General features: G+C 43.2%; 6 protein-coding genes and 2 long non-coding RNA genes across 10 annotated transcripts; 2 read left to right on the plus strand and 6 right to left on the minus strand.

Moving 5' to 3' along the window:
• Positions 1-5036: 5036 nt before the first annotated feature.
• Positions 5037-20155, minus strand: Rnf103 (ring finger protein 103). Its single transcript, XM_048430865.3, has 4 exons — positions 19930-20155; positions 17840-17979; positions 10322-10437; positions 5037-7040 (listed from the first exon to the last, which is right to left on the minus strand). Exons 1-4 carry the CDS (start codon positions 20153-20155, stop codon positions 5474-5476), a joined length of 2049 nt encoding a protein of 682 aa, XP_048286822.3. The 3' UTR covers positions 5037-5473.
• A 79354-nt stretch (positions 20156-99509) lies between these two features.
• Positions 99510-165947, plus strand: Rmnd5a (required for meiotic nuclear division 5 homolog A). Its single transcript, XM_087907151.1, has 10 exons — positions 99510-99839; positions 111635-111777; positions 126637-126771; positions 128271-128371; positions 153992-154158; positions 154867-155032; positions 156848-156950; positions 159858-160012; positions 161447-161533; positions 162628-165947. Exons 1-9 carry the CDS (start codon positions 99698-99700, stop codon positions 161508-161510), a joined length of 1176 nt encoding a protein of 391 aa, XP_087763277.1. The 5' UTR covers positions 99510-99697; the 3' UTR covers positions 161511-161533; positions 162628-165947.
• A 4947-nt stretch (positions 165948-170894) lies between these two features.
• Positions 170895-177943, minus strand: Cd8a (CD8 subunit alpha). Its single transcript, XM_048431543.3, has 6 exons — positions 177695-177943; positions 177247-177606; positions 176674-176778; positions 176410-176520; positions 175554-175584; positions 170895-172253 (listed from the first exon to the last, which is right to left on the minus strand). Exons 1-6 carry the CDS (start codon positions 177738-177740, stop codon positions 172202-172204), a joined length of 705 nt encoding a protein of 234 aa, XP_048287500.1. The 5' UTR covers positions 177741-177943; the 3' UTR covers positions 170895-172201.
• A 1752-nt stretch (positions 177944-179695) lies between these two features.
• Positions 179696-201064, minus strand: LOC125398785 (uncharacterized). 2 transcript variants are annotated; one of them, XR_015738100.1, is made up of 5 exons: positions 200823-201064; positions 198647-198807; positions 187485-187576; positions 181847-181968; positions 179696-181208 (listed from the first exon to the last, which is right to left on the minus strand). It is a non-coding gene; the product is annotated as an uncharacterized LOC125398785 (long non-coding RNA). The 2 variants fall into 2 exon arrangements; XR_015002294.2 differs by having other exon boundaries at positions 179696-181376.
• On the plus strand, positions 189263-192983 carry LOC125398707 (uncharacterized). Of its 2 annotated transcripts, XR_007231526.3 has the most exons (3): positions 189606-189719; positions 190273-190435; positions 190944-192983. It is a non-coding gene; the product is annotated as an uncharacterized LOC125398707 (long non-coding RNA). The 2 variants fall into 2 exon arrangements; XR_015738099.1 differs by having other exon boundaries at positions 189263-190435.
• Positions 201065-213802: 12738 nt separating the features above from the next.
• On the minus strand, positions 213803-231229 carry Cd8b (CD8 subunit beta). The gene is made up of 6 exons (XM_048431869.3): positions 231086-231229; positions 227879-228238; positions 224690-224779; positions 219756-219845; positions 218078-218114; positions 213803-214498 (listed from the first exon to the last, which is right to left on the minus strand). Exons 1-6 carry the CDS (start codon positions 231126-231128, stop codon positions 214486-214488), a joined length of 633 nt encoding a protein of 210 aa, XP_048287826.3. The 5' UTR covers positions 231129-231229; the 3' UTR covers positions 213803-214485.
• A 19295-nt stretch (positions 231230-250524) lies between these two features.
• LOC125404683 (uncharacterized) lies at positions 250525-259811 on the minus strand. The gene is made up of 2 exons (XM_048440799.3): positions 259520-259811; positions 250525-251198 (listed from the first exon to the last, which is right to left on the minus strand). Exons 1-2 carry the CDS (start codon positions 259526-259528, stop codon positions 250605-250607), a joined length of 603 nt encoding a protein of 200 aa, XP_048296756.3. The 5' UTR covers positions 259529-259811; the 3' UTR covers positions 250525-250604.
• Positions 259812-270321: 10510 nt separating this feature from the next.
• Positions 270322-286995, minus strand: LOC125398931 (lysine-rich coiled-coil protein 1). The gene is made up of 2 exons (XM_085690712.2): positions 286836-286995; positions 270322-271666 (listed from the first exon to the last, which is right to left on the minus strand). The coding sequence occupies exon 2, from the start codon at positions 271642-271644 to the stop codon at positions 270874-270876; it is 771 nt and encodes a 256-aa protein (XP_085546838.2). The 5' UTR covers positions 271645-271666; positions 286836-286995; the 3' UTR covers positions 270322-270873.
• Between the last annotated feature and the right edge of the window lie 1363 nt (positions 286996-288358).

Below are 288358 nucleotides of genomic sequence, written 5' to 3' on the forward strand. Positions count from 1 at the left end.
AGAAATAAGTTCCTAGAGAATGTCTGGGAAGGCGGCTTCATTGGATCAGCAGATACTAAAAAATGAGACACAAATGCCAGTCGGCCAGGGTGACACCTAACTTTAGTCTCAGCACTCTGGAGGCAGAGGCAGGTGGATGTACATGAGTTTGAGGTCTACAAAGCAAGTTCCACTTGTCAGCCAGGGCTACACAGAGAAACACTGTCTCAACCCACCTTCCCATGAAGAGGTACAAATAAAGATGTGTTTTGATATATCTTTAGGTGCTAGTTTTAAGGTTACCTTTGTTGTTCATTATACATAGGCTACATAGTTAAGTTTTCTCCATATCAATACTGAACAGGTTTTAAAGGTTTATTTTTATTTTAGATTATTTGATGGAGAATATATGCATGTGAGTATGTCAGATCCCCTTAGAGCTGGGGTTAACCGTGGGCTGCAAGAACAGTAGGTGTTCTTAACTACTGAGCCATCTTTTAGGCGCCTGAGTATGTTTTAAGACAGACTATCAATAAGAGCCTTTAGAGGCTGGTGGTGGAGGTCAGTGGTAGAGCTTGCCTAACATGCACAGAGCCCTGGATCTGGTCTCTAGCACCAAGGAACAAGATATGCACATCTTTAATCCCAGCACTTGGGAATCAGAAGCAGTTTGATTCCTGTGACTTTGAGGCTCATAGTGAGCTCCAGGCCAGCCAGAGCTACACAGTAAGACCCTGTCTAAAACAATAATAACAACAACAGGCCCTCAAAACAACAAGGCATATTCAAGCACCATTTTAACACGTAAAGATACCATTCTCTCATCATACACAAAGAAAACTTGGCAATAATCAGTCTGAAATTTTGTACTAGCACAAAGGATATGTTTAACAACAAGCAAAAGATGTGTTTTCATGTGTGGGAACAATACCACCAGGTAGAGGGGATGATAGCAAAATATCCCCCAGAGAAAAAGTCTAACATGGGAGGCACAAGTATGGAATACTAATGAAAGTAAACCAGGAATGTATGACAAGGGGCACTGCTGGCCAATGCTAAGATTCCTTGTCTAGGCCTCAGCTTCTTAAACTGTGGCTTATGACCCCATATGGGGTCCAGTAAATGAATGTGGGGGTCTGGATAAATTTGGTAACAGTCAAAGTTTCCTGAATTTGCAAAAGGTCAAAGGGTAATACAAAATCACAGATGATGAATCTGAGGTGTTTCCGACATTTACCTGTGTTGCACAGGGTGGCTTCACTAGAGCATTGTTCTGAACATACAACACACAGGCTGCATTGTATGTCAGTGATACCACGCAGTGCCAACACATACGGCCTGAAACATCTTGGCTCAGACTCAGGGCCATCATATGTGACTGACTGAAATGTTTCTAGTACATATACACATTTCTGCTCTTACAGAACATACTGGGTTAGTCATAGGAAGCAAAGACCTTAAATATTTTCCTTATATCTCAGCATGTAATCATTAATATCAGTATTCTAGTAAAATTACTAAATATCTTTGGATTGAATTGCATCAGATTGTTTGATTTTAAGAATTGCTAGTTGCTGAGTCAGGTTTATTAAAATTTGTTGAATGAATTTTGACATAGGATTAAACAGAATAATTTTCAGAATAATTTCTGAACATATTTCTGCTTTTAATTTTATATTACATATTTATGCAAAATGGCATCTTCTGCACTGATAATAATAAAAATAAAAAATGCTGATCAGTTCTAAAGGACAAAGATGTGGTAAGCTAGATTAATATAATATATTCAGCCAAGATTTAATTATGTAAAACTAAGCACACCTATCTATCTCACTAGTGTGAAAAATTGCCTCCCTATTTAGTGAACAATAACACTGTATGTATAATAGAGGTTTGTTTTTCAATGAGTTTATGATTTTATTGCCAGTAAACATCTGATTTGTATAGCTATTTTATATACATCCAAGGTCACTTTTTTTGGGTGAAAGGGATCATGAATGAAAAAGATTTAAAAGGCCTGTTCTAGGGCCATGGTATCCAACATACGGTATGCTCTGGAAAGCTGGAGAAATTTGGTCTAAACATTTCTACACTTTCATGTACATTTTCTCTCTCACACACACATTCCTCCCCATCTCCATTAACTGAGATTGGAGTTTTAAGAGGGTGACTGGGGATGAGGAGAGACAACTGAACACTATAGTTCATGAAAAGAATCCAGAGCCAGGGCATGGCAGTGTAGAACACAGGATGATTATGAATTCAAGGCCACCCAAGCTCCATGAAACCCTGTTCCCCCAAAAAACAAGGACTGGGGATGGAACTCAGTGGCAGAGTGCTTGCCTTGCCCAGAAGACCTGGGTTGAACAAACAACACCCAGGAGGAGCTGTCCAGCAGATAGCTGTATATAAAATTGGCGATGCGGGAAGAGCCTCTGAAGAACAGGTAGACTGGGAGCCATCTACTTAAAGTATGAGCAGAAAGAAGTGAGCAATGGTGTAACCTATCTACAAGAAATGAGTGCAGCTTTTGTTCAGAAGCATAGGCAGTACAGGCTGCTGCTATTTTAAGTTCTCAAATTTATAAAATACAAACTCCATAGCTACTAGGTCTTACTACTAGGTAGCTGCCTACTCTTGATTTTTTTCAGACAATGTTTCATGTTGCTCAAGCCTTGAACTTGCTATGTAGCTAGGGGTGCCACTAGGCTCCTGACTCCACCTCTGAGTGCTGGGATTATACCATGCCCAATTTATATGATGCTGGGGATCAACTAAGGGCTTCATGAATTCCATCTAGGCAAGCACTTTCCTGACTGAGCTATGGCCCCAGATTCCTATTTATGATGTTTGATTTCTTGATTTTTATTACAATGAAAAAGAAGTCTATCTCTTTAGAGAAATGAGTTGAAATTTTGAGTATTTCCTAACCTAGAAAAGTAAGGTATTCTGGATAGGGGCATTGAGCTGGAACTGCCAGTCAAAGGATCTTGAAGGGAAACAACTGCCATTCTCCTACAGTGTACTGTGTTGGTAGTTTAGACTTGGAAATCCAATTTTTACTTGTGATACTTTCAATTTATGATGGACTTATCATGACATAATCCCACTAACAGTGGGAAAGCATCTACTTTCAATTAGTATTTGAAAGTAAGGCACAATTTATCATTAAAAAGATGTTAGTACTCTGGGAGCAATTTAGTATGAGGTTTTTTTCCCTTGCCATTTGGATTGCAGTTAACTAAGGATTTTAGAGGTGCCTACTGTGGGATATTTGTACACTGTGTGAAGATGTATTGTGTGATTGGTGTAATAAAAAGCGGAATGGCCAATAGGTAGGCAGGAGGTATAGGCAGGACTTCTGGGAAGAGAGAGAGAAACATTGTTTGAGCACCAAAAATGGTTTTTAAGTATGTGTGTGGGCGGCTTAGCTTGTGTACCATTACATTCATTGTCCACAGAGGCAGGAAGGAATTGAATCCCCTGAAATAGTAGTTACAGATAGAAGTGGTGAGCTGCCACATGGATGCTAGGAATTGAACCCAGAACTCCTGTAAGAGCAACCAGTGCACGCAACCACTAAGCAGTCTTCTAACACCTGAGGTTTTAATACACTGAAAACAAAAACAAAAACCTGAGTTCAGTGATATTCAAAACATGGAAGAAAAATGGAGTCTTGCTCTCTCTGTTCCCCACTCCCCATCTCTCTCTCTCTCTCTCTCTCTCTCTCTCTCTCTCTCTCTCTCTCTCACACACACACACACACACACACACACACACACACACACACACACACCTCTAGCTAATAAATGTAGAATTAAGGTGAAATTATAAAGTTTCCACATTGCAACTGTTTGATAACTGATTCAGAGAATCGTCACTGGCTGTTTAAGTAGCTGGGTTGAGGACAAGGATCGTATACGCAAAGGTTGCTTCTTAAACTACAGAGTGAGAAAGTGTCTCACAAAGGGGACTTGACAGATACACAAACTTAGCAACACCAACAATAAAGCTGTACCACATGCATCCTGATGTATAAATGGGCAACACTCACATCTAACCATGAAAGAGAATGAGGAACACTGTACAAGCCCATTCATTTGTACTGTTACAATATCAGTATCAGAAAGGGCGCCAAACCTGTCTGTAATCTTAGCTACTCCAGAGGCCGAGGCAGGAAGATTGAGTGTAAGGCTTCTTTGAGCTACACTGAGTTCGAGAGCAGCCCAGGCAACCTAGTGAGAACTTGTCTCAAAATTAAAAAATAAACAGGGCTGAGGTGTAGCTCAGAGTACTTGCCTATTCTGCCGAGGTCCTGAGTTCAAGGCTTAGCACCACACAAAACAACAAAAACAAAAGGACAGCAGGACAGATGGCCAGAGGACAGGATGAAAGGAGACCAAACCCAATAAATGATTCTTCACTATAGTCACAAGAAAGATGAAACATAAAAGATACAGGGAACAAAGGTCATGCATCAGATGTTACTGAGTCAATATTATATTTCAGGGGTGTGACAGTGATTTGGTGACTGCAGAGAAAGCCCTTACCCATAGGGAACATACAGTGACGGATTAGGGCTAAAGCAGCACAATGGTTCAGTTTATTTTCAGCAGGTTCAGGGGGAAAAAAAGAAAAATATTAAAATTGTAATAAAAAGTAGATGTAATAAAATGCAAATATGGGGCATTAAAGAGAAATGGATATTTATTCTATTATCTATAATCTCAGCTTTCCTCTAGCACTGAAAATTTTTTTAAAAAGTCAGTTAAACATACGAGCTAGTTCTTGTATGACTAATAAGCCATAGTTGTTTTGATTTAGATGAATATGCTAAATAACACATTGTAACACTTATTTAGAAACCCCTATGACATGCTTTCATGTCAAAGCTGTCTAGCAGTGAGGTGGATCCACTACTCACAGCCAGCAGCAGCGGAAGGATTCCTTCCCTTTTCCTCAAAACTGTTGCACTTCCCCGTGAAATTAACACACCAGCAACACACCTACAAAAAGCAGTCGCCGTATCACAGCGTAACACTGGAAAACCTATAACCTTCTGGTTTTAAAATAATTTATTTCATAGATCTGTTTTAATTTCATATCTCAGAGCATACATTATTCAACCAAGAGGTGCTGGACAAAGATTGTAAAAAGGGAGAAAACATTTAGAATAAGAAACCAGCTTAGTCCCACTAGATTTGACTCTGTCTTGTAAAGTCTTCCTAGGATAAATTTCTACTATACTTCTTTTGTGCTTACAAAAAACATTAACTTCTGAATTTCCAATGCTGGAAATAAATTTTTACAGTTTAGTATGCATTCAACTGACACACAGGCAACCAGATCAACTCTGCCATCAACATCAGCATAATGTGTACTTCCTGTCACTGCACTAACATTAAACTAAACTTCAAACCACAAAACTTGTGACTAACATTAAAAAGGCAAGCTGTAAGATACTCAAAGCTTATTAAAGACAAATTGCACATGGTTACGATGGGACATCATTTGACAACAACTGTTGTGCATATGGCTGCTTTTTCTTATACGAAGGCCAACGGCAAACAGGGCAACAGTGTCGGCCCCCAGCCAACCACATAACAATGCAATTCTGATGAAATACATGACCACAAGGTAACCCCATTAGCAAACATCCATTTTCAAAATTCTCAAGGCAAACAACACATTCAGTACAGTGCAGTGTACCAGCAGGCCAAGTTAACCAGTCCGGTTCCATATCTTCATTAGTGTTATGTGATCCATATGACCTCCCCTTCCTTTCACACGGGCTGGTCTGACAATATTTATTGGCACATGAACAAGCCCCAGCATCACAGTGGCTTGCTCTTCCTGGAGAACTGTGAACTATGCTTTGTTTATCTTCAAATACATTCTTACTATTAAAAGTGTCCATGTTGTCACTATCTGAGTCATTTTCAGTGTCTTGAGAACTCTCTGACATTTCTTCTTCAGATTGCACCCCAAGACATTTAAACCGCCACATTGGTAAGTTTTTAATATAATCAGTTGGTATCAGAGGGTGAAGCCAAAGGTCAGGGAAAGCTAACCGTTCCAAGAATAAGTCAGGGTCTTCGTCCCAGTCAGATTCTACAGGAAAGTTCTGAAGAGAAGCAATCGGGTGGAAGAGGTAGCTGGTGTACCAGTCCCACAGACTTGATAACCATTCCAAATTATTCGCATTAACTTCATCATTGTTGCTGCGCCGTCTCTTCTTCTCAAAGTAATCAATTAGCAAACCATGTCCAAGGTACGTACTGAGAAACAGGGCTGGGTGTGAAGAGTAAAACATCCAGTCTGCCCTTACCCATGAAGCCAGTGTGGTTGTATTAGAGTATCGCAATAATCTTAGGCTATATTCATAAAAGCTATCTAAGTAAGGGAGCTGTAGAAAGCCCAACACAGGTAGCCAGGAAATAATTAATAGGGAATTGTATGTCCCTAAAGTGCTTATGAGAACCACAAACCGCTTGATGGTTGCTCCTTGTGTAATAAATAAGTCCATCCAAGCCATAAGATTAACTAGAACCAAACTCAAAACAAACAGATCATTTACTTCAGGTTGTAATGAGCGCAAAAATGAATCCATGGCCTGGAGGGATATAAATTCACCTGTGTGGTTACCGTATCTGTAAATTCCTTCAGGAGTTCTAAGTATGTATGACGGCATGTTATAAACACCAATATCTGTCATATAACTCTTATTGTCCCAATTTTCCACATTAACAAAAATAAACTCAACTCTTCCAGTAAATTTTATACTTAATGCAGAGAAGAAAGCTGGTGGTTGGTCAAGCTTTGCAAATAGGTATATTTTTACCCAGTACTGATCACTTTTATTCCATTCTTCTTTCAAATGCTCAACACTATATATAGTTTTGATTCGAGAAGCTGCATGGGCAGTTATCCACTTAAAAATGTGTTCTACTTCAATCTTGCGTCCACTATACTCTTTAAGCATGACTTTTCCTTTAGATGTACTTGTCTGTGGGACAGACATAATGAGGGTGGAACGAACCCAGCCTCTTCTCCTGCAGTACCTGGAAGAGAGTAAACTGTAGTCAACAGCTGGGCTACTGCACAACTTACATCCTGATGGTTTCTTTAGGGCCTGAAAAGTCCCCTTTTACCCTCTTCTCAGATAACCTTCAAATAACCAGAGAGACCAATACTTGGTAACTGTGTCAGAACAAGCTAGTTTACTGTGGTCTGCTCTGAATATGTTTCTAGGAAAAGAAAAGGTTGTACAAAGTATACCTAAAAGCATCCCTGAGCCAAGGAATCAGCAAATACTTTAGCATCTCTTACGTGCTACTCATTACACAATAAGAACCCAAGATAATGGAAAGTAATTTCTGTTCATATGGAATTTAAAAAATCCTGTAAAGGATGCAAAACCAATATGAAAAATCAAAGAAAAGGAATATCAGCAGGGATTTGAGCAGGGAAGACCTCAAGAAAGGTTTGGGAAATGAATAAGCCTTGAAAGATGGCTAGACATTAAGTAGAGACAGAGAAGGATGAATGCTCCTACAAGCTGGGAGCCTGAGGTGGTGTAGAAAGAAACCTCGCCTAGCGATCTCTCAAATAAGGACTACCACAAGGCCCGATGCCCACAGTGCAGCAGCACTGTCAACTACAGAGTAATTGATCTTTCCATAAGCCAATCCAAAAGAGTTATTCCAAGTTCCATAGGTAAGTTTCTTCTCTCTTTAATGAAGATTCGAAGAAAAGGTTTAACACTTAAGAAGCAAAGACAGTATACAAACAGATGTGGCCCAAGAACGAGCCTCGTCTACCAGTGAATGCCGAAGAGCATAACTGCAGTCACCACTTGTGGAAGTTTTCTGTAGATGCAGGGCACTCTGCTCCTTTTGGTCTCCAACAAGTGCTTGTAGGACATCTGTCCCTTCTGAAAACTAGGTGATGAGAAGTACTAACAAGAAAACAGCTGCTGCATGGCTATGGATAGATGATAACTGGAAACATTTTCCTTCTTCTTCTTCTTCTTTTTTTTTTTTTTTAAATAATGCCTTCCTTGCCCCAAACCTGCCATGTGGAATTTTATGATACACAAAATTTATCTTGAAAGGATTTTTAAAAAATCTACCACGTGGCTATGCTTCATTACAGACTTGAAAACAGGTTCCACTTGGTTTCTTATGCTGCTACTCAGAAAATCGACAAAAATCAAAGATGCTCATTTTATTTACTAAGCACATGTTCATATTTATTAGGGTTAAATGAGTATGTTACACATTCATAGGATCAGAGAGGAAAGTCTAGTTGTGTGGCCTATGCTCTATAATGGTAAAATGACTAATTAATCTTAGGAACACTGTGGTCTAATGAAAGATAAATGAAGATGGTATGTTGGCTTTCAAAGAACAGGTCGCTGAGGACTCTGGGAAGCAATCTCAGTAACTCTGAATCACAGATCCTGACTCTCAGCTTCCTACTCCTTGATTCACTCCCTTACAATGCAGATTCCATTAACATGAAATGGTTTGAAAAACAACATGCCTTAAAAGTATTTCTACCCCTTAACTATATATTTATCCAATGAAAACTAGTTCAATGGCAAGAATCTGTTTTTGCCCTTGCCAAAAGCACAGTAGGTAAAATACAGGTAGATGATGGCCTCCTTCAGATAGTTCTAAGGAGATTTCAATGCAAGATACTTGTGATGACACATTTCTGTTCATTACAATTTGCCTTTATTTTTATGTGGGTGTGTGTATGCTTGTGTGAGTTTATGGGTATCATGTGTGCACAATATATCAGAGCCCCTGGCACTAGAGACAGACAGCTGTAAGCTATCCAGGTGCTGGGAACTGACTCCAGGTACTCTGCAAGAGCAGAAAAATGTTAACTACTGAACCATCTCTCCAGTGCCACATCTCTACTTTGGTCATTATTTTTATATTTTCTCCTATAACTACATTCATTTCTGATTTGTCATATATCAAATGATAATATTTATGACACAAAGTCTATCTTTGTAGAGCAGACAAGGTTTTAGTTGATTCATTTCTTCCTTTTACATTTTCTTTTCAGTTCAGAACTCATATTTTTAAGTTTTGTTATTCTGAAGAGAACTTAAGACTACCCAACTGAAGAATATTCCCTATGTTATAACTTTCAAATTAAATCATGTTTTCCAAGTTTGGGTAATAATTTCTAACCTTATAAATACTAGGTTACTAATATTCATTTCTCTAAATACTAATCTAAAGGCATCCAAATGAAGACCAGACTATATGCATATATTGTTTTAAGAATCTTGCATTACCAGGTATCAGCCTAAAACCCTTTATATCCAATTCAAAAAGAACATTTTAAAGTTCAGAATAAATTCAGTGATACTATCACAAAAAACATTCTTCAATTTTGTTGTTGTTGTTGTTTTGCAACAGTATTTCACTACACAGGTTGGCTTAGAACTTGAGGTTCTCTTCTTTCTACTTCCCACTGGGAAGTAGACACATACCACTTTGCCCAGCTTATTAGTCACTTCTTTTGTCTATATAAAAAAAAATATTGTTTTTTTTTTCACCAGTGCCCACACATTGTGGTCCACAGCTGCCTATTATTTCAGATTCAGGAGATCCTACACCATCTTTTGAACTCCAACAGCACCTGCACTCATACACGTATATATGTTCCTACACACACACACACACACACACACACACACACACACACACACTCCTCTATACCCGTATATATGTTCCTCTATACAGACATATAGACATATATAATGTAAATTCTTTAAATAAAAAAATGGAATAACAGGACAAGAATGAATGTAATAATACACTGAATATTGAAGATGATTACAAACCAAACCACCTCATCAAGAAAACAGTGAAGGGTAGAAAAGTCAGAAAGGACATGTTTGACTAAATAAAATGCTAAGCCTGACTTTGACATTAGGGAGAAGGGCATGCCTAGGGACAGTTGAAGAAGAGACGGAAAGTGACTAAGGAAATGCAAACTGAAGGTCAGAAGTATGAAAGTGGTGGTGTATGCCTGCAATCCCAGCCCTTGGCTGAGGAGGGGCTACAGTGAGTTCAAAGTCAGTCTGAGCTGCAGATGAGAACAGTGACGTCACCCACGCCGTCTATCTGCAAGAGGACACTGAAACAGAAGGACTACAGACCATTTTAAGGGATCGCTCAGAAAGTCAACAAACAGCAGCTTATGCAACTACAGACATCTTAGTAACTAGCCGTACACTAAATATAAAATTAGTTTTCTGTTCAGGTGGGTTTCTGGTAGTATTGTCTTTATTAAGCAAGAAAGATTCCAATCCACTTACCTGGGATCACTAGAACAGTTAAAAGTGCCTGTCCGTATTCCAAATCTTGACACCTTTTTTACCATTTTCTCCCAGTGGATTTTACCCACCAAAGGACTTCTATCATTTGCTATGACCTATTTCCCAAAAGAGAAAGAAAAGGGAAAAAAGTGAAACTTTAATTAGCTAAACCCAATCATTCATATATACAGCAAAAATCCTCTTTTGATAAAGACTTCCTCTTTCTAGTTCTGGTTTAACTGAATTACTTCATTATTACTACAATTCCTTTTGAATTTCAATCTGTTGTTATTAGTGTGTATACGCGTGAGTGCTACAGCACCCTTGTGGAGAGCAGAGCACAACTCTTGGCAGTCAGTTCTCTCCTACTGTGTTGGTCCTGGGGACAGAACTCAGGTCAGCAGCTGTGCAGCAAGCACCTTTACCTGCTGAGCCGCCTTACTGGCCCTCACTTACAGAGCTAAAACTATCCAACTAGAAAAGAAACACAAGTGTAGGGTGTTAAATCCCATGCTCTATGAGTAATAGGAGCCAAAAGTTTGTGAAGAATTTAGCCATATTCTCTACCATGTGACCTAGTGTCTAGGATTATGTTACACAGACAGAAAATGGCCCTGAAATCAATTTCTCCTTGAAAATAATGTTTAAAAAAACAAATAAAGCTTATAAAAATTATCATATGTGGACTTAACCAGTTCAAATTTCACATTTTTCAAAGTTTATTTTATAGCCAAGAATCAAACATGTTTTCTATTAAACTATGCTTTGACTGAATCAATGTTACTCTTAGGACTTTTCCCTCAGCAGCTTTGAAAGGCTCTAGGAAAAGGAACAGCCATAATGAACTTCACAATCATAAACTTCTACAACAACTGTGTAAATACTCCTCAAACACAATTAGGTCTCAGAGAAACAGATTATTTTTTAAAGAAAGGAAAAAAATCTAAATTGACTTTCAAAATGTTAACAGCTTCTCTATTTATGTCAGTTTAGTAGTTAGTATCTCTTCTCTTTATCCTTTGATCTTCCTGACTTAATGGAGGCAGAGTCTCAGTGAAGATAGCAATAAAAAAATTTAAATATAAAAGAAAATACAATTAATTGGAAAATTTAAAAAAATCTAAAGTTTTTATGAAACCATCTAAATTTAAGTACAGCATATATATAGGCCTAAGCTGTTTTCATAAATGCCATCTTTACTAACACTACTCAATTTAATTTTACAACAGAATACTCTGAGGCCTCTAATCTTTCTGGCAGGAAGAACCATTTCCATATTCAAAAATCCTCCAGGAAGTGAAACTCCAGGCATATGTTTGAACTGAGTACCAGCAGTCAACTCCCTGGGAGAGGCAAGGGGTGGTACAACTACCTCAAATGTGGCCTTTCTCCTGGGAAGTCTAAAGTGTCAGGGGCATCACAGGCTGGGGGCACATGGAAGTGAAAATGAAGTTTCCTTTCTGTGCCACCAGATCACTCCAGTACCTCTACAATGTCATTGACACTGCTGTTCCAACCCTATGGAAATGTACATGTATATGTAACATTATATAACATACATTTGATACTCAATACACACACAGATTAGAGAATTAAGCAAATGGTTTGATAGTGCTTTTAATGAAAACAGATGGTCTTACTGAGGGAGAGATGAGTTCACCCATTCTCAGATGACTGAGGACATGGGCATTTTAAGGAGGTTCAGGTTAATCACATTAACCAAGGTGATATTTAATATTTAAATTCCTCTGGTCCCAAAGCTATATGCAAAGGTTTACCTGGTGAATCAGGGCGGTCAGGCATGGGATTCCTGCTGCCTGATTCCTTTTGTGTGTGTGTGTGTGGTGGTGTTCAGGAGGTGGAACACAGGACACCTAGGACATACCAGGCAAATGTTCCACCACTCAGTTACATACCCAGTCAAAGGCAAGTGTTATTTTCTTTCCTTATACTTCTCAGCAGTGAATAATAGTTCTCTTGACCCCGGAATGTAATTTTCAGATTTCTCAGGAGACAGACAGGTCTCTGTGAGTCTAGAGTATACTCTCTTGTTCTTTGTGTTCTCTCTCTGGATTTTGTACTCCCCTTTTTCTCTACTCCTCCTTTTCTCTCCCTTTAAAAATAACTCTCTTTTCCAACATTTTTCCATTTCTTGACTAAAGCTATAAAATAACCGAGGCACTTTAAGCCTGTGTTGGCAACAACAGCACTCCAAGGAGTTGACAGCTTGCCTCTGTCAATGTAGCACAGCTCTAAGTCTCTGGGCAGCTTTGAGAGAAGACCCAGTTGCTCACTGTGTAAACCTTGTAGATTCAAGACAAGCATTCCTGTGTTAGGAGTGAGAGAGGGCTGTTCTCGGACACATCTAGGCTCTGGCAGGGAAAGCAGGAGTGAGTGAGGAGAGTTGGGAACACAGCTGACAAGCTACATGACAATGTTCAACCCTGGGGCCTTATTTACTCAGCAATCTGTTCTAGCATCTGCTCTGGAAGTGTTTAAGGATCCCCAACTGAGAGAGCGGCACAAAAATGTGAAGTCATCTAAGCTTTTAATGAAATCATTTTATATAACTCTGTCACTATAGCTATACAATTAGAAATTACTTTGCTAAAATCCTATACAGTTATGTTAGTCAACTGAAAGGTTTGCATATATTAACTTTAAAGGAGGGTCAGTGATGGACAAAAGCTGAAACTGAATAGCATTTTAATTAACTAATTTTAATATTCACCCTGTTACCATTTCTTTAATTTCTGGCTAAAATAAAGTGTATTATTCTCATTGGCTTACATTATGGGTAAAGACATAAACTTTTTCACCAACATCAAACACAAGTGGTTTGCTTGTATTAAGCTTATATTTTGCTCTGTAGTAGTCCAATAAAAGGATGAATAAATTAGAAATGCCCTAAACAGAACTCTTATCTAAGAGCAAAGATTAACAAGCTTAAAATCAGCTTCCAGCCAAACAGGAAATGCATTAACATAATACTTCAGTAAATAGTGTCCAAAGCTTTCCAGTACTTTAAGTCATAAAGAATTTTTTCACTGCTGTGCAGCTTCAATGACTTTAAGCTCATTAAGTGGGACATCCAGTAGGGAACAAGCAGCTATATCCCTTTTTGAATCATGACAAAAGTCAAAACAAAGAAATAAAAATGTTAGAGAACAACTCCATAAAAGCCACTCACTATGTAACTTTTCCATTTCAAAAGCCTTTGCCATTTGTGTCTCTGACCAGCAACATTTTGAAACAAAATAATCATCCTCTAATTTTGGTGCCAAGAAGACTAGCTAGTTGTAGAATCAAAGAATCCATAAAATTGGGAAATAAATGGCTAATGAGAGACAGGAATTTAGGTTAGGGACAAAGTAGGAGATTGTAACTTTGTATCAATTATGCCACAAAGAAAGGACTTGATTCTGTGTGCATTACATAGTACATATTATTGGTAAAGCTGTCACATAGATTTTGCTACATTTAAAAATGAAAATTAGTTTTTGTGATGGTTGGTGGAAGGAGAGAACTAACTCCTACAAGTTGTCCTCGATCTCAGTAAGTGCTTCTCACCACAAAAGATAGATGTAATTTTAAAAAATGGGGGAAGACAGGGAATCAAATGGCTTAGTAGGTAAAAGCATTTGTCTGGCAAGCCTGGTAACCTGAATTTGATTGCCAGATCCACATAAAGGAAGGAGAGAATCAACTCTGCAAAGCTGTCCATTGGTGGTCAGACAGTGGGCATTCCCTCCCACACTGCTGCTGCCATGCTATCCCTTCATGATGGACTATATCCTCACACTGGGAGCCCAGCTAGACCTTTCCTTCCTACACTGCTGCCACCAGGTATCCTGGCCTGGCAACAGGAAAAGAAATACAGTTCCAGTCTCCACACATGCTCGAGGATTGAGAATGCACATGGAATCGAGCTCAACAAGCTGAAGACAGAAGTGGCCAGAGTCAATGCAGCACAGTCTATGAAAATACTCCTCATTAGAAAAGGAAAAGAACAAACACACAAACACAAGCGTCTTTTATAACACCTAACACGGAGACTAACATGATGGCCAACACCTATAATCCAGCACTCAGAAAGATGAGGCAGGAAGACTGCTGATGCTTTAACTACAAAGTGAACCTGCCTCAAAACAGACAACAGAAAACAGAAGTAGAAAGTAATCGCAATTCAAACTGTAGAAAATGTATTCCTGAAAGCCACCCCTTGCAAAAGACTGGATTATATGATCTGGCAGAAGAATGACAACCGACCAAGAGAACACTTTCCTTCTCTTCCTAGCAGATATTCTAAAATTTTTAAGTATAGTTTAAAACACTAAAGAAATCAAAACCCAAAAATAACTATGAAGCTTACAGGAGGTGCCCAGCCAATAAGCTTAGCAGGTCAGCTCCCAGTGCCAAGGGCAGGTCTCAGCTGTCCTAACAGACCAGATGAGCCATCTGACAGATGTCAGTCACTGGCCACAAAGAACACAAGTCAGACACTGGAAATCAGTGCAAAGTTTGATTTGACTGCTGGAGAATTGTGTCCTATTGCCCTGTTTCTTTATGAAGAAACCATATAAACACATCCCATTGTTCTTAGGAGGTGCTTTTTAACTGTGAATATGCCTTTAAAACACTTTGGAGGAACACAAGGCAGAGACTAGAAGCTATAATGGCCACCTTGTAAAAAAAAAATGCCTCGTTAGTCTGTCTCTTTAGCCTGCTTCTTTTTCTTTTTATAACTTTCAACTTATTGGTGTTGTATTAAATATTAATTTATTCGATGTCTGATTCTCACAGCTGGAATGTGAGCTGTCTGAACATAGCCTTTGGTATCTTCCTGCTATATCTCCATGTCCTAGAACAGAGCCTTGCATAGCCATTTATACTGAATAAAGGAGCTAATTTTGTCATATACTAAGGGATTTAATCCATATATATATGGATTTACATATATATAAGTAAGACAACAAAAATAGATAATTGGGGCTGGGAAAAACGGGTCCGTGGGTAAGAGTATTGGCTACTATACCTGTGTTGATTCCCAGCACCACATGGTAGTTAACAACCATCTATAACACTAGCTCCAGGGGCTCTGACACCCTTTTCTGGCCTCCATGAGCATCAGGCACGCACACGGTACCCACACATAAATGGGGCAAAACACCGATACACATGAAATAAAAATAAATCTTTTTTTAAAAGATAACTTAAAAGTGAAGAATAGACTGCTAACTAGTCAGTCAGATATACCCTTGATTTACAGGCGGATCCTGGATTTCAAAGCAATTCCTAGGCCTTGTCATGACTCTTCTGAGTTCCACAGGTACATAGTGCCTTCTTCCCCATTCATTTGCAGAGAATCAATTCATGTGAGTGATAAGCATTTAGGCCATAAATACACAGTGATGGGACTGGCTATTCAATTCTATCTTGTTAAAAGATCTAAAATTATCAAAACCAATAAATCTTCCTTGATCTGTTAGGAGTAAGTACTAGGGGAAGAAACAGAATAACAATTTCTTAAAGCTTTAAAGAGATGGATGATTTTTTTTTTCAATATTGGACATCACATCCAGGGCTTCCTGCATGCTAAACACATGTTCTACCACTGAGCTATGTTCTCAACTCTTTCATCGTATTTCTTAAGTTAATGAAGTAAGACAGAAGTAAACGAGAATTGACTGCACAGTGTAGGGACCCTCTCAGGCTCCACCTCTGCTGATTATGAGAAGGCAAAAAGTCAGTGCAGTAGGAATGTACTATACAGGGAACGCCAGGGGCTTCCAGCGAAATCTCCACAATTACCAAAGCTCACCTTTTCGGTGCACTGGATGGCAGTGTCATTCCATCCTCTTTAAATGCCTAAGTACTTGAGGCCAGACACAGAGAAAACCTAGCTATTTCCAATCATACTGCAAGCCAATGACAACAATTAAGGTTTCAGAATTCAAACCTTATTTTAAAACCAAACCTTGCAGTCTTTGTTCTCAGAAAGCAATATGAAGAAGCTAATTTCATTTTCACACCCTAAATCAAAATTTGTCAACAGCAAAGTGAAAGCTCAAACACACTGAAGAAGGGGGAGGGTATCTCTACGAACTGTCAGTGGCTAAATAAAAACCAGTCTGAAAAAAGAAAAAAAAAAATCAGAGGATCTGAGATCTGAGTCCATCGTAGTGCTTCAGACAGGGTTAGCCGGCCAGGACTTCTGCATTTCAGCCATCCATACTACGTTCTTCATTCATGCCACATTCAGGCCTCTAGTCTACTTATTGTGTTACTGTAAGTGAATGCAGATTTTAAAAATTAAGCGGTGCTTTCTTCCAAGCAACATTTAGGATAACATTACAAACTCAATATCACATAATTATTCTATTTACATGGTTACATTAATGTGTATCCACTTACCCTAAACCATGCCATGAAAAGCATGAAAGATAATTTTTAAAGCCCTTTACTCTTTAAATTTCTAATATACTAATCAAATCTCACAGTCTTGATATCATAAACACGATCTCATCATCATAAACAAAATAATGCATGCTCCCCAGCTCCCCAGTACAGTCAAGTTGTCTACTTAGCTGAACTGTTGATTCCGTTCTGGTTAGCAGAGCTGCCATTCAAAGTGGGTTACTTTGCTAATGCACAAATTTATTTACCTTTGTGTCCTTCCCTTACATATTAAAATAATGTGGACTAATGAACTCAAAACTAGAGTTAAAAATCATAAAAAATAGTGCACACTGTTAAAAAGAAGGAACTGGAAAAATGATTCAGTGGTTAAGAGCAGTGGTGACTCTTCCAGAGGTCCTAGATTCAATTCCCAGTACCCACATGGCAACTCACAACTGTCTGTAGTTCCAGTTCCAGGGGGATCTGATATCCTCATAAGACATGCAGGCAAGTCCCCAATGCACATCAAATAAAAATAAATAGCCAGGTAGCAGTGGCGCATTTAATCCCAGAACTTGGGAGGCAGAGACAGGCGGATCTCTGTGGATATGAGGCCAGCCTGGTCTACAGAGCAAGTTCCAGGACAGCTTCCAAAGCTACAGAGAGAAACCCTGTCTAGAAAAACTAAATAAATAAATCATTTAATTTTTTTTAAAAGAACACATGTGTTTCTATACATTTCTTTTTGCTGGTTCTCAAAACAATTCCCTTTCTCCGCTCTTTCCTATTCCACTCTTGAATTTTTACTGTTTTTCAAAGATAGAGTCTCGTGTATCCTAGAGTGGCCTTGAATTCACTAAGCTGCTGAGGGAGACCTTGAACTTCAGGGTCTCCTGCTTCCACACACCTGGCGTTTCAGGTGTGTACCACCATGCCTGGCCTAAGTGGTATACGCTGCCAAATGAGCTGCACCTCCTGCCCTGGTTTACATTATTATGGTTTGAAAAACCCTATGAGAACTGAGTTTTGCCTAGGAAGCATGACACAACAGAAGTGTCAGTCAGTGGTAAATACTATTTTAGTAGAAATATGGTGCTCAAGTATTAATGCTCTTTCTACCTGAACAAGCCAGATGCCATCTTTTGTGTCTTCCACAAGCTCATAGAAGTGCATTTCACCACTGAAATTGGTACTAGAAACAGACTCAGATGCCTCTTCTTCCTTAAGAGCAGAATAGAGTTCACCCTCCATCAGGTCACCTGAAGGAAACAAAAACTTGGTAAGATTTAAAAAATCTCATGTTTCCAACTTCAATGATTAATTTCATTTTATATCATAAATAGCCATATTATAAAATGCTCATTCTATGGGAAAAAAGAATAGCACCTGAATACAAGATTCGTTCATTAGCAAAGAGTGAAGAGACAAACCCATCTCTTATAGTACAGTTTATACTCTCTCTAATGGGGTCATCATATACCCTGTTAATAAACTACCCATTTATACCAATCCAGAAAAAAAAATCAAACTAGTAATCATGTAATTTTATATAAGCCTGCATTTTTCAACAGCCTGGTTTATGTGTTCTGACTCAAAAGATTTAGAAATAGGTTGACAGAACTTGCCATCAGCCTGCCTAAAATAGCAACAAGGTTTTTATGTGAGTGGGAGATAGAATGTTTACCTATCAGAACAAACCCCACACTCATATACAAGTTTGCAGTGTAAACTTGGATCCTGTATCATAAAATATAAAAACCAAACCACTCATGTCACATTATTTAACTTTTGCCGTAAATATTACGCAGTGAGTCAGTAACCCCATTTCACTCCAGAAACAAAGCCATCCACAACAAACACTTGGGTTTACAGGTGAATCGCCATTCCAAGACTTTTTGTTATTATGCTATAAAACGTGTGATCTGAATCATACTTCAGCTGTCTATTCTTTAGGCTATATGTGGATTCCTTGTACATTCCATATGACAATTACAAGTTCAAAAGGCAGCAAATACCTAACATAAAGCTCAAAGGGGGAAACGTGTGCTCAAATAACTCTATGAGACAATAACTTTCACTTTAGCCAACTCACTTCCCTCCCCCAACAACCAATGGCAGCACAGGAGGCAGCAAACAAGGGCGATACTAATACTCAAGTTGGAAAGTGTGGCCCTTATTGAAAGGATTCCTTCCCTCTACCCCGTTGGTGAGATGAGTTCTGTAACTCCTATGCTATAATAAACAAGTGCTGGCCTGCTGTAGTTTGCATTCTTGCCTATCACACTATAGGTCTAGACAGTACTAAATAAGGAAAAAAATTATCTTGTAAAAGGCCCAGCTGACAGACACTCTTGAAACGACAAAAAAGATAATCAGCAGTTCCACACACTTCCGGCAGCAACTCCGAATGCCTCTCTCAACTTACATGCCTCTATCAGGATTACTACCTAAACAAAGAGGCATTTTCCTTTGTACGGCAGTGAATCAAATTAACTGTATTTCCCTACCCAATCCTAAACCCCAAATTAATGGCTAATGGAAATATATTAGTTAAGGCATTAAATATTCTTTCAGTGTTTTTTTCAGTTCTCTTCCTCAACCCATTACATGATGCAGGGATGCCTGTGACACATGACAAGAAAGGTATACATTCAAAATTCAAAAATAAAAATTGTAATCCTGCAAGAAAATATGAACTTCAAAGAAGGCTGGCTGTCACACAAAATGTTCACTTCATTTAAAGCATAAAGAGAAAATCTGCACCTTGCACACCTTACCCATACTGAAACACATCATTTACATGTAAATCTTAGGTTCACGTGCCTCTTTGTTATTATTTTAATGATGTTTTACCCTCCCGGTAGCTTGTTTTTACTATGGAGACTGATGCTGCTATATACAGCTACATTTTGGAGTTTTTCCTTTCCCTATATTTTAATCAATTTCAACTGACGTTCCTGAATTCTGTAATACATCAATTTAACACTTTTAAAAGCTACATTTTCAAACTGTCATTTCCAAAGAACCTTACAAACACACCAATACACCTAGTAGGCCCCTTTTCAAAACCCGGATTTACATATTCGTAGAAAACGCGGTCAAAGAAGACCTGGGCAGCACTCGGGAGCAGTGTGCTTGACCATTCCCGGGGCCGCCTCATTCCAGTGAGCCAGGACAGTGGAGGCGACCTCGGGGAGCCCGGCACTTGCCTGACTTCTCCACCAGCTCCCGAACATCTTTCTTCTCGGGCAACCCGGAGTAGCCCAAACCTCGACACTCCAGAATGGTCTTCAGCTTCTTGAAGCTCAATGCCACTGGGTCCACCAGCTGGGTAGCAAAGATGCCGGTCTCATACCACACAATGGCCTCAAAAAACCTGGCCAGGACGAACAGAACCAGGAAATACAGGAGCAAGAAAAACAGCTTCAGCCACATCTTCGCCCTCTTGGCGTCGCCGGGGGCCGGGACGCCGTGGACAGGGGAGGGAGTCGAGCGCGGGGCGACGCAGCGCAGCCTGGACGAGGGCAGCTCGGGCGCGCGGCGGTGACGGTCATCGGCGGGCCATCCCCGCGGGGAGGCAGGTGGATGGCGGCGTGCGTGCGGCTGAGGGGACCTGCAGGGCACGGGCGCTGTCCTTGCGGTCAAGAGCTGAGAAAAAGAGCACGGGGGACGCTCAAAAGCACCCCACCCATCGAGCAGCGGACGGCTGGGAACGGGCAAAAGCCAACCAGGGGTGACCCCGGCGGCGGGGCCCGAGCCGGCGGCGGCTCCGAGAGGCTGCGGGCGGGCGAAGGGCGGTTGGGGCCGGGCTGCGTGGCCCCGGTCGGGAGGGCGCGGCGCTCGGCTGGGCCAGGCCCGGGGCCCGGCGCGCCCAGAGCGGGGTGGAGCGGCCGCCGCAGTGGCGAGCCGAACGCCCAGGCTTTAGGCCCCGGCGGCCGCCCAGGCCCGTCAGGGGCTCCGGGTTCCCAGGCGGCGCCTCTTAGGCCCCTGGCCCGCGAGGGGGCGTCGCGGCGGCTCCTGCAGAGGAGGCTCCAGAGCGCGAAGCGACTGTCGTGAAGGGGGAAAAAAAAAAGGAAATAAATAAATAAATAAAAGCAAATAACGCTAGGCCCGGACGCAGCTCTCCCGGGCGGCTTCCTGTCAGCTGCGTCGCTGCGCGGCGCCCACCCCGAGCGGATACGCCGCGCCAACCGCGGCCGCCCTCCGGCCGCCTCCACAGCCCGCAGCCGCCGCCCCCGGAGCACTGGACCCGCTGCAGCCCCGGCCGGAGTCAAGACATAACAACTGACGTCGGCATCGGGGCGGGGCCTCGGGAGGGGCGGGGTTAGCCGCAGGGTGCCGAGGGAGAGGGGCTGCCTCCAGTGCTGGACTGGCGTCGGCTACCTAGGTTAGTGTGCTCTGGCGTCCCCACCCTTCGTATCCGCAGCTGTTTAGTCATTTTTTTCAGTCCCGGGATTGGGCATTGGACCCTGCGGCGTTGTGCAAGTTTGTGGCTGTATGTGAAAATAAAGGCAGCTAAGGAGCTTTGTTTTTGTTTGTGGTTTTTGTTTTGTTTTGAGACGGTCTCATTTGGTGATCCTGACTGGCCTGGAAACCACTTTGTAGACCAAGCTGGCCTCAGAACTCACAGAGATCGCCTGCATTGGCTGGAGCGCTGGGATTGAAGACGCGCACCACCACGCCCACCCCAAATCAAGATCTGTGAAAATCTGAGCCTGTGTTTTAAGGCCAGTCCCGGTTAACTGGGGACTATTATTATTATTATTATTATTTTATTATTAGCATAACTGGCTTGAGGTGCTTAAGGTGAAACTCCGAAAACAGGAAACAGTTCATTGTCTACCTTTACATTAGAATATGGTTTTCTCACATGTATGTTGGAGGAGGTTTACCCAAGAAGAATGTTAGTATAATACCCAGTTATGACTAGCTGTTACAATGGCCTGAGTTCTCAGGACAAACGTTGTTAGGTGTGGATAGGTCCGGGTGCAAAGGTCTGTGTGTTTTAGCCAGCCAGAGGAGCTTATATAACACAAGTTTGACAGATAAACACAAGTTACCTGGTTCCGTGTTTGTTTAACTCTACAGAGATATACTCTTTATTTAAATTTCTGAGTCAGTCTTGAGGTAGAGCATAGTTGGATTCAAGAACTGAACAAGGCTTCCACGAGCCTCTTGATTAGTAGAACAAGCAGAAATTCTAAGGGAGATGTTAGACAGCGTGCAAAACCATAAACAACCCTAAACTAGGGATGGAAATTTTAGGGGCAGAGAGTGTGGCCCTCAACCCAAGAGTAAATGAGCCGTGGGAAGCAAAGAATGGACCATGAGAATGTAGCCAAAGAATGGTATACCTTTAAAATGTGGCTAGCAGAAATTTCAGTGTCCACCTAGTGAAGGAGTTAGGAGGGAACAGGGCCAGGAGTGGGAGGGTATAGGGGTGGGGATGGAGGGGTATAGGAATGTACAGCTTCACTCTTCTGTCTTAACTATCTACAATGTGGTTTTGTTTCCAGGGTAGCAGGCCATGTAGGAGACTGTATTAAACAGTTCACTCTGACAGACTTGAGTCTGTAATTTGTGCTTCCTTGATTTCATGGTAGCACAGTTATATGGTGGCATTGCTATTCAAATCTAAACAAATAAATGATATTCCTTGCCTCAAAGGAATGCATTTTAATAATAATAGATTGTCACAAAGTCAATGATAGGAAAGTTGTAGGGAAAGTTGTGAAGATGAACCAAAGACAGAGTTTGAAAATGACAAAATAAATCATGTGGGAGGGGCTAGAAAAAGACATTAAGCAACAAGTTTGACTTCATTTGTTTGTCCTCATTGCCTCAATTCCCAGCCCTTTGCCTTGTTTCCTCAGTGGTTTAACCCTTAGGAAAAACAGACATACCAATGAAAGTAAACACATGTTGGCTGGATGAGGCCTATGGACGCATGCCCTCTATTGGTAGAGGTAACAACCTCCCAGGAGGGTAATCTACAATGTGAGTTAGAAGATCCCACAAACATGTGCTCTTTGATACAGGAATCTTTCTTCAGGGAAATTATCTTGAGGAAATCATTGGATACAGATATAAAGATGTGTGCTGTGGAGTATAGTTTAAGATGCATTACAGTCATGTGTGCTGTGGAGGATTTACTTAATGATACAATGTATTGCATTCTTTTATGTTGCATTTGTTTAACTCTGTAAAGCTGTGTTACTTTGCCTGTCTAAAATACCTGACTGGTCTAATAGAGACCCAAATGACCAATAGCAAGGCAGGAGAAAGCATAGGTGGGCTGGCAGGCAGAGAGAATAAATAGGAGGAGGAGTCTGGGAAGAGGAGATCAAGAAGCAAGGAAAGGAGGAGAGAAGATGTCAGGGACCAGTTACCCAGCCACACAGCCAACTACAGAGTAAGAAGTAAAAACAGGTATATAGAAGAGAGAAAGGTAAAAGCCCAGAGACAAAAGGTAGATGGGATAATTAAGTTAAGAAAAAGTTAGCTAGAAATAAGTCAAGCTAAGGCTGGGCATTCATATGAAAAAATAAGTCTCTGTGTACTTATTTGGGAGCTGGGTGTTGGGCACCCAAAGAGCAGAGAGTAAAAAAACAGAACAAAGCAAAAAACAAACCAACTACAGATATGTATAGCATTTTTTCTTTAAGTGCAGAGCTAATAGAAAGAAAAGCTCACATGATGAAAAATCTTCATGGCTGAATTTGGAATCACCTAGGAAACAGCTCTGGATAGGCTGTGAGGAAGCTTTCAAAGAGGTTTAACTGAGAAAAAGAAAACCCACCCTGAATGTGGCACCATTCCAAGGGCTGTGGTCCTGAATGGAATAAACCGGAAAACAAAGAAGCCAGGTGAGTACCAAGTGTTCATTACTCTGTTTCTTGGCTGTGGACAGAAGGTAAACAGACACCTCAAGCTCCACCTCCATGTTATCCCCACCATGGTTCTGTACCCTCTCAAACCATAAGCCAAAAGGAAAGCCTCCCTCTGACTTGAGTTCTTTTCTCATAGCAATGAAAAAGTAAAAACACAAAAAGCTGAACACTAATTAAATTCAATAATACAAATGATTTACATTACACAGCTAATGGGAGGAAAGGGTGGTCAGGTGGTTACAGGCATGGACTCCTGTCCAAAGTAGTATTTACAAAAAACAAACAAATGAGCGAACAAGACAGCTAACTCAGAAGTTGACAAGATGCTTCTAATTTTAGATTTGTATTAGAAAGGAACTTGGGAAGTAGCTCAGGAGGTAACATGCTTGCTGTACAGGCCTGAGAACCTGGGTTTGAAACCCCAGAATGTAGAAGTATGTGCCGCCAAGTCTAGTGCTGAGGGGTGGACACGGGAGCTCCGAATCTATGACAAGCCAGTCCATCCAACCAGTGAGCTACAGGACAATGAGAGACCCTGTCTCAAAAACTAAAGTAGAGTCAGACATGGTGACACACCCCTTTAATTTCAGAACTCGGCAGATGAAACAGGTGAATCTCTGTAAGTCTGAAGCCAGTCTGATTTCCATAGAAAGTTTCAGGCTAGCCAGGACTATATAGTGCGACTGTGTCTAAAAAACAACATTAATAAATAATAAGATAAAGAGAGATAGACAGGAACACCCTAAATTGACCTCTGGCCTCCACATGCGTGCGCGTGCACACACACACACACACACACACACACACACACACACACACACAGAGCATTCCCTAAAATGTCATTTTATTGTTTATGTGATACTGGGATTCAGATTTTTTCCCTTTTGTTCTTTACCTTTTTTCTTAATGTATCAAAACTTTCTTATAAAGGACTTGTAAATTTAAAAAAAAAATCATGCAGCCAAATTAACTTGACCCAAAGTCTACACACCCAGTGGCCTCTGTAGTCATTTGGAAGCTGGAGCTCTGGCTTAACTTTTTTTTAAGTAAATCATGTATAACTTTTCTTTTCTAAAGTATTATTTGTTGCCAGGTGATGGTGGCGCATGCCTTTAATTCCAGCACTCAGGAGACAGAGGTAGGCAGATCTCTGTGAGTTCAAGGCCAGCCTGGTCTACAGAGGGAGTTCCAGGACAGTCTCCAAAGCTACAGAGAAACCCTGTCTTGAAAAACAGAAAGAGAGAAAGAAAGAAAGAGAGAAAGAGAGAAAGAAAGAAAGAAAGAAAGAAAGAAAGAAAGAAAGAAAGAAAGGAAGGAAGGAAGGAAGAAAGGAAGAAAGAAAGAAAGAAATTGATTCATTTGTTTGTTTTGTTGGTTGGTTGGTTTCTTGGAATAGCCCTGGCTGTCCTGAAACTCACTCTGTAGACCAGGCTGGCCTCGAACTCAGAGATCCACCTGTCTCTGCTTCCCATGGGTTGAGATTTAAAGGTGTGGCCCCCACCCACCTTTCTAATCTTAAAGTGTATTTTGGAGAGCGGCTACTAGAATGTCTATCTTTGGAGATTTCACAGGAACAATTTATTCTTTGAACTCCAAGGGTTGGGGGATTGGTAGGAGGGCTGTCCTCACCCGGGGTGGGGGGCAGTTAGTTTCCCTTAAACCTACCTAGCTGGGCATGTGGCTCATTCCCGTGACGCTGGTAGAGCAGAGTGTCACAGACTAAGCAATTTATGATGAGCAGAAGTTTGTTTGGATCACAACACTGAAGGCTGGGAAACCCAGAACTTGGAGAGCAGCTTCCTGCTGTAGCACCCTCTGATAAACACAGAGGTTTGGGGTGGGTGAACTCCTTTACACAACAAACACTATTAAAAGTTTTTACTTCATAGCCACATGTGGTTAGGATCCCAGCACTAGGCCAGCCTGGGCTACATAGTGACTCCCAGGCCAGCCTGGGTTACATAATCAGGCTGTATCACTAAGACAAAAGAACAGTGAAAAGTTCACCTTTCAGCACAGTGGTGTTTGAATTTAATTTTTCAACACATGAAGTTCGGGTGCAAACCCAATCCATACAACAAACTGATGAGAACTTCCTTCAAAGGGCAGGCTTATGAAATCGTGTTTGAGTGATCCATTGTTTTGCATGGTCTATTTTTCTAGTAGCTAGGCTATTAATCTGGGTCCTTGGTTTTACATTTTAAATTCTGCTCATTTGGGGGATAGCTCAAATGCTTCATGATTTGATGATGTCACAGAGCATGGGGAACATAACTAGAATCCTGTCCAGTGAGGGTTAATGTCTACTGTCCTTATCACCTTGTCAGTCAGAGAACCGCTCTGACCTCATTCTTACCACTGGTAAAGGAGAGAGACTGTCACTCTTAAAGTTGTGGACAAGGTGAAAGGAGTGTGCTGGCAGTGGTGGCGCACACCTTTAATCTCAGCACTCAGAGAGGCAGAGGCCAGCGGATCTCTGAATCCGAGGTAGAGATCTGGTCTACAGAGTGAGTTCCAGGACAGTCAGAGTTACACAGAGAAACCCTGTTTTGAAAAATACAAAACATAACAAAAAGATGAGACAGTAAAAGAAACAGTGTTCAAAGGCAGACATCATTCATATTTCTGACACATTGCTTATGTTAACTGAACTAATTTAGGGGAAAATGTCAAAGGTAGCCAAGTGTGCTGACCCACATCTGTGGCCCCAGCACTCGGGAAGCTGAGGTCAGAGGACTCTGGGTTAGAGGCCATCTGGGCTACAGAGTGAGACTCTGTTTCATAACGAGAGGGGTGGGGGAGGGTGTAGGGTGAAGGAGAGGAAGAGAAAAAATAAAAATATCTGGCTGAGCTCGATGAAACAGAGTGGTTCTACTTAGGGTCCGTAGATTCTGTTTTTCCTTTCATAGACGCATCATACACACACAGTTGACAAAGGCAGGGAGCAAGTCAACATTTTATTCAAACTGGAACAATTTTGAGGGTGAAGGGAATGCTAATAAAATTGCACCAAGCTGATAAATCTAAAGCAGAGTTTCCCAAGACAAATCCTATTCGAAAAAACACATCCCCACTCATCCTAACTGACGCCATCCCATTTCCCAGAGGTGACTCCCTCCAATCTAGCCAGTTAGACAGCCAGCCTGCCTTCTTTCCTCTCTTCCTCCCTTGCTTCCTTTTTTGTGTGCATGTATGCGTGTGTGTGCTCATGTGTGCATGTGGAGGTCAGAGGTTGATTCTGATGTGTTTCTCAATCACCTCCTTATCTGTTGAGGCAGAGTCAGGGTAGGAGGAGCTCACTGACTGGGCTAGACTTGGATAACAAGCCGAGACCTGTCTCCAGGATAACTGAGGTCCCATGAGTGTCTTGACTTGGGTGCTGGGGATCAAACTCAAGTCCTCTTTCTCGGACAGCAGGCACTTCACTCACTGAGCTCTCTTCCCCACTCCTGTGTTTAGCATTTCTTTTATATATCTTCCTCTATATTTTCAAAGAATAATTTTCTATTGCTTTCCTTGATTTGTATATTTTTGCAAATTGCATATTAAGTTTTTGTTTTGTTGTTTTTTTTTTTTCTCAAGACCAGATTTCTCTGTAGCTTGAGAACCAGCTCTTGTAGACCAGGTTGGCCCCGAACTCACAGAACTCCACCAACCTCTGCCTCCTGAGTGCTGGGGTTAAAGTTGTGCGCCAACATCGCCCAGCTAAATTATGTATGAATTTCTTACTGTGGAATGAACTCTTCCACATATTCTGTTCCTGCACCACTTCCCTCCCATCATTCCCAATATTACATTGCTCATTTTTATAATCACATAAACCTTGTTCATGGTTGAACCACAAAATGTATATTTCTTCTCTAGTGTAATTATTCATTTACCCTAGAGTTAATAATTAACTCCCAGGCTGTGCCTGGTGGCACACATCTTTAATCCTAGCCCTTGGGAGGAAGAGGCAGGCAGATCTCTGAGGTTGAGGGCAGCTTGGTCTGGAGTAAGTTCCAGGACAGCCAGGGCGACTGACTCAGTCCCTGTCTCGAAAAAGTAAGCAAGCAAATAAACAAACAAAACAAATCTATTCTATCTTCCCTTACTTTTTGTAAGGAGTCACCTGAAGAAATCACCATTATAAGATGGCGCAGGTGGTCCTGCAGCTTGGAGGTAAACAAATCCTTTTGAAGTTGTCAAGTGGGCCTTGGCCTGCATTTGCATAACTGAGCCTTGGTTCCCTAGCCTAGCCAGAAGCCCCGAGCTTCAGTGGAATGGTATTCACCAATCAGGATAGTTTCCGAGTCTCTCCACCCTAGAAAAGCAGCTGCCGCTTGGGCTTCTCTCTTTTTCCGCTTTCTCTCTCTCTCTCTCTCTCTCTCTCTCTCTCTCTCTCTCTCTCGCCTGCTCTCCCTCTCTCTGTCTTTTCTCTCTCTCTCTTCTCCTTCTCTCTTTCGCTCCTGCTCTCCCTTCAACCGAGAGGCTCCAATAAAGTTGTGATCAGAGAAGAATCCTTGATTTCGTGGTAGTTCTTGCTTGCTGGTTGAGCAGCGCGCCACAACTTTTTTCAAAAGGAACTAATTGTTATATTCTGCTCTAATTTCCCAATCACATCTTTTGTTTACACGTCACCCGAGCCAACAAGCAGATAGGAAACACATCTTTTGTCTAAATACATACACATGCATTTTTACTTAAACCATTTAAGAATTAGCTGAGATTCCTCTCATGTTTAAACAATATTTTTGTAATTATTAAGGACAGAATCATAAACTGGCAATCCTTTCCCTCCCAAAAAATTGTAAAGCATTTATCTGCTGTTATTTCTATTGGAAGGCTGGCACCATTTTGATTGCCATGTTGACTTATATCTCATGTAGTCCGGGCTGGCTTCCCTCTTACAATTATGACATTGAATTCTTCTTCTGTTTCTATCCTCCATGTGCTAGTACATCTGGGACATGGCATTTTGGGGTGATCACTCTGAAAATGTTAATTATAGCAGTTCCCCCCTAAAGTTTCTGTGACCGTTTGCACCGTCTCTTTGACGTGGTTTCATTCCCATATGTGCTTGTTTGTTTCATCTTGTTCTTTATGAGAATGGGTCTCACTCTGTTCTCTGACTGCCAAGGGGTCCTGACTCTCCAGTGTTGGGACCACAAGTTTGTGCCACTTGAAATCATTTTCTATTTGTTTATTTTGGGTTTTGTCTTTCCCATTAAAGAGTTACTAATTACTTACTTAGAGATTCTTGTAATCTCTAATTACTTAGAGATTCTTGGCTCTCAGTTCACATGTTCACAAATGTGAGATGCCTAACAACTCACCGGTAGTTAGTTGCCTGAGAGTGGGTGGGACCCCTGAAGAGTGAGAAGCAGAGCTAAGCACCTCTCTTTCTCCCATCTGCTTGCCTTCTTCAAATGGTGTTCAGATATGGTGCCCAGCAGTCTAGGACCTAGAGAAAGAACAGGGTACAGCGAGGCTCACCTATTCGGCTTGTCCTTAGTTCTGAGGATTCCTATCGGGTATGTCTTAGGGTTTCTATTGCTACAGTAAAACACCATGACTAAAAAGCAAGTTGGGGAGGAAAGGGTTTTTAAGGCTAATCTTCCACATCACAGTTTGCCGTTAAAGGAAACCTAAGCAGGGCAGGAACCTGGAGACAGCAGCTGATACAGAATCCACAGAAGAACGTCGCTTACTGGCTTGCTCCAAATGGCTTGACCAGCTTACTTATAGATCCCAGAACCACTAACTCATGCCCACAATGGTCTGGGCCCTCTCCCACCAATCCCTAATTAAGAAAATACCCTACAAACTTTCCTACAGCCTGATCTTATGGAGGCATCCCCCAACTTAAAATTAATTAAATTTATTCTTTTATTTTACATCCCAACCACAGATTCCCCTTCCTCCTTTCCTCTCATTCCCTCCTCCTCTCCATCCCCCATCCACTCCTCCTTTGTTTCTCTTCAGAAAGGGGTAGGCCTCCTGTGGGTGTCAACAAAGCATGACATATCAAGTTGGGGTCGGACTAAACTCCTCCCCTTGTATTAAGGCTTGATAGGCAACCCAGTATGAGGACTAGGTTCCCAAAAGCCTGCCAAAGCATCAGGGACAGGCCCTGCTCCCACTGCTAGAGTCCCACAAGTAGACCAAGTTATACAACTGTCTCATATGTAGAAGACCTAGGTCAGTCCCAAGGGGGCTCCTTAGCTCTCTGGGTTCCCTTGTAATGACCTTGACCCCCCTGTCTCATACGATCTTTCCTCCCTCTCTTCAACAGGATTCCCAGAGGTTGGCCCAGTGCTTGGCTGTGGATCTCTGCATCTGCTCCCATCAGTTACTGCATGAAAGCTCTCTGTTGACAGTTAGGGTAGTCACCAATCTTATTATAGGAGATGACCAGCCAATTCAGGCTACCTATCCATTATTGCTAGGAGTCCATTGCTGGTGGGAGTGCAAACTTTGGAAATTAGCATGGTGGTTTCTCAGAAAATTAGGAATCTATCTACCTCAAGACCCAGCAATACCACTCTTGGGCATATAGCCAAAGGATGCTCATTCATAGCACAAAGATACTTGCTCAACAATGCTCATATCATCATTATTTATAATAGAACCTGGAAGCAACTTAGCTGCCCCTCAGCCAATGAATGAATAAAGAAAATGTAGTACATTTACACAATGGAGTATTACTCAGCTATTGAAAATAATGATAATAGGAAATGTGAATGCAAATGGATGGAATTGAAAAAAGAATACCCTGAGTAAGGTAACCCAGCTACAGAAAGACAAGCATGGTATGTATTCACTCATGGGGTTATGAGCTGTAAAATAAAGAATAACTAGGCTACAATCTACAGCCCCAGGGAGTCTAGGTAACAAGGAGGACCCAAAGAGGGACACATGGATTTCCCTAGGAAGGGGAAATAGAAGAGAGCTCCTAGGTAAACTGGGAGCAGGTGGGGATTGGAACATGGGGGATCAGGTTGGGCAGTTTGGGGTGGGATAGAGGGCGAGACTAATGAAAAAGAAGTCTTGATGGGAACATTTTGGGGTCTGGTAGAAACCTAAGGCAAAGGAAACACCCACTAATCTACATGGAGACATTTTCTTTTCTTCTTTTTTTTTTGTTTTTTTCTATTGATCTTTTTTTTTTTCCCTCAAAGTTTATTAAAATACAAAAGTCTCCATTTCCGCCCCTCCTCCCAACACCCTCCCACTCCCCCCACTCCCCCTCCTCCTCCCTCTCCATCCCCAAGAGCAGTCAGGGTCTCCCGCCCTGTGGATAGTTCAAGCTCCTCCCCCCTCCCTCCAGGTCCAGGAAGGTGAGCATCCAAACAGACTGGATCCCAAAAATCCAGTATATGCAGAGGAAACAAGTCCCAGTGTCATTGTCAATGGCTTTTCAGAAAGAATGGAGACATTTTCTTAATTGAGTTTCCCTCTTCTGAGACAACTTTAACTTGTGTCAAGTTGACATAAAACTATCCAGCCCAGGGTATCTCCTTTCCCCTGTTTTAGTTATGAGTTATCAGCTATGAGTGATGAGACAGACCTGGTGCTTCCAGGTACACAGCCAGTCTGTTCTCCTCAGAGGGTAAATGCCACATCTTCCTTTTCAGTTAAAGAGGGCCGGCTGCCTGGTCACATAAAGCCCAAAGAAGTTAATATTGTCAATCTGACATGTTCTTAATCACCTAAGATGTTGACAGAGTCCTGTTCTGCCTGGTCCTGCAGCCATTCAGTTCTCCCCAAAAACCACACAGAGGTCCACATTAATTATAAACTGGTTCTCCTATTAGCCCAGGTTTCTTATTAACTTTAAAAAAGAGAAGTAAAAAACATGTTACTTTGGGGAAGAGGTTTTGTTTTTGTTTCTATAGGAAATGAGAGACTGAATTTGTTCCAGGTTGATATGGATCAGATTTGATCAGGGGAGACCTCCTGAGTCGTGACAGGATGTATCAACAAAGGTTACAGCTAGTTTTTCCAGGACTTGGCCAATATCTCAATTTTCTCAGGTACCTTTCAAGATGCCTTCACCCATTGACAACAGGAAAGAGTCTAGAGAAAATGACACCACATCCCCAAGAGATGGAGTGGTTGATTGTTGGTTCCTTGGTGGATTATGGATGTTGCTATCATTTAGTGGAGTGTAAGCATATAGGATAAAAAGACAACTACTAACCTAAAATGTTTTACATTGGTATAGATTTTGGTATATTGATACAAATTTAAAGTTATCTTTGTTATACTGTATATATGCTTTTTCTCTTGTTTGGGGTATTGTACCTATGCAGCTCATTTAAAATGTAATGTATAGTTAAGAAGTGAGGTTGGTAGTTAATACGTAATAATCACACTTGAAGTTACCTTAGGTAGGTTTTCAAGGTTAAACAGGTATATTTTAGACATAGATGATTTTCAAACACTCTAAAGACCTACAGAATACGGCATTTAAGATTTTTAATAACCCAAAGTTTCTCATGACAATGAGACACATCTATTCCTGGCAGTACTAATTTACTTCATAAAAGAATGATGGGCGTCAAAGAAACTCCATAGAAATTTGCCTTTATTGTGGCAAGGCTAGCCATTTGAACAAGAAACTGCTCTTGCCTTGACTGCTGAAAGTATTTTGTACAGTCTGACAATCAGGACACAAGAAAAAGACTTTTGAACTTTTCCAAGAAAGATAGTCCTTCAAGATTCCTGTTTTACAGAAGAGTTTGCTAGATACTCTGGGCCTGTAAGCAAAGATGGATGCCTCAAGGTTGCAGAGGAATTTTGGGTGACTGTTCAGGCAACCATATGTCTCTGTTGTTAGGTAATACTACATCCTTCTGGGGTCTTTGATTAAGTTAAAGAGAAAATAGACTTACAGTTTTCCTTAATTATGATAGATGGACTCACTAAGATAAGATACATAATGGAGTATTTTCTCTGAATTTGCTAAATATAACTGGACTGAATATTGTAAATGTAATTCTTACTTGGTAACTGTTTTTGTTGTATATAGTTTTACTATGTTGAAGCTAAGACCTTTCATTTTTATTTAGACAAAAAGGGGAAATGTTGTAGATTATTATTTTAAGATGTGTTGTATTCTTTTATGCTGTGGAACATTTCTTTAAATGGTGCAAACATGTGTTGCATTCCTTCATGTTGTGTTTGTTTAACTCTGTAAAGTTGTATTACTTTGCCTGCCTAAAACACCTGATTGGCCTAATAAAGAGCTGAATGGTCAATACCTAGGCAGGAGAGAGGAATAGGTAAGGCTGCCAGTCAGAGAGGATAAATAGAAAGAGAAGTCTAGGCTTGAGAAAAAGGAAGAAAGGAGCAAGAAAAGGAGAAGGAGAGGAGGTGCCAGGGACCAGCCTGTAACATGATGGAGGCTTACTTGTTTGTGTTTCTGTCCTGCCTGGCCCCACAGCTGTTTAGTCCCAGAGAAAAATCACACTGAGATCTCTATAAGTTATAAAGCTGATTGGCCCATTAGGTCTAGCCTCTTACTGGCTAACTCTCACATCTTGATTAACCCTTTTTTCTGATCTATTTTAGCCATGTGGCTCAATACCTTTTTCAGCGGGGCAGATCACATCCTGCTGCTTCGGTGATCTGGGCAGGAGTGGGAGAAATCAACTTCCTCCTCCCCAGAATTCTCCTGCTCTCTTTGCATCATTTCCACTTCCTGACTGGTTTCCCTGCCTACACCTCCTGCCTGGCCAATCAGTGTTTATTTAAAACATGATTGACAGAATACAGACAATTCTCCCGCACCACCAGCCACAGAGCCACAGAGCCACACAGCCACACAGCCACACAGCCACACAGCCATGCAGTAAGAAGGAAAGCAAGATATATAGAATAATGCTGTGGGACAATGCTCTTGTACACTGTAAAGATTTGTCACTCATATTGGTTTAATGAAATGCTGATTGTCTAGTAGCTAAGTAGGAAGTGTTGGGGTGTGTGTGACCAGACTAGGAGAATTCTGGGAAGATGAAAGGCAAAGAAAGAGTCAGTCACCAGCCAGGCTCAGAGGAAGCAAGATGAAAATGCCTTACTGAGAAAAGGTACCAAGCCATGTGACTAAACACAGGCAAGAATTATGGGTTAATTTAAGTTGTAAGATAGTTAACAATAAGCCTGAGCTAATAGGCCAAATTGTTTATAAATAATATAAGCCTCTGTGTATTTCTTTGGTACAGCTGTGGAACTGGGCAGAATAGAAACTTCCATCTACAAAATAAAGAGAGGTAATTGTAGTTAAAGAGAAATGGGATAATTTAAGTTAGAAAAGCTGATGGAAACAAGCCAAGCTAAGACCAGATATTCATAAATAAGAATAAGTCTCCATGTATTTAATTGGCAGCTGGGTGGCTTGTTCCCAAAGAGAAAAAAAAAAACCCTACAATAAGGAATATATCCAGTTCAGAGGACTTGGAGCAAACCTCTAGTTTTCAACCCCATACTCCACATTAGGCTTTTGAAATTTTGTGCTCCCCAATTCTGAACTTTGAGTTCTGTGGCAGCCAGACTCCTGTGCCATTGTCTCTTCCTAGAAGCCTGGACAGACCATTATCTGTGCCCTTTCTTGCTGTTAGGCTGGGTAAGTGACTGAATTGTGGTTAGTGGGGGACTAGTAGAAGTGATACACACTCTATGTAGGCCCATCCCTCGTTATCAGTCTCTGTCTCTCCAGGCTGGGTGGCCAGGAAAGGGAGTGAACTCACACCAGCCCTAAACGTCTGCACTGTGCTGGAACTGTGGTTAAAGAATGAGGCCCCAGGACCCTGAGCTTTGTTCTCAGCTGCCGTGTCTATTTTTTTAAGTCATTCAAAATCATTACATTTTCATTTAATTATTGTGTGCAGATGCGTGTGCCATGAAGCCCACATGGGGGCCAGAGGGTCACTTGTGAGAACTTCTCTGCTTCTACCTGGTGGCTCCTGGGCATCAAACTCAGGTCACCGGGCTTGGTGGAAAGCGCCTTTACCTGCTGACCCAACTTGACAGTTCATATACCTATTTTTTCTTTTTTTCAACGTGGAGGAGTTGTTTTGTTTCCTATTATCATAATTCTCTGTGTATCTAAGACACAATCAGTTGCAAAGAGTCAGTGATGTAATAATGGGGTTTGTAGCGACCTGAAAATGGTAGACAGCAAATAGTAGTCAAAGAAACTCTGCTGTTGCTGATAGCACACAGATGTAACTTCAGCACTGGGAGGCACAGACAGGAGTGCTGCTAGAACTGTGGCCAGCTTGGCTGCATGGTGAGGCCAAGTCTCAAAACATAAGCTAAAATAAAATAATACCAACGTGATTTTCATTCTGGGGCAATAAGGAAAGCAGATGTCTGAGTTCTACTTAGATTGTCTAAATGTTATCATCTTGTGTCTGGAAGCACAGATTTGACATGGGCAAGGGAACAGTTTTAAGTCTGTATTTAGCATATAGCCCAGGATACCAGCATATTAAATATTTCTCACCTCTGGGATGGGCATGCATGTGTGCATGTGTGCGTGTGTGCATGCATGTGTACATGCATGTACATGTGTGTGTATGTGTTTGTGTGTGTGTGTGTGTGTGTGTGTGTGTGTGTGTGGTGCTGTGTCTGGAATGACAGAGTCATTGTGTCTTAAGCACGTGCTCTACCACAGAGTTATATGCCCCTCTGAGTTATTGTGCTGGTTGATTTTTGTTACCTTGACATGAACTTAAGTTACTTGAGAAGAGGAAACCTTGATTGAGAAATTGCCTCCACCAGGTTAGCACGCCTTTAATCCCAGCACTCGGAAGGCAGAGGCAGGTGGATCTCTGAGTTCCAGGCCAACCTGGTCTACAAGAGCCAGTTCCAGGATAGACTCCAAAGCTACAGAGAAACCCTGTCTCAAAAAATAAAAAACAAACAAAACAAAACAAAAAAGAAGGGAAACTGAGCAAGCCAGGAAGCAGTAAACTGCCTCAGTTCCTGCTTCCAGAGCTCTCTTTGCCTCGAGGATGGACTCTAATCCTTAAGTCAAATAAACCCTTTTCCCCAGGTTACTTTTTGCTGTGCTGTTTAGCACAGCAATAGGAAAAACAATTTTTACAGTCATAAAAGTTAATTTAATAACAAATACTAAAAATAGCAGAGTGGGAGCCCTTCATATAGAGGCACTCCCTCTCAACAGGTTGCCCTCAGAGATCTTTGCCGAGAAAACCTCTGCCGTGCAATGGTGCCAGGCAAAGAATACACATCAATCTCTGTGACGCTCATCTGGATTCTCCCGTCAGCCCACTTTCTGAGGGAAGCTGTTCAATAGTTAAACAAAGCAAACTCTTTGTTTTTGATAGACGGTCTCACTATGTAGCCCAGACTGGCCTTGATTTGACAACTGTCTTGCCTCTATCTTACCATGTGCTGAGATTTCAGGCATGTGCCACCCTAACTAGCTGGTGGTTTAGACTTGAAAGCTTACCATTAGACAGTGTATAATTACATGTACAGTTGATTTCAATGTAATATTTATAGTCACTGAAAAAGAAGAGTTTAGACTGAGCCCTTAGGCAAGTAGCTACCTATTACTGTTTATTGTTACTGTGAGAAACAACCCAGCTGCCTCAGCATGCCTCCTCCAGGTATGGATTCTGCTGTGAGCGTGAGAAGTGTCTATCCTGTCCTTGCCATGAAGCAATGACCTCATTGACTTACCTAATGTCATCTAGTACCCTGAAGCTGGTCCCTTTAGGGACAAGTGTGGGTGCTGAGGAGGCCCTGAGAGAACGTGTACTGTTGATATGGGCAGAACCATGTTAAGGACCAGCCCATGGACATGGCATAGCCTTCCTTTGGGTGAGGTTCGGAGGGATGGCAGAGCCTTCCTCTGGTCCGAGTGTGAATGTTGGCAGTGTGTGCAAGTGATTACCAAGGACTGACCAGTTTGGGCAAAACCTGACGACTGCGGCTTCCTCCTCCAGGATGATTACAGGCTAAGACTGCTCCACTACGAGACCTCCTGCCGAGGCAGCCAGCTCCTCCCTTTTCCGCTGAACACCATAAACACACGGAAGTCCAGGGCTGGTATATAGTTGGTGCACTCCATCAGAGCTGGCACAGTCCACGGGAATGGTAACACCTACTCCGGCTGAGGCTTAGAGCCAGCTCTCCTTTCCTCTCAAGGGTCAGTCTGGCGAACACATGTTTTAGGTCAGTGGTTCTCAGCCTTCCTAAAGCTTCCACTCTTGAATACAGTTACTCATGCTGTGCTGACCCCAACCATAAAGCTATTTTTGTTGCTACTTTATAACTGTAATTTTGCTACTGTTACGAATCATAATTTAAATGTCTGTGTCTTGACTCCACTGGGGTCACGACCCACAGGTTGAGAACTATTATTTTATGTGAAATTTAATGCAAATGTAACTGTGTTGTTGCAAGAGATTGCAAGAGAATCTGTGAACGTCTTTTTTTTTTTTTTAAATCACAAGGCTGTTAATCTGGAGTAATTTAAAACGTTCCTTCATTTTAATCAAGCACATAGTCAAAGAAAAAGACCCAGAAAGTCTGATGAATACAATTTCAGAGAGAAAACTAAATCGTGTAGAGAAATATCAAAGGAATTAAGAATGGGCTAACATGGAAAAGACAAAGAGAAGGGAGAAGTGTTTTCATGGATGCCATGATCATCTGCATATGAATGCTGAAAGGGAGGGTGCTAGAAATAATAACTTCTTTTGACATGGTCTCACTGTGCACCTCAACTAGCCTGGAACTCGCTGTGTGGCCTGAGCTGGCCTGGAACTCACTGTGTAGCCTAGGCTATCTTTCTGCCTGTTTCCCAAAGATCCATATGTGTCTCTCTTAGGGTTCTCATTGTTGTCTAGGTTCTCTGGGACTGTGAATTGTAGGCTGGTTTTTATTACTTTATTCTATTTTTTAAAAAAATATTTATTTATTTATTTATTATGTATACAATATTCTGTCTGTGTGTATGCCTCCAGGCCAGAAGAGGGCACCAGACCCCATTACAGATGGTTGTGAGACACCATGTGGTTTCTGGGAATTGAACTCAGGACCTTTGGTTCTTAACCTCTGAGCCATCTCTCCAGCCCGAGGGTACCAGATCTTATTGTCGATGGTTGTGAGCCACCATGTGGTTGCTGGGAATTGAACTCAGGACCTCAATAAGAGCAATCAGTGCTCTTAACCTCTGAGCCATCTCTCCAGTCCCTATTACTTTATTCTAAAAGCCATTTATGAGTGAGTACATATAATATTTGTCTTTACCTAGGTTACCTCGCTCAATATGATGTTTTCTAGATCCATCCATTTACCTGCAAATTTCAAAATGTCATTATTTTGTTCTGCTGTGTAGTACCACATTTTTCTTATTCATCCTCCGATCAAGAGGCATTTAGGTGGTTTCCAGGTTCTGGCTCTGACAAACAATGCTGCTATGAACATACCACATGCCCTTGTGGTACAATTGAGCATCCTTTGGGTATATACCCAAATGTGGTGTTACTGGGTCTTGAGGAAGGTTGTTTCCTAATTTTCTGAGAAATCTCCATACTGATATTCAAAGGGGCTGTACCAACTTGTACTCCCACCAGCAATGCAGGAGTGTTCCCTTTTTCCCATAACCTTTTCAGCATAAGTTGTCATCAGTGTTTTTGATCTTGGCCATTCTTACAGGTGTAAGATGGAAAAAAAAATCAGTGTTCTTAAGGCAAATATCTCTTAGATGCCACCAAAGCAAAATCTTTAAAATAATTGATTAATTTTAATTTTATTACCATTAAAAACATATTCATTAAAAATTAAGACAAATATAAAATTCATTAACTCTTTAAAAAAATTATTATTAGTTTGTATGGTTGTGCCCACAGTGTCTGTGCCACTGCACATGATGGAGGCCAGAGGGCAGCTTTGTGGGGCTGGTCCTCCTCCTCCATATTTACAGAAGTTCTAGAGATTAAGCTCAGGTCGTCTGGCTTGCCCATCAAGTATTACCTCATGGCCCTAAAAGACATCCTTAAACTCATGAGAGACAAGATATGTCAAAGGAAAAAAATATTTGCAAACTGTCTGTCTGATAATCTAGAATATATGTCCTGAAAGCTCAACACTCAGCTAACAAACAAAGCAATAATAAACAAATTAAAGGGTTTAAACAGAGGCCAGGGATATGGTCCAGTGGTTAAAAACATGAACCGCTCTTCCAGAGGGTCTGAGTTTGAGTCCCACAACTATCTGTATCTCTAGTTCCAGGGCATCCAACTCCTCTGACTTCAACCTACATTCATGTGCACATACCCACACACAGACATGTATATATAAATTTAAATAATAAAAAGTTTTAAAAACTATTTTAAATACATGGATGGCAAGTAAACATGTCAAAGCTGCTCACCACCATGAATCATACCTTTAACATGATATATCTACTAGAATAATGGAAATGAAATTTGTAAGATTGGTCACCCAAATGTGAGACTATAGAGGATGCAGGATGCCTGTGAACCACAGATGATCCAACCAACTTGGAAAATAACTTGGCAGTTTAAACGTGCAATAAGCCACAGTGAACCATGAGTCAACAACCCACTTCTAGACACTTACATTAATTTATAACTACATGAAAGCTTATGTACAAAGGTTCTCCCAGACACTACTGTCTTCGCTGGAAAATAGAAACAAGTTAACATCCGTTAACAAGTGAATGAATGAGCTACAGCATATCCATAAGTGGAATACGATTTTGTAATAGAAAGACTGATATATATATATATATATATATATATATATATGCACATATACATATCAGTGTATATCTGATGAGACTCAATATTTTCTGGATAATTAATAAGTTTCTTATGGAGAGAAACCTAAAAACAAATTGGATGTCCTGCCTCCATCATAATTATTTCTGCACTCTCTAGTGTTTTTTTGCCTCCAATAGTTATTACTTTGGTGTTTAACAAATGGATCTTTCCTGTCTATATTTAGTATAGACAGGAAAGATTTGAAGCAAAAGATATTTTGCTTCAAATAAGAGTCATTCATTTTTTCCACTTATTTACTTATTCAGTTCTTATCATAGCATGTACCCAAAGAAATTCATGTTTATTCTATGGACTGTAACACACAGCTATTCTTATTTGTGTTGATCTTTATCTAGCCTCAGATTTGACTTTGGGAAAATATTCACATTGACTTTTACTTTTTTCTCAATATGGAGCTAAGACACATAAGTATATTTGAAAATACTTATTCAGACATGTAAATTTATTTCTATATTCATTTGTACATGTGTTGAAAAAATAGGAAAATGTCTGGGTATTGGTGGCATACACCTTTAATCTCAGTACCTGGGAGTCTGATCTTTGAGTTTGAGGCTAGCCTGGTCTAAGGATGAGTTTCAGGACAGTCAGGTGCTGTGGAATAATCGTTTTGTACACTGTGAAGATGTGTCACTCGGACTGGTTTAATAAAGAGCTGAATGGCCAATAGCTAGCAGGGTTTTCAGGGTAGAGAGGATGCTGCGAAGAAGAAGGAGAGACGCCATGAGACACAGCACAAGCAGGATGGACACTATGGAGATGAAGTAGTAAAGCCTTGAAGCACAAAGTAAATTAATAGCGATAGGTCAATTTAAGTTACAGGAGCTAGTTAGAAACAAGCCTAAGCTATTGGCCGAGCTTTCATAATTAATAAGAAGTCTCCTTGTCATGGTTTGGGAGTTGGCTGGTGGTACAGAAAAAGACTCACTACATCCAGGCTTACAAAAAACTCTGTTTTGAAAAATTCTACATTTCCATTTCCTTTTTTGTGTTTGCCCTGACAGGGTGATGTATTCGTAAGTTATTGTTTTGTTTTGTTTTGTTTTGTTTTGTTTTGAGACAGTGTTTCTCTACATAGTCCTGGCTGTCCTGGAACTCTCTCTGTAGACCAGGCTTCAAACTCATAGAGATCCATCTGCCTCTGCCTCCTGAGTGTTGGGATTAAAGGTGTGCGCCACCACTGCCCAGCTGACTTCATTTTTCTTTACGGCTGAGTAATTCTTCATTTTGTACATGAAAATAGGATATATATCCATGTGTTTCTTTATCCATTCATCCACTAATGGAGACCCTGATTCTGTGAATAGCACAGACGATGGGTTGTTATCTCTATTGTACGTGCGCTTTTACTTCTTTTGGTAGATCCCAGGGAAGGTGCAGCTGGATCTCGTTTTAGGCTTTGATTTTCTGTTGTTTGTTTTTTGTTTTACTCTGTGTGTGTGCATAGCAGTTGCACTGGTTTGCGTTCCCACCAACAGTGTGTAAGGATTCCTTCCTGCCACTCATTACATCCCCAGCAGCATTTTCATTCTGAAACACGGTCTCATTACATAGCCTATCTGACCTGGAACTTGTGGTCCTTCTGCTTTCAGCCTCCTGAGCTGGGCTTATAGGCATGTACCTATGCCCACTCTCTTGCTAGTTTACTTTGAGAAGGGTCAGCCGTCCAGGTGGCAGGGAGCTGAGCTCTGGCCAGCAGCCACTCTTACTCTTCGCATCGACCACATATTTAGCTGGAACCTGGAATTCAGTGTCCTAAGAGACTACATGGAAGCACCCAACTCAACCATGCCTGGTCATGGCCCCCCAGAAACAGTAGAGGTGCAGACTGGCTTTTGTTGTCAACTTGACGTGACCTAGAATCTCCTAGGAAGATACCTTCAAGAGGAATTGTCCACATTTTGTTAGCCTGTGGGCATGACCCTGAGGGACTGTCTTAGTTGGTGATTGACACAGAAGGTCCATTGTGGGTAGGTAGCACCATTCCCTAGGTGGGTGACCTGACCCATGGAAGAAAGGAGGAAGTGTAGTGAGGAGCTACGGGCAGGCCTGCTTTTCATCCCGCCCGGCTCCTGCATGGCTAGCTTAGTCCCAGAAATAACAACACACAAATTGTATTCATTTAAGCACTGCCTGGCCCATTATCTCTAGAGAGTTAGTTACTGACTAACTCTCATATCTTGATATTAACCCATTTCTATTAATCTGTATCACACCACGAGGTGTGGCTTACCGGGAAAGATTCAGCATGTCTGACCTGGTGGCTGGCTCCATGGCATCTGCCTCATTGTTCTCTTCCCAGCATTCTATTCTGTTTACTCTGCCTACCTAATTTTCTGTCCTATCAAGGGGCCAAGGCAGTCTCTTTATTGACCAATGAAAATAACACAATAGACAGATAACCCTCCTCCATCATTTTCCCTTTTTCTGTTTAAACAAAAAAGAAAGGCTTTCATTTTAACATAGTAAAATTACATATAACAAAACAGTTATCAAGCAAGAATTACAGTCACAATATTTATAACTATATCTTTATCACAATAATGGAAAACTATAACTATGACTATCCATTCTTCAACTCCATCAAAGACTCCAGAAGGATATAATATTACCTAAGTAAACAAGAAGTAAGCAACTTCCAAAACTCTAGAAATCACAGAGACATCTTGCTGCCTGGACAGTCACCCAAAGTTCCTCTGTATCGTTGGGGCAACCATTTTCGGCCTTTAGGCCCATAATATCCAGCAGACATTTCCATGAAGCAGGAAATTTCAAAGGCAGTTCAGTCACTATCTGCTGTGTCCTGCAGAATGTCTCACAGACTCTTTCATGAATCAGGAACCCCGAAAGATCATCTCACCTTTAGGCAAGTTTAGCTGTCCTCTCTCTGCGGGTTCTGTGTCCAGTTTATACAACAGTCCAGGCAAGAGCTGTTTCTTGCCCAAATGGCTAACCAACTCCATAAGGAGCCTCTTCGATGCCCATCTTCCTCTTGAAGTAGATTGGTGCTGCCAGGAGCAGACGTGTCTCATTGTCATGAAAAGTCCTAAGTTATTAAAACATTAAATGCCATGTTCTGTAGTCTTTGAAAGATATGAATGTCTATCTGAAATATATCTATGCACTTCTAGAAAATCAGACTAACATTACTACAAGCTTGACTATTATCGATGATTATCCATTAACAACCTATATTTTTAATTATACATTGCATTTTTAAATGAACTACACAATCAAAATCAGAAATATATACACATATAACAAAATTGACCTTAAAATCCATAACAAAGCAAATTATTCATATCTATATCATATCCCCCTTTAAATGTAAAAGAACATTTATAAACAATATCTGGGAATATGGACGTAGTTATTTCTCTCCAAACTTCTTCCTGCTGAATAGGGGCACTGTTAATCAGGTCTTTCACAGTAAACCTGTTTGCTCGCTTCGTCTCAGTTGATAGTTGAATGAAGTAATTTTTTGAGGGTGTTCATAGCAACCTTTCAGGAGGGCGTGGTCTATCATACCATATTGGGATAGAAGCAATCCACAGGGTCTCATCCTCTGTGAAAACAAAAGAAGAACCTCCTTTCCAAAGTATCATATCCTTAGATCCAAGTTCAGAAGTCAAGGTATTTTCAACACATCTATCTTGGATTAGTTCAGCAGCATTTATAAACAAATATCTTTTAGCAGCTGTTGCTCCTTCCTCAGCATTCAAACAATTCAAAGAGAGCATAATAGCATACAGTATCAAGATTCTCTGTGTATTTTTCATCTTTATGCAGCTTTATTTTTAACCTCTATTTCTTTTATTTTTACTTTTACTTTTTGACACAGGTTCTCTGTATATCTTTGTCCTGGAATAACTCTGTAGACCAGGCTGTCCTTGAACTCACAGAGATCTGTCTGTCTCTGCCTCCACAGTGCTGGGATTAAAGGTGTGTGCTACCACACCTTGAAGTCACAGAGGTCAATCTACCTCTGCCCCTTGAAGTCACAGAGGTCAATATGCCTCTGCCTCCCAGGCATTGGAATTAAAGGTGTGTACCACCACACCCAACTACTCTCTTTCTTCCTTTTTTTACATTAAGAACTTTAACTTTTAGCCTGCATATATATTTTTAACACACTGTAAAATATTTAGAGGTTTTTTTTTCTCTTTGAATCTCTCTTTACTGTATATCTCTCTTTTTTCTGACTACATGAGCCTTTAAGGAGAGGACTAAAACTGTGGCTTTGACAGCTAGATCCAGTCCATTTACTAGCTTTCCAGACTCATGGTAGAGGTACCACTGGAGCCTTTTACTGCCACAACTCTATGGCATTTCAAGGTACCTGCCAGCAAGCAAGCTGGAGTATTCTGCTCACAGACTACACTCAGTTGGACTGCCTGCCTGAAACAGTCAGAGATTGCCCTGGCAGGGCAGCCCAGAAAGATGGCATTTTAAAACAGCGCAGCTTTTTTCCTGCTACGGCTGAAAACCGAAAAGCATGCGTTCAGCTTTTCATCAACACCGTTAAAGTGTTTCACGGCAGGACCTCTTAAAGGAGCTACAAAGTTTTGCAGCTAAAGCTGAGTCAGGAAGCCTCTCTTAGATGAGAGCATTTGCTTGTCTCTAGCAAGCAGAGCAGACCCGAGAAATTGCTGCCACCAAGAAAACATGCTTTACTCTATTCTTTTCCAAACTTTCTCAGGCTTTCTGTGGATGCAGTTATCCACGTGGGCGCCATCTGTAGCATGAGGGCCGGCTTGTTGGGGTTTCTGTCCAGCCCAGTACCCCAACAGCCGGCAAGCAACAAAGAAAATCAGGAAGGTCCCTCCAGCACTACTGCGCAGATCACTGAAGAAGCAACATGTAAGCTGCCCCTGCTGGAAAAGGTACTGAGCCATTATGGCTAACATAGATGAGAATAATGGGTTAATAAAAGTTATAAGAGTTAACAAGAAGCCTGACCTAATGAGCCAATCAGTTTATAACCTTATGGAGTCCTGTGTGTAATTTCTCTTTGGGATTTGCCGGCTGTTGGGGTACCGGGCGGGACGGAAACCCCAACAAGCTGGCCCTCATGCTACAGAGGAAGCTTTCGATGAAGCAAGCAAAATGGTGTTTATTCTGTCTTTTCTCTCGCTCTTGACTATGGACATCATGTGACTAGCTGCTTGAGTTCCTGTCTTGACTTCCCTCCATAATGGACCTGGAAATGTAAGCCAAATAAACCCTTTCTCCCCAGACTCTCTTTTGGTTAGGGCATTTGTTATGGCAACAGGAATGAAACTAGAACATGGGGATCATGAGTGCTTGCTATTTAACACTGCACATTGCAGGCTAATTTGTTACGTGGCAGTGAGTAACTGATACACCCACCAGCTCACTTTCATCTTTCATTCCCAGCTCTGTCACCTCTTCTAGACACCTTCCCCGTCTCTGGCTTAAGATGATTTTTTTCTTATGCTGCCTCTTTCCCAGGCCACTTTCTAATCCAATGTCCCAATTTATTTTTTTCCGCCAAACTTATCAACTTTAATGAATTCACTTACTGTGTGTGAATTGTGTAAGAGTGCATGGCTAGAGCGCCAACCCCTAACAAGTAGGACCTGACCACTTCACTGATCTACAGCTACAATAACACCTGGCTCAATGGCTTCATGGTTCTGAATTATTCACCCAGAAATATCCTGGTGCTCAGTGAAACCGCTCCTATAAACCAAGAATAAGCTGTGTTTTGCTAGGAGATGTGACAGCCAGAATGTCCTGGGGCTGTTTGTAAGTTTCAGAACAAGACCTGCTCTCACACAGTGGATCAGGCAGAGACCCAGAGACCCAGAGCTGGAAGTAACAGAAAGAGGATTGAAACAAGATCTGTCTGTGTGCAAAACTCATGTTTTCAGAAACAATAAAATGTTTAAAACAATACATTAGGCAAGAGCAACTCATCAAGAAGCTGGGGAAGGAAGAGGGAAATGATGGGGCTGATCTGTGTGAAATCGAAGAAGGAGGTGCTATGGGTCTTGGGCTGCTCAAACAGGGTCAAAGTAAGAGCAGTCAGCTGAGAGTGGGGTGCGTGTGGCAGGGAGGTCCACAGGGAGGCATGTGCTGCTGATGTCTTACTGAACGGATGTGGAACCAGACTGCTTTCTAAATATTAGTGTTCCATCAGAACCACCATCCACCATGATCAAGTCGGCTTCATCACAGAGATGCAGGCATGGTTCAACATATAAAAATCTGTCAACTTTTTTTTTTGACATAATCCACCATATAAACAAACTGAAAAATGAAAACCACATGATCATCTAAATATTGATGTTCATCCCCATCGAGTAGCACCGAGTGAGGAAAGAATCTGGTTGGAGAAGCATCTTTCTGAGTAGGTAATTAGTGGAGAGACTTCTGACTGGCCAAAGTGCTCCGAACTCACGGTGGTGGGTGTTCAGCCCACCATCTCCATCACACACTCCAACGGCTGGCCAGCACTGAAGAAGAGAGAGTAAAAAGATTATAAACGCTAGAGGATGGAGAGGAAGGCTGTGAAATACTGTTTTCTAGGCACAGACATTGCAGTCATGAACACACAGCGGTTAGGATATCTGCACAAAGCCTGCATACATACGTGCATGCACGCACACACACACACACAAAACATGAGGGGCGACAAGATGGCTCAATAGTTATGGGTGCTTGTTATAAAGGCCTGATGACCGGTGCTCGGTCCCTGGAACTAATGTGAAGACTGAAGGAGAGGAACAACTCTGTGGAAATCGCCCTCTGGTCTCCACCTGCAAACTGTGGCATGTTTCCTTTGACTCTCACACACCACAAATACACAATGACAATACATTTTAAACTTGAGGATAGGAGGAGGTGGTTGGGAAAGTGAAGGGCATCGACAGCAGTGGGAGATGGATAGGTGAATGATAATGAGGGTGTGACCACTCCAAGGTCTGGTTGAGAAGGTTGTTATTGTAGGTATGAAGAGAGAGAGTGCAGGGAGGAAAAGTGACAGACTGAACTTGGCCAGCAGACTGAACCGGTCAAGAGAGGAGAGACGGAGGGAGGAAAAGAGGAAGAAAACACAGAGGGAGCGAAGGAGAGGGGTCCCCAAGAACAAAGAGCACAAAGAGAAGGCATGGCAAAAGCGACAGGTTTTTACAGAAATAAGAAGCTGGAGGAAGGGAAGGGAAGCCCCTGGGTCAGCGAGGTTTAGGGTAGTGTGCAGGGGTGAGAGGTGCTGAGAGGAGCCACAGACACTGAGTGAGCCTGGTGGCCACTGTCCACACTGGCATGTTAATAGGCGCCATGGTTAGCCATTTGTCCTGGGTTTCTTTGGGACCTGTTAATGAGGAAAAGTGAGTGGGGAGTGGATATGCACACAAGACACAGTATAAATGCTCCAAACTGCCAAGATTGAAAATATTAACAAAAGAATCCCCCAACTCTGCTGATGCATCTTCCAAGTCTGTACTCCAAAGCTTTGTAAATGTAGACATTTGATCCTCTCCCATGTGACTGTGGGTTCTATGACAGATTTCTCTGAGTCTTGCAGGTCCTGCTACCATGACATAAGATGTAATGTGTGGTGGCACACGTCTGTAACCCCAGCGCTTAGCGTGTGGCAGACAGGAGGACTATGAACTAAAAAGCAGTCTGAGCTATTGTGGTTCCTATCTCAAAAAAGCCAATGTTGCTTAGTGGTTGGATACATATCTATGCACAAGATCCTGAAGGAGGAAGAGGAGGAGGAGGAGGAGGGGATAATGTCCAGACTTTACCACAAGTAAAATGTACCACACTTGACAGAATGGTTAAAGTAACCCCACTACTGCGCCCAACTTGTCTCTCCTACTTAGTCTCTTAAGCAACTTTTAGAGTAGCAGATACATGTGTACAAAAGAGGCGGATGAGACCTTGTGCCACGACCATGACCCCAGTAACCAGCCTGAACTTGCTTTCCTGAGAATAGGAAAAGGCAGAGCCACCATGTCAAGCAGAGAAAGGCAGACCAGAAGGAGGGACCCGAGGAGGTGTGTGGCTTAGGTCAACCTTCTTGCCTGTGCCTGGGACTGGTCCTGCAGTGCCCACAGGTTGTGTTCCTGGGGCCCAGCCCCGTGGCATTCCCTTTGATCCAGGTCTGCTCTCTTGTGTTTCTTTCCTCTGGCAGCCTCTCTCTCCCTGGACCATCTCTGGGGCAGAGAGGTTTACCCGTTTGTGATGGTTATCTTGGTTGTCAACTTGACTGGATCTGAAATCAACAACAGATAGTCTTTCAGCTTACCAGTAAGGGATTTTCTCGGTTGTTTTCATTGAAGTGAGAAGACCTGCCCTAAATATGGCAGCAACATCCCTTTCCCCTACCCAGGCCAAATGCCGAGGAAGTCAGAGAAAGGAAAGCTTTTGGGATTTTTGCCTGCCTGCCTTCTTGCCATGCTGGCAAATTCATCTACCTCAACTTCAACTGATGCTACTCTTCACAGATATCAGAACTCAGCCACTTTGGGCTTCCAATGGCTACCCAAGAATCCTCTGGGCCTCTGTCACCAGACTGGGAGTACTGAGGCTTCTGGCCTCACGGACCGAGCAGCTACTGGATTCCCTGACTCTCCAGTGTGAGGTAACTATTGTTGAATTCCCTAGACTATATCATGTATGTAATCTGATAACACACACACACACACACACACACACACACACACACACACACACACACACATATATATATATATATACATATATATATATATATATATATGCTGTCAATTCTGTTCCTCTAGAGTACCCTAATATAACTTTATGTTTAGTATTTCTCTAGGGTACATCTCAAACTATTAAAAGCAACTTCATAAAACAAACCAAAACCAAAAATAAAAGCCTAACAAGAATGTACATTCCTGACCTGGGTTCCTACAGCTTTCTGTTTGTGATGCCATCGTGAGCACCTCAAAAGCTTTCAGCACTGCCTGTTGCTGTTGTAATGATGGCCAAAGTAGAAACCAGTACTGCACTTCTGTGTAGGATAGTCCGGCAGCATCTGAACTAGCTCCTTGCTTTGTACCCAGGAGCATTTTTTGACATACTTTGTGCAATCTATAGGACTCCACTGAGCTGTCACCTGCAGCATGAAGGAATGCTACTTTAACACACTGTGTAGTGAACCTTTACATGGGGTATGGGCTGGGTTAGTTGATGGATAAATTTGTCTTCGGTCTTTAATGGACAATGTGGTAGTTTGAATGTAATTGGCCCCCATAACTCAGAAAGGAGGGGCACTATTAGGAGGTGTGGCCTTGGTGGAGTGTCCTGCCCAATCTGCGAAACCCACTCTCCGGTAAAAGTGCGTGCTTCCCGAACTGAACCACGAGACTGGATCAATATCCTAGGAGTTGAACAGACACACACAGAGAGACCAGGCTCATTCACCCAAAGGGTAAATGACCACTTTATTCAGCACATGTTGGCTTCAATACTGGGAGGCAAGAGGATGAGAGCCCCTTCCCATCTGGAAGTAAGATCATAGTGTTGACCGCTTGGCGCCAGCGGCCTGAGCCTCCATGTAGGGGGTATCTAGCTGGGAATCCTGACAGACAGATGGGAGGAGATTTAGGGTGCCTGTGAGGACCTTCCTTAGCAGGTGAAATTATCATAGCAAAGACAGAAACAAGGCTTTGAACTAATTCCCTCCGGCTGGCAGAATGAGCAGGGGAAGCTAAGCTGGTTAGCTTAAACAATTCTTGCATCCTGTGCTTTGGCCTCGAGGAACAGGGAAGACGGGGCCCTACAGTGGAGTAGGTGTGATCTTGTTGGAGGAGGTGTAGCACTGAGGAGGCAGGCTTTGAGGTCTCCTATGTTTAAGCTTACCTAGTATCTCAGTTCACTTCCTGCTTCCTGCAGATCAAAATACAGAACTCTCAGCTCCTTCTCCAGCACCATGCCTACTTGCTTGGTGCCGTGCTTCCCACCATGATGATAACGGACTGAACCTCTGAAACTGTAAGTCAGCCCAAATTTAATGTTTTCCTTTATAAGAGTTGCCATGATCCATGGATCATTGGAATCAAATTGAAGACCCTGGTATTAATCCCCACCCCTATGAACACCTGATTTTTTTTTTTTTACAAAGAAGCCAAAATTTGTATGATGGAAAAAAAAGAGAACATCTCTGACAAATGGTACTAGCATAACTGGATGTCAACATGTAGAAGAATGCAGATAGATCCATATCTGTAGTCATTCACAAAACTCAAGTCCAACATAAACCCAGTTACACTGAATCTGATTGAAGAGAATGTGGTAAGTAGCCTTGAACACATGAGTACAGGAGATCATTTCCTAAATATAACACCAGTAGCATAGACAATGAGAGCAACAATAAACAAATGGGACCTTCTGAAACTGTGAAACTTCTGTAAAGCAAAGGGCACGGTCAATATTGCAAAACGGCAGCCTACTGAATAGGAAAAGATCTTCACCAATTCCACATCAGACAAAGGACTTATCTCCAAAATATATAAAGAACTCAAGAAACTAGACACCAAAATACAAAATAATTCAATTAAAAATGGGGTACACATCTAAACAGAGAATCTTCAACAGAAGAACCTCCAATGGCTGAAAGACACTTAAGAAATTTCTTAACATCCTTAGTCATCAGGGAAATGCAAATGAAGATGACTCAGAGATACCATCTTACACCTGTAAGAATAACTAAGCTTAAAAACACTGACTGCAACTTATGCTGGGGAGGATGTGGAGTAAAGGGAACACTTCTGCATTGCTGGTGGGAATGCAAACTTGTCCAGCCACTTTGGAAACCAATATGGCAGTTTCTCAGAAAACTGGGAATTGATCTACCTCAAGATCCAGTGATATCACTTTTGGGCATATACCTAAAGGATGCCCAATCATGCTACAAGGACATTTGTTCAACTATGTTCATAGCAGCATTATTTGTAATAGACAGAACTTGGAAACAACCTAGATGCCCCTCAACCAAAGAATGGATAAAGAAAATGTGGTGCATTTACATCTTTGAGTATTACTCAGTGGTAAAAAAACAATGATGTCAGGAAATTTGCCAGCAAATGGATGGAATAGAAAAAAAAAACCATCCTAAGTGAGGTAACCGAGACCCAGGACAACTCATAAGTGGATAGTAGACGTAAAGCAAAGAATAACCAGGCTGTAATCCACAACCCCAGAAAAGCTAGCTAAAAAGGAAGACCTTAAGAGGGACACACATAGAGGGCCCCAGGAAGGGGAAATAGTTAAGATCTCCTGGGTAAACTGGGAGGGGGTAGAAGGAAAGGGATGAGAATGTGAGGGATTAAGAAAGTTGAATTGGGGGAGGAGGAAAGGGGAAGTGCAATGAAAGAGATATCTTGATAGAGGGAGCCATTAATCCCAGTACAAGGGAGTTACATGCCTTTAATTCCAGCACTGAAGGGGAATGTAAGACGGGAGAAGATAGAAGCTCAGGGCTCAGTCTGCAGTCGCTCAGTCCTGGTAGAGGTGTAGAGGTAAGTCTTCTCTAGTGCCCTAGCTAGTTTGTTTTTCTGATCTTTAGCTTGAACCCCAATATCTGTCTCTGGATTTTTATTATTTGTGTTACATGTATTTCTATTTTTATTTGTATGTCTGTGTTCTCAGTGAGTGAAAATGTCTATGGAACCCAGCGGGGCACTGAAACCCCTGGAGCTGGAGTTACAGACAGTTGTGAGCCCCTGGCATGGATGCTGAGAACTGAACAGCTCCTCTGGAAGAGCAGTCAGTGCTCTTAACTGCTGAGCCATCTCTCTAGCCTCCACGGAAGAAAGTTTTGCAGAGACACTATTCCAGAGTTATGCAGAGGGTCTCCCTTGAGGACTTGGCCACATATTGATCAATGTGTGCTCATGAAAGAATCTCCCAAGGCTAGGCTAAGAGCCACTGAAAGGAAGAGCGATAACAGTACCTGGAATTCCTGTAGAACTGAGAATAAGGCTTTTCCCCATGGATCAGGGTGAAAAGCTGTGATTTATAAGACCTAGGCGAACATACGGCGTGTCCCTTCAATGGAAGAATAACTATCTCTGAAGTCTGCACTGCTCTGGTCTCACCTGTCAGATCAGGAAAACAGGGTCTAAAATATCTTGCTGTTTCCAGGGAACACACAAGAACAGAGCTTGCTAGCTTAGCTTGCTATGTTCAATAGCCTTTCATCACTGTAACACACTTCTGAAATAATCTTACAAAGAGAAAAAATTATTTGATTCAAGGTTTGGGGAATTTCACCAGTGATGGGTTGGCTCTGAGCCTGTGGTGAGGCAGTTCAGCAGCAGCAGTCTATGGCAGGAAAAGCTCAAGGCTGGGAAGAAAAGAGGAGACCAGAGGTCAAGGTCAGTGTCGTTCTCTGTCCCTCTCTATTACTATTATTTGAGACATAGTCTCTTTTGTCTCTTTTGAAGACACATACCCGATGGCCTAAAGGCCTTCTACTGGGTCTGTCTGCTAAAGGACCCACCATTTCCTAATAGCATCACCCTGGGACCAAGCCTTTAACACAGGACCTTTGGAAGACACTAATCCAATCTTAGCATCCTTGTGAATAAAAAGCTTGATAGAAGTCGGACAAAAGAGGTGCGTTACACACAGAGGCACATTTACAAGGACAGCATCAGATTTACTGTAAAAAATAATGTGATAAACAATGGCTGGGTAGATGATTCAGTGGGTAAAGCAATTGATGGGTAAGCGTGAGGATCTCTGAATCTCCAGAGCTCGTATAATGCTCAATACAACAGCAAGGGTCTGAAATCTCTTTCCTCTTAAAACAAGATGGGAGCCTCGAGTAGGAGAATTCCTAGAAGTCTGTGGGCCAGGTAGTCTGGTATCCATGGAAGCAAACAACAAAGAGACCTGTCTCAAAGGATGTAGAAAGCAAGGACCAACACCCAAGGTTGTTGTCTAATTTCCACACATGCGCCATTATATAAACATTATATGGACCATTATATGGTCATGCATATACCCAGTCACATATATGAAAATACACATAGACACGTACACACAATAACTCAATAAATGAATATATAAACATGAAAAATAAACAGAAACAAATATGGGACAACAGCACATATACATACAGTTTTATAAATTGATTTTTTTCACTTGGAAATGTATTCTAGTTTTTCATTTCTGTAACACTATTTATCTGTCTATAGATGTACCTTAATCTATGCAACCAAGCCTTTAATTTTTTATGTGGATATTTTCAATATTTAGAATTCCAATGGGTATTGCCAACCATCTTTTATTCTGTTACATGATCCCACCAGTTATCAGAACTGATAATTTTCTTGGAAGAAATTCTCTAAAAGAAATTTTTTAACTCAAGGGCAGGGACATTTTAAATATTTTTGGTATAGTCTCCTATTACCGGTCAAAGAAGTTATGAGTCCCTCACCATCAGTGACATACTTTTTCTTCAAAATATACTCCATAAAAGAGACCATGAAGACTGTGCGCATCCTGTGCCCACTTCCTATGTGTGAGTAGCCAAATGCAAAACAAATGGGGTTGTTTTGTACATCGAAACTGGATTAGGGTGTGCAGCTCCTGGTAATTGGGGTGAAGCAGACGGATTTTTATGGAACCGGGAGCAGAAGGCATTCGCCTCTGTATAAAAATAGAAGGAACAAAAGGCCTTCTCAAGGAAATAGGAGGAAATCAATAGTGTGCCCATCTTTGTTAGTCTTGTAAAATTGCTTTTCTCAATACATTTTTTTTTTCCGAAAGGAGCAAAGGTCATTCCAAAGATGGAGGATGACGGTCCCAGAAGGAGACTTGAAGGGTCAAAGTCAGTGGAAAGATGGCTCTAGGAGGTCTGGATGAAATGGCTAAAAATAAAATGTAAACAACTGTCTTGTGAGGGCCAGAGAATGGTCTGGGAGGGCTGTGTTTTTGGTTTTGAGCGAGCAAGTTTATATTAAGCGATCACAAAGCAAAAGGTAAGAGAACAACGAGTGAGCCTCAGTGGAGAGGAGCAGGAGACAGCGAGCCCTCACAGTTCAGGTGCCCACACGGCCAGCAGGGGTGAGCGGAGGAGCCCACTGAGAACAAGGACAGAAGGCAGCGCTACCAAATCAGGACTTAGAAGCACGCAGCAGAAACTGACTGCAGACGTGGAGACCGCGCGCGGGTGCTCCTGACTGAGGGCGGTTTGGACAGAGGGTCCTTTCTGTCTTCTTCAGGGGTTGCCTTCCCAAGCTGAACTCTCAGTTTGATGATTCCATTGTAGACATTTTTATACGATGGGATAAAAATAGCAACCTTGTTTGGAAACTGTTCACTTTCTAGATGTTCTCAATGACTTGCTTGTTTTCCTTCCTTTTTGGTGTGGACTTAGGGTTCGCCCTGCCTCAGGACAAGTAGTTTTGAGACAAGGGAGGGCCTCCTTCTCCCAGAGTGTGCTTTCAACAAATTTAAGCAGCACAGGAAAATTTACCAATATAATGCACATCACTGCAGTTCCTGCTTATACAGCCGTTTATAACTTACCCGACATTTTTTATGGTATGAAGGATTATAGTAGGAGTCTAGTAGAAGGTGGGGCTTCCTCACAACCATCTTGCCAACCATCCCTGAACTTCTTGTGACTCTGAGAACTCTCTGGTTTGTTTGTTTCTTTGTTCATTTCTTTGTTTGTTGAGACATGGTCTTACTTTGTAGCCCTGACTAGTCTGGAGATTGCTTTGTACATCAGGCTGGCCTTGGACCCACAGAGATCCGCCTGCTTCTTGAACTCGCTGTTTTTTGTTGTTGCTGGTTTTTTTGTTTGTTTGTTTGGTTGGTTTTTGGTGGGGTGGGGGGACATTGTTTGATTGGGTGTTTTTGTTTATTTGTTTTTGGTTGATTTGCTTTTGGGTTTTAGAGACAAAATTTCTCTATGTGTAACCCTGGCTGTCCTGGAACTCACTCCGTAGACCAGGCTGGCCTTGAACTCACAGAGGTCCGCTGGCCTCTGCCTCCCAAGTGGTATGATTAAAGTTGTGCATCACGACCACCCAGATTCACTCACTGTTTTTAACCAGTGTGATGAGCTGTCTTTGATAATCAGTTAAGTATGAGCCTAATTTATACAACGTATGAGTTTGATTCTTGAGAGAAGGGTGTTGTTGAGTATTAGGAACTAGAACAGATTAGCCCTCACAGGAAGAGCCCAGAGTTAGAAAGCATGGAAATGCTGACATACGGAGTGATAAAGTAGTGGGCAGTGGGAATCGCCAAGGAGAATCTAAACAGCAAGGAAGCGAAAAGAGCCAAGGCAAAAATTCAAGGAGGAGGTATGGATAGGGTTATTAGGGCTAGGGAAGAAGAGTCAGCAAAGAGAGAGGTGGGGAGGGAAAGGGAGGGGAGAGGGAAGGGGAGAGACAGAAAAAGACAGAGTGGGGAGAGAGAGAGAGACAGAGAGAGCCACACAGAGAACATGGCATGCTACCCTGGAAGAAACCAGCAGTGCCTCATGAACTGAGGAAGGGGAGGGACAAGGAGGCCAGCCACATACACTGATCCCAGACACTTGAAGTTAAGCTACTGAGGTGAGCGGGTCAGAGCGCGTTCTGTGTAAGCATGAAGACCACAGTTCAAATTCCCAACATGCACGTAAAAACTCAGCCATGTGCTGTTGTGGGCAGAGAAGAGGATCTCTGTGGCTGCTGACCACCCAGCTCCAGGTCTAGGAACAGACCTTGTCTCAGAGAAATAAGGTGGAGAGTGGCAGACCCGGACACCCTCCTTCTCCTCTGTCTTCTACATGTGTGTGGGTGTTCCTACTTACACATACAGGCATGTACACATGGCGCACTGACAGTCTCTCTCTCATCATGCACACACTCAAACAATAAATAAAATATTTTTTAAAATATTTGAATTTTTCATATAGAAAATGAATTAAACTTGTTTAATGTAACAAGGATGTAACAGGTATTTCTATAAGAGGTAGAACAAAGCACATGGGTAAAAGATGATGTAAAGGAACAGATTGCAATTCAGTGTAGAGTAGGCATGTTCTATTTATTTATTTATTCCTTCTCCTTCTTTTTCTTCTTCTTCCTCTTCTTTTTTTTTCTGAGACAAAGTTTCTCTGTGTAATAGTCCTGGCTGTCCTGGAACTCATCTTGTAGACCAGCCTGGCCTCAAACCTTTTTGTTTATTTTATTTTTTATTTATTCTATTTATTTTAAAGACATTAATTTTTAAGGTTTATTTTCAGGAACTTGGGAGAAGGTTCATTGGGTAAAGTGTTTACTCCTCAAGCACAAGGACTTGAGTTTGAATCCCAGCACCCGTTTTATAAAAAGGCAGGTAGATTGGCACACATGTTTGTGCGTGTGTGTGTGTGTGTGTGTGTGTGTGTGTGTGTGTGTGTGTAACCCGGGTACTGTGAGGCAGAGATTGGGTTCCCAGGGTCTTGCTGGAAAGTCAGGCTAGACAACTGGTGAGCTCCAGCTTCAGTGAGAAGGCCCTCTCTCAAAAGGTGAGGCTGCTGGGCATGGTGGTTCAGGCCTTGAATCCCAGTACCCAGGAGGCACAGGCTGGGAAATCTTTTTGAGTCTGAACCCAATCGAGGTCCACATAATAGCTTTTAATCCAGTCAAGGCTACATTTTGAAACCCTGTCTCAAAAAAAAAAATGGTTGAGAGTGATAGCAAAAGACACCAACATCAACCTCTAGTCTCCATGTATGTAGGCATATATGCACATTTACACACATACATATAATATGCAGATATTTATTTTAATTGACTTGATAATTAAATAATTTTGTGAGTTATATTATAATGTAATGTTTGATTCATGTTCAGTATTGGTGTTTTTTTTTCTATCAGGATGCCTGTGTCTCCACAGATCTTTCTATTGCTAACCTGGTTCTTGTTTAGAAGATGAGCTAGGACCTATATTTAGTCAGTGATTATTTCATCTCTTTGGCCCCATTGGCTGGACCGGGCATGAGTGTCTAATACCAGCCAAAGCTATCAGACTTCTTATCTGAACATCTCCTCACTGGACTGACCTTTTCTTGCCTGCTGGTCATTGGCTATTTCGACAGTGGGGCCACAAGATTTGAATGCATGCTCCCGCTAGACGGGAGGTGTCTCCTGCCAAAGGCTGTGAGCAAAGGTTTTCATCGCATGGATTGGTTGTTGATTAACTAGAGAATGTGATCTGTGTGATAGACCTATTGCCATTGTTATAAGCACACCCTGAGCCAGCTAATAGAGCGGAAATGGAGAAAGAGGAGCAGCCCAGATGCAGAGTGACTTCATGCTTTGTTTACCAAAGCCTGAGTAATGGGGTTGACAGGTGTGTGTCCATGGCGTACTGGTGACAAAGGTGGTGAAGCCATTGCTCGTAAGGTATTTGGAAGACAGAGACGGAAGACAATCGGAAATCTAGGAAGACTAGTATAAGATGACAGGCATGTCGGCAAATACAAAATTCAGCTCCCTAGACTCTGTGCTTCTGTCAAGAGAAGCAAACATCTTATCAGAGACTGGGTCAGGGAAGTCTTCATCCATTTCAATCTGTCTGAGCAGGCACCTTCTCTCTCCTTCTGCTTCCTGGATGCTATGATGTGAGCTGCCTGTGCCCTCACTCCTTCCTGCCACAATGCCTTTCCTGCCACCATGGTGACAAAGGCCAGAAGCATGGGCCCAGTCTACCAGAGGCTGGAAATTGTGAACCCAAACAAATCTTTCTTCTTTTAGTCTATTAATCATAAAAACCTAGTGTGTATGTGTGTGTGTGTGTGTGTGTGTGTGTGTGTGTGTGTGTGTGATGTATTGTGGGTGGTGCTCATGTGTGAGTATGAGGGTGCAAGTGTCCATTTCCCTGTATGAAGAGACCAGAGGAGGATGCCAGGTGTCTTTGCTCCTTGAGACAGTCTCTCACTGAATTGGAAGCCTGCCATTTTGGCTAGGCTGACTGACCAGTGGGCTCTCAGAATCTGCATGTCTGCGTCTCCAATTCTAGGGTTACAGGCATCTCCAGCCATGCCTTGCTTTTTATGTAGGTACTGGGGACTTGAACTTGGATCCTCATACTTGCTTAGGGAAGTGCTCTTAACCACTGCATTATCTTCCTGCCTCCAAACATGTTACTTTGTTATACTGCTTGCTTGTATTGCTGTTACAAAATAAGAGCATTTTTCTTGCTTCTCCCTTATATCCAGACTATGTGTTTTGTTATGTCAAAGGAAAGTGAGACAGTTTTGAAAAAGTCATTAACTGCGTTCTTTTTATTTTATTTTGTTTTGGTTTTTGATTGTTTTTATTGTGCTATATATTTTTCTCTGCTCCCTTCCCTTTCTTCCCCTTCCCTTTCTACCCTCTCCCATGGGCCTTATGCTCCCAATTTACTCAGGAGTTCTTGTATTTTTCTACTTCCCATGTAGATTAGATCCATGTATGTCTCTCTTAGGTTCCTCATTGTTGTCTACGTCCTCTAAGGTTATGGATTGTAGGCCGGGAACCAAATGGGAAAATAAGTGCACTAAAATGGGAATCCAATGGGCACTGGGGTGGTGACTTATCGGAAAGAATGTAAGGACAAGTGTCTATTGAGTGGGAGAAACCTAAGATGATGGGTGTGGACAGAGCTGTTTTGGTGGCATTGATCATTGTCTTGAAGTTATAGATCAAATAAAAACGGCTTGCTTATAACATTTGCTTCTATAGCAAACTGGAAAATCTTCCAGAAAAATCTCTGGGTTGTACATCTAGAAAAGCCAGCCTACATATTGAGAACTGTCTCCATATTCTGTCTCCGCTCAAGGGGCCTGGGAGACTTCTTTGCATCCCCTGCCTGTGCTTCAGATGCTGGAAACGGTGTGACATGACCAGCTTGCACAGGCTTCTCTCTCATGACAGACTACACTCTGGGAGCTAAGTCTTTTCTTCCTTTACAATGGTCACCTATTAGATTTTAATTAATCTACTCTGTATCTATTTTGTAGTTAAGTACGGGATCTGATCTGGCGCCACTTTTTGTTCTTTAAAAGGCAGGCATGTTCCCTGGCAGGCTCGCAGAGCAGCCGCTAGTCCGACGAGGATGGCTGTGGGTCCCTGCAAGATCTCCAGGGTGGCAGGCTGGTCCGTCATATGGCCGGACGAGTCAGGTGGGTGGGTACGGTGGATAAAAAGCTCACAGGACATAGTAAATAGACGTAAGGCTAAGCATAAGGGTAAACATTTATTACTTAAAGAAGAAGGAGAAAAAGAAAGGCAGAAATAGAAAAGAGGACAGAGAGAGGAAAACACGTGTGCACACGCCAAGAGACGGGGATAGAAGAGGAAGGGTTAAGATGGCGATGAGGGGGTCAGAAGTGGCTGGGAGTGGGCGTGACTGGCCCTTAAAGGGACCAGAGCAGAAGAATAGCACCACTCACCTGGTATATTTTCTGACATGAGTCCAGTCACCCCTTGGACAGTCTGAGGGTTCTTCACTCCTGGGTGGTCGCCATATTGACTCTGATCTTCATATGGATGCCTGATGAGGATGGCACACAACTCCTGGGCTTGAGCAACCCTCCCTCCTCCGTTCCCCAAGCATCTGAAACTATAGGTAGGCACCACTATGCTGGGCACATAGCTGTATGTCTATGAGCACTGCTCAAGAACAAAACAGTTTTCTGTGTTGCCCTTTAATGTGGTCAAATAATGCATCCTGATTTTTTCTCGAGGTTTGAACATTTCACCTTTATTTTTTTTGGAGAAAATTATGTACAGAATGACTTCCCATAGTTGTGTGACTGTTTTGCCAATTTGTACCAGTGTACAGATTTGCCTATATATTTATTTTGAGACTGACTGTCAATCGCTGTGTGATCACGGCTACATAGTCATCCCATTTCTGTTTATTACCCTCTTTGAAATGTGGCTGAGATGTGCCTTCCATCCAAAGGTGGAATCCATCACCCCTCCTCTTGCCTCTCTGTGGCTGGCTTTGAGCAGCAGCGGTTTCTATAACTGCACTGCTTCGATGTCACCAGCATCTTGGAAAGAACCTCAGACTTAGGTTGGGAAGGTGGCTGGACTGATAGATGGCTTCACTAGTGCTTGTGACGCTCTGGTCTCCGTCCCAGTATTGCATAAAAGGGGTCTAGTGGAACATGCTTATGATCTCTGCACTCTGGACTGAGCTCCCAAGGTCCAAATGAGGAGCAGAAGGAGGGAGAACATGAGCAAGGAAGTCAGGTCCACCCACTGAGACGGTGAGACAGATCTAATGGGAGCTCATCAAGGCCAGTTGGACTGGGCGTGATGGAGTATGTGATCAAACTGGATATTCTGAATGTGGCTGACAATGAGGGCCGTCTGAGAAGCCAAGGACAATGGCACTGGGTTTTGATTCTACTGCATGGACTGACTTTGTGGGAGCCTGGTTTGTTTGGATGCTCGCCTTTATAGACCTGGATGGAGGGGGGAGGACCTTGGACTTCCCACGGGCCAGGGAACCCTGACTGCTCTTAGGACTAGAGAGGGAGGGGGAGATGGGGAGGGGGAGGGAAAAGGGAGGCGGGGAGGAGGTAGAAATTTTTAATAAGTAAATAAATAAATAAATAAAAAGTTTAAGGTCATCCTCTGCTACCTGGGGGGTTTGAGGTCAGTTTGGTAGAGAGATCTACTGTTGAAAAAAAAGAAGGAAGAGAGCAGCAGTTGCAGCAGAACTTGGACTAGCCTCCTCCTCCCAAGATAGTCATATTTAGAATGAGACAGTCCAGTCCCCAGATAATATCCAGCACAGATATTCAAGCAGAGCTTGCTTATATCATCAGATCTAAATTGACCAGATTGATTAATGCAGTCTAGTGAGCGAGCAATCTTGGGTCAAATGATTTAAAAACCACCCACTGAGACCAGATCAAATTGATTAAACTTGAATGGGATCAAATAAACTGTGACTAAATAAAGCGGTGGTTGTTTCAGGCCACTAGGTTTTAGATAGTTTCTGGGTAATATAGATTAACTGATATAATTTGGTACCTGATATTTGCACTTCGGAATTAACTTTTTGGCATAGTATTTCAGCATTTGACAAGCTGGAAGATAAGGAAGATAAGACCTAAAGGACTGTGTTGCTTTGCTAATGTTTACTTAAACTTTTCCCATAATGGAACATTAGGTTTGCATATAATTTCCATCTTCATGAATAATATTGTTCCAAACATCTTTCTACTACTGGTTTACAAAGCTTTGTCTGTTGCTATTTTTTTTAAGAAAATTATGAGAAAAAGAAAATTATGAAAAAAAAGAAAAATTACGTATGGAACCTGAGAGATGGCTCAGGGATTAACAGCACTGGCTGCTCTTCCAGAGGATCTGGGTTCAATTCCCAGTATCCACATGGCAGCTCACAGCTGTCAGTAACTCCAGTTCTGGGGGATCTGATACCCTTTGCAGACATACATAGGAAAACCACCAATGCACATAAAATAAGAATAAATCTTTATAAAATGGAAATAAATTTTTAAAAAGAAAGTCACGTGTTTATACATTATGTAGTATTTATTGCATTGCTGGGGACCTCTGAGCTGTCTCCACAGCCAACCCTTCTTAGGAGTTCTGCATACCAAAGTGAAAACACTAGGGAAGAACATCAGATGATAACTTTCGTTACACATTACCTGTGCTTTCCAAGAAGCCGTTATCCATCTGCGTTCCAGTCAACAATGTACACACATCCCCATCTCCACCCAGCAACTGCTAAATCCAGGCCCTCTGTGAGCAGAACCTTTGTGTCCCCTGACCTTATGCTGTAAACTTTGACCCAGGCTTACAGAGGAGAGGACAACAGACAGACAGAGAGACAGACAGAGAGAGAACAGAATATTTCCAGTTCACTTTCGTCCTTTTCCTAGGCGACACCACTGTGCAGTATGTAGCCAATTTTATTCCTATCAAAGAGTTTTGTCTGGTGTTAGATGTCATGGAACTGGAATGCGAGCCTGCTTTCTTCTGTTCATTATTGCCGTAGTTAAATCCACCTATGCTGCTGTTGTATACTCTCTCTCTCCCTATCACTGAATATTATTCCACCAAATGAGCTTGTCATCATTTACTTACCTGTGGTGGGAATTTGGGGGCTTTGTATTTTCATGGCAGTAATGTTTTAAAGCTCATTTCAGTAACCGAACAAACGTGCTGCTGGTATCTTAGAGATGTTTTAATATTTTCAAGTACTGCTGAGAAAGAGGTGAGGGAGGTTGAGTGATGGTCAGGGTGGTGAAAGGCGTTATGAGCCATGCTGAAGAAGTTAGAGTTCATGTCCTGAACAGAGGGGAAGTCACTGAGGGGTCTTGATCAAGAGGAGGAACATATGAAGTTAATGAAATAACATGAATGACGGGAAACAATGGATATGATGTGGGAGTCCCCTCTGTGTGCTGTGGTTACCATTAGTGAATAAAGAAACTGCCTTGGTCTGTTGATAGAGCAGAATGTAGGTAGGCAAGGAGGACTGGTCTGAATGCTGGGAGAAAGGAAGCAGAGTTAGGGAGTTGCCCTGGAGCCGTCACCAGAGATGTTGAAACTTTGCTGGTAGGCCATGACCTCGTGGTGATACACAGATTAATAGAAATGGGTTAAATTAAGATGTAAGAGTTAGCCAATAAAAAGCTAGAGCTAATGGGCCAAGCAGTGATTTAATTAATACAGTTTCTGTATGATTATTTCGATTTGGGGAGGCCAGGACAAACAAGCAGCCTCCTTCCAACATGGATGTGTCACTAATTGGCCCAGGGTTTTGTTGCTGTCCTATTCAGAGAGAAGTCATGAATAAGCAGAGTGTGACTTCCTTGTGTTAGCAGTTATGAGCTTTCAGTGCCAGAGACATACAGCTCTGGGCTTTTACAATTTTTCAAAATTATAGAAGAAAATATATTTTGAAAGCATGAGGAATATTTGTATTTAAGCAAGGTGATAAGCGGTTGTCTTGCAAAAAAAAAAAACGGTTTGAAGATTTTCATTCAAATTTCTGAATTAAGTTGTGTGTTGCTGCCTTAGGAAGGGAGGGGAACAACAGTGGCTGGAAAAGAAGAGCCAGCTCAGCACTAGACTTGAGAAGGTCGAGTCAGATCTGCTGAGCTGTAAGCTTACAAACACGTTCAAAAGGGAAAGAGGAAGAAATATGCTTGCTGTTCAAACTGACAAGCTGTAGTCCCAGTCAGGGTCTGCACTTGAAATAGCCTTAGGCCGCTGGCTTATCTGTCTTTGACGAGCTTGTCAGTTCTCTTAAAAATACGGGACACCCCAAATGAGAAGCAGAAGGAGGGAGAACGTGAGCAAGGAAGGCAGGATCAGAGGGAACCTTCATCTGACGATGGATGGAGATTGAGACAGAGACCCACATTGGAGCACTGGACTGAGTCCCCAAGGTCCAAATGAGGAGCAGAAGGAGGGAGAACATGAACAAGGAAGTCAGGACCGTGAGGAGTGCGTTCACCCACTGATACAAGGGGACTGATTTAATGAGAGCTCACTAAGGCCAGCAGGACTGGGACTGAACGAGCACATGATCAAATCGGATTCTCTGAATGTGGCTGACACGGAGACTGTCTGAGAAGTCATTGATAATGGCACTGGGACTTGTGTCCTCTGCATGTACTGGCTTTGTGGGATCCTAGTCTGTTTGGATGCTCACCTTCCTAGACCTGGAGGGAGGGGGGAGGAACTTGAACTTCCCACAGGGCAGGAAACCCTGACTGCTCTTAGGACTGGAGAGGGAGGAGGGGAGGGAGTGGGGAGAGTGGGAGGGTATTGGGAGGAGGGGCGGAAGTGGAAACTTTTATAAATTAATAAAAATAAATAAATAAACTGAATTCAGGTTAAAAAAAAATACGGGACACCTGCGGATTTCCATGCTGTCCTTGCACAGAGGCCATGCTAATTACTCTGTCTTGGTCTAACGTCCGTCGTCGTTTTATAAAGATTGTGTGTGTGTGTGTGTGTGTGTGTGTGTGTGTGTGTCTGTGTGTGTGCATGTATATCACACATACAAGCATTCCTGTGTGAGTTTAAATGAGCCATGTTTGTGCACCTGCCTGTACATGCCGAAAGAGGGTGTAGACTTCCTGGAGCTGGAGATACAGGTGACGTGGGTGCTGGGAACTGACCCTGCCATCTGACTATCCACTTGGTCCAGTTTTAACAGGAAGGCTCCCGAGGTGAGCACCACAGCCAAGGACTGCCAGCAGCTCAGCACCCAGCATCTGCTGTTCCCAGATCTGTGAATGAACCTTGGTGACTGCCCAAGTCAGAGTGACGCCCCGGAGCTCTTCCAGCAGCCAGGGATACTGTAGTTCATTGCAGCCCTTTGGAAGACCTACCTCTGCCATCCGGTTCTTCGCAGTCTCCGCTCGTGGCTGCCCTCTGGGTCCCGCTGACTGGCAGTCCCAGAACATGTCTGCTCTTCACACTGTCGGTTCAGCCTGCTCTACCCACGTGTCTGAGTTTCACTTCAGTTGCTGTGATTGAATAGCCCAAGGAAAAGCATCTTAGAGGAGAAATGGTTTACTTGGCTTGCAATTCAACATTGCAGTCCATCATTTTGGGGACATCACAGTTTCAGGAGTCTGAGACAGCTGGTCACATCACATCCATAGTCACGAGCAGAGAGAAATGTGTGTGCGCGCTCGATCGCTACCTTGCTTGTTCTCTGCATGAGTTTTTCGTTCATACAATTCAGAAGTCTCTATGCACGGAACTACTCCGTCCACTGTGGGCTACTCTTCACACGTCAGTTAACATAACTGAGACGACCTCCCACAGACACGCCTTCAGGCCAACACCATGTAGACAGTTGCTCATGGAGACTCTCTTCCCAGGTGATTCTAAGTTGTGTCAAGTTGACAATTAAAACTAATCATCACACTATAGCAAAAACCAGAAATAGTAAAAACAAAACAACAGCATAGGACTTATTGAGACCTGAGCTGTAGAACATAGCACGGGAATGTGTAGGAAGAAGGTATGAGGAGAGCTCAGCCAGGGATGCTTGTATAATCCTGTCGTGCATGTAGATTATCTGCCATGGGCTTTGGAGGCACTGGTACCCACTCAGAGTGGGACTATGTCTGCACACAGCTCTGGATGGGGTCTGCTAAGGATGATCTGAAACCGTCATGGCTGGTGAAGCCTCCTGAGGCAAAGTGTTATTAAAGTGGCAGCCATGACAAGAACGAATGTGCTTCAACACATTCATGCCTGGTTGGAATTCTCCTCTGGTGTCTGTGGCTGCATCAGACTCTTCCTGAACAGTGGCAAGATGTTTAGAACAGCCTTGGCTGTAGTGACGAGAGCAAATTGAACGGGTGAGGGTGACCACTGCTTTGGTATCTCCTTCTCCTGAAGCTGCATTCGCTGTTGTCTGGCTAGCTAGACCCTGAAGAGCGGCAGTAATATCGCTCACAGTACCGTCAGGCATGGGAACCACGAAGATGACAGAAAGAGTCCTGAGTGGGCCTCCATACCTGCACAGCTCAGGGCAGCAGCCACTGCAGCAGGGAAGACTTGGATAGCTGCACTTCAAGTGGCCAAACTGCCATGCCTGATCGCTTTCATGAGTCAAAAAGTCGAAAGGTGGGCTAAAGAGACGGCTCAGCAATAAGGAGCATTGGCTGCTTTTGCAGAGGAGCTGGGTTTGGTTACCAGCTCCCAAGTGGTGGCTTACAACCATCTGCAACTCCAGTTCCAGGGGATCTGATGCCTTCTTCTGACCAGGCATGAACCAGGCAAACAAAACACTCACACACATAAAAGTAAATCAAATAAATAAATCTTTTTTTGAAGGGGAGGGGGAAAACCACTAAGGGTTTTTATAACCAAGATCTATCATAAAATTAACCTTAATGGGGCTTAACATCTACCCATATACCCTTAAAGAGGATTGGGTCCTTCTATCTGCCTCAGGTAGTTTGGGGAGAAGGTTGAGGCAGATTTCTAGGTAAAAGACCTCAGTTCTAGCACAGGTGAGAAATGAGCTGGGTAACAGTGCATCCTGGGGACTGTGGTAGAGACAGACGATGTTTAGGTATCTAAGTTGATAGACTAACACAAAGCATAGGAATGGGGAGCAGGAGATGACATCCGAAAAAAGATAACAGAGTCACTTTGGAAATTCTCAGTCCAAGGTGACTGTGGCATGTCCAGGTGGAGAGGTCCCCTCAACAGTTGGACGCTTAGTTCTTGACCTCTGGAAAGTGGTGCTATCTGAGACAGAGATTTGGGGTATGTTGGTGCATGGATAGAAACACCTAGAAAGTGGCTAAGGTTAGTTAGGGTCCCACTGAGGAGAGATGGTTAATGAGAAGGAGACCAAAGAAGACAGAAAAAGAGGTCTCAGATAAATATACAGGTATATGTGGGCCTTCAAGGAAAGAACATTTCAAGGTGCGGGAGGGGAGCAAGATTGCAGAGAGTGGAGGAAATGGAATCAAGTTATTAGACTTTGCTTTTAAGGTATGTCAATAAAACGTTGGAGCGATTAAGAGATGCACTGCTGTCGCAGAGAACCTGAGTTCGAATCCATCCTGGGTTCCAGGTTGGATGACTCATAACTGCCTATAACTCTATCTCCAGGGTGTTTGAGGCCTCAGACCTCTGAGGACACCCACAAACACATGTACAGAAACACACACACACAAATAAACATCATCAAGATCAATGTTTTGCTCCCTTATTTAAGTGACAGAGATATGATATGTCCAGATGAAGAGCAAGAGACTGAACAGATAAGAGAGGGAGGGGCGGGTGGAATGGGGTTCTGAAGTTGAGAACACAGTATGAGGGTGCTGTGTTGGAGCAGCAAAAACACAACCCCAAGCTTAAGAGAGTTCTTTCTTCCATCCTTCCTTCCTTTCTTTCTTTTTAGGTTTAATTCTAAAATAATAGTTTTGGGACTGAAAAGATGGCTCAGAAGTTAAGAGCACTTGTTACTCTTGCAGAGACCCTGAGTTCAGTTCCCAGCACCTCCATGGTTGCTCACAACCATAGGAGATCATATGTCCACTTTTGACTTCTGTGGGCACCAGGCAGACTGTGTACATAGACATATACACAGGCAAAACACTCATACACATAAATAAAAGAACCTAAAAAGTAAACCACAAAATAACAGTTTTCATCCTTTTTATCCAGCGTGTTATATTGTTTATAGTTTTAGTGGCTTTCCTTCCAACAAAATTGCTAACAAATTTTCACGTTGTAAATAACATTAATGAAAGTCAATTAATGAGCTATATAAATTAGACTACTTCCATTTTCAGAAAAGTCAAGTCCCATTTTGTTTTAAGCAAGTAATTTTACAGAAATGTATGCTTTTTTTTTCCTCTAGAGTTTTCACATTTGATGAAAAGGCACTAAGGACATCCATTTCGAGAAAGGTAAGCTAATTTTAACTAAATAACAGATGGCTCCGCGACATTTGAATTTTAAACGAGGGCGGAGCTACAGCTGTACACACGCAGTGTGTATCGAGCTCATCAGAGCCTCCTCGGTCTGGAGTTTTGATGCGGTTTGGATACACGCGTAAGCTTAAAAAAACCAAGTGTGGTGGGAGGAGGAACTATACAAAGATTCTAGCAAAGCAGTTGACCAAAATAAAAGATCGTCAGAAAAGTGTATCATTGCCTATTCAAAAGAAAACTGACAGTTATTATCAGATTGTCACGTCTACAACTTAACGATTCCCGGATAGAGTTTTCCTGAGACTTGGGAATAATTTCAGGGGTTCTCCAGACTAAGAGTACGCTTGTGAACCTCCTCACGGGGCTAAAAGTTGCATGGTGTCACCTGACTTCAAGGCCAAGTATTGGATAAGATCTGTCACTTATAGGCCCTTGTTTGATTTTTGGAGATAGGGTCTCAAGGGCTTCAGACTTACTGTGTGGCTGGGGGCAACCTAGAACTCCTCATCCTCCTTCCTCCAGTTTCCAACAGCTAGGATTGTGGACCTTTACCACTCTGCCCAGATAAAATCGACCATGTTCGTGAATCCTGTAGGAGAGGCTGAGCAACACTGACCTGAAGATCCCCAGTGTTCCAAGTACAGAAGGTTTTAAGCGCTAACGTGATACCGCAAGTGGAAGATTCTACGCCCCATGTGATGGACGACGCTCAAGACAGTTGCACAGCACAGTTTCTTCAGCATCTCCAACGTGGGGGGGGGTGTACTGTGGGGGTGGGGTGTGTGTGATGTGTGATGCTCAGCTCCTGAAGGTACAACACACAAACTGCTTCAAACACAAGCTCTTTAAGAAGATAAAAACCTTACCTTCAACCCATATTTACAAGGCTTGTATCAATGAACCTTACGTTCAGATTTGAGTTTCATCTCTAGATAAATGATCATGTAAGTATTCCAAAATTTGAAAACCTGTGACAGATTGGTTCTGGAATTACCTCCATGGCTTAAAAACGTGGCCCTGAAAGGATTATCGGGACTGGGACTACTCCTGGGTTTTTCTTCGCTTCACGGCTTTCTCAAGGACAACAACCTCAGTCGCTTGCTTGGCCGTGATCTACTGTGACACCACACACCCAAAGGTCAGGTAACCATAGACTAATTTCTTAGACACCATGAGCCAAAAATCTTTCTTCCGTTTCAACTAGCTATCCTCAGGTATTTTGTCCCACGAATGCAAATCTGACTAGTACAATCCAAAATCTAGCTCCAAAAGTCATTTTAGAAGCCCACCTGAATGTTATAATGTATAAAGGTAATAAACAAATAACAGAAGGTGTAAACGGCATTGCCAGTCTGTCAATATTACTAAACTTAGTTTCTTTTTATCTCAAGGACATATGTATACATATTATTTTAGTAACATGTTATATATGGTATATATTCAATAGATATTTTGTATACCTTCAGGGACATATGTCCCCATTTTGGAAGCTACAGTTTTAGGCAGAGAATTCCACAGCTGACACCACAGTCAATCAACCTCATTTATTGGTACTATGTCTCCATCCAACAGTATCAGACTATGTATTCTTTTTAAGTGTCCATGGTAACATTTATCAAAATATAATTTATTCTGGTGCAACACAGGCCCAGTTGCTCTCTCCGCCTGAAGCTTACAGATCAGGATGTGAGCTCTCGGCTACTGCTGGCCTATCACCACGCTCCCCACCATGATGATCTTGGACTACCCTCTTAAAACTGTGCACAGGCCTCCAAATAAATGTTTTCTTCATAAGTTGTCTGGTCATGGTGTCTCATCACATCAAATAAAGTCAGTGAAAATTGCCAAACTGGTTCCTAGCATAAATAGCCATGGGAGAGTAAAATTAAAATTGAATTTTCCTAAGTAGCTGAGTGTAATCTTCTATTTGGTAGAAAATGTATGAGAAGTTCTGGTTCCTGACTATAAAATAGAGACCTGTATACTTTTTATAACATAATCCTTTATTGATTCTTTGGAAATTTCACATCATGCACCCCAATCCCTTTCACCTCCCAGTCCCTCCATATTTGCCCCCACCCTTGCAGTATCTTCCCCCCAACAAAACCTCCCAAGATGAATTAAAAACAAAACAAACAAAACCCACTTCACTCCCCTGTCTTTCCCGTCTCTCCCGCATCTCTCTATTCCTCCTAGCGGCATTCAGAGCGGCTGTGTGTCCCACAGTATATACACCCTTTTGTCTATTCAGCCCGGCCCACAAATGTGCGTTGCAATGAGTCATTGGTTTGGTTCAAGGCCTCTGGCCTCTACTGCACCATCATTACTGGACCCTCACAGAAACTTCTCTTAGCTGCTGTTTGTTGCCCTGCCCAAGTCACGGAGATCCCATGGCTGTCATTCCACAGCATCAGTCCCTTCGCACACTCAAACAGGCCACAGATGGGGTAGATGTTAGGGTGGACCAACTCAAGGCCCAGGATGTGGGCCTGCGTGGTACCTGAGCTGGTCAGAGACTTGTATATTTTGTATGTAGAAATGACTGAAGAGAAAAGCTGGGTAGAGAAGCATCGTTTACGTCTGGGCCTCAGGACAGTCATCTAAAATAGGTGTCAGGGTGATTAAAGATGGTTCAACGGTTAAGAGCACTTAGTACTCCTGCAGAGGTCCTGAGTTTAGTTCCCAGCACCCACATCTGCAGTGCAAACCCACCTGTAATTGTAACTCTGATGCCCTCTTCTGGTGTCCCTAGGCAACTGCACCGACTTGCACATTCCGCTACACAGACATGTAATTAAAAAGAATAGGAAAGGTAGGAAACTGCCTGCAAAACAATCTAGCTTAAATTTAAAAACCCAAGACATTTTTCAAAAGTATAACATATTGTAAGTAAAGGAAAGAGGGAATAAATCCATACATGTCATAGAAAGCATACATGCATGCTCACATACATGATACTTGATACACATAATATTTCTAGCAAGATGCTTTGAAACATGAGTTGTAGGTGGTTGTTAAGTTGCCTGTGGATCAAATATCTCTTAGTTGTATTCTGGAATTTTAAGTTTGCTATAAAGCAGGCAGAAACCTTCTGTTTACTGGAGGAAGGGCTTCTCCTGTTCCTGCACCCTTGAATCTCAAGGGTGAGCAGCCACCATGTGGGGACACGCACAGGGCCAACTCCCACTCTGTAGCCTTCTTCACCTCCAAGGGTAAGGGCTTGAGAAACAAGTGTCCCGAGGTTTTAGACATGGGAAGGTTATAACTAAACTGGAAGTAGTTAATAATCCAAATCCAAACAAGGGACTGGAGAGGTGGCTCAGGGCTTAAGAACACTGGCTACTTTTGCAGAGGATCCAAGCCCCATTCCCAGTACCCATATGGCATCACACAACTGCCTGTAACTCCAGTTCTAGAAGATCTGATGCCCCCATTGGCCTCTGTGGGCACCTGAACACACATAATGCACATACATACTTGCAGCTAATACACATACACATGCATATATACACACACCACACCACACCACACCACACACACATTCATTTTTTAAAAAAGAAAGAAAATATTTAGCAACAATCTACAAAAGCAATCTATTAAAGGGTTCATGCGGCATAAGGAATAGTGACCGAGAATAGAGCAGGATTCAAGAATCTCCAAAGGGTGGGAAACAGCAGGATCAAGAAGATTGCAAGCAAAGAACACAAGGGGGTTGATTTAAATTAGAGCAGGTTAAACTGTTTCCAGAACACTGGGTCAGTAATAAGAGGGACAAGGAAGGTTACCGCTTTAATGACTGGCATGGATGGTGACCCCTGGACAAGTGGGCAATGCATGGTGACCTCCAAAGTCGTATTTTAGGAGATGACTGCTTATTATTTATAATATGCCATTTGAATTTGTGTGAACTGTTTCCTTTAGAGTTCCTCAAGCAAAAGGGAAAAAAGCCCCCAGTGGGTAAAAGCACTCAAAATACAAACCCTAGGACCTGAGTGTGAGTCCACAGTCCTCACATAAAAAGCAGAGCACAGCAGTGTGCACCTGTATGCCCAGATTTGAGGGGCAGAGGTAAAGGATCCCAAGAACTCACTGACAAGCCAGTCTATCCTAAAGGGGAAGTCAGAGCTCTGTCTCTAGGCAACAAGGAAAAGACTGATAAAGGAAGATACCCAAGGTCCTGCTCTGATCCACACACGCTTATACAAGAGTGTAAACACCCGCACACTCACATGCATGCACCACTCACCAGACACACACAGACACAGACACACACACACAGGCACACACACACACAGACACACAGACACACACACACACACACACACAATATTTTTAAAAACAATACTTCCCTCAAAGATTCCTGCTAGGTCCCCACTGAAGAATTTTCTTTTCTTTCTTTTTTTTTTTTTCAAAAGTAAGAATGGATCTTTTGTCTCTAATAAATGAGGTAACTTAAGAACCTCTCCTAATTTTGATAATGTAATCCTCAAAACTTAAGTTTCCTTAAAAGCCCTCAAAGTTCTACCAGAAGAAACTTTCTGATCCTCTAGGATGGGAATAAGAAAGGTAGATTTTGATCATCATGCCGTCAAACTGCGGTCAGCCCTCCTTAAGGGTGGGCTCCATAGAAGAACATAACATGGGAACAGTTTGAGGAAAACGTCTGTACTGATTAGTGCAGACATTTCTCCCCACCACCATGCCCTAAACAATACAGTCTGACAACATACTACCTACATTGCACTTGTATTCATGAGAGTTGTGTAAAGTATGCAAGAGGATTGTGAGCTCATAAGCAAATGTAAGGCACTTTATCTAAGGGACTCAGGCATCACAGGTTTGGGTGTCCCGGGGAGTCCTGAAGTCAGTCCATGAAGACATCCGTGTCCCATGGATGCTGTGGGACCTGTTGACTTAGGTTCATGTCCTCTGGTCTGTGTCAAGGTGTTCTACTTTGCTTCTCATAGAAATGGTGTTAAGAAGGCCATGGCTCTTCTGTTAAGAGCATGTTCTGCTCTTGCAGAACACTGGAGTTCAGTTCCCAGCACCCATGTCAGGCGGTTCCCAGCCACCGGAAGCTCCCGCTCCAGTGTATCCGAAACCTTCTTCTGTCTTCTGTGGACACTTGCACTCTTGGGCAAGCAGGAGCATGCTCGTGTGCTTGTGTGAACACGCGCACACGCGCGCGCGCGCACACACACACACAAACACATTAAAAATGAGATGAATCTTTAAAAAGGAGAAATGGTTACTGAATTCCCTCCCTTGGTTGGGCTCGGTGGCACGGGAATTGACCCTGTGGTGTTTGTTTACGTCTAAGAAAATGTGCATCACGTGTCACAGAGGCAGGTTAGAGAGCTAGAGGGCAAAAGCCTTCCTTTCAATCTGCAGAGCAAGGTCACTGCAGCTGCACACAGCTCTAGCTAGGGACTGGACCTACCCACTGAAGGTGTTTGGAGGAGGAGGGCTCCCCTTCTGTTCAGCAAAGTTTTTGCTGATTGTATCTCCTGGGACCCCTGCAGTCAGGAGCTGAATTGTGACGTGAAGTAGGAATGATCCACAAGTGAGCAGAATTATAAGGGGTAACTGACTGACATTTAAGTTGCATAATTTAGTTTTTCATCTCCGGGTATATCTTCAGATTCAAATCAAATATGGAAATGAAATTGAATGAGATTATTTAAAACCTGGTTGTTAAATTCTCCAAAGACTATCAGGATATTCAAATCAACAATCAGAAAAACCTTGGCTATATTTTTATTTCTAGAATTTTATGCATATAACTGACTTTGCTAGTGCAAACTCCTATAGTTTCCTTCCATAGTGAAGACCATTACCCTCTTCTCATTTTTTAAATCAATAAGAAAAGAGGAGCACAGTTCCAATTGTGAATAGCGTCCAGCTATTCACCTCCAGTCGGGTGAGACTTAGGGAGACTTTGGAAGGCTGTGTGCTCTGCATGTGACTGTATTATGAAACCTCGGGGTGTGAACCCTCAGGGTCAGAAGGAAGACTGCCTTGAGGAAGTTCCCAGTGACCTACCCGCCCTCCTTCTTGAACCTGTCCAATTCTCTCACCTGCACTGTGGCCTGGACTTAGTGACCTGGCTTCTAACAGCTGGCATCCCAGCAGGTGAGTCACTTCTGAGCCAAGGCTGTAAAAACAGGCGGTTGTCTGTCTGGCTCACGCCTTCCTATTTGCTCATCCCAGGGGAAGCCAGCTGCCTGTCTCAAGTGCCCACAGAGAAGCCTGTGCTGCAGAACAAAGGGCGGCCTCTGAAGGAGCTGAGGCAGAGCTCAGCCCCGTGAGTGACCTCAGCCACACTCTTCCCCAGTTGATTGGCAGTCGATGATCAGTGATTGATTACAGCCTGTGAGTGAGCATGCCATCTAAGTGTTCCCAGATTCCTAGTCCACAGAAATGGAGGCCGTGTTTGGTAAAGCATCAAACTGTGTAATGACTTTGGAATGACTTAATAAGACAAATTATTTACACCATTAGGCTGGTAAAAATGACACTGTTTGGGGAAGTGGCACAGCCTTGTAGAAGGAAGTATGTCCCTGGGGGCAGGCTTTGAGAGTTTATAGCTTTGCCCCACTTCTAGTTCCTGGTTCTCGGCTTCACACTTGCTATTAAAGATATAAACTGTCAGCTTCCTGCTCGGGCTGCCGTGTCTGTGCTCACTGCTCTGCCGCCCTGGCATGATGAACAGTGGACTCTAACCCTCTGGAGCCATGGGCCAAAATAAACTCTCTCTTCCTTAAGCTGCCTTGGCTTGTGGTGTTTTATCACAGCAATGGCCCAGTAACTGGTGCACTGCCCTGGTGGCAGATGGGAGGATCTGTCTTGCGTTCGAGGACAACAACCAAAGCCATGGACTTAAATAAATACTCTAGCACAAAGTATCCTGTTAGTTATTTGATAGGAAAATGGGGGGGGGCATAAAAAAAGGAGGATGAAGAAATTAAAAAGGAACCATTAAGTCAGACAATACTAAAAACACAGGTAAGAGGCTGCCAACATAGTGGTTAGGGACATAGAGTGGTTGCTCTCTCTTCCTTATACTAACTCTTAAAAGCTGTACACACACTGAGGGCTAGAGAGATGTCTCGGCATTTCAGAGTGCATGCTTCTTTTACAGAGGAAACTGAGTTCAGTTCCCAGTACCCACGTCAGGTGATTCACAATCACTTGTGACTCCAACTCCAGGGCATCTGTTGTCTTCTTCTGGCTTTTGTAGACACTTACACACGTGTGCACGTACCCCCCTCTCCCAAAACACACACAATTTAAAACAAAAATAATCTAAAAGCTGGTATGAAACATTTGTATATTTTCATTCATCTTTTTAATTAAAAAAAATGTTTTGTGAAGTGTGTGCATATGGGGGGTTGTAGGACAACCTGAGGGTCCCAATTCTCTCTTCCTACCTTGTGGGTCCAGGGACTGACCTGGCGCGGGAGAATTGTCTGTATTCTGTTAAACAGCTGGGGGAACTGGGCAGGACAAAAACCCCAACAAACAAGCTGGCCCTACATGTTACACTGACCTTGAGCTCTCACCAGACCCTGAGACGAGACAGGGTCCACTGAGCCATCTTGCCAGCACTGTTCTCACGCATTTTAAAGAAATCACTCAAAGAGGCCCAAGTTGTCAGGGCAAATGCTTGTGCAAGTGCAGTGTACGAAGGCTCTCCAGGCTGTGTTTCTCTGTAGCTTTGGAGCCTCTCCTGGAACTAGCTCTTGTAAACCAGGCTGGCCTCGAACTCACAGGAATCCTCCTGCCTCTGCCTCCCGAGTGCTGGGATTAAAAGTGTGCGCCACCACTGCCCGAATTTCCCCCAAAGCCATTATAAGTCAATTGTTTAGTTTACCAACTGTAGTTTAGTTTGTTCAAAAAACAAAACAAAACAACAACAACATAGTTTAGCAACTGGAGTCCTCTGCAGGAAGAATACCTCACATCAGCAGTTCACACCTCAGGCCCCACTCCATACAGATGCACACTGAGAGCCGATGGCTGATACTGAGACTCACAGGATTGGAGAAGAAATGAACAAACACAAACCTTTGAATGGGGCTAGGCAGGGTGGCACCCACGTGTAGTCCCGGCACTTGGGGGCCATGGTGACATCTGCCTGTAGTCTCGACACTTGGAGGAGGAGTGGGGCTGTGGAAGGAGGTGAATCCGGAATTCTAGGCCAGCCTGGGATACATGAGACCCTGTCTTACACAAAACCAAACCAAAAAAGGGCAAAATACTGCCTTTGAGGGAAACAGGTTTTGACAGAAAAACATAAAATATAATTAAGGAATTGCTGGGACTACATGGGCACATCTGAGAGTTAGCAACTCCAGGAGGGACCCAGTCATGGAGGATTCCCACCCCTGCTGAATTTTACTTCCAGCAGCTTTACCTGTACTGAAAGAGCACCCAGAGGGTGTCTCACACGCGTGGAGACCCGTGCCCAAGAACCAGGTCCGAGAGCCACTGGATGCAAGAACAAGAGGCAAACTTTAATGTTCACAGGCCTGTGGGTGCTGCAGTCACATGGAGAACTGAGCACACCGAGCTACGTCTTGGGGTATCTTTATATAGGCAGAAGCAATGTTACAGAAGCAAAAGCGTGGTTACAGGAGTCCCATTGGTCAGTTTGAATGAGGCGAGGGGTGAATTTGAGGGCAGGCCTCGTGGTCCTTGACCTGGACCAAAGAAACCAGATAACTGACCTGTCCCTATCTCAAGCATATATGGTCAGTCTTTTGAAGTCTTTGTTTCCCCCTTGGCCAGATGTCTTGACCATAAATCCCCTGTCCCGCAGCCTGATAAGGCTGTCCTGGGTATCTCACCAAATGTCTGACCATAAATTCCCTATCCTGCAGCCTGATAAGGCTGTCCTCGTTCTGACCTCAGGTATCCTGCTTTGCTCAGCATTCCGGGGGCCCTTCTCTGAACTGAGCTTCTTTGCAAAATGACATAACTGTGGCTAAAATGAGTTGGGGTCCTTCAGTACCAGAAAAATCCCTTGAGGAGTCGAGAAGGAAATGTGGTAAAGCAGCTATATTGAAATACGCCAGATCATTTAGAAATAACGAAAAAAAAATCTTGAAAAAAGGTAGAGAAGAAAACATCTCACTCGTAGAAGAGCAAAGAAAAAAAAACTGCAACCAACTCAGAAACTAGGCAGCAGCAAGCCAGCAGGACGGAGAATGTGAAGTGTTGAGAGGGGGGGAAATCATGACTTAGAATTCTATACTCTGTGAAAGGATCCTTCAAAAATGAAGGAGGCAGAAGCAGGCAAATCAGAAGTTAAAGGTCATCCTCAACTATTTAGTTAAGTTTGGGGTCCAGCATGGGATACATAAAACCCTGTCTCAATACAAAACAACAACAACAACAACAACAAATAGTGAAGGGAGTAGAGGCAGGAGAACCAAGAGTTCAAAGTCAGCCTCAGTTGTATGAGGGTCCAGACTAGCCTGGACTACTTGTAACCTTATTTTTTTTTAAAGAAAGAGAAATAAAGACTCTTTAAAAAAATAAAAGCCATCAACAGTTATCTCTCATAAATGCTGTAAAAAGTTCTGCAGAAAGCAAGGATGAGATGAATCCGAAATTCAGATGAACGCAGAGAGAGCAGTTTGTGAAACAGGTGGGAATGAGTTAAAAATCTTACTTTTCTTACGGTTCTTTAAAAGAATTATTTTATTTATGTATGTTTGTATCCCATACATCCCGTGTACGTGGGTGCAGAGACTGGAAGAGAGTATACGATTCCAAAGAGCTGGAGTGACATACCGGCAATTGTGAGCTGCCTGACCTGGGTGCTGGGCACTGAATTCAGGCCCCTGGGAAAGGCCACAAGGCTCCTAACTGCAGACAGTCTCTCCAGCCCTCTCTTACTGCTCTCAACTGACCTCATAGTTAAGATTGTGCTGAAAACTATAACAGCAGCAGTCGTCAGTCTTTTAAATATCAGTGTCAGCAACGAAAAGGGAAGGAGGACTATTGCGTTATTCTAAAGTACTCGTTCTACTGCCGAAGTGCTACAGTGATGTCTGAAAGTGAATATAGGTTGGCTTTAAGGTCTATCAAAAACACTAGAGCAGGTGGTGTGAAGGAAGGAGAGCATGTGTGGTCTTAGAAGGAGAAACAGCCCCGTGCTGCTGTACAAAGCATTTACATAGGGAGGAGGAGGAAGAGAGATTACAAACTAAGTAGAGTGGGGATTGGGAGGGGTGATGTTTGTTCTAATTGACGTGTAGTTTGCTTATCATTCTTGCCTAAGGTTCAAAACTGGAGCTGTAATTGTGAAATTCAGCCCTGTGCTCTTTTGATAAGACCATAGAACTTAGGATAGATTCTCTTCTGTTTACTGGAGAATACATGCTTCACAATTAATCATATAAACATTGGCTTTCTTGAGACAGTCACTTATCTAAAAGATTCGCACTCAAATTCCCGCTTTATTGATTTATCAGCTGTGTAATCTTCTTTGGTTGATGGTTTTTTTTTGGTTTTTTGATACAGGCTTTGGCATCAAACTCACAGAGATCCACCTGCCTCTGTCTCCCAACTGCTGGGATTAAAGGTGTGCACCACCACCGCCCAGCCAGCTGTGTAATCTTGTGTGTGTGTTTATATCTGAATACATGGATGTACAGGTTCATATGCACTTATGAATGTATATAGGGAAAAGCTGACACTGGATTATTCCTCAGTTATTCTCTATATTTTGAATCAGGACTCTGAAAAAACCTGGAGGTCACCAATTGGGTTAGCCTAGCTGACCAGTGGACTCCAGGACTCTGTCTGTGTCCATCCACTGCTTGGGTTACAGATGCATTTGACTACCCCACACTTTTCTTTTGAAAAAAAAAGTATATAAAATCTTTTGATCATGTTTTCCTCTTTCCCAATTACTTCAAGATCCTCCCCTGATCTCTATCCACCCAAATTTATGTTCTTGTTCTCTCTTTCAAAAAAAAAAAAAAAAAGGAATAAAAACTCCATTGAAAAGAAATCACTTTCCCTTTGCCTGTAGCTATCCACTGCAGATAGCTCCTTAGTTAGGGGTAGGACACTGGGTCCTCATCTCGGTGTAGGGACCCCATATGGTTTGCATCTCCTCTGTCCCACTGGTCCCACTGCACTGGTTTCTCTCTGCCTGCCTATTCCCGAAGCCACTTATGAAATAACCACTCTGAGGCTTAATATCAGTTACAACTGTTTGGCCAATGTCTTAGGCTTTTTACTGGCTAGCTCTAACTATAAACTAAAATACCTTAAACAAGAGTAGAAATATAGACAGTATAACAAAATTGACTTTATATTTGTACAATAAACCAAAATCTATACCAAGGTATTCATTTCCATATCATACCCTATTTTTTCTTTAGAAAGAGATTGAGAATGACCATTAACCATTTATAATCACCCCTCTTAAATGAAAACAAATATTTATGAACAGTATTTGGGGATTTGGACGTGGTTCTCTAGACTTCCTGTGGACTGGGGGCACTGTCAATCTCATGGGGATTCTGAGAAAACCCAGAACCATGGCCAAATCCTGGTGGTAGTAGTCTCTAAGGCTGCATCATCTCAGCTGCTCTGGATTTGGGATCACCTGGGCCATTGCTTCAGGGGGTCTGGTTTGATCAACCATATTTGCCTGGAAAGAATCCACAAATTCCCATCCTCTGTAGAAACAAAAGCAGAACCTCTTTTCCAAAGTTACATATCCTTAGACTCAAATTTTGAACTCAAGATAACTTTAAAATACTTATATTGATTTATCTTAGCAGGCCCCAAAATCAATTGTCTCTCTGCAGTCAAAAAATTCTAAGAAAACACAATAATATACATAATCCAGTCTCTCTCGGCATTTTCCATCATTATGTGGCTTTTTATGCTCAATTACTTTTTAGTATCTATTTTACTATCTTTATTTTTTTAATCTATGACTGTCTGTACTCTTTCTTCTCTCTCTCTCCTAAGCCCACGTACATTTTTTAAACGCACTGTGACTCATTTAGAGGTTTCCTTTCCTTTACTGTTTACTGTGTATTTGTAATCCCTTGCTGATCAGGAGCTTTTTTTTTTTTTTTTGATGCTAGGTGGGTGTGGCTTGAACTAAAGTTGTGACTTTTTCGTTGACTCTGCCCATTCCAGCATGATGGAGCCATGTTCACTGCTAACTGTGAGTCATGCTCGTCATCGCAGCTTTAGGGACTCAGGGGTCCATGTTGTCATTCAGCAACTTATAGCACATTGTTCACAAATCCCATTTAAGTCCTCTGTAGCAGGACCTCCCAAAAGAGCCAGAGCCATTTGTGCCACTAGCAGAAATCAGGAGGCCATCTCTTAAAGGAGCTGTGTCTCTGATTGCTGTCAGCAAACATAGCCTATCTGAAAAAAAAAAATGCAGCTACCGAGAAGCTACAATTGATTTCTGTTTTGATGGGTCTAGAAATTTTCTTAGGTTTTATGTGGATGTCCACTGCTAAATGATGCGTGCCATTTGTGGCTGGAAGTTTTCTCTGACCCACTGGTCCCCATGCACTGGTTTCTCTCTGCCTGCCTGTTCCTGAAGTCGCTTATGAAATAACCACTCTGAGACTTAATATCAGTTACAACTGTTTGGCCCATGTCTTAGGCTTTTTACTGGCTAGCTCTAACTATAAATGAGCCCATTTCTATAGTTTATATTTTACCATGAGGCTTGTGGCTTGTTACCTCACATCTTGCTTATTGGATGGGCTATATGGCATCTCCTCGACTCCACTTACTGTCTTTCCATATTTTTGTTTAAACCTCCCACCTAGTTTTATGTAGAAGCCAGACATGATAAGCTAAATATGAACAGATCACCCAAAGGAAATTCTTTACTTCCAACCATTATCGCCTACCAGAGTAGGACTCAGCCATTGATAAGTTTAATGGAGGCCTGAGTCTCAGTAGTTTACCCTGAAGCAATACCTGATTGCAGAAAGGACCATAAACTAATATTACTTGAGCACCACCCAAAAACAGACCATCCAAAGGAAATGCCTAATGTTCCAACTGCTGTTGATAGGATCACCTGCCAGCACACACTCACTAGGACACCCCTAGACAAATGTCAGCCAATCAGGGGTCCTGAAACTCAGGAACCCCTCACCCCTACTTCTACTACTATAAAAACCCAACTCTAACTGAGCTTGGGGCTCTCCATTTATTCCAATACATTGGACATGTAGAGAGACCGAGTTTACAAACTTGCATTAAATAAATGCTCTTTGCTTTTACGTTTGGGACTCAGTCTCCTTGTTGGCTTTTGGGGGACTTTGCGGATTTGGGCATAACATTTGGGAGGTTGTCTGGGATCCCCCAATCCCACCGGGACTACCACGCGTAGAGCCTTCAACTGGCCAGTAAGTTTTCTGTGCTTTGTTTCATGTCTCAGGTCTGTGTCTCATGTCTCGTGTCAGCAGGCCCAGGAACTGTAAGAGCCTATAGACAATCTAGGCAGACACGAAAAGATCACAGGCAGGGTGGTTGGAGGAGACGTCCCCAGGGCCTTTCTGCAGAGGGTAGTTCCCTCTGATGAGACAGGCAGATAGCAGTCTCAGTTCTGTATAGAGACACGCGGGTGGCAGGTAGCAGTCTCAGTTTGGCAGAGAGACCCGCAGGATGCACATCTCGGTTTGGTAGGTAGGGGTGCGTAGCACCCACAAAACAGCCTGAGGCTGTCGTCTTTGGTTTTGGCGCCATTGTCCTGTGTGTCTGTGTGTTGTTGTGTTTTTGTCCTGACTTAGGCTGACGCTGATATGTGACAGACTCAAATCATGACTTCTTTGACTTTGATATTGTGATCACTTACAGGACTTTAGAGATAGGGCCATAAGCATAGAGGTATATTTTCCTAAGAGGGATAAGACAAATAACCTCTACCTGCCACCTTAAACATTTCATGAAAAGAAGTCAGCCTTGACCCCAAGCACGAGGCTGCGGGACAGCATGCTTGTGTGAATGGGTGGCTGGGCTATGCAGCCTTGTTGTTGCAACATAGCAAGGCTACCAGCCACAGTTGTAGGGGGCGGATGTACCCCAACAGGATTTCAAACACTGAATAGAGAATCTGGGGTTAAATTGCTATGGCTTGGAGAAGTTAACAATCTTTTCCCCCCATGCTGCATACCACCCTGCCCCCTACCATGCTGTGGTTTCTCATACATACAAATACTAAATATGCTTGTTTTGCTGAAAAGTTTGTCTATGTAAGTTTTCTTGCAAACATGGAGCTGAGACAAAAATGGTCTGACTAATTTTGCTGTCTCTGCCACCCATCACTGCTGTGGCCACATTTATGGGCCTGACTTCAGAAATTTATCACTGAGCTCTGATTACTAAATTTGGGTTAGCAGAAATTCAGATGAATTTTTGGTATAGATAATATTAAAACTGCTATATGCTGTTTTTTTTTAATTGAAAAGCTGACTCTAGAATTGGATTATGGCTCTTCCTTTGTTAGACCCATGTTTTATTTACTTAAAATCTATGCATGAGTAATCTTAAAGAAACCATATGGCATAATTCAATTTTAAATTTTGGATTGCCATTTTGCTAGAGTTAAAAAAAAATGGATGCCACGTGATTTCACCACCATCTCAATTAAAGGTGACCACATGGAGTGGGCCTAACAAATCTCCAAGATAGTTTGGATTGGGATAGATTTTTGCATGATAACTCACGTATATGATTTACAGTGTTAAAGCTGCACCTCAATGTTTTTATACTCAGATGTACCTTGCTCTGCCAGCTAGACTTTGTTAATTTAAGAGTCACCCAGGTGATGATGGTTATAAAGACATAAAGGGATCATAGGAAACAGCTGAGGATTACAAATGTATGGCAGGACTAGAGTGCCAAAGAATGTGCAGTTGCAACAATGGACCTTAATAGTTTTAGGAATGCCAGTGCCAGGTGATAATCACCAGAAGTATCATCTATAGTGAAATGGATCAGGCTGAGATCTAAAAGACAGGCTATGTATATGCTGTTAAGGATGAGACCAAAGAAGTACTTTATTTTGATATTCTTGATATTGCAAGAAGACATTGAAGAATTTTAAATTTTTTAGAAAAAAATTTAATTAAATTTATAAGGCTGTGAGACATCTGTGCTATAAAATGTTTTATATTGTAAATATTTGAACTTAAAATAAAAGACTAAAAATTAGGGTCAGAGCCATAAGCACCAAAAGCTAACCAGAAACAGAAATGCTCATTTCTTGTGATGCAAGAAGACAATGACCTAAGCAGTTTGATAGAGGGCTTGGAACAGCGTCTAAGCCTATGAATCTCAATCTTTCGGAGGTTGTACAGGGGTAGTCTGGGACCACCTGCATGTCAGATGTTTGAACTGAGATTTACAACATAAGCAAAACTGCAGTTGTAAAATAACAATGGGAAAAATTCTATAATGGTAGGACTACTATAACATGGAAAACTGCATTAAAAATATTAACTAATGGTTTAAAAATATATTTCCTTGTTTAATGTCTATTCAGGCTTAAAAATGTATGTTTACCCCCCTTATCTTTGTTAACTTTGTTGGGTTTAAGCTATTTGAATAAACTGAGTCATAAATATTTGTATTGATACTAAGAGGTTTGGACCTCCTCTTCTGGGGAAAGAATGTTCTTTCTGTGCCAATCACTCCAGGGTAACTAGAGATCCAATGGCCTTGTTAATGATAGAGAACAGAACACTCACACAGAAGCTGGATGAAAACCTGCTCAGTTGGTCTCCCTGGTTAACAACCTTACTCGAAGCTCTAACAGGCCCCTAATGATCTTGCTTCTTCTTATCAACGGACTTGATGGCTTTCGTTTCAGAATGGGTCAATACTGTTTGACTGATGGTATGAGGTTCCAGTATCACCCCCTTGATTGAGTTCTGTCATCAGTACTTGTGAATAGAGAAAAATTTAGGGCCAGGGTAGCTTTCCCAGGACAACTTGGTACACACCTGCCAAGATGGGTTCTATAGATTGGCAGGAATGTAGAAGTGAGTTTCAGTTTGCCCTAGGACAATGCTAGCTCTTAGCCTCCCTCCTGTTCCCATTTCACCTTGGGACCTTTTCTTGCCTTTGCAGAAGACAGCATTAACAACTAGATATAAACTTGTTCTGGGTTTACCCTCGGAATGACTAATTCAGTATATTTATTAGCTTTAATTCAAAATCATTACAGAGTGTGGAGTTCTAGTCTTGTGAAAGCTGCTAACTTGTTATAGACTGTTAGAAGATACAAGTTAGTCATCTTTAAAGTACTGATATAATTAGTTTCAGGAATAAGCCTTGTTTATTTTCCTGTATATGTTTTCAAAGTCAAACTTAAAACAAATAGTGAGAAACAAAGTTTGTTTAATCAGAAATACCTAGACAGCCCTCATACTTAAGAGATCTGCAGAATATGACATTTAAAATAATGATTAAAAAGTTTATCAGACTAGACAGAGACTCTGAGATCCTAGCAGTAACCTAAGGTCTCTGCCTGGATTACGACGATGCTGACCACTGGGCGAGATGCTCCAGTGCAACACCTGCTGCCAGGACCCAGTCTAGACTGTGAACCTTGGAGAATTGATTGCACCACATTTTGACCTGACAAAATAAGGTCAGTCTTTTCCATGTCTCTTTTCCACAGAAAAAGAAAAAAAATCACCTATGGGCCTGTCTTTGACAGTAAGACCGCTGTTCTGGATACTTCTGCCTCCAATATTGTGAAGACCTGAGCATGACTAACTGTATACAAACTCTGGTCCCTGTCATTTTTAATAGATTTGGAAACTATTTGGTCTGTGCTCAGATATACTTTATTTATCCTTCTTACATCTCTGATAGTATTAATGGCTAGGGCAGTTATAATGTCAGTTTAACAGCAAAAAGGTATCCAGAGTCTTCCACAAAGTCAACTTGTTAGCTCATTCTAAAGCTACCATACATGGTTCTCTGGACAGCAGAAAAATATACATGCTTCTAACCAAAATCTATAGTTTTTGCTAGGACTCAAAGGTATGAGTCTATTCTTTCTGTTTACAAATACCTGTTATGTACTTTTTTTTTCTAAATTTTAATTTCTGTTCCCAGTTTAAATTTATCTCAATAGGCTTTCACTTGGTTGGCAGACACTATCTAAGCATCAGTTGCTAACTACAACCTGTTCTGAATGACTGAGAGCCCTGGACTTCCTGAAAGCTGATGTGGACCAGTTCAGCCAATATGAACACTCCCTGTCCCTTCAACAAAATCTGATGAGTGCCCCACTGCCTAAATTTCCTCCCTTCATTTGGCTAGCCTTTCAACCTTCTTGGGTCCGGATAACAACACCCCAATGTCAGCTTGAAGTAGTTGTGGAAAGGAACACGTTGTCCCATGCTCCCTGCCCAAAATAGGTTGAAGGGTTGAGACAAGGGGGAACTCCCTGGCATGGGGGACAAGATAACCACTTATAGTGCCTGTTGATATACTAAAAATAGGTACAGAGTTGTCAATTAATGGATTTATTAACTTAAGTAGTTCCATACCTCTTTAAAACCAGGGGCAATCTTGGGTCCTGTCATTGGTGTTTGTGAAGGGGGAAATGTAGAAGCCAACCATATGATCTAAATATGAATATGATCTAAATATGAATAGATCACCCAAAGGAAATTCTTTACTTCCAACCATTACTACCTGCTAGAGTGGGACTCAGCCATTGATAAGCTTAATGGAGGCCTGAGTCTCAGTAGTTTACCCTGAAGCAATACCTGATTGCAGAAAGGACCATAAACTAATATTACTTGAGCACCACCCAAAACCAGACCATCCAAAGGAAATGCCTAATGTTCCAACTGCTGTTGATAGAATCACCTGCCAGAACACACTCACCAGGACACCCCTAGACAAATGTCAGCCAATCAGGGGTCCTGAACCTCAGAAACTCCTCACCCCTATCTTTACTACTATAAAAACCCAACTCTAACTGAGCTTGGGGCTCTCTGTTTATTCTAATACGTTGGACATGTGGAGAGACTGAGTTTGCAAAACTGCATAAAATAAATGCTCTTTGCTTTTCCATACGGGACTCAATCTCCTTGTTGGCTTTTGGGGGACTTCACAAATTTGGGCATAACATTTTACTCGCTAAGCCATTGGTCAAAACAGTTTTATTCACCAACCAATAAAAGCAACATGTATACAGAAGGGCATCCCACATCAGAATCTGTGCAGGTATTGTGTATGCTTCTGCAGTCTCTGAGTTTGTGTACCAATCTTATTGTGTCTGAAGACACTATTTCCTCCTCGGGCTCTCACAATCTTTCCACCTCCTCTTCTTTATAGATCCCTGAGCCTTGAGGGAAGGGGTTTGATGAAAGTATACCTTCTAGGATGGAATGCTCTATACCACGGTCTGCACATTGTCCAGCTGTGGGCTTCTATGTTAATTATCTACTGCAAGAGGCGTCTTTAATATAGGATGAGTGAGACACTGATCTATGGGTATAGCATTATGTCATTAGGAGTCATTTTAATGTTATTTTCCTTTTGCAGAATAATTGTAATAAATTTTCCTTTAGACTTATGACCTAGCTAGTCTCTGGTTCTTGTCCATTTTAGCAGTGTCAGGTATGGTTTTCATTTCATGGAGTACACCTTAAATCCAAGCAGAAAGTAGTTGGTGGCTTCTATAACATTTGTTACATTGCACAAGTACACTTCACAAGCTTGTCACTGTTGTAATTTGCAGGGTTTGTAGCTGGGTGCTATTGATGATTACATTGCTCTTCAGGTAACTTGCAGAGTACCTTCCAGTACCATGACCACTAGTCAGGAGGATGGAGCTTCTAGCAGGGCACCCACTGAATTCCTCCATGTTCAAGGACTAAGTGAAATATTATCTTCAGCAATAGGGCCTTACCACCAGGTTGTAGAAAGTAACCAATAGATTTGGCAATAGCCTGTGAATTTTGGCGGTTTCCATAGTGTCCCTTTCACCATCAGCTCAACAAGATAAAGCTTTTTCCTAGCACTACGGGTTTTACCTGGTGGTTTAAGGTGTCCACCTGGGACACTGTCTGTCCTATTATTTAGTGACTCCATTTAGATTCCTTTCATATATGTATACATTTTAGGACACTTCTACAATAGTAGGTTTCAATTTGTTTTCAAATGGCCTTTAGTGTTAGTTGTCCCTACCCATATTCTCCCTTTTCTCCTATCCCCCTTCCTATTCTAGTTTCTCCTTTGTCTCTCCATAACATATTACTCCTTCCTTGGGAGAGTCTCTCTGGCCCCTTACTAAGCACCTACCCTCTGTGGTTATTTGTGTGTAGCACACAAATCATAAACTTAAAAGCTAACAACCAGAATAAGAGAAAACAGACTTATTCTTTTTGTCTTGTGGTTTCCAATTTTTGGTTATTATAAACAGAGCAGCAATGAACATGGTTGAACAAGTGTCTCTGTTGTAGGATGTAGAGTCTTTTGGTGGTGTCTTAGCCCACGAGTGGTGTCTTAGTTAGGGTTTCTCTTGCTGTGAAAACACACTATGACCATGACAACTCTTATAAAGGAATTGTTTAACTGGAGTGGCTCGCTTACAATTACAGAGATTCAGCCATTATTATCACAATGGGGAGCATGACAACATTCGGGGAGGCATGCTGCTGAAGTAGTAGCTGAGAGCCGTACATCTTGCAGGCAGCAGGAAGTCAACTGAGACACTGAGCAGCATCCTAAGCATTGGAAACCTCAAAGTCCACCCCACAGTGACACACTTCCTCCAACAAGGCCGTACCCACTTCAACAAAGCCATACCTTCTAATAGTATCACTCCCTACAAGATTATGGGGGCCACGTGCATTCAAACTACCACAAGTTGTATAGCTGGATCTTGAGGTCGATCTCTTCCCAGCTTCCCAAGGAATACCACATTGATTTCTAAAGTGGATGTGTAAGTTTGTATTCCCACCATTAATGGATGAGTGTTCCCCTTACCCTACATCCTCTTCAGTATAAGCTGTCATTTGTTTTATTAATCTTGGCCAATCTGACTGGTATAAAATGAAAAGAAATCTAAAGTAGTTTAATTTGCATTTCTTTACATGTTTCTCCCTCATTAGTGTTTCATTCTTTGAGAACTCTCTGCTTAGTTTCATTCATCATTTTCAAATTGGGTTACTTGTTTTCTTGATGTTCAGCTTTTTTTTTAGTGTTTTATATATTTTAGGTATTAACTCTCTATTAGATGTAATTAGTTAAGATCTTTTCCCATTTTGTAACCTGCTGCTTTGCCTGAGAGATGGTGTTCTTTGAAGATTTTGGCTTCATGGGGTCTCATTTATCAATTTTAATCTTGGTGCCTGTGATATTTGCATGTTGTTCAGAAAGTCCTTTCCTGAGTCAGTGAGTTCAAGCCAATCCCCCCACTTCCTCTTCTATCAGATGCAGGATATCTGGTTTTATGTTGAGTTCCTTAATCCACTTAGAGTTAAGTACAGAACAGGGTGAGACTTATGTGCACACTTCTACATGCAGCAATCCAGTTTGACCAGCACAGTTTTCCTCTGGTTTGTATTCTTGACTTCTTTGTAAACATCAGGAGTCCATGCCCGGTGTGAGGGCACACGCCTTTAATCTCAGCACTCAGGAGGCAGAGAAAGGCAGATCTCTGTGAGCTTGAGGCCATCCTGGTTTACAAGGTGAGTTCCAGGACAGACAGGGTTGTTATAGAGAGAAATTCTGTCTTGAAAACACAAAACAAAACAAAACCCAAAAAACAAAAACAGGAGTCCATAGGTTTATGGACTTATGTCTTGGTCTTCATTTGATTCCATTGATCAGTGTCAGCTTTTATGCCAATATTATATACTTTTTATTGCCATAGCTCTGTAATAAAATCTGGTTGGTGATACCCTCCCATAAGTTCTTTTAGTATTCAGAATTCCTTCTTTTCTTCTTTCCTTCCTTCCCCCCCTCTCTGTTCCTTTCACATGTGTGTTTCCATATGAAAGTGAAGGTTGTTTTTTTAAGTTCTGTGAAGAATTATGATATAATTTTGATTGTGATTGCAATGAATCTGTAGATTGCTTTGGGTAGCATGGTCATTTTCATTATATTACGAATACTCATCCATGAGCATGGGAGACCTTTATATCTTCTGGTGTATTCTTCTATTTCTTTCTGAAATATTTTTAAGTTTTTATTAAACAAGTCTTTCACTATCTTGAGTTATTCCAAGATTAATATTTTGAGGCTATTGCGAAAAGTGCTGCTCTCCCGATTTCTTTCTCAGTTTGTTTGTGGAAGGCTATGGTTTTTCTTTCCTTTTTGTTTATGTGTGGGGGCGGGCTTTGTGAAATTACCTGGCGCTAGTGAGAAGGAAACACGAAACACACAACAAATCCGTTTAGGAGTTTATTAGAGGGGGTGTGCACAGGCCTGGGGAATCAGTGTGCAAAGAGAAACAAAGAGAGAAGGGTGGGGGCGTCTAGCTTTTAAAAGCTGCCTAGCGCACGTGCACAGAGGGTTGATGTGACTACGTCATACTCAGCTCTTGGGACTCACGCATGCACAAAAGGGCTTAACTGAGTCACAGGTGAATGATGCAACCATGTATGCACACAAGGGCTTAGCCGAATGCACGTGGGTCACGTCAACCCCCTGTGCTCATGCACTAGGCAGTTTTTAAAAGCTGGATGCACCATCCCTCCCTCCCACATGCTGACTTCCTAGGCCTGTACACACCCCTCTAATAAACTCCTAAGCGGGTTTGTTGTGTTTCCTTCTCACTCGAGCCAGGTAATTTCAGTATGGGGTGTGTTAATTTTGTGTCCTGCTACTTTTGCTGAAAGTGGATACCAGCTATAGAAGTTTCTGGGTGGAGTCTTTAGGAACTTTCATGTATAAACTCCTATCATCTGCAAACATACTTTGACTTTTTTTCCTGTTTGTATCCCCTTGATCTCCTTCAGTTGTCTTTTTGTTCTAGCTGAGTCTTCAAGTACTATATTGAAGATATATGGGGAGAGTAAACATCCTTGTCTTGTTAATGATATTAGTGGAAATATTTAAGTTTCTCTCCATTTATGTTAATGTTGGCTGTGAGTTTGCTGGAGATCACCTTTATTGTGTTGGGGTATGTCTCTGTACCCAAAGTCTCTCCAGCACTATTATCCTGAAGAGATGCTGTATCTTGTCAGAGGCCTTTTCTGCATCTAATGAGATGTTTGTATGGTTACTGTCTTTCAGTCTGTTTATATTGTGGATTGTGTTTATTAATTTATGTATGCTGAACCATCGCTGCATCTCTGAGATGACTCCAATGTGATCATGGTGGATAACCTTTTTGATGTGTTCTTAGATTTGGTTTGCAAGTAATTTGAGAAATTTTACATCTATGTTCATAAGGGATATTGGCCTATAATTTTCTTTTTTGTTAGATTGTGTGGTTTTGGTTTCGAGTGATAGTGGCTTTATAAAAGAATTAGTAACTATTACTTCAGTTTCCCTTTTTTGTGGAAGAATTTGAGGAGTATTGATATTAATTCTTCTTTGAAGGTCTGAAGTATACTTTTACAGATATTAAAATAGACAACTGCTTGTTTCTTGGGTCTATTTGCTTGCTATACCTTTTTCTACCCCTTTACCTGAGATGATGTATATCCTTGATGGTGAAGCCTTTTTCTTGGATGTAGCAGAAAGATGGATCCTGTTTTCTAATCTACTCTGTTAGTCTGTGTCTTTTTACTGGGGGGGGGGGGGGAATTGAGACCATTAATATTGAGAGTTGTCAATGAGCAGTGTTTATTGATATCTGTTAATTGTTATGATGAGGGTTGTTTCTCTGTAGTAAGGAGGAGTGGGCTGTATCCCACCACGTGGTAAGTTTAGCCCCCAAAATAACCACACAGAAATTGTATTAATTAAATTACTGCCTGGCCCATTATATCTAGCCTCTTCTTGACCAACTCTCACATAACTTAATTAAATCTTTCTATTAAATCTGTGTATCACCATGTGACCATGGCTTACCGGCAAGATTCTAACCTACGTCCATCTCAGGCTGGAGATTCATGGCATCTGCCTGTCTCTGCTTTCTTCCTCCCAGTATTCTGTTCTTTTTTCCTCGCCTACCTGAGTTCTGCCCTATCAACTAGGTCAAGGCAGTTTCTTTATTCAACCAATGAAAGCAACACATAAACAGAAGAACCTCCTACACCATTTCTCCATACACACACTTGGATATAGTTAATCTCTGCAAGCTGAAGTTTTTTTTTTAGTGCCTTCTGTAGACCCGGATTAGAAATTCCTTAAATTTGGGTTTATTGTGGAATGATTTTCTCTGTCAACTATTAGTAATAGTTTTGCTATGTATAGTATTCTGAGCTGGCATCTGTGGTCTCAGTTTGTAGAGCATACATCCAGGCCTCCTGGTTACCAGAGTCTCCAATGAATAGTCAGATGTTACTCTAATGGGCCTACCTGTGTATGTGACTTGGTCTTTTCCCTTTGCAGCTTTTAATAGCCTTTCTGTATTCTGTACACTTAGTGTTTTGTTGTTATGGGGAACTTCTTTTATGGTCCTCTTTGGTGTTCTGTATGCTTATTGTAACATCTCTTGCTCTACATAGGCATCTCTTGTCATCACCTTGGGTGTCATATGTCAAGGATCGGCCTCGACAAAAATACCTCTTGTCAGGGTAGGGGTGTGGGAATTTTAGAAATATAAGTAAAGAATATGGAGATGCATAAAAAATAAGACAGAAACCATAGAATAATAACAGGAGGGTATTCTAGTGATTACTGAAATCAACTGTGTTTATTTTTCCACAGCTTTTATACCCAATGTAAATGGGGAGGGGAGAAGGTGACAAAAGACTTTGTTAACATGATACAAAGGTTAACTCACACAGTTAATCGCTTTATTACTCTGAGACATTAAATTATTAGTATTCTATTGTCATTCCTCTAGACCAGTATCCTGAAGGCCACCCTTCCCCAGGTGACCTCATAGTTACAAAAGAAGGAGCAGAAGTACATCTGCATATCCTGACCCCCTGGCAGGATAGCATGGACCTACCTAAATGAGCTATTTTAATGATACAAAAACCAAGCAGTCACATCCTGAGTTGGGATGTGCAGCTGTGTTTGTTGATCATTTGAGCAACCTCCAAACTCTCTGACCATCAGACAAGGTAAAAATGGGCCCATATTTTTGGGCCTCCACAATTTCTTTCTTTAGATTTTTCTATTTTGTCGAAAATATTTTCTGTGACTTTGACTTGGATTTTTTTCCTCCTTCCTTTATTCTTATTATTCCTAGATTTGAAGATTCCCTGGATGTTTTGAACCTGCATCTTTTGGATTTAACATTTTCTTTGATCATTTTATCCATATCTCCAACCTTGTCTTCAAGACCTGAAATTCTCTTTCTCCTATGTCTTGTAATCTGTTGGCGAGGATCATCTCTGAGGTTTTTGCTTGATCTCCTAAATTTTTCATTTCCAGTTTTATTTCAGATTGAATTTTCTTTAGTGATTCTGTTTCTAATTTGAAAAAGTTTATTGAGATGTCTTCATTATTTCATTCCACTGCATTCACACCCTCTGTAAGGTCTTTAACATACTCAGATTGGTATTTTAAAGTCTTTGTCTTTGTGTGCCAGCTAAACTGCATTTCTCAGAGCCTTTCAACAATAAAATCGCTTGTTTCTGGACCATACATATTGTCTTGGCTGTTCATTTTTGTGGTTTGGGGTTTGGATCTGGGCGCATGCAGTTATGACGTATGTTTGAGGTGTTTCTTGGTGGAGCTATCTGGTCTTTGGGTGCTGTTGCGTTCTCTGGATGCTAGGAAAGTGGTGGCTATGAGGTCCCTGGTAGAGAGTGCACCTATTGGTCTCGGATGACACAAGGGAATTAAGTTATGCTAGTAGGAAAGGCTGAAGGAGTCAATAGGAAGAGCTGGGGGCACGAGGGTCTGCACCAAGAGGTGCAGTCTCCAGGGAGTGGAGGTAGGGTGGGAGGAGGGGCTGTAGGAAGAAAAAGAGAAAATCTGGAGAGACGTGAATAAAAAAATCCCCCACACTTTTTATATGGTTTCTGGGGATATGGACCCAAGCCCATACTATGCGTAGCTAATATTTTACTGTCTGAGTCATCTCTCCCCAGACCCTAACTTTGTACTTTTAAATTATAACCTCTATGCTTCACTGTCTTCATCTGTAAAATGCAGATCAAAATAGAAATACTACTTACTTTAAATGATTGCTTGAGATAACTACATATTTTAAGTATTTATTTGTGTGTGTGTGTGTCTTCATGAGTTTTTGTGTACCACATATACAGGTGCCGGGGAGGCCAGAGAACAACAGATCTCTTGTTACAAGCAGTAGTGAGCCACCCGATATATGTGCTGGGAACCAAACCCTCTGCAAGAACGGTAAGTGCTCTTAACTGTTGAGCCATCTCACTAGTCTGAGATAGTACATATTTAAAACAGAGCACATTTTATATTGTAAGCACTGTGTAAATGGTAGCTGTAATTCAAGACAAAACCACCCCCCCCATTTCATTACATTCCCATAAAGAGGGAGTCATTACTCAAACTCAAAGATTTCAAAAACAGGGAGGATGCATCTCCCCGTATCTGTTTCACTGCTCAGCATCTGGTGTGACTTAACAAGCACCGACATCTCTGTCACTCAGAGATGACTGGAAGGAACACACAGCTTACCTCTCTAACGTATCATTTTATAGCTAAGGAGACTGAGACTGGGAGGCATTGAAGGACTTGCTCCAAGGTTAGTGTCAGTACCCTTCCTGCTCTACCTGGTAAAGCACACAAAAGAGAGGTCAGGAAACTAAGACAGATTACGGAAAGAAAATGAATCAGATCAATACCATCAAGACCAGAGGAACAGGTCCACGCGGCATAAGTACCCCCAGGGGCTTGGTACCAGATTCCGGGGACCATCCTCACAGGAAGTCCAGAGGAGAGTAGTCTTTTCACTTGGTGGCCAGATTAGAACCACTCTAGCCTGGGAAGCAGGATGGCTACGCTGTGAGAGCTTGGCTGCTGTGGAGGGGTTAACTTCTGTTAATGTTAATGGAGCAGAAAGGGGCAGGAGAGACAGGCATAAAAGAAACATGTTGTTCTCCACACTGCCCCCTGTTCCTAGAGCGCAGGTCACGACGAGCATTGCTCATCCAGCCGGCAAAGGTCAGTGTGTCCCAGAGAGTACAGTGGATACAAAGAGCGGAGCATTCCTGCTGTCAGCACAGGCCACTGCACCTCGTGCTTTCGTTCACTCCTTACGACGGGCTTAGTGGTAATTTCCAGACATGAATATGATGGAAATCGATTTTGTGAAAGATTAGAGAGGAGCATTTTTCATGATTCAGTGTTTCTTAACAGCACATTTGGTCAGTTTGCCCCTTTCTTTTAGCTGTGAACCATAACAAGATTTGTGAAAACCTTGCTGGTCCATTTCCAGTCATCATCATGGTCTTTCTTGTCCTTATCTCAAAGTATATTTTTGCTTAAAAATATTTTTAAGGAAGTAAATAAAAAATTTTTTGAAATCTGGGAGATGAAATTTAGAATTTTCTTGTGTTTTATGTTGCTTCTCTCTGGTTTCCAGAGTCTAAGAATAATCTATCTGTTCCTTTATGCCCCAGTTTGATTTCTATTGCTGGGTTAAAGATCATTATGTAAAGCAACCTGGGAAGGGTCTATTCCATCTTAAAGCTCCTGTCACAGTCCGCTGTTGGGGGAAGTCAGGGTAAGAACTCAAGGCAGTAATCCGGGGCAGGAACTGAAGCAGAGGCCATGAAGGAATCTGCTTGCTGGTTTGCTCAGCCTGGTTTCTTAGACACCCCAGAATTACCTGCCTGGGTGATACCGCCCTCAGTGAGCTCTACCCCACCAGTCATTAGCAATCTGATAGAGGCGTTTTCTCAGTCTCTTCCCAGGTAAATCTAGCTTGTGTCAATCTGACAAACCCAGGGCACTTTATTTCCATTTTACGATGCTGTGTATGATGTGTGTGCTCACCTTGTGAGTGAGGGTGTATATACATCGTGGCATGTGCAGATTCGGGGGACAACTTGGGGTGTCAGTTCTCATCCTCTAATTTGCATGAGGTGGTATGTCTAGTGGTTTGCCACTGAGTGCCCCAGGCTAACTGTCCCATGAACTCCTCTCACTCCTACCTCTCTGGAGAAGTGCCAGGAGCAGAGACGATGCATTCAACTTTCTGTGGGTTGTGGATGCCCAAGATCGGGTTCTCAAGCTTGGGAGACAAACACTTTACTCGCTGAACCTTCTCCCCAGTGCGAAGTAGTTGTTTAAAAAGAATAAAATTTTGTGGGTTTCGTTGTTGTTGATGTTACTAGACAATAGAAGCTGTTTATAAGATAGTGAAGTAGAGCCAGCGGTGGTGGTGCACGCCTTTAAGCCCAGCAGAGGCAGGGGAATCTCTGTGAGTTCAAGGTCAGGCTGGTCTACAAGTTCCAGGAGAGGCTCCAAAGCTACACAGAGAAACCTTGTCTGGAAAAACAAACAAACAAAGATACTGAAATGTATTTAGGGATGTAGGTGCACTGCTGGAATGCACAGAGCCCTGGGTTTGACCCCTAGTGCCGGCTGACGTCTGTTACAGTGGCGTACTCTTGGACTCTCAGCAGTGCCAGCACCAGGGACGCAGAGAAGGGAGATCAGGAGTTCAAGCTCATCTCTGGGTACATTAAGAGTTTGAGTACAGCCTGGGAATACATGAGACCCTTTCTCAATGATGAAATAGTAAAGCTGTAAATACAATGAAATCTCTTTTTGGTGAAAACGCACATGGAGGTGTCAGCATAGGAATAACTAGGGAAATTCACCCCAAAGCTGTTCCGCCCAACTCACTTCCCAGGTCTTGGGATTTCAAAGGATTTTTAGTTTTGTTTTCATATTTGTATTTCTAGTTTTCTTAGAATTAGTACATATTCTGATCAAACGACAACAAGCTCCCCACCTCCTTATTAGTTAGTTGCCTTGTTGCTGCAGCAAAGTATTGACCGAAGCGGTGCAGGGAATGGTGTGCTCTGGCTGGAAAATTAAAGGGACAGCCACTGAGCAGCACAGTCGTAGCAGCAAGAGTGTGAAGCACTGTCACCTTGGAGCCACAGTCCAGAGGCTTCTCTTTTTTATCCAGTCTGGGGTGGCCCTCAAGGAATGATGCCTGCTTACATGTAAAGTGGTTCTTCCCAGATAACATAACCTAATCCAGACACTCTCTTACAGCCATGCATAGAGGCTGGTCTTCAGGTCATTCCAGATTTCATCAAATTGACAGGCAATATTAACAGCCATATGCCATCCCTTTTATTTAGCCTGGTGCAGGGAGCAAATGTAGGGTCTTATGCACACACATGCTTTCCTACTGAGTGACACCCTAGCTCCTTTCCTTTTTAATGTTTATTTACATGCCCCCAAGAATCAAACTGAGAGTGGAGGGGAGGCCAGAGCAAAGTCCATGACTGCAAAAAGAAGGTTCTCTATATTGAACAGGATGTGACCCCAGGAGTCCACTCAATAGGCTTTCCTGACAGTGTGTATAGGCTTCTTGATGTGGTATAAATGCAAAAATCATAGGGAAAACCATTTGTGGCTGTTCTGGAGACTGAATACTCTCTCTTCAGGATTCGCTACTTTGCCTCATCACTCTGAGAAAATGCTTGTCACACACAACATAAAAGGGAAAAGATCTCCTCTGCTGATGGTCTCTAGGAAGAATACCACTGTGGCAGAAATAGGTAATGGAGGTGCTTCACCTCATAGTGGGTAAGGAAATCAAGGAAGGGATTGGGGACCAATCCAACTTTCAAAGACTCACCTTCAGGACCTACTTCCTCCTAGGAAACTCCCTAAATATTGCCACCAGATGGGGAATCAAGTGATCAATACATGAGCCCATGGGGAACATTTCATATTCAAACCCATAATCCATTTTAAATGTTTTATTTATTTTTATATTTGTACTCAACCATGTAAGTTCAGAGCCTGAAGAGGCCAGATGAGGGAATCAGACCCCTGGAACTGAAGTTACAGACTGTTGGCTGTAAGCTGTGGGAACTGAACCCAGGAACTCCTCAAGAGTAGCAAGTGCTGTTAACCACGGGACCATCTCTTCAACCCCCATAATACTTCTTGCTTCTAAAGTTCCTTCTTTGAGAATTCAGTGCTTAGGCTTAACACACTATGAATTGGATGAGAGGACCCGTGCAAAGGGACCCTCTAAGTACTATGTTACTTACCCCGCCCCTCAAGCTGGAAGCTTCCTCTCACTGACTGTACTGTTCGCTAACACACATCGAGAGCATCTTTTCTGTTTAACTCAAAGAGAAGGGAAAGAAGCCCCGGTCTGATCTGGGACCTACCACGGCAGTCATGGAAGAGTGTTAGTTAGGGTTCTCATCGCTGTGATAAAGCACCACAACCAAAAACTGGAGGAGTGTGCGTGCATGTGTGTGTGTGTGTGTGTGTGTGTGTGTGTGTTATTCCAGCTTGTGCCACTCCGTTGTTGAGGAAGTCAGGGCATGAACCTGAGGCAGGAACTGAAGCAGAGGCCATGGAGTAGTGTTGTTGCCTGGCTTGCTCAGCCTGTTAGACACCCCAGGACCATCTGCCTAGCTGTAGCACTGTGAGCGTCTTTCCCATGTTAATCATCAATCGAGAAAACATCCACAGGCTTGCTTACGGGCACTCTGAGGGAGGCATCTTTCTCAGGTGAGGTTCCTCTTCACAGTACTTTGACAATAAATTAGCCAGGCTGGTGCACACAGTGTAGTCAACTAGAAACGGAACCAGAAATACGGCATCCATGTGGTGTAGGATGGTGTCTTAGTGGTTTTACTGCCGCCAAAGCCTCAATCAGCCCCACGAGAACGTCCAACAGGGAGGCAATGTTCACTCTGCCCTGCTTAGTACAGCAGCCATTAGCCAGTTAGCTTACTGAGGATCTGAAATGTGGCTAGCACAATTAAGGAACAAAAATTTTGATTTCATACCAATTTTAAATTAAGTATGGATTGATACTTTGTATACCTGTGCAGGCTCAGGTGGTTTTTTTTTGTTTTTTGTTTTTTTTTGTTTTTTGTTTTTTTTTTTTTTGTTTGTTTCTGAGACAGGGTTTCTCTGGAACTAGCTCTTGTAGACCAAACTGGCCTCGAACTCACAGAGATCACCTGCCTCTGCCTCCTGAGTGCTGGATTAAAGGCATGCGCCACCATGCCCGGCTGCTCAGGTGTTACCAATAAATACAATTTGTCCTGCCGTAGGGATGGAGGAGGTGGCATGAATGAGCTGTGCTCAGCTCACTCTGAGAGTGTGACAGTTCTGGGTCATATGATGGGGCTGCGACAGGTTACACTGGTGGGCGTCACTGCAGCTCACTGATTTGAAGCTGCAGTTAATGGAGGGTCACTGTTTATTTCTGATTGGTGGCTAATAATAGCCCTTACCTATGCCAGGCGTTATGTTGAAGGCCTTGCATGGATTATCTCGTTTAGCTATTGTAGCAACCTGTAGGAAAAAGGCGGGGAGACATAAAAAGGTGACAAATTATCAAGGAGATCATTGAACAAAGAGGAGGTACAATCGCAGATTTGTCTGTGCAGTGAGGCAGCTAAGGTCGGAGGGAAACAGCTTCAGGGGCCCAAGAGAAGGCTGTTCACATTTGGGGCTAAGTCAGGTTCATTCCAGTTCCAAAGCAGGAAAGAAGAACCAAAGTACGGTGGCCAGGAGGATCTAGGCAGGTGTAAGATGAGGCTCAGTGTCCTCCGGCTGGTCTTAGAAAGAGGGCCTTTTGTTCCTTTGGGTGTCTGAGAACTTTTACAAAATGGATGTTCACTGGAAACCTTTTGAGGAGAATGGTAAGGTTGCTGGAGCTAAGCTGTTTTTATCTTCGTGAAGCAGGAATCAGGGCCATCTGCCAAGAAAGAGGGATAAAACAAACGGAGTGATAAGGGGTAGTAAGGAGCCCTGAAATGCCATCTGCTGGGGTGCCCATATACCCAGCACCGCCCTTTTATCATTACAGGCCATCATATGTTGTCCCATTAAGTCTAACCAACCAAGGAAGTATTTCTTCCGCCTCCCCCCCCCCCCCCACTTGCTTCCACATGATGGAAACGGGAATCGAAGTTCAAAAGGGTTACCACCTTAATTAAAGGAAAACAAAGACTGTCCACTATGGGGCAGGCAGTGTTCTAGATAACAAACATACCACAACAATGGGGGTGGCCTTCACAGCTTTACTTAAGTGATGCAAGTAAAACAAAGGAAACTCCAAACAACTGGTATTTAAGACTTTGACAAATAATGTGTGTGTGGGGGGGATGGTGCCGAAGAGGTATAGGGGATTGATGGAGAAAATGCAGGGAGGCAGAGGTGACACAATCATGGTGGATATCGGGATGCTATGAGTAGACTAGCAAACTGGAAACTTCAGGACCTGAAAGGTGAACTCTCCCAGACCTAGCAGGAGTTGTGAGGCCGAGACTTGGCGAAAGGCTAGTGGGGTAGAAGCCTGGTGAGCAAGAGAGCACCGGTCCCGTGGTAAACCTGCGAAGGTAAGGGCAAGGACCAAGGGCCAGGTTGCCCAGCTCGCCGACGCGTGTTCGTGACCGCTGCCAATCCGTCAGCACGTGGACGAAGCGACAGAAAAGGCCACTAACAGGCGGAGGGACACGAAAGCTAGACGCTAGGTGCCCGCCAACCCTGGAAGAGCCACCACCACCTTCCACCGGGTGAGCGACCCCACCCGGGCCCTCCGCTCCCAGGCGGCCTGACTGCCTTTCGTCTCGGGAGGCGGGCCTAAAGCCGGAACTTTGGTCAAGATGCCACGCGGAGATAACATAAATATCAATTAGGGCGAAGTCTTGTGGAAAACAGCCCTGTTGATTCCTGCCTAGCTTCCCCGCGCGGATTCCCGGTATAAAGAGATCCTCGCTTTGCTCTCCAAGCCACCCCCCTCCAACAGCGCACGCATTGGTTTGGCCCCTCATTCCTGATTGGCTAAGATTTTACGCCTCGGCCAGCGATTGGAGAACGTCCGGCTCTTTCGTAATCCCCGCGCCCATTGGTTAATCTTCCGCTTCTGGGCGGAGTCGCCGGGGACGGTTTCCACCCTCTTGTTTACCGGCCGCGTAGTTGACGCGATCGGCGAAGTTCCCCGTTCAGCGGCGCGGACCAATTGCGCCGCTCGCTCCTCCCTCGCTGCACTCCCTCGCCGCCTTCCGCGTGGTACGGCCCACGCCTTCCGAACGCCGGCGCGTCCCTCCGCCCGGCGCTAGCCCGCTGCTTCCCCCGCGCTCCCCGCACGGAGCCCGCGCTTGGTACGGCCCGCGCCGCCTCCTCCGCTCGTGAGGGAGGCTCGACCCCCTCCCGGGCCGCGGCTCTTGGTGCCGCCCGGGAGAACCAGGTCATCGGCCGGTTCCCGTGAAAACAAAAACAATCGGCGGCGCCGCCGGGGGGCAGCCGAACGCGGCAAGCCAGGGGGCCCGGGGCGGGACTCGGCGCCGGGTGGGGCGGGCGAGAGAGCGCGAGCGGCGGGGCAGGGGCGCCATGGGGCTGGCGGGCACGGGCTACGCGGGGCTACCCGGGCGCCGCGGCTAGCGCGCCCGCTTTACCTTAGTCTCCCGCGCCGCCCGCCGCCTTGGGGGACGAGGAGCAGGACGCGGCCTCGGTGGGGCCCGGGCCGAATCGCTGCGGACCACCGAGCGCCGGGGAGCCGAGCGCCGCGGTCTCCGGCATGGATCAGTGCGTGACGGTGGAGCGCGAGCTGGAGAAGGTGTTGCACAAGTTCTCGGGCTACGGGCAGCTGTGCGAGCGCGGCCTGGAGGAGCTCATCGACTACACCGGCGGCCTCAAGCACGAGATCCTGCAGAGCCACGGTGAGGGCGGCGGAACGCGCGGGGGTCGGGGCCCGTCGCTGCGTCTGCTGGTCCCCAGGCCGCGGAGACTTTCCCTCCTCACACAGACCCACCCAGAAACGCGGTGGTCTGGGGAGGGCAGCCCTCCGCACACGGCTCGGGGCGCGGGTCTTGCGTGGTCGAGGGGGCGCAGGTGTGCGAGTGGTAAAGCTCGGGGCTCTGTACACTTTCTCGGTCTCGGGGACTTTTTCCCCTGGTGGTTCTGGGGCTAGAGAGTTGACTGTTCTTAGGTGTGGGCTTCCACATCAGCCGCTCCTGCAACTTCAGAGTTGGACTGTTGTGAGCAGGCAGCTCTTCTGAACTCTGGATTCCTAGGAAGCCGGCCGAGTCAAACCGTCCAGCGCTCCTGTAGCTTCTCGGAGGCCGACGGAGCGGTTGTCGAGTTGCTAGTTACTTGCCTTAACCTGGTCCATTTTGTAGTTGTTAATCCCTTCAGCAAACGGGTTTTCCGTAGAAAGTGCTTTGCCTAGATTGTTTCATTAATTGGCCTACATCTTGGAAGACAGATGCCAGGGCTAGCTTGAGAAAGGGTTTTGTGTTTTAAAAATAACACTGAAGGTCTGGTACTTGGGAGCCACAATGCTGACTCTTCCTGAGAGGTAAAGGACTTGCGGTGGATTTATTCAAGAGGCCGAGCCCTTTTCAGTTAGTGGGCTGAACAGAAATTAAAGGGCTGCTTGCTAGCTAGGGAGAAATGCAGATGTAGCTGGTGGGATGACGGCAGTGTTAGCCCTGCCTCTCTTGCTCTCTCTCCTCTCCATCTCCCTTTTCCACACAGTGAGGTTGAGGGTGACTGCTCCTCCCTGGTAAAGGAGTCTGACAACTTCTGACACAGCTGTCACTTTGGAACTCTGGGGAAGAGCTAAGCTGGAGCCATTGTTGTTGAAATATTAATTGTTGGGAGGGGTACTATTTTAACTGTAGTAAGGGCTTCTGTATAAATCTTTGGACAACAGATGTTGGGTGGCTGTATGTAAATAGACATCTGACTGTTTTGGTGGTGATGATACAGTTGATACAAGCAGGGAATAAGGCAGAGTGTGAGGGAATCTGGAAACGTCTTGCGAATTTTGATTAGTGAGATCAAGTTCAAGGGTTTGCTGAAGATTGTACAACGGCCATGGGTTATATGTGAGACTGGCTGTTTTCTTTTGTGTGGGTGTTTTCAGATAGTCTCACTGTGTGGCCCAAGCCAGCTTTGAACTCATGGCCCTCCTGTATTCATCTTTCTAGTGTTTGTTTGGGGTTACCACCCAAACACTAGAAAGTGTATCACCTGTTTTCTGATATTTCTAAGAAGACAGTGGAGGAGGAGATCATAGGATGAAAGATCTTAGACTCTAACACAAGCAAGGTAGAAAGGCTGCTTAGCTGATACTTGACCATTTGTGGACAAAAGATTATTGGGGTAAAGAAAAATACAGTGGCTCCTGAAGGGGAGGGCTCTCCAAGGTGGCTCCACTTCAGTGCTTGAAGACGCCACACCCCCTTTCTCCAGAGGAAGAAGCCAGCAGGGAAAGAGAATAAATATAGGGCTTTTACTTGGAGAGGTGAAGGAATGAGGTCTACTTTTGGGGACCAGACCAGAGACTGGGAGGTTAGACAGGGAGGATGTGAGAGAGATGGAACACAGAGTCCTTACAGAAGAATGAGTATATTAGAAGAAAGACGTGTGAGGTCGGTTTAGGGAAATTAGAGTCTGCCCCAGATAGGTAGAATGATTGTAGAGTTTAGGTCTCTTTGCTTGGTAGGGGAGCTTTTCACAAAACCTATGCTGTGATGGGTAGTAGACGCTAAGAGTATGCCGTACTCTTCTAACACACAGTTGTGAGTTTTGTTTGTTTTCTTGTTTTCCAGCATCCCTCTCCTTTTTTTATTTTTAACTTTCCTGTGAACCAAGTACCTGCCAGTCCTTTGTGGCAGCACTTTTCATTTCCTTGAATAAGTTGAATAGGATTAAGTGATGAAAGGTAGTTAAAAAAAACATGAAAGAAATACATATACCACAAATACTATAGCTGGTTTTTAAGGTAGTCTTTTTTGTTTCTTGGTGTTCTTTTGAGTGAAGATTTACATGCTTTGCTATCTGTCCATGGTCTTTTTTGAAGCAGTTAATTTCTAAATTAAAGTTTCATGCAGGTGATGGACAGTGGATAGTACATTGAATCTTAAGTATGCCCCTCTCAAAGGTATGCCTACTGAAACCGGAGTTTACCACTCTGTCTTAAGGCTTGGAATGTACCCATCTGGGCAAGTAGTCTGGTAGGCTCCTGTGATCTGAGAGAGGGGCTCGAGTTGGGATCTTCTGTCAGGGTTCTCTGGATCTTACATTCCAAGCTAGCATGGTAATGTTCTTGGGAGAAAAGAATAAGTAAAGTAGAACCGTGGGGGCTGTAAACACTAGCTCACCAGACCCGATAAAGGACAGCTCATTGTATATACTGGTGGGTAACTTCCTCTTTCAGAAGCATCTTGTATGAGTAGCAGGGATTAGTCCAATTTTAAATAACTGTAATTCTTAGGCTTACTCTGAGTCTGTAGTGGGGTTTCTGAGTTAAGAGAGATCACAGAGAACTGTAATAAATGACTATAGTTTGAAAGTTTGTGTTGGAAACTGGTTGTATTTAAATGAAGTTAAGTTCTACTTTGCTCCAGGTTGTAAACACCACCCAAGGGGACTGGCATCTCTGTGACCTAAAATTGTTTCATGTGAAACTTCCCTATTAGCTATCTCTTTTAAATGTAGGTTTCTTAATGCATATTCTTAATGAGAGTGAGGATGGCACGGATCATCACTCACATCTGGTGCGTTGTTTCTGCTCTGCCGCTCTAGCCATCCCTGGTTTATCAGTCTGGAAAGGGGTTGGGAAAGGTTTTCTTTTGCTGTTTTGTTTTTTTGTGAAGTGTTCAGCTTCTGCTAGAGGAATAATGCAGTATAAGACTCTAAGAAGGAAATTCAGGCCTTGAGTTTGGGTGTTTCTAGGGCAGCTAGGTGGATAGGAGGAGTATGGGCCTAGGAAGCTAGGGAGAGCTTAGAGAAGCCTGGCTGAACCTGGTCTTTGTTTTTCATGGAGCCTGACTCTAGAGCTCTCTTTGTTGCCTTGGATAGGGCATGGAGGCAGGAGGATAGGCCTCGGTGGAGTGCCCAAAGTCAAAGGGCTAGACATAGTTGTCCATTTGCCTTAAATGTTGGTCTGGGACAGTAAGACCACTTTTTAACCTAATTTGGTAGAAGGTCAAGAATTGAGCTCTGTTCTTAGGTAACTGAATCATTTTGAGTGAAGTTCATGTTCTTTAACTCCCCAGCTGAAAGAAAGGAGAGGAGCACATGCCCACCGTTCAGTTATGTCCACCTTTCAGTGGAAGTTTTCTCAGAAGGAAAAAATTGGGTCTCATGTAATATTACTGTGGTTGATGCTGGCTGGGGATATTTTCCAGTATGCCCTTGGTCTAATGTTTTACTCATACATGTATGTGCACTCAATGTTCACATGGGCTTGTAGTTACATACATGGATTTATCCTGTCCCAGGCACTGGTATTTGTGAGATCATAGACTGGATATTAAGTATAATAAACCAAAGGTGATAATTGTGCCTTTGTCTTTTTTTCCTTTTGGCATTTTTCTAGTGGAAAATACATTAAAATTTTTTGTTGACATTTTGTGGTAGGATAAAGAACAAGAGAGAGGCTGTAACAGTTTTGGTAACAGTTTCACAATATGCTTAAAATGTAGTTGGGGGATTGTAATTGTAAGAGTTAAGGATGTGCCATTTATTTTTTGGTTATTTTTAGACTGTTACTAAAAGGAGATTGGCTGTACTAGGAATCAAATCCCGAACCTTACGAATGCTAGGTAAGCTCTTGACCACTGAGCTGTGTGTGTATCCCTAGCCCTTAAAAGGGGTTCTTGTGCTTTTCTAAATTTAAATTTTATTTATTTTGAGTAGATAATACATGCAGATAGTTTGAATTCAAACAATAAAAAGGTTCCTGGGAACAAGCTTCCCCATCATTCCTGTTCCAGGATTTCCTAGTTGTCTAACTGACAGATGAAGATGCCAGTTTTCAGAAACATTAAAAAAAGAATTTGGGAAATGGAGCTCAGTGGTAGGATTGCTTGCCTAGCACCTCAAAGAAAAGAAAAAAACTGGGGACAGTAGGGTAATGTGTCACTTTTTAAAGTGGCATTGGCTGTGTATTTACACTTACTATGATTAGGTTTGGTGAGTTGGTTAAAGACACTATTGTGTGTGGAATGATGAACACATAAAAGCATCTTATGTAATTTTTTGCATTTATTTAGTGTGTGTGTGCACGTGTGTGTGTGTGCATGCATGCATGTATATGGGAGAGTGTCACATAACACAGCTGGCAGCCAGGACAACTTGCAGGAGTTGGTTCTCTATTCATCATATGGGTCCCAGGAATCAAACTCAGGTCGTTAGGCTTGGTAGCAAGCCTTTATCTGAGCCCTTTTGCTGCCTCATATATTAACATCATAAAATTCATTTTTTGTGAGTATTTGTAATTGTAAAACTTAAACAATGACTCCTATAATGATCTTACTGTTGAGTCAGAAAATAGCTGAACATTTGGTTACTAGTGTCAACGCTCTTTGTTTTATTAAGCTCGAGAGTGAAAAGATGCAAAGGTAATTAGGCAAATGAGTATGAAAAACCATATGGATGTGACATTTAAGCTCACATTTAGATCACCAAAGTATCAGTTAGGTACTGGTTGACTCCTTTAGCCTTATTTTTTAGTTAACTCGGGTTAGCTCACATAACCAGGCTTCATTTGTTGAAATTGCACTAAAAATTAGTAAGATACTCTTGAGAGAAGAATGACTTCTGAGCTTTGAGTTGAATACAGAGTGGTCTAAACTTAATCTAGAGTAGAAAGTAGCATGTGAGTGAATCATAAATAAAAATTGGGTGGATGGCTGTCCCATTGTTCGAGCGCGGTAAAAGCAGAGTAGATGGGGTGCCAAGCTACTCAGGCTATTTTAAGTAGGAAAGTAAAAGGTCAGTGTGTTTCCAGTTGGACTTAGAAGCAAATTTAACTTTGGCTAGCCATTCCTGTCCAGGCTCATGTAGGAGATAATTCTTTGTTATTTGAAACATTATTCATTTAGGTTTGTATGTTATCCATTATTCTTTGGGTTTCATGTGCTTTTCATTAAAGTAGAATTTTTTTTACATATGACTACATGGGCCAAGGTTAAGCAAGGCTGACCCCTGAGACACAAAAGATGTCACCAGGAAGTCTTGTCTTGCATCATTTATACTTTTCATGATTACTTGCATTTTCAGAATTTTCCCCACATTGAGGTGAAGATGGCTGATCAAGCTCAAAAAACAGAACAGGGCCAGCATTTCTGGTTTTTGTGTCCTTTCTCCTTAGTACCTGGAGCTGGAGTTTGTGGTCCTGATCACCTTGAGCTCTGATCATCCTGTGTCAGAATTTACGTAGCCACAAATGTTCCCATTCTTCAGAAAAAGAGCTCTGGAAAGGCACATTTGCTGATCACATATGTTGATAAAAATGGAAGAATTCTGAACTATCAAAGCAGTGTTCTCTGAGAAGTGTTGGTGACCAGCCAAACTTTACTACTTAGCTTTAGCCTTGTATCCTACCTATGAGTTCATAGAATTCCAAATGCTGAATAGATCTTAGTTCATGCAACATAAAGCCATTTCTAAGAGTATTTTATGTCCTAAGTGTCTAATTCTGTATAGTAACGCAGATCATTCCAGAAATATGCAGAAATTACTTAAGTCTTATAGGAAAAGTATCTGTGAACTTTGTTTCTAATTAGGGAGATGAGACTGGTATGAATTTTAACAAAAACAAGTGTCTTGAAATGCAAGACCATCCATCTGGACCAAGTGCTGGTGAGTGGTAGAGAAAGGAGTCTGCTTTAGGATGGTAGGTTTTAGTAACACATGGAGATATGGGAAGCAGGAAGATGGGATGGAAAACCAGTAGAAGAGGGTGGCAAGAACAAAGGTGCAGAAAAAGTTGAAGGAACACGGGATGAAAGCACTAAAAATAAATTGGGAGCATTCTATGAAGTCGTGGACACTAGTGAAAGAGAAACAGGGAGGACACTGACATTGAGTTTTGAGGTGACATTTGCAGTATGGATGGGGCAGGGGTATGATTGGAGGCCTGCTGCCCATAGTGCTGCTCAGTTTAGTTTGATCTGCTGGCAAGAGCCTTTCCTTTGGGTATCATGGTAGAGATGTGAAGAGGCTCCTAGGGGATCTTTGAGAGTGACCAGGAATTGTGCAAGAATGGAGTCTGGCAGAGTGCGGCAAAGGTTGAAAAATCAAAGGTTATCTAAGGTTTTAAGCAGGAGTAAAATCAATAATTATGGAATCAAGGGAAAAAAAGCAAAGTTTGAAAGAGTCAGAGGAGAAATCTGAGTTTGGTTTTTAAAATATGAAATCCAGATTTAAATGTTACAATGGGTTCAACTGTTGATTTTTCAGGATACTTAGAGATTAAGTATCTGTGTTTTGGATGGAGGGTCTTTAAAAATAGGGGCCATGTAGCAGACATTTGAAAACATGTGTGTGCATAGAAACTAGTAACATGATAGAATACACCTTGAGCACTGCTGGCCAAAGCTTTGATGCTCAAATGTTAATTGAATCCAAATGTCATCATTTTCCTCCTTGTTTTTGACATTTTCATAAATTAGTTTTTATTTCATTTCATTTTTAAACATTAAGATTCTAAGCTGGGTATAGTGGGGCACACCTTTAATCCCAGTACTTGGAGTGAGTTTGAGACCACACTTGTCTACATAGTGAGTCCACTGACAGTCAGAGCTACATAGTGAGACCCTGTCTTGAAAACAAAAATAAGTAAGTAAATAAACAAAAATAAAAGTTTTCAAAAGAAAAAGAAGACTCTAAAGAAGTGAGATACTATAAAAATATACCCCTCTAGTCTTCTTAAGGATACTGAATATTCTTTTGACTTTTTTGAATTTATGCTTTAAAATTTTATTTATTTGCTTGTTTATTTTTTGAGACAGTCTCATACTCTAGACTGGGCTGGAACTTGGTGGGTAGCCAAGAATGACCTTGAATTTATGGCCATTCTTCATTATCCCACCTCCATTTCAACGTAAGGATTATGAGCGAATGCCTCCCATCCCCATGTTTGGTATTAAACCTAAAACTTCAGTGCGCTAGGCAAGTGGTCTTACATTCCAGCCCCCGTGGAACTGTTTGTTTGAATCTTTTGTTTTAATTTTTAGGAACTGATTTTCATTGAATTCTGGAATACAAATTTTCAAGGTCTCAGGTTTGTTTTTTTTTTTTTTTTTTTTTTTTAGGTGTAGTTAGAATTATGTTTACTGAAAGGAGTTCTGTTTCTTTATACCATAAAACTTGTATCCTATTTTGTTTTCTATTAAGATCTCTGTCCATTTTGTGAAAATGCAAATAATTTAGAAGAGCTCATGCAGTATATGTAATATTTATAAACTCTTTTCTGCCTCTAGCATATTCATAAAAATATTTAAATGTCTATGATTTATAGGGAATCTGACAATTTGTTTTTTTAAGTATTTGACTGGTTTTTATTTTTTTTTTTCAACTGTCTGAAATTTATTAAATTATAAAAGTTTCCATTTTCGCCCCTCCTCCCGACACCCTCCCACTCCCCCCACTCCTCCTCCTCCTCCTCCTCCCTCTCCATCCCTAAGAGCAGTCAGGGTTTCCTGCCCTGTGGGAAGTTCAAGTTCCTCCCCCCTCCCTCCAGGTCCAGGAAGGTGAGTATCCAAACAGACTGGATCCCCAAAATCCAGTATATGCAGAGGAAACAAGTCCCAGTGTCATTGTCAATGGCTTTTCAGAAAGACTCCGGGCCAGCCACATTCAGAGAATCTGGTTGGATCACATGCTCGTTCAGTCCCACTCCAACTGGCCTTGGTGAACTCTCATTAGATCCGTCCCCTTATATCAGTGAGTAATCGGACCCCTTGCGGTCTGATTTCCTTTTTCATGTTCTTCCTCTTTCTGCTCCTCATTTGGACCTTGGGGGGCTCAGTCCGGTGCTCCAATGTGGGTCTCCGTCTGTATCGCCATCCATCGTCGGATGAAGGTTCCCTCTGGTCTTGCCTTCTTTGCTCACGTTCTCTTTCCTTCTGCTTCTCGTTTGGACCTAGGGAGTTAAGTCCAGTGTTCCAAAGTGGGTCTCTGTCTCTATCTCCATCCATCGCCAGATGAAGGTTCTATGGTGATAAGCAAAATATTCATCAGTATGGTTATGGGCCAAGGCCGGTTCAGGCACCCCTGACAATTCATTTTTGCCAAAATATTTTTGTCTTAGGCAGTAGATGTTAGACTTTTTGAAACTCTGAATCATAATTATCTTTCGTATTAGTGCCCTTTTGTGTTTCTTGCCCCACTGGTTTTATGATATTTTCCACTATAGAGGGTCTTATCTCATATGACTACTGCGAAGCCTGTACTTAATGGTGTATTGACACCTTTAAGCTCTTTATTGTAAACTTAATTAGCACTTTGATTGTCAGCTTATGACTAGACGGTTCAGTCTTCTGCATTTAGATGCTGCTCACTGCCAGCTGTGGGTTTAAGGATTATCTATTTTGTTGTTGCTTGTGCAATTGTTTAGCATCACCCTCTACCCCATATGAAAATAGGCATCAGACAAATTTAGTTTTCAACTTTGCTATCTATGACTTGATTGAATTTAGATGGGTGAAATAGAGTGACTATTACCACAGTTGGGCACATGCATTTCTCAGCTTTGTGATGAGTAAGGAGAAATATAGACCAAATAAAGGTAGAAGATGCTAAAAATGCATTGGTAGCTTATCAAAACTAGCACATAACTACAAATTTTTATAACTTTTAGCTTTGTAAGATACCTCTTTTTACTCTACTGTATTCTGATATCAGCATGTACTTTTTTTGAGAAAAATTACTAATTTTGTGTGTGTGTGCACACACTCTTCAAATATGGCACATCAAGTCCTGCTCCTCTTCAGTTATAGGTTTCTTCTCTCTTCCAAACAATACCTACTATCACCACACAGCAAGAATGCCCAGAAAGACAGGTTTGTATTCTGACACAAGTCACTTCTGAGTTAGTGTCTTTATTGTAAAACAATAATATCCCAAATTGTATTAAAGACATTGAGACATCCATCTCAGTTTCTGTCTACCACAGTGCATCCCAGGCTGGTGAGGTAGCCCAGTTTGTAAAGGCGTTTGCTGCCAAGCCTGATGACTCTGATCCCTGGAACCCACATAAAGGTGGGAAGAACTGTCCTCTGACCTCAACACATGTCCACACAGAGAGAGAGAAAAAAGTACATCCTAATATCAGAACATAGTAGAGTAAATAAAAGAGGTGTCTTACAAAGCTAAAAATTATAAAATCCTGTTGGGGAAGCATAGGATGCTCTGGAAACAGATGCTTTTCTAACATATTGTTTCTGTGAAACTAGTGAACATAAATCCTGAAATGGTTAGGCATGGAAGCCCGCATTTAGACCTGGGTTCTTAGTTAGGTATCACAAAAAATAGATGCTAACTTCGTTGAATATCTGGGTTTAGAGGAGATACTGCCTTATAGTACATTTCTGTGTACTATACGTAGTATACTTAAAATCTGTCTCTGAAAAAGTGCTAGCCAGGTGTGCTAGCTCATGCCTATAGCAGGACTTAGGAGGTTGAGGTGTTAGGGTCCCTAAGTGTGAGGCCAGCCTGGGTTGCAGAGTGAGGCTTATCTAAAAATTGCTACTGTGGCAACAACAACGACAACAAAATACAAATGTTACTATATTTTTTTAAAGCTTCTATTCTGCTACATTGAAGTTATCTTAGGGCCTGTTTGCTGTACCGGGGATCCTGCATGGCAAGTGCCATCACTGATCTATGTCCCAACAGTTAAGAAATGATTTTTAATTTACCCAGTGTATGTGATGGTCGTTTGCTTGGTGTTAATCAAGTCATGTCACTGTCAGTGCTGGCAGTTGTGTCTATGCATGTGGGTGGGGTCCAGGGAATTTATAACATTGAAAGAGACAGTGAACATAGGACTTTATTCTGGGTGACAAGTGGCTAACCTAGCTGGGTTCTTTAGTTATGGTAAAGATGGTTGTGTTATTATTTCCATGTTTTTAAATCTAGGAAGTAAATCTGATTAAATTTCCTTCACAAGAAGGTTCAAGAAGCTAGTTGTGTTTTCATGGAAAGATCAGAAAAACATTAGGACTCCCATTAGGACTACGAAGTTTGATCTTGTCTCAGTCAGTCAGGTCATTTTAGTGATTCTCAAGCCTATTTTACCTTTGGCTGCTTTCCATTGAATCCATTTGAAAATGCATTAGTGGATTCTCTCTGAATAGGGCTTTCCTTCAGCTTATTCAGTAATACTTTCTTGGGCTTCCAGATAGGCAGGCATTGCTTAACTGCAGAAATGCCCTGTTCTGAGAAATACCCTGTTCAGGAATTTCATTGTAGTGTGAACATTGGCATGTACTTACACACACCTAGGTGGCATAGCCTTTGCACATCATTATATAGGGGCCTGTTTGTTATTGAGCCATCTTTATGTAGTGTGTGACTGTTGCAAGTCTCTGACTGAACTTGGAGCTCACTGATTCAGTTATTGTCAAGCCAGCACCCACCAGGAACCATCCAGCCTCTTCCTCCCCAGCACCGTGGTGAGTGACAGGTGTGTGCTACTACACCCAGCTTTTTGTGTAGGTGATTGGGATATTCATGCTTGTGCAACAGGCACTTTACTGACTAAACCATCTCCCTAGCCACCACTTTGGCTGCTATCATTGAGTTGTGTGTATTTTTGTTTTATTATTACTTTGCTATATTAGGATTGAACTTGTAACCTTGCACAAGCTAGGCAAATGTCCCACCACTGAGTTATGCTTTCTTGATACATTGTATGTGTGTTTCCTTGTAAATTTAGCTTTGTTTTATTCTTGGTGTATTAAGAGTATGATTCCATTCTTTTCAGCTTCCTGAGACAGAATTTCTTGTGGCCACGGTTAGCTTGAATACTTGATCTTTTTAATTCTACTTTCCAAGTGCTGTGATTACGGGCACACCAGCTCAGAAACTGAATTTTAATGAAGTCACTTAGTTATTTTCCTTTGGTTGCTCATGCTTTTTGATGTCATGTTTAAGAATCCATTGGCCAATCCAAGATCAGAATACATTTTTTCTTACAAAATTCTGACAGTTTCAACTTTTAGTTTGGGAACTTTATTCTGTTAGAATTAATTTCTGTATGTGATGTGATTCTTTCGCATGTAGCAATCTTTGTCATTCTATTTCATTTGCCTTATCGTAGTGTTTGTGTCTTGCACCAGAAGGCAAGTCATAGGGGAAGGTTTTGGATTGCTGTTTCCTTGCTTTCTTACTGCCCATGGTGGGTGTACAGTAAATACTTGTTAGGATTTTGATCCTGTTTCTGGTTTATCACTTATCAGTATTAGCATTATGATACTGCATGGTGCTACAGTCTGTGGTGATGACATTGTGGAGGTAGTTTGTTTCATAATAAGATTTTAATTTTTAATTTCCAAAAATAAATAGATTCAGTTACTTCTTAGTGTTCACTTGAAAAAAAAATAACATCTGAGTATGACCATCTGCTTCAAAAGAGATACTGATATTTCTGTGTTTTCTCCCGTCTTTCTTTGTGGAGTTTGTTTTAGTGAGTCACCAATATTTTTTTTTTTTATAGGTCAAGATGCTGAATTATCAGGGACGCTTTCACTTGTTTTGACACAGTGCTGCAAAAGAATAAAGGACACTGTTCAAAAGTTGGCCTCTGATCACAAAGACATCCATAGCAGTGTTTCTCGAGTTGGAAAAGCCATTGATAAGGTATGGAATTGAAGAATTTGTTTTTGTTTTTAATTTCATTTTAGTTACTATATGTTTGCATGTACATGTGTGCATGTCATAAGACCACTTGGGAATCAGTTTTCTTTTTCCACCCATGTGAATCTCTGGGTCGAACTCAGGTCATCAAGATTGGCATCAAACTCTTACCTAATGAGTCCCTTACCTGCCCCAGAGAAACTGCTTTGTGTTTCTAACATTCTTCCTTTACCAGTATTTTGACATCCTTTGCTTTCTCAGTTTGCTCTGTGCCATTCTTTTCTTTGCTTCTGATAACTTTTATAGTTCTCATTTACTCTGGTACTCATTAAAAGTTCCCTGTTTCTGTTATTTGAGAAATGGAAATAAAAATAAACCAGCAAAACTCTTTCTTTTTATAGCTTTGTTTACCCATTTGCTTATATGACTAGAGTCCTGATGAATAAAGGTGCAGAGAAATGTTAAGTCACTATGTGGGAGTTTGTTTATAGGAATAAGCTTTGCTGCTTTCTAAGTGTGTCCCTGGCGATGACCCTGTTTCTGTTGTGGGGTAATTAGAATAACACCCTTGTATCTGTCTCCACCTTCCCCCTAATTTCTGTCTTCCTGTAGGCAGGCTAGTTGCTCTTCTTCAGTGTTGTCTTTGTGCAAATGAGTGACATGGTTGTTAGGAACCAGACAAGCTACTTTGGTTAGGTGATTTTTTTTCTTTTTTCTTGTGACATTACTTGATTAAATCATCTTTGACTTAGTAGTTGAATCCTAAGCAGTTTCCAGTTTTGGAACTGAAGCCATTTTACCCGTGGGGTTCACAGTCCTGATGGGGTTTAAGAAGAGCTACCCAAGGTTTCTATCGGATGTCTCTGACTCCTCCACCTATTAGGGAGAGTGACTGGCCATGACCATTTTTGTTTATATGCTGTGAACTTTTGAAAGAGGAAGCATAATGATGGAGAGTTCTTTGTAGCAAACATACGTCCTGAACATTGCGGAGTTACTTAACCTGTATGTACAATGAGGGCAGCATAACGCAGAGGGCAGAACAGCCTTGGAGGGAGAGTGTGTCCAAGAAACTCATCAGTTGCTCTGTAGAGTTAAAGTATTGAAAGACTAGGCTTAGTGGTGCCTAGATCTGGACAACTTCTAAAGAGATGCATTTGCTGATAGGTGTGATTATACATTAGGACTGCAAGTGACTATGTGACTTTGGGAAGTTTTAACAGCCTGTCAGAGCGATGAACTTGAATTAGTGATGGCAGAGGCTGGGCAGATAGCAAAGGCTGGCAACATAATGAGTATTCTCTGAAATACCTTTGAGGTAACTTGATGCAGTGAACATGGCTGTGGAAGTAGGCTTGGTATCAGGGCACTGTGACACTGGAAGTTATCAGTTGGTATCTGAAGTGGTTTTCTTATTGATTGATTGATTGGGTTTTTGAGACAGGGTTTCTCCATGGCTTTGGAGCCTGTCCTGGAACAAGCTCTTGTAGACCAGGTTGGTCTCGAACTCACAGCGATCTGCCTGCCTCTGCCTCCCAAGTGCTGGGATTAAAGGTGTGTTGTCACCACCGCCTGGCTATTTATTTATTTATTTATTTATTTATTTATTTATTTATTTATTTATTTATTTTGTATATAATGTCTGTCTGCATGTACACCTGCAGTCCAGAAGAGGGCACTAGATCTCATTACGGATGGATGTGAGCCACCATGTGGTTGCTGGGAATTGAACTCAGGACCTCTGGAAGAACAGCCAGTGCTCTTAACCTCTGAGCCATCTCTCCAGTCCCCTGAAGTGGTTTTCTGATACATATGGAGTGGTGGGTACTTGAGACACGATCTTAAATAATAATAATAATAATAATAATAATAATAATAATAATAATAATAATAATAATAATAATAATAATAATCTGTGTGTGAGGAGCCTTGTGTTTGCTTAAGAAGCTGCACATCTCTGTGGGTCAAAGCATCCTGGAGGTTCTGATGGCATAGAAGAACCCTGGGATACTCCTAAGGGTGTCTGCTGAACCACTGGGCCTGCTGCTCCCTGTAGTTAATGTTAGGGAATCATCACCTGTTCCGCAGATACCTGTTCAGTGAGAGAGTTACTGCTCAAGAGCCCATGCTTGGAGTAGGTGGGTTGATCTCAGCAGTCTCCTTGGGTTTATGCGTATGCTGTGGTAGGATAGATACTGTGTTTCCGGCTAACAGTTTTCTTTCTGTCCTGCCAGAATTATCATCAGAATTCTCTTTTATTTTTAGACCCCCTTCCTGCAGGTGACTTGGTGTGCATGGCTTCCTCCAGACACTACAAAGGGTTGTCAAATATTTTGATTAGTCTTTAAGCAAAGTAGTAAGATGTACTTGGTGCTAAAAATAGAATATCTCTTTGAGAATGAATATCTAGGGAACACATTTATAGTTAATAATTTACATTCTGACCTGGGTTGAGAGAGATTAGAAACATGTTTCTTATTAGGTATTTTATTTAGTCTCACACTTTTGAGATTTTTTTTTTATGTACTTGGAACTTATAAGGACTTAAATAACTGAACTATTCTGAAAGAAACAGAATAGCTCCTTCACAATTTTCTTTTTAGGAAGGTAGTTTAAATTCTAGGTACATAGATTCTTCTCATCCAATGTAGGAAACTATAGCATTATTGATACTCAAAGTACTTGCTGGATTGTAGCTCAGAGCCACAGAGGAAGTCTTAGATGACTCAGTTTTTAGGTATCTCTAAGCACATACTCCCTGTATTTTTGGTATCTACTATGTTGCCTGAAGAGAAAGCTCTTTCCCAACTGATGTTCCTAGATATGAAGAGGTTTTGTGTATGCATGAGGAATCTGTGTAGGCTGTTATTACATAAGACTCCTCTGGCTTGTTAAGTTTTGCTTTTTTTTTTAAACTTCAGAGCTTTATTGTGCAGGACAGAGGGCCACAGTTCTGCCTGCCCACCCCCAGACTTTTAAATTGCTGTTTCTCTGAGATCCCTGGTGACCCCCTTCATGATCTCCATTGGAGTTTGAAGAGAGTATAACCATGAAGGCTCAAAGCTTCCTTCCTTAAACATGGACAATATTATATTACAGTTTGCCTTTACACTGGTGTTGAAAATCACACTGGAATTTATCATTAAGCTAAATTTATTTTTCCTTCTTGAATGTCTTTGCTACATATTTTTACTGTTCTTGTGACTTCTTGTCCTTAATTTTGTGGTGTATGCAATGTCTTCTTAAGCCAAAAGTAACTTGGGGTGCCAAGAAAGATACAAAAGTTCCAAAGAAAGATGAAGACATTGTTAAGCCTTATACACTTGACTTGACAAATACATGCAAGCTCTGAGAAGCTTGTTGTAAAGGCGAGGTACATTCATGTATTGGTGGTGAGTAAATAGGATAAAACTGAAACCACTGTGGTTCAAGGGTTGTGGCTATCAAGGCAAACTGACCTGAGCAATAGATTGGAATGCTGTCTAGCTGCCTCTAAATGCTATTTTTTTTTTTTTTTGGCACCTCTCCCTTCAAAAGGTGGCAGAAACAGTTGGTTCCTTAGGAGTAGGCTAGATTTGTTGTTTAAAAATCATATTAACAGAGAACAGTCTAAAGTAAAAAAAAAATAGACTGTTAAACCCTTTGAATAGAAATGAGTATGCAGTTTCTACAGATTCAAGATGTAGGGTTTTGGAACAGCACAGAGGAGAACAAATCATGGCCTTTCTTGAAGGGAAAAGGAGCAGTTAAAGGACCAACCAGACAGTCCCCATCTATTAGGTAGTGTGTATATTTGTGCAAATCCTAGAGCATTCCCGTTTGCAATGGAGCTTTCAGGTTAACTGTGTTTCCTTTTTCAGAAGATTCTTTAAAGAATAGTGGCTTATAGTCACAGACATACCAGTCGGGGTTAAAAATTGCTTGTTTCAAAAGCTTGTGTTACTTGTAGTGTGTGTTTCTGTAGAAAGTTATAGTGTAGCTTTTTTAAAGTGCCAAGTGGTAAATTTTTTTCTTTAATGTTTTAAGTGTTCTTTTTTCATTTTAGTATTAAATTTTTTTTCTTAAGATTTATTTATTTATTATATATACATCATTCCTTTTATGTCCACCTGCATGCCAGAAGGGAGTACCAGATCTCATTATAGATAGCTGTGAGCCACCATGTGGTTGCTGGGAATTGAACTCAGGAACTCTGGAAGAGCAGTCAGTGCTCTTAACCACCGAACCATCTCTCTAGCCCCAGTATTAATTTTTTTTATTCTCTGAAAATATTAACAGAAGTTTGTATTATGTAAGAAATTTTCTGGCCTTTTTGTTATTGTGAACATAAAACCTTGAAGTTTTTACTTTAATGTGTTGGCTATTAAAGTATTTTAGCCCTTGAATTCTTGATTTTTTTTAATTGAATTTATTCATTCACTATTTGCTAACAGATATTGTTTTGGGCTGTTTTTAATTTTCTACCTCTTAGAATTCTGTCTAGGGCTGTTGTGGGGGTTAAAATGAATAATGAGATTTTTAAGCATCTAAAGTGTTTGTTACAGTTATGTGCTAGAAATCTTAACTAGTGTTGTAAAAGTGCTAGGTTTTCTCTTTTCTTTTCTTTCTTTCTTTTTTTTTCCTCTCTCAAGACAGGGTTTCTCTGTGTAACAGCTTTGGGTGTCCTGGAACTTGCTTTGTAGACCATGCTGGTCTCGAACTCAGCAGAGATCCGCTTGTCTCTGCCTCCTGAGCCCTGGGATTAAAGGCGTGATGGGTTTTCTTAACACATAAAATAATAGAAAAAGTTCTGAGACAAGTGCAAGTTGAATTGTAAAGGAAAGATTGTATTTTTGGCGATTCTAAGGTAATCTTAGAAAGATTTCTTTCTTGAAAGAAGAAAGCAAAGAAGTGAGCTTTTCTGTTAGGATAGATAACAAAAATATAACCCATGTTAAAGTCTGAAGGACTGACTTGGTTAGGGTCGGTCCTTTTCCCGATATTGAAGAGAGAGGTCAGACTGGTAAAGATGTAGGGATTATGAATTCTGTCCAGTGAAGACATGAAATCAGCAGAGGATTAACTTGACACTGTATAGGATGACAGTAAGTGTGGTGGTCAGGGGCAGAGAAGTGGGAGCTTTGCTTACCTGGTGGTGACTGTATTTCTTATACTGAACTGAGCGCTTCACTTGCATTTATGTGTCCCATGATGCTAGCATGTTGTTGTCATTGACTTAGGAGGAAACTGAGGTGAGGAGATGTTGAACAACATACCCTAAATATACAGCCTGGAGGGCAGACCAAGATTTGGAAATGTTTTCAGTTGAGAATTTGATCTTAAACTTTACTTGAAAGTCAGTGAGGTGTGGCAGGTCTAGTAATGTTGGGGTGAAATGATGGATAAACAATTTTATGGCATTGCCCAAACTGGATTTCTGCCACTAGATGGAGCAGCTAACATTGAGGAAACAAAATGCAGAGTCTTAATGCTGACAGTATAAAAAGTGAGATAGCTAATATTTTTTAAAAATAGTTCCAGGAAATCAGTTGGAACTGCCTTTTATGTCAAGTTAACTGGTTTCAAGAATGGAAAGCAGTAACACAGCTGTAAGGTCTTGTGCTCAGACAGGCCTGCAGCAGGAGAAACAGTGATCCAGCAGTTAGTGCAGCCTTTGGCCTCGGATTCAGAGCCCAAACTGCTGCTTTGTTTGGAAGTAAAACTTGGAAATTAGGTGGCAGAATGGCTCCAGATTAGACCAGCAGGACCTTCCTCTGTGGGAAGCTGCAGAACCTACACCCAGGGACAGCTTGGTGGCTGTGGGTGTGGCAGGAGACTTGGTTCCTTGGAGGTGAGAAGAGATTTGCTTGGTACCTTCCTATGAGCCCCAGGGAAGATTGTGGATGGGAACCATCACCTATATAGGCCCTGCCCACAGTTCTCACACCAGTACATTCACGTTTTTGCCCTTCCTTCCTTCCTTCCTTCCTTCCTTCCTTCCTTCCTTCCTTCCTTCCTTCCTTCCTTCCTTCCTTCCTTCCATAACCCATTAGCTGCTCAAACATGGTAAGAAAATGATACTACTGTCCTTCCCAGGGTCAGGTCCAGGCCTTGTTATTTGGTTTGATCTGTTCACTCTTACATGTATGGTATATGGCAGTCCAGATTGCTCCTCAGCCCCTTCCTCTGACATTTCCTTGACTGTTTGCAGAGTCAGACAACAGTGTCTGGGATTACCTTACTTGATGGTAGAAGTTGACCTTTGAGTCCTCCACCCTGGACATTTTCCCATCATAGGTAGTGTATATAAGCTGTTTGCTTCAAGTTCCTTAAAGAATATGGATACTTTCTTGAAATCTGCTCCCATTAGGTACTGTATAGTATACTACTTGATGGCAGTAAATTCAGGTTTGGAAGCCCCTCTCTCCAGGATTGAAAAAACAAGAATGTCTTTAAAAGGGTGTTTTCTATTTTGTGGCAGCATCACAGTTGGAGTTGGTGGGAGATCTTTTTTCTCAGAACCTAATGGAAGGGTAACTAAGCAGCTCTGCTTTTTTGTGGTGATTGTTGGTGTCTTGGTGACACCAAGTCAAGGTCTGGCCTTGACTTCATTGGTGCTACATGTTCACCACTCGCAGTGAGCATCCCAGGCCCTGGTTCACTGGTGCTTCCCCTGTGCTAATCAGTGGCCACTGGAGTATGACTGTGTGTTTATAATTGTGTGGTGTTTGAGGTTTGAGCAATCCTTTGTCCTTGGAGTTGCTTCACTGCCTTCAGCCTTTTATGAACTAGGTCTTAACCCACACCCCAAATAAGTTACCATGCTGTGGCTGGAGCCATGGGGTTTGAGTGGGAGGCAGTCTGGAGGCTGGCCAGTGGCATGGGATGCTGGTGACTAAAGAAAAGCCTAGAGCAGGCCTTGTGGACAGCAGGCTTCTTCTGCACCCTCAGCTCCACTCTTCTCTAGATTCCAGTGTCATTTGTAGTTTGGTGCCTCCTGTTGGCCTTTCCTACTGTTCCAGAGTTGGGACATCCGTTAGTGCCCCTTGCAGAGCTAAGGACTGGGTTACAGTCCTTTGGCCATATGAGTGAGAGGACTGCTCTAATGAAAAGACGGATTTTGGAAAAAAAAAATCTTTGTGCTTGGTTTAAAGCAGTGATTGGAGATGAGTGAGTGAAACTGAATACAAACTAAAGTTTTAGTTTATGATGAATGTGTCCTGTAGTAGAGGATGGTTATTAAGAAGAGAATCGTGGAAATTAAGAAGAGTAGATAATTGTCTCTGATTAAGAAGAAAGCTAAGTTGAGCTTTGAAGTACAGATATGACTTTATACACACACACACACACTCCAATATAAGAGGAAATGGTGATTACAAAGCAAGGAAGACTTCCCTAAGAATAAAATAAAACTTAACAAACTATTTTCTACCCCAGATAAGAGTAATAAAAGTCAAAATACAGTGTGCCATGGCTGAACTTTATTGAGGTATTTGTTAAGTATAGTAAAGTATCTTGACTTTTAGAAGATCTTGCTTTTGAAATTGCCTGGTTTCAGTAGGAGCTGCTGTACTCTCTCTTCTGTCTGCCTGGCTCAGTCCTTGTTCTGTGGATAGCTTTTCCCAGCCGGGTGTGTACACTGCAGCCAGGGGAGGGGGGATTGTTTCTCATTAGAGCAGTAGGGAAGGGAGTGTGCTGGACAGCTTTATGTCAGCTTGACACAAACTAAAGTCATCTGAGAGGAGAGAACCTCAATTTAGAAAATGCCTTCATAAGATCAAGCTGTAGCAAGCCTGCTGGGCATTTTCTTAATTAGTGATTAATAGGGGAGAGACTAGCCTCTGGTGGGTGGTACCCCACTCCTATGCTGGTAGTCCTGGGTGCTTTAAAAAAAAAAGCAGGTTGAAAACCAGTGATGGTGGTGTGCGCCTTTAATCCCAACACTAAGGAGGCAGAGGCAGGAGGATTTCTGTGAGTTTGAGTGAGACCAGCCTGATCTACAAGAGCTAGTTCCAGGACAGGCTCCAAAGCTACAGAGAAACCCTGTCTCGAAAAACAAGAGAGAGAGGGAGAGACAAAGAGAGAGAGATAGACCAACCCAGGTTAACAAACCTTCAAGAGCAAGCTTCCATAGCTTCTCAGCTCCTGCCTTCAGGATCCTGTCCGACTTCCTTTGATGGTGAGCTGTGATGTGGAAGTGTAAGCCAAATAACCCTTTCCTCCCTCAATAGCTTTGCTCCCTGTGTTTCCTCACAGCAGTAGTCACCCTACTTAGGAGAAGGGTGTCTGGTGGTGTTTGTTCCTGGAAGGAAGCTAGTCTGACATAGGAGACAAAGCACAGGTATTAAGAGAAGGGGAGCATCTCTGAGGCAGTTATCCCCTGCCCACCACTTTCCTTAAATCCACCTTGCTTGGGTAAAAACAATGTCTTTTTATATGAACCAAGCGTCCTAACTAAGCATTAAATGATCTGTGGGTCCGTCCTTACTGAGCATCAGCACTGGCATGGAACCACACTGCGTCTGCCCAGAGGGAACCTGCATTGGAGGTTTGCTCTCTCTGCCATCTGTCATATTACATCATCTGCTCTAGTTATGAGGTGAAATTTTTTCTTGGTAAAATTCTGTTCCAAACTGAATGAAGCTACATTGTTTAAATGAGAACCGTTTATTGAATTACAGTGCAGGCCATAGAAGAAAACCTAGAGCTTGTTGGTGATCAGGTCTCACAGGATCAGGGTCAGATAATCCCTCTACACTGGAGGATTCCCACTTTTCCTGATCAGGAAGATGAAGTACTGGGCTTGATGTAGCCCCCGTGACAGATTAGACCAAGAATCATAAAAAGACCTATGCAGCAAATTGTGCAAATGAATCTAGACTGTAATCGGATCCAAGTGGTGTGTGTATGAGAGAGTATTATTTTAAGAGAAACAGTCTCAGCTATGTAGCTTAAGCTAAACTGGCATTGAACTCCTCAGGATCCTTCTGGGACTAGACAAATTTGCTGCCATACCCAGTTTAAGTGATTTTTAAATTAAGGATTTAGTCCTTTTATTTGGTTGTCTATGTTTTCTAATGGCTCAGCACATAAAAGTACAAAATGCACAAGCCTGATGACCTGAGTTTGATCCCTGGAAGTAGGGTGGAAGGAGAGAACTGATTCCTCCAGATATGTGCCATGGCTCTCATGTATCTACCTGTTTCCACAAGTACATCTTACAGACAGACATACAACAACAATAATAATAAAACTTTAAAAGTTGTGTTTTCTAATGCAAGCTGTTTTAAGTGTATCATAAGAGTTGGTGGCAAGGACTAACTCAGATTTGTCTATTGCATGTTGGATATTTATTATTGCATGAATACTTGTGGAACATTTCATGTACATTATTTATACTATCTTGAACAACTGTTTAACTTAATCTGCATCCCAACAGATGTGCCTTCGTGCGCATGGGTGTGAAACTGAGGTTTATGCTCGAGCCAGAAAAAAAATGGAAAAGCTGAGCTTAAAACCTAGATCTGGGACTTTAAGGACCCTCTCTCTGCTAGAATTCCTTGACAGAAGTGATCTTTAGTGCCTTGAGAGCACCTGCTGTATGCCTAGGCATCTCTCTCCCCTTGTAGAATGGGAAAAGATGTTTGCCATCTCTGGGAGAATAAAATCACTGTCATTCTTCTGTTCTGTTCTAATAAGGAGACACTGGGACAGCAGATTGGAACGTGAGATCCTTGGATGGAGTGTGACAGGCAGGGGGTTATGGAGTATGCTTATCTTTTTTAAGAGCTCAGTGTGTGATGTGGCTTATGCCCTTGTGCTTGTAAGGTAAAAGCTTACTAGTGTGCTCTATCTACCTTTCTCTTCACTTTGAAAACCAAAGCAGAGGTGTGAGTGTGAGTATTGCACAAAGGAGGCAGTAAGACGTCAAGAAAGATAGTGTTGGAATACAGAGTTCCGCCTGTGCCGCTGCCGCTGCCGCCACTGCTGCACTTAGTTTATTCCTAGCCATAGCTTTTGAAGCACTGCTGTCTACTATATGCCTAGGTACAGGTGTATTTCCTCATGGATCTTGCAGTTTAGTATCAGCTTTAGTATCTGTTACCAGATTATTTTCCTAGGGGGTTTTTATACCAGTTTACAGTCATGCCCAACCTGTTTGGCAGTCCTGTTCCCTCATCTCTCACCACATTTTTAAATCTTTAAAGATTAACCAGATGGTGTGTGAAGTCATGTCTGGTCACACTCACTTTACCTTTCTGATCTTTTGAGGTGGAGCGTCTTTTCACATGTAACCTTTCGGATGGCCTCCTTTGTGAATTTCATGTTCTTTTTGTCCATGGCTTTCCTCAGTCTGTCTCATCAACTGGGGAGTTTGCTTCCATATTCTTCTGAACTTGTAATCTTTGTGATTGAGTGTGAAGTAGCCATCTTTTCCCAGTCCAGGTCTGCTTGCTCTGTTGGGAGGCCTTTGGAATCTCTCTCTTTCTAACCCAGATTAACCAGATGTTGGAAAAACCCCAGTTCTTTGTAGGTGCAGCAGTGACCTGCAGTGGAACAATTGTTGGAGTTTTCTTCAAAGTAGATAGGAAGCTTTAAAATAACATTGCAAATTGACACTTAAGAATTAAAACAAATACTGTTTTACTGTGATTTATGCATGTATTTGGTGAGCAATGAAAACTAGTCTTTAAGTTGATTTGGTTGAATTCATGAGATCTCCAAAGAGTTAGTCTCTAGATTTAGCGTGTTGTGAATTCCTTTTTCCAAGCTTTATTGCATCCTGTGCAAATGGACATGCCCTTGAACATGTGCTTTGCCTTTTTTGGTCCTTCCTCCCTGGGTAAGAACATCATGTCAGGCTTCTTTTTGCTTTATTGATTATTTTTCAAGACGAGGTTTCTCTGCAGTCCTGGCTGTCCTGGAACTCACTCTGTTTACCAGGCTCAGAGATCTGCAGGCTTCAGCCTCCCAACTGCTGGGATTAAAGGTGTGTGCCACCATGCCTGGCATATTGAGACAGGGTTTTGCTGTGTATAACCCAGGTGGACTCTGAATTCAGGATCCTCTGGTCTTTGCTTCCAAAGTGCTGTGCATCTATAGGTGGTTCTCATTGTTTTAAGGATATGAAAGGAAAAAATAAAGCAGACGATGCTAATCACAGACAGGTATTTCTTTACATTAGTGCCCGTGCTGGTTTACAGTGTTGCTTGATTTCCTGGGCAGCTATGTAAATATGCTTGGTCACCTAGTAACAGGCTGGAAGAAATGCCAACTCTGATGCAACAGTGAGTAAGAATCTGCAGTTATCCTCAGTGGGTACTAGCTGTAAAGGACAACGAGTCTACAGTCCATGACCCTAGAGAAGCTGAGAGTAACAAGGAGAACCTAAGAGAAGCATATGCAGATCTCCCTGGGAAAAGGAAATAGACAAGATCTCCTGAGAAAATTGGAAGTATGGGGGTGGGGAAATGGAGGGCTGAAGAGGAGGAGGGGACTAAGGGAGGGGGAGGAGAACTTGAAGAAATGGGAATGGGATTGTTGAGGTGGGGGAAGGACAGAGACAGAGAACAAGGAGAAAATATCTTGATTGAGGGAGCCGTTAATGGGACTAGCAAGAAACCTGGCATTAGAGAAATTCCCAGGAATCCACAAGGATGACCCTAGCTAAGACCCTAAGCAGTAGTGAAGAGGGTACCTGAACTGACCTTTCTCTGTAGTCAGATTGATGACTATTTCAGATGTTACCATAGAACCTTCATCCAGCAACTGATGGATACGGACAGAGACCTGCATCAGAGCACTGGGCTGAGCTCCCAAAGTCCAGTTGAAGAGTGGGAGGAGTGAGAATGTGAGCAAAGAGGTGAAGACCATGATGGGGTCACCCACTGAGACAGTCTGCCTGAGCTAATGGGAGCTCATAAACTCCAGCCAGGCAGGGAAGGAATCAGCATTGGACCAAGCTAGATCCTCTGAATGTGGGTGACAGTTATATGGCTGGGGGCAGACTGCTGGCCCTCTGTTAGTAGCACCAGGATTTGTCCCTGCTGCTTATACTGGCCTTTTGGAACCCATTCTCCTTAGATAGATACCTTGCTCAGCCTAGATATAGTAGGGAAGGTCTTGGTCTTTCCTTGGAGCAATGTGCCTTGCCCTCTCAGGAATAGAAGGGGAGTGGGATAGGAGTTAGGGGAAAAGGTGGAGGGGATGGGAAAAGGGGAGGGAGTGGGAACTGGGATTGGTGTGTAAAATGAAAAAAAGATAGTTTTCTTTTTTAAAAAAAATAAAATAAGTGAAAAAAATAGTTATTCATCACCCCCCCAAAAGAAAAAGAATTTGTAGTTATAACAAAGGGAATTTGACTTGTTTTGCATCTCAACATCTGTTTATAATCTATTATGTGCAACCAGAACATAAACTGTGAAAGGTTTTCCTGTCTTCTTTAGTTGTTTTAAGTAAATGCGGTAGAAGGGTAAATGCTCAGAAACATGCATTGTTCTTGCTTGCTTTCCAAAGTGAGCGACTACATCCCAAAGCCTCAGTGTGACTAAGGATGCTCTTGCCGGAAGGACTTTTCCAGTTTTCTTTCCCATGTAGTAGTAACCATAGTAGCCTTTAGAAAGAAAAAATGTGAAGGCATCCTGGTAAAACTCCGTAACATTGTTTAAATACTAGACTTTTTAAAGTTTTCTCAGGAATCAACATTTATTTTTGGTATGTATCTTAAAGAAATTAATTATCCAAATAATTTCATTATGTAAGCAGATAGTGTGATAACTATTGGTGATAAATATTGGTGATAACTGTTAGATTATTTTAAAAGCAGCTGTAGGGGAGAGAAGGTGGGAAGAGGCTTGGTCTGACCTTAAGCAGGACTATGTTTATTCATGGCAAGGGGGCATCTTCATTACTCACATGTGTGAATGGCCAAAATGCCTACAGAGGAAGATAGGATGTGGCCTCTTATGGGCAGAAATGACTTCTGTAGTCCTCAAGAATGCTGGGAAGCATAGTCCTTCAACAGAAATTATCAGTGACTATTAAAATTCTGCCAGTCATCTCTGTGAGTTTGAGTTCAGCCTGGTCTATAGAGCGAGTTCCAGGATGGCTAGGGCTATTACACAGAGAAACCCTGTCTCGAAAAACAACAAAAACCAAGAAATTAAAAAAAAAAATTCTGCTAGTATGCTAGGCATTGTGCTATATACTCTTAGTCTGTACTGTGAGGAAGGCAGAGGTCAGGGCTTCAAGGTCTCTGGTTATTACAGGTCTGTTGGAAGGCAGCTTGGGCTTCTTGAGACCCTGTTTCTAAAAACAAGCAAACTGGTAATACATACTAACAAAGCATATTTATTTTCCATGGTTGTTTTTCTTCTTTCCTGGGGAGTTAAATACCTGGTGACATATTAATAGGAGGTTGATAAGATTGAGAAGTAATTATTGAGTTATTGCCACCCTGGGGGCTGTGTGTGTTTACAGACCAGTGAAAGGTATAACTCTAAGTGGTTGTTGCTTGTTACATAAGCTTAGGTATGTGGAGAATTATCGGCAGATTCCTGAGTTTGTAGTAGATTACATCATTAGATACCCATTATTTTATTCATTTGAATTGCCTCTGGGGTAGTAAAATAGCCGTATCATTCTTTGAGTTTCTAGTTGAGTTCAGAAGAACAAAATACCACCTTGTATTTTGGCTGGTTATTACACAAACTATAAATGACTTTGTTTTAAAGTGTCGGTGGCCTGCCATGAATCACCTCTCAAATACAGGGTTTCTGATAAGCAGAAGTAAAACTCAGAATCTCTTTAGGTGATGGTGGTTCATTAGTAAGTTTATATGTGCATTATTTTAGCATTTAAGTTGTTTGTGTTTTTCCCATTGGTTAGGCTAAGTTCTAGCACAAGAGATTCTATTAGAAAATAATGATGAGTGAGGGCTCCCGAGACCCCACTCTAGCTGGGGAGCTTTGGGCAGTTAATGACTGCTGGAGAAAGGAGAATCATTTTTCTTCTCTGTTACATGACCCATTCTCCAGTAAATAACCCCGGGTTTTTTTTTTTTTTTTTGTATTTTTTTTTGTGTTCGCCCTTGTTTTTGGAACATTTTTGTAATGATAGCTTGGAAGTCTTGGGTTTCAGCACTTGTCCTTTTGACCTTGGTGCTTGTGACCTCTTCTCTGTGCCACTTGAGCTGTGTTTGGTTCCTTGTGTGCCAGACAACTCTGCACTGCCTTTCCCCATGTGGACCGCAGTCTTCTGTAGGTTGCAGATCCAGTTGTGTTCACCGTTTTGAATGTACCTTACTTCAGTTTCAGAGTGTAGTGTACTCTGTGAGTCAGAACTGTATATCCATAGCTCAAGTGTAGGCCTGGTAATAGTAAACTGCTCTTTTCACCATCTGGCCCTCCCATCTTCTCACTCCCAGCCTCAGGACTGCAGTTGTTGGGCTGTAACATGGTTTATTTAGCAGTCCTATGTTGATGTGTGTGTGTGTGTGTGTATGTGTTTCTGTCCTTTGCATTACAGATAGTGCTGTACCGAACATGCTTTTAACAGATACTATAACATATTTCTGAAAATACTGCTCTAGTATAATGCCCAGAAATTGGTTTATTGGTTTCAGTTTCATAGAAGTCAGTGTTAAATCTATACATTTTCCCAAAGTGCTCCTCAAGTTATTTTCGTATTTTTATTATGTGATTATTCCAGCCGTAGTTCTCAAGAGTGAAAAGATTTAAAAGATGCTCTAGGAAAGTTCCTGCCTGTGATTGTGTAAATGAATTGAACTGATACCAAAGTAAGATGCAAACCTTTGTTTATTTCTGTTAGGTGGGGTGAGAAAATAAAGTCACTTATACACGATTCTTTTCTGTTTCCCCCCAGAATTTTGACTCTGACATTAGCAGTGTGGGAATAGATGGCTGCTGGCAGGCAGATAGCCAGCGACTTCTCAACGAGGTGATGGTGGAACACTTCTTCCGACAAGGAATGCTGGATGTAGCTGAGGAGCTCTGCCAGGTAACCACATGCCAGCAAAGCAAGGGAAAAATAAAGAAGGCAATGCTGTGGAGTTTGCATTATCTGCAGATGAGACTTTGTATATACCTCAGACTGTAGATAGGTTTGTAATCTTTTAATACCATGAGTAACTTCATTTTGCTAGGATTTTTTTTTTTATGTTCTTAGAAGTTATGGTGCTGCAATTTAATGCCTGAATTGCCCTTCCCTTACTTACATAGATCTAATCTACATGGGAAGTAGAAAGTAGAAAAAGACAAGATCTCCTGAGTAAATTGGGGTCATGGGGACCTTGGGGGAGGGGAGAGGCAGGGAGGGGAGCAGAGAAAAATGTAGAGCTCAATAAAAAAAAATCAATAAATAAAAGTCAATAAAAAATGAAAAAATGAAATTATCACTCTTAAAGCTTAACATCTGAGTTGTTCTTTCCCTATTTGGAATCTGACAGGTTGGTTTCTAGTCTAGTCAGTGTATCAGGCTGTGTGGCCCAGACTACCTTTTACTCCTCCTGTTTCAGCTTCCCCAGCACTGGAGTGCACCGCCCACTCCTGTTTCCTCTTTTGATAGGAAGGTTAACATAGCAGAGAGGAGGAAAGACACAGATGTTAATGTTTGTTTTTCTGATCTAGTAAGTGTGTCAGATGAGTTGCAAACTAAAATTGACTTCAGGTGGGCCTTGCTCATCTTTTCTGTTGACAGGAACACATGAGGATGGTGGTAGTAGCTGCTGTGTGCTGTGTGTTTCCCCTGAGTCACACCCTGTTTACTCCTCTCCACTCCACTGTGAAGTAACAGTTGTTGCTGTTCTACACATGAGAAGTGTGAGGTGTGGAGAGTCAAGGAATGTGCCCAGGGCTGTTTGGGGAGCCTTTCTGAAGGAACTGGGATTCAGTCCCTTTTTCATTTGTCCAGACTCCACTCTGTTGCATTTTTGTTTGTTTGTTTTAAAAATGAAGAACTCAGAAGATAAAATAATTTAAAGGGAATCATAAACCAATCTATAACCTAGGTCTTTTCTATTTGAAACACTTGAGATAAATGGCACTTGGGTCTTCATACCTTTTGAGGTGTGTGTATGTGTCCATACACATCTTGCAGTAAATTATATCACTGAGAATTAGTTTGTTTTTCTCGTGTGGAAAGAGAGGTAGTAAGCGAGGTTCTTAGCATCTGGCCTGTGAAGTTCTCAGACACTTCTTTAACTCTGTAGTTTCCAGTGTTTCCTCCTCTTGTGATCAGACCGCGGCTTCACCTTGCACCCCGGGAATGAGTGTATGCTTGCAGTTCATTGATCTGAACATGCAGAACCACACTCAGGTTTAGTTCGTTGTTTGGTGCTCAGCTCAGACTTGGCAGAAACATAGTGGTGGGACAGTCTGCCACAGAAATACATGCTAAAGGGAAATTAACTTTAGAGCCCTATGTTTTATAACCTAGACCAGCCTTTCCCATTGTGAGTGAATATCCTAACAAGTTGTTCCTGTTCCTTTTCCTTCCAGGAATCTGGACTGTCTGTGGACCCAAGTCAAAAAGAACCATTTGTGGAGTTAAATCGAATATTAGAAGCATTAAAAGTCAGAGTTCTGAGACCTGCTCTCGAGTAAGTTACTTTGTCTCTAAGGTGCTGCGAGGGGAACTCTAAGAAAATATTTGTAAAACACATGAGACATATTAGATAGGCCTATTTTATCTAGTAAACTTCAGGAGATTCAAGAAAGAACATTTACATTTCTTTTAACCAAGTGAAATACGGACTATATAATTCGAGAACCTGGCAGCCTGCTTAACTTAACAGGTGATCATGTTTCCAGAAGAGAAAAGGGCTTCCTTATCTGTGCTGAAGCACTGCTTTGGGTTGGCCAGCATTATACTGAAGCACCATTGTTTTGACAATCTTTATGTGATATTTGAGCTTCCATAATCTGCTTGGGTGCCTTGCTATCATTCTGAGAGGTGATTTAGTTAGTTATGAGAACTAGGTGATATTCATGAACAGAGCAGAAATTCAGTTTAGAGATCTGGGGTCGGGGAGAAAGGAAGGGAACTAGTTATTTATCCCATGCTAAAGTCTCTGACTCGATTACCAGGATATTTACAATAAATAATATGAAATGAAGATAAAAGAACAAGATATTCAAAGTAGAGTCCTGGGGCTTTAAAACTTGGAAGATCTGAAATCGGTACTTATGTTTGGGAATAATCCATGTGGTGTTTTAATTATTAAAACAGGCAATTGTATTTTGAGGTTTGGGTGGAGATTATTGCATAGTTTTCTACTTTTGATCAGTTTTTTTTTTTTTTTAAATTTGAGTATTTCTAGACCTATCCCAGATGAGCAGTTGAGGGCTCTTATGTCAATGTGTATTTTCTGATTTCTGTGCAAAAATTAAAAATATAAGTGATCTGCTCAGAAGTGAATTTTCTTAACTGTATCTTTGTAAGGTCAGTTTTACTGTTGTATATTGTGTATGAGGACTACTGGTTTTAGTTTGTTTTTGGAGAAAGGGTGTTGTTATTTATTCATAGTCCTGGCTGGCATTGAACTTGTGATTTTTCTGTCTTTTAGTATCCCAAGTGCTGGGATAACACGTGTGGGTTTTTGGGTTGTTTTAGATTGTGACACACCTAGGAGTTAAATTTAAATAAGTATCTGTAACTTTTTGTTTATAAAATTAGCGCTTACTCTTAGATGAAGAGTAAGGGAGCCCACGTGCAGAAGTGTGCTGAGCTTCCCAGTTCTACAGTGATAAGGGTTGTTCTTCAAGAGATATTTTTTCCTCCAGTTTTTTTAGGGTGTTCACCTGATTTGTATTGATTGCTTACTGTGTGACTGTGCTGAGTATTTTAACTCCTTTAGCTTTAGAAGTGCTCACCACTTTTCCTTTTGGAGAGAGAAATGCTAAGTGATTGGAAACTGTCTTTGGAGTTACTACAGTAACTAGCATTCAAAAGCAAAGTGCTGTGTCCAGTGAAGCCAGCTGGTTCCTTTCTAAAACACCAGAAAGAATTACCTTGTTAGATTTGAAACAGTTGGGATCTAGCTTCAACTTTGTGCATTTATGGGAAAATTTTTGGTTTTATTTTATTTTATTTAAAAAAAAACACTTCAGGGGTGCTTTTAGAAGCTTTGAGTTGCCTCTGACTCTTGAGACAGTTCATGGGCAACTGATCAAAGAAGAAGGTTGTTTAATGTATGCTTCATGAACATGGAGTCAGTGTAAGAGATTGTTGTAGAAAAAATTTAATATTCACAGTTAAAAAGTTTGATGCTGGCCTCCCTTCAAAAACATTACTTTGAGAAACAAGTGGATTTCTGTGAATTCAAGACCAGCCTGGTCTACAAAGAGTTCCAGGATAGCCAGGGCTATTACATAGAGAAAACTATAGGTCTTGAAACCGCTCCCCCCCAATTACATTGTTAAGTCTTTATTTTACATGAAACTGTTGTAGAAGATTATTTTAAGATGTGTTACATTTGTTTATCCTTTGGAATATTTGTTTAATGATACAAAGATATGTTTCATTTTTTATGGTGCATTAGTTTAACTCTGAAGCTATGTTGCTGTGCCTGTCTAAAACATATGATTGGTCTAATAAAGAGCTGGATGGCCTATAGCGAGGCAGGAGAAAGGGTAGGCAGGGCTAGCAGGCAGAGAGAATAAATAGGAGAAATCTGGGAGAGATGAAGGAGCGAGAAAAGAAGGAGCTAGCCATCCACCTACACAGCTTCTATATAGAAATAGAGAAAGGCAAAATCCCAGAGTCAAAAGTGGACGGGATAATTTAAGAAAAGCTGGCTAAAACCAAGCCAAACTAAAGCTAGGCTTTCATAAGTAATAATAAGTCTCCGTGTGATTTATTTGAAATCTAGGTGGCTGCCCCCAAAAGAGTTAAGAGTAGAAAACAGCCAATAACATGAAACCTCTATATTTGAGTTTAGGGTTAACATTAATTACCCCAAATACATGTACCAGGTTTAAAAAGAATTAGAAGGCACAGCAAAGTAAAAATGTGTTGGAGATTTCACTTCCTTACTGTAAGTCACTAAGTATCTTACCACATAGTCAATCACCATTAACCTTTTCTTGTGCATCCATCTGGATAAGTAGGTCTTCAATGCGATAGGTATTATATTGGTTGTGGGATGTCTATATGTCTGGGTCTGTTGTACAGATGGTTGCATACTGTTCTACATCTTGTATTTTTTTTAACTTGAAAAAAATTGAACTTCTTGCCTATATTGGAATAAACAAATATTTTTTTTTGTTTTGTTTTTCTCAAGTGGCTACATAGTATTTGTGAGTTTATGCCTGGATTTTGTTTAACTTCTTTTGGTTAAATTTTTGGTTAAACCAAAAGTAGTTAAATAAAACTCAGGTATATTGATAGATATTTGATAGTTTCAAGCATTTTATATAATAATCAGTACAGCAGTGATTAATTTCTTTTATTTTTATTGTGCCCTGCTCAGTCTGTAGCGTGTCTTCCTAGAGCATTGGGTCATGGTACATTTAAAACTTGGATTTAGGGGTTTTTTTTTTTTGGCCAGGTTTTTCTCTATACAGATTGTCCCAAAATAAAATGATGCCATAGGTATAAAGAGTCCCTTCAGCCGGTGATGGTGGTGCACACCTTTAATCCCAGCACTTGGGAAACAAAGGCAGAGAAACCCTGTCTGGGGGTAGGGTGGGCAACAACAACAATAATAATAAAGTCTTTGCAAGTTTGATGACATGTATGTTGTAGGAAAGAACAGCATCTTAGTATATTCAGTTTGCATTTATCTTATAAGGAAGTTTACCTGTATCTTCTGTAGATAGGCTTAATGCATTCATGCTGACCCAGATGCAGTCTTTTGGCTCTGAGGGACATCTTAAGAATCACTACTGATGATATGTGACCATCTTACATCATAACATGATTTCCCAGGACCTGTAAGATCCACTGCCTCTGTTAGTGCAAGACCCTCCACAGGACACCTTGAAGAACCAAAAATAACTAAATGGTTATAAGGAGAAAGAGAGAAAAGTAAAGGTTGCAGAATTTTTCACATACAATAGGAAAATATTGCTTTGGTTTATATAGCTTAAGGGTTTTAGGTAGAACAGGCTACCAACAGTACCAGGCAGGTTGCCGAATCTCTTAAGGCCAGAAATTAGGTAGGGAAGGAAGTGAGATGAGACTGACTGCCTTTGTGGGTTCCTGGTATAATGTTGATTAGTGGTCTTATAGATGAGAGAATCCTTATTAGACTTAAGAGAAACTATAGTATGAATGAATGAAATACAGGTTTTTTAGTAGAAAGCAGGTTAGAAAGTGAAAATGCAGGAAGCAAGTGGAAGCACCTGATGTTTGGAGGTTTGAATAATGGCCCGAGTGTACAGCAATCTGGTTGAGGCTAGAAAGATGGTTTAGGAAACTCAAAACACTCATTTGCTCTTTCAGAGGACCTGGGTTTAATTCTTGGCACCCACATGGTGATTTACAACCAATTGTAACTCCAGGTGGAAACTATACTTGTATGTGGTACACAGACATATATGCAGGCAAAGCATTCATACAAAAATAATTTTTTAAATTTTAAATAGTTAATGGTGTCTGCTTCTTGCTCTTTCACTTTGAAGCTTTTCATGGGTAAGCAGCCCTCACTTCAGGCAGCTCTCAGTAGCCACTGACAGCAGAGGAAAAAAGGGCTCTCATGGGGAGACAGTGGAGGACATCCAAGGTTGAACAAGTTGGATTTTCCCCCTAGAGTTTGAGTTCCTTCTTCTTACCCAATTAATTGACCTTAATTCTGAGAAGACCAAAAAAGAAAGATGATCCATTTTAAACTAATTCTGTTTATATGCAAAATGATGGAGAAAGAACACTTCAATTAAAAAGAGGCTAATTAAAAAGAGTGGGGTATGGTGCACACACCTAATCCTCGCACTTGTAAGGTGGAAGCAAGGAGATCAAGAACTCAAGGTCATCGTCTGCTGTATGGGAAGTTATAGGCCAGTCTGGGTCACCTGTCTCAGAAGCAGTGTAATGAGGTGTCCGTGACAAGGTTACAGAAGAGTAGGGAGACTCGAAAACATTAGAGGTGGCAGCATCTTTTTCTGTTTCAAATTTACTGCTCATGAAAGTTTATAGAAAATTCAAGCCTGATCCTCAGGAAAAGAATATGCATTATCTAACTCTGTCCTACTGAGGGCTTTGTATCGGAACAGAGTGGGCCTGTATGTCTGAGAACTGCATGTGCAGTTGAGTCTCTTGCGTGTTACTATTTTGTTTGAGTATTTTTTGTTCTTGTGAGATAGGGTCTCAGGTATCCTTTAAGTTGGCCTCGAATTTTTAATTGTCCTGCCTCTACCTCCCAAATACTGGGATCAGTGGCCATCTTGTTTGTGTTTGTATCATTCACATGTGTAATACGCTAGTCTCTTCTCTTCTTCCCCCTGTTCTTTTTGAAACAAAATTTCACTAATGCTATCTATGTAGTCCATACTGGCATTAGCCTCCTCAGTGTTGGGAATACAGGCATGCACCACCACACATGACTGAGTTCTTTAAAAAAAAATTAACATGTTACTTTGTGTGTGCTTATGTACATGCATATATAATTTACAGAAGTTTGTTCTTTCTTTTCACCATATGCACCCTGGAAATTTCATTCAGATTGTCAGTCCTGGTGGCAAGTGTCTCTGCCCACTGAGTAATCTTGCTCCTTTGTTTAATTTCTTAAACAACTAACAAAAAGGAAAAAGGCTAGAGAGATGGCTCAGCAGCTCAGAACACTTACTGACTGCTCTCTGAAAAGACCCATGTTTGATTCCCAGCACCAATGTTGGATGGCTCACAACCTTCTGTGACTCCAGCTGCAGGGGATCTGACACTCTTCTAGACTGCACTCATGTGTATATACCCAAACATAGATATAATGTAAAAAATAATAATAAAATCTTTTTTTAAAAGATACATCTCTCTGAGATGAAGAAAACATAAGTACTTCTAATGATGGAATTATCCAGTAGCCAAGATTTCTCTATTTGAAAATACCCTGTTTTGTGAAAAAAAATTCATACACTATAATTTGATCATCATTTTCTCCCTCTCTCAATTCTGCCAAGATCCTCCCAGTCTCCCTACCCACTCAACATTATGTCCTGTTTTTCTCTTTTAAAACAACAAAAAACAAGAAACACAAAAAGCACAGACCCACAAAAACACATTAAAGGAAACTTGAAACAAAATAAGCAAAAAAATAAAAAAATAAGCCAAAAAGTGCCAAAACAGCTGTGTGGTGGCGGTGGCTCACACCTATAGTTCCAACACACAAGAGGCAGAGGCAAGCAGGTCTCTGTGAGTTCAAAGCCAGCCTGGTGTACAGAGCGAGCTCCAGGACAGCCAGGGCTACACAGAAAAACCTTGTCTTGGAAAGACAAAGCCAAAACAAAGCAAAATGAAACAAAAAAGTCTACTTTTTTGTGACAAAAAATACTCACAAAAATACTGAGTTTTTGTGTTTGTGTTGGTCAACTACACCTGTACATGGGACATCTATCTCACTGCCTGCACATTGTCCAGCTGAGGGTACCTGTGTTCATTTCCACCTACTGACAGAATTTCTCTGATGTGGGTGAGTGAGACAGTCATCTATGAGTATAGCACTATATCATTAGGAGTCGTTTTAATGCTGCACTTCTGTAGCAGAGTAATAGTAGGTCTCTGGTTCTTGGCTGTGTCAGATCAGTGTCCATCTCAAGTAGTAGGCCTTAAATGCAATTAGAAAGCGATTGATTGTACCCATAACATTTATGTTGTTATAGCACCAACATACCTTCCAGGCACATCATAAAACTTAACTCCAAATGGATCAAGGACCTTAATGGAGTTAAGCCGGGTAATAATATGGATCTATTTACAGACTTCTACACCTTCTACATGCAGCCATCTGGTTTGACCAGAACCATTTTTGAGTCTTTTCTCTGGTGCATATTTTTGACTGCTTTGCTTTATGTCAAAAATGTGCAGAATTATGTCTGGGTTTTAACTTTTATTCATTAGTCACCATGTTACTGAAGATTATTTTTTCAATTTCTCTGAAGCCAAAGAGTTGTGATGACAGCAGCAAAGTGAAGCTAGGATGAGCCCTCAGCCCATAGGAAGCTGTGGTGTAAAGTGGAAGAAACTAAGGCAGAGTTGCTGCAGTCTCTTTGAATCTGAACTAACTGATGTAGCATGAGTAATAAAAACCCAGAGGCAGATATTGGAATTCAAGCTGAAGATCAGAAAAGCAAAGCAGTCAAACTACTAGAGAGCTCTTACCTCTAGGAAATCTTCAGATTGAAAAAAGAGTGAGTTTCTGTTTCATCCTGCCTTATATTCCTCTCTAGTGCTGGGATTAAAGGTGTGTGCCTCCACTGTGCCTGGCCTCTGGCTGACTAGTGTGGCTGCTTTGCACTCTCTTCAGGCAAACTTTATTTATTAAAACAAACAAAATACCACTATATTTCCCCTTCTCTAAAATTTAAAAAGGCTGTAACTAATATAAGAAAGCTATATACAATAAGTACAATAACTATACACAATATATACAGGCAGTAAGTACACCAATGGTGTCTAGTCCATTTTACTTTTGACAGATTCAGAGAAAACACTCCATTATCTATCCTGTTTTGTACCTAATTAACTTTGTATTATAACTTGCATTACTACTCAAAACTATCTTTTGATATCTTTCAACCTTATACACTTTACACTTTAATAAATTTCTTTTCTGGGTCCCATAAACAAGGAAAACTATAACCATCTAGTCTTCAACTACCTCAGACACCCAAGAAGAAAATTGTTGGATCTGGGGGTCACGCAATGATGGGGAGACAGACCACCAAAGTCCAATAAACCAGAAGCAAGCTTTATTCCAGAAAAAAGTGAAAAAAAATCACCATGGGTCACACAAAGCTTATCAGCTATAGCTGCAACCACTGCTGGAATATCAGGCTCCTGGAACTGTGGCAATAGGGGTTGGTTTTGGGCCAACCCAAAAGCTTTTACAGCCTGTAGGTCAGACTTAAAGTCACATTACATTTTAAGCTTTACAACTTTTGGTTATAGGACGTTAGAATGGTAACTTACAATGTTTACAAAACCCATGCCTGACACAGTGCTTTTTACTGTCTCTGAAAGAGTGCAAGGCAGAGAGTAGAGTTGCATAGGGGAGCAGTTAAAAATTAAGGAAACACAAGCAGAGGGTCCCATAGAGGCAATAGTTAGAAGCTACCCTTTGTCTGCAGTACCTGCCTAGCAGGGAGCTGGGAAGCAGGAGACAATTGTTCAAAGTTTACCTCTGTCCACATGGCTGCTGGAGTGTCTGCTCTTAAGGCAGAAGGTATTTGGTAAAGGTTAGGAGTGGCTACCAGCTTTATATTTTTTTTTCTTCCAAAATATGTTTGGTTTTACAACTTTATATTTCTGTATTCCTGGACCAAACCCTTTATTTCTATATTCTATTTCTAGTGTCTTCAGAAATATTAACTGACTAAGCAGGAAGTACAAGCAAGTGACTTCCAAAAATATGAGAAATGACAGAAACAGCTGCCTGCCTGGACAGTCACCCAGAGTTCCTCTGCAGTGTTGAGTCATCCATCTTTAGCCTAAAGGTTAAAATACTGGGCAGACTTTTCTATGAAGCAGGATTTTTGAAGGACTCTCATGCCTTGTCTTGACAGGGTTTGGCAGTCACTCTCTTTTGTGTTCAATTAGGACAGCATACTGTCAGCAGTCGAGGCAAGGACATTTTCTTGCCTAGTGGCTTACTTTTGCCACAAAGAAAGTAAGCTCTGTGTGGAGTTTCTTCTCTGAAGTAGATTGGTGCTGCTAGGAGCAGACATGTCTCGTCATTTCAAAAAAGAGCCTATGTTATTAAAACATATTAAATGACATATTCTGTAGATCTCCAAAGTGTTTGAAGATGACCTGTCTATGTACAATATATCTCTGTTTTACCTTGAAAACATACCTAATATAACTACAAGTTCAACTGTAATAGGTGACTAATTACTAACCTGTATATCATATTATCCTAAACAGTTGGTAATAATAACCTTCAAGAACTAAAAATTCACATTACATTGTTAAATGAGCTATATAGGTACAATATTTTGAACAAGATTAGAAACATATATACAGTATATTTTAATAAAAATCCTAAATTTGTGTCAGTGTACAAAATTTGTATAAAATATACAAAAGTTCAACTCAATGTAAAAGATTTAAAACTAGTAGTTGCTTTTTAAAAGTAGATTCAATAATTTACCTTTTTATCTTATCTATAGACTCCCTTTTTTCTTTTCAGAGTAGATTCAATAATCTACCCTTCTATCCTATCATATCTGTATTCCCTTTTTTCTTTTCAAAACAAGAACTCTGAATCTATTCTGTCCTTTATTCAACTTTCCTCCTGACCATAAGAATAACAGCTTATAACTAACCCACTAAACAATGCCAAATATCTGTAGTCCATTGAATGACCAAAAATCACCCACCCCACCTCTTGGGAATGTGGGCGTTGTATTCTTTTTACTTAATGCTGTCTGGAGGCAACGACATCTTTAGGGGATCCTGAAAAGAAAATTTGGGGTTAATTGCCAAGTACGTCCTGGGAGAAATAGCTTTATCATTTGTTCTCCAGTCTCTGTGTGAAGTCCAGAACTTGTCTCAAGTCCTGGCTAAAGTACTCTGTGAGACTGGATCATATCAGCTAGCCACCTCAAAATTGTTCTGAGAACTTCGTAGTCCAAAGTTGATCTTTAAGTGATATTTTCCAGCTTAGTGGTGTTACCATATTCCTGGAGGAATTGTTGTGGCACCCTGTCCTCCTTTGGAGACTTCAGAGGTCCCTGTTAGGCGAGCTCTTGGTTCACGGCAGAAAACTGGTGGAGAATCAAACCTGAAATCATGTACAGGAAGGAAGATGAAGCCTTTTTCTAGAGTTAGTTAGTACTCTATGACCATTAATATCATGAGAAAAAGTTTTATATATATATATATATCTATATATATATATCTTAAGAAAAGCAGTTAAAGAGTCAATATAAAACCAAAAGATTATGAGATTAGTGTCAATAGAATGGTCCTTAAATATTTGTTTGTTTGTTTTTTTCCCATATCAGGTGGCTCTTCTGACATGAGACAGATTTTGTATTTGACTTTAATAAGCATGCTTAGGTTTAGACAAGGAAAGAGCCACACTCCAACTACAAAGCCGGTTTTAATTTTTAATTGAGTTGATACTACAAGAAGACCACTTTCATTATATGTCTGTAGAGAATAGCAGAAACAAACATTTGGGAAGTTTTATAAATTTTATACTGTTGGAAATGTGTTCTACCAATAGACCAATTTACTCTTGGAACATTTTTTCTGCATGATTTGTCTCTTTTCTTCAGCTGTCTCCTTGGTCCAGTGTTCTTCAGATTCATTAGCTGGTTATGTTTATTCTCCCCAAAAGATCAAAACAAAACCCTTCCCCAACCCTAATTTTGGGTAGATTCTCTTTTGGCAAGTTATTTCTGATCAATGAAAAGCATTTGTTAGTTTTATAGGTTAGTTTAGATTAAATAGCTGTGTTGTTTGATGAATTATCATCTCTTCTAATTAAGATGTGTCTCTTGTTCAAGTCAAACTTTATCAATTTTGATGGTATCCATAGCTTTTCTGCTCCTGTGGAAACAAAAACAAAACCCCTTTGATGTATGATGTCTTCTGTATATATGTTGCTTTTATTGGCTAATGAATAAAGCTGTTTCAGCCAATAGCTTAGCAGATTAAAGCCAGGTCAGAAGTCCAAGCCGAGATACAGAGAAAAAGAAGGCAGAGTCAGGTCAGATACCAGCCAGCTGCCGAGGAAATATGTAGAAAATGAGGTAATGCCATGGCCACATGGCAAAATATAGGCTAATATAAATCAGTTAATTTAAGATGTAGGAAATACGCTTCAACCATTGGCCAAACAGTATTGTAATTAGTATAGTTTTTGTGTGATTATTCAGGTCTGGGTGGATGGGAAATGAAAGTACAATCTCTGTTTTCACCTCTTCCCCCAAAGTAATACAATCCTGGTTTCCATTCTGAGTTTGTTTCCATCTTTAAGTATGTTGACTGATTTGAATCCGCAGTTATTTCAGTGTCTCTCCACAGCTGTTGTTCCTTTTTCATTAGCATTTAGAAAACTGAAAGTTAGTAAAGCATCATGCAATCTATTTCTGGGGGTATTTATCATCCCATTTTGTTTATTTAACATTTGCTTTAGAAGTTTTGATCTTTCTATATATAGCTGCATGACCTGTAGGATTTTGTGGTATACCAGTAATATGCTTTATATTATAATAAGCAGAAAACTGTTTCATTTTCTTAGAGACATATGCTGGAGCATTGTCTGTCTGTATTTGTACAGGTATACCTACCTGTGAGGGCTATAACTTCTAGTAAATGCATGACTTCCAAACCAGTTTTTTTCCTAACTCAGAGCAGTTGCCCATTGAAAACCTGAAAGGTATCGATGATTTGATGTACATAGTTTAGTTTTCCAAATTCTACAAAACAGAACACATCCATCTGCCAGATTTCTTTCCTTTGACTACCCTTTGGGTTGCTTCTTGCAGATAGTAGTGTTTGTTGTATAAAGAACAAGTAGGACATTTCCTTATCATTTCCTTGGCTTGTTGCCACATGATGGAAGTCTTTTTTTTTTTTTAACCTTTGCTGTTGACGTGATGTTTTTAAAGAAATTTTGAGGTCTTCAGCACATTTTCAATCAATAATTGATCGATTTCTGCATTGCCTTGTGCTAGAGGACCTGGCAGATCTGAATGGGATGGGGTATGTTATGTATATGGAATGATTCCTATTCCTGGTTGTATCTTGTAATTGAATAAATAATAAAGTCGATTTTGTATCATCTGGTATAAATTCAGCAATTTTATATCATCTTTATGATATAAATTCAATATATATAACAGCTCTTTCTGCATATTGCCAATTGGTAACTATGTTGAGAAGTTCTTTAAAATCCTTTTAGTACCATGAGAATAGCATATAATTCTGATTTTTGGACAGAGTCATAAGGGCTTTGATCCACATTACTTAAATTTTCTGATTTGTAGCCTGCCTTTTCTGATTTATTTGCATCAGCATAGAATGTAGGGGCTGCAGTTACTGGTATTTCCTGTACAATATGAGGAAGGATCTACCTAGTTCTCTTTATAAGTTGAATTCTTTTGCTTTTTGGGATGTTTCTTGTTAATGTCTCCCAAAAAATTACTGCAAGCTTTGTCAGGGTTTACTTTTTGCCCATAATTTGTTAATTTCATCATTATCAAAAGATACTATGATTTATGCTGGGTCTATTCCTGCTATTTGATGAAGTCTCAATTTTCCTTTTAGAATTAATTCAGAGGCTTTTTCCACATAAGTTTTTAACTTTTTGCTCTGTTTATGTGGTTAAAAGAGCCATTAAAGATAATACCTTCCCTCTGCTTTAAAATTCCTATAGGGGAATGTTTGGAGGGTAATATGACCAGAATGCAGTTAAGATTTGGATTCACACAATCCACATGTGCCTTCTGTAATTTATCTTCTATCAAAACCAATTGTCTCTCAGCTTCAACTGATAATTTCCTGGTATTGTTTAAGTTCTTACTATCATTTAAGGTTTTGTTTAAATTAATTAGTTCATTGGTTTTTTTCCCCCCAATAGTGGGCCTTATATGGGAAATATCTCCTAGCAATCTTTGGAAGTCATTAAGAGTCTGCAATTGATCTCTCCTAATTTACACCTTTTGGGGTCTAACTTTTTGTAAACGATTTTATTGCCTAAAGATTAATAATAGAACCTCCTCTTTATGTGTTTTTCAGGAACAATTTGTAATCCCCAACAAGGCAAAATTTTCCTTACCTCTTCAAGCATTCTTTCTAAAGTCTGAATGTCTGAATCAGCTAATAAGATGTCATCCATGTAATGGTAAACTATAGATTGAGGAAATTGCTTATGTATCATCTCCAGCAGCTACCCTACAAAATAAAGGCATAGGGTAGGGCTCCCCATGAAAGAACCTTCCATTGATATCTCCTAGACTGAGAATTATTATAAGTAGACATCGTGAAGGCAAATTTTTCTCTGTCTTTTTCTTGTAAAGGTATAGTGAAGAATCCGTCTTTTAAATCAATAGTTATGAGAGACTGTCCTTCTGGTAATAGAGAAGGCAAAGAAATGCCAGACTATAGAGAGCCCATTGGCTGAGTTACCTTATTAAAAGTTCTTAAATCTGTCACCATTCTCCATTTTCCAGATTTCTTTTTACTAACAAATACAGGAGAATTCTGAGGACTGTTTGAGTATGTTGAGCATCATGTTGCTCCTGTACCAGCTGTTCTAAAGCCTGCAGTTTCCCTTTCCTCCTCTCTTCTCCCCTCCCCTCCCTTCCCTTCTTCCTCCTTTGTATTTTTTGTTTTGTTTTTGTTTTTTTTTTTGAGACAGTTTCGCTGTAGTTTTAGAACCTGTCCTGGAACTAGCCTTGTAGACCAGGCTGGCCTCAAACTCACAGAGATCTGCCTGCCTCTGCCTTCCGAGTGTAGTTTCACTATTGTTAAAGGCCATTGCTTAACTCATATAGGTTTGTCTCTCAACCGTTTTAAAGGTAGAGCTGCTGGTCCATTGGAAGATCAGCAGCTTCTGTGCCCTGTTCTTGTATAACCTGAATGGCTAGTAACTGTTCTTTAAAATAGCTTGTAAATTTTTTCCCAGAAACGTATGCTAATTTGTGGTTTGTTTCTAAAATTGAGAGAATGTTAATTTTAGTATTCCATTACTGTAACAAATCATGTCCCCACAAATTCATTGCTATGTTAGTTTTCCTCTCTATCCTTCTGACCTTATGCATTCAACCCTCTCATGCTCTGTTATACCTGAAAAGTTCCATTCCCTAAAAGCTGAACATTTACCTTCTGAAGAGGCCAATTTGGATACCAAGATTCCAGTCAAACTATTGTTATATCCATCCACACCTGTGTCTACCAGACCTTCAATGACAATGTCATTTATTCGTATTTTTAATTTTGGTCTTTGTTCATTTATAGAAGTTTGCCAAAATACACACTTTATGGTTTCTCCTGAAATTTTTGTTCTTTCTTCTATAGTTGTTCTATTATCCAGAGCAGTATGGTTTCTTACAATAGGCAGTATGTTCTTTAATTGATCTGAGAAGAATTTCCTTTACAATGGCAGAAAATGACTGAACCAGATTTGGCATAGGTTCAAGAACTTTGTACTCGTGACAAAGGGTTCTCTTGTTGATCTGCATTCATTAGTCCAGTACCTGCTTTTCCAGAAGGAAAGAACATTCTGTTTTGGATTATGTTTAGAATAAACATTGTTTCCTGGAACACCCTCTTTACAATTTATTTTAAGGTGACTTTGTTTGCCACAATTGTAATACTTCTTATTTCGATTTTTCCTCAAACCTCTGGAAATCACCTCTCCTATCCAAACATCATCTTGATCATGAGATTCAATGTTGATTGTAATCTCGGATCCATTTTTCCAAGGGTGCTGACCTTGCCTTTAAAAACCTGATTATCCTTTGCATTGAGAATTAACATTTTCAAAAACCAGGGATTCAATTATTATTTGTTTAACTTCTGAATTTGGTGTCATAGTGCTGGAGTCAATCTTTGTAAGAAATCCATGAAGGCTTCCTTTGGGCCCTGCATACCTTTATTAAATGATTCAGTTTTCTACTTCTCTAATTCAGTTCCAGGCATTCAAAGCTGCTGTGTGGCATAAAGCCAGGGTGTGGTCATCGTATAAAGATTGTCTTTCTACAGCTCCATAAGCTTCTTCTTCTTCTTTTTTTTTTTTTTTAAGATTTATTTATTATGTATATAGTGTTCTGTCTGAAGAGGGCACCAGATCTCCTTACAAATGGTTGTGAACCACCATGTGGTTGCTGGGAATTGAACTCAGGACCTCTGGAAGAGCAGGCAGTGGTCTTAACCACTGGGCCATCTCTCCAGCCCCAGCTGCTTCTTCAAGAAGTTGATCTTGGGAGACTTCTATACCTCTAGCTTTACTCCATTATTCAGTAGTATTAGCCTCTTCTCTGAACCAGGTACTCCACTGTAACTGTGGACCAGGCTCTAAAACATCTTTAACCAATTCTGTCCAGTCTTCAGGGATAATTCTATTACAAACTGACCACAAGTTTAACATTTGCCTCACAAAAGGTGAATGCGTGCCATATGAGACTATTGCTTTTTTGAATCTCCTTAAACCCAACATTTCCATGGGAGTCCATTTAACTCTTGCACAGCTTTGGGATATCTATCATTTGGCAGTTGTTCCTGTAAGGTTGCGAGGTGTGTTAAGGTTGGCCGTTTGAAAACCTTAGGCTGTTCCTCTCTGAATTTATAACGCAATGCTGAAATTGGTTCTCCCTTAAATTCTGTCTGGTTCTGAATATCTCTATGATCTCTTTTATTAAGTTTTTCTAAGGCCTGTATTGTGGCAGCCAAACCAAACAACTTTTTAAGATATATACCAAGAATTATTATTAACGGCAACAAGGATTATCAAAATGATAATTAACAACCTGCCAATCCTGGTTAAGTTGATTATCCATTCTTTTAATTGTTCTGTTTTTAAATCATGCATTACATAATTATACAGAGATCTAACTTTCTCTATCATAATTGTATCTTCCATTTTTTTTTTAACATGGAGAAAAACTCTCCATTCCAATTTCTTGAGGCTGAGTGGTGCTGCACGCCTTTAATCCCAGCACTCGAGGCAGAGGCAAGTGAATCTCTGAGTTCGAGGCCAGCCTGGTCTACAAGAGCTAGTTCCAGGACAGGCTCCAAAGCTACAGAGAAATCCTGTCTCAAAAGCCAAAAAAAAGAAAGAAAAAAAAAGAAAAATTATTTTCTCACTAAATCTGCCGTTGATGATGTTGAAGATGTGAGGCTTATTACTGCTGTGTAGAACAGTAAAAGCCTGACTAGATTTCAAGCAGCTACGTATTTTGGCAGCAGCCTGAGAAGTGGGTTCAGGGAAAGCCAACCAGGAGAAAAGAAAGGAAATGACCAGTAGTGTGGTGACGCCAGCTGCATGTAGCTCTCACCTATGCTGGTGAGTGTAAATTCATAGGAAAATGGCTTTTCATGAATTCATACCCCAAAAGTTGGGGGCCATATGTAGCATGAGACAGATAATGGGGTTCAAGTTTAAGATCAAAAAAGCAAATCAGCCAGCCAGTAGAGAGTTCTTACCTCTGGGAAATCTTCAGACTGAGAAAAGAGTGAGTTCCTGTCTCATCCCACCATATATTCCTCTCTACTACTGGTATTAAAGGTGAACACCACCACTGCCTGGCTTCTATGACTAACTAGTATGACTGCTGGGATTAAAGGTGTGTACCACCACTACCTAGCCTGCATGACTGACTAGGCTAGCTTTATTTTTTAAAACACAAAGTACCATGGACCTCTGAGGTAGCAGGCCCCAGCCAGGGACCTCTGCTGGAGCAGGCCTCAGCCAATGACTTCCACAGGAACAGCTAGCTATAAGGGAGCAACTGCCAAGGAAACAGGCCTGAGCCCACAACTTCTACCTGAGCAGGCCTGAGTCAGCCACCTCCACAGGAGCAAGTTTGAGCCAGTGACCTCTACCAGAGCAGGCCCAAGTCAGAGACCTCTGCGGGTCCTGGCTTGAATCAGGATTTCCAAGGGAGCAGGCAGGCCCAAGTCAGTGACTTCAGGAGGAGCAGCCTCAAGCAAGCAATCTCCATGGGAATAGGCTTGAACGGTCCCCAGTATGGATGAGCAACCCATTGGGAACACTGAGTGACCTCTGGGGTGACTAGAACTGTTGCCCTGAGGTGCAACCATCTGAGCCTTGGATCTGCTGGCATTTGGAAGAGTGATCACCAGAGACACAGCCCCAACTACACCAATCAGAGTAAAAGCTGGGTAGACAAAGTAAGAACACACTCAACACCACAAAGAGCAACACGGCACCAATAAAAACCAGTGGCCCTACAACAGTAAGAATTGGAAAAGATCTTTACTAACCCCACATCAGACAGAGGTCTGATCTCCAAAATATTCAAAGAACTCAAGAAATTGGACACCAAAAGATCACATAATCCAATAAAAAAAATGGAGTACAGACCTAAACAGAGAACTCTCAACAGGAATCGAAAATGGCTGAAAGATACTTAAGGAAATGGCAACATCCTTAGTCATCAGAAAAATGTAAATCAAAACAACTCTGAGATTCCATCTTACACCTGGAATAACGGCCAAAATCAAAAACACTGATGACAACTTATGCTGGAGAGGTTGTGGGGAAAGGGGAACACTTCTGCATTGCTGGTGGGAATGCAAGCTGGTACAACTCCTTTGGATGTCAGTGTGGTGATTTCTCAGAAAATTAGGAAACAACCTTCCTCAAGACCCAGTAATACCACTTTTAGGTATATATCCAAAAGATGCTCAATCGTGCCACAAGGACATGTGCTCAACTATGTTCATAGCAGCATTGCTTGTCATAGCCAGAACCTGGAAACAACCTAAATGCCCCTTGACTGAAGAATGGATAAGGAAAATGTGGTACATTTACATAATGGAGTACTACACAGCAGAAAAAAATAATGACATCTTGAATTTTGCAGGAAAATGGATGGAGCTAGAAAACATCATTTTGAGTGAGGTAACCCAGACCCAGAAAGACAATTATCATATGTACTTAGTCATAGGTTTTTTTAAACATAAAGCAAAGAAAGTCAGCCTACAAACCACAATCCCAAAGAACTTAGACAACAATGCGGACACTAAGAGAGACTTATATAGATATACTCTACATGGGAAGTAGAAAGTAGAAAAAGACAAGATCTGCTGAGTAAATTGGGAGAGCATGGGGACCTGGGGGGAGGGGAGATGCAAGTAGGGGAGCAGAGAAAAATGTAGAGCTCAATAAATATCAATAAAAGTATATTATAAAAAGAAAACCAAAACAGATAATAAAGAAACCGCAAACTGAGGGAATTATAGGAACTGAAATTATGAGAAAATGATTAGGAACCACAAATACAACCATAAACAGCAGAATATGAGAGATGGAAGAGAGAATCTCAAGCACTGAAGATACAATAGAGGGAATAGACTCATGTGTCAAAGAAAACATTAAATCTAACAAAAGCTTAATACAAAATATTCAGGAAATACAGGATACCATTAAAAGACCAAACCTAAGAATAATAGGGATAGAAGGAGAAGTCCAACTTAAAAGCACAGAAAATATATTCAACAAAATCATAGAAGAAAACTTTCTCAACCTAAAGAAAGATATGCCTATGAAGATACAAGAAGCTTACAGAACACCAAATAGACTGGTTCCCTCACCACATAATAATCCAAACACTAAGCATACAGAATAACGAAAGAATATTAAGAGCTGCAAAGGAAAAAGGCCAAGTAGCATATAAAGGCAGACCTATCAGAGTTTCACCTGATTTCTCAGTGGAAAGAATGAAAACCAGAAGGTCCTGGTCAAGTGTTATGCAAACATTAAGAGACCATGGATGCCAGCCCAGACTACTATACCCAGCAAAGCTTTCAGTCACCACAGATGGACAAAACAAGATATTCCATGACAGAACCAGATTTAACCAATACCTAGCCACAAACCCAGCCCTACACAAAGTTTGAGAAGGAAAACTCCAACTTAAGGAAGTTGGCTACATCCATAAAAACAGAGCCAACAGATGATCTCATAGCAGCAAATCCCAAAGAAGGGAAAAATACACAGAATATTATCACCAACAATGAAAACTAAAGTTAACAGGAGCTAGCAATCACTGATCATTAATATCCTTTAATATAAATAGTCTCAACTCACCTATAAAAAGACACAGGCTAACAAATTGGATACAAAAACAGAATCCATCATTCTGCTGCATACAAGAAACACACCTTAGCCTCAAAGACAGACATCACCTCAGACTAAAGGGTTGGGAAAAAATTTTCCAATCAAATGAACCTAAGAAACAAGCTGGTGTAGCAATCCTAATATCTAACAAAATAGACTTCAAACTAAAATCAATAAAAAAAGACAAGGACATTTCATATTAGTCACAGGAAAAATCCATCAAGAGGAAATCTCAATACTGAACATCTGTGCCCCAAATAGAAGGCACCCTCATATGTAAAAGAAACACTTCTAAAGCTTAAACCACACATACTAATTGTGAGAGACTTCAACACCCCACTCTGACCACTGTAAAGGTCGATCAGACAGAAAGTTAACAGAGAAATAGGAGAACTAACAGATGTTATGGCTCAAATGGACTTAACAGACATCTGTAGAACATTCCATCCAAACAGAAAAGAATATACCTTCTTCTCAGCATCTCATGGAACCTTCTCAAAAATTGACCACATACCAGGTAACAAAGGATACCTCAACAGATACAAAAATTGGACTAATCCCATGTACCTTATTGGATCACCATGACTTAAAGTTAGAATTCTACACCAACACTAATTCCAGAAAGCCCACAAACACATGGAAATTAAGCAATGCACACCTTCCTGAATCATCAATGGCTCAAGGAAGAAATTAAAAACTTCCTGAAATTCAGTGAAAATGACCACTCAACACACCCAAATTTATGGGACACAGTGAAAACTGTTTTAAGAGGAAAGTTCATAGAACTAAATACCTACATAAAGAACCTGGAAAAATCCCACACTAGTGAGTTAACAGAACATTTGAAAACTGTAAGACAAAAAGAAGCAAACTTTCCCAGGTGGACTAGATGGCAGGAAATAATCAAATTGAGAGCTGAAATCTACAAGATATAAATAAAGAAAATAGTACAAAGAATCAATGAAACAAAGAGTTGGTTCTTTGAGAAAATCAACAAAATAGACAAATTTTTATCCAAACTAACCAAAAGGCATAGAGAATATCCAAATTAACAAGCAGAAACAAAAAGGAGGTCATAACAACAGATATGGAGGAAATCCAGAAAACCATTAGGCAATATTTCAAAATTGGAAAAATTAAAAGTAATGGACAATTTTCTGGATAAATACCACTTACCAAAATTAAATCAAGAACAGATAAACAAATTAAATAGACCTATAACTGCTAAAGAAATAGAAACAGTCATCAAAAGTCTCCCAACCAAAGAACGCCCAGAACCAGATGGTTTCAGTGAAGAATTCTGCAAGATTTTTTTAAAGAAGAACTAATACCAATACTCCTCAAATTATTCCACACAATAAAAACAGAAGGAACATTGCCAAACTTTTTATGAAGCTACAGTTACCCTGAACTGAAACAGTTAATGAAGCTACAGTTACCGAAACCACACAGAGACATTATTAAGAAAGAGAATTACAGTCCAGTCTCACTCATGAACACTGATGCAAAAATATTCAATAAAATACTGGCAAGCTGAATCCAAGAATGCATGAGAAGAATTGTCCACCACGATCAAGTCGACTTCATCCCAGAGATGCAGGGATGGTTCAACATATAAAAATCTGTCAATGTAATACACCATATAAGTAAACTGAAAAAAAAGAACCACATGATCTTCTCATTAGATGCTAAAAGTGTTCGACAAAATACAACATCCTTTCATGATAAAGGTCTTGGAGAGAGCAGGGATATAAGGGATACCTAAACATAATAAAGTCAATATATAACAAACCAACAACCAACATCAAACTAAATGAAGAGAAACTCAAAGCGATCCCACTGAAATCAGGAACAAGACAAGGTTGTCTATTCTCTCCATATCTATTCAGTATAGTTCTTGAGGTCCTAGCTAGAGCAATAAGACACCAAAAGGAGATCAAGGGGATACAAATCAGAATAAGAAGTCAAACTCTCACTGTTTGCTGTTGATGTGCTAGCTTATATAAGTGACCCAAAAAATTCTACCAAGGAACTTCTACTACTCATAAACACTTTCAGTAATGTAGCGGGATACAAGATTAACTCAAAAAAATCAGTTGGTGTAGGAGAGGTCCCTTTTTCTATGTGTTGCTTGTATTGGTTAATGAATAAAGAAACTGCCTTGGCCTCATAGGAGTGTAGTGTGGAGCTGCGGGCAGGCCTGCTTGTCATCCCGCACGGCTCCCGCATGGCTAGCTTAGCCCCGAAAATAACAACACACAAATTGTATTCATTTAAGCATTGCCTGGCCCATTATCTCTAGAGAGTTAGTTACTGACTAACTCTCATATCTTGATATTAACCCATTTCTAATAATCTGTATCACACCACGAGGTGTGGCTTACCAGGAATGATTCAGCATGTCTGACCTGGTGGCTGGCTCCATGGCATCTGCCTCATTGCCCTCTTCCCAGCATTCTGTTCTGTTTACTCCGCCTACCTAATTTTCTGTCCTATCAAAGGGCCAAGGCAGTCTCTTTATTGACCAACGAAAATAACATAATAGACAGATAACCCTCCTCCATCATAGGAGCAGAACTTAGGTAGGTTGAGAAGACAGAACTGAATGCTGGGAGGAATAAAACAAGAGTCAGAGAGAGCAGCCATGGATCCTCTGCCTGAGACAGATGCCAGTTAGAATTTTACCTGGTAAGCCACTGCCACGTGGCGATACACGGATTAATAGAAATGGGTTAAATCAAGATGTGAGAGTTAGCCAATAAGAGGCTAGAGCTAATGGGCCAAGCAGTAATTTATTTATTTATTTATTTATTTTGGTTTTTCGAGACAGGGTTTCTCTGTAGCTTTGGTGCCTGTCCTGGAACTAGCTCTTGTAGACCAGGCTGGCCTCGAACTCACAAAGATCCGCCCGCCTCTGCCTCCCGAGTACTGGGATTAAAGGCGTGCGCCACCACCGCCCGGCTGCCAAGCAGTAATTGAATTAATACATTTTTTTGTTGGTTATTTCTGGGCTGAGCTAGCCGGGCAGCCGGGATGAACAAGCAGGCCCTCCATGCAACAATCAGTAGCCCTCCTGGGATAAAAATCAGAGAAACAACACCCTTCACAATAGCCACAAATAGCATAAAATATCTTGGAGTAACTCTAACCAAACAAGTGGAAGACTTGTATGACAAGAACTTTAAATCTTTGAAGAAAGAAGTTGAAGAAGACACTAGAAAATGGAAAGATTTCCGATGCTCTTGGGTAGGTAGAATTAACATAGTAAAAATGGCACTCAGCAAAAGCAATCTACAGATTCAATGCAATGCCCATCAGAATCCCAGCAAAAGTTTTCACAGACCTCAAAAGAACAATACTCAACTTCATATGGGAAAGCAAAAACAAACAAACAAATAAACAAAACAGAAAAAAAAAAACCATGATAGCCAAAACAATCCTGTACAATAAAGGAACTTCTGGAGGCATCACAATTCCTGGCTTCAAACTCCACTACAGACCTACAGGACTGAAAACAGCCAGGTATTGGCATAAAAACAGATAGGAGGACCAATGGAACTGAATTGAAGACCCAGATATCAATCCATACACCTAAGATCCCCTGATTTTTGACAAAAAAGGCAAAAAATATAAAATGGAAAAAAGAAAGCATATTCAACAAATGGTGCTGGTATAACTGGATATCGACATGTAGAAAAATGAAATAGACTCATATCTATCACCATGCACAAAACTCAAGTCTAAATACATCAAAGACCTTAACATAAAGCCAATCACACTGAACCTCTTAGAAGAGAGAGTTGGAAGTATACTTGAACACATTGGCATAGGAAACCACTTCCTAAATATAACCCCAGTAGCACAAGACACTGAGAGGAAAAAAAAATTAATAAATGGTACCCCCGAAACTGAAAAACTTCTGTAAAGCAAAGGACACGGTCAACATGACAAAACGAAGCCTACAGAATGGGAAAAGATTTTTACCAACCCCACATCAGACAGAGGACTTATCTCCAAAATATACAAAGGACTCGAGAAATTGGTCATCAACAAAACAAATAATCCAATTTAAAAAATGGGGTAGAGACTTAAACAGAGAACTCTCAACAGAGGAATCTAAAATGGGTGTAAGACACTTAAGGAAATGCTCAATATCCTTAGCCATCGAAGAAATGCAAATCAAGTAACTCAAATTTTATCCTACACCTGTAAGAATGGCCAAGATCAAAAACACACATGACATCTTATGCTGGAAAGGTTGTGGGGTAAAGGGGACAGTCCTCCATTGCTGTTGGGAGTGCTAACTGGTACAGCCACTTTGGATATCAGTATGGCGTTTTCTTAGAAAATTAGGACCCAGCAATGCCAGTTTTGGGTATATACCCAAAAGATGCTCAATTGTACGGCAAGGATATGTTCTCAACTATGTTCATAGCATCATTGTTGGTCACAGCCAGAACCCGGAAACAACCTAAATGCCCCTCTTCCTAAAAATGGATAAGGAAAATGTGGTACATTTACACAATAGATTACTACACAGCAGAAGAAGATAATGACATCTTGAAATTTGCGGGCAATTGACTGGATCTAGAAAACATCATTTTGAGTGACGTAGTCAGAACCAGAAAGACAAATATCATATGTACTCACTCATAAGTGACTTTTAGACATAAAGCAAAGAAGAACCAGCCTACAATTCACAATCCCAGAGAACCTAGACAGCAATAAGGACCCTAAGAGAGACATATATGGATCTAATCTACATGGGAAGCACAAAAAGAGAAGATCTTCTGAGTAAATTAGGAGCGTGGGGACAATAGACGAGAGTATAACAGGAGTCAAGAGGATAGGATGCGAATTGAGAAAAATACATAGTTCAATAAAAAGAATAACTAAAAAAACAAGGAGGATATGAGTCTGGCAGGAGATGTATTGAGGTGGTGGAGAATGGATATAATCAGAAGGCATTGTACACACGTATGAAAACTTAAAAGAATAAATAAAGCATACCATTTAAAATACATTTTAAAAGCAAAAAAAAAAATAAAATATATCACTATACTTTGAGTAACACAGCCTGGGGCCACATGTGTCCCAGACAGCTGTGAGTGGCCCAACAGAAAATTTGTAAACTTACATAAAACCTGAATTTCACTCCTGGGCATATATACAAAGAACCCTGTCTCCTACCACAGAGACATTCGCACCCCTATATTTGTCACTGTAGCTAGGAAATGGAACCAACCTAGTGCATGGATAATGAAAGTATGTTGCAGATATAATGTAGAATATTATCAACTCTAAAGAAAAGGGAAGTCACAAAATTTGCAGGAAAATGCTTAGACTTATATAATATTAAACATGATCAGGCAATCAGAAAAAAACAGCACATTTTCCTTCTTGTTAATTCTTGAGCACGAACTTTGAATATGACAGCATCATGTCACAAATTCAGAAGATTTTCTGGTTGGTTGGCACATTTACTTTTGCTTTGGATTAAAAGCCTTTTATAAAATTTAAATTTGCTTAACCTGCAACCTAAATGTTAAAGTTGGTTGAACCATTGGAAAAAGACGCTAGTTTCAAGGAGTCTGGAAAAGCATTGTTTTGTTTTGTTTCATCCATTCAAATGATCATTCATTAATTAATATTTGGTGAATTGAGAAAATTAGCGGTGGGAACAAGAGCTCTGCCAGGAAACTCATTAGTTAAGCAATATTTTAATGTTAGGTACGGTGTAATAAGTTATTCAAGTTTTATGTCACCTTTATTTTGCCACCCCACCCAGTGGTGCTAGGTGTCAAACCAGAGGACTTGTGTGTGCTGGGCAAGCACTCTGCCATTGAAATATAGCCCCATCTCAAGTTACTCATCCCTATGAGTATTTTATAATCATACCTAATTAAAATTCCACTGGGTTAGGTAAAAGAATGTCCAAGTAAAGGTTAATTAAAGAATAGCTTTTATAGTTGAATATTTAAAGAAATAAAACTTCTTTGTCTCATCTGTAAACTTTAACACTGACTTGTGGTACATTTCTGCTTTTGTCACGCTTGACATGGTAGTCCCAATTCACTTGAGTTAGTGTCTGCTTGTGCCGCTGATAACTGCTCACTTATGGTACCTCAGTGGTTAAGAGTGCCCGTTATTCTTCCAGAAGACCTGGGTTCAGTTCCCAGCATCCGCATGGCAAACCAAAACAGCCTGTAACTCCAGTTCCAGGAGATCCAATGCCTCTTCTATCCTTTGAGGGCACCTGACACACACACAGTGTATAATACATCCTGGTGACAAAACACATGCATAAGATAAGATAAATCCTGAAAAAAGACAGCAAGTACCTTGAGAATTATCATTGTGTGCTGGTTTTGTTGGTTTTGCATATTTCTGTTGTAATACTGGGGTTTGAACCCAGGGCCCTTCTGTATGTATTAAACAAACACTCTCACTAAGCTGTATCCACAGCTCCTTGCCCCCGTTTTCTAATTTTTAGTGCTAAACAGAGTAGCATAACGTTTGACAAAGGCCTAAAAATAAGAGACTCCAGACCCACAATGAGGTAGTACAGCAGGTAAAGGCACTTGTACAGAGCCTTATGTGGATTCATTGCCACCATCCATCATGGTGGAAGGAAAGAAATCACTTCAGAGGTTGTCCTCTGACTTCCACATGAAGGTTATGATGTGAATCTCCCCCAATAAGGAATGAGTGCCTAAATAAATGGGAGAATGTTATTTAAAAAGTAAGGGGTTTCTCTTCAGAGTTTTTTGTTTGTTTGTTTGTTTTGTTTTTTGAGACAGGGTTTCTCTGTAGGCTTTGGAGCCTGTCCTGGAACTAGCTCTTGTAGACCAGATTGGCCTCGAACTCACAGAGATCCTTCCGCCTGTGCCTCCCAAGTGCTGGGATTGTCTTCAGAGTTTTGATTCATTTGCAGATAGGCTGCTCTAATTGGAAGAAGGGTGAATCTAAACAGTCTAGGTGTAAATCCTAAGGCACACACTCCAAAGTGTGGCTCTCATCAAATCCAAGTGTATTTTGTGGCATTCCCTAGCCATTCCTATGATAAAACTTCATTAAAGGAGTAACAATTCTCTAACTTTACCCTTGTGTTTGCATCTTCTAATGGTTGATGTTACTAAACTTCCCACAAGATGGCAGACCAGATCCCCTTTTCACATGCTAGATGTCAACCAGCTTTTAAAACACCTTGCTCTTGCCCTTGATTACTCTTCAAATCTTTTTCTGTTGTTTTAGGTGGGCAGTATCCAACCGAGAAATGCTCATAGCCCAGAACAGCTCCTTGGAATTTAAGCTACACCGACTGTACTTTATTAGCTTGTTAATGGGTGGAACTACAAATCAGCGGGAAGCCTTACAGTATGCAAAAAATTTCCAGCCATTCGCTCTAAATCATCAAAAAGGTGAGTTTGGAGCCAGACCTGTTTTCCTTTGTACTTTGGGGAGGGAGCCTGGACAGGGTAGGGAGAGTACAAGGAACTGAGACAGTCTCTCAGTAGTTCAAGCTGGTCTCACTGATTCTCCTGTGTCAGCCTCCAGAATGCTGGGAATACAGAGAAGCACCACCAGCATGGCTTAAGTCAGAGATTTTTAATGTTTGGAAGGAGCCAGTAGCCACTAGATGTGTCTGCCATACACATTTGCTAATGAATAAAATTGTTGGGATAACTGCTAATGCAAACATTGCACACTGACGCTAGAGCAGCAGAAGCCAGAGACATTGCAGAGTAAGGGATTCCTTAATGTAAGCACACTGGCAAGACCAAGGTGTGGCATGCTCCTTGGACACTCCTGTATCACCACATGCTGCCTTCATGTATCAATGTGGTGAGTATGGCTACTTCTTCACCAAACATGTGATAGTATAAGACTAGGAATTCTAAATTCAATATTTCCACTGCTTCCTTTTTCTCATCCTCTCCCATACTGTGTCCTTAGTTTTAGGGGAGGAACTTGGCAACCAAGATTAGGGACCAGCATGTTTGCATTATTTTAGGATATGCTACATGAGCTGGAGATGTTCTTAACTTTCCCAGCCGATTGTTGACAAGTATATGCTATTTCAGACATGACTGTGCATTCCTCCACTTTGCTGATGCTTTTTCTTTTAGACATTCAGGTATTGATGGGAAGCCTCGTGTACCTGAGACAAGGGATTGAGAATTCACCATATGTTCACCTACTTGATGCAAATCAGTGGGCTGACATCTGTGACATCTTTACACGGGATGCTTGTGCCCTCCTGGGGCTCTCTGTGGAGTCTCCTCTCAGTGTCAGGTGCAGTAATGGCCCTGCTTGCTCTGAAATGGGCACTGTATTGGGCATCTTTTCTTGTTGCCTTTATGATTAAACAAGTAGACAAGTAGATTGTGTTGTCTTTCTGCAGAAGGGTACAGTGCTTGCCATAGTTGGCAGTGACACAGTTTTAAGGCAGCTACTCTCCAAGTATGTTCTGGGAGCCAGGGTAGTCCAGAACCCTTTTTCCACTGCTGACCTTTGCACAGATGAGGGTCTGTGTTGTGGGGCCATTGACCCAGCCTATCCTTACTACTCTGCTGACTGCCTAGGAAATGCTTGTTGAGCTCTACAGTGCCTTGGGTAGTCTGTAAATACTTAAAGGTGACGTTTGTATCTATACCTTTTAGTATTCTGTGTGACACAATAGAGCATTTGTATAAAACACTTAGTTTCATGCTTCAGGGTGATTATTGAGGCAAAGTACCTGTATATTGAGTTATGAATTGTCTTGTTACAAAATATGGTTTTTGTTGTAGCGTATTATTTTAACAATGTAAAGACATGTTATATTTGTTTAACTGTGTAAAGATGTGATACATTTGTTTCTCCTTGCCTGCCTAAGGTACCTGGTTGATCTAATTAAAAGCTGAGCAGCCATAGCTATGCAGTAGAGTGATAGGCAGGGAGGATAAGTAGGAGGTGGAATCTAGATTTAAGAGAGAAGAGAGAACAAGGTTGAAAAAGAGGGAGATGTCCAGGGCCAGCCAGGCAGGTGCCAGGCACACAGACATGGAGGAAGCAGTGAAAGTAGGACATAGAGAATGAAAGAAAGGTAAGAAAGCCCTGAGGCAAAAGATAAATGAAGAGAAACAGGTTATAATGAGTTACAAGAGTTAGTGGGACAACCATACATGAGCTAAGGGCAAGCATTTATAACTGATAATAAGTCTCCATGTCATGATTTGGGAGCTGCTTGCTAGCCCAAAAGAAAGCCTGCTATAGTTTTTACTTGGAATAATTTGCAACTGACACACCAATATAGTATGTTTATTATGATTTTAAATGAATTGGTATGTTTTAATTTCTAACATTAAGTGATGTCATCCACAAAACCAAAACCACAGTTATTCACATTCTGGATTTTACAGTTATTTTTCCAGTGAATGAAGTAAGCTTGTCACATTAAAGGGAGCAAGTGATGCCAATTATGTGTATCTTTTGACACAGTGATGAAGGTTGAGTTGAAAGTTTGGTTATGAACTTGTAAAGGCTTTTCTGATGAGTTTGGTGATGTGATTGTAGTTTTTTTTATGTTGTAAACTAGAAGGTTTAATTCGTATAACCTTCAGAATCATACTTATAGAGACAGGCTCGGAAGTGTGAAGGCACGAGCCACCGTGATGGGAGGCACATCAGCAGCTCATTCTTGTACTTCCCTCCTTTGAGCTGATGGGGTTGACGCTTCTTAGAATGGCGGCCCCTCCCTTTCAGCACCGTGTGCCAGAGCTGCCTCTCTTTTGATAGGGTGGAACCAGTTACTCTTCTTTTCTAGTTGCTGAGGAATTAAATGAAAATTAAACCATCCAATCAGAAGACAATTTTGCTTTTTTGTATTCCCCCAGTTTCTCCCATTTTGGCTAGGCTTATGATAGCCCTAGGGTTTTATGTTTTGTTTGTAAAGGGGATTTTTTTTGTTCCAATAACTACAAGAAATATAACTGAGGGCTGGGAGCAGAAGGATGAGGGAGAAAATCAGTTTATTTTTCCCTTAGAGGAAAGAGTTGCCAGGGTCTGTGCTTTGGGGTTGGCACCTTTGGGTGTTGGCACTGATGCTTCTTCCTCTTTTGCCCTCAGTTTCTCAGCAGGTTGTGTGGCACTGCCCGCACTAATTAACATCAAAGCTGTGATTGAGCAGAGACAGTGTACTGGAGTTTGGAACCAGAAAGACGAATTACCTGTGAGTTCTATTGACAATTTATTTACCCTTCCCTCCTTAGAAGATGGACGTTTTAAGAGTTAAAGTGGGGGGGCTGGAGAGATGACTTAGTGGTTAAGAGCATTGCCTGCTCTTCCAAAGGTCCTGAGTTCAATTCCCAGCAACCACATGGTGGCTCGCAACCATCTGTAATGAGGTCTGGTTTCCTCTTCTGACCTGCAGGCATACACACAGACAGAATATTGTATACATAATAAATAAATAAATATTTTAAAAAAAGAGTTAAAGGTGGTCATGTCATTTAATCAGGAAACATTAGTGTAGCCATTCAGCAGGTTTGTTATTGTTTGTTTAAATGCACATAACATGGGTGAAAAATAAGGTTGGGAATATAGCTTTGGGTCCAACACCACTCTCAAAAGGAAGCAAATCAATTAACTAATTAAAATTAAACTAGGCATGAGGTAGTAATGATACACACTAATTCCAGCACTCAGGAGGCGCAGAGGTAGGCAAATCTTTGAGTTTGAGTCCAGTCTGGCCCACAAAATGAGTTCCAAGGCAGCCAGGGCCTCACAGTTGAGATCCCGTCTCAACAACAACAAAAGCCAAAACAAGAAAATAGATATGTAGTTCATAGAATCTTTTGGAGACACTGAAGGAGTGTATCCAAAATTTTGACTTCAAGTTTCAGTTGCAAGCTGATGAACGCAGTCCTCAGAAGTGGGAGAGTTGTATTTTAGTAAGCTCACTTGTGGGCAGCAGTTTATCTGTAAAAAGAGGGCCCCTTCTCTTTATGGGCTACTGAAGCCTAGAGATGGCAGGCACACTGTGGCTGCCATAGTGGTTATGATGCGAGGCACAGAGTTTATTATATGTGTTTCCTCTGGCAGAGGACACTGAAACTTTAACTTAACATTACCATTTCTGACGCAGTTGTGTCCAGACCTGGGAGGACTGAATTAAGCCTTTGGCTTTGGCTTCTTCTTTGCCACACCTGCACATAGGTTTGTCTGCAGTTGCTTTGTCCTTCCAGCTGTAAGCCTGTCAGTTGGTTGCATCAACTTTTAAGAGCTTGTTGAAGATGGTTTGTGATTGAAGGCACAGGTGTCCTCCCAGTGCTCCATGTGGTCAGGACAGAAGCAGCGCTTCACCCTGCTGCTGCTGCTGCTGGAACAAAGGAAAACTCAATGCTGTGAGAAGGTTCCCAGCACTGGCAGTTTTATGGTCATGCTGTGAGCATCTTTGAGACTTGCACACTGAAGTAGAGCAATCAGTAGGATCCCAACTGAAAGTGTGCACTTGGGGCTAGGGAAGCAACAGGAGGTAGTGGCTGGTAATCTTTCCTCATGAGTGCTTTGATGTACTTTTGTTCTCTTTTTTTAATGTTTTATTTATTATTTATTATGTCTGTAGTGTTCTGCCTGCATGTATACCAGCAGGCTGGAAAAGGGCATCAGATCTCATTACAGATGGTTGCGAGCCACCATGTGGTTGCTGGGAATTGAACTCAGGACCTTTGGAAGAGCAGTCAGTGCTCTTAACCTCTGAGCCATCTCTCCAGCCCCTCTTTTTTCTTTTTTAAAGATATTTTTACTGTATATCCACTCCTACTGTATGTCTAGTTTAGGATTCCTCTGACCCTCCTGGGTTTATAGGTCTGTTCTACCATTTTTGCAGTGCTGTAGTTTGGACTCAGGTCCCTGTGAATATTAAATTCCATCCCCTACCCTTTGTCAGTTTTTCCTTAAAGAACTTTATTAATAGGTCTATTTTATTTTTGATTATTTTTTGAGTCAGTGTGTCTCTGTGTCCATGGCTGACATGGAACTCAAAGTCAAATCCTCTTTCTCTACTGGGATTAGAGATGTGTGCCACCACACCTGGCAGTAATGAACGTTTAGAACAGAAACTATTACAGAGTGGGAAGGAAGGGAAACTGTGTACATTGAGGCTCTGGTATGAAGCAGCTGTTTTGTTAGATGACTTCAAGCTTTTATATGATTTGGTATGTTTGTGGCAAAAATGTAATGGTGATACCATGCAATGAGTTTTAATATACAAATCACAAAAGATCCTGTTGAGATTTAGCTTAGGCTGGTACTGGTGGTACAAGCCTTTATTTCCAGGTACTTTGGAAGCTGAGGCAGGGGTATCTCAAGTTCAAGGTCTACCTAGACAACTTACTGAGATCCTATCTCAAGAATTAAAATAAAAAAGCATGTGCATAAGGGATGGGGTGAGGGGTAGGGTGAAGTTCTGGCCTAAAGCTGCCTGCCCACGTGCAGAGCCCTGCATTGGATTTCCTACCACATCATCAACAACACAAAAATAAAAAAGAAAGGAAGGAAGGAAGAAAAGGGGGGAGGATAGACAAAACTTGCCTCATCTCCCTGTTTGAAATTTTCTCTGACCGCTTCCCACAGTTTGCATAGGAAGCTCAGATCCGAGGCTCAAACAGAGGACAGCTGTATGTAGACTGCCCTTGGAGAGGTTGTGGCACTGTATTTATCACCTCACTTAAATATCACCTCAATTAAATTCAGACTTAGTGCTGTCTGCGGAACAGTCAGGGTATCACAAGCCTGTGGTTACATTCTGATAAATTTTCAATGTGTTTAGTTCAGGGATGTGGCTTAGTGGTGGTCACTCATAGACCAAGCTCTGAGTTTGCTGCCTGGTACCACTGAAAAATAGTGTTAGCTTCTGAAGCATTGTGTTTGAGTCCCTAACACCTCAGAATCTGGTTTACAAAGTAGTAGTATAATTTTGCAGACTAGTTTACCTCAACCTGAATACTAAGATTTCCCTTTCTTTGAGACAATTCTACAGAGTCGCTCCAAACAGACGGGCTTGCTGCACAATAGGTGGTAATATGGATGGCTTTCAGGGATTAACTAGCCTTTCTGCATTTTCTTTTTCTAACAGATTGAAGTGGACCTTGGTAAAAAGTGCTGGTATCACTCCATATTTGCCTGCCCCATTCTTCGTCAGCAAACAACAGATAACAATCCACCCATGAAATTGGTTTGTGGTCATATTATATCAAGAGATGCCCTGAATAAAATGTTTAATGGTAGCAAGTAAGTGTCTGATTTCTTAAACATTAAATACATCTTTTTGCATGAAGATGTAATAAGAATGAATTATATATTTATTTAGTTTTTCATTTGTTTGTTTGTTTTTGTTTATTGAGACGAGGTTTCTCTGTATAGCTCTGGCTGATCTGTAGATCAGGCCAGCATCAAACTCAGACATATGTCTGCCCCTGCCTCCCAAGTGTTGGCATTAAAGGTGTGCAGCACCATGCTCAGCCCATAACTAGATTCAGAAATAAGTTTCTTAACTATTCATCAAAAGTGGCTAACATTTAATCTGTTTGGTTAGTTTAAACTGCTCGAGGGTTTGATGATTAGAGTTATAAATGTAGTCTGATTCCCTCCAAGGTCTTAAGAGTAATGTACTAAATATACCCTTTTCTTTTCTGTGGTTTGCTTTTCTCAGTTAGGGATATATTTTGGAGTCTTTTTATATGCTGCAAAAGAGCCGTTTGTTATTGTTGTTAAAGTTAACAAAATAGCATGGTATGATTGTACATGCTTATAGTCCAACATTTGAGTAGCAGAGGCAAGAGGATCTAGAGAGTTCAAGATCATCTTCAACTACATAGCAAGTGGGAGGGGCCATCCTGAGCTACGTGAGATTGTTTCAACCTACTTCCTGCCTTTACCCCCCAGAAATGTAGGCTATTCTGCAGTATGGGATATAATTATTTAGTTGGTTGGTTTCCTATTGATGAATACAATGTCACCGTGTGTTCTCCACATGTGGTAAATTCCTGCCATTGTGATCATGGTTCAAAGTACATAGACATTGGTAATTTTTATAGATGATGAGCCCAACTTTAAAAAAAAAAAATCTCAAAGGTATTCTGGCCTAGGTAGTTACAGAAGTCTTCATTGGTGTTGGTTCTGGACCGTGGTGGGCAGACCCTTTCCTGGGAGGCTCCTGCTTGGAAGAAACTGTTTCTGCCCTTCCCAGACTGCACAGAAACCCCGACAGTGCAGATCACTGGTGACCTGCAGTGTTCTTTGTCACTGATGGGTGTGTGGGCTGTTCTGGTGCAGGCTTGGCAGCTCACAACGTATCTGCTGTCCTTGAATTGATTATACAGTTCACACATTTGAAATTCAGTTAGGGGCAGGTGCAGTGTAAACCTTGTGGGCTTAGGTGAGATTTACTTCTGAAATTAAGGAATCAGTTTTCACAAAATTGTCTTTGTTTCACCTACAAAACAATTTTCACCAGTTACTAAGTATTGAAGAGGCTTTCAGGTAAAGATCTGACTGAGATTTATTTTCCGTGACCCTTCAAAGCGTGGCTGACAGTTACATTAAGGGGGCGTAATTAATCTTCCGGGCAAAATAAACATATAAGCTGTGCTTCTGCACATGTGATACCTAAGTGCTTGGTGCTGACCTTGTTCCTTGACTCATTCTTTTCTCTCTTATGTTTAGATTAAAATGTCCATATTGCCCAATGGAACAAAGTCCAGGAGATGCCAAACAGATATTTTTCTGAAGAAATGAGTTTGTTTGCAATTTGTAAGTGAAACTGAATTATGGGTACATTCAAGACGAGCGATCCATTGACTGCAGCTATCCAAGGACTGCCGGGTTTATGAGCTGTGCTCCAGAAGCTACTGACATGCTAGTGTGCACGAGGGCGTGTTCCAGATGGTGTTCCATAGGGCTTTTATCACTCTTGGTCTCCGTTTCTGATCAAGTAAACACACCAGCAGTTGCCATTCAGTGCAGGTTTTGTATTTACTATATGGTGATTTTGTTACTTAAAAGCAGAAACAGAAGTTGACCTTCCTGACTTGTGTTTAATATTCCTGCTTTTACTTCTGTCATTTTCTTGATAATTGTAAGCTTGAGCGTGTTTGTGGAAGAACTTTTTTTCTTGTTATATATACATAATTAAATGAAAATTCTTCATAGGAGTTTGACAAATTGAATTGTGGTTATACAACGAATTTGCTTTTTTGTTTTGTCTTTCTTTTTGGCTTAAGGAAGAAAGCTGTGATGAATTCCAGATTTGTGTTGCTTTTTGATGTTTTTCTCTGCTCCAGCTCTTGCTTCAAAGTCAGCACGCTTGCATTTGAGTTCTGTCTGTAGCCCAGCAGGCTTCCTGTTTAAAATCCCATCATGAATTTAGCCGGCAGATGTGAGAATGAAAGGGATATTACTGGTTCTTTGCTTTTATTACCAAGAGGTGCTTTTTAAAAAGTATATTTGATAAATGGAATTCTGAAGTAAGGATATTACTAAGTTGATACATGCTCTCTCGGTCTTAGCACCCTGTCCTTTGAAATCTGCCTTCAAGTCTTGGCTGGGTATCACATTAGTCGTTCCTCACAGACACACAGTGTTGTGCATGTGGCTATAAATATGTGCACCGGCATCAAACATTGTGTATGTGGAAGGGAAAAAGCATGTTCCAGTTCTAAATGCAGTTGCCAGATTCATCACTTCAGGTCATTAAGGGTAGACACTAGCACCTTCTGTGCTGTGGCCACGTTGTTCTGTGTGGGATTAGATATTGTTCACGCCTCTACCCTGCAGCGTCTTCTTGAGTTGACTGTGGACCTGTACAGTAATCAGATGTCTACAGATAATGTCTTTTCTTTTGTGAGGTGTCTTCATTTAATGCACTCCCCACAAAGAACCTTGCGGAAGAGTTATTCTCCGTATGAAGAATTACATGGCAAAGACTTCTGTGGACATAATTCTGACTTAAACCCGTGAAATACTTCACCTTGAGAAGAGTGCTGTGTGAAAGTCACCAAATAATCTACAACTTTGTTTCATCTGACATAGATCTAAATATCAACATAGGAGTACTTTCATGAGAAAATGAGGAAGTTGTAAACACAGAAGCAAAGAGAAACGTGACTCTTCCTGTTTTAAACTACAGATGGACTCGGTTTAAGGGAGCGGGGATAACAGCTTTGGTGCTAAGTTAGTTAGAAATTGCTGGCATTCACAGTGGTGTACTAGCCTGGGTGGTTTACTGAAATGTTTACCTGGGAGAGCTGGCATTTGCTTGTGAAGGGAAAGAATAATACTCAGAAAAGCCCTGTGGAATGACCATATGGTCAGTTTCATGTTGATGGCTCTTGTGTGCTGTGTTGGTTGGCCGGGATCATGATTGGCCCAGCTCAGAGTGCACGCTTTGTTCACATGACTGCTTCATTGTGGGATGCTCTGTAGAGTCCCCATATCCCATGAAGCAGTGAAAGGGGAGCAGAGATGCCTCTGAACTGCAGGAGAAAAGGCATAGTGCCAGGCAGTATCCTGTTGAGGGTGTAAACTCGTTTACTATAGATAAGTTTTCCTTTGAATTAAATTCTAGAGTGTCAGGCTTTTTTTTTTTTAATAACTGTTATTCCTAAGCCAAATTTAGTTTTTAGGGTTTTTTTTTTCCCTCATAACTTATTCTTACCTTCCAACTTCAAACATCTGTATGACATTTAGACTTCACATAAAGTTTGTGTGATACAGACATGTTCTTGAGGCTGGTGGCAAATCCTTTTTGGAAGCAAGACCCTTCAAATAGTTGGCTCAGGCCATTTTAAGGACATAGGCTCTGCCTGGTCCTCCTGGTGCTGTGAGTCACATTGGCAGTTTTCTTGTGAAGCTCATGAAACTTTAAAGAATGAGTTTAGCAAGTGTTTGGTCTTACAGCTTCCTCAGTAAGGTCTTATAGCCCCAGTGCTCAAGGGCCAAGAATAGAAACTTGATCTGACGTTTTACCGTGAAAATTAGGTTCTAGGCTCTTCTTTACCTGTGTGAATTTTTAATCTGTGAGAGACTGACTGCAGCAGAGGTGGATTTGAAGAAGCCAGACCTTGACCAAAGATGCTGAAGTACAACATTAGGACCTTTCTACTCTAGAACCTCCTTCACAGTGGTGTAAGACCATGCCATCACTGATGCCATGCTCATGCTAGCATGCAGGAGGATGCCATCTGTCTCTTTCAGCCTCTTATTAGAGAAGGTTATGCTAGAGGCAATGATTGCCAGTCACATGGCTAACAGGCATTGGAAACAGCCGTAGCTTCTTTGAGAGCCATTTCCTTTCCCAGTAGTGGACCAAGGCCGCCATGGGACTCTGCTGAACCAATAAAACCATACTAGCAAAATGTTTAGATTCTGGTGTAGCCAGAGCTTCTCCGCAGTGGCTGAAGTTGTCGTTTCTTCTTCTCCTTTGTGTGATCATCACAGATGCCATTTCTGTTCAGTGATGATTATAGAGACTTTTAATACATAAATGAACGGGTATTGGTGCCTCTTTATTTTTAAAAAAATTGAAGAAAAAGAGCCACCTCATATTCAGAGAGTATGTGTTTTGTGAGTGTGTGAGCATTTAATTGAAAATAAGAAAGGAAGTAAATTTTTCGTTTTACTTTTTCCACAGCAGCTAATGTGTAGGGAGACATTAAACCCACACCAGGTCATGTGGGGATGGGGATCCTCCAGTAGCCAGTCCCACAGACTGTGCAGCTCAGATTCCTTATTTTTATGCTGTGTGTTGTTTCCACCTCAGAGATGGCAGCCTTTAGGACAGTGTCAAAAGCCAAGAGCTCTTGGATTATCTGCACAATTCCAGCTGCTGGTAGACTAAACAAGTCCTCTGGTTTCCCAGCCCAACCTCTCATTAAGTAGACTGACAACGATGCTGTCCGTCTCTTTAGTCCGCCGACTCAGGTTATCTTCAGGGAAGGTATGGAGATGTGGCTTGTCAGGTTCATCTCTAGGATGTGTATGGTGAAGACAAACCAAATACTTTTCACCATTGAATTGTCTGTACATTATCTTACAATAGAGTACTGTGGTCTTGGGGAACACAGAGAGGGAATATGTAGCAAGGATCACATACAAAGCTTGGTGTTTCATAAGCTTGTAGCTGACAGGTTATTTGTGGTACTGCAGTGTTCACCATAAGCAGGTACAAGCTTCATTAACTTTCCATTCTGAATTACAATTGAGTAGATACCAAAAACAGAGCGGCAAATGTATTTTAGTAGCAGATGAGGCAGTTAGTTTTAGGGCGAATTTTCCACTGTTGATTTTACTTCAAGGTGTAGCAAGAGAAAATTTTTAAAGGCGTTTTTAAGTTGTAGCAGGCATATGCTTCATGTATTTCCAAAGAGGAAAAAGCAGCTAGACTCATAGCACGTGCTTCGCTCCATGGTATGGGTGGATCCCTACACTTTCTAGTAGCCAACTTAAGCTACTCCCAGCCAGGCAGGTGTGGGCTTCTGTAGGATTTAGTGCCTGAACATTTCTTTTGGGAAGGGGCTGGAGTGAATGTCCTGGGATGGGAGGGAAGCAGAAGGACACAGGAGTGCGAATGAGTGTGCATGTGTGGAGATTCCCCATCACCCTGAAAGCTAGCAAGCAACCGCTGTTGGCCGTTTCATTCATGACCGCAGCGTGCATGTACTTCACCATGTTTTCTAACCCACACTAAGAACTCATCAGATCATCTTGCTGAGATGGCTCAGGATTGTATTTCTTTGACTTACCCCGTGCTCCTGGGTTCTATAGTGTTTCTATAATTATGAATAGTGTTGCACTGTAATCTATCATATAGAGCTATATGTATGGAAATTTTTGATCAGTTTTTTAAGAGATGTATCCTGTTTGCAAAGGCACAATAAAATTGCATCTTCTAGATTATAGGCAATAAAGGTAACAATAAACCTTACTTAAATCATACAGATACTCTCTGCTCATTTGATTTTGGGGGGAAAAAGTTAACATATCCAGTAGTTTCAGGGATCTCATTTTAACTTAAAAATTCTGATATATTTAATTTATAAATTTCGGACTGATACAATAGAGTTTGGAAAACTATAAGAAATGCTTTGTTAATGTGTGTATTCCTATGTAAAACATATGGCTTCTCTTGTGTATATTTTTTAAGATTAAAGAATTGCACATTTAAAAAGTGTTTGTGAAACCAGTCTGTGAACTCGCCAGGTGATGAGTTCGGGTGGGATGTGGAGGGGCTCATTGTGAGAAGAGAAAGTCCCTGTCGGCATCTAATCAGCAGTGTGGGGAGAAAAGGGGACTCTGTGTTTCCAGGTTGTGGGGTAAGTGGGATGCTCCTCAGCACTGCTGGGTGAGAACAGAGGCTGAATTGTCTAACCTCATCAAGAAACAAGATCATCTGTAAAGAACAAGAACCTGTGCTCCTTTTTCTAGTTTTTAAAGAGATTGAGATTGTTACCAAGGGAAAATCTTGTCTCATGAAATAACCTGAAAGAGCCCCTAGAGTCAGCCCGAGTTTTGGACAGTTTTTCAGTGCAGAATCTTGCCACCATAGCTTGGTTTCCCTCGGTGTCTGTCCTAGTTGGTTTTCTGTTACAAACACCATGGCCGAAAGCAACTTGCCTATGACCCGCTCTGTTGGAGGCAGTTCCTCGATTGGGGTTTCTTCTTCACATTAACAAAACTAACTAGTACAGAGTCACTGAGGAAAGAGCCCTAAATAAGCACTACTTTTTAGTTGACTTAAACATTGCTAATTGGGGGTGGTGCTACATATCTAGGTAATATTAGCAGCTTCCAACTCTGTAGATAATACCTTTGCCACATTATGGTAACAGTTACTACCTTGGGTGTAGGGCGTGACAGCCAGAACCAGTCCCTGCTCTTGGACCTGCAGATGGCTGATGCTGGTGAAGTTGCTGAAAATGCTTGACATCTCTTCCTTCACACTACATCTGTTGTTTTGTGTTAACCTTTTGGTCAGATTCTACTTGGCTGTGTATGTAGACATGTTGACCATTTGCGAAATGACCAGTTATGCTATAATGCAGGGTTAACCCAGACTAGACTTGCCTGGTTTCTCCCTGCCAACTCCCATTGAAGACTAATGACACCTACCAATCACCATGACAAAACAGGCCATGACAGCAGTAAAAAAAAGACGTGGAGAGATGGCTCAGTGATGAAGAGTGTTCACCGCTCTTACAGAGAAACAGCCACACGGTGGCCACAATCATCTATTACTCCTGTTCCAAGGGATCTCATGCCCTCTTCTGACGACTGGCACCAGGTATGCGTGTGGTGCACATACATACATGCAGGCAGAACACTAATTAAAGGTAGCTAATTGAATTCCTAAGAGATTCCCCTGTCCTTGCTGAGAAAACAAGAATGTCCATCCCCTCAGTTAGGCCATCTCCCTTTATCTGCAGCTCCTATAAGTCCAGGAGTGTGAAAACTGAGTTAGGAGCAAAGCTCATTCTGTGGCCACTGAGCAGAGCCTTTCTGCTCAACATTCATCTCTCAAACTTCAGTTTCCTATGGACTACGTTTTGGGGCCTGCATCTGATAGCAATGTCTGAAAGACAGTGTAGATCCCTCCCAGGCACATTTGCAACTCTTCATCCTGGGGCTCTGAGATCCCCAGGCATAAGTGTGTCTCCTAGGAGGGATGGTTACTCTTGGGAAGTGATAAAAATGGGGAGACCCTGGACACTGGAGAGGTGGCTGTGGTTAAGAACACTTGATTCTCTTCTGGAGGACCTGAGTTAAGTTCCCAGCACCCACATCAGTGTTCACTGTTTTGATGCCACATTAGAGAATAACGGATTCTCCTGGAGTAGTTTAAACCAAGAGCCCAAATTTGAATTCTCTGCTTCTCTGTCTTCAGTCTGTCCGTAACAAAAGGCTTTGCTTTATTTTATTGAACAGCATGGAAAACATGGTATGAGAAAGGGAAGAGGAATCACTTAATCATTTTTTCCTAACACTCATAAGGGAAGACGTTACTTTATGGTCCCCGTTGACCCAGACTGTCACTCAGAGTCACAAACCAGTTACTTCTAACAACAGGTTCCAGCCAGGGGCTTCCAGTGTTTTATGGTGCATTCTTACTTATTTTTAAGGTTGCTTTCAACTTTATTGGCTCCTTTCAGCAAATGATCTCTCTCTCTCTCTCTCTCTCTCTCTCTCTCTCTCTCTCTCTCTCTCACACACACACACACACACACACACGTCATGGGCATGGAAGATGTAATTTTAAGATTAAAGCTTTGTATTTAGGTTGTAAACTAAAAGTTTACATGCATAACAAAAAAGTCCCATGCATAACAAAGCTATGTAATTTTTTTGAAGGCTAGTTAAACCAAAGCAGGCATTTATTTGTTTTTGAGATACGATTTCTTTGTGTAACTTTGACTGTCCTTTAACTAGCTCTGTAGAGGAGGCTGTTCTCGTATTCACAGAAATCAGCCTGCCTCTTCCTTCTGAATGCTGGAATTAAAGGCTTGCACCTCCAGACTCACAGGCACATTTTTAACTTGTTTGAAAAGTCAGATGAAAGCTCAGTTGCTGAAGGCAAGAGGTATTTTCGGGGGGGGGGAGCCATTCCCACAGTCAACAACCACTTGTAACCCCAACTCTGGTGAGGGTGAGGGGGGCACATCAAGGCACTCATACACATAAGTGAAAAAAATGCTGGGGAGACCCAATCAACATGGCATTGCTTGTGAAAAGTTCAGTAAAGCTCACTTCTTCATTATCTTGTCCTGGAAGCATGGCTCTAGCCCGTTAAGCCTATAGATGCATATTTCTTACTTTGGGATAGGGAATATTACCACATTGTACAAGTGGGTCACTTGGTTACCAAGAAACGAAGTTACTTGCAAGAGAATACACATTCAAATAACTGAACTACAAAGTGTGGTTCACACTTACTTGTAACCCCTGCCACCGTTAGTCTCTTCTGTGGAGATGGTCTGCTACAGTTTTGGAAATTGGGAAGTACTGCCTCAGATCCTCAAACCACTGGCAGGGTTTGAACACATGAAGGAGGAGCAGCTAAGAGAAGAAGGAGCTAACTCTGACCCACTTACTGGGCAATGGTTCAGGGAATTTCTAGGCAAGCACCTACCGACTGAGCTGTTTTCCTAGAAGACTCAAGAGCTTTCTAAAAATGTGGAAGGCTCTCTTCAAAGCAGTTTAACAGCTAGAGAAAAAATTTCTTTCTCTGATGTGTTGTGGAATATTTGAGCAAACTGTAAAGATGTGTCCCTGTTTAACCTTGCTTGGTTTAATAAAGCGCTGAATGACCAAGTCACTAGGCAGGAGAGGTTAGGTGGTACTTCCTGGCAGAGATTAGAACTCTCTGAAGAAGAGGTGGGTTTCACCAGATAGACATGGAGAGATGGACTTATAGAATGGAGGAGAGGTAAAGAGCCACATGACAGAATGTGGATTAGTAGAAATTGAGACACACTAGGCGTGGCTTGAGCTTCTGAGACCTCAAAGCACACCCTCCACCCCCAACCCCACTTCCTCCACAGGGCCACACCTACTCCAATGCAGCCACATGGCCCAGTAGTATGGCCCTGTGAGCTTGTGGGACCACTTTTCATCCAAACTACAGAGCATCCAAGCTGAAGAGAAAACGTACAGGGACGGCACACATACAAGCATAAATACATTTTATTTATTGAAAAAAAAAAAAGACATTCCTTAAAAATCCTTGGAGTCTCCAGAATTCAATAGAGCTTCTGAGATAAGTATGAGTCCGGAGAAGCCCACGCCCACACTAATTGTGCATTTCCTTTCTCTAAGCACACGTCTTTCTACTAACCTTTCAAGCTTCTATCTATGTTAAAATCTCTTCCAAATAAACACCAACTGTGCTTCATACCGGGCCTGTCTTGACATTCTCTGCAGTGAAGTCAGGAACACTAACTTCACAACGGGTGAGATGGCTCAGCAAGTGATCACTTGCTGCCACACTGGACAGCCTGAGTTCAATCCATGGGACCATGTGGTGGAAGGAGAGAGTCAACTCCCCAAATCCTTTAAGTTGTCCTCTGACCAACACAAAGACACAATGCACACACACACACATGCACACACACCCAGCAGAGGGGAGCTACCAAAATAGGTTGGTTGATTGGTTGGTTTTCCAAACAGGGTTTCTCTATGTATCCCTGGCTGTCCTGGAACTTACTCTGTAGACCAGGCTGGCCTTGGACTCAAGGATCTGCCTGCTTCTGCCTCCTGAGTGCTAAGCCACCATGCGTGGCCTAATAAAAACAGTTTTCTTAAAGGAGTATGCCAGCTTCGCCTGAGTGGAAGTCTTTGAAACAAAGAGCTCAGGCTGCTGCAGCAGGCAAAGCAGAGCGCCATCTTCCGCTCACGGGGGCATCATAAACGGCATTATTGTGTATGCTACTTTAAAAAGGAAGTAAAAGGGGAACTATTAGGGAATTAATGGGCAACTACTAGTGATGGGAAGACATTGAAACAGGTGAGCCACTTGTACCTTGGAGTTTGGGGCTAACCTGGACAACATGATTCAGTGGTAGAACATGTAGTTACTATGTGAGACTCTAGGTTCAATTCCTACCAGGGGGCCTGATAGTAGAAGACAGGTTTATGTGGTGGCTGGTGCCTGTCTGTTTTGAGCCACTTCTGGGAATGTGGGTGTTCTTACTCTGTGACAAACACTCAGGACTTGTATGCCCCTCCACCCCAGTATGTATATTTTATCTCGGCATAAAAGTGAAGATTTTGCTTGATGGTGGAAGAATTGTCATCTCATCTGTCACCAAGGGGAAATAAAAAGGCAACAGAAACATTAATTTTGACTGATATGATAATGTCCTGAGTGAAGGAGGGACTGACTTGATAATTTTGCTTTCAGGAGAAAGGCATGCCCAGACTGAGGGGTGTAGCTCAGTAGGTAGGATGCGTGTGTGGCACATAGCCCCAGCAGCACATAAACGGTGTGGTGGCACATATCTGGACTCCCAGCACTGGGGAAGTGATGACAGAAATTTGAGATCTTCTTTAACCCTGTAGGGATTTCAAGTCTAGCATGTACATGACACCGTTTCTTGAACAGCAAAAACAGTAAACACACTGCAAAGATGTGTGCAACGTTTAATAGTGTAAAAATTGGGGGAAGTTTGAAACAATGTAAGTTAAATAGTAAATGGAGCGCAACCTAAATATGAGATGCCATTTAGCCATTAAATGATATGTTTATTTACTAAAACCAATTACAAAAAGTGTGTTATAATCCCTTTTTAAAGCCCAAGGTGTCTTTCTTGCATATATATGCATATGAAATAATCAGATCATGGGTGACTCTTAGTTCCTTCAGGGTTTGGTTGTTTTTTTTTTTTTTTTCCATAGCATCTGTTGCTTCTATGATACTGTGAGAGGAAATTCACACTGGGATAGCAGTCCTGACAGCCAGCCTCTTCCCACAAGCCTACCCTGCCTCATCTGCACATCTGCCTCCCAGGGGTGCTAAGGAATGCTCTCCAGGGATTCTGTGTTTATAAAGTATAAACATACTTTGACCCCACGATCACATCCCAGTCCAGATGTTTAGAAATGGGAGAGATTCTGTCGACAGTTGCTCAGATGCTCCGCTCATATTTGTCAAACCTCACCCTCTGCAGTGCAAGGGCAGAAAGAATCCTAGTTCCCCAGGATTTCATAGAGGTTGCCTTCAGCAACAGAGGGAGCTGTTGCCCAGGACTGACTACACCCCTAGACTTGTAGGAGTTAGATCTGCCTGTCTCACTGTCCCTTGCAAGGAGCTCTGATGTTCAGGGGCATAAAGGCAGTTCTCCTGTCTTTGCTGTGTGACATCTGTGCTCATGGCCAGCACTGAGCAGATCACAGGTGACACTGCTCACTCCCTTGTGGTTTGAGGCAGAAGCACGCCACTAAACAGCCTGCACACTACACAGGCACAGCCCGGCAAAGAGAGTTCAAGGTACGGAGGCAAGTTCTCTGAGTCAGCCGGTAAAGGTTCCTCCAGCTTGGGTTCTCTCCTGGCCTACAGACCCGGCTGACCCCATCTCTGACCTTTAGCCTCTTCTATGTGATGGACAGACAGGGAATGTAGATGACCAAGTGGGTGCTTATCATCTCCTAACCCTGAGAATTCAGCTAGCTCTGGTGTCACTCGGCTCTTTACCCCATTCTGTGCATGCAACAACAGAGCTGCCACTCTTGTGGTCCTGTAGACATTGTGTGGTCTTGTTTTGTGCCAAAATGAATGCATAAAGGAAAGAAATGGCTCCCACCCCCACCCCCACTAAAATAATACAGAGAATAATATATAGGAATGTGGGAAATGCTGAAGAAGGAGGCCTTGATCTCTTGCATGAAGAGGTCTCTGAAGTCATGTAATGGCTGTGGCTTCCTGGCACCATCTTACACGAATGTCGCTGAAGGGCTGGGCTTGCCTGCTTGTCTGACCAGAGGCCTGAAAGAGAGGCAGGAGATTGACCATCATTGTAGCAAGAATCTCTTTAATGAGCCTGGCTGGGGTGGCACACTCCTTTAATCCCAGCACTTCAGAGGCAGAGGCAGGCAGATCTCTGAGTTTGAGGCCAACCTGGTATACAGTGCAAGATCCAGGACAGCCAGAGCTACACGAAGAAACCCTGTCTCAAAAAACAAGAGAAGGACCTCTTTAATGTAGTAACAGCACACACGCCCTCAGTTTTTAATGGCTCTGAGAACTTGTCCCTAGGGTGCCAGCAGGAATGGGTGAATGACCTCAACTACCCTTTCCTTTAGCCCTGGTGACACCCATATAGGGGTATGCATTGCTCAGGAGAGGTTAGAGAATCTGCCTCAGGTCACAGAATTATCTGCTGAAACAGAATCTGAGCTCAGTTAGGCTTCCTAAAAGCCTTCTGGAGTCCCAGGAAGGTGAAATATTGAGGTTAATTGTTTTAAGTCACCAGGTGACCTTATTCTTATCCCTACAGCCCAGACTTGAGGCTCCAAAAGGGTTAAGACACCACCCTCAATGGAGCAGAGAAGCTCAAAGTCCCTGAACTTGATGTCACACTGAAAGTGGGTGCTTGTTCAGTGCAAGATGAGAGACCCGAGTGGTTACTCCCAAACCTGTCTGCCTTTCAGTTGCTACTCAGATGTATGAATTTCTAGTGGGCTAATTTATACAGCACCAGGTTTTAGGGCAAGAGCAGGCTTTTCTGTTTCACATTTTTAAATGTGAGTATTCAGAAAAGGTAACAAACGTAAGTGGCCATCTCGCAGAAGCAACCAAGTACACTGTGGATCACGAAAATAAGGAAAACCCTTCACAGGCTTTTGTCTGTGTGCAGTCGGCATACCACTTGCAACACAGTCACACTGGATACTGTCACATCGCCTTTGCTTAAAGTGATGGCTAAGCTGCTGAACACAGATTCCAAAAGGGAGATACAAAGACTGCAAAGTGCAAACCTGGATATGAAAATGTAAATACTTTTTTTTTTTTTTGAGACAGAGTTTCTCTGTAGCTTTGGAGCCTGTCCTGGAAATAGCTCTTGTAGACCAGGCTGATCTTGAACTCATAGAGATCTGCCTACCTCTGCCTCCCAGGTACTGGGATTAAAGGCATGCACCACCACCACCCAGCGAAAATGTAAATACTTTCACCCGCTGAAAAGGAGTGTACACAGTGGGTTGTCCTTTGCACTCAGCCTCACTCAGCTTGCTGACTGGGGAAGGCAAACAGTTTTAGATGCAAGTTACAAGCCTAACGTTAGCAATGTGACCTGAGACAAATCACTAAATGTCCTAAACCTCAGTTTCCTTCTCTATAAAATGAAGGACATACCTAACTGGCCTTGCCCTGTAGTCAGATTGATGAATATCATAAATGTCACCATAGAACCTTCATCCAGCAACTGATGGAAATGGACAGAGACCCGCAATGGAGCACTGGGCTGGGCTCCCAAAGTCCAGTTGAAGAGTGGGAGGAGTGAGAATGTGAGCAAAGAGGTGAAGACCATGATATAACAGTTTACCTGAGCTAATGGGAGCTCACCAACTCCAGCTGGACAGGGGAGGAACCAGCATAGGATCAAACTAGTCCCTCTGAATGTGGGTGACAGTTGTATGACTAGGGCAGACTGAGAGACGACTGGCAGTGGCACCAGGATTTATCTCTACTGCTTGTACTGACTTTTTGGGAACCTATTCTCGTTGGATGGATACCTTGCTCAGCCTAGATATAGTAGGGAGGGCCTTAGACCTTTCCCCAAAGCAAAGTGCCTTTCCCTCTCTGAGGAGTGGAGGGGGGTGGGGTGTGGGGGATGTGGAGGGAATGGGAGGAGGGGAGGAAGTGAGAACTGGGGTTGGTATGTAAAATGAAAAAAAGTAATTTGTTTTCTTTTTAAAAAATAAAATAAACAGAGGACAAAATAACAAGATTTTTACAAAACCTGAAATGAAAAGAAGAACAAAACATACAGTTGTCCTTGCTATCCAGGGAGGAATTTGATATGATCCCTACTTGGGGTATCCACCTTGGAAAGCCAAATCTTTGCATTTAAAAATGGCATATAGCCTGTACACATTCCCCTGCTACACAGATCATCTCTAGATGGGCGGTACCAACTAAAACTGTAAAGTTTATAGTTTAGGGAAGAATGACCAAAATGGTATTCATGATGGGCATGCCCTCTGATAATGTGGCACCCATGGACATGGGGCATGCAAGGCTGACTGCATGAAGCAGGCAACTGGCACACTGCAGGCTTGTTTTAGGAGGTCTGGTTTTGATAATCTGACTGTGATCCCTTCTCTGTCCCTTCAGATGGGTTTCCTTATCTTGCAGCTGTGGTTTGAAAGTTGGGGGTGATGATATCTACAAGACGAGGCTGTGGCTGCTGTGTAGCTTCAGACAGATTCTAAGTGGAACCCCTTTGCCCCAGTGACAAGCTGGGGACATTTGCTATATGATGCCACCCCTGGGGTGCAAGACCAGTTAGATGCCACCCCTGTGGTGCAAGAGCAGTTAGATGTCACCCCCAGGGGGCAGGGGCTGTTACATACCACTCCTGGGGGGGCAAGAACTGTCCTAACATAAGGTCAGATAGAATGGAAACTGGGACCTTTCTTAAATGTCACTCTGATCATTTCAGAACGACTGAGCTGCAGTTGGGTGGGGCTGATATTTGAGCCACCAGAGAGCTAACTGCCATTGCTTCTGGTCCTTTTATTCCCCAGGTCCTCAGGAACTGAAGGCCCTGTGTTCTCATGGAGAAATTAGGAACTAGAGGTGTTGTTTATTACATTTTAGTAATAAAACTTAACTTTCTCTTTAAAAAAAATTGACCAATCAAGAGGGAAAGTCGAGGGTATCTTAATATACCTCCAAAACACCCATATGGAATCTTCTAGAACAAGAAAAAGACCACATGTACTCTGGGAGCTATGCTGAGAAGAAAAAGAATTTTTTTTTTTTTTTGATGATGGTGGTAAAGGATGTGAGCTAACTGAACAGGGCTTCTGGAAAGCCACACTGCTCTCCCATGAAGCCTGAAGCCCTTTGTGGTCCTTCCTTTTCTCACATGGATTCCAATACTTTACCAGCCTTCTGCTTCTCCTTCTTCAGGGACTGGTTGACTCCTGGTCCCCTGCCACCAGGACTTCACTGCCATCCCCTCTCTCTGGGAGATTTCCCGAGCCACCTGCCGCTGGGCAGCCAGGACCACTGGGACCGGCTGCCCAGGGTGAGCAAGCCCAGAGTTCAGGGACTACTCACCTGGGACATTTGCACACGCGCCTTCGGTTCCCTAGGCGGGGAAGAAAAGGAGAAGGGAGGGTGAATGCCTCTTGCAGTCTCCGGGTACCGTTTCAGTAGCGTTCTTTACTCCAGTCTTTTGAGGATTGTAACGTCCATCCGAGTGAACGCTACTTTGCCGACCCTGCCCTCAAGCTTTCGTTAAAAATGAGAACATTTTAAACTTGGTATGGCTGACGATGCCTGTAGTTCAAACACTCCCAAATGGAAGAAGGCAGAAGGATCAGATCAGAAGTTTGGGGTTAGCCTAGACTGCATAACTAGTTTTAGGCTAGCCTGACAACATGAAACCCTGTCTCCAGTGAGGAGGAGGGGGACGGTGGGGGGACGGGACGGGACACAAGGACGACGGGACACGACTCGACAACATACTGTGTAGTGCAGACGCGAGTGAGCCTGGGAATCTGTAGACCTGGTTGGCACAGTCACCTGACGGAACTTAAGAGGAGTGAGTGGTTTGTGGGGTGGGATCAAGGGCAAATTGCAAGGCAGCCGTGGTTTTGATCCAGCTTTCTTGGGGCCAGGTCTCAGGGCCACATGGGCCCCCTTCCCTGGTGGGTTTACTCTATCCTGTCTGTACTAACTGATGGTTTAGTTGCTTCTGGCGGTCCTGAAGTAGGTTTTATGTTTCGGGAAAACTCCCAGAGGACCCAAGGAGCGGGGATGGGAATGAGGCTGCCTGTCCCTTGCCTTCCGGATAGCTGCACGGGTCCTACAGGGCAGCAGCTGCCACTCCCAAAACCTGGACTTTATCTCCCACAAGCACATGAGTGGGCCAGACTCCTCCCCCTCCCCGTGGGGACTCCCCAGGACTTACTGTGGCAGCAGATGAGAGTGATGACCAGGGACAGCAGAAGGACCCCGCAGAGTCCGGCTAAGGGTGCCCAGATGAAGATATTACAGTCGAAGTCCAAGCCCCTCCTCTCCACTGTCAAGAACCCAGCGAATGGCATTTAAAAACCCTCTGGAACAGTCCCCCGCCCCCACCCCAGCACCTCTCCCCGGTCCAGGTGTCCCTCCAGGATCAGGGTTTTCCTTGGCAAGTAGCCTCCCACGTTGTCTGCCCACCCCAGCTGCTAACCTGAGGCACCCGACCCAGGCCGGCAAGTTTCTGGTCTTGGGGACCGAGATGTCCCGGCAGTGGGCACTGGAGTGCGTGGTCGCGGCGCTGGCGTGGTGGGCTTCCCTGCAGGAGCAACAGGATGCCTGCGGGTCAGGCAGGTGTGGTGGATGCATCACTGCCCCAACCTCCTCCTGGCATTTTAGAGAGGAAGAAGAGCCCCCTGGACAAGTGCTGGGCCACTCTGCGGCTTGCATACGTGGAGTCAAATGTGACTTTGGGCCTAGTGCTCCTGGACCAGGTCCTGCAGCTCAGCAGCTGTGGCCCTCCCCAATGCAAAGCTTGAGTCAATACCCGGCTCTACACCCTGAGACAACACGGACAGGGCAATACACGCATTCAAATTCCATCCCAGATCCGGGGCACCTCCAATCCCACCTGGCACTTCAACCTCAGTTTTCTGGCCTGTGAAATGGGGATGGTGTGAAGGTAGCCCCCAAAGAGCCCCAGGAGATTTAAGAGAAGGACATCTGTATGTGAAAATGTCCAGATGTGACCCCTAACACCCAGAGGAAGGGACCCCCGTGCGCAGACCTGGCAGGAAGACCGGCAGGAGAGGACTGAAGTACACCACCGAGTTGCTTGTGGCAGAACAGAAATAGTAGCCCTGGTCTTCCTCGCCGAACTTCTTCAGGGTGAGGGTGTACTCGTTGCCATTTTTTTCGCCAGAGAACTTGTTTGCATCCAGTTCGTCATTCACTTTGAGTCGGGTCGAGCGATAGAGGAGAAAGGTGGGTTTAACTCCGGAGCCGTCCTTCTGGAAGAGCCAAGAGCATCCTTGCGTAGTGGACAACCGCACTGAGCATTTCAGCTTCAACTCCTTGCCGAGTTCGGGGGGCGTATTCGCAGACGATATTTGTAACAGTTCCAAACCTTGGAGCTCGGCGACAAGGTCTGCGAGTGCCAGGTAAGGAGACTGAGCCTGGAGTCCCCACGCCCTCGACGTACTTCAGCCCCTGCCCTCCCCCGATCATCAACTCACCGAGCAGCAGGGTCAGCGACAGAAAGCAGGTCACCGGCGAGGCCATGGTGTGCGACCACCAGCAGCTTAGGTCAAGCTAGGGTGCTAGGGGAGGGGCCCAGGAACAGGGGGCGTGGTGGGTGAGGAAACTGGGCTCTTAGCTCGCTGGCCGCCGCAGACTGAGCTGATTTCGCATTTGAGGATATGACATCATCTGAAGCCCCCACTGAAAAGACTGTTCCCCTCCTTTTCGCGGTTATCACCTTCCAAGGGCGAGGGAGCTCAGAGAATGGAGCCTTGCAGAGTAGCGGGGGGGGGGGGGGGGGGGGCAGCTGAGAACAGAGGCTGGGGAAGAGAGCAAGCTTGGAAAGAGGCCCTTGGGGGTTGTTCGATTGCCAGAATGGCAGAAAAGAGGAAGGAGCAAGACCAAATCTTAAACTAATAAAATAGAAAGAGTGACAGGAAAGAAAGCAGAGGAGAGTCCACTCTTTTTTCTCTTTCTTTTAGACAGGGTCTTGGGTAGCATAAGCTGGCCTCAAGTCCCTTTGTGGCAAAGGCTGGCCTTGAACTCTAGATCCTCCTGCTCTCCCGCTTCCTTTGCTCTCAACAGAGCCCCTTAGACTGCTTTGTGCTTCCCCCTACCCCTACAGTGAGGACTAGACCAGAGATTGAGATGGAAAGAAAAAGGTTCAGACTCACAACTATCCCAGCAGACCGGATATTAACCAGAAGGCCTTGTGCATTCCACCAAGGAGAATTCCAAGCGGGGGAGGGTGTGGTTCAGCAGGAGCCTTGGGTGGCACTGGCTCCTGACAAAATCCTTCCCTGGCCTCCGACCCAGGGCGGAAACTCAGCAAAGTTTCCTCCCTTCTTAGAGCATGGCAACACCAAACTCCCTCTAACTGGATGGTCCAACCACATACTGTGACCATCATTCTTGTCCAGGGAACCTGACAATGTCTCCCCACGACGTGCAGAGCTGGGTGAAAACAGCTCCCTGACTTTGTTGGGGATTAGCCCTTGGGTAGGTGCTGGTGCCAAGGAAGCCTCTGTCCCTTGTGCGACCACAGCCTCACAGGCAGACAGATGTTTCCTTCACTGTGTAGATAATCCTGTGTGTTTTCAAGCCCTTGCTGCTCTCTGCCTGACAAATGCCAGGACTTGTGCAGTCTGCCTTGGACGTCATTTCTGTCCTGCTCTACTCAAAGGCAAGCGAGGGAGTGAGCGTGTGTGTGTGTGTGTGTGTGTGTGTGTGTGCATGTGTGTGCGTGCGTGTGCGTGCGTGTGCATGCGTGTGCTAGATGAATCCTGGGTGCAGGTACTTACCCTTTTCTGTCCGTGGCACACGTGTAATTCATTCTTTCTTGCCCACTGCTGTCCTGAAAGCTGCAGGCCCCATTGATGTGCCTTTCTCTCAGTTTTCCAGGGTTTCCACTTCGGGGTGTTTTTCCAAACAGGGTGCGCCTCTCACACTAAGGTTTGATTATAGCTTGAGGCAAGTCGCCTGGCATTCTCTGCCACACACCGAGTTCTGCCCAGTGGCAATCTGTTTGCTATGGCTTCCAGAGCACTGGCTACAGGCTTGAGCCACCATGTCCAGCTTACAGGAACACGTGTGTGTGTGTGTGTGTGTGTGTGTGTGTATGTGTGTGTGTGATGTCACACCCTAACGTGTTTACTGAACTGCACTCCCCCAAAGCGGTTTACTTTTCTGTTGTTTTTGTTTGAAGACAAGATCTCAACTCTGTAGCCTAGGCTGGCCTGGAACTTACTATGTAGTCCAAGCAGGCACTGGGTTCATGGTAATCTGATTGCTTCAGTCTCCAGGATTACAGACTTGAGCCACCATGCTCAATATGGCTGACATACACAGACAAATATTGAATGAGATTTTCAAAACGGCTTTGGTTTCAATGCTCCCTACAACTCTTAGAACATCTAAATGATTACTCTAACCTGAACATTTTATGTTTTAGAGTTTTTAAAGTATAATTTTATGTACTTTATTATTCTTGTGTGTGATGGGGGGGCATACATGCCACAGCATGAATGTGGAAATCAAGGACAAGTTTGTGGAGTTCATTCTCTCCTTCCACTTTTACATAGTTTCTAGGGGATCGAGTTCAGGTCACCAGGCTCCCATGGCAACCACAGTACCTACTCAAACTTCACATCGGCTCTGAAGTGACTTTACAAGTTACGAGGATAGCCTGCTCCAACAAAATCAGCTGGGGGTATCTGGGTAGGGGTGTGAGGATTAAGGAAATGTCAGATTGAAAGAAATTGAGACAGAAAACACAGGATAGATTCGGGGGAGTGCCAGCTTACTCTGCACAGCCCCGAGTTTATTTCAGAGCCTGCTTATATACAAAACAGAACAAAGCACAGCACAGCACAGTCAGAATCTAACCCCAAGACCATTCCTGTCGTTGGGCAAGCAGCTTCTTCTATCTGGATGTGCCCTAAGGTTTGGCACCAGCAGCATTCTTTCTACTAGATAACGTGTTCTTTTCTCATGGGCAAAATGCTCTTTCCCGCCAGTTTAAACAGAACTTTCTCGCAGCCCTCAAGGATACTGGAGCAAGCAGAGCAGGCAAGTTTGAACTCAAATGGCTCTTAAGCCAGAATGGACTCCATATGGAAACTGAGTCACTTGTGGGCTACTACACAAGAGTAAGGTTGGGGAGATGGCTCTGCGGGTAGCATATTTGCTGTGTGAGCCTGAGGTCCTGAGTTGAGATCCCCAGCATCCACGTAATTCCGTTGTTAGGAGGGAGAGATGGGATATGTGAAGCAAGCTGACCAGCAAGACTAGTTCTATCAGTGGGCTCTGGGTTCAACTGAGAGACTGTGGCTCAGTGTATAAAGTCGAGAGTGCTGGGCAGTGGTGGCACATGCCTTTAATCCCAACACTCAGGAGGCAGAGGCAGGCGGATCTCCGTGAGTTCGAGGCCAGCCTGGTCTACAAGAGCTAGTTCCAGGACTGTTGGGACTGTTACACAGAGAAGCCCTGTCTGGAAAAACAAAACAAACAAACAAACCAATAAAAAGTGGAGAGCAGTGAAAGATACCAACTTTGGGCCTCCCCACTCCTGAACACACTTGTCCGTGTGTCCCTGGAACCCCATACTTGTGCACTCCCACACAGGCACACATGCCAAGGTATAAACAATTATCAGTTTTAAAATGTCGGGCAATACAGGAATGAGTACAGAGAAAACCTCTATCTCATCTCTCGTCATTGCCCTCAGGCCTTCAGTCAAAACCACGGCGGCTGTGGCTGTGTCTCTTAGACGTTGCCTGTGCACAGGTGTTTACCATTTCAAATTATGTACCGCCAGGGTAGTGTTACGAAGTTATGTATATTTTCAATTTTCTTACTTGAGAATAGAAGAAAAAACTTTTCACACTACTACTGTAGACCTCCTTCATTCTTTTACCCGGATGCATTCCACGTGGCTGTCTCAAATTTAGTTCTAGTAGTGGGCACTTAGGCAGTATTCCGTTTCATGTAATCACTGCACCACCAAGGCTTCTGTATTCAGAGATATAATATTCCTGTAACACTGTATCATTGAAATTATAAAGTTTACACAACACTTTCCTTTTAAAAACATATGTTTAGGGTAGTGGTGTCACACACACATCCAGCACTCGGGAGGTAGAGACAGACGGATCTCTGTGAGTTCAAGACCAGCCTGGCCTACAAGAAAAAGAATAAGTTTGTTTGTTTGTTTGTTTACTGTGTGTGTGTATGTGTGTGTACCCTAATGTGCCTCAGAACTATAGGTCAGAAGACAACTATGGGGGGTCAGTTTTCTCCTTCTACTATGTGGGTTTCAAGGATTGAACTCAGGTTGCCAGGCTTGGCAATAAGCCCCTTTACCCTGGTAGCTATCTTACTGGTGCCTCACACAATGCCTTCAAATAGAAGATGAGCGTATTAGAGAAAGAAAAGCCTTGGTAATGACCAACAAGCGTATGTGCATGCCTGTGTCTGTGAGTGTGTGTGTGTGTATGTGTATAGTGCATATGCATGCATGTATATGCGTATAGAGTGTATATATGTGTGTAATATATATGTGTATATAGATATTTGTGTACATGGGTGTGTGTGTGTGCGCACGCGCGTGTGTGTGTCTCTGGGCAGACACAGCGCTTCGCTGAACTTACATGAATGAGGACAGCAAGGAAGTGCATAGGCTTAGGCCATCCATACAACAAAGCTTGTTTTAGATGACAGGCTCCTATTTTACTTGGTCCTGCTCCTCCTGCAGAAACTTGTTCACAGGACCCTGCTGGCCAAAGGGTACAGTCAGAAGAATATGAAAGAGGGTGGAAAGATGCTCAAATATTTTCAGACAAGGGTCACAGTTAACCTTCAGTTATGTGCATCTTCAGAACGAGGTCCCCAAGTAGGAAGATGGACAGAGTTGGGGTGGAAAGCATTGTCCCATTTCAATCTCGCAGAAGTGAGCTGTGGCCGGCTTAGGGGTCTTCAAGTCTCACAGCTAAGAAACTGTGAGACACAAGGGTGCCGTCCCCCTTTGCACAGAGCACCATGGGAGGTGAGGGGAATGCCGAAGCAACATGTCAAACCCACCAAAGAGCTTCTGTGACCCCAATAATATTTTTCACAGAAGCCGATGTCTCAATGTTAACCACAGTGGCATCCGCCCTGGAGCAGGCAGCTGAGCTGATGTGACTGCACGGTTCTAAGACACTTGCTCGCTTAGCCCAGGTGTGCAGAGAGCGGGGGCTGGGCCTGTCCAGCATAGCATCTGATCTCCTGCGCCCATCATGTGATATGCACATGGGATGGCCTGAAGAAAGGGGTGCCACAAAGAACAATGACTGTACTCTGTCGCACAAATGTCTTGTTCTGGTTCTTTTTTTGTTTGTTTGTTTTTTGTTTTTTTCAAGACCTGGTTTCTCTGTATCTTTGGGACCTGTCCTGGAACTAACTCTTGTAGACCAGGCTGGCCTCAAACTCACAGAGATCTGTCTGCCTGTGCTTCCTGAGTGCTGGGATTAAATGCATGCGCCACCACCGCGGGCTCTTGTCATGTTTTTTAAAGGACAAGCTCTCACTATGTAGCCCTGGCTTGCCTGGAACTCACTCACTATGTAGACAAAGCTAGCCTCAGACTTTCAGAGATCAGCTTGCCTCTGTCTTACCAGTGCTGGGAGCAAAGATATCCACCGCCATGGCTGGACCTTTATTTGTAAAGATATGAAAGACAGAACAGATGGTAGCCTTGTCTGGCCTTGAATGAGAATGACCCATGGATTCATTTGCTGAATACTTGGTGACCCGCTGGTGGAACTATTTGGGAAGGCTTAAGAGGTGTGGTTTTGTTGGAGCAGGTGTGTCACTGGGAGCAGGCTTTCCAGGCTGTCATTTTCTCTGCTTCCTCTTTGTGGATGGGGATGTGAGCTCTCAATTACTGCTCCAGCGCCGTGTCTGCTTGCCCATCACTGTGCTTCCCACCATGATGGGGATGGATTTCGATCCCTCTGGAACTTTAATCCCCAAATAAGTGCTTGCCTTGATAAGTTGCTCTGGTTGTGGTATTTTATCCCAATAGAAAAGTAACCAAGGCACCCCTGAGTGAGCTTTGTCCTGTGTTTTTAAAACGTGGGAGTGAAATGATCTTAACTATGGAAGCCTGAATCACTGCAGTGGGAAAGACCCCTGTCATCAATGTTCATAAGGATTTGCAGAGACATCCTGGAATCCTGACTCCGAAGTGGCCGGCTGCTTCCCTCATCAGCTCAGAGACAGAACAGGTAACTCTGGAGTTACCAGGAGCTCATTGTATCTTAGTCACAACTATGTATCAAGTGGTCCTGCTATGTCTGGAAGATACTGTTTCAGCAGCCTCTGACTCTCGAATCTTTCCTGCTTCTCCTTCCCTGACATCCCCTGAGCGTCAGGGGAAGGTGAGTAATGGAGATGTCCCATTCCTGTTTGGGCACTCCACAGTTTTATTCTCCATGCTCTGACTGGCTGGGAGTCATCATATTAACACTTTCCACTCTATTAGCTTCTCTGATTAGGGATGAGAGTTCTGTTAATCTGCACATTCATTTTTCTTTACAGCTGAGGAAGAAGAACCCTTTGCGTAAATGTGCCACCATTCATCAGCTGAGGGACACCCAGGCTGTTTGCAAGCCTTAGCTATTATGAACAGAGCATCAGTGAGTGTGGATAAACAAGTGTCTCCACAGCAGGATCTGTCATCCTTTGGGTGAATTCCCAGGAGTAGTACTGTGACAGCTAATCTTACTTGTCAGTTTGACTGCATCTGGAATTAACTAAACCCAAGTAGCTGGGAACACCTGGGAGGGATTTCTCTTGGTGGGGTGACTTGAGGTGGAAGATCCATCCTAAATCTGAGCCACACCTCCTGGTGCAGCACACATAAGGAAACATGATGTGGAAGAAGGAAGAATTTGCTTCTCCCATGTGCCCTCACTTTCCCTGACAAGCGCATCGATTCTGCCCCTGAGCCATCCCTTCAATGGTGTTAAAGCCTACTTATTCAGGATTTCAACACGGTCTGAACACTCAGCAGTCCGTAGGGTTTCCCTGGGACTCCAGCACCAGATGGGGACAGCTGCGACATCAGTCTCATGGACTGACAACTGCCAGATCTTTGGCCTTTCTGTCAGGGGACAGCCATTGTTTGTCTACTCAGACTATGGGCTATACAGCAGTCTAATGAGTCGTGTGTGTGTGTGTGTGTGTGTGTGTGTGCGCACACGCGTGCTTGCGCATACCTATGCGGATGTATGTATAGGTGCATATATGTGTACACAATACTTGATACTCTGGGTCCTATAGTGGTCCTATTTCTAGTCTTTTAAGTCATCTTCTCCCTGGTTTGCAGAGTAGCTGTACCAGATCACACGCCCGCCAGCAGCGAACAGAAGGCCCCCTTTCCCCACACCCTTGGTAGCTTCCTTGTCGTTTATTTTTATTTCAGTCATTCTAACCAGAGTAAGAGAAAATCACAAGGTGATTTTAATTTTCATTCCCCTAATGGCTAAAAATAGTTTTTTTTTGCCATTTTCATGGCTTCTTTTTAGAGCCCTGTTCATTTTCATGAAGTCACAGCAGCTGTGACTGCCTGCCCAAGCTGAAGAAGAACAAGCCAGGGAACAACAGGGCATGCGTGGGGGAGGGACACTGAGGACCCACGACTAGTGCAGGAACTGTTGGCAGCTGATGGCTCCGAGGACAGGGAGAGTAAGGTTTCTTTAGGGGTGTGGTCCCTGGCAGGCTGAGCATGCTCCCACGGCTGGCCCCATACCCATGTGCGTATGGGTAGCATTAGACTTAGTGGGTTATCAAAATAAAGAGAAAAAGAGCACATGAGGTTGGGAGGAGGGACGGGGTGACCTGGGAGGAGTCAGAGAGTGAATGTGGTGGCGACAAAATCAAAATAACATTGCATGTACGTATGAGTTTCTCAAAGAATAACCAAACACATTATACTATAAGCACATGCCTGTGGAGGACTCAGGGTAGAGCTCTGGTCGAGGACTCACCGAGTACATGTGAGATCCCCAGTTCAAGCCTCAGTGCTATGCCTGACTTAGTCAGGGCTTCGACTGCTATAAAGAGACACCATGACCACAGCAACTCTTATAAAGGAAAACATTTAATTGGGTGGTTTACCATTTCAGAGGTTTAGTCCATTGTCATTGTGGCGGAATAAGGTGGCACACAGTCAGACGTGGTGCTGGAGGAGCTGAGAGTGGAGAAGGAGCTACATCTTGCTCCCATAGGCAAACATGAAGTGAACTGAGACACTGGGCATGGGTTGAGCATATACAAGACCTCAAAGCTCACCCCCACAGTGACACACTTTCTCCAACAAGGCCACACCTCTAATAGTGCCTCTCCCTATGAGATTACGGGAGTTTAAACTTCCATAATACCCAAAATACATCTTACATGCATACATACACACACACACACACACATACGAATACATGCATACATACGTATATACATATACACATATATTCATGCACACAATGCATAATACATATTTACATGTGCACATATTAGCATGCATACATACATGCACACACATATATTCACACATACATACAGACACACACACATATATACATACATACATACATAATAAAAATATCAGTCTCACTTCTTTCATTATGTTTCCCTACTTGAGACACATCCACTCCAAGTTGAACTAGGTTGCTTTTTGGACCTTTGTAATAGTTTCTGAAATGATCAACTTCTTTTTATTTTGGTCTCTTTCAGTAAAAATTTCATCCTGGGAGCTCAATACATGAGCCCAAAAGGGCTCCCCAAGGCCCCTTGGAGAATGTTGGTTGGTCTTTTTCTGCCTGTGAGGCCTTGTGACACTTGTCCCCGTGGCCCCATCTCCTCCCTCCCTCCTAGTTGACTTCTTCACTTCTCCTAGGTTTGGTATCCATTCCTCCATGGAAACTCAGCTCCTTCCTGCCTCAGTGCCATCAAATGTACTATTATTCTCTGCTCGCAAACTCTTCTACAAGACTCAGCTCGAGCACTGTATTGTGGCGCATACCTCTAATTCTAGCATGTGAAAAGAGCGGCAGGAGAATCAGGAGTTCAGTCATCCTCAGCTACTAGGATGTTCAAGGCCAGCCTGGACTACATGATGAAAGCCCATCTCAACAAAACAAGAGAAAATAAAACAAAGACCCAGATGGACGAGGCAGCTTTCCTATTGGAATTTTCCTTTCCCAGCATTCCCAGTTCCAAGCAATAAAGACTATGCATGTCCTTCTCTGTGTCATCTGGACCTTGAGCATACTTGGACTAGCCTACCACACCCATGGCCTCTTGAAGAAGAGACCTGGTTGGGTTCATGTTTGTACCAGAGTGCCACATCTAGTCCTCAGGAAATATTCACTCAGGGGCTGGTGGTGCGATTGCTCAGAAGGTAAAGACGCTTGCTGCCAGCCTGATGCTCTGAATGCGATCCCTGGGACGCACAAGTAGTTGTCTGACCTTTAGAAGCACCTGCTTTGCCTGATGACTGCAATTTGGTTCCTAAAGCCCAGAGGAAAAGGAGAAAACCAGTTCTAGAAGCTGTCCCGTTGACCTCCATATGTGCATATAGCATGGCAAATGTGTGCACATGTGCGCACGTATGCACACGCACACAGTAAGTAAATAAACAAAACTAAGTGAAATGTGATGGTAGATTGCTGTTATGCTTGCCTCTTTTTTCCTCTTGAAAAAAAATTTGGCAAAAGTCAAACGACTGGTGAATTGTAGCAAAGCAACTGCTTACCTGCAAGACTAAGACTTTCAGGGCAAACAAACAAAAGAGGAAAACCATGGATGCTGAACCCAGACTCATCATGGAAATAAGCCATGACCTTCTATTGGCATCTACCAATTTCACTCTCTCCAGTTATGTTTAAGATGGTGCTTTTTCTTGTGAGATGACGATGCCATGGCACTCTGTCAAAAGGAGCAATGCAAGTGGTCCCAGGCCTCTCATCCCTGCCCCCAACATCGCCATCCTAAATAGCTCTGATGAGATATTGAAGATTACTTAGCTTTAAAATTTTATTAGCTGGGTATGGTGGGTCACATCTTTAATCTCAGCCCTGGGGAGGCAGAGGCAGATGGATCTCGGTGAGTTTGAGGCTAGCCTGGGCTACATAATGAGACTCATCTCAAAAAAACAGGGGCAGGGAGAAAGCTCAGCAGGTAAGAGCACTTGTTCTTTCAAAGGACCAAGTTGGTCCCCAGCACTTACGTAGGGAGACTCATAATTACCTGTAGCTCTGGGGTGTTCATTGCCTTCTTCTGGACTCTTTGGGCATGTCCACAGGTGGCAAAGATTCACATAGGCACACGTGTACAGAAACCTAAAATAGATGTTAATAAAGAAGATGTTTTGATTCTTAAGTTAGCATGCAGAACAATGGGTTTTATTATGGCATTCTCATTTTTGTATGTCATTATACTTTGCTCAAGCCCCATCTCACCACCTTCTCCCGTCTCCCCTGCCACTCTCTCATTGGCCCCTTCCTCTCCCCAAGCAGTACCCCCTTCTGCTTTCATATCACATGTGACATGAAAATAAACTTCTGCAGAGGTGAAATTCCTGTGTTCAGAGCTGTGCGTGCTGGTGCACACCTGCAATTCCAGCACTTGGGAGGCTGAGGCAGGAGGATCAGTTCAAGGCCAGCCTCGGCAATATTACATAGTTGAGTTTGAATCTAACATGGGGTACATGAGACTCTCAAAAAAAATTTCAAAAATCTTATATTCAAGGAGATAAGAAAAAGTAATGAAAATTTCCTCAAAGTTACTAGATTCTTCTGTCTTTAAAATGGATGATGGCTGAGGTAGGAATGGCATGCTGCTTGTAGGCCACAGGATTGCTCTTGAAGTTCCATTTTAAATAACGTTTCCATTGGAAATAGGTATTTGATGATGAAAAGCCACTGATGTCTAGTTAAAAACAAGTCTTATAGCAACATTCACGAGAGCTAACGTGGAAGCAGTGTCCACACACGGGTAAACACACAACTGGAAGTCAGCATATCATATGCTGTCAAATACAGTTCAGGAAAAAAGGTGTGGCAGGTAAGAGCAAAGGGTTGGTTCTCTGTAACTCCAGGTTCTGGGGATCTGACACCCTCTTCTCGCCTCCAAGGGCACCAGGCAAGCATGTGGTATATATACATACATTCAGGCAAAACACTCATACACATAAAATAAAAATAATACTGTTTGGCTTTAAGAAGGGAGAGTTTCCAGAAGTGTGCTTCAGTGTGGATGAGGCTTAAAAATCTCTTGTTAAGTGATATGAACGGCTCACAAGAGGCGAGCTCCTTAGGACGCCAGTGGGGTCAGCCTCAGAGGGAAATAGAGTGATAATTGCCAGGCAGGCTGTGGGGTGGGAAGTTTCTGTGAATAGGGCTGAGTTTCACTTTTGCAAGATGAGGCATGCTTCCGAGAAGGCTGTGGCCATCTGTCTAACAGTGTGAATCTGTTTGCTACTTAACTATCCAAGTTCAAAATGCTGAAGACAATGGGCATCTCGCCACAATCATTTTTAAGTGAATAAATGGTTGTGTAAGCTCTCACACTTGAGGTAAAGGAAATACAAGAAGAAGAGGGCTCTGCAGCCATTGCCACCGTTCATTCATCCGTTCCTTTTTTGACAGATCTTTAAGACTGGTTCTGTTTTTTCACTATTACAATCAACACTGTAAGCAACATCCCTGTATGTGTTAGGTAGAGTTCAAATCTAAAGTCTTCTCATCCTGGGTAGGGTTGCTTGTTTGTGACACATGAAGCCCTGTGTTTGTTTGTTAGTATCTCATGAACTGAGTATAGCAGCATATGATGTAATCCTAGGATCGGAGAAACAGAAGCAGGAGGATCAGAAGTTCGAGGCCATCCTTGACTACACCGAAAGCTCAAGATCAGGCTGGACAGCATGGAACTCCATCCTAACTGGAGAGGGAGACAGAGAGACAGAGACATAGAGAGAGTAATGATATTTGTATTTTAATAAATAAAGTTTTCCTGAGCATCAGAATGCAAAGCTAAGCTACTAGAGGCCAGGAGAACATAGCCTACACCTTTCCCAGGACTTGGAGATAGATCTCTGTGAGTTCAAGGCTACCCTGGGCTACACAAGATCGATCCAGAAACAGATCCAGGTAGTTGTAGCTCACACCTTTAATCCCAGTGTTTGGGAGTCACACACCTTTAATCCCAGCACTAGGGAGGTAGATGCAGGAGTGATATGACTGGACGGAGAGAAAAATATAAAAGGGAAGAGTCAGGAACTCACTGAAGTGTGGAGACTGAGTATTCGTGGAGACAGAATCTTGCCCTTTCAGTCTGAGGATTTGGTAGAGGTAAAAGGCCTCTCTAGTGATTGGCTGCTTTGCTTTTGTGATCGTCACCTTGAACCTCAATATCTGTCTCTGGGTTTTTATTATTCGGAGAAAGAGAGAGAGAGAGAGACTCGTACCTCCCCAGTTTTTTAAGGTACAAACTGAGTATATCGCCACTTGTTGATTGGCAACTCAACTTTCCTTTTCTCGAATCACCTCTTTGACTCCTTTGTCCACTACGTTTCTCAACAGGATGACAGGATCTGAGGAACCTTCATATACTGGATGTATATTTGAATATGGATACACCTTCCGTATTCAAATCTCTTAGAATCGGAATTTGGGTTTGTTTTGTTTTAATTTTTAAATTTTCTTACTCTATAGCCCTGGTTGTTGCATGGTGGTGAGATGTCCCACCAAGCCCAGCTAAAGAAGAGTTTCTTTGGTGGTTAGTGAATCTGATTTCTTTGCTACCAGGTGTTCCACTAATTTCCATAACCAAACGAGTCTTCAACTTTCCTTTTAGTTTGATGCCTGTCCTGAATTCTGCCAACAGCTCAGGCAAAAGACTACGAAAAGATCTCCAGCCCAGAGCCCTTGTTTGCAGTCTTTCTTGTGTGGGAGGTAGTCCATCATCTTGAAACAGTTTACTCTAAATAGAAACTTTTAAAAGTCAGTGGAAACTTCGTGTTTTTTTTTTCCCCAAGCTGCTTCATTTGGGCCCAGGCCAAGAAGGCAGTTAGCAACCTCAGTTCAACCATAACTGTTTCCCTTCCGTGTTCTTTAAACGGTGACTTCATTACTGGTGAGAGCCAAGCCCACGTGACTTTCTGAAGGGATCTGAGCAGCTCGTGATCCACCACCCGTGAGGTGAGTTGTGTAACACAGAGGATGCAGCGATGGGAACATGGGGAAGGTGGACCCTGCTTTCGCTACCCAGCAGAGCCACGGGTCTAACTTCTGCGGTCGGAAACCCTGCATGGAGAGTTTCTTCTCTGGAAGATGGGGAAGGAGAAAGTCAGAAATGGGGAAACTCAGTGTGGAGAATGAAGAAGAAAAAGGAGCAGGGATTTTTCATTCCTTGCCCTGTCCTTCCTCTTTTTTAAAATTTTAACTTCATGTGCATTGGTGTTTTGCCTACATGTATGTCTGTGAGACGGTGCTGGATCCCCTGGAATCAGAACTACAGACAGCTATGAGCTGCCATGTGGGTACTGGGAATTGAACTCAGGTCTTCTGGAAGAACAGCTAGTGTTTTTTTACCGCTGAGCCATTATCTTTCCAGCCCATGTCCTTACTCTTTTGGTTGGGATTGAGGGAGGAGCTTTGTTGGGAAGCTCTGCTCAATGTTTCCCAGTTTAACTTCTGCATTTTTCAGGCAAAGTTCTTTGGGATGTCCCTGCAAGCGTCCAGAGTCAGAGTCACGACCTAGAGTCTCCCCATCGCTCCATACTCAGCTTCTCAAGTGCAGTCTGCCGAGATGTGCACGTTGGCAGCTTGCTGGTCACTCGTGGGATTTGCAGTCTTGTGCGCTTCGGGGCACCGGAGCGAAGGCAACAACCTCTAGAGAACACGTGATGACACAGTGAGGTGCGCAGCGGACCTAAACCATTAAGGAGATGCTACAGGCTACCAGAGTCAGAATCAAAAGAAACTGTAGACTGACTGTGAGTGGAGTCAAGAAAGGGCAAGTGGTTAGCCAGCTAGGCGGAAGGTAGGGCTCTTGGCTTCCGACTAGCATGCTGGCTGGAGAGATGAGGTAGGATTACAACAGCCAGGCTTGCAGGCTCACCTCCAGTCTCCGGGCTAGCTTCAAAGATCAAATGCCCAGCTGGACTGATGCAGGACCTGGATCTCCCCTCGCCTACGGAACATGAATTCATTTTTCTGTTCAGGAAAGCCCCAGAGCAGAGCCCCCGGCACTTTCCCTCACTGCTGCCCGAGGAAACGGTGTTTTCTGTACACCAGTTTGCTGCTGCGCTCTGAGGGTAGAGCTCGGTATGCAGCGCCAAGGCAGAAATTGGGACTTAAGAGTGGTGCGTGGGAGTTGCGGGGGGTGGTGGGGTGGTGGTGGTGCATCACCTGAGGGTCCTAATGGGTTAGGGGATTAGAATGTGGAGTTGGGAGTGAACTCAGAGAAGATACAGGCCAACTCGTTTTCTTTTGAGGCAGCGTCTAAAATAACCTGCGCTGGCCTTTAACTAACTCTTTATCCTCTTGCTGGTTCAAGTGCTGAGATTATAGGCGCGTGCCACCACGCCCTGCTCCAATGTTCTTTCTAAGGATGCAGGAAAGGAGTGCGTGTGTGCTACAGCACGGTGGTAAAGAAGAAAGATAAGAAGAATTCAGAAGTCTAGGAAAGATGGGTATTCTAACAACTCGTGCAGATTGGGAATAGTAAATAGCCCAGTGTCTAACCATGCTGATCACCAGTCTCAAATTGAAGCGAGACCAACCCTACAGGGGGCGGTGTTGAATCAGTATTAGCCATTTGGAATGGGGGCGGGGAGAAAATTGGGAAAGAGAATTTCTGTCTCCCAACTACAAGCCAGAAATGAGACCCGTGTTGGCACAAATTGGATTCTGAAAAAGAGGACATGAAATTGACAGGGTAGGGACATGGGCCAACCTCAGAGGAGGAGTTAGGGGTGAATATCCCAGTTTCCAGCCTGCTTTAGAAACATTCTTATATCACATCTGTACCCAGAAGCTCACAAGGATAATTGAATACTGTTTCATTAATTTTGCTTAATTAGGTGGGCATTCAGGTCCTGTCTACATTTTTGCTATGACCCAAGTGATTTTTGAGATTGTCTGCAACTTCAATTTTTGTTAGTTTTTCTAAGAGTTATTAAAATAGGTTTATAATTTCTAAGTGGATAGATGTCCAAAGCAGCCTCCAGGGGGACAGTGCTGGAGACAGTGCCCCACACAGAGACCTCTGGCTGTTAAACAGAAGCCTAAAGGTGCTTTTCTTGTTACCAGGAAGTAGATCTCATAAGCCAGGTTTCCACTGACTGGGAACCTTCCTCCATTGACCCACAAAGGTCCAGGCACTTTGGACAAGGGCATATAGTTCCGGGTCAGGTGGAACAGTTCACATCAGCTCAAAACCCCACCCTGTTGACTGTTGTATAAAATCTTGCTTTTCCGCCATTTTGCTTTCTCTGCCCCCTCCCCCATAGTCTTGGCAGTTTGATCCCCAGTAAACTTTTCTTTCTACCCATGTCTTCACTTCGCCCTCACTTACTCATTATGTGCAGTTTTACTTCTTTGTAGCCCGAGGTTGTAGCTCTATCTGTGCTTTTTGGAATCTGCGGTTTTTGACTGATGACTAATTTTGTAAATAACGTTAGGCATAGTTTTGCATAGTTGATTGGCTATGAGATTTTGTATATTAGAACAAACGTTTATCGTCTATGCTTTTAAAATGCTTATTTATTTATTTATATATTTATTTATTTATGTGTATGTGCAAACCCCATGTGAAAATCAGAGAACAACTCGAGGGAGTCAATTCTTCCATTCTGCCAGACTTGGCAGCAAGCCTTTACCTGCGGAGCGAGCATCTCATGGTCTTGGCCCCATGTTCCTTATTGGAATTGTTCATTTGTGAGACTCAGACTCACCTGTTGTGATGTGCCCACGTGTGTGCAGGCTGGAAAAGGGCTCTTTTCCTGTCTCTGCTGGGCTGTTAGTCACTTTTCTCACTGTTACTACAAAACACCGGAGAAAGGCACCTTAAGGACAGGTGTGTTTTTGCACACAGTTTGAGGGCAGTCTACCGCTGTAGGGGAAGGCCGAGCCGTGGGAGCTGGAAGGAGTCTGCGGCAGGAGGCAGCGAGAGGGAACATGGTGCCCAGTTCACTTCTTTTATTTGTTTCTGGACCTTGGTGCACATTTAGATGGGTCTTCCTTCCTCAAACAAGTCGTTTTGAGAGCATCCTCAAAGACAGACCAGACCCAGAGGTCTGGTGACCCAGGGTCATACTCCACACCCAAAGACACACCCAGAGGTCTGGTGACCCAGGGTCATACTCCACACCCAAAGACATACCCAGAGGTCTGGTGACCCAGGGTCATACTCAATTTTAATACCATGCTTCATTAAGGTGAATTTCAGTATGACCTGCAAAAAGATGGCCGCTGCTATTTGTATCCAAGAATACTTCATCTGGGGCTAATGGTGCCATCCCACTGTAAGGGAGGCCAAGGCCAAAGGGTGGAAAGTTGAAGGCCTGCCTGGATATAACAGTGAGCTCAGGACCAGCTTGGACAACTCAGTGAAGGTTTGCCTCAAATAAAAATTAGCACAAGGACTTAACAAGGAGTCTTAGGGACTGAAGAGATAACTCGGAGGTTAGGAGCACTGACTGCTCTTCCAGAGGACTCAGGTTCAATTCCCAGCACCCACAGACAACTGTCTGTATTTCTAGTCCAGTGGTTTCAACACTTTCACAGAGACACACACACAGGCAAAACGTCAATGCACATAAAATAAAAATAAATTAATTTTAAAAAAGATTCTTTAAAAAAAAAGAATGAGTCTGGGGTTAGTTCAGTTGATAGAGAGCTTGTCTAACACAAATGTGTTTCATGCCCAGCGTCATGTAAATCAGCCCTGGGGGATGGAATCCAGGGCTCCAAGTGTGCTTTGACCTACTGAGCTATATCCCCACCCACACTTAAAAAAACAACTCCCCCCCAGTATCTTGACATTTAATTATACCTCCGTGATTTATGCTTTCATGTCTTTCAGGGTGGGGGTTGAGACAGGGTTTTTCTGTGTGGCTTTCGTTCTCCTCGAACTCAGTACGTAGACCAGGTTAGCCTTGATCTCAGAGATCCACCTGTCTCTGCCTCCCTAGTGTTGGGATTAAAGGTGTGCACCACCACTGCCCAACTCCTGTCTTCCTTTTAAAAGACATTTTTCATTTTTTGCTCATGGGATGTGTGTGTGTGTGTGTGTGTGTGTGTGTGTGTGTGTGTGTGTGTGTGTATCTGAGGTTGAAGTCATGAATCATCCTCTATGACTCTTCAAATCTTGCTGGGGATCCTGCCTCTGTTCTCACAGTCAGGTCACACGGCCCACCCAACATTTATGTGAGTTTCTGAAGATCTGAACTCTGATCCTCAGTCCTGAGGGGCAAGTGCTTTAACCCGAGTCATCTCCCCAGCCCGCTGTCATTCTCTCCCTCTCTCTCTCCCTCTCTCTCTCCTTCTCTGTCTCTTTCCCTCCTTCTCCCTCTTTCTCTCCCACTCTCATTCTCTCTCTCCCTCTCTTGTTTTCTTCCTCCCTCTCTCTCTGTCCCTCTGTCCTGCTCTTGTCCTCTCTCTTTCTCTCTTGTGTCTTATGTAACCCATTCGGCCTCTGATTCTCTCTGACTTTATTTGCTTAGAGTGACAGACTCTTAAAGGAGTGAACTATGCTTTTGTCTTATCACTCTCAAATCCAGTAACTCCGGGTTTTCGTAAGGCTGCTTTGGCCTTCTCTGTTCCTTCCCCACAGTCACAAAGCTTGCTTATGGACTACTGAGCTGTCACAGGCCTCTCGCAGGTTAAGGTGTCAGGTCAGGCCACTGGGTCTGAATCCTAGCTCTGCAGTTTATTCATGCTGTGTGATTTCCAGGATGCTCTGAGCCTCTCTGATCCTGTTCCTCACCTGCTGGAAGGCTGACTGATGTCTATCTTGTTTGGTTGGGAGGAAAGGGAACAACACCCCAGACAATGCTGAGACTCTGGAGCCTGCAGGAGGCTTTGCTCTCAGCTGAGCTGTGCTGAGGGGGCAGGGGAGGGTCTCATTCTGGCATTGACTTTCATACTGCCTCTGCCTGGGCTGGAACATGCTGTGGCCTGCTGTAACCTCAGAAACATCTAGAAGTAGCAGAGGCAACCAAGGGGCCTCAGCTGAAAGCAAACAGAGGCACTGTTTTGAAGCTGGTGTGGACCCCGGGGGTGGAACATCTCCTCTCCAGCAGCAGACACCTCCAGAGCCCTCCAAAAAGCACTTTCACTTTTAGCAAGCCCCCAGCTCAGTCGCGGGTGATGGGGTAGCCCCCACATACTCAGCTCTCTCCAAATGGTGAGCTTCAGAGGCCTCTATCCCCTGTCCCCTGCCCTTCTGGTAGGCTTTTCCTGCTCTGTCCCCATGGGAAAGCTGGTGCTGACTTGGCCACTGCTTCAGGCTCTGTCTGTGGCTTAGGTCAGTGCCCTTAGCACTTCAATGTCAGGCTCAGAGATGACAAACTGGATTGTACCTAGAGTCATTGCGCCCTGATTTGTCCCTGAGTACAGCCCAGCACGGACCAGGTTTTGCGTTCCTGCCTTGTTTACAGCACACTGCTCTGCTTCGGCTCTGTAAGCATGAGGCTGCCTGTTTAAGGAAAAGGCACTCACTTGGGAAGAGCACACCGCTAAGATTTTGGCTACTGATCCAGAAATCCCATCAAAGCTGTATTAGGACTCCATCTTACTTATCACTATGAATTTCACTAAGAAAACAAGGGACCAGGTATGCGCGCTTTTATTCCCAATACATGGGAGGCAGATGCAGGGAGATCGCTGTGAGTTCCAGGCCAGCCTGGTCTACATAGTGAATTCCAGGACAGCTAGTGTTACAAATAGAAACTCTTTCTCGAAAGGAAAAGAAAAGAAGGAAGGAAAAGAAAGAAAGAAGAAAGGAAAGAAAGGAAAAGAAGGAAAAACAAGGGCAGGTAAAATAGCTTAGCCAATAAAGGTGCTTGCTGTCAAGTCTGATGTTCCAACCCTGGAAGCCACATGGTAGAAGAGGAGAGCTGGTTCCCACAAGCCATCCTCTGACCTCCACATATGGACTGTGTGTATGTATGCACACATACACACATATACACTCACATGCACACATACACGTACTGAATAAATAGATAAAATTTCAAAATTGACAAAAATACAAACAAGCAAATGCTGGCCACAATATGGGGGAAAGATGCCTTTATTACACATTATTAATAGAAACAAAAGTGACAACCACTATGGAAATCAGTATGGGGATTTCTCAAAACCCTAAGTCATCAGTTGAACCACCCAATGGCTTCGGTGTCACGACTCCTAAGTATATTCCTGGGGGGAAAATGTACCTCAGTACAGCACTGAAATGTGCCTTGTAGCACCGTTTTCAATAGCGAAACCGTGGAGCCAACCTAGCGGTGCCTCGGCAGGTGAAGAAATATATGCACACAGTGCAGCGCTCCTCACTCGTAAAGTAGAGTAAATGACCTCATTCATGGGAAAGTGGATGGAACTGGGGACCAGTGTGTTAAAAAGAATAAGCCTGACCCAGGAAGATGGCTCTGTATGTTTGCGCTCATACATAGAATCTATATTTTTTTAAAAAAGGAAGTGTGTAACATGAAAATGGAAGGTGGTCTATAAGGAGAAAGGAAGGGGTAGTAATGATGGGTGAGGGGGGCAAGAAAGGGAAACGGGAAGGTGCAGACGACACAAACATGAAAATGCCGTAAGGAAAACCCATTTCTTTGTACAGTACATATGTGATCATTTGGAAACTGGGGGGAGGGATGTGGCAATCTTAATGAAGCTGTATCAGTGCTGAAGAGATGACTACCATCTGTAACACGATGTGAGGAAGGATGACACTGGGAGGGAGGGGTGGTGACCCAGAAAGCAATCTGAAATCAGATACAAAAACACTGTGGCTTGGGACCAGCAATATGGCTTACCAGGTAAAAGAGCTTGTTGCACAAGCCTGGTGACCTGGGTTCGATCCCCAGAACCCACATAAAGGTGGAAGGAGAGAACCGACTCCATAGAGTTGTTTTCTGGACTACACACATAGGCCATGGCACACTTGCCCATACATGTATAACACATACACAATAATAAAATAAAAATAAACAAAAATCTGTAGTACAAAATGGGGAAATAAGTTTTTGAATACCATCCCCCAAATACAGGCAACAAAACCAAAACTTGACAAATGAATCATTTCAAATAAATTAGCTTTTGGCAGCAATGGGGACCGTGATGAGGCAGACTGCAGAACGGGAGAAAATAACTGCCAAGAATCCAGCAAGGGATTGCATCCAAAGCAGTAAGGACTCAACCAACTCAGCAGCAAACTCCAAAGAAGCCAATGGAAAACAGGCCTGGCAAGGGTGGTGCACACCTGTGCTCCTGGGCATTCAGGAGGCAGAGCCAGGAGCATTGGGGGTTCAAGGTCATCCTTGACCACGGAGCAAGTTAGAGACCAGTCTGGGATACAGGAAGCTGCTTTTGTTTATTGTTTTTTTTTTGTGTGTGTGTGTGTGTGAGTGTGTGTGGTGGGGAGTAAGATCCTGTATTCCATAAATTATAATTATATCAATTAAAATTTAAAAATATTTTATAAAAAAAGGCCAGTCTATAAAAATGTTTGCACCCATGTACCCAGTCATTCCAACATGGAAAGCTGCTTTAGAGGATGTCATCTCAGACTCAGCACTGAGGGTTACACAGACATACAGTGGATGTCATCTCAGACTCAGCACCGAGGGCTACACAGACATACAGTGGATGTCATCTCAGACTCAGCACCAAGGGATGCAGAGATGTGAACGTGGGCAGCAACTGAAATGCTTCCCCAAAGGAATAGACAGCATGATTTTGAACTTTAACATGAAGTATTAGAATTATGGAAAACATGTACAGAGTTGGATGTTTACAGTATATTTTATAAACACATACATTCAACATAATTATGATGATGTGAAAATGTTTTTAAAACATAAATAAAAACACCAAGATGGCCCTTGCTCTTTTGTTCCTATTTCTAAACTTCTACAAGTAATATACAATGTATATTGTTACAATTACTTTTTCTTTTGAGACAGGGTCTCAGGTAAACCAGGCCTTAAACTTGTTACATAACCAAAGAGGACCCTGAACTTCTGATCCTCCTGCCTCCACCTGCCCATCCTGGGATTATGGTTCTCAATACCATGCCTGATTTTTGCTGATTATTTTTAAAGAAACTTCAAAGTCCAAATATCATTTACAAAAAGAAATAATGCATATAAAAGGAAGAAGAACATGGAAGCCTGTTACCTCACCAGGGAGCTGTGCTGGTGGCAGAGACACACTCCACCCGCAGGGCCTTCACAGTAGGATGCTGGGGCAGCAGTCCAGCCCGGTTCAGCGCTGTTTTCACCCCTTGCCTGGCTGTGTCTCAGCTTCATTCACAGGTTGTCACACAATTCAGGAGTTACCTAGTGTTTGTGTTTGTCTTTAAACACACACAAAGCCCAAGAGTCGAGCAAGTAGCACAGTGGCAGAAGCCCCGCTCCTGCCATGTGCAGCCATCGCCTCCCTCTCTCGCGGATGAGAACCTCTTCACTGTCCTAAGCAGGATTCAGGACTCACCCAACACAGCATTCGGTCCCCTACTCAGGCCTCGGAAACCACTACTCTGTTTTCTGTTTCCATGAAGCTGACTGCTATTCAGCCAGAGGAATTGGGGGTGTGTGTGTCTTAGTTGTGTATATATAAGTGTGTGTGTGTGTGTGTGTGTGTGTGTGTGTGTAGTATGTACACTTTTATGTGTGGGTTTGTAAGTATATGCTCACAGGCCAAAGGACCATCTATTCTTTTTGTTTGTTTGTTTGAGACAGGGTCTCACATAACTTTTCTAATTCCTTAAACAGAAACTACAAACTCAAGCTCCTTAAACACTAACTGGGGGTTCTCTTCTCTCTGTTTGTTTGTTTGTTTTGTTTTGGTTTGGTTTTTTTGAGACAAGGTTTCTCTGTAGCTTGTCCTGGAACTAGCTCTTGTAGACCAAGCTGGCTTCGAACTCACAGAGATCCACCTGCCTCTACCTCCCAAGTGCTGGGATTAAAGGCGTGCGCCACCACCACCCAGCTCTGTTGTATATTTTGTTTCCATCAATTTGACCTCTGGGTACCTTCTATAAGTAAAATCATATTACATTTGTCAAGACCAATTTTTAAAGTATTTTCTGTTAAGGATACATATAGCTTAGTGGTAGAGCACTTGACTACCATGTTTGAGGCTGTAGGTTCAATGCAGAGAGGAAAAAGAAAATCAAAACAGCTCTCTGTAAACAGCCTGTGATTGGTCTGAGCCTGTAAGCCTGCCATCCTCCAAGTTCAAAGTCAGCCTGGGCTACATGAGACCTAACTTGAGCTCTCAAATAATAAAGACCAAACCCATATTTGCCTTTTATTTTAAACATACTGCCTGTTGTTGATATATATTGTGCACTCATGATGCAGAGTTAAGCCATACTCAAGAAGCTAGTGTGAGCCTTGAAGGTGACAGGTCGGTAGGACAGAGCTAACTGGAAAAGGCGGAGAGAAACGAATGAACTGAGAAGGCCCGGGGAACTTGGAGGAGGCTGGGAAATGAGTGTGGTGACAGGCATGTCGGCCTTTCTGAGCTCGCTCCTTCAGCCCCAACGAACACAGAGGTTTGGGGGTGCTGTAGGGTGGAGAGCTGCCCTATATAGCATCCCCACAATAAAGGGTGCAGGTGTGCAGCTGGGAGCCTGGGGGTGGGGGGGGGCAGAAGCCCTACCTGACTCCCCTCAACTCCCGGGAGGCAACTGCTCTCCCCTCCAAGGTCCCTCTCAACCACTTCCTAAGCCACTTTCAAATCCCTTTGCTTCCAAAGGGCACAATGGACTCCTTGGTCATTTTAATCTGACCCCCTTCAAATTGGTAATTGTCACAACAAGCCCAGGCACACAGAGAAAGGGCTTGTGGCAGATCGGCTGTCCCTGTGACTGTCAGACAATGGCCACCCTGGCAGGAGGCACCTGAGCATATGCCAGGTGGGAAAGAACACAGCAAGCAGACACCCTGGGCTCTGGAATGGACCTGGAAGCCTGGGCTGAAGCCTGGTCAGTTTTCTGTACCCCCCAGTACTACAGGTGTGTAAGGGGGAACCAAAAGAAAAATGTATCCTCAACATAAGCAAAGAAAAGTGCTGAGACTTTTCCTTTGCTCTCACCTATGAGTCTAAATGGTTCTCATGCCAATGGAGGTGCGGGAACCTTGAAGAAAGGGCCGTTGCCCTGCCCTTCCACTCACCTCTTGCTTAGCCTCCACCCACATTTTATTGCCGTTGTCCAGATGTGGCAGAATTCATGTCACAATACGTGTCTGTCCGCCATCTACAAAGGCATGCAGCAAGGAGCAGCTGCAGACCCCACCCTCCAGGAGAAGACACAATATATCATTTGGTCATGAACTGACACTCTCACCTGAATGGGGTCATCTCTGACTGGAGCTGGTGAAGGGAAACATCCCAGACAGCATCTCTTGCTCTGACAAATCTGTAGATCAGGCAGGTTGAAGCACCCCTATTTTCGGGTGGCTTTTTGAAAGTGCCATTGTCTTATGTTAATGTACCCTTGAAAACCAGGGAGGAAGTGTGGTCTGGGTGGGTGCTCCAAGGTACCAGTAGGAGGGCCTGAGTTTTCTTTCTAGCTCTATTCCTTGCTTGAGGAGCTCATCTGAGCATGGGAGAGGGTGTTGAGAGGGGATCGTCCCTGTACCCTAGCTAGCCAGCAACTCCTCCCTAGTGGATGGCTGGGTGGGGGAACTGTGACACCAATGTGTGCTTCTCAACAGTGAAGAGAAAACAAAGAATAACTACTGAGCAAAAGGGCAACAGCAGTGTCCCTATTAGGAATTTTGAGAGGCCCGCCAAGGCTTGTTACAGGTCTACAGCAGCGGGAATGGATTCTTTCCTGCAGAAAAGGCCTCAAATCCAATCAGAAAGCACTGGTTGCCCCACAACGATTGTGCCCCTATTACCCCAGAGTGTATATCACGCCTGGCAGAATGGCAGTATAGCACAAGCTGTTTGCAGCAGAGTAAGACTGTTGGTGACAGTGTCCTCCCCTCCCCCCCACACCCCCCTCCAGCCTGCAAAGCACCTTCTGGCAGCCTGGAAGTATCCCTCAAGGAGGAAACCTCCAGCAAGTTCTGTATACCCTGTAGGGAGTCTTCAGTGACACGGTCTCACGGTCTACTTCTAGTGGCAATCAAGAACAGTGGCAATACCCCAAACTGTTTTGAAGTACAGATAAACTCTGAAATGTGGCGTTCCTTGCAAACAGAAGACTGTTCTGAGAAACTTGGTAACCAGAAACCACTCAGTGAGTGTGCAAGGACAATGTTGAAATCGGCAGGATTTCTGGGCCGGGAGGTCACTCATAGACTTTCAGGGAAAGCAGGAGACACAGTGAGGACGATGGGAAAAGTAAGATGAATTACCAGAGCCCAGTCACACAGAAAGAACCCTAACCCAGTCTCTACCCTCAGCATAGATGCCTTCTTGTGCCCCCAGCTGGGGTAAAAATCCCCACTTCCTTGAAGTAGAAGAGGCTGAACAAATATCAGGGTCCGCTTTGTAATGCAGGTTGTGAGGGGTTGGTTGTGGAAGTGCAGTTGAACTACACAGTGCCAGGCATACAACAGGTGCCACTCTGAATGAGATTAGATGCAGCAAGACTTCTCTGACAATAAATACGAATGCATGTGTTTACATGTCTGTGTGTATGTGAAAAAGAGTGTGTGTGCGTGCCTGCCTGTGTGTGCCTCTGTGTGGATGGGGGGGAGAGGGAGAGAGAATGTGTTCAATTGCATTCACAGATAAGTTTTTCATGTGGTTACAGAAAATATACCAATTCATTTATAATTTGAAAATTTTTAGCTTTATTCTTATTCCATGGGTTTTCCCTCCCTTTTCAGCGTTTATTTTCCAGCAGTAATAGGAGATGTTGTTGTGTTCTGTGTCTTTTTTGCTTGTTTGTTTTCTGAGCTAGGGTATAGCTTAGACTGGCCTCCTACTTACCTTGTCAGGACGATGGTCTTAGAATCTTGATCCTCTTGCCTCCACCTCCGGGTGGTGGATCCTAGGTCAGTGTCACCATGATGGTTGGTCATGACTTTTCTTTCTATTTCTTTTTTTCTTTTTATTTTCTTTAATTATTTATTTATTAGCCTTGGCTGTCCTGGAACTAGCTCTGTAGACCAGGCTGGTTTCGAACTCACAGAGATCCGCCTGCCTCTGCCTCCTGAGAACTGAGTTAAAGGCGTGTGCCACCACCGCCCAGCATGTCATCACTTTTCAACACGACAATTCTTTTCATTGTACATTTTACACAGGAAAACACACGAACACTTTTTTTTCCCTCAGAACTAAGCTTGCTTTGTCCTTTTGTCCAGCTATAACTATGCATCACTGAAAGATGCACCATCCAAACATGGGCAGGAAGGTAAAATCACCTCTCTGCTGTGGCCTCTTGAGCACCAGGGCAATCAGAGTACAGGTCTGGAAATATTCTGCTTGCTCTGTAATACCTACTTCTCACATGTGGATAATCCCCTTCTTGGGATTATCAACATAATGATATGTATTATATCGATAATGTAATAATATCTGCCCCACCCTCAGGATTCAATTCATGTAGATGTGTTATGTGTGTGTGTGTGTGTGTGTGTGTGTGTGTGTAGGGAAGTGCTCAGGTGTGTGTGTGTGTGTGTATAGGGAAGTGCTCAGGTGTGTGTGTGGGAGGGTACTCACATGCATGAAGGTGCCCATGGAGACCAGAAGAGGGCCTCAGATCCCTTGGAGCTGGAGTTACAGGTGGCTGTAAGCCACCTGACAGGGGCACTGAGAATCCAGCTCTGTCCTCTGTCTCCAGACTGCTTAGGTGTGTAGTACTTTATACTAGCTTTGTAGGTTTTCCCGCTGTAGGGCTGGGGCTGAAGCTCAGGTGGTAGTGTACCAGCATGCCCCCGGGTCCTTCCGCAGCACTGTGTGAATGGGCCGTGGAGCCTGTGATCACAGCACAGAGTGACTTTAAGCTCAGCTGTGACACATGAGATCCTGCCACGAAAAGAGAAGTCATGGATTTTTTTTTTAGTTCCTTGCATTTATTTTCCCTCTTGAATAGCCGTGTTTGACGACACTCGTTATACTTTATGGCATATTCTTATTTATGTCCCTGGTACATGCTCACGTTTGGGGGCTTTTAACAAATTTTGTGTATGTATGCGCCAGCTGCAGCACAGTCTGCGAGAGACAGACAGACAGACAGACAGACAGTCACTGGTTACGATGGTGAGGAAGATTGGGTATCTGTCATCGCACATCTTTGCTTTGTTCTTGACAAGAGCTATTAAAAATCCCCCAAACATTACAATTCAATTAATTTTGGTCCCCAAACCTGTTCCTCCTTCATGGCTGATAATCTGTGTCCTTTGACGGCCATGGCTCTGTTTCCTCCTCCACCCCCACTGTGGTAACCACTGTTTCCTTATCTGTCTTCGAGAACTCAGCTTTTGTTTCTTGACTCCACATCTAAGTAAGGTTATGTATTATTCTTTCTTCCATTACCCGTTTGCTTAGAATAACGCCCTCCAAGACCATCCATGGTGTGGCAAACAGTGAAATCTTCTTTTCCACGGAGCAGCAACAGTCCCGTGTGTGCTGTATGAACCACGTTTTCTTCATCAACCATTACCTAGGGTGTTTCTGTGCCTTGAGCATTGTGGACAGAGCTGCAGTGAGCACAGAGACCAGGTTAGCAGAGGGATTCCTGTGCCACATGGGCGTCTACCTTTAGTTTATCTATGCTTTTTAAAAAATATTTCTTTTCAATTATGCGTATGTGTTAGGATTCTGTGGTGTGAGTGCAGGCGCCTTTGGAGGTCAGAAGAGGGGGTCGGATCATGTGGAGCTGGAATTAAAAGTGTTTGAGCTGCCCCAAGGCTTCTCCGGAAGAATAGTGTGTGCTCTTAACCGCCAAGCCATTCCCTTCTTTCTTTAGTTTTTTAAAGAATATATGCACGTATTGAGGTGTCCCTCATGCACGCAGGTGGAGGTCAGAGGACAGCCAGCTTTCAGTTGTCGGTTCTCTCCTGCCATGTAGGTCCAGGGGATCAAACTCAAGTTGTTAGGCTCCATAGCAAATGATTTCACCAGCAGAAACATCCCGCTGTCCCATTTCGTCATTTCCTTAAGCCCCGCCATACCGTGTTTCCACAATGCCTGCAGCAACCTACATGCTCACCATCATGTGTGTCAAGGGTCCTATCCTTTACATCCTCAGCAATAGTTACCTGTTTTGATAGGGCCACCCTTCGGGTATGAGGTACTTTGTATTAGTTTCAATTTCTCTTTGGTTATTAGTGATGCTGATTCCTTTTCCACACGGCTCTCAGTCATTTTTATATCTTTTAAGCAATGTCTGTATGATGCCTTTCTTTGTTAATTATTTTATTGTTTATTACTATTGTGTGGGGGTGTGTACTATGTGTGCATGAGAAAGTATGTGGATGTGTTTGGTGTATATGCGTGTGCGTGCGTGCTCATTAACACATGTTGTAGGCTCCCATGGAGGTCAGAGGACAACTTTGTGCGGTCAGTCTCCCTTCTACTTAACGTGAGTTCCAGGATACCAGACTCTCATCACTGGCAGCCGGGTACCTTTACCTGCTTAGCCATCTTGCTGGCACGTTATTTTATATAAGTTTTTGAGACACAGTCTCATGTCGAGGAGGCTGCCGAGGATGGTTTGAGCTCCTGATCTCCCTGCCTCCACCTCCACAGCGCTAACACCGCCAGTGTGCTCTGCTATGCCGGCTTTTATGCAGAGCTGTGGCTCCAGCCAGGACAACGTGTGTGCTGGGCAAGCCTCTCCCAGTCGACCTCAGTCCTGCCTTTCTTCACCTGGAAATCAAGTTACTATCAGCTTTTGTCATTTGCCGTTTGAGGATCTTAACCCTCATCAAATTGTGACCGGCAAGTATTTCGCTGCCCGTGATAGTTAGACTGGGCAGAAACACCTTAGTTTACAGACGCAGCCCTGTAATTCTATTCACTGTTCCTGTCTGAGGTTTTGCTCTCATATCTGGGAAATCAAGGAACTTAGCTGCTGAGTTCTCCTCTAGGAATTTTTTAAAACTTATTTTATAGGTATTGGTGTGGAGGTGTCAGATTCCCTGGAACTGGAGTCACAGACAGTTGTGAGTTGCCACGTGGCTGCTGAGAATTGAACCCAGGTCTGCTGGAGGAGCAGTCAGTGCTCTTAACTACTCAACCCTCTCTCCAGCCCCATCACCTAGAAGTTTTATGGCTTTGGTATATTTATTCTTTGCTGGCTGTGAGTTGGTGTTTATTGTGGGGCATTTTCCTAACAGTGTTTATTGAGGATTGGGTCTTCTTGTGGACACTTGGCAAAAATTTCATGACCCTGTGCTGGAGACGTGGTTCAACTGGTGAAATGCTTGCCTAGATCAGAAGGCCATCTCGCCAGTCCCTGGCTTCTCTCCGAGTCATACAGCTCCCTATGTGTCTGGTTTTGTGAGCCACCTCTGGTCGTTTTTTGGAATTAGAGTGTTCAAGAAACAAATAAAAACATTGTTAGATTTTTTTTAATACATTAAATTTTAAATCAATTAATGAAACAAAAAGATGAATAATTTAAAAATAAATCTCTTGATACTTAAATGGAATGAAGTCTTTTTGGCAGGGGAAATTTTGCTTTTTACTCAGACATAGTGTGACCTTGAGGTGTCCTGCTCTGGGTGGCATTCACCTCCTTGCTCGACTCTAGACACATGGCTAAGGATTCAGAGTTCTGCTTTTTGTGAGTGATCAAGTTTTTTTTGTTGTTTTTTTTCTTTTTAAATAAAAATAGGGTCATGTGTTACATTTTCTAAATCCCTCATTTCCTCCGTAGGTGTTTCCTGGTGTTCTTTTCTGTCCCAATCAACTTACCCCGCCTTGAAAATATCTGAAGTTGTAGAGACGTTGAATTACCCAGTCTGCCAAATGCCCCATTCAGCTGTCCCCTGCATCGGAAAGTGCTGTCTGTTTTCCCTTATGACCATGTGGCCCACTGTGAGCCGCAGCTTGCTACTGCTGCTCGACTTCTGAAGAGCGTTATCACACTGTATCTCACTAACCAGGGAAAGATCAAAATTCAAAACTCAAAGTTCAGTTTCTACTGAAGGTACGATATCACAAAGTCAAAAGAGAGTAAATCCAACCATTGGAAGTTGAGTCTGTCTGTCTAGCAATCTTGCCAATTCATTTTTCCAAATAAATTTTTTTATCTACTTACCTAGCTAGCTAGTCTGTGCATAGATGCAGGTACGTGCATGCATGTGGTGTGTGTGTGTATGTGCGTGTATGTGTGTGTGTGTGTGTGTGCTGGCACGAGTACCTACTTGTGTACTCCACAGAACACATGTGGAGGTCAGAGGACACCTTGTAGGAATCAGCTCTCTCCTTCCGTATTGTGTGTCCCAGTGAATGGAACTTTGGGCATTAGGCCTGAGTATCCTTGTGCAATGAGCCACCTCAGCGCTCTCAGCTTATTCTAAGTCATTCTTCTGGTGGCTCATGATATTTTGGGGAGTACCTAGCTAACACTTATTTGATGACTCTCTCTTGATGAACTTGGGGTTATCATCAGTTACTTTGCACCACCCCCAAGGATACCGGGGTGATACTCTTTGCCTTTATTCTTACGGAATGGTGCTTCTCCTAGACTGGGGCTTCATTCCCAGGACAGCTGAGTTTGGTCATGCCTTCCACCTTCACTGTCCCAGTGTCACCAAGCTCTTCCTGCAAAGCCGATGCACATCTTCCCACCACCAGCACCTTCGTCACAGGCTCCCCAGAGGGGCTCTTGCCTTGTCTTCAATTCAATGTACAGTGATGCTGACCTTGAACTTCTGACCCTCTTGCCGCAACCTCCTAACTGCTGGGATTACAGGCGTGTACCACTTCACCTGGCTGGCTTTGCCCTTCTCACATTTCACCACCTACTGATGTGTGTACGCCTACGACAGTTTCCATTTGTCTCCAAACTTTGTTTGAGAAGAAGTGTCACTCTGATAACCAGGCTGTCCTGGAATTTGCCGTACAGTGCAGGCTGGCTTCTAATTCATGATCCTTCTGCTTCCAAGCCCTGAGTGCTAGGACAACAGGTGTGTATCTCTATGCCTGGTTAAAAAGATATCCTTTTACTTTGTTTTGTTTTGATTTGATTAGATTTTGATTTTCGGAGACAGGGTTTCTCTGTGTAGCCCTGGCTATCCTGGAACTCACTCTGTAGACCAGGCTGGCTTCTGCCTCCTGGATGCTGGCATTAAAGGTGTGTGCCACCACCGCCAGACTTAGAAAAGATATTCTTAACTGGGCCCAGGTCACAACTCATGCTTTGAAAATGAGCTCTGCAGGATGGGCGTGGTGGTGGCGCCAGTGTTCAGGAGGCAGAAGATAAAATGATCACCAGTCTGTGCCAGCCTGGGCAACACAGTCGCGAAACAAAACAAACAGCAAACCGGAAAGCGCTTTTGTATAGATGAGAACCTGCGAGCCAGCCTTCCTATCATTGACACAGACACACGCAGGGGCTTAACAGAGACTGGATACTAAAAGGGAAGAAGAGGAGGGTGGATGTGTTTGGAATTAGCGTCCAACAGGACTGGCCAGGTTGAGATCTACTTGTTCACTGAGGCACCAGTGTCCAGGATAATCAGGAGTAGTTAGTTACATGAAAACTTTCCCTGGATCCACTATGCCCTCGTTTGCCTCTCTCAGAGTGTGCACAGACACGCTCACTCTCAACTTCTATAGCTAAAAACCCGACATTGCCTCTCCCGCGTTGTGTACTGGGTAAGCTGTCAGGCTTCCTGACCCACCCAGAGACCTGGCCCAGCGAGCCTTTGATTTTGTCTCTGTCGTCTCCTATAACACAAGGCAGACCACCAGATATGGGATGGAGAACCCACAAGAAACTTTCCACACAGGCCTGCTTGTCTTCGAAAACTATTTTGTTTCCTTTTTTTTCTGGCTTTTTGAGACAGGGTTTCTCTGTAGCTTTGGAGCTTGTCTTGGAACTAGCTCTTGTAGACCAGGCTGTATTCAAACTCACAGAGACCTGCCTGCCTCTGCCACCCGAGTGCTGGGATTAAAGGCATGCACCACCAAAAAGCATTTTACTTCTGCGTGTCTGAACTGAGGCAGCAGTGCGGCTTTGGGGTGAGCGCTGGATGATGGAGGGAGGGGTCAGCTCAGACTCCCCTTCTCTTGTCCCAGCTTGAAGGCAGGCAGAGTTTTGTGATGGCTGAGTTTTCCTTTGGGTTCCCCTCCACATGTCCCCTGCCTATGGCAAATGCAGAGCACAAGGGTCCTGACAAGCCTTGAACCTGGCCTGAGGTGGCCCAGCAGCCAGCTTCAGGCTTACAGGATGCTGGAGGTGCTGGGGAGGGGAGTGTTGGGGAAGGTGGGCCTCCACCCCCAACCCACACCAGCTCTTTCCCACATCTCTTTTCCCCCACCCAACCACAGAGACCTTCAGAAAATCTCTTGTGAGAGGCTGCTGAGACTTCTCACAGCCGATTTAAACCTCCTGCCTTGGGCCTTCCCATCTGGGCATTTTTCCATTCATTTGTCCAGGGCTGGAACTAAGGATTAGCTAGTGACCCATCCAGGCAGGTTGTTCTCAAAGGTGGACCTGAGTCATGCTCCACGAGTGTCAGTTCCTGGGGTGGCTGAATCAGTCTGTGCCGAATCTTCATGGCTGGGATACATGTGCTCTGTTCATAGCTGCGTCACTGGGCCCGTCACCAAGCTGGGTAGACCGGGCATTCCCAGGTGTCTGACGGCTTTGGGAGCATAGAAAGCACATGGTGGGAAGCTGCTGAGGGGCAGCCACATGAGGGGCACACCCTGGCTCAGTTCAGTAGAATCTGCTGTTGGGATCATAAAGACCTCTAAACAGCATTTTACTTGGTTTCTTTGGTTAGCTTCCTGCATCAAGGCTTGTCCTGCATCTTCACATTAACAATGTGAAGAGAGGACAGGAAAAAGCCAGTGGGCTTCTATAGGTCATGGCTCTGGCTGGTGAAAAAGACACTAGGAAATCTTTTTGCTAAGTGCCTGTGAGCAAGGCCACGTACCGTTGGGCCTGCTGGCTTGTCTTGCCCATAGTGTGCCCCTGACCCATGCACAGGGAGAGCTGGGCAAGTGGAAGGTGACCCAAATAAGTATATTTAAACTATTATGAAGTTTCCCAAGGAAGAGGGCTCAGCCAGGCTCAGTGGCATGCTCCTTTAAACAGTACTTGGGTGGTAGAGGAAGGAAGATAGAGGAATCAACAGTGCAATGACATTCGAGGATGCATAGCAAGTTGTGGGCCAGAACTAGATGAGAGCCAGTCTCAAAAAGACAACACAAACTAATCCCCAGACCAAACAACAACCTTCCTCAATCAACAGCAAAACCGCAGAACAACAACAGCAAAACCAGATAGGGAGGCTATGGATTCAGATCTGAGTCCGGGCACCGGGCTATGGGAAGACTCCAGGAAACAGTGACTCATGTCCTGAAGGGTGTCAGTGACGAACTGAGGAGGTTTCCCAAGAAATGACAGAGGAAATCTCTTTCTCCTTTACCACCAGGAAAGGCCTGTGAACCCAGGGCTGTTTCTCTCTTTCTCTTTGACTGGGTGGTAGATTCAGATCTGCTACTCAACCCACAAAGAGCTGGGGAATCTCTTTCTGAAAACAAGCCGCCCACTTCCTATAGGTGCCGAGGATCGGCTGTGGTGGGGAGCGCAATGAGTAAGGATGAAAGCGAGGGCTGGTGTCAGAGCCCCCTTTCCTCCTGTGCCGGGCCTGGGGGGCAGCGCACCTGCAGCTGAGCTTCTCTGACACCAGTGCTGTTTCCAGATGCTTCTCCTTGCTGTTGTCAACCCAGACCCCTCACCGGGCAGAGGGGGAGCTATGTTAACATTCTAGATCCCAGCTCACAGAGGGTATGCTGTACAGCCAAAGCCATCTCGGCTGCTAGCGAGGGGACTGCGGTGCTGGGGCCTCAGACACACTGTAAGAATTTTCATGCTGCATTTGTGGGAGAATTGCTTTAATTTGTATATTCTAATGTTTTTTTTTTACAACTGCAATGAGTCTTTTCCAAAATTTTGTCTCCACCATCATAAAATTAATATATGAAAGCACAGATCCCTACAAAAATTAGCTCAAATTCTCTTTGTGATGTTCTATCCTTGGGTTTTTATTTTTATTGTTTTATTTTGAGATGAGGTCTCAAATTTATTATGGAGTCAAAGATGGCCTTAAACTTCTGATCCTCCTGACTCTTCCTCCTGAGTACTGAGATTACAGGCACACACCACTGCACTGGGTTTGTGAGGTGATAGGACCAAACCCAGAGCTTCGCGCATGCCCGGTAAGCACTCTGCCCTTTGAGCCACGGCCTCAGTCCCTGGACGGTGGTTTTACATCGCAGAAACGAAAGTCTCCAGAGTTACTACTAGTAACAGCTAAAAGGAAATTCCTCTTCAAAAATTTTTTATGTATATGGCCTTTTGCCTGCATGAATGTCTATGACCTACTTCCATACCTGGCTTTGTGAAGGCCAGAAGAAGGCACTGGATCCGCCTGGAACTCCAGTTCCGGGTGGTTATGTGCCACACGCAGATACTGGAATGGACCCTCTGGAAGAGCAGAGTCTTAAAGGTCCTTTCCTATGCATGTAAACATATGCTTGGTGACTCCTTAGATTACTAGAAGAAAATCTAATTTGCAGGACAGTGGGGTGACATTTTCTTTCATTTTTATCTTTTTTTTCTCTCTCTCTCTCTCACTCTCGCTCTCGCTCTCGCTCTCGCTCTCGCTCTCGCTCTCTCTCGATAGGGTTTCTCTGTCCTGGAACTCACTCTGTAGACCAGGCTGGCCTCAAACTCATAGAGATCTGCCTGCCTTTGCCTCCGAATTGCTAGGATTAAAGAAGTGTGCCACCATCACCTGGATCATTTTTTTCTTACGTATTTTATTTTTTCAATATTTAGTGTATATACTTTGAGACAAGCCACGTGGCCCTGACTGGCTCTGAACTCACAGAGATCACCTGTCTGGGTACTGGGCTGAAGGGGCCGGGCTAACACATTTCTTAGGAGTGGCATAGACTCGCTTACTAGCTGGACCACAGTGTATCAAACTGGCTCCTCATCACCCCACGCTGGACCACAGTGTATCTAACTGGCTCCTCATCAACCCCACACTTTTGTTTTTAACACAATGGGTGTTGAACCCAGGGTTCTGTGGTCATTTTTTTGTTAGTCATTTTTGTTGGTCATTGTAGCCAGTTTTAGGCTGCCAAGCAGAACCACAAGGAGCAGTGTTTTTCTTTGTGCGTGGAGTGTGACCTATTTAAAATGAAGGCCAGGCCCAGCGTGGTAGCATAATGCATATATTAAAGAGCTTCAGGCAGTGGTGGCAGCCCAGTTCCCTCTTCTGTACAAGAGTCAGGTGCTGGGCACAGACTTCGCACCGCGGCTCCTGACCCTTGTCAGCCAAGCTTGATCCAGCTGAGCCGTCCTAGCCACTGCCTGCCGCACAGCAGGCCGGCAACACCCTCCTGCCAGCCCAGCCCCGCCTGAACTTGTCAACAGCAAATGCAGAGAGCAAGGCAGGGAGAGGCTCAAATATCACAGTTTGAGGTGACCTGAGCAATCGTGAGGCGTGCTCTTCCTTCCGCTGCGGACAGGTTATGAGCCTCCCAGGAGCAGAGGCTGCACGCAGACTGGGTCTCAGCTTTGCCATTTACACAGTGCGGCTAGGGCGAGAGACCACCTTGACCCTTTTCTATTCTTCCAGCAGTCTTGGGACACAGCCTGTCATTTGCAGAGAGCCCCTGCTTCCCTCGAAGACGTCCTGCACCTACATTGTCTGACTCTGACCCACCACACTGAGTTCTGTCTCAACTTCACCTCAGACGCAGGAGAGGCCCTTTCTTAGGAGCCATTTTTCCTTCTGTGACTGTCAGAGACCTCAGAACACAGTCCAGTTTGCCCTCACTCTTCTCCGAAGAGGCCACGAAGAGCGTGCAGGATGGGCCATGTCACAGTGCTTCTGGGAATGCGCATGTCAGCTGGAATGGTTTTTTTGCCTTGCTAGTCCAGGCCGTGGAGGCAAACAGGGACTTTTTAAATTTGGGATTCTCCGTCTCCACCCTGACTCCATTCGACACAGAGGCTAAACATGATTAGCAAATGAATCGATCATAACTCTGGTTTTCCACCTTCGCTTTGGGACCAGACTCCTGTCTTGATGCAGGAGTCCCTGGGCCTTAACTTCCTTCCGTGAGCAGCTGCTGAAACAGCTAGGGAGGGGCACATGGGGACACAGGGGATAGAGTTTTAGGGCTTTCGTCTGTAAAACCTGTTACCTACCAAGAGTTCCTCTCTGTAATTATCAGCATTGTACTGAGTATGCCTGTACTTTTCTCCCTTAGCTTATCACAAAAGAAAAACCAAAATACCAAACTTTACCAGAATGTCTGCAGAATCTCCAGGAACGTGATGGCTCCTAATCTGTGAAACCTCATTACACCATGAGAAAACTCATTCTTAAAAAAAAAAAAAAAAAAAAAAAGTTGTTTAGGATCATGTTTGGTAAGATGGCTCAGTGGGTAAAAGGGCAAACCCCATGACTGAGTACTGTACTCTGCCTGGAATCACAGGGCAGGGAGAGAATTAGTTTCTAAAAGTGTTCTTTCACCTGCAAGCACACATACACGCACATATACACACACATACACGCACACACTAAATAAAATATTTTTTAAATTGCCAATACTTGGGAGCCACAGGCTGGTAGATTTTTGCAAGTTTGAAGTTAGCCGCATATACATATTGAGTTCTATGCAATCCATAGCTGCACAGTGAGACCCCTCTCTCAACAATAAATAAATAAGTAAAACCACTCTATTTTTGCTAACAGACTCCAAAGCCTTCCAACGGCTGGAACAAACACCTGTTCTTTTCTATCAAAAGAGCTTCTAGTATCACTGCAGGTGTGTGTGTGTGTGTGTGTGTGTGTGTGTGTGTGTGTGTGTGTGTATGTGTGTTTGTGCGTGTGTGGCCCCGAGGCAGCATGGCCTAGCTTTGGGAGTCCTAGGTGCTTCCTAACTTCTTCATCCACAGTTCAAGTTAGGGGCACATTGTGTGTGACCAAATGAGGGTCTTAGATGTAAGATGAGAATACACAAAATAACCTCCCGAGCCCTGGGCTGGTGACTGAAACTTTGTGTGTTTAGGCTAGAGCTCTACACTCCCAATGCTTGTTACTTCTTTTTGACTAAAGTCAACACTTTTGCTGTAGAGGGGCTACCGTTAGATATCATAGGAACCTCTTGTATCTTTAGCATGGGACTTTATTTTTACAGCCATGACATTTTCATAACAACGCCAGAGAGTGGAAGAAATATCCAAGCAATGAGAGGAAGGAGCGAAGCTTAAGAACTTCCTAGTAGGAGATGAAGTAGAAGTCTCCTGACCTAACAGGCTCCCAGCCCCACAGGACGTCCTGAGAGACTAAGATGGTTGCCAAGAGCCCAACAACTGTTTGTAGGAGGCCTCTCTCACAAGCTGGCTTTTTCCTGTGAAGGTGGGCAGTCTTCTCTGGGAAGACCCAGGGTTGCCCCCCAGCTCTTTCCCATGAGAGGTCAAAGAGCCAAAAATGCTGCCCGTTCAAGCAACTTACAAAGATGGTGGCTGGAAGACCACCATCCAAGGTCCGGACCAAGAAGGGTACAAGAACCACAAGGGAGCCATGGTGGGAGTTCTTGGTTCTTCAGCACACTCTGTGAGTGACTCTGGGTTCTGGGGTCTTCTCCGGGAGACTCCAGGCGGACAGTCACGTGGTCCCCATGCATGAGGTCCATGGAGAGATTTGCGGCAGTTCAAGGCAGGTGATTTGAGCAAGGCAGTAGAGTTTCCACTATTGAATGAATCCCTCTCTCATTTGTCCAGATCTGCTTTTTACTGAACACTGTCACTGTCCTTTGCAGCCGGATATCAGTGCTGTGGGTGTTGATCATTTGTGAAACCTGGGAAGAAGCAGCAAGTTGTAAGAGTCTTATTTTCAGGCTAGCAACACTACATTTCGTGTAACAAAAACAAATGGGAGATGGAGGAGGAAGCAGGTCTGCCTGGGGCTGAGAGCTTTATATTAGGATGCTTTTTAGGGCCCATTTCAGTCATAACAAGGTTAAAATGCAAAACAAAAACAACAACAGAGAGAAACAAGCTACAGCAAAATCACACACAAATATAATTCCCCCATTTGTTGGTATTTTGAGACACGGTTTCTTTGTAGCTTTGGAACCTGTCCTGGAACTTGCACTGTAGACCAGGCTGGCTTTGAACTCAGAGATCTGCCTGCCTCTGCCTCTTGAATGCTGGGATTAAAGGCGTGTGCCACCACCGTCCAACACACAAATATAATTCAGAACCTCTCTAGTGTTGGGGCCAGTAGGATAGCTCAGTGGGCTAAAGTGCTTGCTCCCAAATCTGATGGCCTGAGTTCAATATCCAGGACCAGCTGTTCTGATCTGCCGTAGTGGACACGTACACACATGATAAAGAAATGTTTAGAACGACTGTTGAAAGCCCCTAGCTTTGAATGACATTGCTCTTTGAAGCACTTTCTAAGATGATCTGATGACAAGTGCACACAGGGCTGGGAGGATGTTCTATGACAGCACTAGGTGGGACTGCCGGCCTCAAGTTGCAGCCTGAGTCAGCTAATAGCCGATCTGTGAGACCCAAGGACTGCTGTGTTCATACCTGGACCATAACAGCTAGACTAGAAGGGGTTTTAAAGATTTGAAAGCCACAAACCGACTTTACAGGATCAGGAGTCCAAGATGAGCCAAGGCCAGTCTTTGAGATCCTCTCTCAACACACACACACACACACACACACACACACACACACACACACACACACACACACAGACTGTGCACACTCTCTGCCTCACTGGTCCATAGAACTCCTGGTTGCCAAATCTCAGGGTTCCATCTCCAACTTCTTCAAAATTGGCGTTGTCAGGTCACTGGGGAGCAGGTGGAAATGGAAGGGCACGTGGGGACAAATCTTTGGGAGTGACAGAATTAGAATGAATCTCTACAAAAGGTCCCAAAGGGGAGATTTCTGCACAAAACTCTCTGGAGGTCTAGTTTTAGAAACCCTTAAGTTATGGCTCTCGTCTGGTAGGTGAAGGAGGTTTCTAATCCCAGCCCACAAAGCAGAACTTGCTCACCGTCTAAACTAAATCGTAAATAGTTCATAAAAAACAGCAGTCAGGGCTGAAGAGACGGCTCAGTGGGCAAGATGCTTGCCACCAATTCGGATATAGGCCTGTCTCTCCCTTGAGCACAAGGCTCTATTGCCCTCTTTCATTTGGAGGTATGGTCTTTTCTTTCTTCAAGCGTGTGTTTCCCTTTGAACACATGATTTTTGACAAAAAGCAAAAAATATCAAATGGAAAAAAGAAAGCATATTTAACAAGTGGTGCCGGCATAACTGGATATCAACATATAGAAGAATGAAAATAGACCCATATCTATCACCATGCACAAAACTCAAGTCCAAATGGATCAAAGACCTCATTCAACATAAAGCCAGCCACACTGAACTTCATAGAAGAGAAAGTGGGAAGTGTACTTGAACGCATTGGCACAGGGAACCACTTCCTAAATAGAACCCCAGCAGCACAGACACTGAGAGAAACAATTAGTAAATGGGACCTCCTGAAACCGAAAGGCTTCTGTAAAGCAAAGGACACGGTCAACAAGACAAAATGACAGCCTACAGAATGAGAAAACATCTTCACTAACCCCACATCAGACAGTGGTCTGATCTCCAAAATATACAGAGAACTCAAGAAACTGGTCATCAAAAGAACAAATAATCCAATAAAAAAAATGGAGTACAGACCTAAACAGAGAACTCTCAACAGAGGAATCTAAAATGGCTAAAAGACACTTAAGGAAATGTTCAACATCCTTAGTCATCAGAGAAATGCAAATCAAAACAGTTCTGAGATTCCATCTTACACCTGTTAAGAATGGCCAAGATCAAAAACACTGATGACAACTTATGCTGGAGAGGTTGTGGGGAAAAGGGAACACTTCTGCGTTGCTGGTGGAAATGAAAGTTGGTACAGCCCCTTTGGATGTCAGTGTGGCGATTTCTCAGAAAATTAGGAAACAACCTTCCTCAAGACCCAGTAATATCACTTTTGGGTATATATTCAAAGGATGCTCAATCGTGCCACAAGGACATGTGCTCAACTGTGTTCATAGCAACTTTGTTTGTCATAGGCAGAACCTGGAAACAACCTAAATGCCTCTTGACCAAAGAGTGGATAAGGAAAATGTGGTACATTTACACAATGGAGTACTACACAGCAGAAAAAAATAACGGCATATTGAATTTTGCAGGAAAATGGATGAAGCTAGAAAACATTATTTTGAGTGAGGTAACCCAGACACAGGAAGACGATTATCACATGGACTCACTCATAGGTGGTTTTTAAACAAAAAACAAAGAAAACCAGCTCACAAATCACAATCCTAGAGAACCTAGACAACAATGAGGACTCTAAGAGAGACATACATGGATCTAATCTACATGGAAAGTAGAAAAAGACAAGATCTCCAGAGTAAATTGGGAACATGGGGACCTTGGGAGAGGGTTGAAGGGGAGGGCAGAGGCAGGGAGGGTGCAGAGAAAAATGTAGAGCTCAATAAAAATCAATTAAAAAACATAACAATATGTGTGTGTGTGTTGAGGAGCAAATTGAGATGTTTGGCAGGCAGATGTGAAACCGCCTCTATGTTGAAGAAAACATCAGATCCAAGGGCTGGGGCCGGGCTGTTGGCAGAGCACTTTCCTGTGTGCACCAAGCCCCGAGTTTGATCTTCAGCGCTCATATATATGTTACACACATGCAGTCCCAGCACTCAGGAGGTGGAGGCAGAAGGATCAAAACAACAACAAATCAAATCCTGACCCAAAACAACAAATCAAAGTCAAGAACACTGTCTGAGTCTGAGGATGGGATCCTAGACCTGTGGTCGGGGATCAACCACAGCCTCTGTCTTGTACAAACCTCGGGCTCTTGCTAAGGGTTGATAGATACAGTGGACCGTTTTGGTTTTTTTTGTTTTGTTTTGTTTTTTCTTTCCTTTTTTTTCATGTATTTTAGATGTAGCTGGCTAATTATTTCTGATGTAGGGTTTGTAGCCCGGGCTGGCTTGGTACTATATAGCAGGGAATGGCTTTGAATTTTTTTTATTTATTTGTTTTTGTTTTTTAAGACAGGGTTTCTCTGTATAACTTCTCTAGCTGTCCTGGAACTCGCTTTGTAGACCACGTTGGCCTGGAACTCACAAACTCACAGATATTGCCCTGCTTCTGCCTCCCGGTTGCTGAGATCAAAGGCATGCATCATCACACCTGGTGATTGAGTTTTCTAGTGCTGGGGTTATGGGAGTAAACCACTCTACTTGGTTTCCACAGTGCCGAGGATCGAACCCAGAGCTTCGGGCATGCTAGGCAAGCTTTTTGCCCAGTCATCCACATTCTCAGGCCCCCGTGACGTTTTGGAGATCAGCACTTACTGTTTCATGAAGCGAATTCGGGCTTTCCTGCGAAGGCCTGGAGGAGCAGAGCAGAGAAAAACCAGTCAGCACTGGTTGGTCAATAGCTAGCATAAGTCCACAGAGACCGAAAGGAAGATAGCAGGGTTAGCCAACAGCACATCTGGGATGCTAGTGTGGGCCCCAAATTCTTCACATTTTACACTTCTGTTTGCTTTTATAGGTTAAAAATATTTAAAATTATTCATTCATTCATCCATTTATTCCACATTTTTAACAGCCTTGACGCAGGCTCCCAGATCCTACTCCTACTTTTATATCCATCTTACGCGTGTGGAAACTGAGACACAGAGCTTGTGAATTGTCAGACGACTTGCCTAAAAGCTATGTAGTTAGTGCCAGAGTTTCAGTGAAGTTCTTCTGCTCCAGTTTGTACCTTAAATAAACTTTCCTGGGCACTGGAGGGGGCGGAGCTAGCACAGTGGTGGGATACAAGGCCTTGGGTTCAAATCTCAATAGCACAAAATAAATATCATTGCATTTGCACCAGGCCAGGCACGAGAGCTCAGAGGGCATCCAAAGCAGCGCATGCCTGCTCCTGATCGGATGCAGGAAGAAAGAGAAGTGCATTGTGTTTACTTCACAGAATGTTTTTTATTTGCTTTTGAAACAGGATCCTAAGGGGCCCAGGTTGGCCTCAGACCTCAGATTCACTATGCAGCCAAGGCTGGCCTTGAACTCCTAATCCTTCTTCCTTTACCTCCCAAGCACTGGACTGCAGGCCCGTGTGCTTGGTCCAACCCGACCACTGGGGTTCTTAATAGCGTACGCAGGCTTGTGTGAGGATAACAGTCTACCAAAGTGTTCATGCCCTCGGCTGCTGTTCTCTGAGGAGGAGGCCCACAACTGTCAAATTCACAGGACTCTGCGACCTTGGGAGAGTTGAGAGCCTCTGATGTGGCTGGTGTCTCTGATGTCTCCTCATCCCTTCATAGATGCCCAGGAAGGAAAGAGATGTACTCAAGGTGGTAGGCGTGAATAGAGTGAGCACGGGTGGTCTGGCCTTTCCTCTTCTTTTCTGTCCTTTCTATGAGGCCAGTGCCCACAGAGCCCGGGGGACAGAGGAGCTGAGGGCACAGGGGGCAGCAGCCATGTGAGTCTCCCTGAAGTGCCACCAAGCAGGGGTGTGGACACACACACTTCTAGGAACGCCACGCAAAGGCCACAGATAAGGTCTTTGGGGCACTGGGCTTTCATGTCTACTACCCACAAGCACCCATCTACGCAGCCCATGGGCCCTGAGGACATTTAGATAGCAGCCCTGCTAGGTGGCAAAGTTCTATGCTTGGGTGTGCAATTGAGACCCATTGATGACAACGTGAAAGTCTTTTGAGGAAGGAGTACTTCAGCGGGCTCGAGCCTAGGGTTTATCTGACTGCAGACACAGGTTGAGGCTCACGTTGGCCTCCTGGGTCTGTGGGATGGTGTCTCCATGGTAGAGAGTATCCAATACGCCCTGGGTCCAACTTGCCGCTCTCCCGCAAAGTCCCTCAAAGACAGGAAGAACCACCTGCAGAGCTGTATGGTTTGTTGGGGCAAATTCGCCATTTACTCTGCTGCCCTAGTGGAGGAAGTACACCTAGGTACACTTCAGAAAGCGAAATGGGGGCCCCACAATGTCCTGTAAGCGTCAACTCACAGTGGAAGTGGACAGCCACACTCAGGGACACCAGGAGAACCAGGATGGAAGCCACCAGCAGGCTGAGGGTAACGAGGCCACACGTCGTGCCTGAAAAAGACACACACGACACATGTTATGTACTCAGTACAGATTGAGACACAGGCAGGGGGCAGGCCCTCCGCCCAGAGTGTGCCACTGGTTGACTTGTTTGTTTTTGACATGGGTCTCACTACACAGCCCTCATTTGGTAGCCCTGGCTGTCCTGGAACTCACCGAGATCTGCTGGACTCCCCTTCCAGAGGGTAGCCCCACTGGTTGTATTTTTAGCATACCTCCTTCTGATTGATTTTGAAATTCACTTTAAATAACACAGAGGTAATTTTATATAGAAAATGTCATGTTACATCCATATCTTTAAAAATGTCAATAAAACTTGGGAGCTGTTTATGTTCAAAGGAATTAGATACATCTCATGCCTAGTAATAAAACTGTACTATTCATTCGAAAAACCCTTTATTCGGATTTCACAATATACAGCTGTATTTTCATTGGTCTTTACACCTGGTTGGAGTGGTCACAGAACAACATTAATAGTTTCGTAAGCCTCCCCTTTGCATCTAAACTCAACTTCCACAGGCATGCACAGTTTTCATTGTTTGCTCATATACGAGTATGTGAGTGTGCATACATGGTGTGTGCACATGTGTGTGAGCGCAGAGAGCCAAGGAAGATAGTAGGTGTCCTGCCCTACCACCTCCTACCTCATTCCTTTGAGAGAGACAGCATCTTTCACTGAGCCTGGTGCTAGACCGGAGGCCAGCAAGCCCCAGGGGTCTCCTGTCTCCACAGCCCCCTGGTGCTGGGTTACAGTGTCTGTTGCCATGCCCAGCTTCTCATGTGGGCGCTCATGGTTTAAACTCAGGGCCTCATGCTTTTGCTGTGAGCACTCTGCCCTGAGAAATCATCTCCCTGGCTGCTGTCTCTCTGTTTTGATTAGTCTCTTCACGGAGGTCAAGGATGGTCTTGAACTTCTGATTTTCCTGTCTCCGTCTCTCAAGTACTGGAACTACACTTGTGGGCCGCTATGGCCACTTCTGCCGGGCTAGGGATTGAACCCAGGGCCTGTGCAAGCTGAGCAAGCACTGAGCTACATCCCCGGCCCCTCAGTTTCTCTCTCTTTTTTTTTTTTTTATCACAGTGGGTTGTACTGTGTTCATTTTTTTTTCCCTGCAAATGCATCCCTCCCTTTAATTTAAATCACACTGGCGTGTTCTTTTCCCCAGTGGAGACACGGGTGGTTCTGGGGATGTGCCACTGTTTATTTAGCCGCCAGCGGGAACTTAGCTGTTTCACGTACTTTACTTTTAGAAACAGCGCCGTAGAGAACGTTCTGGCACGTTTCTGTATGCAGGTGCCTTCCTGAGGCAGAAGCTGAAAATGGGGAGTACAAAACCACAGACTTTGTCCATTCTGGTTGTAATAGACTGTCAGGTGCCTCTACTTCCACTCCTGCCCAGTGGGGCACCTCACTGGCCCTTGTTAATGGTGTTTTAGCTTTTGCCAGTCTAGAGATTTTAGTGCAGTTCTAATTCTGTGTGGGCTCTGGCCTGTTTGCTTGTATTAGCCGCTTACATGATCGTTTTTCTGTGATTTGGGTATTTGTTCACTTGTCTAGTTTTTGCATGCTATAGAAGCTGGGTGGTGGTGGTGCACACCTTTAATCCCAGCACTCGGGAGGCAGAGGCAGGCGGATCTCTGTGATTTTCGAGGCCAGTGTGATTAATTTCAGGACAGGCTCCAAAGCTACAGAGAAACCCTGTCTCGAAAAACCAAAAAAGAAAAAAAAAATGTTCTGGAGCCTTCTTCAATACTCTCTGGCCTCAGATCAGCCCCATAGTTGATTTCCCTAAAGGGCTGAGGTGCAGAGTCAAGCCCCAGGTTTGGGCTCTTGGTTGAGAAGTCTAGAAAGCCCTCTGCAGGTGACGGAGGAAGAGAATTTTGGACAGTGCATACCATGCGCCAGGGACAGCGTTAACAGAAAGCTTCAGCTTTAGAGGGTAGAAGGCAAGGAGTTCTGTTAGCGCTGTCCCTGAGGTGGAAGCCAGAGATGCTGTTTTGGTTGGAGGAACATGGTTATTTATTCCAGCTAATTGCTGCCTCTCTATATACAAAAGGTCTCTCTCTCCTTTCTTACTTTCTCTCTCCTTCCTTTCCTCCCTCTCACTCTTCTTTTTGGCCCTACTCTCTTCCCGTTTATGTGTGTATATATCTATGCTTGAATGTGTGGGTTTTTAATTCATTTATAGACAGGATCTCATTCTGTAGATCAGCCTGGCTTAGAACTTTCTACGTAGTCCAGGCTAGCCTCAGACTTACACTGAGCCTCCTGCCTCATTCTCTGGAGTGCTGAGATCACATGCAAGAACCACCATGCCTGGTTATTTATTTTTTGAGACATTATCTCATTATGTTGCTCAGACTACTCCCAATTTATAAATTCAAATAATCCCCCTGCCTCAGCCTTCTAAAAACCGAGACCAACAAGGGCTGTATTTTGTGGGGTTTATATTTTGTTGCCTCTCGGTTCTTTTAATCAAGTTTTCAGGGCATAATATGTTATAAAATGAAATCACTCTCTCTTCCCCTTCATATTAATAACAGGCTTTCTATTTGGGTTTTTTTTTTGGTTAATGTTTTGATTTGTTTGAGACAGGGTTTCAGATAGCCCAGACTGGTCTCAAACTTGCACTGTAGCCGAGAATGACCTCAAACTTCTGATTGCTGGCCTCACCCACCCTCCCAAGGGCTGGGATTGTAAGCATAAGGCACCAAACCCCTATGGAGACCTCAGGAGGCAGGAGGCAGCCCCCTCCCTGTCTCCCTGACCCTGCAGGGACGCTTCCTCTGGGGCTTTTCTGCCAGCTGCACCCAGTAGTCCTGGTGACGTGGTTTGTACTCTGGGTAGTGGCAGATGGAACTGTTTGTCACCAGTAACTTTTGGGGGGTGGAAGTCAGTATTTTTCCAGAGCACATTTGAGCTTATGGCTTCAAAGGTACACGTGTGCCTACTCCAGATGAGATGCCTGGTGTTCACTCGCTAGACCCCCTCACCCTCGCCCTCACCCTGCCCCCTTTGTGCTAGCCTCCGCTAGACACTGAGACGGAGAGAGTGAACGGCTGGTGCTTGACCTGGAAACTTTGCTTGCTGATAGCTTGTTTGTGATATGATTTGCAAACCAGAAACTCCACCTGTTTATAGAATGTTGAGCAGGGTGTACATGTCTGTATTCCCAGAACCTGTGTGAGCCTAAGGCAGAAGGATTGGGAATTTGAGGTCAGCCTGGGTTAAAGTTAGTTCCAGGCAGCCTGGGTCTACACGGAAAAGCCGTGCCTCAGTGAAAACCTAGAGCACACACAATGGTTTTTAGAATCTTCCTAGAGAGGCGAAGCCATTACACCGTCTAACTTTGGGACACTTTGAGAGTCCCAGAAAAAAACCAAACTCTGTACTGTGAAGATTTTCTCATTGCTCCCCAATGCACTACCTTCAGGTGGCTTTTCATCTATTTCTGTCTGTGTGACCTTCATCCCCATGGACGGTTCACATCTATGGAGCCATACAAAATATGGTCTTCATTGCTGTCAAGACAGGGTTCTCTATGTAGCCCTGAATAGCCTGGAACTTGTTTGGTAGACCAGGCTGGCCTTGAACTCAGAGATGTCCACCTGCCTCTGCCCGTGAGTGCTGGGATTAGAGGCGTGGGCCACCCCACCTGGTTAAAATGTGTGGGATTTGTTTTTGGGTTTTGTTTATCATAACTGACCTTTCACTGTATTGTCAAGACTCACCCAAACTTAAGCATGTATCAGTATATTATTTGGGGGGAGGACGTTGAGACAAGGCCTTCCATAGCCCAGGTTAGCCTCAAATGTGGCATGCAGTTGAAGACAGCTTTAAACTCCTGATCCTTTTGCTTCTACTTTCTGAGTGCTGCGATTACAGATGTGCGCCACCACAGCTGGGCTCACTCTTTCTTTCCTGCTTTCTTCCTTTTTTCATCAGGGCTTCTCTTAATAGCTCAGGTTGACCTTGACTTGTGATCTTGCCTCAGCCTCCTGAATGTTAGGACTACAGGCATGAACTGCCATCCCTAGACAGTACTTAATTATTTTTTTAAAACTACATTTATTGATTGATTGAGTGTAGGGTGTGGGCATTTGAGTGCCGTGGTATACACGTGTGGAAGTTAAAGGACAACTTGCAGGAGTAAGTTTTTTCTTTCTACCATGTGGGTCTCCTGCACTGAACACAGTCAGGCTTGGCACCAAGGGCTGCTGCTTTTGGAGCCATCTTGTGAGTCCAAGTATTTCATTCTCTGTGTGTCCATGTGTTACATGGATCTTGTTCTCTCTCTCTCTCTCTCTCCCTCCCTCTCTCTCTCTCTCCCTCTCTCTCTCTCTCTCTCTCTCTCTCTCTCTCTCTCTCTCTCTCTCTCTCTCTCTCTCTCTCTCTCTCTCTCTTCTCTTGGAGCTGAGGGCTGAACCCAGGGCCTTACACTTGCTAGGCAAGCGTTCTACCACTGAGCTAAATCCCCAACCCCTGTATCCTGTTTTGTTAGCCTGTGCATAGTTGAGGAACATCAGGGCTGTGTCTGCTTCTCTGGCTATGATAAATTGTGCTGTTGTGAGCACCTGCGTGCAGTGTTCGGGTGGCTGTATTTTCCTTAACGTCTTATTCTGTGATGCTTTGTGAGTGTGGCCTCACTAGACTGTGACTTGCTGTCATATTCAGTGTCCCTTTCGTTGACACCAGCTTGGGGCTAGAGAAATAGGCAGCAGAATGAAGACTTGGCAAGTGTTTGTAACAGAGAGAGGAAGGGGTGAAGGGAAAAGGGGGAAATGAAAGTGGGGAGCTGCCCTTTTTTCTGTGGGTGCAATGATGGAGAACTTACCCTTCTGGACGTTTAATTGGAGGGATCGGCACTGTTTCTTCCTGATGACAGTTGTCTTGGTGGGCTGGGCAGATGTAGGAAGGACATCAACTACAGAAAGAAGCAAGACCCATATGTTAGCCGCGTAAGCAGCAATTCTCACAGGCAGATTGTGTGCCTTCCTTCCAGGGCTACCACAGGGCATCAGGTCCCAGAGCACAAAAATTCAGATCTGATTTCTCAGTTCTCAGATGAATGTAGAGCCTATGTATGGGCATAGCCTGGTGTCCTGGAGAGAGGCTATGGAGCCACCAGACACGAGCAGAGCCATATCAATAACTGTGCAACCTGGGCTGTCATCTGTTCCTCAACTTCCCATCTGTTGTAAAGAAGATGATTACTGCCAGGCAGTGGTGGTACATGCCTTGAATTCCAAAACTTGGGAGGCAGAGGTAGACAGATCTCAGTGAGTTCGAGGCCAGCCTGGTCTATAGAGTGAGTTCCAGGACAGCCGGAGTTACACAAAGAAATCTCGAAAAACAAAAATAAACAAACAAACAAAACCCCCAAAGAAAACAAACAAAAAGATGATGGTTTCTATTTTGTTGTGAGATTCAAGAGAGCAGAGTACCTAGCAAAGCAGGCAGTAGGCGTGACTATGCTTGGCAGATCTCAGGCTGAGGTCCTTGGTCCAGCCAGGCATAGCAGCACACACCTTTAATCCCAACACTTGAGAGACAGAGGCAGGTAGATCTCTGTGAGTTTGAGGAGGCTCATCTGGTCTACATGACAGTCAGGGCTATGTAGAAAGACCCTACTACAAACAAGACAAAGCAAAGAAGACCCCTTGGTCCTTTGCATGACCAAGTTCTCAGCCACCTTGCCAGTCTGACATGAACACCACAGCTAGGAGAGGTGGGTAAGTGAAAGGCTGGGACTCCAGGCCTTCTCCTTGTCCTCGATGCCCCTGCTCATCTCACACTGAGGGGTTGGGAGAGGGAGGTAGGAGAGGACAGTCGAACTGACACATTGAGCAGGGAGACCATGAGGTTCTGAGGTGTGGCATACCGGACCACCCACCCTTAAATTTTGCTGACCAAGGAAACGAATCTCCTGCACCCTACATCCAGCGAAGTAGTAGGAGAGGGGCTAGGAAAAACCGAAAGATCATTTCCCATACCACCTCTGGCAAAGCATTAACCGCATTAGGTCACCGCAAGGCTTTTGGCCATTAGTGCCAAGGAGCTGTTGTAAAGTGACAGCCAATGGCAGTGACAAGGTCCAAAGGTCGGGACCTGCTGGGTGTTGAGTCCTTTTGTGCTTATGACTCCTAAACTGAGTCCATTTGCCTCATCTCACACTCAGAGAAGCAAGAGTCTCTCAGCTGCTCTGTGGCGAGCCTAGCGGGGAGCTAGCTGGAGCTGCAGGGTCTTCACTGGCACAGCAACCTGGGTCTGCTGGGGCGATCGGGACAAGAGGAGGTTGCTCTGTTTTAAGTTCATCTTGGTCTAAGTCAGGTTCCCGTCATTCCTCTTGATCTGTGAGTTCAACTGTCTCTCCCTCTGTCTCCCCCTCTCTTTTTTGGGGGGGTGGGGAGGGACAGGTCCTTGGAACCCATAGTGTGCTTGAGGACCTGAACAAGGCCTGTTTTCCCCAATACTCTCTAAACCACCCAAGTTTCTCCTCTAAAACTCTTGGACCCTCCAGTCTGGCAGGTAAGTTCAGGCTCCGGGTGCCCTTGTCACTGGGAAGACACTGCTGATCCTGGGCAGCTGGGCAGCACACAGGACTCAGAAACATGGCAACCAGGATGGGTAAAGAAGAAAAATTATCTGCTCTTATTTCATGTCCACCTTTCTCAGACCCTGAAGCACTGGGAAGGCATGTGGACCATAGAAACAAAAGCAAAACAACAACAATAACAAAACAAACAAACAAAAAAACAAGCACAACCCGACCTTACTCCTCCCCAAACCGCGACCATGTAAGACCAGAGAGTAGAGAGGCCATGGAGACCTCGCCTAATTTTTGTTTTCCATGTTGCTTTTCATTATAACTCTGGCCTTATCCCAACAGTCTCTTTACCTCCTTGCCCGAGTGACCCTACTTCTGGGGGTAACTGGGGTGCTCTTGTGACTTCCAGCCCTCAGGCGAGTGGGAAGCAAGACAGTGAGAAGCCCAGTCCTGGGTTGAGCTGGAGAAAGAACCACAGCCAAACGCTGGCCTGACAGAATCTACAATGATCACTTTTCACCCCAAGAGATGAATCCTTACTGTCCAGGGTGGCTAGTCTGGACAGAGATGTGTTACACATAAAATAGGCACCAAATACCCTGTATGAAAAGTAGGTTACCTGCCAAAATGCTAATACTGTTTTGGTAAGCTGGGTTCAATAAAACGTGAAATTCATTTCACTTATTTCTTATTATTTAAAAGCCTCTCAGAAAACAAAGTCATGTCTATGACTAAGGTACTTCTGCATATGATCGTTAATTAACAAAACTTCAGCTTCCAAGAACTAGAGGTGGGTCAGCAGCTGCCTTGTGCAGATTTGGAAACTGAGGCTGTGGGGGGGGGCGTGTAATGGATTGGTAGCCTGGCTAGGCCTGGGGTCCAGTTTGTTTATACCCCTGAAGCCCCAAGTGTGGAACTGAGCCATAGAACCCCACAAAGAATGCTTAGGGCAACTGCTTCTCTGCTCTCTCTCTCTCTCTCTCTCTCTCTCTCTCTCTCTCTCTCTCTCTCTCTCTCTGTGTGTGTGTGTGTGTGTGTGTGTGTGTGTGTGTGTGTGTGTGTGTGGTGTGTGTGTGTGTGCCCAGGCAGTGACAGTCTGTATGTACACTCAGGGTTCCTGAGATTGTGTAAGGGCAGGGGCACCACTGTGTTTCCATCAGAATCACAAGCACCCACTTTTGACTGTCCTGTCTGTTTTCACCTCATCTGCTTCCCATCCAAAGTGGAAATGGGATATACCATTTGCTGGGTGGATGGCAGCATTAAGGGACACAGCTACATGCATCCCTCAAAGGTCGCTTGGCCTGGGTAACTCTCTGTGTATTTCCTATTAGTCTTAGAGGTGGCATGATTATTCATGACTTCAGAGTGAGGCTCACTGAGTGTGTGTGTGTGTGTGTGTGTGTGTGTGTGTGTGTGTGTATGTGTGCATGCACATGCTCACGTGCTCCTTCATAGCCTTGAAAGCATTCTTACCCACTGTCAGCTTTGTCCCTTTCCCAAAGATCAGCTGGGGGCTCCCGATCATCATGCAGAAGTAGGTGCCACTGTCCTCCAGCTTCAGTCTCGTGAGGTTGAGGATGGACCGGCTCAGATGTGTAAACACAATTATGTGCTCCTTCTTCACCCCTTCACCGTACACAGCAATTCCTTTGGAAGGATTCCAGGAGACCAGGAACTCAAAGCGCTTGTCCTTGGATCCCCGGCGCTGTCTCAACCAGTAGATGAGTGAGGTCCTAGGGAGGGTATTAGCTTCGCAGGATATTTCTGCCATTTGATTGGTTAGAACTGTTTTGGAGTCAGGGGTCTGAACGAGGGCAGAGCTGCTCCAGAGAACTATAGGAAACCAGAAGAAGTAAACCAGGCTGGTTATACACATGAATCTCAGCTCTCTGCAGGCTGCAGCAGGAGGATCAGAACTTCAAGTTTGGTTACAGTGAGTTCAAAGCTAACCTGTGCTACATAAAAACTTGCTTTAAAAAATGAGTAGGGGGAAGGCTCGTGATATAGCTCAGCAGCTAAAGGTGTTCACCATCAAACCTGATCTCTTGAGTTCAACCCCTAGAAACGAGAAGGAACAGAAGACACTAGCTTACATTTCTGTGTGCAGTGGTGGGGCCTCGGAACCCGAATGAGTTTGTATTGGAGGCCAGGACAGAAGAGTGCCCGGAGAAAGAGCTGGGGTGTTAACCCCAGTCAGTGTCTTCCAATTCACAGGCATTGCCTGCACGGGAGGTTCACTGTGCTCGCCTTTACCAAGGCCCTGGCTGACGAGCTATTGCCACCTGTGGCTCTGGGCGTAAATCATTTTAAGCAAGTCTCACACTGGCTCCAGGATGTTTATCCCCCTTCCCCAGATGAGCAAACACTGGCATGAAGTTAACTTGCTTGGAGTCTCACTGAATCACAAAGAGCCCATGTCAAAAGCCAGTTGAAAGCCACCTGACTGTGACTCTGCGTAGATAAGCCTTTGGTAGCTCTAGGCAGTCTAAAGCAACCCAGGGCAAGCTGGGAGAGGAGTTTGGAGTCACAAGCCCAGTGAAAGGCTGGTTTGGACAACGTGAGATTCTGGACCTAGGTAAAGGCGCTGCTGACCCTAGTAGGTCGTTACTCTCCAATCCCGCAGGGGACCTGACACTGACTTCTTGCCCCTTGGGGCAGGACAATCATTACAGAGACCAGATTGACAGTCCATTTGTCTCGGATGAGAAGACTGGGCAGGCAGAAGGAGTTGCAGGCATGGCTGTGCACAAAGCTTTGCCCTTTAGCAGTCATGGGACCTCAGAGGTCACCAAGTCCATTGTCTCCTGTGAAAGAAGGGTCAGCTAGGCCTGCCGCTGTCGTCCTGCTTGCTGCTGAGGATTGGAAAGAAAAGAAAAAAGGCAGGCGTGCTGGTGTACACTTGAGAAGTTGAGTCAGGAGGATTGCTTTGTGTGTCAGGTCAGCCTGAAGTCACTACCTAGCGAATTTCAGGGGGAAGAAAAGGAGAGAAATCATATGTGAAGGGCGAAGCACTCACACAGGTCGTCATACGTGGACCGTGGCGGTGCCTGTGTGAAGCAGACAGGTGAATTCTGCTGGCAGGTCTATGGTCTCAGGGGATGTTCTAGGCATCCAGTGAAGTCTCAAGGAGGCTCCCACTAAGTTTCTTTCACATCCAAGATCATGTGGGTTCCAACAGAAACAGAAAGCCTTTTTCTTTGGCTTGGAGCCGAGGGACATAGCCAAGATATAATACAGCGGACAGGACCGACTGAGCAGAGCCCGGAGGGTGTGTGAGCCGGGGAGAATCAGCTGCTTGAGTTAATGGCACCATCACGGTATCTAATTGTGGCTCAGGCCTTCGGGCCCCATCACAGCCTTCCCTAGGATTGATGTGATGAACTAAATCCAGAGTCCACTCCAGACCACTCTGAGCGTCCCCTGCGGCTCAGGTACCACTACATCCCCAGCCCTTCCCTGACTATCGGACTACCATTTGTGTGCCCTCGCAGCCATTTGTATTGTTTGGGGTCACTGGCCTCTCTGGGGAAGCTAATGTGAAGTGAGGATGTCGGTCTGTATGACGGCGCATCAGGCATAGCGTGTGTGCTGTCTGATTTAATCGTCACTAAATCCTGTGGGGAGAGACTCTTTACACGGTGGCGAACAGAGCTCGAGGGAAAGGAAGGTCACACAGCCTGCGTGCAGTGCACTTGGTCCTAAACCTAGGCCTTGGGCCTGAGGCGAATGAACTCAGCCACTGGACTGAGACCTGCACACAAAACGGGGCCACAAATACACAGACGGCAGGAACCCTTCCAGAGAGCCCGGAGGACAGGCACGGCCAGGCTTCAAGTCACACATGGTCTCATTTTATCAGTTTGGTAGCCCAGGATTCCATTTTCTGAGGGACTTGGCATTTCTAGAATGATCAGCGGTAGCTTTAGAGGCTTGGATTGCCTCCTTTTCATTTGTGACGTAGTTGAGCTAACCAGGTCAGAGGCAGGGGCTGGCATGCCCTGGCTCCCTCAACTGTGTAATCAGTTTTGGACTTTAAGTGGTGCCAGACCAGCGAAGATTTGAGGAATCTTTCTCTAAAAAGCCTGCTGACTGGGTCTGATCACAATGACAGACTTTAGGCGGCACGTCTGTGCCAGCCCCAATATCCCATCTGCAGTGCCCAGTGCTGCTTCTTGGGGGAGCCATGCTACACAAGACCCTGAAACCAGAGGACACTGGAGAGTAGGTGGTCATAGTGAGCACCCTGGGCAGAGCTAGCTCCAGCAATGTTTGTCCAGTTCACTAGAAGCACTTCCCCGGAAGTAATAAGAGTGTGTGTACAGACCCTGACCTGGGCCAGACGGGGCCTCTGGGAGCTGCATGGGGCACTTCCCTGTGTGCACCCTGAACAACTACGTTTCCTCGTCAGTTTTGGATTTCTCACTCCTCTTTATTTCTTCTTCCTTTCCTCTCTCCCTTTCTAGTTCAGGCTGTGGGACAGAGCTGGCTTCTGCCCTAGGTTTCTCAGACGTCTCTGGGAAATGAGCTCCTGGGAGGATTCTCCCCATGGTCAGGATCTGTGCCTCCCCACCTGCGCTGTTCCCTCAGCCGGGCTCCTGTCTGTTCCTCCTGTTGCTAAGACTGCCAGCTCTAAGTGCCCTGCTCCAGGGCAGGCTTGCGCTAGCCCCCTCTGGGTCTTACCTGCCAGCTTCACACTGAAGACCAGCCAGAGCCATGGCTGCATCTTGGCACTCCCTCGGGGCTCCGTCAGGGTGGGTTAGGAGCTAGGGTAGGCCGGTGAGGCACCCTGAGTGTAAGGAAGGTGGGGTGCTGATGCAGTAAGAGGGCGGGGCCACCAGGGAGGGGCAGAGTCGTGTGTGTGTGTGTGTGTGTGTGTGTGTGTGTGTGTGTGTGTGTGTGCTTGACGGCCTTCGTCTTCATCCTCGATAGCATCAAAGGCTTTGACTTTTCAAAGAGGCTGCCAGGACTCTGCTTTCTGGTCAGGAAGTGATAGCTGTCAGTCAGGTCAAGCAGTTCTACCTGTGTAATACTTCTTTCCCCTGGGAAGGGCTCAAGACAGAACCCAGATACCCGGTGTCAAAGGTCAGCATTCTCCAGGACTCCCGGCTCTGTGAAACTGGGCTAGCCTAACTCAGACACTCTTTAGTTTCCTTCTGAGCAGGCTGGAGGAGGGGTTCATCTTGGTTTGAGGACAGTTCATTGTGGTTGGGAAGATGTGGTGGCCGGGGACAGAGACTTTACATCTGTGTAACTCAGGAAGGAGGAGAGCGACTGTGGAGAACCTTCTAGTGCCAGAGTTCAGCTGGCCCTGGAGTGAAGGAGACACCCTGTAAAGCTAACTGACACAGAGAAATGGGAGCTGGGGTGCTGCCGAGGGCCCAGACCTTGCCCGAAAGTAAGACAGAGTCAGACCCCAACCTTCAGACCCTAAGAACTGGGGCAGGCAGTGTCTGTGTGTCTCCCCAGTTCTGCCCTGCCTCACTGCGCTGTTCGCCTCGGGGCTTCTTTGCCAGTTTTGAGATCAAAGCCCCATAAAGAATCTGGGAAGAACTCTTATCAGGGAGACCTGGTTTGGGCTGCGGAGGTTGGCAGAGGTGAGTTGAGGGGGGCTGTGGTGGTGGTGGGGGGGTGGGGGAACGTCGATGATCCGTCTGCCGGGGAGAAGGAGGATGAAGCCATGCGAAGACCCCGCAGAAGGCCGCAAGTGGCCGCAAGAACCAGCCAGGCAGACCATGCACACTGGGAGCTCAAGGGTCAAACGAGGAAATGGGGCATCACTGGCGGCTAAAGCTGGCAGTGGAGTAAAACCACGGTCTCCATAACGTCCAAATCCGCTATTCTTTCCACCCCACTTCTTCGGGGCCCTGGTAACAGGTATTGAAGAACTGAGGCAGGGGTTCAAAGTTCTGGCGAGGAAGAGGGAAGTGGTCACGTCCCGAGCGCAGCTCTCTGACAACCCAGCTGGTCTCCGCCATAATGTCCTATTGTCATTGTTCCCGGAGACTCTACTTGGGCCCGGGTGTACACAGGGGGTGGGGAGTCCTAGGAAAACCACACAGCAGCAGTTTTTCAAATCCAGGTAAAAGTTGCTGATCCCAAAGTGAACCTTGTGAAGGTTGATCTGCGTGCCAGTTGATACGTGAGTGGTCTGTTCGCTCCCCGTTGCTCCTTGTTCCAGGGTCTGACAGCATTCACCTTCCACTTCTCTGAATTCTGTTCCTCACAGCGGAACCGTACAGCCTGTGTCCCTTTGCCTTTTTGATTTTTTGGAGAAGGGGGTTCAGCCCAGGGATGACTTTGAACTCTTGATCCTCCAGCTTTCTCCTCTCCTTTCTCCTTCTTAAACTCCTTCCGATTGTGACCCCTCTCTGACCCCCAAATTCTTCCATGTCCCCAGGTATACAAAGCAACCACTTACTGATAACTAATCATAAGCGAATTTGTTTTATTCTACTTTTTTTTCACCACTATACTGACGAGGATTATTCTACTTTTTAAAAAAGATTCTATTTTCGTGTGTTTGTGTGGGAGTGTGTGGTGTTTGCCCTCAGAGCTAGAAGCGGGCAGGAACCCCCTGACACAGAAGCTCCGAGCCTCACTCAGGTCCTTTGGAAGAGCACTGAGTACTCTTAACCACTGAACTGTCTCTCCAGCTCCCAATAAAATTGTTTGAAATAAGCAGGGTGGTGGTGGCGCATGCCTTTAATTACAGCACTCTGGAGGCAGAGACAGGTGGATCTCTGTGAGTTTGAGGCCAACCTGGTCTACAGAGCTCGTTCCAGGACAGGCTCCAAAGCTACACAGAGAAACCCTGTCTCACAAAAGTAAAAAATAAATAAATAAATAAATAAATAATTTCTTTGCGATACATATGATAATTTATTAATGTTGAAAGCAAATTTTTATAACAGAGATGGACTGTGTTGCTTACTTTTACGTGAAGAATTCAGTCTGGCATGAATGTTTGGTACTGCAAGGCATAGACCATCAGAATTGAATGACATTTTGATTTTATAATTGTCAATTCAGAGAAAGCCACTTTCTTCTGAATGGCAGAAGTATGTTTGGGAACATTTCAGAAATTATTTTCTTAATCTCAAACACGAATCCACTTAATGATTTAAAACATTTTTAAAGATGCATTTATTTTATTTTATGTGTGTGAGTGCTTTGCCTGCATGTGTATCATGTACATGCCTCGTACCTGTGGCAATGAAAAGAGAGTGTTGAATCTCCCTGGCACTGGAGTTACAGAAGGTTGTGAGCTGCCACATAGGTACCGGGAACTGACTGGGTCCCTGTAAGAGCAGCAAGTGCTCTCTCTTACATGGAGTCATCTCCAGCATCTTGGTTTGTTTTGTTTTGTTTGTTTTGTGTCTATTAGTGTTATTTTAAATAAAACCCAAGTCAACTCAATTCAAGTCAAACTCAAACATCAATTTTAAAAAAAGTCAAACATTCTAGCTGGATGGTGGTGGTAAACACCTTTAATCCCAGCACCTGGGAGGTAGAGGCAGGCAGATCTCTGAGTTCAAGGCCAGCTTGGTCACAGAATTCCAGGACAACCAGGGCTGTTGCATAGAGAAACCCTACCTCAAAAAACAAAACCAAAAAAACCAACCAAACAAAACCCCAAAACACAAAACAAACAAACATTCTAACCCAATACAATAAAAAAATACACTAACTCAATAGTTAAGTGATGATGGTGGGAAAATATGAAAAGTTCTGGGATTAAACCACGGCAGTTTTGTAAGAGCAGAGAACTTACTTAGTACATCACAAACACAGTGCCCAATATGGAACTGTCAGTCAGTCTTCGGATGCTGATGTTCTGTGGCATGATGGCACGTGTGGGGCTAAGCGCCTACATCGCGTATTCAGAACCAAGGTGACAGAGCCATGGGATGCAGCGGGGTGAGGGCTGGACTCATCATAATTTGGTTTTGAATTAATTTTTGGTTAGTGCACGTTCAGAAAATCTTTATCACAGCCAAATTTTGTGCAACCCCTGTATTAAATTTTGTGATCACTTCTGGGGTTGTGACCCACAATTTTAAAAGCTAGGAAAGTGCCCAAGTGCTGGCTGGCATGCCAGGCATGTCGTCTACACCCACTGCAAGCATGTGTTTGAATCCCAGTTCTTCATCCAGACACACACACACACACACACACACACACACACACACACACACACACACACGAGTGAAATAGCTGGGTCCTTTGGTCAATCTCGGAACTGCCTATCTGTTATCCATAGTAGTGACATCAGTCTACAAGGGTACCAGTGATGGTGGTGGTGCATACATTTAATCCCAGCACTCAGGAGGCAGAGGCAGGCGGATCTCTGTGAGTTCTAGGCCAGCCTGGTCTACAGAGCTAGTTCCAGGACAGGCTCCAAAGCTACAGAGAAACCCTGTCTCGAAAAACCAAAATAAATAAATAGATAAATAGATAGATAGATAGAGAAATAAATAAATAAATAAATAAATAAATAAATAAATAAATAAATAAATAAATAAATAAAAGGGTACTGGTGATGGAAAGAGCTCCAATTTCCACGCACCCCTGCCAGGACCTGTTATTTGTGGTTTTGGCTTTGTAAATAGCCTAGCGTTCGGAAGGGGTTTCTCATGGGGACTTTGCGTTTTTATTGACTAAAGGCGGCAAGCCTCTTCTCATGGCTAATTGGCCACTTGCATGTCTGTTTAAAACACTTGGGATTTAGAAAACACATTCTACCTCTTTCGGAGGAGCATCTGTACTGTGCCCCTGGCTTCCTTGGTCCTCCTCACTCACTACCACCCACATAGACTGTCTCCCCTCAGTCAGTGACTGTCCCTGTGAGCTCATTGTCTTTCTGCTCTTTCCTGGAGATGCAGCTGTGCCAGTTAGTCTTAACCGTTCACGGGACACAACCTAGAACCACCTTTAGATCAGGTTGGCCTGTGGGCATGTCTGTGGGGGACTGTCTTGACTGGTAATGGATGGAGGAAGGCCCAGGCCACTGTGGGCAGCATGGTTCTCTAGGTTGGGCCCTGAGGTCTGTAGAAGTGAAGAAATCCAGCAAGAGATCAAGCAAGCAGAAGTGTATTTATTCTCTTTGCTCTTGACTGTGGGTGTTATGTGACTAGCTGCTCTGAGCGTCTGCCTCAATGTCACCCCAATAATGAACGTAACCTGGAACTTGACGCTAATATAAACCCTTTTCTCCCTCAGGTTGCTTTTGCTCAAGGGGTTTTATCACAGCATTGTAAGTGAAACCAGAACACCAGGCTTGACCAGGAAGCAGCTTTCTCAGGGAGTGATTAAGAGCAACTGTTTTATCGGGGTGGTTCTTAAAACCACAGAGAGGAACTCCTGAGCACATTAGTTGGAAACTCACTCTTGCAATAAATTAACCTCTAAATACTGGTGGTTTAACCCAGTACAAAGCCACTGAGTCATCTGGTGTCATCCAGATGCAATGTGGCAGGCTAGGGAGTATGTGCTCCATTTGGCCTGCATGGGCCCGTGATCTTTCTGTCTTGTGAATCCCCATATTCAGTTCATGGCTCCAGGAATCACCGAGCCAACATAAAGCCAATAGATGGCTTCATGGTGAGCCCTGGGGACAGAGACCTACATCGTATGGACCCTACCAAACCACAAGCGTGCTGAGAAATGGAGTCCAGTTGTTAACCTGAGACGGAAGGAAAATGAAATCGGCAAGCACATGGCCAGCATCCACCATGCTCCATTCTGCAGAGGGGTCTTGATAGTTTTGACCTCTGCTACTTACTTGTCCTCAGACCTCAATAATGTTGATAACACAAGGCAAAGCATCCTGGGAGTTTTTTAAAAATATATATAATGATTTATATATTGATTGAACAACAAGGAACCAACTCAGTGGCTACAATTCAAAGGGTATGTGCTCAGCATGTGTGGAGGTCAGAGGAAAACTTTCCAGAGTTTTCTCTTTCTTCCACATGAACTCTGAGGATCGAACTCATAACTTCAGGCCTGGAGGTAGGCGCCTTTATCTGCTGAGCACTCTCACCAGCCTATGGTCACATTATGTTGTGTAAGAGTCTGCACTTTCCAATGGATACCCACACCCGGTTCAGGCTGCGCGCTTTCCCGAACTCGGGCCCACGAGAATGGACGATTGTCCTGAGGGTTGAAAAAGAGACACACACACAAGAGAGACCTTTGCTCATTTACCAGAGTAAATGGCAACTTTATTAAACTCAAGTCAGGTATTTATACCAGTGGGCTAGAAGGATGAAAATGCAAGGCCTCCTCCCATCCAGGAGCAGGAGAAGAAGATTAAAGCTTCCCAGCCCCTTGGGCAGGGTCAGCTAGGGGAGGCAGGCTATCGGCCCACTGCTAAGACCTTGAATACAAGTGGAATCACCATAACAAAGAGAACCAGGTTCTTGCTAAGTTATCCCCTCAAGCCAGAGCAAGTGCAGAGTCTCCAGGAAGCCTGAGGTCACACTGCCCTGTGAATCGCCAGGAGAAGGGGAAAACCTTGGTAGCTACAATGTTGCCCACACTGGCCTTTAATTCATGGGCTGAAGTGGCCATTCCTCCTCCCCCTTAGCCCATCTTTCTCAGTAGCAGCATGTACTTGGCAGGGTCAGCTGGAAGGGTCATCTGGGAGCAGTTCGGAAGGACACTGAGGGTCCTCTGACAGTCGCATTGACAGGATGTGCTGTGGGCAGTTAGTGAGTGGGGCTAAAAGAAGCCAGGTGCACGGTGCGGACCCTTCCTGGGACTTTGAAGCACACAACTGGAGCTTCAAACACAATCTGTCGTCGTTTATAACCGTCTGAGCCGAGGTCTGGATTGCATCTCAAGTACATCTTTCTCCATTAAAAGCCACCATGTGCCTTTGTTCTCCCAAGTTAGTGACTTTGCTACCGATCATCATAGGCTCTGATTTACCTAGAGTCAGCACCTGCTCAATGCAAGTCAGGGTGAGTGTCCAGGAACCTCACTTGATGACAGTTGTGTCAGAGATGCCTGTGAGGAATACTCGTCAGTATATCGATTTTGTCACTGTTGTTGTTTTGAGGTCTTGCAATATACCCCTGGATGGCCTCCCACTAGAGAAACTCCTCCTGCCCAGAACCCCTGGGTTTGTTTGGGAACTGCATGAGTGGATATTCAGGGATTCTCATTTGTCAATTTTGCTTCGGATTGGTAAACACAATAAATTGTTAAAAAGTAACAATAACCAAATAAAACATTTTATTTATTATTGTTGCTGTTGTAGACAGGGTCTCTCTACTTAGCCGTGGCTATCCTGGAACTTATCACGGAGAGCAGGCTGACCTTGAATTCACAAGAGACCTGCTTGCCTCTGCCTCTACCTCCCACGTGCTGGGATCAAGGGTGTGTGTGACAACATGCCCAACAAAACATTTTAATCCGTGGTGGATCAAACCTGTAAGTCTGGCACTTGGAAGAGGTGGAAGCAAGAGGTCAGGAGTTCAAGGCCATCTCTGTCACTGAGTCAGAGGCCAGCCTGGGCTTCGTCAGTCCCAGTTCCAAAACCAAACAAACAAAACAAAGCCAGGACAGTTCAGTAAAGGGAGCTGTCTGATGAGGCTGGGTCCGCTCCAGATAGCGTGACTGGCTTCAGCTGCGGAAGGAATGACAGCTGGGTGAACGACACGAAGATGTTATCAGCGCTGAGGATGCTGTTCAGGGTGCAGCATGAACTTGTGCAAGGTGCTGGGTTCAAGCCCCACAGCAAGTCAAACTGGTGTTAAATTACCACGTGTTGAAAATATCCAGCCGATCTTAACTCAGCCTGTCAGAGAACACTTTGGACTATGTGTGTGCTGGGGTGGGGGGGGATTATTGAGTTGGTGTTTATATTCCACCTGGAAATTTCACACTTAGGTCTAAACCAAATGAAAGAAAAACAATCTAGATAGCTTTTTCTAGTCCCTAGGAAAATGTTGTAAGCACCACATCAAGAGGAAATGAAAGAAGCCAGTAAATGTCTCCAGGAAAGGGTTAATGATACCACTTTTAGCATAAGGGAAACAAAACTCAGTGTGGGGCAAAGGTCTGAGGCAGGAGGAGGAAAGTTCCAGTTGAGCCAGGACTACCCAGAGAGTAAACACAGCGAGAGCCTGTGGCTGGAGAGATACTCAGTCCATGGAGAGCATTTACCACCCTGTAGAGGACCAGGATTTGGTTCCCAGCACCCACAATGGGCAGCTCAGGGTGCCTGTAGCTCCAATTCTATGGATGTGAAGCCCTTTGGCCTCCGTGGGCATCTGCATGTGGTGCTTGCTGGAAGGTAGAGGGCTAGCTCTCTGAGCTCCTGCCCAGCTGCATACAAAATCAGCCACCAATTTAATCTTCTTAGTGTATTTATTTCAAAAAATGTTAGAAACATCTAAAATATTTTTAATTGAAAAAAAAGAATGTCTAAGAGATCAGACTTCTCAAGGGAAGAGTATACAGGAGAAAGAGCTGAAGGGAAAGCAGAGATGCAGGGACAAGAGGGAGGGTAGAGGTGTAGGGAAAGGAGCAAGGGTAGGGATTTAGGAGCTAGAAGGAGGGCAGGGGTGCAGAGACAGGAGGGAGGGCAGGCATGCAGGGATGGAAGGAAGACAGGGATGCAGGGATAGGAGGAAGCAGGGATGCAGGAATGGAAGGGAGGGCAGGGTGCAGGGACAGGAGGAAGGGTAGGGGTTCAGGGGAACATAGGGGTTGAGGGATAGAAGGGAGCAGGGGTGCAGAAATTGAAGGGAGAGCAGGGTTGCAGGGACAGGAGGAAGGGCAGGCATGCAGGGATGGAAGGGAAGGCAGGAATGGAAGGGAAGGCAGGAACGAGAGCTAAATACAACCGAAAGGTCATTTTCTGAACTTCCGCTGGTCTGACTGGCTTCCGTGCCTCCAGCAATTCCGAGGCTGTCTTCTGGGAACCAGTGGCCTCTGCTAAAGCCTTGGGTTCAGGACTTTAGGAAGCTGTTCTTCAGTTCTCTTCCTCCTTCACTTGACCTTTCCTGGATTAGGTCACTGTCTGAGGTAGACTGGAACCACTATTATTAACTTTTTTTTTTTTAATTTGGGGTGAGTTTTTTATTTGTTTTGTTTTTTTGAGACAAGATGCCCCATAACCTAAATTGGCCTGGAACTCCTTACCATCTTGTCTCCATCTCTTGAATTCTGCAGTTAACCACCGCATCATGTTTATACAGTGTGGGGTACTGAAGCCAAAGTTCCTGAATACTGGCGAACACTAGGCCAACTGAGCTACATGACAGCCGTGGCTTTATTTCATTTCCCCATCCTTTCTCCAGCATCTAGATTATTGCAGCAACTGCAAATGAATGCAGCCCCTGGGGCTTCTTTGCTCCAGTTCATGTGCATGCAAAACCAGGTTTATCTTTCTGATAGGGAGCCTTCGTCATGACCTGCAACCTTTACTGTCTCACATTCTGTCCATGGGACTCAAGTCAGACTCAAAACCAGGTTTTGCTCAGTTTGTGACCTCAAGTTGAATTTGACTGCCTTTGTGTGTGTGGTGGTGATGGCAAAGGGTGGGGTAGTGTGAGATTCTCAAAACAGGGTTTCATGTAGCCCAGGCTAGCCTGGAACTCCATAGACAGCAGAGGATGACCCTAAGTTTCTGATCTTCCCGCCTGTATCTGCCAACCGTAGGTGTGCACTAACTACTCTGGCTAAGTTGTGCTGTCTTCTTGTTAGTATTTAGTTCTGAAATGTTCTGTAAGATTCAAAAGAAGCAAGCGGTAGTAAGCTCTCCTTCTCTGTATAGCACCCACAATCCAGAGTAACACCAACCCTTTCCCTTAAATTTTATAAATCCCTGCTAAACTTTGATACATTGTTTTGGGTTACTCAGTTACAAAGTGTACAACCATCATCCAAGGCATATAGTCCAGATTGTTCCAATAGCCGGAGACTGATAGAAATCCCTCACAATTCCTACGAGGTTCCTCTTGTTCCTACCCAAATGCACACCATACCCTTCAGCCCCCAGTGTGTCTCAGCTGACAACTTCATCAAATGTGCACAAGGTTCCTTTACATCGTGATAGCTTCTTAAGGTTTTGATTGCTTTTATGTGTGTGTGTGTGTTCGGGTCAAAGCAGAGCTTGCGAGAGTCACTTCTCTCTTTTCATCACGTGGATCTTAGGAATCAAATTCATCTTACTGGACTCAGCATCATGTTAACTTCCGAAATGAACACGGCTACTACCCCAGAAAAACAACCCCAAATGGGTAAACACCCCAAAGCAAATATACAGGGTTTTTAAAAATTACTTGAATTTGGGTATGGTGGCATATGTCTGTAATTCAAGCACTAAGAAGGCTGAGGCTGGAGGATCTTCTGTTTAAGGCCAGCCAGGACTACACATTGAGATTTTGTCTCAATAATCTTAAGTTTTATACAAGGAAATCTAAGTCATTCTATTGGTGTACATCACGGCCCCACCTAAAGAAAGCCTCTTAGTAAAAAGAAATTGCTCATGCAGACATGGTAACTTTTGTTTGCAATCCCAACATTCAGGAGGCTGAGGCAGGGAGTTCCACAAGTTTGAAGCTAGCCTGAGCTACGTAGTGGGACCCTGTTGAAGAAGGAGGAGGAGAACAAGAAGAGAGAGAAATCCAGTAAAAAGGCTCAGTGAGTAAAGCCGCTTGCTGTTAAGCCGGATGGTCTGAGTTTGATACCTAGAACCCACAAACTGGAAGTTGCCTTCTGACCTCCACATGTACCACACAGGAGCTCACACTAATAAACAGATAAATGTAATAAAATAAATAGAAAGAAGACATTCAAATAAAATCCTTTCAGTGCATGTTCACATGTGTGTGTATGTATGTGTGTGTGTGTGTGTGTGTGTGTGTGTGTGTGTGTGTGTGATATGTGTCTCCAGGCTTGCACAGGTCACCAGTCTTACAACAGTGGTAAGGGTCTTCATCTGTTGAACTATCTCACCCACTCCCCTTCAGTCATGTTGGAGCATTCTAACAGTCCTGGCCACAGGCTGGGGCATAGCTGAGTGCTAGAGTGTATACAAGAACTCATGCACCAAAACAAACAAACAAACAAACACACAACAACAACAACAACAACAACAAAAAACAGCCCGGCAGCGGTGGTGCATTCATTTAATTCCAGCACTTGGGAGGCAGAGGCAGGCAGATCAAATCTCTGTGAGTTCGAGCCCACCTAGGTCTAGGACAGGCTCCAAAGTTACAGTAAAACCCTGTCTAGAAAAAGATAAAAACCAAAGGAACAAACAACCACATCCACATCCACACTTTGTCAATTGTGATGGCTGGCTGACAGAATGATTACTTATAGACCAGGGGTTTCTTTATTTTTATTTTTATTTTTTTGAGACAAGGTTTCTCTGTAGCTTTGAAGCCTGTCCTGGAACTAACTCTTGTAGCCCAGGCTGGTCTCGAACTCACAGAGATCCGCCTTCCTCTGCTTCCCAAGTGCTGGGATTAAAGACGTGCGCCACCGTCTCCCGGCCCTAGGCCAGAGGTTTCTACTACACTTGGTCTTAGCCAGGAGGGATGTAACCAGAATTTGAGACCAGCTTGTGCCACATAGTAATATCCTTGTTTCAAAAGAAAACATGAAAAACCCCACATGCAATGAATGAATGCATGAACACCAGTGCTCACTCCTTCCTCATTCAGTCCAGGGCCCAGTCTAGGAAACGGCACTGCCCACGTCCAGGGTGGGTCTTCCCGTCCCACCCCAATTAAGATAATCCCTCATGCCCAAGGTCAACCTAATCCAGACAACCCATTGTAGAGATTCACTTTCCTGATTATTCTACATTGTGTAAATTGAGCACAGGTTTGCTGACTTCCTGTATCCAGGGGGATGATTTTATTTGATTTATTGTTTACTATTTGGTCTAGATTCTCTGACTTTGACTTTCAGGTTAAAAAGCTGCAAAGGAGGCTGGGCAATAGAACTCATACCTGTGACCTCCATCTCAGAATTTGAGAGATGGAGGCAAGAGGACCAAAGGTTCAAGGCTAAGCATCTCTCTGATCTCATTCAGCAACCGTCTTTGTGTCTAAATCAGCATACACATTCAGCACAAATCTGTTCCCTAGATACTTTGCTCAGTAGCTCTCCCATTGAGCCTGATCTCTTCTGCACGCACACAAGAACAGAAGGAAGGAGGTGTGACAGTGTGTGCAGGTGGTGGTGTCCTGAATGTGCTACCTAGAGGATCAGGTCGTGCTCAGATCCTCAGCTGGTGGAGGATGTATCTCTGTTTATCTCCCTATGTGCACCAGTGGATCTCCATCGCTAGCTACATCATCTCTGTCTATAGTAACGCTCCATACGTAAGTGCGAATGAGGTTCTGTTATTTTATGTAGCTCAAAATGCTGAGAGGTTGGTCTAAAATCAACTCTGGTTCTGAAAGACTTTGTGTAGTTGTATGTCTTCAGTTCTGTCTTAGCTCTCTGCTCTAAGCTAGCAAGCAGAGAGGAGCCAGCCACCAACCACCATCCACCCCCGGTGTGAGTAGCTGTACTGTGCCCTGCGCTTGTTAGCAAGACAGAAATCTGCACCTGTTCTGGACACTGACTCATTGTGTAATGCTGTTTTCAACTCCATGGCAGCATATGTGGTTACAGGGCACACATTCGGCTGTTCCAGACCCCATAAGTTCCAGGCAGTGCGTGGATTCAAGAGCTGGGCAGAAAAAAAAAAAGAGCTGGGCAGACAGAATTTCTATCCACAGGGAGTAGACAGTCTTTGTGAGATAGACAAATATTAAAGAGACAAGGAAAGATGGGCAATTTGTACAAAATTATGGTAATTTAAATAATGTCTGATGTGGGCCTGAGAGAAGGCTGCCTTTAAAGCACTTGCCTCACGAGTGTGAGGACCAGAGTTCAGATCCTCAGGACATGTGTAATGCCCAGTGGGTGTGGCTGCCCACCTCTGGTGCCAGATTAGACATGGGACATGGGATCCCCAGAACAAGCTGGCTGACAAGACCAGCCACATCAGTGAGCCCTGGGTTTGATTGGGAGACCCTGACTCAATGAACATTGTGGACAAGTGATTCAAGATGATTCGTGACATCAGTCTCAGGCTTCCACACACACATGCCCAAACACACGTGTGTGCCAGCAGATATGAATACACACACATACAAATACAGATACACACATACATGCACATACACCACACACATGAAAATTGAAGAAGAAAAATAATACATTAAGATTCTTTTTTCTTTTGAGACAATCTCATTCATCCTAGGCAGGCCTTGAACTCACCATACAACTGAGGATGACTTTGAACTCCTGATCCTACTGTCTGCTCCTCCCAAGTGCCAGATTACAGATGTGCATGACTATGCCAGGCATTCACTTAAAGACACTAGCTAGTTTATTTTCTATTCTAGAATGGAGCAACACTTCAGTTCATAAAACAGAATTAGTGTTCCTAGGATCTGAGCTAATGAGGCTGATTTTCTAGACAGAGAAAGACCACGGCAATCAAGAAACAAAACTAGGCCGGGCAGTGGTGGTGGACACCCCCAGCCTGGTCTATAGAGTAAGTTCCAGGACAGGTGCCAAAGCTACGTAGAGAAACCCTGTCTCTAAAAACAAGACAAACAAACAAAAACAAAAACACCAAAAACAAAACAAAACTAAGTCTGGACCAGGCCATTTCAAAGGCTCTTGCCTTCTGAGATGGGGACAGAGCAATGGAAAACTGATTGGTTAATATTTGATCATTTCAGGGTGTTTGTTCGCTCCTTTGGTTGGCTGGTTTTTGTTTGTTTGTTTGTTTGTTTGTTTGGGGGTGTTTTGTTTGTTTTGTTTTGTAATGATTAAAGGCTGCAAGAGTGAGAAAATGAGGCAGAGGAAACATCGTTACCATGAGTTGGAGTTAGCCCACTGGGGGAATCTGGAAGTTACCCCTCATTTCTTTGACTCTTGAAAGGTCAAATAAATGGTTTACGATTGGTTTGATGACATGGAACTTTAGCATGGTGACTTCTCTTTGATGTTTTGTGTATGCGCATGCATGTGTGTGTGTGTGTTCCTCTACGTGTATGCATGTGTGCAGGTACATAGAGGGCCAAAGGTAACACTGGGCATTTTCCTCAACCAATTTTCACCTTACCTTTTGAGGTAGGTCTCTCATTGAACCTGCAGTCTTCAGATTTGTCTAGACTGGCTGGTCAGTAAGCACCCCTGGATTCTCTGGGCCCGCTTCCTCAGTGCTGGCCTTACAGGCAGGAGTCCACACTCAGTTATTATGTAGTGGCTGAAACTGAACTTGGATCCTCAGGTTGGTAAGGTAAGTACTTTACCGGCTGAGCCATCTTCCCACATGCTCTCTTTTTGACTTTGTATGTTGTATGACACACAGTACAAAAGCCTAGTCTAGATCAATGACCTCCTATGATTTTTTTATCTAACAAATTAATGAGCTGATCAGGGGATAGACTCATTTTATTCTAGGCCACAATGTGTGTACACGTGTGCTCACGCACAGGCATTTATGATTGTGTTCGTCACTGTGATTACACAGTGAAGAAACTATGTGAGCTTGCATACATACGTTTGCCTGTCTCACTGTTTAATGTTCTGCTTATTGATACCCTGATCAATACCCATAACTCAGCATTCTGTTACATAAGTTGATTGATACCCTTGGTGTATCTTGGTCCTTCTGTATTTGTGTTGCTTTCATTGGCTAATAAAGAAACTGCTTTGGGCCTGGTGATAGGGCAGAGCTTACGTAGGCGGGGTAACAGAACTGAATTCTGGGAGGAAGAAAGCAGAGTCAGAGAGAGCTGCCATGGCGCTGGCAGGTCAGACATGCTGAATCTTTCCCAGTAAGCCACGACCTCATGGTGACATACAGATTATTAGGAATGGGTTGAATCAAGATGTGAGAGTTAGCCAATAAGAGGCTAGAACTGGTCAGGCAGTGTTTAAATGAATACAGTTTCTGTGTGATTATTTCGGGTATAAGCTAGCCGGCTGGGACGAAAAGCAGGCCCACTCTCCTTCAACATACCCTGACCAATACCCATGACTCAGCATTCTGTTACATGAGTTGATTGATACCCTGACCAATACCCGTGACTCAGCATTCTGTTACATGAGTTGATTGATACCCTGACCAATATCCATGACTCAGCATTCTGTTACATAAGTTGAGAGTGTACTGTTGGTCTATACTCAGCTTGACACTTAAAGCAAATCATGCTGAAGCTCCAAGCCAAGTTGACCCAGGAGAGAAAAGCGCCCAATTCCCCAACTGAGAAGCAGTGGTTGTCATGATAAAGAAGCTTCCTGCACGGTAGCCTTTCTGTCTTGTATTTTCTCAGCCCTTTTTCTGCTGTTTATGTGTGTTTCAGCCTTCCATCTGAACCTTCTTACTCCTACCTGGAGGACACTCCAGAGAGGAGCACTTGGTGTCTAGCCTCTCTGTTTGGCAACTTTGTACCAGTTAAGTACAGATATTTAGGCATGTCTCTAAATCTGAGAACCGAACCTGAATTAGAACCAGGAAAAAACTCTGTCTAGTGGAATCTGATAGAAATCCTGCAGCCTGAGCCACCTATGAAGTAGAAAAGCCAGAGTGGGACCTAGGACATGTGTCTCCCAAAGCAACACAAGCATGTGTCTACCCAAGGTATGTAGACATGTGTCTGCCCAAGGCATGCAGGCATGGGCAGCCACAGAACCAGACCCCACTTCATCTTAGATTACTTTTCTCAAGCCCCCCTTTACTTTCTGCCTCTCCACCTTGGCCACAATTGTGGATAAAGACAAAATTTTTAGTCCTGGTTCTTTTGATCCCTAGGAGAATAAGGATGAGCTCATTTCTAGAAGTTTCCTTGTCAGCTACCTTGAGGTCCCACTGTCACAGTCTCTCAGGGTCTCAGCTCTCAGTCTGGTGAACCCTGCCAACTCAACCCTCTGTGCTCAGTTCCTGCTATGGAGCCTGCTCGGCATGTCCCCCCAGATGCAGGCGTGGTGCTTGTGGATGGCATATCCCCCCAGATGCAGGCGTGGTGCATGTGGATGACATGTCCTCCCCCAGATGCAAGCGTGGTGCATGTGGATGGGCTGTTCCCCCAGATTCAGGTGTGGTGCTTGTGGATGGCCAGTCTCCCCAGATGCAGGCATGATCTTGTGGATGCTCTGCAGGACATCCTGATACTAATGATGTGGAAACCTGTCCCGCGCTACCTTCTCACCAGCAAGAACGACGCGGGGCACTTAGGATACTTCTGCAGCAAAGCTTTAATGCCCCTTGGGAGAGCGAGCATCAGCCAACATGGCGGAGACCCAGAATGAGGGGAACCCAGCCCTTATAAAGGAAACAGTCCTCGCTTCTGACGTGTCACTCTTGGATTGGTCCGCTGCCCATTGTCCCAGGTGATGCCTTGGAAGTAGGCAGGGACGCAGCGGTAGAGAGTTACCAAGCACGCGTGCTGGGATTAAAGGCGTGTGCTACATCACCTTGAACTCACAGAGGTCTGCCTGTCTCTGCCTCCCAGGCATCAGGACCAAAGGCATGTACCGCCACACCTTGAGGTCACAGAGGTCAATCTCTACCTATGTTCCTAGAAGCAATGGAGAATGTGGTCCGGCCCTCCCCAGAAACCCTCTGGTTAAGCTGGGCAGCTCAGCTCATTCGAGGAACAGCTAACAACGGCTTCCCTCACATCAAGTGCTTCCCGGTTACCCAAGGCTAACCTGGACTAAACACCTCAGCCTTCATATCCAGCTGCAGATGAAATCACTCCAACAAGTTTCCAGATTTCCCCTCAATTACTTTCTACTCTGTACCCCAAGGTCTAGCACTTTAGCTTGGGTTTGAGAGGCAGAGGGCAGGCCTGGTGTGGTAGGTGCTGTTTGTGGGCCTCTGGCCACCCACCATCATTTTAGCTTTCACAGAGCTGCATTCTAAGAGGACATTGACTCTTGTCATACTTTAATTGTTGTGACCAACACCTGGGAAGGGGGCTGTTAATTTTTTGTTGTTGTTGTTGCTACATTTATTTGGTTTGGTGAGGCATGCATGCCACACTTGGAGGTCAAAGGACAACATGCAGGAGTTGGTTCTCTTCTTCCACTTTGTGGCCTCAGGGATCGAGCTCAAATAGTCAGATTTGGCGACAAGCACCTTACCTGCTAAGCCATCTCACTGACCCAGGAGAAATTCTCTGGGGTTTGAGAAATATCTGTCCGTCGTGGTGGAGTGGAACAGCTCACATCATAGGCGGCCAGAAGCAGTGTGGAGCAGTTGATAGAAAGGGACCAGAGCAGAATGGATCCTCAAGGGTACATCCTCCGTGGCCTAAATCCACCAATGTGTAGACAGATTGGTTAGGCCAGAGGCCTGGTGAGACAAGTCTCTCCAGGAGCTACCGACAGGCACTCAGAGCCTGCTGTACTGATGAAGTACCTCTCCGTGCAGCCAAACTGACAACAAAGATTGACCATAACGCTTTGAAAAAAAAACTTAAGTAATAAAAACATAAGCAAATTCATCTCAGAAAGAAATGCAACATTTTCCAGGAGGTGGTAGCATATGCCTTTAATTCCAGCACTTGGGAAGCAGAGGCAGGCTGATCTCTGTGAGTTTGAGGCCAGCCTGAGTGAGTTACAGGGCAGCCAGGGACACAGTGAAATCCTGTCTTGAAAAAACAAAAAAGAAAGAAAGAAAGAAGGAAAGAAAGAAAGAAAGAGAGAAAGAAAGAAAGAAAGAAGAAGGAAGAGAGGGGAGGGGAGAAGGGAGGAGAAGGAAGGAAAGGAAGGAAGGGAGGGAGGGAAGGAGGGAGGGATGGAGGAAGGAAGGAAGGAAGGAAGGAAGGAAGGAAGGAAGGAAGGAAAGAAAAGTGTTGTTTTTTCCCCCACACATGAACTGAAGGATTGAGTCTGGAACTTTGGATGTGAGCTGGAGCTCACACAGGATGCATGTTCTACATTATGATGGATTGATTGTCTTATTATGGAAACAGAATGGGATACGAGCATTTAGTGGATGGGTCCAGGGGTCACAGATATTACCTGTGCCTTCCAACAGAAGTCCAGAATTGAGCTCCAATTTACACACCAATCACTTCCATGTTTCTTCCCTCATTTCCGTATCTGTGTTTATCTCATTCATTTCTGCATCTTGGCGGCTAGACCTAGGACTAGAATTCAATTTTGTATGTGTAAATACCTCTCTGGGAAGGGAAGTAGATTTCTCCAGTGGACTGGGAGTAGGTAGGGTTGTGAACAGGAGGAATCAGGTGTGTGTTGGGGGGGGTATTGGGAGAAACAGCTGGAATTGAAGGCATTTCAGGAACCAGGTAGCAATCTAGTGCAGAGTAACCCTAGCAAAAAATTCCTAGTAATGGGGGACATGGAGCCTGAACCGGCCATCTTTTGTAACGAAACAAGGTTTCAAGTGGAGGGATTATGACACCAATCCAGCTACAAAACCTGTGACCTGGGACCAGAACCTAGCAGAATCCTCATCAGAGAGACCGGAGAGATTTTTCCCAGCAACTGATGGGGGCAGATGCAGAGTCTCACAGCCAAACATTAGGCAGAGCTCAGGGAGTCCTGTGGAGGAGGGGGAGCAAGCACTGGAGGAAAGGTCAGGGAACATGGTCCACAGAATCAGTTAACAAGGGCTCGTGGGGACTCTCAGATATCAGGGAGCCTGTAGGGGTCTGACCTAGGTCCTCTGCATGTGTGTTATGGTCGAGTAGCTTCGTGTTCCTGTGGGATTCCTAGCATTGGGATCAAGGACTGACTGACTCTTTCGTCTGCCTACAGAACTCCCTTCCTCATACTGGGTGGCCTCATCCAGCCTTGATATGATGATATGTGCCTGGTCCATTGTAACTTGTTATGACATGTTTGATTGATGTCCCGGGGAGGCCTGCTCTTCTCTGAGAGGAGGCAAAGGAACATATCATCACTATGTAGCTCAAGAGATTTATATACTGGATTACAGTGGTGGGGTGCCTTGTGGGTGCTGGGGAATTGAACCTGGGTCCTTTGGAAGAGAAGTCAGGACTCTTAACTGTGAGCCATCTCTCCACCCTTTCTCCCCATTTTTGTTACCCAGAAAAGGGGAAGCCAGGGAAAGGGGAGGAGTGGCCCCCTTCTCCTGTTTCTACTGTACAATGACCTTCTAGTGCCATCTATTGGAAGAGACTAAAAAGCCAAGTAGTAAAAGCAGGCTAGTTTGTAAGGTCCTGTTTTCAGAGGTGATAATTTGATAATGGGCAGGGATGCTAGCTAACAAAGAGATAAAAGTGGTTTTCCCACTGTTTCTTGCCTTTACAAATATCCCCTGGAAAAGTCTCATATGATATGAAACAAAATTCCAAATGAAAATGAATGAATGAATGAATGAATGAATGAATAAATAAATAAATAAATAAATAAATAAATAAGGCGCACTGAGGGAGTTATCTCTCTCCTTTTACAGTGTGGGTCCCAGGGATCAAACTCAAGTAAGCCAGGCTTGGTGGCAAGCACCTTTACCCCCTGAGCCCTCTCACTAGCCCCACGAAGGCTGGTCTATTCCTCACAGTCCACTCAATTCTTGACTCCTGAGCCCACTCCAACCAGATACTCCATGACTTTGTGTTTATTTAATGCTTATTTTCAAGATCCTACTTTTTATAGATTTTATAGCAAAATAAACTTTACACAAACTCCAAATGTTTTGGCAAATATATCTATTAATCTTTTTTGTTTAATAGCATCTGGCTTGCCGGGCGGTGGTGGCACACACTGCCTTTTATCCCAGCACTCGGGAGACAGAGACAGACGGATCTCTGTGAGGCTGCCTGAACTACAGGAAGAGTTCCAGGACAGGCTCCAAAGCTACAAAGAAACCCTGTCTCATGCAAGAGCTTCTGCTGGTTAAAACACAGAACATCTCCAGCCTCCATACCTAGAGCTGCCTTGATCGGCTAGCTTCTAAAGCCCCTGGCCTCTCAGCACACCCCAAAGACCTCGGGCACTAAAGGGCGATCACTGCTGGTACCAGAAGAATGCCCCCAGACAGACTCACAATTTTGACACCAGTAGAGCAAATGGACCATGGCAGAAGACTGGCATCTATTGCTTTAAGGTCATTTAATCAATCCTCACCATCAGAACCAAGTCACCGACTCTTGGGACCCCAAACGCCCAAACATCAGGAGCAACCACCCAAGATCGCTTCATCCCACAAATCCCTCTCCTCTGGTTCCTTCTGTCGATGAGACTGGTGCCTGCCTCTGGTGGGGCCTTTTCCATCATGGCGGGTCCCCTTTCTGTGCTTGGACTTCTCAGTACCCGCTAATTCTGATGAGAACTTCCTTCTTCTGAGGCCCTCCTCGTCTTCGCGTGAAGCCCTCTCTCTGTGGTGTTTCCTCTTGGGCGACTCTTGCTCAGCACAGGCAGCTCCTCCCTGCACCTGGTGCCGTGGCATTTCCTTTCTGTCTTGATTCTGGTTCTTCTGATGATGGCTTAGAGATTCCAGTCTTGGTCTGCAGTGAGGTACCATGTTTTCCCCTGTCCACCATTCATAGGAAGTAGAGGATCTGGGATGCTCTCTGAATGAGGGCATTGAAGCTCCAGAGTTGACACGGTCTCTTTCTTGGTAAACAGAGTTCTCTGCCATATTTCTGAAGTTGACCCTTGGATGTAATCCTCTGGCTTTCTGCTTTCTAATGAAATCTTCAAGTTCTTGTTGAAAAGAGTCATTGATCTGAGGCTCTTCCATTACACTGGCCACGAACAGATTTCTCTAGAATGAAATGGGGGAAGACCTTCTGTTAGTGCATCACTTTGCCTACGACATTTTCTCTGTCCTAAGGGAGAGCGTTACGTCACACATCACACAGTAAACAGCAAGTAGTCACAGATGCTGGACAGGAGCACTTTTGACATCCTGGGGATGGGACAGTACAAGGGAGTAGGAAAAGGATTGCTCTTGTCGCTTTGTTTTAAAAAATGTAACTATGTGTGAGTATGGATTTGCACACAGCGCCCACAAGGCCAACGGTGTCAGATGCCCCTGGGGCGACAGGTGGTTGTGAGCCACCTTATGTAGGTGCTGGGAACCAAACTTAGGTCTTCTCCTCTTAACTGCCGAGCCATTTCTCAAGCCTGCTTTTTTTCTTTTTCAGTACGGTGACTTGGTCCTACAATGTAGCCTTAGCTGGCCCAGAACTCACTCTGTAGAATAGGCTGGAACTTGTGTTCCTTCCATCTCAGCCTCCCGAGAGCTGGGATTACAAGCACCTGCCATAGCTGGTGGGAAGTGAGTCTTAAATCACTGTAAATGTTAGGTTCTAGAAATATAAATAAAGGTAGAACATAGTAGTGTATAGCACGTGTATGTGTGTGCCCACTTGAGTGTGCATTCATTGTGTGCAGCTGTACGTGTGCGAACAGGCTAGAGGCTAAGTTCGGGTATTATTCCTCAGAAGCTTTGTTCTTTCACAGGCTCTCTCATTGGGAGCCAGGGCTTGCCGTTTAGGATTGGATGCCTGGTAGTGATCCCCAGGGATCTTCTGTCTCCGCCTCAGTACTGGGGTCATGCATGTGCCACAAATTTTCACGTGGGTGCTGGAGATTGAACGCAGCACTCACACTTGCCCTGGAAGCACTCTTTGGACTGAGCCGTCACCAGAGCTCAAGCGTAGCACATAGTAATGGGGAGACAGTTCACCAACGGAATGGTTGTGACAGGTTTGGGCTACAGAGGTAAGGTTGGTTTAGCAGTTCAAAGTACTGGCTGCTTTTACAGAGGGTTGTTCAGTTCCCTGCACCCACATGGCAGCTTACCACCATCTGTAGCTCCAGGGAATCCTATGCTCTTTTTTGGCCTCTGCAGGCACTGCACGCAGATTGTACATAGATAGGCACTCAAGCACACACACATACACAAAATAAAAATAAATCGTTTTTAAAAATCAGGTCATTTTAGACCTTTTTTTTTTTTTTTTTCGAGACAGGGTTTTTCTGTAGCTTTGGAACCTGTCATGGCACCTTCTCTGTATACCAGGCTGGCCTCAAACTCACAGAGATCTCCCTGCCATAAACACTATTCCATGTATAAGACCAAGACTTTGTGAGTGTGTGTGTAGTGTTGTTGTTGTTGAGACAGGATTTCTCTGTGGCTTTGAACCTTGTCCTGGAACTCATTCTGTAGAGCAGGTCAGCTTTAAACTCATTCACTTACCTCCGCCTCCCAAGTGCTGGGATTTAAGGCATGCAACACCACCTCCCAGCAAGATGAAGACATTTAAAAAAGAAAGCACAAAGAGACTATCGTGCAACTAAACTAAACTGAAATTATGCCAGGTTTGTTTTTTGCAGGCTGTTAGTTCCAGCACTTCAGAGGCAGAGGCAAGTGATCTTCATGAACTTGAGGCCAACATGGTCTATGCAGTAAATTACAGGCCAGCCAACGCTACATAATGAGACTGTGTTTTTTTTTTAAAACAACAACAACAACAACAAAACAGTAGAATGAGCACCAGCAGCATCCAATGGGCCACTGGTGGCCTATTCTGAAACCTTGATTTCATTTTACTCTATGGTTTTCTTTCCATTTAGCTAAGGTAATTTAATTCTAACAAAAAGCCTGTTGTAGAGGTGGTACCTATCATACAATCTAATCTGCTATTCTACCCTTCTGGGCTAATTGTTGCTCTATCATAGATAGAATTATAAATGCAACTCACTAAATGTGAAGTCAGATTTGCCATGTTGGCTTGAGATTTACTATCCCCCCCCAATATATATAGTTACATGCTATGTAACATTTTAGTCAAGGACAAAATTTATATATACAACGGAGGTCCCTAAGATTGTATTGCTGGGCCGGTGAGATGGTTCAGTAGGTAAAGGCACTTGCTGACAAGCCTGATGACCACAGTTCAATACTTGGGATCTACAAATTGTCCTCTGACCCTCACATGCCCTGTGGCATCGGTGTAAGTACACACACGTACACACACACGTACACACACACACACACACACACACACACACACAAAGATATACTACATTTTTTGAATGAAAATCTCCTTAAGGCAAAACAAAACAAAAAGACTGTGACCACACAGCTGTCTTACTTGGAATGCAGGCACTCCGGTCACTTAGCATTTCATAATATGGCCAGGCAGTGGTGGTGCACACCTTTAATCCCAGCACTCAGGAGGCAGAGGCAGGCGGATCTCTGAGTTTGAGGCCAGCCTGATCTAGAAGAGCTAGTGCCAGGAAAGGCTCCAAAGCTACACAGAGAAACCCTGTCTTGAAAAACCAAAAAACAAACAAAAAGCCACATTTCTTAATGTGTCATCCTTGTTGATAAGCAAAGCACAGCTATGTTAATATCCATTTTCTATTTCTATTTCACAGTGGGTGTATATAAGCAAGAGAGCTGCCTGGCACACTGGAACAGTTTTGAAATGTGATTTTATTTTAACCAAGTCTCTAAATTTAGGTTATCTGTGGTTTTCGGCCTGGTTAATGAAGCAACAGTGTTCTGGAGTGTTCTGGATACGCAGTGTGCCATGGATATAGGGTTCAAACCTAGGAGGCAGGCTCTGGGGCCAAGACCCTCATTCTTAGGAATGCCTGCCAGCCTAATTCTAAAGCAGATGTGGAAGCTGAAGTTCCCACCAGGGACTTAGGTCTTTCTCCTTTTCCACTGTCCTTCCCTATCCCCCCCCCCCTTTTTTGTGAGAAAGGGTTTCAGGTAGGCCAGGGCTGACCTGTAACACTCTGTACTCAAAGATGGCCTTGAACTTCTGATCCTCCAGCCTTTGCCTCTCAAATCCTGAAGGAAGGTATGTGCCACCACCCTCTCTGGTTTATGTGGTGCTGGAGGGCAGACAAAGGCTTCGTGCTCACTACCACTGAGCTACACCCCCAGTCTTGGGTTTTATTTTGTCTGTGGAGGGATTTAAATTGAGTTCATATTTGGTTGAAGTAAAATGACTTTCACTGGCCTCAAACTGTTTCTTCAATGTGGAAAGACAAAGAGCGAACTTCTGACAGAGATACCCATGGTAGTAATGGGGAGGTGGTTAGTACCCTAGTGCTCTGTAAGGTGCTAGGGAGAAAGCCAGTGTCCACCCACAGGGGGAGGAAGCTCTCCAGAAGCACGGGTGTGGCTTGGCTTCACTTCCTGATCCTAGGCAAGCCTCTATGAGCAGGCCACACATCAAGATGTGACTTAGGAACCACTCTGTCCTGTACTCATGTGCCAACCTGCTTGATTGTCCTGTTTTCAGTACCTCAGCTCCTCTGGCAGGAGTGCCCTGTGGTGTGAGTCAAGCTGGCATTTTATAGTGTGCATCTGCTGCAGTTCCTCTGAGTCAGGCTTGACCTCGAGCACACCCAAGCTTCCAGTTTTGCTGAATAGGATAATAGCTGACCTTTGAGCCCACCCAAAAATGCAAAACAGGGGCTGGGGGTGTAGTATGGAGAACACGGGATGGCTATATTTAATCTCCAGCACTCCCTCCCCAGGCAGAGCAGTTCTGGTAACAGGAAAGGCCTGGGTTACCTTCTAGGGACGAGGAGAAGAGGAAGTCAGGGTGGTGACACTGGGTAGAACAACTGCCTGAAGAGTCCAAGAATAAGAAAATAAAAATGTAGATTCCAAAAATAAGAATGTAGAAATAAAAGAATATAAAGTTATAAGTCTAGGAGAATGAGAACAGACTATCAGCAGCTTTCTCAGCAGATCAAGGATCACTCATTCACAGTGAGCTATTTTCTCAGATGCTTGGGATGCTTAGGTCATTTTACAACTGGCTGTTTTATTTACAAGGCCAGAGCTTTTCCCTGAAATTGAGAGTAGTGTCCTGGCCAACCCTGATAAACGACAGATGTGAAGTGAGTTAATCTTTAGGAGACAGAGATATGTGACCTTTGGGCTAGACACTGTCTCCCTTATGAAAAACTGGCGCCACCAGAGGAGAGGCATAAGACTCCAATTTACACCTGGAGGTACCAGGAGACAGTGGACAAATACAACGGTTTAATTGATGAGCTCTGATAATGGAAGTTGTAAAGTATGGCAGTCAGTATCTGAGTTTTACCTTGAAATAGTGTGAAAAGCTTTCTGCTATCTCCTAAATTCTCAGCCTAAGAACCAGTTAATCCTAATTTATTAACCTTCTAGTAAGTATTACTAGCAGTCCCTTTCTGACTAATTGCTAAAGGCATCTGTTTTCTCGCAATTAGTGACCTTCGTTGTAATCTCCTCTGAAACTTATTTCACGATGGCTGCCTAGTTACCCATTGACATAAGCACTCACTCCCCTCTTTAGGGTCTCTGCTGACCAACCCAAGGGTCAGGGCAAGGTTGTAAAAATTCCTTTGTTGGGGCTGGAGAGATGGTTCAGTGGTTAAGAGCATTGCCTGGTCTTCTAAAGGTCCTGAGTTCAATTCCCAGCAACCACATGGTGGCTCACAACCATCTCTAATGAGGTCTGGTGCCCTCTTCTGGCCTCAGACATACATACAGACAGATTATTGTGTACATAATAAATAAATAGATATTTTTTTTTAAAAAAGCCTTTAAAAAATTCCTTTGTTCAGAGCTAATGCTTGGTGTCCCTACTATAAAAGGTGGGTTCGGAAACCAGCCTTTTGCCACAGCCTAACAAATACCATCTCTGGCTGTGGTCTCATCTAGCTGATAAGCTTCTGTGCCCCACAGTGTTTTATTTTTTATTTTTTAAGTTTGTTTCTGGTTTTCCTAGGATCTGGTTTCTGGAATAAAGTTTGCTTCTGGTTTATTAGACTTGGTGGTGTTCTCATCTTTGTGTGACCCCCGTGGACCGAACATGCCCACTTCTTTCCTGGCCAATGGCCTTCTTTAAATAGGGCTTAGACATCGGCAGAAAATAAGGGCACCCAAGCTTCACCAAGTCTACCTCCTCAGCTTCCATGGGGTTTACCTACTGCTCCCCCTTTTGTAAAACTGTCATTCAACCCCTCTCCAATTTTATTGCATTCATTTTTATTGTGTGGGTATGTACATAAATGGGGGGCATACACATTCTGTGGCACATGAGTGGTCAGAGGACAACTTTGGGGAGTTGGCTCTCTCCTTCGCCATGTAGGACCAAACTCAGGTCATCAGCCTTGGCAGTGAGAGCCTGTACTCACTGGTCCACATCACCAGAACACCCCTTTTATAAAACTGGGCTTGGACTAGATCATTGCACTTCCACAAGGATTACTGGCTCATGTGACCACACCCATCTAGTGCCTCAGTCTTCCTTCTACTTTGGCCCACCTAAGAGCCACCAAGAAGCAATAATAGAATTAATTCAAGATTCATTGGATCGTGTCATAGTCAGCTGAAAATTCCATGCTTCTCTTTGGTTCAAATGATAATACTTATTAGCCAAGCAGTGGTGGCGCACGCCTTTAATCCCAGCACTCAGTAGGCAGAGGCAGGCGGATCTCTGTGAGTTCGAGGCCAGCCTGGTCTACAAGAGCTAGTTCCAGGACAGGCTCCAAAAGCTACAGAGAAACCCTATCTCGAAAAACCAAAGAGTAAGAGAGTGAGAGAGAGAGAGAGAGAGAGAGAGAGAGAGAGAGAGATAATACTTATTAAGACTCGAGGTCACCCACTTTGAGTCTCTTCCTACCCATAGTATTTATTATTTTCACCCTGTTTAGGATCCAGGCTTTCTCTCTGGCCATGAAACATGAACTGGGGTTGTCAGGAATTCCTATCCCCTAGTCAAGATGAGTTGGAGTTTTTTTGTTTTGAGGCAGGGTTTCTCTGTGTAGCCCTGGCTGTCCTGGAACTAGCTCTTGTAGACCAGACTGGCCTCAGACTCACAGAGATCCACCTGCCTCTGCCTCCCGAGGGCTGGGATTAAAGGTGTGCACCACCACCGCCTGGCTCCTATTCTTGTACTGTGTCCAAGAGGAATACTGCTATACGTATAACAGAAAGAAAAAAAGTAGGGGGAAGTCAGGTGGTGGTACATGTCTTTAATCCCAGAGACAGGCAGATCTTCGTGAGGCCAGCCTAGTCTATCAAGTGAGTTCCAGGACTTACTCCAAAGCTACAGAGAAACCCTGTCTCGAGAAAACAAACACAAAAAAATGACAAGTCGGGTAGTGGTGGTGGTGCTGCCTTTAATTCCAGCGCGCAGGAGGCAGAGACAGGCAGATCTGTGAGTTCGAGGCCAGCCTGATCTATAGAGGGAGTTCCAGGATCTTGTCTTGAAAAGCTGAGAGAGAGAGAGAGAGAGAGAGAGAGAGAGAGAGAGAGAGAGAGAGAGAGAGAGAACAAGGAAAAAAAGTCTAAGAAATATTTAGTTGAGAAAAAGGAGGGAAAGGAAGAAAACTGCCACGCTGAGACCAGATATTTCCATCTGTTCCGAGTTCTCCCTGGATGCAGGCCTTGCTCACCACACAGGAATCTCCTTAGATGGGGGAGCCCTTGCTACCTGTGCTGCTCCTCACCAGGGCCCACCTGACAGCCTCTTCTGCTCTAGGCTTCTTCTCTACCTCGGGGAAGCCCCGTCAGTGCTGGCTTTCCTTTTCCCTTGGAGACAGGGTTTCATCTATCCAAAGAAGGCTTTGAACTCTCGGAGGCCTTTTCCGACCCTACCCCCAGAGCACTGGAATTGGAGACATGTACTACCACACCCAGCTTTATGCTGGGCTAGGGCTCTGTGCACGCTAGACAAACACTCTATCAATTGTGGTATACCCCAGCCCCCGACTCCACTTTCAGCATCCAAAATGCTCCTTTCAGGGACAAACTGCAAATCACTTCTGGACTGGGGACACTCCCTCTCACTGGGGCTCACTGCTGCAGCTCACAGAATCTGGTTCCACACTCAGAATAATCCTTTTAGTTTCCTCTTATTTGCTCATAGGTTTCCCCTTCAAAGGGAAGGTCAATTGTCCAGTGGTCGCCCACAGCCCTGGGGTCCGTGCATCCTCAAGACAAATTTTCTCTTGCTCTTGCCTTCCAAACACAGTCTCTGCCAGAAGGGAACACACAGGCACACTGGTCTCCAAGCCTTTGTGCTCTATGTCTCTAAGCCAGCACACCTAGGCCTTGGTTGGAATACAACCTCAGCTTTGATGACCTCCACGACACCCCTCTGCTCTCCCCTGCATTATCATTCCCTAGGCTTAATGGCCGATTGCGAAACAGGTGTGGTGGCACGTGCCTGTAAGCCCAGCACCAGGGAGGCTGAAGCAGGATTTTGAGTGTAGAGCTAGCTGGGCTACTGAGTCTTAGTTCAGCCTTGGCTATCGTCACAAACAGCTGATTCCAGCTTTTCCCTTCTCCTGGGATTCCCTGCTGCTGCTGGCCCTTCTCTCACCCAGTCCACACAGATAGCAGCAAGAGCTATCGCTTTCTCACGCCAGGTTCGTTCTAACTTCCCCTGTAAGTCTTTAGACAATTCTGAAGCCATTTTTGACAATTTCAAACCCTCTCAGCCTCCGTGCCTTAGTGCTTCCCCTCCTCCCCTGGGAACCAAGGACCTAACAGGTACACACGCATGTACTCAGTTCCTGAACAATTACCCATACACGTATGTTTTGACTCAGTACCCTGGGAAACGGGGTCAAAATGACCTCTTACCTCATCTGATCTGACAATAGTTCTCCAGTCAATTATTGGTATTAGCCCTTCTCGAATAAGCCAATCATAATGGTCAAGGAACAACCCCTCTTGTTTCTATGGGGCCTTCTCCTTTAAAAGTAGTCTGTACCAGCTAGTTGGGGTCTCTCGGCTTCCCGAATGCTGTCATGACAGAATTAATAAAATCCTCATGCTTTTGCATCGGCTGTGGTGTATGAGGTGGTCTCTGGGGGAGACTCCTTCTCGGGTTGGACACTAGAGTCCAACACCCCCACTGCACGCAAGGTCCTCACGAGCAGAGATTCTCTGTTCACCACTGTTTCCTCGCCACGCCCAGCTGTGCCTGGCGTCAGCTAGGTGCTTCATGAAGAAACCAGTGAAGAAAGGCCCTGACCTCTCCTTAACGTTTTGAGGTTCACTAGGAACCCCAGACCCAAGCAGCCCACCCTTCCAGTCCCAGCGTTCCCTTGTTGTACCTGAGTCATCGTCCTTACTAGTGCTCCAAAATGCCAACAAACATCAGAGTAAATGAGAAACACGTTTGGGTCAGTTCTTATCTGGAACGATCACCTTGCATAGTTACTGAGAAAGACTGCCACACACAATTCCTGACCTTCTCAAGCTCACGAGCCTTAGGGGTCCTTAATGCAGGAGACCCGTGTGTACCACAAAGCACCGGGGTCTACCTGGCTAGAATCTGCAGAAAGGGCCTCACACGAATGACGAATTACAGGGAGCACCGGAAGAATCCCAGGTTCCCAGCGACTGTGTTACTCGCTCTTCCGCTCTTCCGGGCAGGATGCCTGGGAGCCAGAAGTAGGAGGTCACGCCCCTTCCTGTCTGGGTTCTGGCGCTTCTGCCTTCAGTAATTCTAGGTCACAGGGAAATAAATCCAATCTTACACCTTAAAGGGATTGAGTAAAGACCTCAATTGAGTTCACCGCCTGCGAATAACAACAAAAACCAGAATGTAGCCTTATCAGCCTAGCCAATCCTGTCTGGAGTTTATCTTGAAAAAGCAAATAAGATACTCAGTTTTGCCGGGTGGTGGTGGTGCACACCTTTAATCCCAGCACTCAGGAGGGAGAGGCAGGAGGATTTCTGTGAGTTCCAGGCCAGCCTGGTCTACAAGAGTTAGTTCGTGGACAGGCTCCAAAGCTACAGAGAAACCCTGTCTTGGGGCGGGGAGCTATCTAATTTTTTAGTATACTGCACCCCACCCCACCAAGCACTTCCACTCCCTTCTCCTTCTCCTTTTCGAGACAGTCTCACTCTACAAAGGATGACTTTGAACTCCTTCTGGAGCTTTTTGGCTCCACTTCTTCGGTGTTAGGATTGTTGGCCTGAGCCACCATGTGGGTTTATGTGGCACTAAGGTTTGGACCCAACACTTCTAGTATGCCAGATAGGCAAGCACTCTTACCAACTGAGCTACAATCCATCCTAAATGCTGTACTTTGAAAAAATTGTCAAATTCAGCAGCAATCTTACAGGGTTAGTTTTTTTCCCTATTCATCTTTTAATTTATAATTACTAACAGTTATAGACTTGAGTGGCTTTCATGGTGACACTGTCATTTTACGTATGTACCTGATTCAGTCTAATCTGTGGATGCCATACTGGGGCTGGCTGTGCTGAGACACTCTGATCTCAGAACAAGGCTATGCTCAGGGCAAAGTCACCACTGTCTCCAGTCAGGATCATTACCTTGTCAAAAGAGCTAATCCTAACAAACCCTAGTTACAAAAAGCAGACGCCAGTGTAGCTAATGAACTCTACTTTGGAGTTCCTCTGTCTTTTGTTATGTGCTTTTTGTTTGTTTGTTTGTTTGTTTGTTTTGAGACGTTTTCTCAGTAGCTTTGGAGGCTGTCCTGGAACTAGCTCTTGTAGACCAGGCTGTCCTTGAACTCAGAGAGATCCACCTGCCTCTGCCTCCTGAGTGCTGGGATAGAAGGCGAGCGCCTCCACTGCCCAGCTGAGTTCCTCTGTCTTCCAGGAAGTTACTCCTAGCCCAGGTGTCTGGTCTCTTGCTGCTGTTCTGCAGGGCAGTTCCCCCTTTAAAACTCCCACATGTGTGCTCTCCGCCCATCCCTTTCCTTTCTGAGATAATCCTATGTGAATTTTTCAGATTATCCTGTTTTTGTTTCTTTTTTTTTTTTTTTTTTAAATGCTGGTCAGATGGTGGTGGCACTCACCTTTAATCCCATCACTAGGGAAGCAGAGGCAGACATGTCTCTGAGTTTGAGGCCAGCCTAGTCTACAGATGAGTTCAAGAACAGTCAGGGTCACACAGAGAAACCTTATCTCAAAAATAATCCCCCCCCCAAGAAAAAACTGAATTCAGGTAATAAACACAAGTTACAAAAGAGGATATAAGCGTAGTTGTTTTTCTAGTTCTAACTCTGCTGTGATTTTGTTGTTGTTGTTTTTGTTTTTGTTGTAAATAAGTATATAAAAATATATTTGAAGCCGGGCAATGGTGGCGCACGTCTTTAATCCCAGCACAAGAGGCAGAGGCAGGCGGATCTCTGTGAGTTTGAGACCAGCCTGGTCTACAAGAGCTAGTTCCAGGATAGACTCCAAAGCTACAGAGGAACCCTGTCTCGAAAAACCATAAACCAAAACAACAAAAAAAGAGAAATAAAACAATTTTAAAAATATATTTGATAGTGAAGTGTAAAATCCAGTGTGAAGCTCCACAGCTTCTGTTCAAAATGTCTACTTCAACTGGGTGGTGGTGGCACACACCTTTAATCCCAGCACTTGGGAGGCAGAGGCAGATGGATTTCTGTGAGTTTGAGGCCAGTCTGGCATACAAAAGCTAGTTCCAGGACAATTAGGGTTGTTATACAGAGAAATCCTGTCTCTAAAAACCAAAAAATTAAATAAATAAATAAAATGTCTACTCCAATTGCATATAAGTTCATTGAGTTGTATAGTGTTTGTGTCTGGTTAATTTTGGTGTGCGTTTTTTCAACTGCTTTTATAATAAAGTTTCAGAAATCAAAAATAAAATTGAAAGTATAACCTCTTTGTTTATTTGTGTGAGAATGAGAGTGCATACGAACCATAATATGCTATGAAGTCAGGGATCTTGCAGGGGTCACGTCTCTCCTTCCACCACGTGGGTCCTTGGGCCACATGCTTTTATTGACTGAGCCATTTTCCCCACAACTGGTTTCTAAAACAGGTCTTATTCTGAAGTCTGAGATGGTCTAGAACTCACTATGAAGCTGACCTGAGTATTGTGACAGTGCTCCTGCCTCAAACTTCCTAAATAACAGTATGGAGACAACTCTCAGACTCCAGTGCATTCCTATCCCCACCCCCATCCACAGCCATTCTGAACAAAGTTAGATGGAATCTCATTGTCACTTTGATTTGTGTTTCCCTGATGGCTAAAGATATTGAATATTTTTAATACATATTATTGTCTGTTTTCTCAAATAGTTTGCCTATTGGTTAAACTGTTTATTGTTAACAATCTTATTTGAGAACAGTTTTACTTTGTAGTCCAGGATAGCCCTCAGATACCTAATCTTACTGTCTTAGCCTTATAAGTACTGAAACTATAGGCATGTGCCACATTGTTATGGTTTAAATAAAATGTTGCCTGTCCCCAAGTGGCTTCAGGCAGTGGGCAGCAGGTTCTGAGAGCAGCCAGTCCCAGGCAGGGATGGGTGTAGTTCCCCAAGTGGCTGCAGTGGGCCACAAGGGGCAGCTAGTCCCAGGCATGGAGCCGCGTGGAGGATGAGAGACCTCAATGAGGCAACCAGTCCCATGAGGAGAGACAGATGGATGGACATGCCACAAGACCATGCCGTAGGTCTCCAAAGGTGGCTGGTCCTAGGCAGGGAGCCATGTGGGGTGCGGGGAGGGGGAAGGCAGAGACATGGATAGGCATGCCAGGCAGAGCGATGTTGAATATTTATTTAGTGGGTTATGGAGGGGAAAAGAGGAAAAGAACAGAGAGAGAGAGAGAGAAGCAGAAAGAGAGAAAGAAAGAGAGAGAAACAGAGAGGGGGAAGGGGAGAAGTGGAGAGAAGGGAGAGACAGAAGCTGCCTCTTTGAGAGATGAAAAGGGAAGGGACTAAGGCTGGAGGCTGAAGATCAGCTTTCCTTTGCAGCAGGGGAGGGAGTGGCGTGACCTCTCTCTTAAAGGGACAGGACAGACCATTCCAACCATGATTTAGAATTCTTTACTATTCTGGCCATTTGATCTCTGGGGGATAAAGAACTGGAAAAGATTTTCTTGTTCTGGAGGTTTTGTCTTTATGGATGGCTTCCTTCTTTATACAGATTCTTTAAATTTTGATATAGTCCTCTGCCAGTTCTAGCTTTTATTTCCTAAACTAGAGAAGGCTTATCTGGAAATCCCTTCTTCCACTTGAAGTGTTTCCCTTGTTTTACCCTAATACGTTCAAAGTCTCAGATCTTACATTAAGGACTGGATCTAGTTTGAGTTTTTTCAACAGAATGCAAAAAAAAGAATGTAATTTCTACCTTTTTATACAGATACGCGTTTTTAACCAGCACCATGTGTTAAGGAGGCTGTGTTTTCTTCAATATGTGGTTTTGGCAACTTTATAGAAATCAGATGGCTATAGATGCATAGGTGTATTTCTGGATACTCTAGCTGTTCTATTGGGCTCTGCTTCCATCTCTGTGGCAGTAGTATGCGATTTTTGTTACCATGGCTCTGCATAAAATGAAGTACTGTGATGCCTCAGCATTGCATTTTTTTTATTTTTTGAAAACAAAGTTTGTCTACACAGTCCTGGCTGTCCTGGAATTCATTCTGTAGATGAGACTGGCCTTGAACTTGTATAGAGGTCTGTCTATCTCTGCCTCCTATGTACTGAGATTAAAGACGTGTGTTACCAGGCCTGACAGCTTTGTATTTTTGTCTCAGACTCCTTTGACCATCAGGGTCTTTTGTGCACATGTGTAATTTTTAGGATTGTCTTTTTTAGGTCTGTGAAGAATCCCGTTGACTTTAGTAGGGACTGTACTCAATTGTAGACCTTTCATCAGAATTGTCATTTCATAAAACTAATTCTCCCAATTTATGAACACACAAGGCCTTTCCACTGTCTAGTTTCTTAATTACAAATGTCTTAGTTATGTGTATGTGTCTGTGCATGTGAGAGTGCATGTCTGCGGAGGGCAGAGGCATCTGGACCCCCTTAAGCACTTATGGGAGATTGTGAGTTGCCCTGGATGGGAGCTGGGAACTGAACTCAGGTCCTCTTCAAGTGCAGTATAGACACATTTTAACTACTGAGTCAACTCTTTAGTTTCTTTCAATTTCTTTCTTCAATGTTTTATCATTGTATTAAAATTAATTTTTACATTTGTATATGTGCATGTGTGTGTTCTAGTGTACATGTGAAGGTCAGAGGGCAACTTGTGGAAGTCTGTCTTCTTCCTTATGGGTCCAGAGGATCAAACTCGGGTTGCTAGGCATAGTGTCAAGTGCTTTTCCCTACTAGGCCATATCACCAGCCCTATTTTACAATTTGTATAGTAAAGGTCTTTTACTTCCTTGAAATTTATTCCTACTTTTTTTTTGAGACAGGGTTTCTCTGTAACTTTGGAGCCTGTCCTGGAACTAGCTCTTGTAGAGCAGGCTGGTCTTAAACTCAGAGATCCACCTGTCTCTGCCTCCTGAGTACTGGGGTTAAAGGTGTGTACCACCACTGCCTGACTAAAATTTATTCCTATTTTTAAAGAATATGTTGAATAGGATTATTTTCCTGCCTTCTTTCTTAGTGTGCTCACTATTGATGTATTAAAAAGCAGGACTTATTTTTGAATAGTTTCACTTTTAAAAAATAATTTAATGTGCATTGGTGTTTTGATGTTTTGTGTACATGTACGTCTGTGTGAGAGCATAGGGTCCCTAGAACTGAAATAACAGACAGCTGTGAGCTACCATGTGGGTGCTGCAAAATGAACCCGAGTACTCTGGAAGAGCAGCCAGTGCTCTTAATCACTAGGCCATCTCTCCAGCCCCATTTCTCTTTGAGATGACATGCTCTTGTTGTGCATTCTAGGTTTGACTTGAATGCACAATCCTCCTACCTTAGCTTTTTCCAGGTACTAAGATTATGCATACACCATCACACCTAACAACTATTTGTTACTTTTTTTTTGCGATGTCTCATGTAGCCAGGCTGGTCTATGTACTATGTATCCAAAGCTGACATTGGTCTCCTGATCCTTCTGCCTTTATTCCCCAGGTGATCGAATTGCATTTACAATCATACCTACCTAACCCCTTGGTCTTCATGATTCACACACTCTGACTCACCCTAGAGCCATGCTCCAGGAAACAGAGAAACTTCAAAATTTCGACCCTTCTGCTTCTACCTCCCAAGTTTTAAGGTTAGCACTATTATGCCCAGACAATCACGGAATTTTTTTTATTACTGATTCTATTTCTGTGCTGTATTATGCTTATTAATTTGTATATTGAACATCCTTGCACTTCTAAAATAAAACCAACTTGATTATGATGTATCTTTAAAATATACTGTTAAATTTTATTTGCAATTATTTATTATTATTTTTTGTATTTATGTTTATCAGCAACACTGCTTTATAGCTTTTTTTAAAAGTTGTTTTTAGTTTTTTTTCGAAACAGGGTTTCTCTGTAGCTTTGGTGCCTGTCCTGGAACTAGCTCTTGTAGACTAGGCTGACCTCAAATTCACAGAGATCTGCCTGCCTCTACCTCCCGAGTGCTGGGATTAAAGGTGGGCACCACCACCGCCCAGCTTCTATAGTTTTTTTTCTTTTTTTCAGTCAGGGTCTCTCTACATAGCCATGAGTGTTCCAGAACTCACTTCATAGACCAGACTGGTCTTGAGATCACAGAGATCTACCAGACTCTACCTACTGAGTACTGGGATCAAAGACAAGCACCACCAGACCTATAACATTCTTTTTGCGTGTATCGTTTATTATATTTTGGTAGGTATAATACAGTACAGACATAATTTTGTCTCCCTACTGTTATTCTTTTGGTCTGGTCCCTTTAAGGGGCAAGCCACGCCCACTCCCAGCCACTTCTGACCTCTCCCTCGCCATCTTAACCCTCCCTTCTATTCCCCCTCTTGGCGTGTGCACACGTGTTTTTCCCCCCTCTCTCTTTTTCTATCTCTGCCTTTCTTTCTCTCCCTCTTCTTTAAGTAATAAATGTTCATCTTTATGTTTAGCCTTACGTCTATTTACTATGTCCTGTAAGTCTTTTATCCGCCACCTGGTCACTGGCCCGCCTGACTTTCCGGCCATATGGCTGGTACCAGCCTGTCCGGGATGCGCTCCCGCCAGCTCTGCCACTCGCTGCGGGGAACCTGCACTGCTCTAGCCATCTCTGCCTGGACTAGCGGCTGCGGACATGCTAGCATTATATTTTTAAAGAACAAAACCAACAATAAAAGCTTAGAACCAGATGGATCCAGTTAAATTTCACCAGGCATTTGAAGAGTCACTATGAATGCTTCTCCAACTATTCTGTGAAACAGAGAGGAAAGAAACTCCCCCCAAATTAATTCCACAAACCAATACTAAACCTGACGAAACCTGATAAAGCCACATTTTCAGCTGGGCATGGTGAAGCATGCCTGCAATTCTAGCATTTGGGAAGTGGAGGCAGATGATAAGGTGTTTAAGCTCTTTAGCGATGTAGGCAACCTGAAGTACCTGAGACCCTTTACTATCTTCTATGTTGTTTTTTAAAAAATTCTTTATCACCTATCTCTACCTTCTATCTATCATCTACCTGTCTATCTACCTACCTATCTATCTATCTATCTATCTATCTATCTATCTATCTATCTATCTATCTATCTATCTATCTCTACCTACCTACCTACCTACCTACCTACCTACCTACCTACCTACCTACCTACCTACCATGTATAGAGTCAGAAAAGATATAAGGGCAACCTATAAAGATTCTGATAGGTGTATGTGTCCATTCCATTTGTGCTGTCATTACTTCTATCTACACTAAGGATATGTCTGGTGTGGGCCTTCACATTATGCTTGTTTGGGACTGGGTCATCAGCTGCAGGCTTTTGTCTTATTATTTTGTGAATGAATGTTTTGCCTGTGCACCACTTGTGTTACTGGTACCTGCAGAGATCAGAAGAGGACGTTGGATCCCCTAGGACTAGAGTTACAGGATGTTGTGAGTTACTATGTGGGTGCTGGAAATTGAACTCAGGTCCTCTTCAAAAATAAGTACTCTTAACTGCTGAGCCATCTCTCCAGCCTGTCTTCCATACTCTTTAAGTTGAAGGATTCACCAATGTGGGACTTGGTTGTAGCAGTCTATAACCTGCTCTGTATTTCTCTCCAGGTGAAATGAGGTAATTTTTGTCCCCAGAAGGGCTATATTTACTTCTGGAAACTTTAAGTCTGTATTCAGGTTCCCAAGTGGGGGCAGCAGGCAGTGGGCCATGAAATCACAGCAGGTTACAAAGGCAGCTGGTCCCAGGCAGGTAGCTGTGAGGCAGTTGAGTGACAGACCTATTAGGCATGCCATGCAGAGAAAGTGGGTATTTAGTGGGTTATGAAGGGAAAGGCGGGAAGGGGAAAATGGAGAAGAGCAGAGAGAGAAGCAGGGTGGGGGGAGAAGGGAGAGAGGCAGTAGCTGCCTCTTTGGGAGAGACAGAAAGGAGGGAAGGGGCTCAGGCTGGAAGTGGAAGAAAGTGCCTAGGTGGGAGAAGGAGGGAGTGGGTCAGACTTGTCTTCTAAAGGGACAGAAAAGACCATTACACCAGTGGCCCTCAGTTTGTGGATCTAGATGTGGCATTACACAAACTGGTGATGTATCCCTGGAATGCCTCAGAGTGCAAGAAGTAATCAAACCAACTTCTTTAATGGAGGGGATTATGGGAGCCAAGCCTGCTACGAGATAATCTTTATGTACACTATGAAGGTGTGTCGCTGCACCTTCTAATTGGTTTAATAAAGAGCTGAACAGCCAGTAGCTAAGCAGGAGAGGATAGGTAAGGCTTCTGAAAAGAGATAGGAACTCTGGGAAGAGAGGCAGAATTTGCCAGTGAGATAGGGAAATCAGATGTACAGTATGGAAGACAGGTAATGAATCCCATGGCTGAACATAGATGAATATAAATGGGTTAATTGAAGTTATAAGAGCTATTTGGGAACAGGCCTAAGCTAAGGCCAAACTCTCATAATTAATAAGTCTCCATGTCATCATTTGGGAGCTAACAGCCCAAAAATGTCTGACTATACAAGTCCTTTGCCAACTCTGGGTCTTAGGCTATCAGACCTAGCCCATGTGAAACCAGTGACCAGTCTTGATTCCAGTCACAGGAACATTGATGACCTTGTCCCTTGTTCACCTCTTTCCTCCCCCCCCCCAACCTGAATTCCCCAGTTATCTATCTATAGTTGGCCCTCAGGGACCTTCTCCCACCTGTGGAGGCCCAAAGAAGTCAAAGGTCTGAGAGTTTTTGGGATTTGTTTCTAGTTCATTCAAGGTTATTGTGTTTCTAACTCAAAGGACCTACCTAGCTGCAAATCAGAGAGTTCTACTTTCTCAAAGCTATTGTCAACATGGGTGGCTAGTTGCCAGACCTTGTGCTCCTGAAATAGGGAAGTAGTTGGTTCCTACCTAAAACAAAAGTCTAAAGATCCATCTAAGTTCCAGTTCCCTTTATGGAAATAACTTGAGATTCCACTCAAACAAAAGTCTAAAGATCCATCTAAGTTCCAGTTCCCTTTATGGAAATAACTTGAGATTCCACTCAGGGAGTGGTTTAACTACAGAGTCTAGGGTGTGAGTGTGATAAATGTAACCCATGGCTTTCAATTTGTATATTAATGCAGTCTTTTGTTTTACTCCTACCTTTTAGGGTCAGGGGTATATTAAGCTGTTGAAAAATTAAAATTCCCTCCCGATATTACCCTATATGCTTCTGTATTTTATTATTTTTACTAGTGTCTTTGTATTCTTTACTATATTTCTAAATTTCCATGTCTCTACTCTGGTGAAAGCTATTTTTTTGTTGAGGCTGCCCCTTCTCTGACATCCACCATCACTTCAGCAATGTATCTATAGGGACCTTGAATTGGGATTACTCATTATTTTCTGATCCTCAGAGCAGTCAGCCTGGATGAAGTACTTCTGATGCACACTTCTCAAGACAGTAACTAGCACTCTGAGGTTTTGCTGGGTGGATGTAATGGATTTCTTCTCCAAAGCTGGCTTGTCTAGAGGACAATTTCAGGCTAATCCTCCTGATAGATTTAGAATGTTCTAAGAATCATTTTTCCCTCTGCAGTTAGAACTGTGACTTGATGTTACTGTGAGAGGCTGGTATTCTCTGGCTTACTTCACACTTGTGGCCTTCAGTTCTCCTTCTTCCCTGACTTGGGGAGTAGGGACAACTAAAGTGTAAATTGCTTTGTACTTCTTTGCATTTCTCTGTGGTATTTAGGCTTCTTCTCTTTTGTTTCGCAGACTTCTTCCTGTCGTCTTCATTGCTGAGTCTTCTCACTTGTAGAGCTGGATATTACTATCTTGGCCTTTGAATTTTTTTTTTTTTTGCATGATACTTAAGATATCTTCTTAATTTGACCAGGATTTCCCCACCTCTGTTACTTTGGTTCAAAGCTTCTTTGTAGTGGAGGCTGTCCTACACATGTAGGATATTTGACAGCAGTGTCAATGAAGGCTTAGCTTCAATCAGTTTTGCATACTTTAATGCGTTCCAATAGCGAATAGGGTTGGAGAGAAAGGGACATATTAGGACAAAAGGCTTCTGTCCAAATTTTCTTTTAAATTGTGCTGGCCAAAGTGGCTTCCTCAATATGACAAATACCACATATTTATAGTCTTCTCTTGCTCACTATCTATGATTTAATTAAAATGTTTTAAAGGAGCTGTACTTTATAGTTAGGATTGATTAATGTTCAGTTGTATGATGCTAATTGTTGAACTTGAGTCATTTCGAAGAAATCACAGAACCTTGGTGTCTTAGTATTTGTACAGCATTGTCAAGAATGGAATAACATATTCTTTTTGATAAATTCTTCTCATTAGTTTCAATTATTTGGAAAAATTATGGTAGGCCACGGATTTTTACTATAAAATATGAGTAAGCCTGATACAGTAGGTAAGAAATTTTTACAATTTTAGTGTGGCCTACCTCCAAAATCTTTCCTCTTTATTATAGTGTGGTTACTGCTTTTCCCCTTTCAAAAGAAATCACTAGAACAGAACACTGACACAAAACAACATTCAGAAGTTAAAATACTTTATTATAAACATTTTCAGAATATAAACTAATTTTGTATGAAGACTCTCAAACTTTTAAAACTATATGTAAGATAAGATTATTATAATGTATTTCACTTTCCAACCCAGGAAATACACTGCAAGTTAGATCTAAAAAAGAATATCTAAATTGCTTCATAGAGAAAGTCAGTGAGCATAAAAATATGTGACTCAAAACTAAAACCCAACCAAGAAACAGATTCCACAGTCTGTTAATCCTTCAATTTTAAATAAATGATCTCCCAAGGGAAAATAATTCCACTACCACAGCAATTTGGTGAATAAAGCAGAGTCACTCTGGGAAATTCTATCATATGTAAGAAAAATTAATAGAGCTTTTAGAAATAGAAAAGTAATCTCCATGTTGGAAAACAAGCATAGTAAATTCTTCATGTTCACTCCATTAGAAGCTGAGACTTCTGTCCACACATGAAAGTGACATGAACAAGAATGTATATAACCAAGCTCTTCAGATGTTCTTTCAGTTGAGCCTCAGGAGAAGTGACTAAGGAGCTTCAAAATCCAAGGATAGACTGGTCCCAGAGCATCTCCTCCTCTGTCCTTTCTTCACCTTGTTCCTTTTTCTCCTTTTTACGCTTACGGTCCTCTTTCTTAGAGGATACATCTCGGCTTTTTCTTTCTTTTCGATTCTTAAGTTTTTCTGTACTGTCCTGCACAGCTTCTGTTTCTGTCTTTGTTTTTTTTCTTTGTACGCTCCTCTGTTTGTTTAAATCCATTTCCTCTGAACTCCTTTTCCTCTCATGTCTGGACCATTCTTCCTCCTTTTCTCTGCTCTCTTCCAGATGTCTTTTCCTCTTCTGGTGCATTTGTCTATGACTGGCTTGAGGGTCAATGGTACTGTGTCCTGAGTAGAGGTGCTTGTGAACTACAGACTCCACGCTATACGAACCACAATTGTATTCTTGATGACTAAGGTTCAAGGGGACTGGTTTTTCTGAGAAGCCATCCCTGGTGAACTGACAGTAGCTCAGAGAGTCTAATCCCAGATTTCCATGAGCTGGTAACCACTGGGGTAAATGATCTTCTGTCTGGGAACTACTGCATGATCTTGGGTAGTTATGGTTGGTTCCAGATGGGAGTCTTTGATCAAACATCCTATATCTGGGTCTGGAATCAAACTCTTCTCTGTACTCACAGCTTTCCAAATAGTCCCCTCTCATCCTTCTGAAACACGTCTTTGGCTCTAAGCCTCTGGCTTTCTGTACTTTAATATAATCTTCAAGTTCATCTTGAAAAGAGTCATATGACTTATTTGAATGCTTCATTAGGTTGACAAAAAGGGATTCTCTGTAGAAAAGATGGGAAAAAAAACTAGATTATTTTCTTCTGAAAAATTCATTGTTCTTAGAAAGGTTAAAATAACAAAATACCAAATTAAAACCTACTTCAACAGTGCTAAGTGTTTTGAAAATATCTATCAAAGAGTAGTATCATGATAGTCAAATATCTCACAAACCACTCACAAATAACTTTACTATTCTTCTACACTGAAAGAAAAAGTATAGAAAAGAGCTGACACACGGGATGCTTTCATTGAACCAAAAATGTAACACTACAGGGATGTGTGAAGTGGCCTGATCTAAATGTTAGATAATTTCTAAAGCTGTGATGACTTTGTTTCATGTATTGTTTTCTAAGTAACAGAACCACAATGAAGAAACTTAATCTTTAGAATCCTGTTTGCTTAAATAAACATATATACTTACCTGACTACAGTACTCTAAGGCTTACTAATGAACATTTGTGATTTAGGAATGATGGAAATGATAAATTCAGCTACAAGATAAGAACTACACTTAGGGATAGGGTGTGAGGGAGGATGAACAGAATAGAGTTCTATGGCATCTGTATAGCACTTGGATTCCCCTCTATTACTTCTGACTGGTACAAAGGCATTCTAGAATGCCTTTTGGTTTGTTCTCTCCAAGAGTATAAGTACGAGGAGGAAACAGAGGAGGAAGTGGAGATGGCTACAATAAGGACAAAACTCATGAGAAACATTTCAGAAGAAACTCACACATAACAGAATTTTTGATTTTTTTCTTTTCTTTTCTTGTTTTTTTTTTAAATACTTTATTATATATACAACATTCTGCCTCCATGTATGCCTGCAGGCCAGAAGAGGGCACCAGATCTCATTACAGATGGTTGTGAGCTACCATGTGCTTGCTGGGAATTGAACTCAGGTCCTCTGGAAGAACAGTCAGTGCTCTTAACCACTAAGCCATTTCTCCAGCCCTGATTTTTTTCTTGATAGGAGGAAACAGCAACTATTTCTTATTCTCTTTCTATTTTCCCTATAAAACTAGGAGGGAGCAAGTAAAACCCCATGTACAATTGAATATTTCTTTCCTTTTAAAAAGTACAGTCCAACAATGTACTCCAGAGTCACAACTGACCAGTGATTATTCTAAAAATGGGAAAATGGTCTAACTAAAACCTATTTTGGTGAATTAGATAAATTAGGTGCCATTTTAGTTTGAGAAGCATAAAAACTCTGACTAGGATAGTAACAATAAACATGATGAGACAAGGACATAATATTTTGATACTTCAGAAGAGTAGATATACAAAGAGTCAACAAACACAGGAAAAGATGCTGCAGATCATTAGATATAAAATAAATGCCAATTAAAACCACAGTGAGGGATCGCAACACATTCACTGGAATGACTGAAAGACTGACAGTGTTTGGTGAGAAGGTGGAACAACTACAATTATGACCTCTCTGGCAGGAATGGTAAAGGGTACAATCATTCAGGAAACAGTTCAGCAGATTCTTCTTTTTTTTCTTTCTGGTTTTTCAATACAGGGTTTCACTGTGTAGCCCCATCTGTCCTGGAACTAGCTCTTCTAGACCAGGCTGACCTCCAACTCGGAGCTCTCTCTGCCTCTGCCACCCAAGTGCTGGGATTAAAGGTGTACACCACTAGCTTTTTGTTTTAATTCAGCAGCTTCTTAACCAAGTAAGTTACATACACACTTATGTAATGACCTAGTTTTACCATTCAGAGACATTCACCCCAAAGAGAAGGATGTCTATATAAGACTTAAACTTGAGTGCACATAGTAATTTTATTTTTAATGGCCTCAGAAAGGAAAAACAGAAACAAAAAACCAAAAACACCCAAATGTAAACCAGTAAGTAAATGGGGAAAGCAATTGATGGTCTAACTACCTAATGAAAGAAACATTATCAGTGATAAAAGTAGAAACAGCCCCAACATTCACCCACTGACAACTGGACAAAGTGGATGAACCTTGGAGAGACACTATGCCAAGTAAAACAACCTAGTCCCTAAAGATCTCAGATGGCACACATGTGAGTGAAACCCTACCATTATCAGGTTGAGAACTTGATGGTGAAATTTGATCATATTCAACCATTAACGGTGTCAGTTTTTCAGCATGAATGCTCCATAAAATGAAGTTTACAACAACCAGGGAGCTAAATCATGGAGCAGAGATTACATCTATTTTTGTCTAACACTCAACTCCCATTCATCTGAAACCAAGCACGATTTTGCCACAAAGATTAAACATTTATATCCACACAACCAACATATATCGATCTCCAAAGTTCATCTTTACTGTTTTGCTGTCAATCTGAAACTATTTTTACAGTTATTTATTGTGTGTGCATGCATGTGTGTACATGTGTAGAGGTCAAAGAACAACATGCATGAATCAATCACTGTTTTGCAGTCAATATGAAACTATTTTTACAGTTGCGTGTGTGTTTGTGTGCATGTGTGTGTGCATGTATAGAAGTCAAAGGACAACTTCCATGAATCAATCACTTCTCCCTACCCTGTTGGTTCTGGGAATCAAACTCAGATTGTCAGGCTCCAGAGGCACTGTACCACCTTGCCAGCCACAAAAAACTCATTTTTGTTTCTTTGTTTCATTTTTGAGACAGGGTCTCTCTCTCTCTCTACATAGCCCTGTTAGTCCTGAAACTTACTCTGTGGACCAGGCTGGCCTCAAATTCACAAAGATTCCCCTGTCTCTGCCTCCCAAGTGCTGGGATTAAATATCTGGAGAATATTTCTTTTTTAAACTCTGAAAAATACATTTTGATAAAGAATGCATCGTACCTAATATTATCCTTCTTGTCCTCCATTTTGGTTTCTCCAGAATTACTTAGCCCTGTAGGAACTCCTCTCTTCAGTATACTTAATCCCCTAGGGACCTCTTCATGCTGACCCAGTGTCTACCTAGTTCTTTGCTACCACCTACCTATTTCAGCATTCCTTCTAGTCCATTTCTTTATGACACCCACCAGCTTGCAGAACCACTCTCTACTAGGGACCCCACAGTGGCCACACTAGGCTGGGATCTCAGATCAGTGCATTTCTCTGATCATTACTCTCATCAGAGAAACTTCTTGCTTTCAAAGTAGATGAGAATCAACACAGAGAGCCATGTGTGGACAATGTGTGGAGAATGACAGATTTTGAAGAACTCAGTCCTAAACAGGATGTCTTCATTAAACTCCTATCGTTAAGGTTCAGGTATCAATGTGGAACAGAATACAAAAAGAATTTAAGAGTCAGAGGTGATGGATGACTCCAAGAAAACTCCTTGGAGACAACAGCAGGATAATGCACATATGAATTTAGATTGCGGCAGCATATACAAGATCTGCATAGGTTCAAGACAGATGGGAGTCTCAGCACTGAAAAGGGAAAGTGGACACAAAGTTCAAGCCATGTCTAGAATATACACAAAGTCTGGATTATGTATATTATTGTGTTTTCTTTAAAATTTTTGACTGTGAAAGGGCTAAGTACAGAGAGATATTTCATTGTATGGGCTGCTAAGCTAGATCAACATATATGTTTTAAAGGTATCTAAACTTCAAAATTTGGGTCTAAGGATTTGTTGCTTTGGAAGAGATTCTTCTTTTGTTTCCCCAGAAGGCATGAACCTGTGGATTCCTTCCAGACTAATGTGGTTTGATGGACCAAGAGCCCCTGAAAGGTCACCATGAATAACCCCCGCAAGTTACTTTGTCCAGCAAAAAGCAAAAGCAATTTGAAAAGAACTATGCCCAAATTCCCAAATATTGTTTATAAATGTTTGTTTACATTTAAAGGGGGGGTATGCTATAGAGAAGAATACTTTGCATTGGTATGGATCTTGGTTTATTGATGCAAATTTAGGTCAATTTTGTTATATGTATATATCTGCTCTTGATTAAGGTATTGTGTTTGTGTAGTTCATGTAAAAATGTAAGCATAATTAAGAAATACAAGTTAATAGATAGCCATCTATAATAGTCAAGCTTGTAGTCATGTTAGATTTTCTAGATATATAGAGATATATTTCAGTCAGATAATCTTCAATACTTTCAAAGATCTACAGAACATGTCATTTAAATAACTTAGGACTTTCCATGACAATGAGACATATCTGCTTCAGGCATCACCAATCTACTTCAAGAGGAAGATGGGCATTGAAGAGGCTACTTATGAAGTTGGTTAGCCATTTGGGCAAGAAACTGCTCTTGCCTGAATTGTTTGACTAAACTTGCAGGACTCACAGAAAAATGACTGCTGAAGCTGCCTAAAGAAGGTGAGACAGTCCTTCGGGGTTCCTGCTTCATGAAAGAGTCTGCCAAATATCTTGCAGGACAAAGAAGAAAGTGACTGACAAATTGTCAATACAGGCAGAACTGCCTTTGAAATCTGTTTCATTGAAAAGTCTGCTGGATACTATGGGCCTGTAGGCTGAAGATGGTTGCTGCAATGTTACAGAAGAACTTTGGGTGAGCATCCAGGCAGCGAGATGTCTCTGTCAATTCTAGAGTTTTGGAAGTTGCTTACAATGCAGTTCCTGTTAACTTAGGCAATATTATATCCTTCTATGGTCTTTGATGAAGTTGAAAAATAGTTATAATTATAGTTTTTCTTAGTTATGATAAAAGATAGATATAAATATTGTAACTGTAATTATTGCTTGATACCTGTCTTGTTATATGTAATTTTACTATGTTAAAGATAAAACCTTCCTTTTTATTTAAACAGAAAAGGGGAAATGATGTGGGAAGTCCTTCTATGTGGTGCTTTTATTGGTTAATGAATAAATGTGTTTTGGTCAGTGGCTTAGCAGAACAGCACAAGGCAGGAGTTCAAAGCAGATAGAGAAGGAAAGAGCAGGTGGACTCAGGGAGAAGCCATGTAGCAGCCCTCAGGAGACAAAGGCACCAAAACCTTGCCAGTAAGCCACAGCCACGTGGTAATACACAGATTAATAGAAATGAGTTAATTTAAGATATAAGAGTAAGCAAGAAATATGATTAAGCTATTGGTCAAACATTATTGCAATTAATACAGATTTCCATGTGATTATTTTGAGAGTCTGAGTGGCTGGGAAACAAACAAGCAGCCTCCCTCAACAGTTCCACCCCTAAAAAGCTATTTATTTTATTTTTTAAAATTTACTTATTATGTATACAGTGTTCTGCTGGCATGTGTACCTATACCCCAGAAGAGGACACCAGATCTCATTATAGATGGTTGTGAGCTACCATGTGGCTGCTGGGAATTGAACTCAGGACCTCTGGAAGAACAGTCAGTGCTCTTAACCACTAAGCCATCTCTCCAGCCTCCTAAAAAGCTATTTAAATTGATACCTGCTTGGAAAGGGAAAATTAGTCTTCTCCAATGGAGTGTCACTAGGTATATCAACTACACTCCAGGGCAGGGCAGTTTCCAGATCCAGAAGTACTTACTTGGTCAATACAAAAAAGTCCATTTTTTTTTTTTGTGTGTCTTACTTGCTTCTCCCTCCCTTTCTCTCTGCGTGTGCGCGCACGTGTGTATGTGTGTGTGTGTGTGTGAGAGAGAGAGAGAGAGAGAGCGAGAGAGAGCGAGAGAGAGCGAGAGAGAGAGAACATAAAGTTGACAGGAAGGTAGGGAAGATCTGGAAGAGGTTAGGGGAGGGGAAGAACATGGCCAAATATAGAGTACTAAACATTTTAAATGCATTACCACAATGGTGAGATGGCTTAGTAGATAACAGTACTTGCCACCAAGCTTAAGAATCTGAGTTTGGTAATTCATTTGGTAGGAGAGAATTGGGACTGATTCCTGTTGAGTTCAATTCTCTCTAACCTCCACATAGTCACACCTCCCCACATTATGATATTGGCTCAGTTGTATGTTTGTCACAGAACTACAAAGACCCAAGAGTTCAGACCCCAAGAACGTATGCAAAGGCAAGTACATTAGCATATGCCCATAATTTATGAACTCAAAATTGTATTACTATATTGAGAGTTTTAACTCACTCAGAATGTCTAGCATTAAGAAAACAACAATAAATTCTATCAAGGACTTTGGGGGGTATGCATTGCTGGTAGAAATATAAAACTGACCAGACATTATGGAAATGTGTATGAAGGCTCTAAAAAAATCAAAACAAAATCAAAAACCCAAAAAAAAAAATTAGAACCACTGTATAACCCAGCTTTCCCACTTCTGAGTCTAAACCTCTACGACTCAAGTCAACAGCACTATTCACAATGATTAGGTTACAGAATCAAGTTACCCATCAACAGATAGACAAGTAAAGAAAATGCGATATATACTGCACAACAGAATGTTATACAACCATAAAGAAGAATGAAATGCTGTTTGCTAGAAAATGGATGCACACTAGATATCATCGTATTAAGTGAAATAAGCTAGGCTCCTGGGCAAATATAGTTTCTTATTCATAGATCCTAGAGAGTACATTTAAAGGCACACATACACAATCTTTTTAAGAATATACATTTTCTGTCCATTATTAGGCAAAATACAGCCATATGAATAATAACTTCAGGTTTAAAAAAAAGCTCAAGTGCTATATGGGGCTACAAGACATAGCCCTTCGGCTGCTGGAATGATGCCATGGTTAGGTTGTAGTCATCACAGAACATGCGGAAGTGAGCCGGTGACTCTATGAAGATGTCCTAACAGCCTTGCACTGTCTACCTCCAAACTCTTGTAAGAGAGGATCTAACAGGAAATAATTTCGGAATGAGTTTAAAACTGTCCACATAGTAGTAACTAAAATGTTGTTACAGGAAAAACCAAGAAATTAACATTTATGAGTACAATCATAAATGATTTTTCTTGAACTTACATTTATCTACATTGAATATTAACTTTCAATCTTATAAAAACTAATTTAGAATTTTAAACAAGGCACAAAGAATTAACAAAAGTTAAAAGAATTAAAAACATTTTCAACACAATTCAAATGTTAACAATAATAACACTGATTACCTGATATTTATCTATAGAATTATAAAAAACACAGTTGGATGCCTGTTTTTACTTAATTCTCACAAATATGGCAAATGGCATTTTGCAGGCTTAAGAAACAGAGTCAAAGTGACTCACCCAACAATTAATGGCAAAATTGAGACCTGAATCCAAGTCCCCTCAACCCAAAGCCAAGAAATAACTATAATCTTTAATAACTTTATTCTCAACCACATATGAACTAGGATGTGGTTTCTGACAAGACTACCAATGGATAAAACCAGATGAGGTGGTTGGCAAGATGGTTCAGTAAAGGGCAGTTATGGTCAAGCACAGTCACCTATTATCTGTTCCCTGGGAACAAGAAAGGTGAAAACTAACTCCAAGTTGTCCCTGACCTCCCCTCAATGCTGTGGCAGGTATTCACCTACAAACAAAATAATGTGTGTATGTGGGAACCACTTAGATGAGGTCTTTAAAAACAGCACAACTGACTTTCGTTTAATTAAAATAATGGACCTAGTACTCTTGCATCCAAAATAACAAGTTAGAGAGACCAAATGTATCCAGGTCTCTGAACGTTAAGAAGCCAGCATAAGAAAAGACTATTATACACAGACAGTAGTGTTTAATGGCAACTCCTTCCCGGGACCATTATACAGACAAGATACAGAATAGAAGCCACACCATATAAAGGAGAACACTGGACAGGGACTCAGACTTCGTGGACAGCAGTGGTTCTCAACCTTCCTAATGCTTCGATCCTTTAATACAGTTCCTCATGGTGACCCCCAACATAAAATTATTTTCTTTGCTACTTCTTAACCATAATTTAGCTACTGTTGTAAATCATAATGTAAATTTATCTGTGATTTCTGATGGTCCTAGGTTACCCTGGGGGTCGTTTGAACCCCCAAAAGGATCTTGACCCACAGGTTGAGAACTACTGATGTACAGGCATAGCCCACCTATGACTGGCTGAGTCACAACTCACTGGGTTAGTATCTTCTGATGGTCCTAGGTTGCCTTGGGGGTCGTTTGAACCCCCAAAAGGATCTTGACCCACAGGTTGAGAACTACTGATGTACAGGCATAGTCCACCTATGACTGGCTGAGAGTCACAACTCACTGGGTCAGTATCTTCATCTATGACAGAGAGGCAAGCCCCACTAAACAGTTCACAGCTCTCACTTCCTGTGATTTGAAGCCTCTATTTCAAAGGCTGTCAAAGGTAAGACTTGTCTCTCATCTTTACTGCAGTGGAAATCACTGAGGTGGATACAGCAGAAGAGGTGTGTGTGAGTGTGTGTGGGGGGTAAGCTTCAGTTAGAAAGACCTGAGTTAAAACTCTAATTATCTAAATAGGTCAGCAGATTATTTCTTTTCTGGGTCAGTGTCTTCATCCATTGAAAGAACAATAACAGGGCTGGAGAGATGGCTCAGTGGTTAAGAGCACTGCCTACTCCTTCAGAAGTCCTGAGTTCAATTCTCAGCAACCACATGATGGCTCACAATCATCTGTAATGAGATCTGGTGCCCTCTTCTATCTGATGCTCTCTTCATGCTGGCATACATGAAGATAGAGCACTCATATGTATAAATAAATATTTTTAAAAAAGAACAATAACATCTACCATGGAGGGTTCTTAAAAGGATTAAGTAAAAATGGCACAGATGAGGTTTATCTGCTACTTTTAAAAGCTTCCAAAAAGATCTCTTTCTTTCTAACCTATCTCAAATGAAAAATCTTTGCTTGTTCAAATAACAGCACCACTCCACAGATGTCTTTTTTAAAATCCTGTCTACATTCATTCCTGGTATCTACAGAGAAAATAATGGAAGGCAAAAACACTGGAGGAAGCTGTGTTTTCAATCTTCAGTTAGCAATATCATTTCATATATCATCTCAAATTTTAATTTCCCAACTGCTTACATGGTTATAGTAAAGCTTTTTGCTCATGTCAGTTTTAACATGAAAACATGAAGCAAGCCTAATTTTTAATATGGTAATTTTCTTTCAAACCTTAAAAAATTACATTTGTTTATTGTGTCTGCGTGTGTTGGGTACACAGGCCAGAGCAGATGTGTGGAAGACAGGGTATAACTAATTGGAGTTATAACTAAGTGGAGTTGGTTCTTTTTCCTTCCACCAGATGGGTTCCAATGATTGAACTCAGGTCCTCAGACTTAAGAGGTGCAAATCTTTATTCACTGAGTCATCTCTCAGAACTCATGGCCTCAAAGTTGCAATCCTCCTTGCATCAGCTGTAATTATAGATGTGTGCTATCCCACCTGGATTTAACATTCTCCTGTGGTTCAGGAAATATCACTCTAAATGTGAAGTCCTTGGACACCAATGACTAGGCCCCAGGGAAGCGTTCTGGGGCACAATACTGAAATATGGACTAAGAGATTGAACCTGGGCACTTTTGGTAGCAAATAACCTCAAGAAATGAAGTCAGTTTTATGAGTCACTGATTCTAACCTAGGTAAGCCCTCCATACACCAGTGTTCCAAATTTTTTGATTCAATTATTGGTTAAAAAAAACCCCAAAAACCAAAACCATGTTTATAGAAAGGGAGAAGACTTATTTTCCTTGTCATCATTCCCTAAACAATACAGTCTAACAACTATTTACATAACATTCACACTGCACTGGGTCACTGAGAGTTTCAAGTAATCTAGAGATGCCTCAAGTATAAAGGAGAATGTATAAAGGCTATATACAACTACACTAATTCAGACTTGAACATTTTTATATTTTGTTACAAGAGGTAGAGGTTATGGAATCAATTCCCTGAAGATAATTAAATATGACTGTATACCACTAATGTTCTAAGAAAATCACAGGGAGGAACCACAAACTATCTTCATCTGTGGCAGGCAACCCCTATAGTCGGTATAAATATTATCATATAAATTTCATCAAAATGCAAGATCATACAAACTCCTCAAAGCTAGTTATGTTGTATACTAACTTTTAGGACTTGGGATAACTATTTCTTCTTCATAATAAAACTTGCCTCACTATATTTACATGGTCTACAGTTCAATCTAAAGCACCTAACAGTTGAAATTTAGTTTACAGATGCTTACTAGTTTATGAGCAGGACTTTGCTACAGTTTGGAAATGTATCCCCAAAGCCCATGATGGAAACTTTATCCCCAGTACAGTGTTAGATAAAGGCTAATGGGAAGTATTTAGGTCATGGGGTTATCACCTTAAGATTGGATTAAAGCCAGTTTTAAGAGCTTGAAGTTGCAAGTTTGATTTTCCCCACACATATACTCCTGCCTTCCTCCATGAAGGTAGCTTTCACCAGAGGCTGTCTGGTATATTAAAACAGAAATCACCATCCTCTAAAACTGACAAATCTTTTTAAATAAAATAGTGTGGTATTCGGTTATATCAACATAAGACAGACTGAAGACAAATGACAAATGCCAATTACTTAGCACCAAAATTGCACTTTATATGCAAGCATTTATTTTTGGTGTTTGAGACACAGTCTCATCACTTAGCCCTTGAGAACATGTAACTATTCAGGACAGGCTAGCTTTAAACTTGAGAACTTCCTATCTTTGCCTCCTGAGTACTAGGATTATGGGTTATATGCCAAAATGCCTGCCTTTTATGTAGCTACTTAAATTGGAAAAGTGGCGTTATGAAGAAATGTCCATGGTGTATTAAAAATGTACATACTTCTGTTTTTTTGTTGCTGTTCTTTTTGCTTTTTGAAACAGCATTTCTCTTTGTAGCTTTGGAGCCTGTCCTGGAACTCACTCTGTAGTTCACGCTGGCCTCGAACTCAGAGACCCATCTGCTTCTGCCTCCCGAGTGTGTCCTGCTACCTGCATCTGAGAAAAGCCCTGAATGGTATTTGCTGGGAGGAAACTCATCTTTAAAGTAGCCTTTTAAGATGTCCTGGGCCAAAGATTACTAATAGTAAACATGGCACATATCTAGGAGACATAGCACCCTGAAGAATGTCATAAAAGCTATATAATTCCCTAGGGTACATGGATTTATTCTCAACCTACCATGTGAAATGACCCAGTGAATCTCACTTAGAAACTACCCATTATTTTGATCCAGAGATAGAAGTTTGAAACAAGGTCTGAAACATCTTTCACTTTCCAGACCTTACTTTATTTCATTTGGGTTTCTAGATGAACTTATCATTGAATAATCACACATTCTTAATTCTGTATAATACTGCTGACTCATGGAAGTCTGATTTGGTTCAGTCTTATATGTTAGTTGTATTTTATTGAAAATAACTGGGAAAGCATACCTTGAATGGGGTTTGTTACATGTATCTGTACTATAGTTTTAACTTTTGCAAAAATGAAAAACTCTGTATTTATGCTGGTTATATTCAAACTAAGATTGACTTTGGCACCAGTATGTAGATTTAAAAGGTTAGCTTTAAAATGTGTGCTCAAAGAACTGTTAAGTCAGATACATTAGAAAGAACTTGAATATACTGTCTTGCAATTATAGTTGTTTAAAATTATATAGTTTAGCTACATTTGGCTTTAAAGTCAGTAAGGTAAAAAGGTTAAATAATGTAGTTTCTACAACTTCCCTTGACTCCAAATTAGTGCACACAAACTGATCATAATGATACTGACTCTTCTTAGGACAGGATCGTACTGTGTTCAGGTCAGCCCCAAACTCCTGAACTCGTGAGTCTATTCATCAACTTCCTGCTAAAAAGTTTTACTAGTCCTATTTTGAAAGTAAGCATGGAGCTGTAATGACTGGAAGCAGAATTCTTTTGTAATTTCTGGAGTGCCTTCCACCATGGCCTTAAACACAGACACATACACAATTCCAAGCATCACCTTACTTTTTTGTCTTCCAGCAAAACTGGAAATTAGAGGTTTGTTTTAATAACTATTCAAATATTTTCTTCTAAAACAGGGTCTCACAGTGCAGTCCAGGCCAGCCTTGGACTCCTGAGCCTCCAGTCTCAGTCTTTGAACACTGGAATTACAGGCATGCCCAGTTCAACTTTTTTAGGGGGTGGTAGGAGGACAGGACAATCTCTCTATGTAGACCAGACGGGCCCAAAACTCAAGAAATCTGTTTGAACACTCCTGTCTCTCAACTGTTGAGATTAAAAGTGTGAAACACCATACCTGGCTCTAACCTACCTTTTATAACTATCAAAAATAAAATATATCGAGTCCTAAACCAGGAAGGGTGATACATTCCTATAATCTCAACACTAGCAAGGTAAGAGGATTGGGAAGGAGTTTCGAAGGCAGTTACCTTTAACAGTGACTAGGCAACTTTTTAAATTTTTCTATCTTTTTTTTCCTCAAATCTTACTGATTTTGATCTTAACTGAGAGATTTTTTTGAATGTCATCAAATGGCCATTAAGAGTCCTAACTTCCATGTTCTATGATTACTGTCCCAGTACACAGCCACACCATGGAAGAAATACAATCAAGACTGCTAAAAAAAAGCAAAACTGTAAATCTAATCTACACAGGCCTTCAGAGTTTGGTTAGTGTAGGGTTCCTCAACCTTAACAATACTGATGTTCTAGTAGAATAATGGTTGTATATGTGGGGGCTGTCTCGTGTGTTAGAATGTTTGTGGCATCTCTGTCCTATACCAAATAGATTACCTATAGCATTTGCTTACCATGTTCTTCTGTCCAGTGGCAACAAGCAACAATGTCTCTAGACATTGTCAAATGAATGAATGATAGGGAGCTTGGGACAGATACATTATTGGTTGAGAACCACTGGGCTAGTCCAATTCAAGTACCCCACTCAGTAGATGATCTCACCTAAAACCATAAAGTACAGGACTTTTCTAGGGTCATATACTTGCAGAGAAACTAGCAATAAAACTTATTCTTGGTGAAGACTCCTATCTCACTAAGTCTCTCTTTCTCTCTCTCTTTTTTAAAACCACCTATAAATATACTATAAATGGTATAGAGGTTACTGCTAAACGGATTATCACTTAGTCTTTTGCACATATTAGAATCACTGAAAAGTGAAAGTGATGTGGAAACTGGTGGGAAAGTTGTTTTTCCATGAAGAGTTGATTCTAAATCATCCTGTGATCTGAACTTAGAGTTAAAAAGAACTGCAGCACTGACGCCAATATGCCCAGACATATTGGTGACAGGCAGGTCATTTTAAAGGCAAAATAAATAAATAAACAAATAAATAATTTGGGGCCAGGTGGTGGTGGCGCAGGCCTTTAATCGCAGTACTCAGGAGGCAGAGGTAGACAGACCTCTTGCCTGGGAGTTCAAGGCCAGCCTGGTGTACAAAGTGAATTCCAGGACAGCCAGAGCTACATACAGAGAAACACTGTCTTGAAAAACAAAAACAAAGAAAAATCTCAGGATATTCTAGACTGAGTGAAGATACTTTCTTGTAACAAATTTCCAGTAACATTGGTACTGAATGTAAGTGTTCATAAAAATGTTTTAATGATACTACTATTTTACTTCTGTGTCATTTTCCCAGAGTGAATTGTGTAAAAAAAAAAAGGGAGGGGCATAAAATACTGATAACAGCCAAAAAGTGGTGTTGCATGCCTTTAATCCCAGCACTTGGGAGGGTGAGGCAGGTGGATCTCTGTGAGTTTGAGGCCAGCCTGGTCTACAAGACAAGAGCTAGTTCCAGGACAGGCACCAAAGCTAGAGAAACCTTGTCTCAAAAAAAAAAAAAAAAAAAAACCAACCTAGAAAATAGTCTCTAAATTACCCTGCAATATTCTGGCTTCTGTTATCTTTCATGTTGAAGACAAGAAACAATAGAAGGCAACACAGTAAGTACTAAAAATGTTCTGTTTCTGGGTGTTTTACTGAAATCTTATGCAGTGGGAGACCAAGTGCCACGATATAAAATTATTCCCAAAACTGCTTTAAAGAGTTCTTTCACAGGCACAAGTTGTCTGTAGTGCCTGTTGGGATAGCCAACAGATTTCTGTATTTTGGTAAGTGTGTTGCTGAGACTATCAAAACTCTCCAGATCTCTATCCATATAAAACTTATACTTAACCACGATTTCCCGCGGTCCCTAGTAGTTACAAAGCTCTGGCTGTCAAGTTCCCTGTTTATTTTAGCCCTCACCGGATGACTCTTTGTGTTTGTGGTGCTCAGGGCCTCAGGTATGTTAGACCTGAGTTCTACCTTCTACCCATAGTAGAGATTACTCATTTAAAGTTATTTATTTTAAGATGCGTACAATTCGACCTCCCTACCCTTTCCTTCCCTGAGGTAGCGTCTCACACCATGCAGCTTCGGCTGGCCAGGAACATTATGTTGCTCAGGATGGCCTTTGCCTCTTCCACTGCTGCGGATTAAAGGCGTGCAGCACCACACCCAAAGGCTCTTTCCTGTCATTTTAAGCTTATTTCTCACAACTCAGCAGTGTCTTTCAAAACAAAACTCACTTCTCTGAGGTGTAATTAGGACGGCAGAGGCTCCTTCCCTGTGTCTGTGGGTGGATAGGCGCCCGACTTCCCTAAGTCCCAGATGGCAGAAGCAGTGACTAAGCCTTTGCAGTCAGTCTGTCTACTTCAGCCTTCTCTCCTTACCCAGTCTCTTTTTAAAAGGCCCAAGTCAGCTGAGAACACAGCTCGGCTCGGCCACTGGGCAGCAGACTGGTTCTCCCCACCCTCACGCTGGTCCGTACACACTAAAGCTCGAACCGTGTCAGGGTACGTTGGTGCGTCTTCTTAAACTCGTCTTCCAGGGGCTCGGAAGCCTAGGAAAGTTTCTGGGTGATCCCCTCCACCTCACCTCGCCACTTCCTTGAGCAAACGTCCGACCTGGAAGCTCCCACGCTCCCTTCCGGAGGCCCCTACTTCCCTACCACCTGTCCCTAAGTGGCCTGCCGTGAAGTGTCCTCTCCGCAGCCACCGACCCGAGGCTGCCCTCGGGGACGGGGAGTCGCCTGAAGGCGGGGCGTCCTCACGGACCCCCACTGCCCTCGGCCGGGCCGCCTCTTCTCCGGGCCCCCTCGGACCTCGGCTTGTTCGCCGGGCGGCGGCGTCTCTCGGCCATGGCGCGGCGGGTGCCAAGGGGTCCCGAGGAGAGAGGCGCTCCGAGGGCCGCCGGGCCGCGCCCGGGTCGTCGGCCATGTCGCAGGCGGGGCCCCCGCTCCCGCGGGAGTGGAGGGCTGAAGCTCGGGCCGCCCCCGCCGCCGGGCGGGAACTCACCTTCTCTGAGGCAGGGGCGAGCGTCTACAACTACTGTCCCCCTCCCCGCCAACAACGCCGGCTGGGGGTCAGAGGCTGCGGTGGAGGTGGCGGAGAGGCAGGAACACCGCTGCCGCCGCCGCCGCCTCCGCCGCAGAGCAGGCGGGGTGGGGGGGAGGAGGCGGAGACCTAACTTCCTGAGGGGAAGTCGCCGCCACCACCCGCGGCTGACTGGACGACGCCGGCGCCATGGCGGCGGGGCGCGCGTGTACGCGCGTGCGCAGTAGGGGGCCCGGCGCGCCGGCCACTTTTTAGCCCCGCCCTCCATGTCCGCCCCGCCCCGCCCCTTCCCGCCATTTCGGACTAACCGGCCCTCGGCGTCCTTCCTTCTAGCCGTCGGAGGAAAGAAACCGAGTGACACGGCCAAAGTGTGTCAGGAAGCGTTTGGATCCTTCGGCAACGAACCTAAAAAACGCACACAATCCCTGCTCATGATACATTGCCAACATAGCTCGTAAATTCCTTCTTCCCCTCTCAGGTTATGTTATGTATGTACACAGTACTCTTCAATGCACGCCCGGTATGATCATCTGATTATATCCAGTCTCCCGCCCCTAGATCATTCCGTTTGTATGCTCTTTCCTAAATATCACACACATAACATACACGCTCCCATCACATAGAGACATCTCACACAAACACCGCTAAAGTATGTTTAGTTTTTTTTTTTTTACATTTTAATTATTTTGTATGGTATGGGGTGAAGTTGGGGCTTTTTTTTTTTTATGCCGTATGAACCCCAGTGGTCGTGCTCAGTCCTGGGGCTTGGCAACAATCTTCTTTACATAAAGAACTATCTCTGTGTTAGGCTAGTCCCAAACCAGTGACTGAAGGGTTAATCACCTAAAAGCCTCAGGTGGACTGAGCAGCTCAGAGTTGACTGAGGAAGTTTCCTGATAAGGCGATCCACAGCCACCGATACCACTTCCTGACTGCAGGGGAACTGACCTGAAGTGGAATCTTCCATCCCCAAAGCTCCTGCTTTCAGCTACAAACCCCGGGGCCCCACCACAGGCACCACGTGCTCTTGGTCTCACTCCCCTGAGAGCCTGCAGCCCTCCTTGTAGATTAAAGAGCAGTTCTATTTCTGAAGATGCCTCTCTTCCCCTCATTCCCAGTCGCCAGGTCAATCCCCCTATCTCTCTCAAAGACTGGAATTACAAGGGTGAGTCAAAGCTCCCCTGGTATTTTTTTTTTTTTTTAAAGACTGTGTTTCACTTATAGACTGGTCTGAAAAACAGGATCCTTCTGCCTCAGACTCCCAAGTGCTGGAACTATGAGCACATTTACCCACTGAGCCATCTCGAAGGCCCTGATTCCTGTTAGTACTACACTATGGTGTAACTCAACATGCTGCATTTGCTTTCCCGATAAACTCCAACAGAAGGATCACCTATACTACACACAGGCGAGCTATCTATTACTGAATCCATGCTACTTTAATAACACAGGGATGAGAAAGAACATGAGGTTTCGATTGTGCT

Source organism: Myodes glareolus, chromosome 6 (assembly GCF_982192425.1).
Source record: "Myodes glareolus chromosome 6, mMyoGla1.1, whole genome shotgun sequence".
Lineage (NCBI taxonomy): Eukaryota > Metazoa > Chordata > Mammalia > Rodentia > Cricetidae > Myodes > Myodes glareolus.

Bases quoted from the DNA above. Each gene is read 5' to 3' on its own strand.
- Rnf103 (XM_048430865.3), bottom strand. From the start codon at position 20,155: ATGTGGCTGAAGCTGTTTTTCTTGCTCCTGTATTTCCTGGTTCTGTTC. The intron at 17,980-19,929 runs GCAAGTGCCGGG...TGTTTCCTTCAG, and splicing joins GGAGCTGGTGGAGAAGTCAG to GTGACCTGATGGAGGGTGAA. The intron at 7,041-10,321 runs GTAAGTGGATTG...ACTCTCTTCCAG, and splicing joins AACTGTTCTAGTGATCCCAG to GTACTGCAGGAGAAGAGGCT.
- Rmnd5a (XM_087907151.1), top strand. From the start codon at position 99,698: ATGGATCAGTGCGTGACGGTGGAGCGCGAGCTGGAGAAGGTGTTGCAC. The intron at 99,840-111,634 runs GTGAGGGCGGCG...TTTTTTTTATAG, and splicing joins CGAGATCCTGCAGAGCCACG to GTCAAGATGCTGAATTATCA. The intron at 156,951-159,857 runs GTGAGTTCTATT...TTTTTCTAACAG, and splicing joins ACCAGAAAGACGAATTACCT to ATTGAAGTGGACCTTGGTAA.
- Cd8a (XM_048431543.3), bottom strand. From the start codon at position 177,740: ATGGCCTCGCCGGTGACCTGCTTTCTGTCGCTGACCCTGCTGCTCG. The intron at 176,779-177,246 runs GTCTGCGCACGG...TTGCTCCTGCAG, and splicing joins CCTGCCGGTCTTCCTGCCAG to GGAAGCCCACCACGCCAGCG. The intron at 176,521-176,673 runs GTTAGCAGCTGG...GGTTCTTGACAG, and splicing joins GCCTGGGTCGGGTGCCTCAG to TGGAGAGGAGGGGCTTGGAC.
- Cd8b (XM_048431869.3), bottom strand. From the start codon at position 231,128: ATGCAGCCATGGCTCTGGCTGGTCTTCAGTGTGAAGCTGGCAG. The intron at 228,239-231,085 runs GTAAGACCCAGA...GGTTTCCTATAG, and splicing joins CTTCAGTGTGAAGCTGGCAG to TTCTCTGGAGCAGCTCTGCC. The intron at 219,846-224,689 runs GTAAGTTCTCCA...TGTCTTTTTCAG, and splicing joins CCAATTAAACGTCCAGAAGG to GCACGACGTGTGGCCTCGTT.
- LOC125398931 (XM_085690712.2), bottom strand. From the start codon at position 271,644: ATGAAGCATTCAAATAAGTCATATGACTCTTTTCAAGATGAACTTGAA.